General features: G+C 46.2%; 1 protein-coding gene and 1 pseudogene across 6 annotated transcripts; one reads left to right on the top strand and one right to left on the bottom strand.

Annotated features, from left to right (window-relative positions):
* Positions 1-4,314: 4,314 nt before the first annotated feature.
* Positions 4,315-8,150, bottom strand: LOC140724564 (uncharacterized; annotated as a pseudogene).
* Positions 8,151-10,631: 2,481 nt separating this feature from the next.
* LOC140725299 (anoctamin-7-like) lies at positions 10,632-220,426 on the top strand. Of its 6 annotated transcripts, XM_073040596.1 has the most exons (25): positions 37,631-37,722; positions 50,127-50,236; positions 52,540-52,736; positions 55,285-55,369; positions 56,295-56,476; positions 127,197-127,304; positions 132,998-133,134; positions 133,822-133,879; positions 137,693-137,803; positions 142,484-142,649; positions 143,465-143,555; positions 147,853-147,949; positions 155,960-156,103; positions 160,278-160,415; positions 166,474-166,572; positions 168,498-168,600; positions 169,069-169,180; positions 176,443-176,497; positions 182,842-182,939; positions 184,380-184,516; positions 186,985-187,190; positions 187,407-187,549; positions 190,812-190,902; positions 197,304-197,423; positions 220,227-220,426. In XM_073040596.1, exons 3-25 carry the CDS (start codon positions 52,590-52,592, stop codon positions 220,341-220,343), a joined length of 2,745 nt encoding a protein of 914 aa, XP_072896697.1. In that variant the 5' UTR covers positions 37,631-37,722; positions 50,127-50,236; positions 52,540-52,589; the 3' UTR covers positions 220,344-220,426. The 6 variants fall into 6 exon arrangements, 5 of the variants coding, with proteins under 5 accessions (XP_072896699.1, XP_072896700.1, XP_072896696.1 ...); XM_073040598.1 differs by lacking the exons at positions 37,631-37,722; positions 50,127-50,236 and adding an exon at positions 10,643-11,000 and having other exon boundaries at positions 52,602-52,736; XM_073040599.1 differs by lacking the exons at positions 37,631-37,722; positions 50,127-50,236 and adding an exon at positions 10,643-11,000 and having other exon boundaries at positions 137,693-137,743.
* The last annotated feature ends 13,604 nt before the right edge of the window (positions 220,427-234,030 follow it).

Raw genomic sequence — 234,030 nt, 5'->3', positions numbered from 1 at the left:
AACTAATAGAATCAAAGTCATTGAATACAAAGATGAGTTCTGTATATCAAATTAGTATGTTGATGGAGACAATTAATCAGGCTTCATTCAAGAACAAATGGAAAGTCCTCAGACCTTCCTGATGTGGGCTGGAGGTTTAAAGGGTTTGAAGGTCCAGAGCATTAGTGATCATCACCATAAAAATGAGAAAAGACTGAACCGGAAAGATAAATAATATTTTCCCATTATCCAGAGGCCCAGAAGCGGGGAGTGATTACTGGAATTTAGAGAATGTTCATGCCATCAGGTTGGAGACTACCAAAACAGAATATGAGGTGTTGTGTCTCCAAACTGTGTCTGGCTTCATCATGGCAGTGGAGGAGGCCGTGAATAGATGTATCAGTGTAGGAACTGGACGTTGAATTAAAATGCCACTATTTAATTTGTAAACCCACTCTCGTCCCAATTTGTCTGCACTTCTGCTACCACAGTGAGGCCCACTGTAAACTAGAAGAACGTTTATCGTCTGTGTAGGGATCTTGCAACCCTCTGGATTGAATGTTGAATTTCTAGCCAGGTAAATTTCCTTTCCCGAATCATGCTGATGTCTATTTCTCATCTTATTTATTTAATGTCTTGCTATAGTCAATATTCATCCTTATCACTTGATCTACTCCCATATAGGCTTTTGATTTGCTCCTCTCTCCTGTTTCAACAGTACAGGCAGTGAGAGTGGAAATGTTTGGATACTTCCATAGTCAATCAAGCTTGGTGGTACAAGTCAAGTATCCCTTATCTGTATTTCCAAAATCTGAAATCTGATTTTTTGTTTTGTTTTGAGCATTGACATGACATCACAAATGGAAAATTATACATTGCACTGGGAAGGTTCCCAGGTGAAGTGCAGATATCTGTGCACCACAGGCAGTTCTGAGAAGTGATCTCACATATATCAATGAAACATAGAAAACTGCTGTATAAAGCAAAAAACTGAAGATCTCGATCATGTATTGAAAGAGTAGATTCAACTCCATCGGAGTGAATATATGCCACTTACTGGTCAGCTGATCATGAAATGCAAAGATATATCACGACAAACTGAAAGTTGAAGGTAATTGTGAACATTCAGCAGGCTGGTTGCAGAAATTTAAGAAAAAGCACAGCATTAAATTTTTGAAGATTTGTAGCGATAGAGTCTGCTGATCACGAAGCAGCAGAGAAATTAATTGAGACACACAAAATTCTGGAGGAACTCAGCAGGCCAGGCAGCATTTATGGAAAAAAAGTACAGTCGATGTCTTGGGCTGAAATGTTGACTGTTTTTTACCATAGATGGTCAGCCTGCTGAGTTCCTCCAGTATTTTGTGTGTGTTGCTCAGATTTCCAGCATCTGCAGATCATCTCTTGTTTGAGAAATTCATTGAGTTTGCCAAGATCATCACTGATGAATATCTAACGCTGAACAGCTGCATTAGTCCATATGTGTGATGAACAAGTGTAAGACAAAGACTGCTTACCAATAGTACATCACTTAAGAGTCAGAAATGATGGTGATCCGAAGCTATCTCATTATATATTCTGAAATCTGGCCTGAAGCACTTCAGATAAGGGGTACTCAACCTGTCCTGCTGTTGGTGCTTGAGTTTTGTCTGCATGTAACTGATCTCCACTCAATCGAGAGCATAGAAGCAGGCCACCTGGCTCTGCCACTCATTATAATCATGGTTGATCTACCCCTGGAGTCAACTCCTCTGTTTGATATCCTTATGGTCCTCAATTGCCCAATCTTTCAAAAATTCATCTACCTGCATTTCAAATATCCTGGGTGGATTATTCTGGAGATTGAATCCCCTCCGCAAGAAGAAATTTATACTTGATTTTAAATGACACACCCTTTACCTTGAAACAATGTCCCTTCATTTGAGACTCTGGGAAATTGCTGTAATTCCTGTTTAATCTGCCTACTGAGGAAGTTGACTGTACAATAGATTGTTTTCTTTGAGACTTATTTCTAGTATGATCTCTACTTCATACAGGCACACCACAACCTCATTCCCATATCCCACCATTGATCTTCACTGCCCAATGTTCATACTTTTTTCTAATCCTGCCCAAATTCTCAGACAACCACCATCTTCCCTGAAATGTCTGAGATCCTTTCTGTTCTGGAATGCAATTTTTCTCTCCAAATCTCTCCCCCTCCTCCTTACTCCCTCATCTTACTCTACACTCTCCTTCCTCCAGACCTCCAAACCATTGGCTTCCCCTCTGTCATAGATGTTGAAGACACAGACACTTCCTCCATTTCCCACATAATCTGCTCTCACCCACTCCAGGCAGAACAACAATTCAGCAGATTGTCCTGATAAAGGGTCTTGGCTCAGAATGATTTATTCCTCTCCGTAGATGCTGCCTGACTTGCTGAGTTTCTCATTTTGTGTGTGTGGCTCAATATTTTCAGCATCTGCAGAGTCTCTTGCATTTGTTGAGATCCCTTGCTCCCACCATCTCTCCATGTCTACTGGCTGTACCACCAGACACATTTTCCCTCCCATTCCCCACCATCTCTCTATGTCTACCGGCTGTACCACCAGTCACATTTTCCCTCCCATTCCCCACTATCTCTCTATGTCTACCGGCTGTACCACCAGTCACATTTTCCCTCCCATTCCCCACCACCTCTCCAAGTCTACCGGCTGTACCACCAGTTACATTTTCCCTCCCATTCCCCACTATCTCTCTATGTCTACCGGCTGTACCACCAGTCACATTTACCCTCCCATTCCCCACTATCTCTCTATGTCTACCGGCTGTACCACCAGACACATTTTCCCTCCCATTCCCCACCACCTCTCCAAGTCTACCGGCTGTACCACCAGTCACATTTTCCCTCCCATTCCCCACCACCTCTCCAAGTCTACCGGCTGTACCACCAGTCACATTTTCCCTCCCATTCCCCACCATCTCTCTATGTCTACCGGCTGTACCACCAGTCACATTTTCCCTCCCATTCCCCACTATCTCTCTATGTCTACCGGCTGTACCGCCAGTCACATTTTCCCTCCCATTCCCCACCACCTCTCCAAGTCTACCGGCTGTACCGCCAGTCACATTTTCCCTCCCATTCCCCACCATCTCTCTATGTCTACCGGCTGTACCACCAGTCACATTTTCCCTCCCATTCCCCACTATCTCTCTATGTCTACCGGCTGTACCACCAGTCACATTTTCCCTCCCATTCCCCACCATCTCTCTATGTCTACCGGCTGTACCACCAGTCACATTTTCCCTCCCATTCCCCACCATCTCTCCATGTCTACCGGCTGTACCACCAGTCACATTTTCCCTCCCATTCCCCACCACCTCTCCAAGTCTACCGGCTATACCACCAGTCACATTTTCCCTCCCATTCCCCACCATCTCTCTATGTCTACCTGCTGTACCGCCAGTCACATTTTCCCTCCCATTCCCCACCATCTCTCCATGTCTACCGGCTATACCACCAGTCACATTTACCCTCCCATTCCCCACCATCTCTCCAAGTCTACCGGCTGTACCACCAGTCACATTTTCCCTTCCATTCCCCACCATCTCTCCAAGTCTACCGGCTGTACCACCAGTCACATTTTCCCTCCCATTCCCCACTATCTCTCTATGTCTACCGGCTGTACCACCAGTCACATTTTCCCTCCCATTCCCCACCATCTCTCCAAGTCTACCGGCTGTACCGCCAGTCACATTTTCCCTCCCATTCCCCACTATCTCTCTATGTCTACCGGCTGTACCACCAGTCACATTTTCCCTCCCATTCCCCACCATCACTCCTGCTTTCCACGGGCATTCCTCTGTGATTCCCTGGCCCCATTCCTCTGTGGCACTTTCTCTTGCAATCATAGGCGATGTAATATCTGTCCCTTCGCCATCATCCAGGGACCTCAGCAGCTTTTCCACGTGAGTTATGGATTCATCTGCACCTCTTCCAACATTTAGTGCTCATGATGCAGCCTCCCTTGCACTGGTAAAGCCAAGCATTGACTACCTGACTGTTTTGTGTCACATCTATGCTTTGTCCGCAAAGTCTATCTTGAGCTTCTAACTGCATTTTAATTCTCCTTCCCACTCCCACACTGACCTGTCTGTCCTTTGCCACCTTCATTGCTATGGGGAGGCTAAATGTAAACTGGATGAGCAACATCTGATATTCCACTTAGAAAGCTTACAACCCAATGGTATCAACATTTGTTTTCAATTTTGGGTAACCCACACTCCTAATAACCATGCCTCTTACCCACACTCACCTGTCGAGCTAAGTTGTTCTCCCTTTGGTCACCCTCCTCATCCTTTCCCCACCTGATCTCTGTCCCAGTTTTCCCTTGTGATGATATATACTGGCAAACTCTCCTCTTCCCTCTGAGTCCTGATGCAGGGCCTCGACCCAATATGTTGCCATACACCTGCCTCTGCCAGTGCTTTGCTCCAGATTCCAGCATCCATGCATCTGTCTGTTCCGCTGTCTCTGGCTTGCTGCCGCAGATCGATGCTAAACTTGTTGTCTTGGATGTCATCAGCTTTCAGTACAGTAGGTTCTGCCTGTGTTCTTTGATTCAGGAGATCAAGCACTGGGAATCTGAGGGTGAGGCAAAGAAGGATTGGATATCCAAGAACACAGTGTGTGGCAGAGCAGGAGGATGGGGGAACATGACTGATCAAGGCAATGTTGAGATGACGGGAAAGTCTGAGGCAATCTCTCCAGTGTAGTCCCTTACTGCTTTGATTGCTGTATTCCTGCCGATTCAGCTCCACTCCAGCTGATTCGACAGTGTGACCGTCAGTGGTGATCCCAAGAGTGCCTGTCCAGTAAAGTGATGCAAGTCAATACACTATGTCTACACACTGTACCAGACAACTGGGAAAAAAACCAGATTGGTTTCTCATCTGCCATCTGGACAAAGCCAAAAAGACTGCACAAGTGGAAAATGTACAGGGCCTTTTATACGGGAGTGGAGAGCCTTGGCTGTGGGTCTGCTTCAGCTCAAGGCCATTTGCATGTCGTTCACAGCTGAGGTCAATGTCCTGTAGCATAGATATTGTGCTTTTCTGCAGTTCTGTTGGATTGTATTATTGCAATGGCAGTACCCAGTCCCCTGGTATGCTGCTGATTGTGAACCAGTGCAGCTAATCTCCTAATAGCAAAGCTGATATAATGTATATGTGCAGATGATTAAACGCTTCCTTTAATCCTTTTCGCTCCTTATGGAACATAGGGTCTCAACAAAAGTCCTCCACTTTCTGTGATCTCTAGCAGATGTTTTTGCAGTCTCCCAAGTTTGGCCGGAGGCTTTCAGTTCATCCAAAAGCCTACGCCTCCAGGTTTGCTTTGGGCGACCTCTTCTTCTCTTCCCTTGTGGATTCCATTTGAGTGATTGTCAAGTGACATTCGACTGGCTCTTCCTCAGATGGCCGACCCATCTCCACTTCCTCCTCATCTGGAATACAATGGGCTCTTGGTTTGCTCTCTTCCATAGGTCTAGGTTTGACACTCTGTCATACCACTTGAGGCGGAGGATCTGCCGGAGGCATTTGTTGAGAAAGGTCTGGATCTTGTTGCAGCTGGTGTTAGTGATTCTCCATGTTTCGGATCCATATAACAGGATGGCTTTCACATTGGAGCTGAATATACGGAGCTTAGTTTTGACAGAGATGGCCGTAGATCTCCAAACAGGTCGCAGGGTTGTGAAGGCATGTTGGGCTTTTCCGATCCTTGCTCTGATGTCCTCATCTGTACCTCCTGATTTACTGATTTTGCTTCCAAGGTAGGTGAATTTGTCTACATCTTCAACTATTTGTCCTTCAATCCGTAATGGCTCTTCTTGTTTGTTATTAATGCGTAGAACTTTGGTCTTCTCCTGACTGATCTTAAGGCCTACTCGCTGTGAGGTCTCTCCCAAGGAATCTACTTTCTTCTGCATATCTTGAAGCCAGTGTGAGAGAAGAGCGAGATCATCTGCAAATGCCAGGTCTTCCAATTTCCCTGTTAATGTCCACTGGATGCCTCTCTCTGAGCCAGCATAGGCTGTTCTTGTAGCCCAGTCGAGTACCACAAGAAAAAGTAGAGGTGACAGCAGGCATCCCTGTCTGACTCCAGTAGTGACCAGGAACTCTTCGGACAGTCTCCCATCATGGATGACCCTGCATGAGAAGCCATCATAAAGCTGCTTGATGATATTCACCATCTCTTCCGGTACACCATAGTGTTGTAAGATGCTCAGATGCTCCACATTGACTTTCTGTCCAGGCTGTCAAATGCCTTCTCAAAATTAATAAAACACACATATAGTGGAGTTTGCCATTCTATTGTCTGCTCCACAATGACTCTAAGTGTAGCTATCTGGTCAATGCATGATCTCTCTTTCCTGAACCCTGCCTGCTCATCTCTAAGTCTCTGGTCAATGGCGTCTTTCATCCGCTCCAAGATGACCCTGGTGAGAACTTTGCTAGGAATGGACAACAAGGTGATCCCCCTCCACTTGCCACACAGTGAAAGATCTCCAAATTTTGGCAGCTTCACAAGGAGGCCCTTCTTCCAATCTGATGGGATCTCTCCTGTTCTCCATATCAAATTCAGCTGTATATACAAATGGTCCACCATAACCTCTCCACCCTCTTTCAATGCTTCTGCAGGAATGTTGTCTTCTCCAGCAGACTTGCTGTCCTTCAGGCTTTTAAGGGCTTTTTGAATTTCTTGCTTGGTGATTTCACCTATATTGAGTGGGTCTCCAGGTCAGGTGGGTTCTGTGGTGGTGGTCTATTCAATACTTCCTGGAAGTGTTCCTTCCATCTCGCCAGCTGATCTTCAACCGAAGTGAGCAGATGGCCTGTCTTGTCTTTAACAGGTCTGTTGAAATTGCTTTTCTTCCCTCTCAAAAGTTTAGTTGTCGTGTAGAGTGCCTTGAGGTCCCCTTTACTGACCGCTGTTTCTGCTTGCTCTGCTATTTCATTGAAGTATGACCTCTTGTCTTTTCTGAGCTGTTTCTACACCTCCTTGGCCATCACGCTGTACCTGTTGGCGGCGATTTGTTTCTGTTGCTGGGTTCTGGCCTGATTTAACTCCTGTTTGAGCTTTTTCCTCTCCTCCACTTTCTGCCATGTCTCGTCCTTGATCCAAGGTTTACTGTTGACTGGTGGTCTTCCCAGTACTTCTTCGCAGGCTCCTACAGTGGCCTGTTTGAAGGTTCCGCTGTTCTCTCATCTTGTTCTTCTATTTGAAGAGCCCCAAAGCGGTTTTGCAAGGCGATGTGGAAATCTTTCTTGTTCTCTTCCGTCTGTAGTTTTCTAACATCAATCTTTATTCGTGTGTTCTGTTGCTTCTTCTTGGCTGACAGTTTCATCTTCAGCTTTGCAACAACCAAATGGTGGTCAGATCCAATATCTGCTCCTCTTTTGGCTCTCACATCTTGCAATGAACTTCTCCAGCGCTGACGGACTATGACGTGATCAATCTGATTCTCTGTTTGATGGTCAGGCGAGACCCAGGTTATCTTGTGGCAGCGTTGGTGGGGAAAGAGGGTACCTCCAATGGTCAGTTCGTTGAAGGCACAGAAGTTGGTAAGGAGTTCTCCATTTTCATTAATATTCCCCAAACCATTCTGGCCCATCTCTCTCTCCCTGCCAGTGTTATCGCTGCCTACTTTGGCATTCAGATCTCCCATGACGATCAACATATCTTGCTTAGGTACCTTTCCAACTACTGCTTGAAGCTGGGTGTAGAAGAGATCTTGTTCTTCTTCCTCTGCGTTGTTAGTTGGGGCGTAGCACAGGATAATGGATACCTTCTGGAATCTGGACTCGAACCTGGCTGTGATGATACGGTGGAACACTGGTTCCCATTCTATCAAACTTCTGGCTGCTTCTTTGGACAACATCAGGGCCGCACCAGCCTCATGCGGGTCTTCCTCTTTTTCTTTGCCGGAATAGAGCAGAGTTTCTCCTGTCTGCAGTTTGGTCTCACCAAAAGTATTCCACCTTGCTTCGCACATGCCCAGGAGCATGAGGTGGTATCAGTTCATTTCCTTCACTGCCTGTGCGCACCTACCTGTCTCCCAAAGCGATCTCACATTCCACGTTCCGATTAGGATAGATTTCTTCTGTGAGGGCAGCTTTGGAACCTCCATTATGGTTTTCCTCGGGTGAAGGAGGGTTGTCAGCCCTACAGCTTCCTGATGGGTTTGGTTGCAGCGCGTCATCAGCCTCCTGAATGGGGCCCTGCTTTTCCTGAGATCTGGGTTAGTGGTTGACAATCTCTTGACGGTTTCTGTAACAATTGCTTGTTTTATGTGAACGGGTTGTTAGCCCATTGCACAACCCCCAACCTGGAGGACCAGGGGTTTTCTGTCGGGGTCACCTTCCCCTAGGCGATGGCATTTCCATGCTAACGAGCTCCACCTGCCCGGGTTTGAAATCAGAGTTTACCCTCTCCTAGATAGGCTGCCATCCAAGGCTAACGAGTCCTATCTAGCCGGGTTTGAAATCGGAGTTCCTTCTCCTAGGCTATGTTGGTTCGCAGCACCTTCTTCCATATCCGGTGCACCCCTCACACGAGGGATCCCCCATCCACCACCCAGGGGACGCACCTCAACGCTGTGTAGCCCCAGCGCGAGGAGATGATTAAACACAGACCTCAACTAATATCGAAGCTGATAATAATGTATATGTGCAGATGATTAAACACAGATCTCAACTCCTAGTGTCTAAGAGTGAATGGGAGTGCTCCAGTCTGAAGCTGTTCAATACTTTCTGAACAGTGAAGAACTGGTAAAGTGCAAGAGATTAACCACATTAGTAGTATAAAGCGGCTGCAGGAATGAAGAGACAGAAATAGAGGACTATAGTAGTTTATGTCGATAACTCTGAAGTTGGAAGGACTTGCAAATTATTAAGACCATAAGACATAGCAGCAGAATTAAGCTATTCGAGTCTGCTCTCCTATTAGTTCATGGCTGATTTATTTTCCCCCTCAACCCCATTCTCCTGCCTTCTCCCCACAACCTTTGCTGCCCTTACTATCAACAACCTATCAACTTCCACTTGAAATATACCCAATGTTTTGGTCTCCACAGCTGTCTGTGGCAATGAAATATGCAGATTCACCACCCACAAGCTAAAGAAATTAATCCTAGTCTCTCTTCAAGGATGTGCCCTGGACTCTCTCATTATTGGAAACATCCTCTCCATGTCCACTCTATCTCGGCCTTTCAATAGTTGATAGGTGTGATCTACCTTTCAACTTTTAAAAAGTGTGTGGAGCTTGTTAGAAACTAATGCCATATTTCACTGGGAGTATTGTGTTTGCCACTGCACAGTACTTTGGGAAGGATGCCAAGGCTTTGGGAAGGGTGTGGAGGAGATGTACTGGAATGGTAACAGGGCTACAGACCAATTATGTGGAGAGAGATGGCAGATGTAATTGTTTTCTGAGAGATTCTGAGGTGATTTGTTTCAGTTCAAGCTGAATAAATTTTGATCGGGTAAGTACAGAAAAACTTTCTAGTGATAGAAAAGTAACTAGAGGTCGAGGCAAATGCAGAAGTGGTGTTGTGGGAAATGCTTAATACTCTGAGTTGTTGTGATTCGGGATCCTCTGCCTATGATTCCATTGGAATATAGAAGAAGCATTTCCATGATGACATTCCATCTCCTGACCTGCTCCATTTCCACTACTGGTGGCTTTCATCTCTGTGACGTCACCTGTGTCTTCATCAGCTCACCTGCTATTGAAATCATCACCCATGCCAGAATCAGCAAGTCATGGTGGCTGGCAGTCAGAGCAAAGCTATTACAGCTCAGGGCGTATGAGTTCAGAGTTCAATTCCAATGCCATCTGTAAGGAATATTGTACGTTCTCCCTGTGACCACTGGGTTTCCTCCAGGTGCCTGGCTTTCCTCCCACTGTCCAAAAACCTACTCTTAGTAGGTTAATTGGTCAATGTAACTTATCCTGTGTTTAGGCTAGTACTAAATAGGTGGGTTGCTGGGCAGCACACCACGTTTGGCCAGAAGGACCTGTTCTGCACTGTATCTCTAAAAGTTGACACTGCATGTAAAACTCTGCCGTTTGAATCCTGATTTGCACTGTCCTGTTCACATAGAACCTCCAACCAATTTTGGCTCTCCTTCCAGCAATGCCTAATTTTTTTTTATTCATCTTCTGACCTTCTAATCTCTAATTTCTGTCAGCCCTATAAATGTCCCACAGTTCAATCATTCTAAAGGCTGATGATTATGGTTCATTCCCTAAATCTTTCTTCCCCCAAGTACCTTCAAGTCCACCGCCACGGCCAAGTTTCTGTTCTACTGTACTGGTATCTTCTGATGCAGCATGGTATTAAATTTTGCACAATGTCAAAGTCTCTAGGCAAATATCATGCTCCTGAATTGAATTTCAATTAGGTAATTTTTCACCCATGTTTTTACCTTGTTCCACTTCCAAGTTTCTCACAGCTTTTGTTTAACAAAGTAGTTCACAGCATCGACTCTGAACAGTTTAAAGTGCCTCATGTTTTGCTGTGTGCTGCCAGAGGAAATAGTTTCTCAGTGTCCACCCCTTCAAGTCACCAAAACACTTCAATTAGATCACAACTTAATTGTTTGCACTGAGGGTCTGAATTCGGAGTTGCATAGTAACTGGAATATGGAGAAGAAATGGTGATATTGACATTCCTTCAAAGTGTATTACTGCTCTCTCTTCATCCTTTGTCTGTACAATTAGTGTAACTGTTGTCAGTGATTACACACCAGGAGGGTGCACTGTTGTTGAACAAGAAGAATCCAGTCAGTACTGTTGATGAACTCTTGCAAACTGACACGTCCTCACAGTGTGCCTGAGACCCATTTTCAGCCAACCGCTCATCTTGTTAAGCTAACTGCCGATGTTCTCAGTGGGAGGTGGATTCTGAATACCTTGTTAACTTTTGCTCAGCAGGGGAGGAAGCAGCTGTAACTGTTTACAGCAAGAATTTGTCAAGGTAAGGATCTTTACTAACATTTCTATCAACAAACATGCCACCTGTGATTCTGAGTTTTAGTAATGTGGAGTTCCTGGTGCAAAATAAAGTTTAAGTGAACTAAAAATTAGTTTGAGCGTTTTAAATATTGATACACATACTGAACATTTCATTGGTAATGAGTAAAGTGGTGTTCAGTTTTTATGCGACTAATCTGTCTGGCTCCTTGCACCAAACTGAGCGGTCTTGTCTCTAAATCTCATAAACTGAACTTTTAGTTGAAACTTAAGTCATTAGTAAATTAAAGTAGGATATGGGCTGGACCGTCTTCAGAAGGTCGAACAAAATATGGATTATTGTATTTGCAGAGTAAATAGAATTAGTGGAGCCATAAACTGTTCCGTGTAGATTGGAGGTGGTTGTAGGAAAATTACAGGGAATGGAGGACATTAAAATGTTACAGTTAAAGAGCTCTGGCTGGTTTGGATGGTGCCTTCTACCAAAACAATGAGCTCCACTACTCAACAGTGTAGTGTTGGAATATTATTGCATTGTAGTAGGATGGATGCACACAAAATGTTGACCATTTAGTTCCCTGCATGTGACCCGCTAGGTTCCCCCAATGTTTTGTTTGTTGCCACTGTAGCAGTTGGTTGTTCAGTTCTATCTAAATATTACTTTTGGGTAGCCTCCAAATAAAACAGCATCACTGCTGGTCGGTGAGTTGCAGTGGGTGTTGTTCAGATTCACAAAAATTATTCCAGAACTAAAAGGAACTTTAAGTATTGAGGATAGGTTATGGTAAGAATTGTATTCTCTGAAGTGGAAGAGATTATTTTGTGATGTAATTTCTTGATGGAGTTGATTAGGCAAAGTGATAGAGAGAGGAGATAACTTCCCCTGATCTTCCTCTGGAAACCAGAGCAAGTAACCGTAACAAAATTAGAGCAGAACCCACCAGAAGTGTCAGAAATGATTTGTTCACACCAAGGCTGGCTGATATTTGTAACTCTACCCCCTACCCCTCCCCCCATCGCCCATCTTGCCTTTCAGTAAGGCGGGTGAGGGTTTTGAGGGTGTTAGAACTGTGGAAATGAGGTGTGGAATCCATTTAAATAATTGAACAAGCTTGGCGGATGAATGGCCTACTCGTGTAGCATTCTGTTTTTATTGGATCCAAGTCCCAGCATCCCATGTTACAGAGCTATTGTTTCATCAAAATTTAAAGGCATTGCAGAGTTCTGGCTTCCAGAATGGATGTAAGGAAAAACAGACCAAAGAATAGTGGACAGAGATTGAAGAGGCAGCATGACAGACATGGAACCATCTGATACAACAGAAATGTTAAATTGCAGGAGAATCCAGACAGAGAGCCATAGGCATAGGACTGTCACTAATAAAGGCAGATGTTTTTTAAGCTAGCATGGTGGGATTTATGCTCATGTTTTTTAAAATAATGAATCAGAACTGTAAAAGTAGAAAGTACACGAAGCAGTCAATGTGTCAGGTAGCAATTGTCATAAGAGAAGCAATTAATGTTTTGTGTCTGAGATCCTGCATCGGATCTGGGAAGGAGAGTATCTGGGGAAAGGATGGGGAGAACCATGAGAATATCTGTCATATGGCGAGGACAGATGGGTTAATTCAGTTCTGCCGAAGGATTTTGGCCTGAAACGTCGACTGTACTTTTTTCCAAAGATGCTGCCTGGCCTGCTGAGCTCCTCCAGCATTTTGTGTGCGTGTACTCGAATTCCTAGCATCTGCAGGTTTTCTCTTCTTTTTGAAAGTTGTGGGACATGTCTAGCAGGCCAGACTATTAAATGGAAAGGAGAGAACTGAGGTAAAATGATCTCAGGTGGAAATTATGCAGACAGAAAGGAGGAGTAAATTATCTAATAATTTGCTATTAAATGCAAAATATTGCTGTGTAAAGATAAGGTTATGTAAAAGTATAGGAGGTCACAAATAACAAAAGTCAAAGTGGGATGGAGAATTAAAGTGGAAGGGGAAAATGGAAGTTTAAGATTAGTCCTGCAGTATGAATGCAACTACATTACTGAGTGATAATCCAACCTGCCTTCGTTTTGCGCTATTTCAAATATTCTGCCCTCTGTTACTAAAAACTAACTTGGTTTTCCTCTTTCCAAGTTCTGAAAAAGTGTCTTGGACCTAAAACTTGAGCTATTTATCTTTCCACAGATGTTGCTTGACCTGTTGAGTGTATCTAGCATTTCTGTTTATATTTCTGATATACAACAGTAGCACTTAAAAAGAAATTGAACCTTGGCTGCTAATCCAAGAAGTTAACCGCTATTACCCTGACCTATTATGTACTATACACCAGTAAGAAATTCAGGTAATGCATGAGAGAGGAATTTAGATAACAGCAAAGAAGAAAGGTAAAGAAGGATATGCAGATTAGGTAGGTTGGATGGGTGATGTTTAACATGTGAGCAGTACCATCTGCCAAATGAGCTGAAAGCTTCTCACTCTGCTCTAAATTTTATATAGTAATTAAAACAATAAATGACTCATGGAAAAAGCCACAACTGTTTCATTGAATATCTAATGTGGTAGACGATAGTTATGAAGAAAAGTTTAAGTAGTGCTTGTTTCTTTTGAATAAAAGAAGATGAAAAAAAAGCTGTAATATGGCTTTTCAGGATTATACCTTGTGGGTCATTAGACGTGTATTGTAAGAAGTGGCTGTTTAGTAGCAAACTTTACAAGGGAACCATTGATTATTAACATCAGCCAGAGGAAGAACTGTATAGCAACAGGCATTCTATATGGCCACCAGTGTGTTGTAGGTCGCCTAGGCAAATTCTGGATGAAGGACTCGTGGTAGAGGAATGATGTCTGTTTAATGGATATGCGTAAATAAGTTTCAAATACTGGGGTGCCAATAGGCCCTCCAGACTGTTGTTTAGCACTTTCCCTGGAGAAGATGTCCAATCTTAGTTAGAAATGACCCCAGTTAAATATCAAAAATCAGGAAAAGGCGTGACTGACTCCGATTTGCAAACCGCTTCTGAGGAATGTATCTTATCACAGAAAAATCTTGGAGCTCTTTTCAGTTCCTGTTGACAATAGCTGTGTCTAAAAGCATTGCTTTCTGTCGGCATCAGTTCCTGCTGCAGGATGTTCTTCTCCGCCCATGTCTCAAAGCCTGCATGTTTTTCCTTGTAAAGCTTACTCCTTGCACGCAATTTTATGTTCTGCTGATGTAATGGCCCAGCATATGGGGTGCAGTAAATGGATATGATCCAGTAGGTTTTATGTCAATTTCCAAATCCTGCATTTTGTTGGGATTTATGGGGGTTGAAAAGTTCAGGAGGGCATGGCATCCACAGGTCTGACTCCTGTATCTCAACTACTTGAGATCCAATTGTCCTTAACTTTTTCTTCCTGACGTCTCTAAACCTCTGTCCGGTGGTTGGTACCACTAACACTATCTATGGTGAAATATGCTGGAACCCCCCCCCAAAACTGCACTTCTCACTTTTTTTTGTCCTCACAAAAGTGCACCAATTCCATCAAAGGAATAGGTTTGGCCACCAAAGAGTAGTGGAATTTACCCTTAGAAAGATTGCGTCCAAGTTGAGAATTGAGGGCACAGAAAAATGGCCAGCTGCTCATTTGGCCGATCAGTTTCTGTGTCCAGGTAGGGGTGGCACTGCAATGCCAGAGGAATGTGGAGCTGAGTTTGACGATTGGCCTTTGTGGGACTGAACTTGTCTGATTGGGTCATGACTGCTTGTCTCTTGGGTTGATTAGGAATTGTAGGTTCATCTGCAAAATTCGGAGTGAAGGAAAATGATAGAGACGTTAGCAAAATAATTCGACAGTCAGAGAACACTCAGCACAGAAACAGGCCCTTCAGCCCATCTGGTCTGTGCTGATTTGTTATTCTGCCTATTGTCATCAACCTGCACCAGCACAATAGCTCTCCATCCAACCTTCTCTGAAATGTTACAGCTGAACCTGCATTCACCACTTCTGCTGGTAGCTCATTCCACACTAGCAATACCCTCTAACCGAAGAAGATCCCCCTTTCACCCCAAAACTATGACCTCTAGATCTAGTCTCACCCAACCTGAGGGGGAAAAGCCTGTAAGCATTCCCCCTATCTATACCCTCATAATTTTATATACCTCTATAAGATCTCTCATTCTCCTGTGCTTCAGGGAATAAAGTTCTGACCTATTTAACTTTCCCCTATAACTCAGGTTCTCAAGTACAGGCAAATTTTCTCTTTACTCTTTCAATCTTGTTGATATCTTTCCTGTCGATATGTGACCAGAACTAAACACAATGTTCCACATTCAGCATCATCATCAACTTGTACACCTCAGGGTGACATTCCAACTCCTGCACTCGATGGCCTTTATACATCAGATCAATCAGCCATAAGCTCTCTTTATGACCATATCTACCCATGACACCATGTTCAAGGAATTATGGATCTGTTTTCCCAGATCTCTTTGTTCTACCAAGCACTTCAGTGTAAGTCCTGCTCTAGTTTGTCCTGCCATACTGTAACATCTCCCATTTGTCCGCACTAAATTCCATCAGCTATTTTTCAACCCATTTTTCCAGCTGCTGCTACCTTTGATAGCCCTCCTTGTCCCAAAACTTGCTGTCATCTTCAAATTTGATGATCTAGTTTACTACTTTATCATCTAAATCATTAGTATGCTGTAGATGATAAACAACAGGAGACCCAGCACTGATCCCTGAGGCACATTACTAATCACAGGCCTCCAGTCAGAGGGACAACCATCTATCTTCTCCCACTAGGCCAATGTGGAATCCAATTTACTACTTCATCCTGAATGCCACTTGGACCAGATTCCCATGCAGGACTTTATCATAGACCTCACTGAGGTCCATGTAGACAACATCCAACACCTTTCCTTCATTAACCTTCCTCGCAACCTTTTTCAAAAAAGCTCTAAAGGCACAACCTATCATGCACAAAGTCATGTTGACAAAGCCTAATCAGGCCCTACCTAACCTATCCCTTAGAATTCCTTCCGATAATTTACCCATTATTGATGTCAGTTTCTAGAAGAATTGCACAGCGAAGCAACAGGTCCTTTGGCCTGCCCTGTCTATGCCAACCAATATATCTATCTATCTATACTAATCCCAATTATCAGCACTTGATCTAGTTTCCTTTGCCTTGGTGATTCCTTTTGAAACATCTGTCTCCACTACCCTTTCAAGTAGTGCATTTAAGATTCCAATCATTCTTTGAACAAAATCTTCCTATTATTCATTTTAAAATAGTTTTGGAAAAGTTAGGACTTCCCCACAAGTTAAAATCCCAAACTGGGGCAAAGCTAATTTAGATGACATTAGATATAAATTTGAAATGCTTGATTGGGCGAGGCTGTTTGCAGATAAAAGGATGTCTGGCAAGTGGGAGGGGGGCTCTTGAAAATTAGATAGTGATAATTCATGTGTAGAGTGAGGGGGAAGACTGGCAGGATTAGAGACCCCTGGTTCACAAGGGATGGCAGAACTCTCACAATGAAAAGGAGGAGGCATATGACAGGAAGAGGCAGCAGAGATCTCAGCTGAGGATATAGGAATGATTTAAGAGAAAAATCATGGTAGTGTAGTGGCTAGCATAATGTTTTACAGTGCCAGTAATTGGAGTTCAGTTCCCACCGCTGTCTGTAAGGAGTTTGTACATTCTCCCCATGACTGTGTAGGTCCAGCTCCCTCCCATGTTCCAAAGACACACGGGGTAGTAAGGATTAATGGGTTGAGACATGCAATTATAATACCCTGGTTTAAAATCATGCTGTATTGTATTAATACAGTTTTATGCTGTTGTGTATTTTTATTTTGTGCAGATTTTCTCAAAATGGAATGCATTCTTTTAATTACATTATATAATTGGGTGTTTTTTTGCTGTTAAAATAGTAATTCATTTGATTAAGTTAAACTTGTGTAAGAGCCAATAGGATTTGTTTTGTTAACATTTCGTCCAATAGGATGTTGCAGAACATTCTAGAGGGACTGAGGGTAGCTATTTTCTGGAGCGTGTGCAGGAGCTTTGAGGGAAGAAGGAGAAAGAAGGAAAATGGAAACTGACACCAAACAGAGCAGAAGAACACAAGCTCATTTGGACAGACAAATACTGCTGTTGGAAAATCCTCTCACAAACTTTGGTCTCACAAAGAATGTGCAGTTAACTTTTAGTTAGCTAGTTATCACAGACAGACATACTTTATCGATCCCGAGGGAAACTGGATTTCGTTACAGTCGCACCAACCAAGAATAGTGTAGAAATATAGCAATATAAAACCATAAATAATTAAATAATAAGAAGTAAATTATTCCAAGTGGAAATTAGTCCAGGACCAGCCTATTGGCACAGCATGTCTGACACTCTGAGGGAGGAGTTGTAAAGTCTGATGGCCACAGGCAGGAATGACTTCCTATGATGCTCAGTGTTACATCTCAGTGGAATGAGTCTCTGGCTGAATGTACTCCTGTGCCTAACCAGTACATTATGGAGTGGATGGGAGTCATTGTCCAAGATGGCATGCAACTTGGACAGCATCCTCTTTTCAGACACCACCGTCAGAGAGTCCAGTTCCACCCCCACAACATCACTGGCCTTATGAATGAGTTTGTTGATTCTGTTGGTGTCTGCTACCCTCAGCCTGCTGTCCCAGCACACAACAGCAAACATGATAGCACTGGCCACCACAGACTTGGTGACCTTGGAGTAAGTTTGATGCGTTGTCCTTGGATGTTGTGTGGATATTTATTAATGTTTCACTTGGACTGTGTCTTCAGATAGAATTGTTCAGTACCATGAGAAAGCAAAGCAAAGAAAATCAGATTGATTACGCAATAATGAGCGATGATTATGCCCACACTATAGGCTAATATATATGTAAAGGTCCTTTTCTTTATTTTGTTTGTTTTAGTTTAAAGTATTTTGTCAATACAATTTCAATTTAAGTTTATACTGGTGTGAGTTAAACTCTTTGCTTCCTGATGAACAGTAAATTTGCATGGGTGTGTCAGTGTTCATACACGTAACAGTCCTACTTAAAGGAACATTCAAACTGTTATGTTTTCTGTTTACCCTTGCCCTAGTCATGTTTATTTATTGGAAGTGGCCTTTTCATCATTATTCCCCATGCATTGTAGAGTTATGTTACTGTTAGTTTGCGTTCACAGTTCCAGTTAACTCATTACGAACCTGTGAGCAGATTATACATTTTGGGGTTCATCTGGGATGGGTGCTTTTATGATCTAATGCTGTATGAATGCTGTACTTTGGCTGTATAATAATTGAATAGCCTGTTTATTTGTGCTCAAGCCAGTATTACACTAATGTTTTTGTGCAATTTAAAGTGTGTCATATTTGAGGTACTGTGGATACTGTGGATACATATGGATGCTGTGGAGATTAAGGCTTGGTATCATAAAAAGAGACTATTCACTCGCAATGCTTGTGAACTGAGAAATGTTTCTGTTGATGTTAGTAATGACACTTTAGTTAAAGTCTTGGATCTAGGAGAAGTTACATTAATTGATCAGTGTATGAATAAATCAGTTGGCTAATATTTTGTACTAGTCCAGACCTCCAGTGATGTGACTGAACTCACTCTGCTTGATGTGATAGGAATAGCTGGCGAGGCAGGGACATGGCCAGTTCATGTGTTTAGAGTTGCACAGAATACAACTGCAGATGCTGCCGAGGGTGAAGATTTTCACTTTAAATTGCTTTTTTTCTGAGGAATGAAGGGAAACTGACTAATGTTAAAAATCTACTAAGTCTTCCAGCTGTTGATCTAAATTCTGAGCTTGTTTCTGCTATCCCATCACTGGTCAAAAAATGTCAAAATGTACCTGCTGAAATCCAAGGTTATTTCGAGCTGTGAGTGAAATCTGGAGTCAAGCCCACACCCAGTGGAGAAGAAGAATATGAGGCCTGGGCTGAGCATACATCTCATTTACTAGATGAATGACAGTGCTCAGACAATATAAAGAAGCAGATACTGATTGAGAGTTTAAAGAGCCCTGTTGCTGATATGGTAAGTTTCCTAAAGGCCGAAAGTCCTTTATCTACATCAGTAAACTGCATGTAGACTCTGGAAAACACTTTTGGCACTTTTGAAAGTTTAGCTGATCTTACAGTGAAGTTCAGACATGCATTTCAAGAAGAAAAGCAGCTTTCTGCCTACCTTCAGGTTAGATAAACTGCTGCATTGTTTATTCTGCAAAGGGGGCATTTGTTGTCTGAGATAAATTGCTTAAGAGTGGAGCGAGTTGTGAGGGGCATATTGCCACAAGACAAGGTTGCTCTACTTATTTGAATAAACACTACAGAAATCTTCAGCTGTTTAATCTAACAGGGTAAGTGATTGTCAGGTAGAGATGTCACCCTCAGAAGTGGCATGCAGATTTCACATCTCGTTCCTGTGGTGGTAGTTTCTAGTCTTCCGGTAAAGAAAAAGGAAAATAAACTGTTCCCCATATCGGAAAAGTTGACATCAAAATCATTCAACTTTGACTCACCAGTACCAGAGGAATGGAAAGAGTCTAACTGATCAGATGTTGGAACACAAAGATGCCTTTTCTACTGATGAGTTTGATGTTGGTCGCTTCGAGAGTAATCACCATGCTATCAGAGTGACAGAGGACTCATCTTTCCAAGACAGGTCTCACTGGTTACAACTAGTGGAGGTTGAAGGTGTTGAGCAGCACCTGCTGAAACTTAAGGAAGCTATTATTATCACTGAGTTGAGGAGTTAGTTGTTGCCTATAGTTGTTGTGAGGAAAAAGAATTGAAAGGTACGAATGTGTGTTGATCGGCTGCACAGGTAGAAGGTCAACTGAGGAAGATCTGTACCAGCAAGGCGGCTGGACCGGATGGAGTATCCCCACGATTACTGAGGGCCTGTGCGACTGAGCTGGGAGAACCACTACAGCGCATCTTCAACATGAGTCTGGAGCAGAGAAGAGTACCCAGACAGTGGAAAACATCCTGTATTGTCCCGGTACCGAAGAAACCACAACCAAAGGAGTTGAATGACTTCAGACCTGTTGCCTTGACGTCGCACGTGATGAAGACCATGGAGCGGCTGATAATACAGAATCTGAGGCCACAAACCAGGCACGCCCGGGATCCTCTTCAGTTTGCGTATAAGGAGAAGGTGGGAGTGGAGGATGCTATCACGTATTTGCTGCACAAATCCCTCTCTCACCTGGATGGGATCAGTGGTGCTGTGAGGATTACATTCCTGGACTTCTCTAGTGCCTTTAACACCATCCAGCCCAAGATCTTAAGGCACAAACTAACGGAGATGGGAGTAGACTCTCACATGGTGGATTGGATAGTGGACTACTTGACAGATAGACCTCAGTATGTGCGGTTGGGAGACTGTAGGTCTGACACGGTGGTCAGCAGCACAGGAGCGCCGCAGGGGACTGTGCTGTCTCCGGTCCTGTTCACCCTGTACACATCAGACTTCCAATATAACTCGGAGTCCTGCCATGTGCAGAAGTTCGCTGATGACACGGCCATAGTGGGGTGTGTCAGGAATGGACAGGAGGAAGAGTATAGGAAACTGATACAGGACTTTGTGATATGGTGCAATTCAAACTACCTGCGTCTCAATATCACCAAGACCAAGGAGATGGTGGTGGACTTTAGGAGATCTAGGCCTCATATGGAGCCAGTGATCATTAATGGAGAATGTGTGGAGCAGGTTAAGACCTACAAGTATCTGGGAGTACAGTTAGACGAGAAGCTAGACTGGACTGCCAACACAGATGCCTTGTGCAGGAAGGCACAGAGTCGACTGTACTTCCTAAGAAGGTTGGCGTCATTCAATGTCTGTAGTGAGATGCTGAAGATGTTCTATAGGTCAGTTGTGGAGAGCGCCCTCTTCTTTGTGGTGGCGTGTTGGGGAAGCAGCATTAAGAAGAGGGACGCCTCACGTCTTAATAAGCTGGTAAGGAAGGCGGGCTCTGTCGTGGGCAAAGTACTGGAGAGTATAACATCGATAGCAGAGCGAAGGGCGCTGAGTAGGCTACGGTCAATTATGGAAAACCCTGAACATCCTCTACATAGCACCATCCAGAGACAGAGAAGCAGTTTCAGCGACAGGTTGCTATCGATGCAATGCTCCTCAGACAGGATGAAGAGATCGATACTCCCCAATGCCATTCGGCTTTACAATTCAACCGCCAGGAGTAAGATATGTTAAAGTGCCGGGGTTAGGACTCAATGTATTTAAGTAAACTACTTAAGAACTTTTTAAAAGCTATTATTAATGCTTTTTGAGAGGGTGATTTTAGATGCATATCATATTTTTACTGAGTTAAGTATTGTATGTAATTAGTTTTGCTACAATAAGTGTATGGGACATTGGAAAAAATGTTGAATTTCCCCATGGGGATGAATAAAGTATCTATCTATCTATCAAACACTGAACAGACCTACAATCCCAGACCAATATACTGTTTCACGGATTGAGGGAGCTCTGGTCTGCTTAAGTGGAAACAAATGATTCAGTGTATTGGATCTAAGAAATGGCTAATACCAAATACTAATGAGTGAATCTGGTAAAGGAAAGACAACATTCATTTGTCCTCTTGGATTTTTTCATTTCAAAAGTTGCTTCAGGGTATATCAGAAGCACCAGCTACTTTCCAACGAGTCATGGAACAGACTGTTGGAATCTGCTTGAAGTACTTAGAAACATAGAAAACCTACAGCATAATACAGGCCCTTTGGTCCACAAAGCTGTGCCAAACATGTCCTTACCTGAGAAATTATCTCAGGTAACCCATAGCCCTCTATTTTTCTGAGCTCCATGTACCTGTCCAGGAATCTCTTAAAAGACCCTATCGTATCCACCTCCACCATCGTCACCGACAGCCCATTCCACACACTCACCACTCTCTGCATAAAAAAACTTACCCCTGATATCTCCTCTGTACCTACTTCCAAGCACCTCAAAACTGTGCCCTCTCATGCTAGCCGTTTCCACCCTGGGAAAAAGCCTCTGACTATCCACATGATCAATGCCTCTCATCATCTTATACACCTCTATCAGGTCACCTCTCATCCTCTGTTGCTCCAAGGAGAAAAGACCAAGTTCACTCAACCTATTCTCATAAGGCATGCTCCCCAATCCAGGCAACATCTTGGAAATCTCCTCTGCATCCTTCCTACAGTGAGGCGGCCAGAACTGAACACAGTACTCCAAGTGGAGTCTGACCAGGATCCTATATAACTGCAACATTACCTCTCAGCTCTTAAACTCAATTCCACGATTAATGAAGGCCAATACACCGTATGCTTTCTTAACCACAGAGTCAACCTGCGCAGCAGCCTTGAGTGTCCTATGGACTCAGACCCCAAGATCCCTCTGATCCTCCAAACTGCCAAGAGTCTTACCATTAATACTATATTCTGTCATCATATTTGACCTACCAAAATGAACCACCTACACTTATCTGGGTTGAATTCCATCTGCCACTTCTCAGCCCAGTTTTGCATCCTATCAATGCCCAGCTGTAACCTCTGACAGCCCTCCACACTATTCACAACACCTCCAACATTTGTGTCATCAGCAAATTTACTAACCCATCCCTCCACTTCTTCATCCAGGTCATTTATAAAAATCACGATGAGTAGGGGTCCCAGAACAGATCCCTGAGGCACTCCACTGGTGACTGACCTCCATGCAGAATATGACCCGTCTACAACCACTCTTTGCCTTCAGTGAGCAAGCCAGTTCTGGATCCACAAAGCAATGTCCCCTTGGATCCTGTCTTTGGATTACTTTCTCAATAAACCTTGCATGGGGTACCTTGTCAAATGCCTTGCTGAAATCCGTATATACTACATCTGGATTTCTTGTGTACTTGGATGATCTCATAGTGTTTGGGTCAACTCTAGAACAGCATGAGACAAGACTACTGAAGGTGCTGGACTGTATAAAACCTCAAGACATAGGAGCAGAATTAGGCCACCTGGCCCATTGAGTCTGCTCCGGCATTCAATCATGGTTGATTCTTTTTTCTTTTTCTCCTCAACCCCAGTTCCTGGCCTTCTCCCCGTAACCTTTGATGCCATGTGCAATTAAGAACCTATCAATCTCTGCCTTAAATACACCCAATGACCTGGCCTCCACAGCTGCATGTGGCAACAGATTCCACAAATTCACAGCTCTTTGGTTAAAGAAATTTCTCCGCATCTCTGTTTTGAAAGGGCGCCCCTCTATCCTGAGACTGTGCCCTCTTGTCCTTTCCACATCCACTCTGTCTAGGGCTTTCAACATTCGAAAGATTTCAATGAGATCCCCCTCATTCTTCTGAATTCCAGCGAGTTACCCAGATCCATCAAATATTCTTCGTATGATATCCCTTTCATTCCTGGAATCATCCTTGTGAACCTCCTCTGGACCCTCTCCAATGCCAGTACACCTTTTCTAAGATGAGGCAACCAAAAATTGTTCACAATTCTCAAGGTGAGGCACATCACTGCTCTTGTATTCTAGGCCTCTTGAAATGAATGCTAACGTGACACTTGCCTTCCTCACCACCGATTCAACCTACAAGTTAACCTTTAGCGTGTTCTGCACAAGGTCACCCAAGTCCTTTTGCATTTCAGATTTTTGAATTTTCTCCGTTTAGAAAATAGTCCACATATTTATTTCTACTACCAAAGTGCATGACCATGCATTTTCCAACATTGTATTTCATTTGCCACTTTCTGGCCCATTCTCCTAATCCGTCCAACCCCTTCTTCATCCTGTCTGTTTCCTCAACACTACCTGCCCCTCCACCAGTCTTCATATCATCTGCAAACTTGGCAGCAAATCATCAATTTCATCATCTAAATCATTTATATACAGCATAAAAAGAAGCGGTCCCAACACCGAACCCTGCGGAACACCACTATTCACTGGCAGCCAACCAGGAAAGGATCCTTTTATTCCCACTTGCTGCCTCCTACCAATCAGCCAATCCTCTAACCATGTTAGTAATTTTCCTGTAATAGCATGGGCTCTTAACTTGGTAAGCAGCCTCATGTGTGGCACCTTGTCAAAGGCCTTCTGAAAGTCCAAATATACAACATCCACTGCATCCCCTTTATCTATCCTACTTGTAATCTCCTCAAAGAGTTCCAACAGGTTCGTCAGGCAGGATTTTCCCTGAAGGAAACCATGCTGACTTTGTACTATCTTGCCCTGTGTCACCAAGTACTCCATAACCTCACCCTTAACAAATGACTCTAACACCTTCCCAACCACTAAGGTCAGGCTAACTGGTTTTTAATTTCCTTTCTGCTGCCTTCCTCCTTTCTTAAAGAGTGGAGTGACATTTGCAATTTTCCAGTCATCTGGCACCATGCCAGAGTCCAAAGATTTTTGAAAGATCATTTCTAATGCTACCTCCTTCAGAACTCTAGGATGCAGTTCATCTGGTCTGAATGACTTATGTACCTTTAGGTCTTTCAGCTTTTTGAGCACCTTCTCTCTTGTAATAGTAACTGCACGCATTTCTCTTCCTTCACACACTGCAACATCTGGCACACTGCTAGTGTCTTCCACAGTGAAGACTGATGCAAAATACTCATTTAGTTCATCTGCCATCTCCTTGTCCCCTGTCATAATTTCTCCTCATTTTCTAGTGGTCCTATATCCACTCTCATTTCTCTTTTATTTTTAACAACTTGAAATAACTTTTACTTTCCACTTTGATATTATTTGCTGGCTTGCTTTCATATTTCATCGTTTCCTTTCTAATGATTTTTTTTTAGCTGCTGTCTGTAGGTTTTTAAAAACTTCCCAATTGTCAATCTTCCCACTAATTTTTGCTTTGTTTGTATGCCCTTTCTTTTGCTTTTACAATAACTTTGACTTCCCTTGTCAGCCACGGTTGTACTATTTTACCATTTGAGTATTTCTTCATTTTTGGAATGCATTATGTCCTGCACCTTCCTCATTTTTCCCAGAAACTCACACCATTGCTGCTCTGCTGATGTCCTTGCCAGTAGCGCCTTCCAATTTACTTTGGCCAACTCCTCTCTCATGCCACTGTAATTTCCCTTACTCCGCTGAAATACTGCTACATCAGACTTCACGTTCTCCCTATCAAATTTCAAGTCAAACTCATTCATATTGTGATCACTGGTTTCTAAGGGTTCTTTTACCTTAAACTCCCTAATCACCTCCAGTTCATTACATAACACCCAGTCCGGTATAGTTGATGCCCTAGTAGGCTCAATGACAAATTGCTCTAAAATCCCATCCCTTAGGCATTCAACAAACTCGCTCCCTTGGGATCCATTATTTTCCCAATCAACCTGCATATTAAAATCTCCCATGACTACCATAACATTGCCTTTTCTATTTCCTGTTATAATCTGCAGTTCACCTCCCAGTCACTGTTGGGAGGCCTGTATATAAATGCCATCGATGTCCTTTTACCCTTGCAGTTTCTTTACTCAACCCACAAGGATTCAACATCTTCCAATCCTATGTCACTTTTTTCTACTGATTTGATGCCATTCTTTACCAGTAGAGCCACACCAAGCCCTCTGTCTACCTTTGTATCCCTCCAATATAATGAGTAACCTTGGATATTTAGCTTCCAACTACAACCATCCTTCAGGCATGATTCAGCGATGGCTGCAGCATTATACCTGGTAATCTTAAAGCTGAGGGTTTAAAACTGTCACTGGGCAAATGCCAGTTCTGTAAAACATCAGTCAACTATGACAGACACATAATCTCTCAGAGGTCCTTCTAAAACAGAGGCAGTAACAACCTGGCCAAGACCCAGGGTTATGAGTGCTCTGTGCTCATTCCTTGCATTCTGTGGGTACTACTCCAGGGATTTTGAATCAATCCCTGTATGGTTATCTTCCCTCAGTGAAGAAAGAGAGGGAGTCTAATGGAGAAGAAGCCAAGGCTTATCTTGATGCTTTGGAGCCTTTTGGGGAAAGATAGGATTCTAAGTGGGAATAGGCATTTCAAACACTTACAGTTACTGACTGAAGCACCTGTGTTTTCCTTTGCAAACCCCCATTCCCGTATGTATTTCTCAAGAATGCTAGCCGTGAAGAGTTAGGCGGTGTTTTCTGTCAAGACCAAGGTGAAAGCCTGAGATCTGTTGCTCTTACTAGCTGGAGTTTGTCACCATATGAATGGAACTATCTTGCTCACAAACTGGAGTTTTTGGCATTGAAAGACAAACTCAATAGCTATCTACATGGTGCCCAGTTCGAGATAAGAACTGACAACAACCCACTAACTTGTATTGTGACCTCAGAAACATTGGGTGCCACAGATCATCGCTGGGTGGCGGCGTTATCTGTCTATAATTTCAGCCTTAAATACTGGCTGGGAAGTCAGAACATTGATCTGGATGTGTTATCACAGTGCTCTTATGAGATGCCGGTAAATGACGATGAGAGGGAAGTCATTCCTGTCTCAGGTGTTAAAGCTATGTGCCAGTTTTCCACAGTTAGATAGATAGATAGATACTTTATTCATCCCCATGGGGAAATTCAACTTTTTTTCCAATGTCCCATACACTTGTTGTAGCAAAACTAATTACATACAATACTTAACTCAGTAAAAAATATGATATGCATCTAAATCACTATCTCAAAAAGCATTAATAATAGCTTTTAAAAAGTTCTTAAGTCCTGGCGGTAGAATTGTAAAGCCTAATGGCATTGGGGAGTATTGACCTCTTCATCCTGTCTGAGGAGCATTGCATCGATAGTAACCTGTCGCTGAAACTGCTTCTCTGTCTCTGGATGGTGCTATGTAGAGGATGTTCAGAGTTATCCATAATTGACCGTAGCCTACTCAGCGCCCTTCGCTCAGCTACCGATGTTAAACTCTCCAGTACTTTGCCCACGACAGAGCCCGCCTTCCTTACCAGCTTATTAAGACGTGAGGCGTCCCTCTTCTTAATGCTTCCTCCCCAACACGCCACCACAAAGAAGAGGGCGCTCTCCACAACTGACCTATAGAACATCTTCAGCATCTCACTACAGACATTGAATGACGCCAACCTTCTTAGGAAGTACAGTCGACTCTGTGCCTTCCTGCACAAGGCATCTGTGTTGGCAGTCCAGTCTAGCTTCTCGTCTAACTGTACTCCCAGATACTTGTAGGTCTTAACCTGCTCTGACCCAATAGAGCTGTTGATCATTTAGATGTTTATAGTCATGCAATTCTACAAGTATAATGCTAACTGATCATGCTGAATACGAAGCAGTCGCCTGCCTTGAGCCGTCCTGCTGAATTGCCAGTAGCACAGCAAGATGAGCTTTGTATAGGTGAACTCTGGTCAGCCATTTTCAAGCGAGATTTTTCAAAAGTTGAGAAGACAAAACATACCAGTATACCGCTACCTATGAGAGAATGGGAAAAACTGGAGTTGAGGAGCAAAGTCTTATACAGGTCTACCTCTCCTCCAAACAGAACAACATTTTCTGTTGATTTTTGCCTGATGTCACTTCACGATGCCTCAGGTCATCTGGGATTTGACAAGATATATGGACTAGTCAGAGATCATTTCTATTAGCTGCAAATGAAGCCTGAAGTTGAAGATGACCGTAAATCATGCATTAGTTGTATTCAGAGAAAGATGCACCTGAAAGAGCTGCTCCATTGTCTGACATGCAAAGCAGAGGCCCACCTCACCTCGTGTGTATGGATTAGAGATAGTCAGCATGCCTTTGAGCATGGAGCAATTCGTGTTTCGCAGGTGTGAAGGAGTGCCAAGACGATTGCTGAGAGCAGGGTTGTAATTGTTGCCTGTATGGGCTTTGACAAGGTCCTGCATGGTACGCTGGTCTGGAAGGTTAGATCAAATGACTGAGTTAGCCAATTAAATATAAAAATAGCTTGGTATTAGGAGTCAGAGGGTGGGAGTGGAGGATTGTGTTACAGACTGGAAGTTTGTGACCAGGGGTATGCCATAGGGATCAGTGCTGGGTCCACTGTTATTTGGTATCTATATTAGTGAATTGAATGTTTATTGAATGAGAATGTAGTTGGCATGGTTAGTAATTTTTTACATGACTCCAAAATTGGTGTAATTGTGAACAGTGAAGGAGGTTACTGAACAATTTCTACTTAAACAGGTGAACTAGGCTTGTGGGCCAAGGAATGTCAGATGAAATTAACAATGCCAAGTACAAGAGCAGGACTTGCACAGTAAATGGCAGGGTTCTGGAGAGTTGGTATACAGGTTGCAGAAGAAGGTGTTTGACATGCTTGCCTTTATCAGTCAGTGCATTAACTACAAGAGTTGGGGCGATCATTACAACCCAGAGTTCAAAGTACATGTACAAGTTATCCTCTCTGGTTCAAGAGCCCAATAGTTGAGGGGTAATAACTATTCCTGAACCTGTTGGTGTGGGTCTGACGCTCCTATACCTTCTTCCTAATGGTCGCAATGAGAAGAGAGTGTGGCCTGGTTGGTGAGGGGGACCTTGAAGATGGATGCTGCTTTCTTGTGACAACACTCCTTGTATATGTGATCAGAGATGGGGAGGGCTTTTATCCATGATGGATGGGCATCATTTTTGTAGGCTTTTCTGTTCAAGGGCATTGGTGTTTCCATACCAGGCCATGATGCAACCAGTCAGTATACTCTCCACGACACATCTACAGCACTGTGCAAGTCTAAGGCATCCTAGATTTTTTACGTGGGTTCCGATGGCATGGCCTTTGAAGAGCTCTGATCTCAACATCATCGTGACTGTCTTGGATTACTTGGAGAGTCAGATGCAAGCGAGGCAACCAAAATCTGCAGAAGAACTGTGAAGTTCTCCAAGATGATTGGAACAACCAACCAGCCAATTTTCTTATAAAACTACACAGCAGTAGCAAAGAGAATTGATGCAGATTTAAAGGCAGAGTGGTCACACCAAATATTGATTTCATTCAGCTTTTTACTGCTTACAGCTCTTTATAGTAATTTTTTTTGATACTGAGAAATTTTCACTATTTTTGAAAGCATCTTTGCTTTACAGAATTTTTTACGTGTTTATAGTTACATTACTGTTTTTAAGTTTATCAAAGTTTTAGATGATATGCCAAATCTTTGCAAACTCATAAGAAAGTAGAGCTGCTTCTTTATAATGCCGTATATGTGCTGAACCCTAGACAGATCCTCTGAAATGATAACACCAAGGAATTTAAAGCTGCTGACCATCTCTGCCTCTAATCCCCCAGCAGGTTCATGAACCTCTGGTTTCCTCCTCCTGTAATCAATAGTAATGGACAGCGAATTTTTTTGAAAGTGTTGCTTCTTTAGAATTTTATTGTGATTGAAGCTGAACACAATTTCAGACTACTTGTATCATGTAGGAATTCGGGAAAACAAGTAATTAGCTTTTATTGAATATCATGCATTTAATTGCATAACAGTACTGATGATTTGCCATAGTTCAACTGAATTAAAAATGATGATTTTCATTTGTACTCAGTGCCTGAGGCTTCTTGCTTGTGTTCAACAATAATCAGCCAGCATTGATGGATGCCAGTTGTTGTGATACTGTTTCTCCATGACTGCAATGTCCTGGTGAAAACTTACACCGTGCTTGTCACTCTCAGCACCAACATTTGCAGGGAAGAAGTCTAAATGGGAATGTAAAAAATGAATCTTTAGTGACATGTTGCACTTCCTGGTTTTGTATACTTGAAACATCAGTCAACCAGCTACATGTAGTTTGGTGCTCTATTGTTTACCAAGAAAAATTTCACCAACATCTATGAATGCCTTCCATGTGATTTTCTCTGGTCCCATGAGTAGTTCTTTGAATTGCTCGTCATTGATGCCTTGTTTGATTTGTGGACCAACAAAACACCTGCCTTAATCTTGGCATCAGTTAGTCTGGGAAACACCTGTCTCAAATATCGAAATTCTTCATGGATATTTTTGTGCCTGTTGACATCTTTACAGTCTTGAGCCAAGCAACTCTGCTTTTGCCTTTGACAAAACCAGGTGTCTGACCAGGTCATTTAATTCAGATTGAGTTATCAGATGAGGCTTGACATAAAGGGTTCAAAATCTGTATCAGTATCAGTGTTATTTTCCATCCTTGGCTCGTGCACCATAGCATATTCGTCTGCCTCCTCTAGACTCCATGTCTCTATTGGCTTCAATACTGGAAGGCTATCGTTATGTGGCACAGGTGTCATGGCTGAAGGGAGATTGGGGTATTCAAAGGATTTCTTGTTTTTAGCAAAGAAACCAGATACACTAGTCAGACAGAAGTAGCTGTCTGTCACATAATCCTCCTGCTCTCGCCATATCCTCGGGATAGTGAATGGCTTTGACTTCCAAGCCCCTCTGAGCCAAGCTCCAAGGTCAACAGCACATGTTGTGCAACAAATGTGAGGAGCCCAGGCTTTGTCTTGGTCACCAATTTTACACCCAAAGTAGAGCTCGTAGGCTTTCATAATAAGAGGAATCAAGAGTCGTAGTCATAAAGAAGTACAGCACAGCAGACCCTTCAGCCCATCTAATCCATTCCAAAAACATTGAAGCTGCCTACACCCATTGACCTGTTCCAGGACCATAGCCCTCCATACCCATACCATCCATGTACCTATCCAAACATCTCTTAAACGTTGAAATCGAGCTTGCATGCACCACTTGTGCTGGCAGCTCATTCCACATGCTCACGACCCTCTGAGTGAAGAAGTTTCCCCTCATGTTCCCCTCAAACTTCTCATCTTTCATCCTTAACCTATGACCTCGGGTTGTAGTCCCACCCAATCTCAGGGCGAAAAAGCCTGCTTGCATTTACCCTATCTATACCCAACATAATTTTGTATACCTCAATCAAATCTCTCAAGCTTCTACATTCTAAGGAATAATGTCAATCTTTCCTTACAACTCAGGTCCTCAGACCTGGCAACACCCTTGTAAATTTTCTCTGCCCTCTTTCAACCTTATTTACATCCTTCCTCTGTCATGCTCTGTCTTAGAGATTCAAGTATGTACTCACCACAACTACAATAGAAAGTACTGTGACTGTAGCAACATTGGCAGCACATTTTACTGTTACAAATACGCTTGAAAATTTGATTAATTTATTATGAGTATGCACAATATGCTATGCATGCATCAAGGTGATTGCAAACTGATATACATGTAAATGCAATGCATAGAACAGAAATGTGCATGATGCCTTTCTAAAACCTGTCCTGCCATGCAGAATCTGCCCTGCCTGAGCATGCCCAGGCCTGAACAAGATAGAAAACTTCTCAGCTTACATTGTGAGCAGTATTTTAATCAACTTGAATTATGAATTAAAATAACAAATATTGGCAATTTAAAAAAAAAAAGGTTAATGATTGGAATATTTCATGGTGATTTTCATGATCAGCAGTCCAAAATCTATAAGATACACCCAAAAGTATTTAGGGAGCAAAATCTTGCTTGTCCGGTGTAATCATCTCCTTGGTCTTGCTGACACTGAGTGCGAGGTTGTTGTTGTGACACCACTCAGCCAGGTTTTCAGTCTCCCTCCGATTCTTCACCATTTTGACTTGCCCAATGACAGTGGTGTTGTCAGCAAACTGAATTATGGCATTGGAGCTGTGCTTAGGCTCATAGTCATAAGTAATATGTGAGTAGAACAGGGGGCTAAATGCACAGCCTTGTGCTGAACCTCTGCTGATGGAGATTGTGGAGGAGATGTTGTTGCCAGTCCAAACTGACTGGGGTCTGCAAGTGAGGATATCAAGGATCCAGTTCCATAAGGAGGTATTGAGGCCTACATCTTGGAGGTCATTGATTAGTTTTGAGGGGATGATAGTATGCAGCACTCTAGTCAATGGGGTATGCAAATTCACTGTACAGGTGCCCCAGGGTTGAGTGAAGTGCCAGGGAAATGACAGCTGCTGTTTACCTGTTGTGACAGAAGGCAAATTGAAATGGATCCAAGTCACTTCTCAGTTGGAGTTGATGTGTGTTTCATCACCAACCTCTCAAAACACCTCATCGCAGTGGATGTAAGTGCTACTGGATGATAATCGTTGAGACAGGTTACCATGTTCTTCCTGAGCACTAGTATAATTGAAGCCTGCTTGAAGCAAGTGTGTACCTCAGACTGCAAAAGCAAGAAGTTAAGGATCTCAGTGAACACTCCAGCCAATTGCTCAGCACAGATCTTCATACTTGGCTAGTTACCCTGCCCGGGCCAGATACTTTCCATGGTTCACCCTCCTGTAATCACAGGATCATCGGGGGCTGTGGGAATTCGTGAAGTTGCCTCCTTGTTTTGTCAGTTAAAGCCAGCATAAAAAGGGATTGAGCTCATCTGGGAGTGAAACCTTGTTGTCTCATGTCACTTGGTTTTACTTTGTAGGAGGTGATGGTGTTCCAGCCCAGTCACGGCTGTTAAGCATCCTTCTGCAATTCCAGTTTGGTCCAGGTTTGCTACTTTGTGTGGAAGGTGGCTTTCTGGAGGTTGTATCTGGATCTCTTGTACCTTACTTGCTCGCCAGACCTAAACACCACTGATATGGCTGTCAGCAGATCTCTTGGTTCATCCAAGGCTTCTGGTTGGGGAAGACTCTGAATGGTTTTGTGGACACACTTGTCCATGACTGTCTTTATGAAGTCTGCGATGACCATTCATATTTGTTTAGATCCTCTGAGTCCTTGAATATGGCCCAGTCCAGTGACTCAAAGCAGTCCTGTAACCACTCCTCTGCCTCCCGTGACCACCTCTTTGTTGTCCTTACTTCCCGAGCCTTGTTCTTTAGCAAGAGGACAGCCAAATGATCAGATTTCCTGAAGTATGGTCTAGGGATGGAAAGGTAGGCATTCCTAATTATAATATAACAGTGGTTGAGTGTGTTGGGACCCTTTGTGCTACAGGTGGTATTTGGATGATAAATGGGTAGAGATTTCTTTAACTAAGCTTGATGAAGTCCCTGGCGATAATTTGAAGGGCATTGGGTAGGCTGTTTCTTGTTTTGATTATCACTGCACTTAATACTCGTGCTTGCTTAACATTGGCCTTTTGATATAAACGCTGGTTAGGGTCATGGGGAAGAACTCTCTTGATAAGTCAAATCATCGGCATTTAATTATTAGATGTTCCAGGTCGGGGGAACAAGAGTGTGACAAGACTGCCACATCTGAGCACCATGAGGACTTTATCAGAGTCATGTCCTGAGTGAGCCAAGTCTCTGTGAAACACAGAATGCAGCAATTCCTCATTTCCCTCCAATACAGCAATTTTGTACTTGGGTCCTCAGTCTTTTTCTCTGGCGACTGTAAATTTGCTAACAAGATGCTAGATAGAGGAAATTTTACACCTCAGCTTTTTAGTTTGGCTTGAAGTCCTCCCTTCCTCTGTCTTCATCCGCTGGAAGGTGCTGTACCTGCATCCCTGAGAGCCGAGTCTGCCAAGTTCTTCATCAAATCATAAAATTGCTAGTTCATTAAGACAGTTTAAAAGTATGTTATTTAAAGGGAAAATACAGGCTGCAGATTGCAACGATTGTAGTTCAGAAGAGGTATATCTAGAGGTTTCATGTGCAGCCAGCAAAACGACCCTATGTTGCCAATGTCATCTTGATCATCAAAATATTGGTAAGACCATGCTTTGCCTAATGTGTACAGTTTTGGTTAGTGAACTGTAGAAAGGATGTTATTAAGCTAGAAGGGTGTAGAAAAGATTCACAAGGATGGTATACCAGGATTGAAAGTCTTGATTTGTAAGGAGAGACTTGGTGGGCTGCTTTTTTTTCTTCCTTGAAGCATAGGAGACTGAAGTGGTAATCTTACAGAGGTTATAAAATCACGAGAGATGAATGGTCACAGATTTTTTTTCCTCATGGTAAGGCCATAGATTTAAAGTGACAGGAAGACCTTAGGGGCAACTTTTTCCATACGGAGGGTGGTGGGTTATGTGAAACAAGCTTCGAGAGAAAGTGATGGAGGAAAGTACAATTACAAAGTTTATAAAAGGCAGTTATTTTACATGTATAGAAAACATTTAGTGGGATGTGGGACAAATGCAGGCACACGCGACTTGCTCAGGTAGGCAGCTTGTTCAGCGTAGACAAGTTGGGTTAAAGGATGTGTTTCTGTGCTGCCTCTCTATCCTCTCACAACCTCTTGCCCTCAGTTTATAGATGCTTCATGAACAAAGAGATGGGAGAGGATAGAACACAGAACAGCACAGGAACAGGTCCTTCAACTCACCATGCTGTGCCAAGCCTATTAAATCAGTAATCAAATGTCCTACCAAATTAGTATCTTCCGCCTACACAATATCCATATCCTTCCACGTACCTATCTAAGAACATGTTGAACACCTCTATCATGTAAAACAAAATCCCTGCACTTCACCTATGAACTTACTAGCTCTCACCTTAAGAGCATGCTCTGGTATTAGACATTTCAACCCTGGGTAAAAGATACTGGGTTTCTATTCTGTCTGTGCCTCTCATAATCTTGTAAACCTTTACAGTATTAGATTGTCCTCTAGCCTCCGCCACTCCAGCGAAAACAATTCAAGGGCATCCAGCTTTTAAAGGCACATGCCCTGTAATCTAGGCAGCATCTTGTAAACCTTTTCTGCAGCCTCTGCCTTCCTATAATGGGGTGAGCAGAATCGAATGCAGCACACCGTATGCAGCCTGAGCCAAAAACTGCAAAATAACTCTTGGACTCAGTTCCTCGACTAATAAAGGTGGGCATATTTTCCACCATATCAACCTGCGTAGCTGCTTTTCAGGAGCTATGGACTTGGGCTTGAAGGTCCTTCTGCACATCGACACATTTAAGGGTCTTGCTATTAACAGTCCATTGTTCCTTTGCATTTGAGCTCCCAAAGTGCAACCATTTAGTTGGATTAAACCCCATTTCTCTGCCCATATCTAGTTCAAGTTGCTTTTATTGTCATTTTGACCATAAACTGCTGGTACAGTACATAGTAAAAATGAAACAACGTTCCTCCAGGACCCTGGTGCTACATGAAACAACACAAAACTACACTAGACTATGTGAGACAGCACAAGGCTACACTAGACTATGTAAAACAACATAAAAACTGCACTAGACCACAGAGCTGCACAGGACTACATAAAGTGCACAAAACAGTGCAGGGTAGTACAATAATTAATAAACAAGACAATAGGCACAATAGAGGACAGATTTCAATATAATAATAAATGATGTAGATGTCAGTCCAGACTCTGAGTATTGAAGAGTCTGATGGCTTGGGGGAAGAAACTGTTGCACAGTCTGGTTGTGCGAGCCTGAATGCTTCGGTACCTTTTGCCAGATGGCAGGAGGGAGAAGAGTTTGTGTGAGGGGTGTGTGGGGTCCTTCACGATACTGTTAGCTTTGCGGGTGCAGTGTGTAGTGTAAATGTCTGCAATGGCGGGAAGAGAGACCCCAATGATCTTCTCAGCTGACCTCACAATCTGCTGCAGGGTCTTGAGAACCGAGATGGTTGAAATTCCCGAACCAGGCAGTGATGCAGCTGCTCAGGATGCTCTCAATACAACCCCTGTAGAATGTGATGAGGATGGGGGGTGGGAGATGGACTTTCCTCAGCCTTCACAGAAAATAGAGGCACTGCTGGGTTTTCTTTGCTATGGAGCTGGTATTGAGGGACCAGGTGAGATTCTCCGCTAGGTGAACACCAAGAAATTTGGTGCTCTTAATGATCTACAGCTGATCTATACTCAGTGGCCACTTTAGCATGCACAGTGCGATTCTCTGCTATTGTAGCCCATCCACTTCATTTGACGTTTTGTGCTTTCTGCACACCACTAGTGTAATGTGTGGTTATTTGAGTTACTTTTACCTTCATGTCAGCTTGAACCAGTCTGGCCATTCTCCTCTGACCCATCTCATTAACAAGGTGTTTTTGTCCACAGAACTGCTGCTCACTTAATGTGCAAACACGAGGAAATCTGCAGATGCTGGAAATTCAAACAACACACACAAAATGCTGGTGGAACACAGCAGGCCAGGCAGCATCTATAAGGAGAAGCACTGTCGACGTTTCGGGCCGAGACCCTTCGTCAGGACTAACTGAAGAGAAAGATACTAAGAGATTTGAAAGTAGTGGGGGGAGGGGGAAACGCGAAATGATAGGAGAAGACCGGAGGGGGTGGGATGAAGCTAAGAGCTGGAAAGATGAATGGCGAAAGTGATACAGAGCTGGAGAAGGGAAAGGATCATGGGACGGCAGGCCTCGGGAGAAAGAAGGGGGGGAAGCACCAGAGGGAGATGGAGAACAAGCAAACAGCTAAATATGTCAGGGATGGGGTAGGAAGGGCAGGAGGGGCATTAACGGAAGTTAGAGAAGTCAATGTTCATGCCATCAGGTTGGAGGCTACCCAGCCGGTATATAAGGTGTTGTTCCTCCAACCTGAGTGTGGCTTCATCTTGACAGTAGAGGAGGCCATGGATAGACATATCAGAATGGGAATCGGACCTGGAATTAAAATGTGTGGCCACTGGGAGATCCTGCTTTCTCTGGCGGACCAAGCGTAGGTGTTCAGCGAATCAGTCTCGCCAATATATAAAAGGCCACACCGGGAGCACCGGACGCAGTATACCACACCAGCCGACTCACAGGTGAAGTGTCGCCTCACCTGGAAGGACTGTCTGGGGCCCCGAATGGTGGTGAGGGAGGAAGTGTAAGGGCTGGTGTAGCACTAGTTCCGCTTACAAGGATAAGTGCCAGGAGGGAGATCGGTGGGAAGGGATGGGGGGACGAGTGGACAAGGGAGTCGCGTAGGGAGCGATCCCTGCAGAAAGCAGAAAGGGGGGGGGAGAGAAAGATATGCTTGGTAGTGGGATCCCATTGGAGGTGGCGGAAGTTACAGAGAATTATACGTTGGACCTGGAGGCTGGTGGGGTGGGGAACCCTATCCCGAGTGGGGTGGCGGGAGGATGGGGTGAGGGCAGATGTGCGGGAAATGGGAGAGATGCATTTGAGAGTAGAGTTGATGGTGGAAGAAGGGAAGCCCATTTGTTTAAAAACGGAAGACATCTCCTTCGTCCTGGAATGAAAAGCCTCATCCTGAGAGCAGATGCGGTGGAGACGGATGAATTATGAGAAGGGGATAACATTTTTGCAAGAGACAGGGTCCATCCTCCAATCAGCCTCCAACCTGATGGCATGAACATTGACTTCTCTAACTTCCGTTAATGCCCCTCCTCCCTTTCTTACCCCATCCCTGACATATTTAGTTGTTTATTTTTTTCTCTCTCTCTCTGTCCATCACTCTGCCTGTTCTCCATCTCCCTCTGGTGCTTCCCCCCCCCCCCACCTTTCTTTCTCCCGAGGCCTCCCGTCCCATGATCCTTTCCCTTCTCCAGCTCTGTATCACTTTCGCCAATCACTTTTCCAGCTCTTAGCTTCATCCCACCCCCTCCGGTCTTCTCCTATCATTTCGCATTTCCCCCTCCCCCCACTACTTTCAAATCTCTTACTATTTTTCCTTTCAGTTAGTCCTAACGAAGGGTCTCGGCCCGAAATGTCGACAGTGCTTCTCCTTATAGATGCTGCCTGGCTTGCTGTGTTCCACCAGCATTTTGTATGTGTTGCTCACTTAATGTGTTTTTTTTTCTTGTTTTTTGCAACATTCTCTGTAAACTGTAGAGATTATTGTGCATGGAAATCGAAGGAGGTCAGCAGTTTCTGAGATACTCAAACTGCCCCATCTGGCACCAACACGTAGGTCACACTTCCCCATTCTGATGTTTGGTCTGAACAACAACTGAACCTCATGGCTATGTCTATGAGATTTTATGCATTGAGTTGCTGTCACGTAATTGGCTGATTAGATATTTGCATTAATGAGCAGGTGTACAGGTGTATAATTAATGAGCAGGTGTACAGGTGTACCTGAGAAAGCAGCTTCTGAGAGTAAATGCCATTATATTCTTTGGCAGTCTTCTACAACACCACCAACCTTTATATTGTCTGTAAACGTACCAACCTACTTGTCCAGTTTGTGATACATATATCACAAACAGCAGAGGTCCTAGTTTGGATCCTTGTGGAACAGCCTTTATCCTCTGTCTTCTATTGGCAAGCCAGTTCTGAATCCAAAACCGCTAATTCACTATGGATCCCACACAAGTTAATCTTCTGGATGAGCCTCCCATGAGGGACCTTCTGAGACACCTTAGTAAAATCCATGTAGACAACATCCACAGCTCTACCTTCATCAGTGATCTTTATCACCACCTCAGAAAAATCAATCAAGTTAGTAAGACATGGCTGGCCCCACACAAAGCCATGCTGACCATCCATAATTAGGCCATGGTTTTCCACATGCTCCTAAATCCTTGACTAAGAATCCTCTCCAGTGACTTGCCCACCACTGACGTGAGACTCGCTGGTTTCCAGGATTATCCCTATTTGTCTTGTTGAATACTGGAACAACATTGGCAACTTACCAGTCCTCCCAGACCTCACCTGCGGTTTGAGACGATGCAGGGATGTTAATGAAGGCCTCAGCAAATCTCATTTCTTGCATCTCTCAATAACCTGAGATGTATCCCAGCAGGCCCTAGGGAATTCTCCACCTTTCTGTTGTTTAAGAGACTCCATACTTCTCCCCTTTTTGTCTCAAATGTCCTAGCATATTAGCATGCTCCACACTGATCTTCCTATCCTCCATATCCTTTTCTTTGATAACTATTGATGCAAACTACTCATTTAGGATTTTACCCACATCCTCTTCATCCAAAAGTGGTTCTACCTGTTTCCTCTTGTTATTTAATCCAATTTGCCAAAGACTTTTCATGACCCTTCCTGGCATTCCTAATTCCGTTCTTGAATTCTTCTCTGGCTTCTTTAAAATCCTTAAGTTTGATTTTAGCTTCCTAAGCCTTACATATGTCTTTCTTCTTCTTGACTAAATTCAGCTCCTCTCTTGACATCCAAGGTTCCCTTCCACCAATAGTTGGCAAGCTTCCTCCACAGCAAATAGGCAATGCTCCTTGACTGATAGTTAGCAAGTTTCCTTGATAGCAGGAGACATTATGCTTGTTTGGCTGGTTGGGAAGATCTTCCAGGGCCCCTGGGCAAGATCCATTTGATGATTGTTGGTGAGGTTTGCCTGTTGTCAGTACCTCACCATTTATTTTGTTAGCAACCTGATTTTGCTATTACCTGATCAGGATTCTCTGTTGTTACATAGATTTCTCAGTTGGAAGTTGTGGAAATTCCTTTGTCGAGTATTAGCAAAGACATCAATTGTTAGAGGTTGGCAATATTCCACAACTTCCAGCTGGAAGGTACCATCTATACTGGTTAGAGTCAAAGCGCACTACAGCACAGAAACAGGTTTATCAGCCCACCTATTCTGCCTCATCCCATTGACCCATACCCAAACTATAGTCCTCTATACCTCCCTCATCCACAAAACAGTTCAAACTTCTCTCAAATGTTACAATTGAGCCCACATCTACCAGTTCCACACTCATATCACCCTCTGAGTGAAGTTCTTCCTCATGTTCCCTTTAACTATTTTGTCTTTCATCCAAAATCTATGATCTCCAGTTCTAGTATCACGCAGTCTGAGGAGTAAAACCCTGCATGCACACCCCTCATAATTTTGTACACCTCTATACCAAATCTCCCCTCATTCTCCTACTTACTCAACCTTTCCCTATAACTTAATTCCTCAACTCCCAACAATACTCTTGTAAATTTTCTGTGTAATCTTTCAATCTTATTGATATATTTCTTGTGGGCAGGTGATTAGGACTGCAAACAATACTCCAAATTTGGCTTCTTCAACATCTTATACAACTTCAATGTAACATCCTAACTCCCGGACTCAATGCTCTCAAAGACTTATCAAGAACAAAAACTCACTACAACGCTATTTACCTTTGACACCACTTTCAAGGAATTATGAATCCATTTTCCTAGATCCCTTTGTTCTAACGCACACTTCAGTGCCCTACCATTCACTGTGCAAGTCCTATCCTGGTTTGTCCTACTAAAATACAACAGCTCACACTTGTCTGCATCAAATTCTATCTGGTGTTCTTCATCCAATGTTCCCAGCTGGTCCAGATCCCACTGCAAGCTTTGATAGCCTTTATTACTGTCCACTACAGATGGCTTGATCTGCAAATTCACTGATCCAGTTTGCTATATTAACATCAAAATCATTAATATAAAGGACAAAAACAATGGACTCTGCACCTGTACCTGTGGCTCACCACTAGTCACAGGCCTCCAGTCAGAGAGACAACCATTTACTACCACTCTCTGTCTTCTCCCTCTAAGCCAGGGGATCCCAACCTTTTTCTGAGCCATGAACCAAACTCTTGAGCAAGGGGTCTGTGGACCCCTGGTTGGGACCCGCAGCTCTAAGCCAATGCTGAATTCAATTTACTACTTCACCCTGATTGCCAAGCGATTGAATCTTTTGGACCAGCCTCCTATGTGGGATATTGTCAAAGGCCTTGCTAAAGTCCATGCAGACAACATGGACTTCATCTTTACTGGGCACCTCCTCGAAAAACTCTGTAAATATTGATTAGGCATTAACAAAGCCATGTTGGCCATCCCAAATCAGACCCTAACTCTCCAAATGCTTATATACTTATAAATTATTCACCCCCCTGCCCCCGGAAGTTTTCATCTTTTATGTTTTACAAAATTGAATCACATTTGACTCTTTTGTGTCAAAGTGAAATCAAATTTCTACAAATTGTCTAAAGTTATTACAATTATTAAACAAACTAATTGATTGCGTAATTACTGACCTCCTTCAAGTCGGTATTTAGTAGATGCACCTTTGACAGCAATTACAGCCAATCTGTGTAGATAAGTCTCTATCAGCTTTGCAAATCTGGTACTGCAATTTTTCATCATTCTTCTTTACAAAACTGCTCAAGCTCTGTCAGATCGCATGAGGATCATGAATGAACAGCCTTTTCAAATCCAACCACAAATTCTCAATTGGATTGAGGTCTGGACTCTGACTGGGCCACTCCAGGACATTAACTTTGTTGTTTTTAAGCCATTCTTGTGTAGCTTTGGCTTTATGCTTGGGGTCATTGTCAGCTGGAAAACAAATCTTCTCCCAAATCACAGTTCTCTTGCAGACTGCATCAGGTTTTCCTCCAAGATATCCCTGTATTTTGCTGCATTTATTTTACCCTCTACCTTCACAACCTTCCAGGGCCTGCTGCAGTGAAGCATCCCCACAGCACGATGCAGCCACCACCATGCTTCGCGGTAGGGATGGTGTGTTTTTAATGATGTGCAGTGTTTGTTTTATGCCAAACGTAACATTTAGTCTCAATCGTGTAAGTTTTTTATCAGCAGGGGTTTTCTTTTTGCTGCTGTCCCATCTCCAAGCGATGAAGCAGTTGTCGTGTGTGTAGTTTCTCCCATCTCAGCCACTGAAGCTTGTAACTCCTCCAGAGTTGTCATGGGTCTCTTGGTGGCCTCCCTCACTAGTCCCCTTCTTGCACAGTCACTCAGTCTTTGCTTTAGGCAGATTTACAGCTGTGCCATATTCTTTCCATTTCTTAATGATTGACTTAACTGTACTCCAAGGGATATTTAGTGACTTGGAAATGTTCTTGTATCCATCTCCTGACTTGTGCTTTACAATAGCCTTTTCATGGAGTTGCTTGGGGTGTTCTCTTGTCTTCACGATGTAGTTTTTGTCAGGAAACTGACTCACCAGCAGTTGGACCTTCCAAATCCAGCTGTATTTTTATGACGACCATTTTTATTTATATTTTTATGACGACCGTTTTTATTTATATTTTTATGACTTTGACTGCACATGGGTGATCTTCATTTAACTAATTATGTGATGTCTAAAACCAATTGGCTGCACCACTGATGATTTAGTGCATCATATTAAAGGGAGTGAATACTGATACAATTGATTATTTTGTGTTTTATATTTAGATCACTTTGAAGAGATCCGTTTTCACTTTGACATGAAAGAGTCTATTTCTGTTGATCAGTGTCAAAAATTAAAATTAAATTAAGTCAAAAAGCAAAATTAAATCCACTGTGATTCAATGTTATAAAACAATAAAACATGAAAACATCCATGTTGGGGGGTGGGGTGGTAAATACTTTTTATCGGCACTGTATCTTGTCTCTTAGAATACTTTTCAAAAATATACCCACTACTGAGATCAGGCACTCTTGCCTATAATTTCCTGGCTTATTCTTGGAGACTTTCTCGAATTTTGAAACAATATTAACTATCTTCTAGTCCTCTGGCACCTTACCTGTAGCTAAGGACACTTTGAGTACCTCTGCCAGGGCCCCTGCAAATTCTGCACAAGCCTCCCACAAGGTTTAAGGGGACACCATGCCAAGCCCTGGGGCTTATTCACATACATTTGCCTCAAGGCAGTAAGCACCTCCTCTTCTGTAATCTAGATTCTGTCCGGGACCTCAGTTCCATAGACTCTGTATCTATCTCCAGAATAAATACGGATGCAAAAAAAAATCCATTTATGATCTCTCTCATCTCTTTCAACTCTACATACGTAGATGACCATGTTAATCTTAATATGGACCAATTTTGTCCCTTGCTAACTTTTGCTCTTAATATATCTGCAGAAGACACAAACTTAGTACTGTTAATATTTCACTTTTGAAGGCCTCACACTTACCAAATATCATTTTGCTAGAAAAAAAGCCTATCATAATCCACATCTGTCAGGTCCTTTCTGATGCTATCAAAATTAGCCTTTCTCCAATTTCGATTCTCAACCCGAGAGCTAGTCCTATCCTTGTCCATAATTATCTTGAAATTAATGGAATTGTAATCACTAGATTCAAAGTGTCTCCTTCACACATTTCGGTCACCTGCCCTGTCTTTTTCCTTAATAGGAGATCCAATATCATGTTCTTTTTATTTGGAGCCTCTATATATTGGTTAGGAAACTTTTCTGTACACATTAAACAAGCTCTATCCCAACTAGTCCTTTCACAGTATGGGAATCCCAGTCAATACGTGCAAAGTCAAAATCACCCACTAACAAAACTTATTTTTCTTGTAAATGTCTGCTATCTCTCTTCAAATTTGCTCCTCTAAATCCTGCTGACTTTTGGTAGGTTTATAATATTATTCCATTAATGTGGTTATCCCTCTCTTATTCCCAAGTTCCACCTTTATAACCTCAGTAGGTGAGTCCTCCAGTCTGTCCTGTCCGAGTACTGCCATGACATTTTCCCCGACAAGTAGTGCTATGCTTCACTCTTTTCCACCTCCCCTTTGATAATGCTTAAAACAATGACATTCCAGAATATTCAGCTGCCAGCCCTGCCCCTCTTGCAACCAAGTCTCACTAATAGACACAATTTCCTAATTCCACATGCTAATCCATGCTCCAGCCTCATCTGCCTTACCTACAATACTTCTTGCATTGGAACAGATGCAACTCAGAACAGTAGTCCCACCATACTTGACCTTTCAGTTGTAGGCTTAACATTTACTTTTCCCACAACCGATCCCAATAGCTGCCCTGGCATTCGGGTTCCTGTCCCTTTACAATTCTAACTTAAATCTGTCCAGAGCAGCAGGTGTAAACCTTCCTTCAAGGATTTTTGTCCCCCTTCATTTCTGGTGCAAACCATCCTATTTGTACAGGTCCAACCTTTACTGTAAGAGAGCCCAATGATCCAAAACTCTGAAGCCCGCCCTCCTTCTCCATCTCCTTAGCCATATGTTAAGCTGTCTTTCTACTTTAAGCCTCAGTAGCCAATGACATGGACAGATATCCTGTCATCACCATTCTGGAGGTCCTGTCCTTCAACTTAGTGCCTGATGCACCATCAATAACTCTCGGAGATGGGAGGTGAACGATAGGCTTTTATTAGCAGCAAAAGAGACCACAACATCTTGGAGACTGAGAGAGGAGCAGTGCCTCCAATCACCTTTATACAGGGGTCTGTGGGAGGAGCCACAGGAGCAGTCAGCAGAGGGGCGTGTCCAGACAGGTATACATAGTTTACCACATTCACCCCCCCCCCCTTTGTTTTAAAAGAGAGTCCCCATGGGGCGAAGTTTCTTACAAATATATTTACAGGTTAAGTCTATCAGGCGGTCGAGTCTGTCGCTGCGATCTACGTAGCACCGGTGGTGATTGCACTGGTGACGGTGGTTGTGCTGGCTCCGGCCTGACTTGAGGTGCCAGCCTGTTATGTATCAGTAATCCCTCATGCGTGTGCATGGCGCCCGGTATGGGAGTGTCGTGAGGAGTCTGTGTAGGGGTTGGTGTGCGCGGTGTCTCGTGGGTATATACCTCAGTGGGTACAGGGTTCATAGTCACCGTGGAGTGTTTGGGGTAGGGGTCTGGTGCTCCTGTGGGTGCCAGGTCGCGGATGAAAACCGTATCTTCCCGCCCATCAGGTAACACCATGTAGGCATACTGGGGGTTCGCATATAGAAGGTGAACCCTCTCGACCAGCGGGGAGTATTTATTGCTCTTCACATGTTTCCGGAGCAGCACTGGCCCTGGGGACGTCAGCCAAGCCAGTAGGGTGGTCCCAGTGGCAGACTTCCTGGGAAAAGAGAATAGGCGTTCGTGAGGGGTGGCATTAGTGGACGTACACAACAGGAAGTGGATAGAGTGGAGTGCCTCAGGGAAGACCTCCTGCCATCGGGAGACCGGCAACCCTTTTGACTTAAGGGCTAAAAGTGTGGCCTTCCACACTGTGGCATTCTCCCTCTCCACCTGTCCATTCCCCTGGGGATTATAGCTTGTGGTCCTACTAGTAGCAATGCCCCTAGCCAGCAGGTACTGGCACAGCTCGTCACTCATAAAGGAGGACCCTCTGTCACTGTGGATATAGCAGGGATATCTGAACAGAGTGAAGAGCTGGCGCAGGGCTTTTATAACGGACGTGGCAGTGGTATCGGGGCAGGGGATGGCAAAGGGGAACCGCGAGTACTCGTCGATTATGTTGAGAAAGTAGACATTGTGGTCGGTGGAGGGAAGGGGGCCCTTAAAGTCGACACTCAGTCGCTCAAAAGGGCGGGTGACCTTGATAAGTTGCGCCTTTTCAGGACGGTAGAAGTGCGGTTTCCTCTCAGCACAGGCTTGCCAGTCCCTGGTCATCGTCCTGATTTTCTCAAGGGAGTAAGGCAGGTTCCGGGCTTTCACGAAATGGTAAAATCGGGTGACCCCCGGATGACAAAGATCTGCATGGAGGGCGTATAGCTGGTCGAGCTTTGCGCTAGCACACACTCCCCGGGATAGGGCATCAGGGGGCTCATTGAGCCTTCCAGGCCAGCACAGGATGTCATAATTGTAGGTGGAGAGTTCTATTCTCCACCGCAAAATTTTATCATTTTTGATTTTGCCCCGCTGTTGGTTGCTGAACATGAACGCAACTGAGCGCTGGTCGGTCAGCATAGCTTCCACTATGGCCTGGGCTTCTTTCTCCACCGCGGAGTGCCGAATTTCAGGGCCCTGAAGGGTACGAGAGAAGAATACTACCGGCCTTCCTGCCTGATTGAGGGTAGCAGCCAGCGCAAAGTCGGAGGCGTCACTCTCTACTTGGAAGGGAACGGTCTCGTCCACCGCATGCATCGTTGCTTTGGCAATGTCCCCTTTAATGCGGCTGAAGGCCACGCGGGCCTCGGCTGAGAGGGGAAATGCGGTGGACTTGACCAGGGGGCGGGCCTTGTCTGCGTAATGGGGGACCCATTGGGCGTAATAGGAAAAGAAGCCCAGGCACCGTTTGAGGGCTCTGAGGGTGGTGGGAAGAGGGAGTTCTAACAGGGGGCGCATACGGTCGGGGTCAGGGCCAATGACCCCGTTCTCCACGACATACCCAAGGATAGCGAGTCGGGTGGTTTCGAACACACACTTGTCCCTGTTATAGGTAAGGTTAAGAGCTTTGGCCGCTTGGAAAAATCATTGGAGGTTGGTGTCGTGATCCTGCCAGTCGTGACCGCAGATGGTGATGTTATCCAGATATGGGAACGTGGCCTTCAATTGGCACTGGTCCACCATCCGGTCCATTTCCCTCTGGAAGACAGAGACACCATTCGTGACACCGAAGGGGACGTGCAGGAAGTGATAGAGCCTGCCGCCCGCCTCGAAGGCGGTGTAGGGGTGGTCCTCCGGGTGGATGGGGAGCTGATGGTAAACAGATTTCAGGTCTATGATCGAGTACACCTTGTACTGAGCTATCTGATTGACCATATCCGCGATGCGGGGTAGGGGGCATGCGTCAAGCTGCGTGAACCTATTGATGGTCTGGCTATAGTCCACAACCATCCTATTTTTCTGCCCGGTCCGAACAACAACCACCTGGGCCCTCCAAGGACTTGTGCTTGGCTCAATGATCCCCTCCCCGAGCAGCTGCTGCACCTCTGACTTAATGAAGGCCCTGTCCCCCGCGCTGTACCTCCTGCTTTTAGTTGCCACAGTTTTACAGTCGGGGGTCAGGTTGGCGAACAGCGATGGGGGAGGGATCTTGAGGGTGGAGAGGCTGCAAGTGGTGTCAGTAGCACGGCTGTCGGCATGGTGCTGGGTTGGATGTGCGGGTCGGTGTGTGTGTGTGGTCAGTAGCGAGGTATATGACGAAGTCCCACAAAACTGAGGATTTCTGACAGTGATTGGTGGGAGGAGCCCATCATACTCCATTGTCACACTTTTCAGGTGGCTCCGGAAGTCAAGCCCCAATAGCACAGGGGCACACAGTTGAGGCATGACCAGTAGCGCAAAGTCCCGATATTCTGTGCCCTGCACCACCAATGTCGCTACACAACCCACCCGGATGTCTGTGGAATGCGATCCAGAAGTCATGGTGACCTTCTGGCTTACCAGCTGTGTCACGAGTCCACAGCGTTGCACCGTGTCTGGGTGAATAAAACTCTCAGTGCTGCCCGTGTCAAACAGGCAGCTAGTCCTGTGCCCCTCCACCAGGATGTCCATCATTGACCTTGCGAGCTGGTGTGGAGCGCTTTGGTCGAGGGTCACGGAGGCCAGAGTTGAATCACCGTCTTGGTGCCCAGTAAGCACCCGTGGGTTGGAGGCGGGACGAGGTGGCGCCGACAAAGATGGCCGCCCCACGTCTTGCATGCGGCGGGCAGGCAAGATGGCGGCGACCAAGATGGCGACCCCCATGCCTCGCACGCGGCGCTGCTCGACCCCGCTCGTGGTTTGGACTTACAGACCCTGGTGAAGTGACCCTTCTTTCCGCAGCTGGAGCAGATAGCTTCTCGGGCCGGGCAGTGTTTTCCGGGGTGCTTTTCGAGTCCGCAGAAGTAACACTGCATGGTTGACTCGCCAGCGAGTTGCGGGGACTTCATGGACTGGCGACTGGCAGCAGCCGAGGTCGATTCGCCGGCGGGTTGCGGGGTCTGCAGCGTCCACGGGGCCGGCGGGAGATCGCGCGGCTGGACAGCGTCAGCGTTGTGCAGAGCAGCCTCCAGCATGTCAGCCAGCTCGATCGCCGAGCGTAAGGTAAAATTGGTGTGTCCAGCAGCCGCTGACGCACGTACACTGACCTGATCCCCGTAACGAAGGCGTCTCTCACTACGAGCTCTGCAAGCTGTTCCGCCATCAGCCCCTGCAACTGCAGGCCTGCACGAGCGTCTGTAGGGCCCGGACAAACTCAGCGCTCGACTCTTCGGCCCGCTGCCCCCATGTCACTAAGTGATGTCTTGCGTAGACGGTGTTCACCGGCAGCCAGTATTGTCTTTTGAGGGCATCCATCACACCCTGGTAGTCCGTTTGGTCTCTGATCATGGAGTAGACCCTTGCACTGACTCTGGAGAGGAGAACCCTATGCATCGTGGCAGGGTGGTCACATGTATCTCCTCCAGGTACGATTCGAAGCATGCTAGCCAGAGTTCGAAAGCATTGCCAGCTTCCTGGGATTGAGGGTCGAGATCCAATCTGTCGGGTCATAAAATGATCTCCATGTTTTAAAATTGCTGCTAATAAAATTGATGCACCATCAATAACTCTCGGAGACGGGAGGTGAACGATAGGCTTTTATTAGCAGCAAAAGGGAGCACGGCATCTCGGAGACTGAGGGAGGAGCAGTGCCTCCAATCGCCTTTATACAGGAGTGTGTGGGAGGAGCCACAGGAGCAGTCAGCAGAGGGGCGTGTCCAGACAGGTATACATAGTTTACCACAGCGCCCAACTCTTTTTTTTTGTAATTTATTTTTTTTAATTGAAGTTCATCATCAAGCAAACATTTCCATAAGATGTATTTCAGACATTGTACATATACATCATATAATCATATATATCACAAATCTTCACAAAGTATTTATGAGGTATACACTTATAGAAAAGAGTGGAAAGAAAAAAAGCAAGTAAAAGGAAAGAACTATGTACAAGTAGGGAGTGATCTTTTTTTTTTACAACAGATTCATTGATTTGTGAGAATAAAATCAGGCCTATGAGGCATTATGTAGTTAAACCATTTTTCCCAGTATGAATCAAATTGTTCTAGCTTATGGTTAACAGATGCTGTTATCTTCTCCATTTTGTAAATGTCCATTGTAATTTCCATTCATGCATTTAAAGTTGGGCTCTCCTGTGATAACCATTTCCTAGTAAGAGTCTTTTTGCCAGCCACCAACAATATATTCATTAAATATTTATCTCTTTTCAACCATTCTTGAGGTATATATCCAAAATATATGGTCTTACTCTCTAAGGGTATTTCACATTTAAAGATGTCTTGTAGGGCATTGTGTATCCCCCTCCAATAGTTTTTGATAACAGGGCAGTCCCAAAAAATATGATAATGATTTGCATTTTGATTTCCACAATTTCTCCAGCAAACAGGGAGATTACTATCATAATGGGATTTCTGAGAGGGTGTAATAAAATATCTTATCAAGTTTTTCCATCCAAACTCCCTCCATTTCTGTGAACTAGTACACTTCTATTGATACCTCCATATTGTTGTCCATTCTTCCTCAGATATAATTATCCCTCCTTCCTTCTCCCATTTTGTTTTAATGTATGAAGTTGAATGTGTTTTAAGATTTGACAATCCCTTATATATGCTTAAAATTATTCTACTACCATTATCTGAATTATATGCTTTTCTAAAGAGCTCTGTCAAGCATGTATTTGCCTTGGTTACATTTTTAAGTGTCTTATTAACATATTGTCGCATCTGTAAATACTGATAAAAATCTTGTTTTTCTAATAAGTGTTTCTCTTTAAGCATTTCAAAGCTGAACAGTGTTCCTTCTTTCATTATGTTGCAAAGAACCGTTATTCCTTTAGCTGTCCAGTCCTTAAATCTAGTATCCAATTTATTTGGTGTAAAATCCGAGTCATATGCACACCATTTAAGAATTGCAATATCTCCCTCTAGATTATATTCTTTTATAGTAGTTTTCCATATTTTAAGAGTCAATTTCACCCATGGGTTATCAATAGTATTTATGTACCTTTGCAGGTTGTTATCAGCCAAAATTGCTTGTATGGGGATGGGAAGTACCCGCTCCTCAATGTTTTTCCATTGAGCTTCATATGATGGGTTGCACCAACATATCATAGCTCTCAACTGTGCTGCAAAATAATAATCTCTAAGAGAAAGTAGGCCCCATCCCTCCTTTTCCTTTGCTAATTGCAAAGTTTTGAGACGAACTCTAGGCCTTTTACCCTGCCAAATATACCTTGGTAGCATCTTGTTCCATTCATTGAATTGATTTTGATTAATCTCTATTGATAGGGTCTGAAAGAGATATACCAGTCTGGGCAGTATATTCATTTTAATAGACTCAATCCTTGAACTGAGACTGAAAAAAGGAATTAGGTTCCATCTTGCCACATCTTCCTTAATTTTTTTATATAAAGGCTGATAATTACATTCTGATAATTTTGCCAAATCTTTTGGTATAATGATGCCCAAATATTTGAAAGACTCTGTGTGCCATGCCCAGGGGTATCGAATTTCAATTTCTCTTGGTGGGCTATAGTAATATGAAAGTAATTGGGTTTTATCTATGTTAATCTTGTATCCTGATAATTGACCATATTGTTCAAAGGATTGCATCAATTTAGGCAAAGAGTATATTGGTTGCCCTAGATAGATCAAGATGTCATCCGCATAACAAGCCAATTTATGCTCTGTCCCTTTAATAGTAATTCCCCTAATATCTTCATTCTGTCTGATGTGTTGAGCTAATGGTTCCAGATATAACGCGAAGAGTAGCGGTGACCATGCACAACCCTGTCTCGTGCCCCTTTCTAGGGTAAGACTATTTGATAAATATCCATTGATTTGAATCCTAGCAGTAGGATTGTCATATAATGTCTGTATAGTTTTAATAATTGTGTCTTGGTGATGTGAACCAGTACAAGAAACACAGATATAAACAACAAGGCCTCAGCTTATAGGCACAAAATAAACAACACAAGGGCCTAGGCACAAGCCAAAAATCAGCCACATCAGGAGGATTCAGACACTAGTGAATAAAGGTAAGTTTTGAGCTTAGACTTAAAAGAGTTAATGGAGGGGTCAGATCTGATGGGGAGGGGAATGCTGTTCCACAGTCTAGGGGCTGCAACAGCAAAGGCACAGTCACCCCAAACTTAAACTTAGATCACGGGACAGCCAGAAGCCCCAAGTCAGCCGACCTGAGGGGCCTGGGAGTAGAATAAGGGGTTCAAAGGTCTGTGATATAGGAGGGGGGGGGCAGCCCATTTAGGGCTTTATAAACAAACAGGAGAACCTTAAACTCAATTCTAAACGGTACTGGTAGGCAGTGGAGAGAGGCCAGGATAGGAGTAATATGGTCCCTCTTCCGGGCACCTGTCAGGATCCTGGCTGTGGCATTCTGGACCAGTTGCAGGTGGGACAGGGAAAAGAATGGGACCTAGGATGGAACCTGTGGGACACCGCTGGAGAAACTACAGACAGACATACTTTACTGATCCCAAGGGAAATTGGGGACTAGTTGGGGAAGAGGAAAATTTGCCTATGTTGATGGAGAAGCTTCTATTTTTGAGTTAGGATGTGAACCAGTTCAAGGCAGTACCATCAACACCAACCCCTTACTGGAGGCGGTCTATTCAAATGGCATGATCCACAGTATTGAATGCTGAGCTGAGGTCAAGAAGAATTAGAATGGCAGAGTCGGTAAAGAGGAGCAGGTCATTGTACACTTTCAGCAGGGCAAACTCTGTGCTATGATAAGCCTTAAAACCTGACTGAAATCTTTCCAAGATGTTGTTTTGGTGTAGGTAAGGCAGCAATTGACTGAGAATAACCTTTTCAAGAACCTTTGACAGGAATGGAAGTTTAGAAGTAGGTCTGTAGTTATTAGGTAAGGTAGGGTCCAAGTTGCTTTTTTCTCAGGAGGGGGCACACTTGAAGCAGGTTGGAACGGTACCAGTGGCCAGGGAGCTGTTGATAACAGAGAGGATGCTGGGACTGGCTATGTCAAAGACATCCTTCAAGAGGGCAGCGGGGATAATGTCAAGGGGGCAGGTTGCAGGTTTCATGGTGGACACAATCTTTGTAAGGGAGGGTAGCGTGATGGGTTGGAACAGTCCAGTGAGACAGCTGGGTCATGGATGGGGGGTGGGGGGGAGAAATGCTCATTCTAATGTCTGCAACTTTGCTAATGAAGAATTTTAAAAATTCTTCACACTTAGCAGGGGACACATCAAAACTAATACTGGTGGCGGGACAGATGATGGAATTTATAGTACTCAATAAGACCTTGGGATTATGAGAGTTGTTAGAAATTAAGTCAGAAAAGTATTTTGCTCTTGCAGCCTTAACTGCATCTTGATATTTGTGAAGATTGTTTCTAAAAATTTCAAAGGAAATTTGAAGCTTATCAGACTTCCACTTTAGTTCGGATATTCTGCACTTCCTCCTCAGGGCACTGGTGCTGTCATTAAGCCAGGGCAGACCTTTAGGCTTAGGGTTTTTGAATTTAAGGGGAGCAACAGTATTCAGAATAGAAGAGCAGGTGGTATTAAATAAGAAAGTGAGTTCCTCAGTACTGAGATGGGGAGGAGCATCCTCAATGGTGCAGGCATTAGGAGCAGCTATGAGAGCCTCAGAGAACTTATTGGCAGTCAAAGAGTTAATGTAACAAGAGCAACGTACAGGAAGATGAAATTTAGTAGGGGAAGAAGGCAGAGATGCATCAAACATAACAGCAGTATGATCTGACAGACAAGCATCAATCGTTTCCACATTGCAGACTGGAAAAACAGACGATAAGACCAGGTCAAAAGAGATGAAGATATATATATATATATATGCTTAAAATATCATCTGAAGCAGATAGATAAAGTTTAATTTTTTTGTGTGTACAAGTGTAAGTAACTGCATTTAAATGTGTTAACCTGTACGTAATTGTCTAATGTGTGAAAGTTATAAATGTGTGTGTGAGTTAAGTGTGTTAAGTACATCTTTGAGAAAATCTATTGCTTAATTTGTTGGTATGTCTCCCTGTGTTAAGACCAGAGAGAAGAGAAGAAGAACTCAATGACCACAAAGAAATCTCTTTATAATTGATATTTATTTTGCTCCCAACAGGGCCATTGCCAGGTATAAATTTCTAAAAGTTCTCTGAATTCTAAAACACTATGTCAAAGCAGGGAGGCAAGAAGGAGTGTGATACCATGAATCTCATCACACCCGATGAGCTGAAGTTTGAGAATTACGGTAGTTTGGACAATGACTATGATGATGAGGACGATGCTGGAGATGAAGCCTTTGTGGAGTCGCAGGAGGTGGGCAACGTTTATTCTAATTTATCTCCATTCAGACACCAGTTGTCCTTGATAGATGTATTTTTAGTTCATCATTGAGCCCTGGAACATATTGCAGAGAGTGAACGTAGTACAGTAGAGCAGGCACTTCGTCTCAAGATGTCTGCACCAAATGCAATGTTGCATTAAACTAAATCTCTTCTACTTGTACCTGTCCATATTCTTCCATTCCCTGCGTATACATGTGTTTCTTAAACACCACTAAAATATCTGCTTCCACTACCGCACTTGGCAGTGTGTTCCAAGCACGTACCACTTACTGTGTTTTTTAAAAAAACAGGAAAACATGTCCTGCACATCACCAAATTTTTCTTCTCTTGCCTTAAACACAAGTCCTGTAGTACTTGACATTTCTACCCTGGGTAAAAGACCCTGACTATTAACCCTAGCTCGGTCTCTTATAATCTTATAAACCTCTTATTAGGTCACCTCTCAGCTTCTGACACTGTAGAAAAAACAACCTGAATCCTCTAGCTAATACCCTTTAATCCATGCAGCATCCTGAAAAAAACTACTTTTGCACCTTTCCAGAGCCTCAACATCCTTCCTTTAGTAAGGTGACACACAATACTCCAATTGTGGCCTAACTACATTTTATATAGCTGTAGCAAAAATTATATTTGTTTCTGACTATGGATTTGTTGCATTATCTGTGTCATCAAAAAGTAGATTTGAACTGTAATTAGGACTTCTTTGTCTCAAACTTCTCTAGTATTTATCTGCGAGTTGGCTTGTTTAGCCAATGCTCACTGAATACTTTCAGATAAACTCCATGTGTGAGACTTGACAATGAGTCTTCTCACATAAAGGGTTCTAGAGCAGAAACTTGTTTTCATCCCAGCTTTCAACTGTGGGATATTAGACTGAGCAGACTGGGTTTGTTTTCCTTGGAATGGGAGGTGATTGAGAGCTGAACTAATAAAAATGTATAAAATTATGAAAGGCACGGACAGAGTAGATTGTAGGAAACCTTTACCCATGGTGGAGGGCTCTAAAACTAGAGGGCATAGATTTGTGATCAAGGCTCAGAGTTTTAGAAGGGATCTGGGTGAGGTTTTATTTACTCAGAGTGTGGTTGAGATCTAGAACACATTGTCTGAGTAAGTAGTTAAAGCAGGTGCAACCACAGCTTTTAAGAAGCATCTAGATAAGTGATTGCTGAAACACAGAAGGTGATGAGTGAAGTGTTGGTGAATGGAATTGGCACAATTAGGTACTTGATGGATGGCATTGATATGGTGGGCTGAAACCCAGGGTATGCTGTCTCTCCTCCTAACTGAAACACTTAATCCCAGGCAATGTCCTGGTGAATCTCTTCCGCACCAACTCCAGTTTATTCATGTCCTTTGTACTGTTTCATGATCAAAAATAGATGTGGCCTATTGAACGTTTTGTAAACTTTGCATAACCTTGCTCCTGTTATATTCTTAACCTGATTAATGAGGATATATTCCCCACATGCTTTCTTCACAGTCTTATCTACCTGTGCTACCACCTTCAATAATCCTTGTTTTAGTACACAAAATGACTCTGTTCTTCAATGCTCACTCGTGCCCTACCATTCTGTTTTGTTATCCCCTCCTTAATAGATTTGACGTTGTCTGGAAAAACTCGGTAGAAAATCATACTAATATTAATACAATTACCCACTTAGATTCTAGTCACCAGCAGCATTCATAGAAACTGGTGTTGGAAATGTAACTCTTCACTATATATTAGTCATATATGTTGGCAGGATGTTTTGTAAATGTTTTAAATTAATGTGTATAATTGATGCTCTCCTTTTTTCATCAGTTGTACATTTAGATTAATAGCTGGCAAATTATGTTTAATTTATTTAAGTGGATTCCAAACATGCTCAGTGTTAAGAAAATGTTAAAAAGGCAACATGAGATTGAGAAATTCTGGCTCAAAGATATGAGTAACTATGTACAGTGAAAAGCAAGTAGGGTATTTGTTTATAGGAGAATTTATAAGGAAGGGTAAACTTTTTTAAAAATGTCCTGTCAGGTCTTAGTTGGAAAGCTATGCCCAGTTGGTGTCCTTAAGTAGGCTGTCGCAGGTTTAGACTTTGGGAAGGTTGACGAGGACCCTGCCAAACTATTACATTACGGTATGTGAAGCCTCTTATTTATCAAGATGAGCTATAAGACTGGGATTCTTCCTTTCTCTAAAAACAAACCAGGAGGCAATCTCACCAGTCCCATTGCATGTCTTACTAAATCTGTAAGTGACATCTTGTATGTCAGCTCTCATTCCTTGTTCTTCTGAACTACCTGTGCTCTTTGATACAGCTTATCTCCTCCAATACTCGTTCTCCAGGCAAGGCTATTCTTATTCTTATTTGTCTGATCATAACAAAAGAATAAACTCTAACAGCTTTACTCCCACACCAGTACTGTTGCACTTTACACTCTGCGGTCCATGAAGAAATAGTGCACTTTGACTATAAGGTAGTTCCTTGTGGTATTGCACTGGTAATATACTGAACTTTTACTGCTCTGTATAGGTCGACATTGAACATAAAGTAACTACATCAAGTGTAAAGGAAGAAGAGAAAACTAACTTTTTCCATGATGGGAAGACCAGAGTTGGTAAGTTTTATGTCTCCATCTACATCATGTTCACTTTGTCAGAACATCATTTCGTTTTCTGCTACTTTATTTTACAGCAATTTTGAAGAATAAAATGTGAACTTGATTTGTTCTGCATTGTTTCCACATGGATTCAGTGCTCGTACTTGCATATGTGTAGCTCGTCCATCAAATGCTCTCAGATAAAGTATTACAGTCAAGAGCAAATGAAACTTTCTACCATTCTGCAGCAAGATGATTCGTAATTGTATTCTCAGATAAATATTCCATTTGTCATAGTTTTACTTTCAAAACTGTGGGCTCAGCACGATTGAGAGTTAGTGTCAAATGTCGTCAATTTTATGTGATGAGCTGCTGACTGTCCCAAAATATTTGACTTGTATCCTTAAGAGAGGTAACTCTTATCTCTCTTAAGATAACTAGGAAAGTTGCTTCCATTGGTAGGTGAGATTAGAACTAGGGGACATTGCCTCAAGATTCAGGGGAGAAGATTTAGGAAGGAGATGAGGAGAAAGTGTTTTTCCCAGAGAGTGGTGAATCTGTGGAATTCTCTACCCAGGGAAGCAGTTGAGGCTTCTTCACTAAATGTATTTAAGATACAGTTAGATAGATTTTTACATAGTAGGGGAATTAAGGGTTATGCGGAAAAGGCAGGTAGATGGAGCTGAGTTTATGGACAGATCATCCATGATCTTATTGAATGGCGGGGTAGGCTCGATGGGCCAGATGGCCTACTCCTGCTCCTATTTCTTATGTTCTTAAGTTCTAACTATATAACCCGTCAGAGTTAACTCTGCACTTAGCATCCCAGCTATTAAATAACACCCATATTTCTTGAGTATTCACTTGCAAAGACTTGAACAATAGATCCTGATCCATCCCAGAGAACAGACGCATTAATACTATTCAGTTTTGTTGAATACAGATTTTGTTCTTGTTTGGGAAGAGGAATTACCAAAGCAGTATGAAAAACCAAGAGCTGCAACTATGAGAAGCAACAGTAAAAAGACCTGGGAGTCAAAACTTACAAAACAGAAGGAGCAGATCACAAAATGGAGAAAGAAGTTTGTGAAGAAGCTTGAGAAGAGTGGCCTGGTCATGGAAACGGTAGGTTGGGGAAACGAAGAGTCTGGTGATGTGGATGTGTGGCCATGGGGGTCGGTGCAGCAAGGTGTCAGTGTCAAAGCAGTTGAGTGAGTGAGCTAGATAGAGTCTGTTTCAGAGGAGTGGGTGAGAGGCGTATATTTTAGGAGGAAGTATATACTAAAAAATAATTTGAGGATCTTCCAAAATGGAGGGCTGTGTTTGCAGAGTCTGTGTTGGGCAAATAGGTTGAAGGCTGTATGTGTTAGGGAAGTATTTGTGTTTGAGAATGTGTGGGGATCTCGGTAGGAATGTCAGGAAAAATAAAATCAGATTAATGTAGAATTAGTATAAATGTTACCGGGTGGTCAATCAGCCTAGATGGGCTGAAGGGCCTACTTCTCTGTCATATGACCATGTGACTCTAATACAACAAGTATCTATGATTCTGAGAGGACATGACAGAGTAAGAGATGAAAAATTCATCTCCCTGGTTTAGAACTGAAAAGAGGCTAGCAGTTTCAGAAACAGAGATAATCCACTTAAATTGGAAGTGAGGAGGTATTTCTCGTCTCAGGAATCATGAAACTTTGGAATTTTCTACCCAGGACAGCTGTGGCTGCTGAGGTATTGAATATATTCAAGGTCCAATAGTGAGTTAAGGCTATGGGAAAAGGCAGAGAAGTGGTGCTGAGCCCGAAGCAGATCTCATTGGCTGGTGGAGCAGGCTTGAAAAGTCACATGGCTTCCTGCACCTTTTCCATAAATTCATTTTTTTATAATTAGTTTTTTTCTACATTTTCTACATAGCTAAAGATTTAAAAAAACCGCAGATCAAAATGAAGATTCATTCATTCATTCATTCATTCATTAATTCATTCAGTGCAAAAATAAACATACAATAATAATATGATACAAAGAAAGATAATTGAGAAAGCACCCAAATTGAAGACATGTAAAATTAGTATCCTCCCCAAGCCCCGCAACAAAAAAAAACTCCAGACCAACCACAACACAATATAGAGAATATAAATCAGGACAATCAAACCCCCAAAACTGTAAATACACTTAGCAACAGAAGATATTAATGCCTACTACCAACAAAAAAAGGAGCTGAAAGCAAGGGACCAAAAAAAACCTTAGTTAAGAGGAAGGTTATGAAAGTACTCAATAAAAGGTCCCCAGACCTTATGGAACTTTAAATCCAAATTAAGAACTGAATAATGAATTTTTTCAAGGTCTAAGCAGGCCATAATATTGTTAAGCCATTGAGCATGCGTGGGCGGGGCAACATCTCTCCATCTAAGGAGGATTAAACGTCTAGCCAGGAGAGAGGCAAAAGATAATATTCGACACTTAGTCGAACTCAGACGTAAATCTGTCTCACCCCAGAAACCGAACAAAGCGATTAAAGGGTTAGGTTCTAGGTGGTGATTCAGAATATGCGATAACGTTATGAAGACATCTTCCAAAATTTCTCCAAGCTAGGACAAAGCCAGTACATATGAATGAGAGAGGCCTCGCCCCTTTTGCATTTATCACAAAGCAGACTAATGTTAGGGTAGAATCGAGATAGTTTAGATTTAGACATATGGGCTCTATGAACAATCTTAAACTGTAAAAGGCAATGGCGAGCACACAGAGAGGTTGAATTAACCGATTTGAGAATCGAGTCCCAAGTCTCATCAGATAAGGAGGTATTTAAATCATGCTCCCATGCCATTTTAATTTTATCCACAGGGGCATGTCGTAAGGCTGCTAATTTATCACGAATAAATGATATTAAACCTTTACCTAGTGGATTAATAGAAAGAAATGTCCATAACATTTTTCTCAGGCATTTCAGGGAAGTTAGGAATTAAAGGAGTAATAAAGTGTCTAATTTGGAGATATCTAAAAAAATTAGCGTTGGGCAGATTGAACTTAGCAGAGAGCTGTTGAAAAGAAGCGAAGCGATTATCAATAAAAAGATCTTCAAAATGTCTAATGCCCTTCCTATACCAAACATGGAATGCTGAGTCATACATAGTAGGTAAGAAAAGGTGATTATGTAAGATAGGGCTAGAAAAGGAAAAACCATGAAAACCATAAGATTTCCTAAACTGAGCCCATATACGCAGAGTGTGTCTAACAAGAGGATTAACTATTAATCTGGACAAACTACTAGGGAGTACAGAGCCAAGAAGTGCAGAGATAGATAATTCTTTAGTGGAGCTCAACTCCATTGCCACCCAATTAGGGCACTCAGGTTGGCCATGAAAAAAAGACCAAAAGGTAGCACAGCGTATATTGGCTGCCCAATAATATACGGTAAATGAAAGTTAGGTAAAGCCATGCCACCCTCTTTTTTAGATTTTTGGAGATAAACTTTATTAATTCTAGAGTGCTTATTCTTCCACAGATATGACAAAATAACAGAGTCTAAGGAATCAAAAAAAGATTTAGGAATAAAAATTGGGATTGATTGAAATAAATATAAAAGTTTAGGGAGAACATACATTTTAACAACATTAATACGACCTACCAAAGACATAGAAAGAGGTGACCATTGTAACAGACTCTGTTTAATAGTATATGAAAGATTGGCAAAATTTTCACAAAAGAGATCTTTAAACTTCCTTGTGACTGTAATCCCAAGATAAGTAAATTGATTATGAACTACTTTAAAAGGGAGATCGCGAAATGTTAATTCTTGTGCTTCTTTATTAATTGGGAAAAATTTGCTCTTATGTAAATTAAGTTTATATCTGGAGAGCTGGCTAAACTGGTCAAGAAGTGAAAACATTGGAGGTAAGGATGTAGATGGATTTGAAAGAAAAAGTAATAAGTCATCAGCATAAAGAGAAACTGTATGCTCAACACCCCCTCTCCAAATCCCGGTCAGTTCAGGACAATTTCGAAATGCTATCGCCAAAGGTTCTATAGCCAAATCAAAGAGAAAGGGACCTAAAGGGCATCCCTGACGGGTGCCACGTTTGAGGCTAAATAACTGGGATTTCTGAAAATTAGTTAAAACAGAGGCAGTAGGACACAAATACAGCAATTTGATCCAAGAGATAAAACTTTGGCCGAAGTCAAATTTTTCTAAAACTGCAAAAAGGTAGTTCCACTCTATACGATCAAATGCTTTCTCCGCATCAAGGGAAATAACACATTCAGGAATCCCAGTTGGAGGTGAGTATAAAATGTTAAATAAGCGCCGCATGTTAAAAAAAGGGAGACGGTTTTTAATAAAAGCAGTTTGATCATCAGAAATAATTGAGGGAATAACAGTTTCTAATCTATAAGCCAAAACTTTGGCCAAGATTTTAACATCAACATTAAGCAAAGAAATCGGCCTATACGAGGAACACTCTGTTGGATCTTTACCCTTTTTTAATAAAAGAATAATAGATGTCTTATTAAAAGAGGGTGGCAATTGGCCATAATTAAATGAGTCAGATAATACTGAGAGTAACTGAGGAGAGAGAAGTGAAGAGAATGATTTATAAAATTCTACGGGGAACCCATCAGGTCCAGGAGATTTCCCTGAAGACAGTGCAGAAATTGCAAAGGATATTTCTTCTGATGATATAGGCGCATTAAGTTTGGCTTTAAAATCAGATGAAAGCGAAGGAATATTCAGATTATTTTTAAAAAATGATCAACAGAGATATTGTCATTCAAGGATTCAGAGGAATAAAGTCGAGAATAGAAATTTTTAAATGTGTCATTGATTTCTAGGTGATCCGATGTAAAGTTTCCATTCTCCTTCTGGATCTTTGTAATATGTTGTTTGGCTTTGGAACGCCTCAACTGATTGGCTAGAAATTTACCAGATTTGTCGCCATGGATATAAAAGCGACTCTTACTTTCAAGAAGTTGGCGTTCAACAGCTTGAGTAGACAGAAGATTAAATTTAGCTTGAAGTTCTACACACTTCTTGTATAATTCAGGATTCTTAGTTTGAGCATACAGTTGATCCAATTCTTTAATCCGATTAATGAGGTCTAATCGATCTGCACAGGACTTTCTATTAAGATTTGCTGTATAGGAGATTATTTGGCCCCTCAAATATGCTTTCATGGCATCCCAGACAATCTGGGATGACACTTCAGGTGATGTATTGGTGTTAAAATAAAAGGTTATCTGATCCTTAATAAATTTTAGAAAATCATCATCCGATAATAAAGTCGAATCAAACCGCCAGTGTTTATTCCTCTGAGGGAGACCAGGAAGATTTAAAGACAGAGTAATTGGGGCATGGTCAGAAATCAGTATACTCTGATAATCACAAGAATAGACAAATGGAATGAGTTGATTATCGAGTAAGAAGTAGTCAATTCTAGTAAAGGTATGGTGAACATGTGAAAAAAAGAATAATCTCTCTCAGTAGGATGAAGGAAACGCCATATATCAGAGATACCATAATTAGAGAGAAATGAATGAATAGCTAAGGCAGATTTAGTAGGTGGTCTAGTAACAGAGGACGATCGATCCAAATTAGGATCTAACCAACAATTGAAATCACCACCCAGTATAAGAGAGTATGAGTTTAAGTCTGGTAGTGAGGAGAAAAAATGTTCAAAAAAATTAACATACTCAAAATTTGCTAGTACAACTTTAGTATTATATAGTTTACCAGAAACAATAATAAAATGGCCATTTGTATCAGATATCTTATTATGGAGTTCAAAAGGAATATTTGAGTTAATAAGGATGGAGACCCCCCTAGCTTTGGCGGCAAAGGATGAATGAAAATGCTGACCCGCCCACTTTGACAAAAGCCGGGAGTTATCAAAACAACGAATATGAGTTTCTTGAAGGAAAGCAATGTCAGCTTTGAGTTGTTTAATATGTGAGAAGACCTTCCTTCTTTTAACAGGGTGATTCAATCCCTTTACATTCCAGCTCACAAATTTAAGTGTATTAACCATTATCAATAGTTAGTGCGTAGAAGGCAGCAGGCATATAAAAAGTCAAGCAGTACAATAACAGTCTGGGAGCAAAAATGTAAACATAGATTCGTAGAATCAAAACAGAAACATGTCCTGAGTAACAAGGGAAAGCAAAGGAAACAGTGAGTAGTGTTGGAACTGGAGAACCCACCCCACTCTCGCAACCCAAAACTAGACGGCTACCAAAAAAAGCAGCTAGCTCTACCAAAACAATTAACCCAAGTATGACTTCCAGTTCTGTGTCGTTAACAACAGTTCCATATAAAAACTATAGCAAATGGTAGCTAGTTTATGCACTAGAAAGCATAATTACAAATAGGAACAACTTCAACAGAAGTATAAGACTTAATACAAAGAAAATCAAAAGAAAACCAAAACTAACCTACCCATGAAAAATTATAGAAGATTAAAAGAAAAAAAAGGAGAGGGAGAAAAGGGGGAAATTGTAGATTCGAAGAGAGTACTTATCAACCATTTACAGAAAAAAAAGGAGCAAAACTTAAACTATGAATCAACCAACAGGGAGGCCTTCAATAAAAACTCCAAACCTCCAAAACAAGTTAAAGTCACTTGTAGATCTCTATAGATAAAGTTATACAAGAATAAAATAAATTACACAAGTACAATCTAAACGTCTGCAGGGAAACATTAAACTCGGATTATCTATTTAGAAAAAATGCACCAAGTCCAGGGAGAGATTGTCTACAGCCCTTAGAGTTTCAATAAATAATGTCTGAATTGTTCACGTAAAGTCTGAGTCCGGAGAAAAATAGCTTTACTACGAGAGGTACTTATCCACCATTTTAGAAGGTCATACCGGGTTCCTAAGGAGATGGGATAGCCGGAAGACTTCCAACAAATGCCTCAGCATCCTTCACTGATTTAAACCACTTATATTCTCCAGTAGTAAGCGTAATTTGAAGGTCAGCTGGATTTCGAAGGACGGGTCTAAGACCGCGATCAAAAAGCACTTTCATTACACCTTTAAACTCAGCACGCATCTTCAGAACCTGGGGGGCAAAATCCTCCACAAAACGAATGACTGTATTTTGAAAAGCAAAAGTACCTCTGCGGCGTTCCTCCATAATCAAACGGTTTTTCACCTGGTATTGATGAAAGCACAAAATTACCGGCCGTGGGCGGGAACCCAGAATTGCACGGGGAACATAGATCCTGTGTGCACTTTCAAGCTCAGGTGGAGTCGGAAGAAATTCTTTCCCAAAAATCTCACAGAGAAAATCGGAAAAAAATTTCACGGGAGAGCCCTGTTCAGTGGCCTCTGGCAAACCAAGAATTCGTAGATTGCAACGTCTGCTATGGTTTTCAAGATCCACCATTTTGGAAAAAAGTTTACAATTCTTATCCTCTAGACTGGAGCTGAGAGTTTCCAGATATTGAGCACGGAGTTTTAAATCTTCAGAAGTTGAGTCGATGCGAGATAACTGTTCAGCATGTTTGTCCACTCTAGCGTTGATCCGATCCAATTTGGCATCCAGCTGGTTGAAAGAAGTTCTAAATTCCTTTAAAATATCTTATTGATGCTGTTCCAAAGCAGCGAGAATATCAGCCAGCAGAGCCGTAGAAGTTTCTTTTTTCCCAGTTTTAGTACTTTTGGTAGACATTATAAGGTAGATGTGTTCGCAGGCAAGTAAAAGAAACCCAATAAAATACCTAACTAAGGTTTAAGAATGGAGACATATAGTGCAAAGATAGGGAGAATGACGGAACGAAAGTTCGGAGCAGCTAAACAGCCGCCATCTTACTGGAAGTCCCATAAATTCATTTTTTTAAAAATGAGCTTTGTCCACATCCACACTGAGACGTTTAAGAGTTGGGAGGTTATGTTGCAACTTTATAAAATACTGGGTTAGCAACACTTGCAGGATTACACATAGTTCTCGTTGCCACACTGTAGACTTGTCCCAGAGATTGTCCTCCAGGATTGGAGGATTTTAATTAAGGGCGGGTTGGATAGGCTGGGCTTTTTTCCCCTAGAGCAGAGGACCCAAGGAGAGGCTTGATAGAGCCAAATAGATAAGGAACCAAACTGATTTGATGACATTTTAGTGTAGATTGTGCTTGTGCCCACGAGGGGAAAAGCAATTCTGGATTGGGTGTTGTGTAATGAACCAGATTTGATTAGTGAGCTTAAGGTAAAGGAACCCTTAGGAGACAGTGATCATAATATTGTAGAATTCACCCTGCAGTTTGAAAGGGAGAAGATAAAGCAAGATGTATCAATATTACAATGGAGTGAAGGGAATTACAGAGGCATGAAAGAAGAGTTGCCAAAGTTGATCGGAAGGGGACACTAGCAGGGATGACAGCAGAACAGCAATGGCTGGAGATTCTGGAGATAAATTGGAAGGTGCGGGATAGATAGATCCCAAAACTGAAAAGCATTCTAAAGGTAGGTTAATGCAACCATGACTGACAAGGGAAGTCAAAGACAGCATAAAAGGAAAAGAGAGGCCATATAATATAACAAAAATTGGTGGGAAGTTAGATGATTGGGAAGCTTTGGATAACAATAGAAGGCAACTGAAAAAGCCATAAGGAGAAAAAAGATGAAATATACAGGTAAGCTAGCCAATAATATAAGATACCAAAGGTTATTTCAGATATATAAATACTAAAAGAGAGGTGAAGGTGGATAACAGACTGCTGGAAAATATGGCTGGAGAGGTAGTAATGGGGAATAAAGTTGAATTTAATATGTATTTTACATCATTCATCACTGTGGAAGACATTAGAAGTATGCCAGAAATTTAAAAGTGTCATGGAGCAAAAGTGAGTGTAGTTGGTACTTGGAAGAGGAAAGTTCTGAAGGTTGAAGTTTGTCACCAGGACCAGACAGACTACACCCAGGGTTCTGAAAGAGGTAGCTGAAGAGATTGTGGAAGAATTACTAGTGATCTTTCAAGAACAACCAGATTCTTGAATGGTTCCGAAGTATTGGAAAATTACAATTGTCACTCCACTCTTTAAGAAAGGAGGGAGGAAGAAGAAAGGAGATTAATGGCCAATTAGCTTGACTTCATTGTTTAGGAAGATGTTGGAATCCATTTTTAAGGATGAAGCTTCATGGTATTTAGAGGCATATGATAAAAGTCTGTATAGTTTTCTTAAGGGGAAATCTTGTCTGACAAACTCTGTTGGAACTCTTTGAGGAAATGGCAGGCAAGCCGGTGGGCATTGGCCTTTGACAAGGTGCTGCATATGAGGCTGCCTAAAAGATAAGAGCCCATGGTATTACAGGAAAGGTACTAGCTTGGAAAGATCATTGGCTGATTGGCAGAAAACAAAGAGTGGGAATAAAGGGGACCTTTTCTGGTTGGCTGCCAGTGATTAGTTGTGTTCCACAAGGTTCAGCATTGGGGCTGCTTCTTTTCATGTTATATGTCAATGATTTGGATGACAGACTTGATGGCTTTGTTGCCAAGTTTACAAACATAAAAGACAGGTGGAGGGGCAGGACTTGTACAGATTTGGAGAATGGGCAAAGAAGTGGCAGATGGAATGTAGTGTAGGAAATGTGTGGTCATACACTTGTGCAGAAGGAATAAAGGCATAAACTATTTCCTAAACGGGGAGAAAATTCAAAACTCAAAGGTGCAAAGGTGCTTCGGTATCCTTAGGCAGGATTCTGAAAAGGTTAATTTCTAGGCTGAAGTGGTGGAAAGGGAGGAAAATGCATTCTTGGCACTCATTTCGAAAGGACTAGAATATAACAGCAAACATGTAATGCTGAGGCTTTATAAAGCATTAGTCAGACAGCACTTGGAATATTGTGAGCAGTTTTTGGGTGCCTTACCTCAGAAAAAATGTGCTGGCTTTGAAGAGGGTCCAGAGGAACTTCACAAGAATGATTCCAGGAATAAAAGGGTTGACATTATGAAGAGCCTTTGATGGCTGTGGACCTGTACTCACTGGAGTTTAGAAGAATGGTTGAGGAGGGGTGATCTCATTGAAACCTATTGAATATTGAAAGACCTTGCAGTGGATGTGGAGAACATTTCCTATAGTGGGAAGACTTGGACCAGAGGGCACAGACTCAGAACAGAGGGATATCCAACCTGCCTCAATGATTGTCATCCAGTAGCATTTCCATCCACTGTGATGAAGTACTTTGAGAGGCTAGTGATGAAACATATCAGCTCCTGACTGTGAAGTGAGTTGGATGCACTCCAATTTTCCTACCGTAATAACAAGGCAACAGCAGATGCCATTTCACTGGCTGTTCACTCAACTCTGGAAGATCTGAGCAGTGAAGGTGCAGACATCAGGATGTTCTTTATCAACTATAGCTCAGAATTCAAAGCCATCATCCCATCAAAACTAAACAATAAGCTTCAAAATTGTGGCTCAATACTCTTTCTGCAGTTGGATCCTGGATTTCTTCACTTGCAGACCCCAGTCAGTCCAGATTGGCAACAACATCTCCTCTAGAATCTGCATCAACACAGGTGAACCACGCTTAGCCTCCTGCTCCACTTGCCTTAAATTTATGACTGCGAGGCTAAACCCAGCTCCAATGCCATATTTAAGTTTGCTGACTATAACAGTCAGCTAAATTAGCATACAGGAGGCAGATTGAAAATCTGGCTGATTGGGTCCACAACACCAACCTCTCACTCAACGTCAGCAAGACCAAGGAGCTGATTATTGACTTCAGGAGGAGGAAACCAGAGGTCCATGAGCCAGTCCTCATCAGAGGTGGAGAGAGTTAGGGTTTTAATTCCTTGATGCTATCGTTTCAGAAGTTTTGTCCCAGGCCCAGTCGCATGTTCAATTATGAAAAAAGCATTAGCACCATCTCGACTTCCTTAAGAGTTTGCAGAGATTTAGCATGACATCTAAAACTTTGACAAAGTTCAATAGATGTGTGGTGGAGAGCATATTGACTGGCTGTATCACTGCCTGGGATGGAAACATCAATACCCTTGAATGGAAAATCATATAAAAAGTAGTGGATATGGCTCCGAATATTAATACCTAACGATTGAACCTTCCTAACTAACCTTCTGTGCTGAACCTTGTCAAAGGCCTTACTGAAGTCCATATAGACAACATCCACTGCTTTACCCTCATCAACTTTCCTTGTAACCTCTTCAAAAAATTCAGTAAGATTTGTCAAACATGGCCTTCCATGCACAAATCCATGTTGACTATTCCTAATCAGACCCTGTCTATCCAGATAATTATATATACCATCTCTAAGAATACTTTCCATTAACTTACCCACCACTGATGTCAAACTGACAGGCCTATAATTGCTAGGTTTACTCTTAGAACCCTTTTTAAACATTGGAACCACATGAGCAATATGCCAATCTTGCAATACGTTAATACAAGCTCCTCTTTAAAAAAAACCTATCTCGTAGGCATTTTACACATTCCTTCTGTTGGGATCCAGCACCAAACTGATTTTGCCAATCTAACTGCATATTCAGTGCCAGAGACCTGGTCTCAGAAGCTTTCAATGCACTTTTCTTATGATTGTGTCTATGAGCTTGGCCCAGGGCAAATAGTGCAGTCAGTTCTCACCTATTTGAGCAACAATAAAGTATTAGGTTGTTCTCCCTCACAGTATACTTGTCATTGAGGGGAACAACCACAGGAGTACTCTGCATTACCTGCCTGCTCTCTCGACATTAACAAGTGTCTAGATGAAGTGTGCACACCAGGTGGCGGTAAGTGATACCTGTACTTGCTCTCTCTGCACTTACTTGCATCTCACTCAGTAGTAAGTTGCCTTGCAACCCCAGTTCTGCGTTCAAGTGCTTTACCTATGGAAAGGTCAAAGTCAAGTTTATTGTCATATGAGCAAGTACATACATGCAGAGGGACATTGAAAAACCCATTTGCAGCATTGTGGGCATACGGCATCATAAAAGCAGCAATCACAAGAAAAACACAAAATATGCACAATTTTTGACAAGAAGCCACAATGAGAACAAATGTACATTTTAGAGCAAAGTGGAAATAGTGATGAGGGGTGGGACTTCAGAATTCCATACCGCTTGCCCAGTGGTAGCTGTGAAAAGACCCAGTTAATGGGGAACTTTGCTGACAGATGATACCTTCTTGAGGCAGCACTTCCTGTAGATACTAACAGTGTCGTGGAGTGATGTGCCCGTGGTGTGTTGGGCAGAGGCCACTTTTCTCTCTGGCTTCCCATGTCCTTGTGCATTTGAATTGCCATACCAGACCATGATGCGAATAGACAGAATACTTTCAACAGTACATCTGCAGAATTTTGTAGAGTGTTCAATGACAAACCAGATGCCTCACCCTCCTAAGTAGGTAAGGACGTCAATGCACTTTTCTTATGATTGAGTCTATGAGCTTGGCCCAGGGCAAATAGTGCAGTCAGTTCTCACCTATTTGAGCAACAATAAAGTATAACAATCAGCTAGTCTAACAGAAACTTGCAGAATTATTTGCAGTTTAATTAAAGTGTAGGAAAGCTGGTCAGAGAGTTGGTAATTGGGAAGCATCTCTTAAGATTATCACGTCAGCCAGTTATGTATTAAATTTAGAAATGCAGTGGGTTGTTAGAATATGAAATAGCCTACCAGCTTTTACCAAGTATTGCAAGGGCGTACCTGTTTGGTCGTTTCATCAGATAATGTTCCATCATTAACCTTTTCATTCAAATACATTTCCCTCCCATTGCACCTTGACAGCAGCTGTACAGATCCCTGAACACCCGACATGGAACATCTAGCTGTCAAACGTCATCCTTTTTCTCTCTCGAGGGACTTTTTACCTGAGTACATCCTGCATCAGGCAAATGTCAGGCAGGCACTGAGCATCACCAAACAATCCATCCTGATACCTTCCCTACATTGCAGGGGATTTCAACCAGGAAGAGGCCTCTGGACAACTACCATCAACATATCACCTGTGGAACCAGAGGCACCAACACTTGCCCACTGCTAGATCAACATCATGTCTTCCCATGCCCACACTTTGGAAAGTCCAATCACTTCTACTCCCAGTGTAAAGGCAGAGCCCAAAATCTGCAGCACCAGTGGTGAGGTCTGAGAAGGTATGGTCAAGGGAGTTAGAGGAGCTCTTATAGGACTGCTTTGAGTTGATAGACTGGATAATATTCAAGGATCTTCGAATCTGAATGAATATGCCACAGTTGCTACCGACTTCATTTAGACCGGTGTGGAGGAGCGTGTGTCTTCGAAAGCGTACCAGATAAAGCTGTGGATGAACCAGGAGATTTGTAGTCTACTGAGGGCTAGATCTGCGGCATTCAAGAGCAGTAATCCAGAACAACACAGAAGTCCAGGTACAACCTATGGTAACAACACACACAAAATGCTGGTGGAACGCAGCAGGCCAGGCAGCATCTATAGGAAGAAGCACTGTTGACATTTTGGGCCGAGACCCTTCGTCAGGACTAACTGAAAGAATAGATAGTAAGATAGTCCTAACGAAGGGTCTCTGCCCGAAACGTCGACTGTACTTCCTATAGATGCTGCCTGGCCTGCTGCGTTCCACCAGCATTTTATGAGTGTTGCTTGCATTTCCAGCATCTGCAGATTTCCTCGTGATTGCATTTTTAAAAACAACCTATGGTAGGCTATTTTAAGAATGAGAAAACAATTCTGATTGAAGTTCGAGACCGAATCAGATCTGGCAGGGTTTGCAGGTCACCACTTGCTATAAGGTGAAATATGACATCATGAATTGCTGTGATGCTTCACTCCCAGATGAGTTCAACACTTCTTACGCACGCTTTGAAAGGGAGAATAAAACTACACCTGTGTGAATCTCTGCAGCATCTGGTGATGTGTGATCTCAGTCTTGGAGGCAGATGTCAGAACATCGTTCAAGAAGGTAAGCCCTCAAAGCGTGTCAGGCCCCAATAGTATACCTGACAGGGCTCTGAAAGCCTGTGCTCTCCAACTAGTAGGAGAGTTCAAGGACACTCTCTCACTGTGTCCTTTAGGTGCTTCAGACAGAGGTTCCCACCTGCTTCAAATGGGCAACAATTATACCAGTGCCTCAGAAGAGTTGCCTCAAAGACGATCACCCTCCGATCTACCGTGATGAAGTGCATTGAGAGGTCAGCCATGGCTACAATCATCTCCTGCCTAAGCAAGGACCTGGACCTGCTGCAACTTGCCTATCGCAACAGCAGATCAATATCAATGGCTCTCCACTCGGCCTTGGATCACCTGGACAGCAGCAATACTTACGTCAGGCTTATGTTTATTGATTACAACTCAGTGTTCAATACAATCATATCCTCAGTTCTATCAACAAACAAAACCTAAGCCTCTGTACCTCCCTCCACAACTGGATCCTTGACTTCCTCACTGGGAGACCAAGCATGTGTAGAACGGACATAACAACTCCTCTTTGCTGACGATCAGTGCTAGTGTACCTCAAGGATGCATGCTTAGCCTACCACTCTCAAACAACTCAAATTGTATCCACAAATTTGCCAAAGACACAACCATTGTTAGCAGAATTTCAGATGGCGATGAGGAGGTGTACAGACGTGGGGTAGATCAGCCGGTTCAGTGATGATTTAGGAGGTCTACAGGCATGGGGTAGATCAGCCGGTTCAGATGGCGATGAGGAGGTGTACGGACGTGGGGTAGATCAGCCGGTTCAGATGGTGATGAGGTGTACGGACGTAGGGAACATCAGCAGGTTCAGATGGTGAGGAGGTGTACGGACGTGGGGTAGATCAGCCAGTTCAGATGGTGATGAGGTGTACGGACGTGGGGTAGATCAGCCGGTTCAGATGGTGAGGAGGTGTACGGACGTGGGGTAGATCAGCCAGTTCAGATGGTGATGAGGAGGTGTACGGACGTGGGGTAGATCAACCGGTTCAGATGGGGATGAGGTGTACGGACGTGGGGTAGATCAGCCGGTTCAGATGGTGATGATGAGGTGTACGGACGTGGGGTAGATCAGCTGGTTCAGATGGGGATGAGGTGTACGGACGTGGGGTAGATCAGCCGGTTCAGATGGTGATGATGAGGTGTACGGACGTGGGGTAGATCAGCCGGTTCAGATGGGGATGAGGTGTACGGACGTGGGGTAGATCAGCCGGTTCAGATGGGGATGAGGTGTACGGACGTGGGGTAGATCAGCCGGTTCAGATGGTGATGAGGTGTACGGACGTGGGGTAGATCAGCCGGTTCAGATGGGGATGAGGTGTACGGACGTGGGGTAGATCAGCCGGTTCAGATGGGGATGAGGTGTACGGACGTGGGGTAGATCAGCCGGTTCAGATGGTGATGAGGTGTACGGACGTGGGGTAGATCAGCCGGTTCAGATGGTGATGAGGTGTACGGACGTGGGGTAGATCAGCCGGTTCAGATGGTGATGAGGAGGTGTACGGACGTGGGGTAGATCAGCCGGTTCAGATGGTGATGAGGAGGTGTACGGACGTGGGTAGATCAGCCGGTTCAGATGGTGAGGAGGTGTACGGACGTGGGGTAGATCAGCCGGTTCAGATGGTGATGATGAGGTGTACGGACGTGGGGTAGATCAGCCGGTTCAGATGGCGATGATGAGGTGTACGGACGTGGGGTAGATCAGCCGGTTCAGATGGTGATGAGGTGTACGGACGTGTGGTAGATCAGCCGGTTCAGATGGGGATGAGGTGTACGGACGTGGGGTAGATCAGCCGGTTCAGATGGTGATGATGAGGTGTACGGACGTGGGGTAGATCAGCCGGTTCAGATGGTGATGAGGTGTACGGACGTGGGGTAGATCAGCCGGTTCAGATGGTGATGAGGTGTACGGACGTGGGGTAGATCAGCCGGTTCAGATGGCGATGATGAGGTGTACGGACGTGGGGTAGATCAGCCGGTTCAGATGGTGATGATGAGGTGTACGGACGTGGGGTAGATAAGCCGGTTCAGATGGTGATGAGGAGGTGTACGGACGTGGGGTAGATCAGCCGGTTCAGATGGTGATGATGAGGTGTACGGACGTGGGGTAGATCAGCCGGTTCAGATGGTGATGAGGTGTACGGACGTGGGGTAGATCAGCCGGTTCAGATGGTGATGATGAGGTGTACGGACGTGGGGTAGATCAGCTGGTTCAGATGGGGATGAGGTGTACGGACGTGGGGTAGATCAGCCGGTTCAGATGGTGATGATGAGGTGTACGGACGTGGGGTAGATCAGCCGGTTCAGATGGGGATGAGGTGTACGGACGTGGGGTAGATCAGCCGGTTCAGATGGGGATGAGGTGTACGGACGTGGGGTAGATCAGCCGGTTCAGATGGTGATGAGGTGTACGGACGTGGGGTAGATCAGCCGGTTCAGATGGGGATGAGGTGTACGGACGTGGGGTAGATCAGCCGGTTCAGATGGGGATGAGGTGTACGGACGTGGGGTAGATCAGCCGGTTCAGATGGTGATGAGGTGTACGGACGTGGGGTAGATCAGCCGGTTCAGATGGTGATGAGGTGTACGGACGTGGGGTAGATCAGCCGGTTCAGATGGTGATGAGGAGGTGTACGGACGTGGGGTAGATCAGCCGGTTCAGATGGTGATGAGGAGGTGTACGGACGTGGGTAGATCAGCCGGTTCAGATGGTGAGGAGGTGTACGGACGTGGGGTAGATCAGCTGGTTCAGATGGTGATGATGAGGTGTACGGACGTGGGGTAGATCAGCCGGTTCAGATGGCGATGATGAGGTGTACGGACGTGGGGTAGATCAGCCGGTTCAGATGGTGATGAGGTGTACGGACGTGTGGTAGATCAGCCGGTTCAGATGGGGATGAGGTGTACGGACGTGGGGTAGATCAGCCGGTTCAGATGGTGATGATGAGGTGTACGGACGTGGGGTAGATCAGCCGGTTCAGATGGTGATGAGGTGTACGGACGTGGGGTAGATCAGCCGGTTCAGATGGCGATGATGAGGTGTACGGACGTGGGGTAGATCAGCCGGTTCAGATGGTGATGAGGAGGTGTACGGACGTGGGGTAGATCAGCCGGTTCAGATGGTGATGAGGAGGTGTACGGACGTGGGGTAGATCAGCCGGTTCAGATGGGGATGAGGTGTACGGACGTGGGGTAGATCAGCCGGTTCAGATGGTGATGAGGTGTACGGACGTGGGGTAGATCAGCCGGTTCAGATGGTGATGAGGAGGTGTACGGACGTGGGGTAGATCAGCCGGTTCAGATGGTGATGATGAGGTGTACGGACGTGGGGTAGATCAGCCGGTTCAGATGGTGATGAGGTGTACGGACGTGGGGTAGCTCAGCCGGTTCAGATGGTGATGAGGAGGTGTACGGACGTGGGGTAGATCAGCCGGTTCAGATGGGGATGAGGTGTACGGACGTGGGGTAGATCAGCCGGTTCAGATGGTGATGAGGTGTACGGACGTGGGGTAGATCAGCCGGTTCAGATGGTGATGAGGAGGTGTACGGACGTGGGGTAGATCAGCAGGTTCAGATGGGGATGAGGTGTACGGACGTGGGGTAGATCAGCCGGTTCAGATGGGGATGAGGTGTACGGACGTGGGGTAGATCAGCCGGTTCAGATGGGGATGAGGTGTACGGACGTGGGGTAGATCAGCCGGTTCAGATGGTGATGAGGAGGTGTACGGACGTGGGGTAGATCAGCAGGTTCAGATGGGGATGATGAGGTGTACGGACGTGGGGTAGATCAGCCGGTTCAGATGGTGATGAGGAGGTGTACGGACGTGGGGTAGATCAGCCGGTTCAGATGGTGATGAGGTGTACGGACGTGGGGTAGATAAGCCGGTTCAGATGGTGATGATGAGGTGTACGGACGTGGGGTAGATCAGCCGGTTCAGATGGTGATGAGGAGGTGTACGGACGTGGGGTAGATCAGCCGGTTCAGATGGTGATGAGGAGGAATACGGACGTGGGGTAGATCAGCCGGTTCAGATGGTGATGATGAGGTGTACGGACGTGGGGTAGATCAGCCGGTTCAGATGGTGATGATGAGGTGTACGGATGTGGGGTAGATCAGCCGGTTCAGATGGTGATGAGGAGGAATACGGACGTGGGGTAGATCAGCCGGTTCAGATGGTGATGATGAGGTGTACGGACGTGGGGTAGATCAGCCGGTTCAGATGGGGATGAGGTGTACGGACGTGGGGTAGATCAGCCGGTTCAGATGGGGATGAGGTGTACGGACGTGGGGTAGATCAGCCGGTTCAGATGGTGATGAGGTGTACGGACGTGGGGTAGATCAGCCGGTTCAGATGGTGATGAGGTGTACGGACGTGGGGTAGATCAGCCGGTTCAGATGGTGATGAGGAGGTGTACGGACGTTGGGTAGATCAGCCGGTTCAGATGGTGATGAGGTGTACGGACGTGGGGTAGATCAGCCGGTTCAGATGGGGATGAGGTGTACGGACGTGGGGTAGATCAGCCGGTTCAGATGGTGATGAGGTGTACGGACGTGGGGTAGATCAGCCAGTTCAGATGGCGATGAGGAGGTGTAAGGACGTGGGGTAGATCAGCCGGTTCAGATGGTGATGAGGTGTACGGATCTGGGGTAGATCAGCCGGTTCAGATGGTGATGAGGTGTACGGACGTGGGGTAGATCAGCCGGTTCAGATGGTGATGAGGTGTACGGACGTGGGGTAGATCAGCCGGTTCAGATGGTGATGATGAGGTGTACGGACGTGGGGTAGATCAGCCGGTTCAGATGGTGATGAGGTATACGGACGTGGGGTAGATCAGCCGGTTCAGATGGTGATGATGAGGTGTACGGACGTGGGGTAGATCAGCCGGTTCAGATGGGGATGAGGTGTAAGGACGTGGGGTAGATCAGCCGGTTCAGATGGTGATGAGGTGTACGGACGTGGGGTAGATCAGCCGGTTCAGATGGTGATGAGGAGGTGTACGGACGTGGGGTAGATCAGCAGGTTCAGATGGGGATGAGGTGTACGGACGTGGGGTAGATCAGCCGGTTCAGATGGGGATGAGGTGTACGGACGTGGGGTAGATCAGCCGGTTCAGATGGGGATGAGGTGTATGGACGTGGGGTAGATCAGCCGGTTCAGATGGTGATGAGGAGGTGTACGGACGTGGGGTAGATCAGCAGGTTCAGATGGGGATGATGAGGTGTACGGACGTGGGGTAGATCAGCCGGTTCAGATGGTGATGAGGAGGTGTACGGACGTGGGGTAGATCAGCCAGTTCAGATGGTGATGAGGTGTACGGACGTGGGGTAGATAAGCCGGTTCAGATGGTGATGATGAGGTGTACGGACGTGGGGTAGATCAGCCGGTTCAGATGGTGATGAGGAGGTGTACGGACGTGGGGTAGATCAGCCGGTTCAGATGGTGATGAGGAGGAATACGGACGTGGGGTAGATCAGCCGGTTCAGATGGTGATGAGGTGTACGGACGTGGGGTAGATCAGCCGGTTCAGATGGGGATGAGGTGTACGGACGTGGGGTAGATCAGCCGGTTCAGATGGTGATGATGAGGTGTACGGACGTGGGGTAGATCAGCCGGTTCAGATGGTGATGAGGTGTACGGACGTGGGGTAGATCAGCCGGTTCAGATGGTGATGAGGTGTACGGACGTGGGGTAGATCAGCCGGTTCAGATGGTGATGAGGAGGTCTACGGACGTTGGGTAGATCAGCCGGTTCAGATGGTGATGAGGTGTACGGACGTGGGGTAGATCAGCCGGTTCAGATGGGGATGAGGTGTACGGACGTGGGGTAGATCAGCCGGTTCAGATGGTGATGAGGTGTACGGACGTGGGGTAGATCAGCCAGTTCAGATGGCGATGAGGAGGTGTAAGGACGTGGGGTAGATCAGCCGGTTCAGATGGTGATGAGGTGTACGGATCTGGGGTAGATCAGCCGGTTCAGATGGTGATGAGGTGTACGGACGTGGGGTAGATCAGCCGGTTCAGATGGTGATGAGGAGGAATACGGACGTGGGGTAGATCAGCCGGTTCAGATGGTGATGAGGTGTACGGACGTGGGGTAGATCAGCCGGTTCAGATGGTGATGATGAGGTGTACGGACGTGGGGTAGATCAGCCGGTTCAGATGGTGATGAGGTGTACGGACGTGGGGTAGATCAGCCGGTTCAGATGGTGATGATGAGGTGTACGGACGTGGGGTAGATCAGCCGGTTCAGATGGGGATGAGGTGTACGGACGTGGGGTAGATCAGCCGGTTCAGATGGTGATGAGGAGGTGTACGGACGTGGGGTAGATCAGCCGGTTCAGATGGGGATGAGGTGTACGGACGTGGGGTAGATCAGCCGGTTCAGATGGGGATGAGGTGTACGGACGTGGGGTAGATCAGCCGGTTCAGATGGTGATGAGGAGGTGTACGGACGTGGGGTAGATCAGCAGGTTCAGATGGGGATGATGAGGTGTACGGACGTGGGGTAGATCAGCCGGTTCAGATGGTGATGAGGAGGTGTACGGACGTGGGGTAGATCAGCCAGTTCAGATGGTGATGAGGAGGTGTACGGACGTGGGGTAGATCAGCCGGTTCAGATGGTGATGAGGAGGAATACGGACGTGGGGTAGATCAGCCGGTTCAGATGGTGATGATGAGGTGTACGGACGTGGGGTAGATCAGCCGGTTCAGATGGTGATGATGAGGTGTACGGATGTGGGGTAGATCAGCCGGTTCAGATGGTGATGAGGAGGAATACGGACGTGGGGTAGATCAGCCGGTTCAGATGGTGATGATGAGGTGTACGGACGTGGGGTAGATCAGCCGGTTCAGATGGGGATGAGGTGTACGGACGAGGGGTAGATCAGCCGGTTCAGATGGTGATGATGAGGTGTACGGACGTGGGGTAGATCAGCCGGTTCAGATGGTGATGAGGTGTACGGACGTGGGGTAGATCAGCCGGTTCAGATGGTGATGAGGTGTACGGACGTGGGGTAGATCAGCCGGTTCAGATGGTGATGAGGAGGTGTACGGACGTTGGGTAGATCAGCCGGTTCAGATGGTGATGAGGTGTACGGACGTGGGGTAGATCAGCCGGTTCAGATGGGGATGAGGTGTACGGACGTGGGGTAGATCAGCCGGTTCAGATGGTGATGAGGTGTACGGACGTGGGGTAGATCAGCCGGTTCAGATGGTGATGAGGTGTACGGACGTGGGGTAGATCAGCCGGTTCAGATGGTGATGAGGAGGAATACGGACGTGGGGTAGATCAGCCGGTTCAGATGGTGATGAGGTGTACGGACGTGGGGTAGATCAGCCGGTTCAGATGGTGATGAGGAGGTGTACGGACGTGGGGTAGATCAGCCGGTTCAGATGGGGATGAGGTGTACGGACGTGGGGTAGATCAGCCGGTTCAGATGGTGATGAGGAGGTGTAAGGACATGGGGTAGATCAGCCGGTTCAGATGGTGATGATGAGGTGTACGGACGTGGGGTAGATCAGCCGGTTCAGATGGGGATGATGAGGTGTACGGACGTGGGGTAGATCAGCCGGTTCAGATGGTGAGGAGGTGTACGGACGTGGGGTAGATCAGCCGGTTCAGATGGTGATGATGAGGTGTACGGACGTGGGGTAGATCAGCCGGTTCAGATGGTGAGGAGGTGTACGGACGTGGGGTAGATCAGCCGGTTCAGATGGTGATGATGAGGTGTACGGACGTGGGGTAGATCAGCCGGTTCAGATGGTGAGGAGGTGTACGGACGTGGGGTAGATCAGCCGGTTCAGATGGTGATGATGAGGTGTACGGACGTGGGGTAGATCAGCCGGTTGAGATGGGGATGATGAGGTGTACGGACGTGGGGTAGATCAGCCGGTTCAGATGGTGATGATGAGGTGTACGGACGTGGGGTAGATCAGCCGGTTCAGATGGTGATGATGAGGTGTACGGACGTGGGGTAGATCAGCCGGTTCAGATGGGGATGAGGTGTACGGACGTGTGGTAGATCAGCCGGTTCAGATGGTGATGAGGTGTACGGACGTGGGGTAGATCAGCCGGTTCAGATGGTGATGATGAGGTGTACGGACGTGGGGTAGATCAGCCGGTTCAGATGGTGATGATGAGGTGTACGGACGTGGGGTAGATCAGCCGGTTCAGATGGTGATGAGGTATACGGACGTGGGGTAGATCAGCCGGTTCAGATGGTGATGATGAGGTGTACGGACGTGGGGTAGATCAGCCGGTTCAGATGGGGATGAGGTGTAAGGACGTGGGGTAGATCAGCCGGTTCAGATGGTGATGAGGTGTACGGACGTGGGGTAGATCAGCCGGTTCAGATGGTGATGAGGTGTACGGACGTGGGGTAGATCAGCCGGTTCAGATGGTGATGAGGTATACGGACGTGGGGTAGATCAGCCGGTTCAGATGGTGATGATGAGGTGTACGGACGTGGGGTAGATCAGCCGGTTCAGATGGGGATGAGGTGTACGGACGTGGGGTAGATCAGCCGGTTCAGATGGTGATGAGGAGGTGTACGGACGTGGGGTAGATCAGCCGGTTCAGATGGTGATGAGGAGGTGTACGGACGTGGGGTAGATCAGCAGGTTCAGATGGGGATGAGGTGTACGGACGTGGGGTAGATCAGCCGGTTCAGATGGGGATGAGGTGTACGGACGTGGGGTAGATCAGCCGGTTCAGATGGGGATGAGGTGTACGGACGTGGGGTAGATCAGCCGGTTCAGATGGTGATGAGGAGGTGTACGGACGTGGGGTAGATCAGCAGGTTCAGATGGGGATGATGAGGTGTACGGACGTGGGGTAGATCAGCCGGTTCAGATGGTGATGAGGAGGTGTACGGACGTGGGGTAGATCAGCCGGTTCAGATGGTGATGAGGTGTACGGACGTGGGGTAGATAAGCCGGTTCAGATGGTGATGATGAGGTGTACGGACGTGGGGTAGATCAGCCGGTTCAGATGGTGATGAGGAGGTGTACGGACGTGGGGTAGATCAGCCGGTTCAGATGGTGATGAGGAGGAATACGGACGTGGGGTAGATCAGCCGGTTCAGATGGTGATGATGAGGTGTACGGACGTGGGGTAGATCAGCCGGTTCAGATGGTGATGATGAGGTGTACGGATGTGGGGTAGATCAGCCGGTTCAGATGGTGATGAGGAGGAATACGGACGTGGGGTAGATCAGCCGGTTCAGATGGTGATGATGAGGTGTACGGACGTGGGGTAGATCAGCCGGTTCAGATGGGGATGAGGTGTACGGACGTGGGGTAGATCAGCCGGTTCAGATGGTGATGATGAGGTGTACGGACGTGGGGTAGATCAGCCGGTTCAGATGGTGATGAGGTGTACGGACGTGGGGTAGATCAGCCGGTTCAGATGGTGATGAGGTGTACGGACGTGGGGTAGATCAGCCGGTTCAGATGGTGATGAGGAGGTGTACGGACGTTGGGTAGATCAGCCGGTTCAGATGGTGATGAGGTGTACGGACGTGGGGTAGATCAGCCGGTTCAGATGGGGATGAGGTGTACGGACGTGGGGTAGATCAGCCGGTTCAGATGGTGATGAGGTGTACGGACGTGGGGTAGATCAGCCAGTTCAGATGGCGATGAGGAGGTGTAAGGACGTGGGGTAGATCAGCCGGTTCAGATGGTGATGAGGTGTACGGATCTGGGGTAGATCAGCCGGTTCAGATGGTGATGAGGTGTACGGACGTGGGGTAGATCAGCCGGTTCAGATGGTGATGAGGAGGAATACGGACGTGGGGTAGATCAGCCGGTTCAGATGGTGATGAGGTGTACGGACGTGTGGTAGATCAGCCGGTTCAGATGGTGATGATGAGGTGTACGGACGTGGGGTAGATCAGCCGGTTCAGATGGTGATGAGGTGTACGGACGTGGGGTAGATCAGCCGGTTCAGATGGTGATGATGAGGTGTACGGACGTGGGGTAGATCAGCCGGTTCAGATGGGGATGAGGTGTACGGACGTGGGGTAGATCAGCCGGTTCAGATGGTGATGAGGAGGTGTACGGACATGGGGTAGATCAGCCGGTTCAGATGGGGATGAGGTGTACGGACGTGGGGTAGATCAGCCGGTTCAGATGGGGATGAGGTGTACGGACGTGGGGTAGATCAGCCGGTTCAGATGGTGATGAGGAGGTGTACGGACGTGGGGTAGATCAGCAGGTTCAGATGGGGATGATGAGGTGTACGGACGTGGGGTAGATCAGCCGGTTCAGATGGTGATGAGGAGGTGTACGGACGTGGGGTAGATCAGCCAGTTCAGATGGTGATGAGGTGTACGGACGTGGGGTAGATAAGCCGGTTCAGATGGTGATGATGAGGTGTACGGACGTGGGGTAGATCAGCCGGTTCAGATGGTGATGAGGAGGTGTACGGACGTGGGGTAGATCAGCCGGTTCAGATGGTGATGAGGAGGAATACGGACGTGGGGTAGATCAGCCGGTTCAGATGGTGATGATGAGGTGTACGGACGTGGGGTAGATCAGCCGGTTCAGATGGTGATGATGAGGTGTACGGATGTGGGGTAGATCAGCCGGTTCAGATGGTGATGAGGAGGAATACGGACGTGGGGTAGATCAGCCGGTTCAGATGGTGATGATGAGGTGTACGGACGTGGGGTAGATCAGCCGGTTCAGATGGGGATGAGGTGTACGGACGTGGGGTAGATCAGCCGGTTCAGATGGTGATGATGAGGTGTACGGACGTGGGGTAGATCAGCCGGTTCAGATGGTGATGAGGTGTACGGACGTGGGGTAGATCAGCCGGTTCAGATGGTGATGAGGTGTACGGACGTGGGGTAGATCAGCCGGTTCAGATGGTGATGAGGAGGTGTACGGACGTTGGGTAGATCAGCCGGTTCAGATGGTGATGAGGTGTACGGACGTGGGGTAGATCAGCCGGTTCAGATGGGGATGAGGTGTACGGACGTGGGGTAGATCAGCCGGTTCAGATGGTGATGAGGTGTACGGACGTGGGGTAGATCAGCCAGTTCAGATGGCGATGAGGAGGTGTAAGGACGTGGGGTAGATCAGCCGGTTCAGATGGTGATGAGGTGTACGGACGTGGGGTAGATCAGCCGGTTCAGATGGTGATGAGGAGGAATACGGACGTGGGGTAGATCAGCCGGTTCAGATGGTGATGAGGTGTACGGACGTGGGGTAGATCAGCCAGTTCAGATGGTGATGATGAGGTGTACGGACGTGGGGTAGATCAGCCGGTTCAGATGGTGATGAGGTGTACGGACGTGGGGTAGATCAGCCGGTTCAGATGGTGATGATGAGGTGTACGGACGTGGGGTAGATCAGCCGGTTCAGATGGGGATGAGGTGTACGGACGTGGGGTAGATCAGCCGGTTCAGATGGTGATGATGAGGTGTACGGACGTGGGGTAGATCAGCCGGTTCAGATGGGGATGAGGTGTACGGACGTGGGGTAGATCAGCCGGTTCAGATGGGGATGAGGTGTACGGACGTGGGGTAGATCAGCCGGTTCAGATGGTGATGAGGTGTACGGACGTGGGGTAGTTCAGCCGGTTCAGATGGTGATGAGGAGGAATACGGACGTGGGGTAGATCAGCCGGTTCAGATGGTGATGAGGTGTACGGACGTGGGGTAGATCAGCCGGTTCAGATGGTGATGAGGAGGTGTACGGACGTGGGGTAGATCAGCCGGTTCAGATGGGGATGAGGTGTACGGACGTGGGGTAGATCAGCCTGTTCAGATGGTGATGAGGAGGTGTAAGGACATGGGGTAGATCAGCCGGTTCAGATGGTGATGATATGGTGTACGGACGTGGGGTAGATCAGCCGGTTCAGATGGGGATGATGAGGTGTACGGACGTGGGGTAGATCAGCCGGTTCAGATGGTGAGGAGGTGTACGGACGTGGGGTAGATCAGCCGGTTCAGATGGTGATGATGAGGTGTACGGACGTGGGGTAGATCAGCCGGTTCAGATGGTGAGGAGGTGTACGGACGTGGGGTAGATCAGCCGGTTCAGATGGTGATGATGAGGTGTACGGACGTGGGGTAGATCAGCCGGTTCAGATGGTGAGGAGGTGTACGGACGTGGGGTAGATCAGCCGGTTCAGATGGTGATGATGAGGTGTACGGACGTGGGGTAGATCAGCCGGTTCAGATGGGGATGATGAGGTGTACGGACGTGGGGTAGATCAGCCGGTTCAGATGGTGATGATGAGGTGTACGGACGTGGGGTAGATCAGCCGGTTCAGATGGTGATGATGAGGTGTACGGACGTGGGGTAGATCAGCCGGTTCAGATGGGGATGAGGTGTACGGACGTGTGGTAGATCAGCCGGTTCAGATGGTGATGAGGTGTACGGACGTGGGGTAGATCAGCCGGTTCAGATGGTGATGAGGAGGTGTACGGACGTGGGGTAGATCAGCCGGTTCAGATGGTGATGAGGAGGTGTACGGACGTGGGGTAGATCAGCCGGTTCAGATGGGGTTGAGGTGTACGGACGTGGGGTAGATCAGCCGGTTCAGATGGGGATGAACTGTACGGACGTGGGGTAGATCAGCCGGTTCAGATGGTGATGATGAGGTGTACGGACGTGGGGTAGATCAGCCGGTTCAGATGGTGATGATGAGGTGTACGGACGTGGGGTAGATCAGCCGGTTCAGATGGGGATGAGGTGTACGGACGTGTGGTAGATCAGCCGGTTCAGATGGTGATGAGGTGTACGGACGTGGGGTAGATCAGCCGGTTCAGATGGTGATGAGGAGGTGTACGGACGTGGGGTAGATCAGCCGGTTCAGATGGTGATGAGGAGGTGTACGGACGTGGGGTAGATCAGCCGGTTCAGATGGGGTTGAGGTGTACGGACGTGGGGTAGATCAGCCGGTTCAGATGGGGATGAAGTGTACGGACGTGGGGTAGATCAGCCGGTTCAGATGGTGATGATGAGGTGTACGGACGTGGGGTAGATCAGCCGGTTCAGATGGTGATGATGAGGTGTACGGACGTGGGGTAGATCAGCCGGTTCAGATGGTGATGAGGAGGTGTACGGACGTGGGGTAGATCAGCCGGTTCAGATGGTGATGATGAGGTGTACGGACGTGGGGTAGATCAGCCGGTTCAGATGGGGATGAGGTGTACGGACGTGGGGTAGATCAGCCAGTTCAGATGATGATGAGGTGTACGGACGTGGGGTAGATCAGCCGGTTCAGATGGGGATGAGGTGTACGGACGTGGGGTAGATCAGCCGGTTCAGATGGCGATGAGGAGGTGTACGGACGTGGGGTAGATCAGCCGGTTCAGATGGGGATGAGGTGTACGGACGTGGGGTAGATCAGCCGGTTCAGATGGTGATGATGAGGTGTACGGACGTGGGGTAGATCAGCCGGTTCAGATGGCGATGAGGAGGTGTACGGACGTGGGGTAGATCAGCCGGTTCAGATGGTGATGATGAGGTGTACGGACGTGGGGTAGATCAGCCGGTTCAGATGGGGATGAGGTGTACGGACGTGGGGTAGATCAGCCGGTTCAGATGGCGATGAGGAGGTGTACGGACGTGGGGTAGATCAGCCGGTTCAGATGGGGATGAGGTGTACGGACGTGGGGTAGATCAGCCGGTTCAGATGGTGATGATGAGGTGTACGGACGTGGGGTAGATCAGCCGGTTCAGATGGCGATGAGGAGGTGTACGGACGTGGGGTAGATCAGCCGGTTCAGATGGTGATGATGAGGTGTACGGACGTGGGGTAGATCAGCCGGTTCAGATGGTGATGAGGTGTACGGACGTGGGGTAGATCAGCCGGTTCAGATGGGGATGAGGTGTACGGACGTGGGGTAGATCAGCCGGTTCAGATGGTGATGATGAGGTGTACGGACGTGGGGTAGATCAGCCGGTTCAGATGGTGATGATGAGGTGTACGGACGTGGGGTAGATCAGCCGGTTCAGATGGTGATGAGGAGGTGTACGGACGTGGGGTAGATCAGCCGGTTCAGATGGTGATGATGAGGTGTACGGACGTGGGGTAGATCAGCCGGTTCAGATGGTGATGATGAGGTGTACGGACGTGGGGTAGATCAGCCGGTTCAGATGGTGATGAGGAGGTGTACGGACGTGGGGTAGATCAGCCGGTTCAGATGGTGATGATGAGGTGTACGGACGTGGGGTAGATCAGCCGGGTCAGATGGTGATGATGAGGTGTACGGACATGGGGTAGATCAGCCGGTTCAGATGGTGATGATGAGGTGTACGGACGTGGGGTAGATCAGCCGGTTCAGATGGTGATGAGGTGTACGGACGTGGGGTAGATCAGCTGGTTCAGATGGGGATGAGGTGTACGGACGTGGGGTAGATCAGCCGGTTCAGATGGGGATGAGGTGTACGGACGTGGGGTAGTTCAGCCAGTTCAGATGGTGATGAGGTGTACGGACGTGGGGTAGATCAGCCGGTTCAGATGGGGATGAGGTGTACGGACGTGGGGTAGATCAGCCGGTTCAGATGGCGATGAGGAGGTGTACGGACGTGGGGTAGATCAGCCGGTTCAGATGGCGATGAGGAGGTGTACGGACGTGGGGTAGATCAGCCGGTTCAGATGGTGATGAGGTGTACGGACTTGGGGTAGATCAGCCGGTTCAGATGGTGATGAGGAGGTGTACGGACGTGGGGTAGATCAGCCGGTTCAGATGGGGATGAGGTGTACGGACGTGGGGTAGATCAGCCTGTTCAGATGGTGATGATGAGGTGTACGGACGTGGGGTAGATCAGCCGGTTCAGATGGTGATGATGAGGTGTACGGACGTGGGGTAGATCAGCCGGTTCAGATGGTGATGATGAGGTGTACGGACGTGGGGTAGATCAGCCGATTCAGATGGTGATGAGGTGTACGGACGTGGGGTAGATCAGCCGGTTCAGATGGTGATGATGAGGTGTACGGACGTGGGGTAGATCAGCCGGTTCAGATGGTGATGATGAGGTGTACGGACGTGGGGTAGATCAGCCGGTTCAGATGGGGATGAGGTGTACGGACGTGGGGTAGATCAGCCGGTTCAGATGGGGATGAGGTGTACGGACGTGTGGTAGATCAGCCGGTTCAGATGGTGATGAGGTGTACGGACGTGGGGTAGATCAGCCGGTTCAGATGGTGATGATGAGGTGTACGGATGTGGGGTAGATCAGCCGGTTCAGATGGTGATGATGAGGTGTACGGACGTGGGGTAGATCAGCCGGTTCAGATGGTGATGAGGAGGTGTACGGACGTGGGGTAGATCAGCCGGTTCAGATGGGGATGAGGTGTACGGACGTGGGGTAGATCAGCCGGTTCAGATGGGGATGAGGTGTACGGACGTGGGGTAGATCAGCCGGTTCAGATGGGGATGAGGTGTACGGACGTGGTGTAGATCAGCCAGTTCAGATGGTGATGAGGTGTACGGACGTGGGGTAGATCAGCCGGTTCAGATGGGGATGAGGTGTACGGACGTGGGGTAGATCAGCCGGTTCAGATGGGGATGAGGTGTACGGACGTGGGGTAGATCAGCCGGTTCAGATGGTGATGAGGAGGTGTACGGACGTGGGGTAGATCAGCAGGTTCAGATGGGGATGATGAGGTGTACGGACGTGGGGTAGATCAGCCGGTTCAGATGGTGATGAGGAGGTGTACGGACGTGGGGTAGATCAGCCAGTTCAGATGGTGATGAGGAGGTGTACGGACGTGGGGTAGATCAGCCGGTTCAGATGGTGATGAGGAGGAATACGGACGTGGGGTAGATCAGCCGGTTCAGATGGTGATGATGAGGTGTACGGACGTGGGGTAGATCAGCCGGTTCAGATGGTGATGATGAGGTGTACGGATGTGGGGTAGATCAGCCGGTTCAGATGGTGATGAGGAGGAATACGGACGTGGGGTAGATCAGCCGGTTCAGATGGTGATGATGAGGTGTACGGACGTGGGGTAGATCAGCCGGTTCAGATGGGGATGAGGTGTACGGACGAGGGGTAGATCAGCCGGTTCAGATGGTGATGATGAGATGTACGGACGTGGGGTAGATCAGCCGGTTCAGATGGTGATGAGGTGTACGGACGTGGGGTAGATCAGCCGGTTCAGATGGTGATGAGGTGTACGGACGTGGGGTAGATCAGCCGGTTCAGATGGTGATGAGGAGGTGTACGGACGTTGGGTAGATCAGCCGGTTCAGATGGTGATGAGGTGTACGGACGTGGGGTAGATCAGCCGGTTCAGATGGGGATGAGGTGTACGGACGTGGGGTAGATCAGCCGGTTCAGATGGTGATGAGGTGTACGGACGTGGGGTAGATCAGCCGGTTCAGATGGTGATGAGGTGTACGGACGTGGGGTAGATCAGCCGGTTCAGATGGTGATGAGGAGGAATACGGACGTGGGGTAGATCAGCCGGTTCAGATGGTGATGAGGTGTACGGACGTGGGGTAGATCAGCCGGTTCAGATGGTGATGAGGAGGTGTACGGACGTGGGGTAGATCAGCCGGTTCAGATGGGGATGAGGTGTACGGACGTGGGGTAGATCAGCCGGTTCAGATGGTGATGAGGAGGTGTAAGGACATGGGGTAGATCAGCCGGTTCAGATGGTGATGATGAGGTGTACGGACGTGGGGTAGATCAGCCGGTTCAGATGGGGATGATGAGGTGTACGGACGTGGGGTAGATCAGCCGGTTCAGATGGTGAGGAGGTGTACGGACGTGGGGTAGATCAGCCGGTTCAGATGGTGATGATGAGGTGTACGGACGTGGGGTAGATCAGCCGGTTCAGATGGTGAGGAGGTGTACGGACGTGGGGTAGATCAGCCGGTTCAGATGGTGATGATGAGGTGTACGGACGTGGGGTAGATCAGCCGGTTCAGATGGTGAGGAGGTGTACGGACGTGGGGTAGATCAGCCGGTTCAGATGGTGATGAGGTGTACGGACGTGGGGTAGATCAGCCGGTTGAGATGGGGATGATGAGGTGTACGGACGTGGGGTAGATCAGCCGGTTCAGATGGTGATGATGAGGTGTACGGACGTGGGGTAGATCAGCCGGTTCAGATGGTGATGATGAGGTGTACGGACGTGGGGTAGATCAGCCGGTTCAGATGGGGATGAGGTGTACGGACGTGTGGTAGATCAGCCGGTTCAGATGGTGATGAGGTGTACGGACGTGGGGTAGATCAGCCGGTTCAGATGGTGATGATGAGGTGTACGGACGTGGGGTAGATCAGCCGGTTCAGATGGTGATGATGAGGTGTACGGACGTGGGGTAGATCAGCCGGTTCAGATGGTGATGAGGTATACGGACGTGGGGTAGATCAGCCGGTTCAGATGGTGATGATGAGGTGTACGGACGTGGGGTAGATCAGCCGGTTCAGATGGGGATGAGGTGTAAGGACGTGGGGTAGATCAGCCGGTTCAGATGGTGATGAGGTGTACGGACGTGGGGTAGATCAGCCGGTTCAGATGGTGATGATGAGGTGTACGGACGTGGGGTAGATCAGCCGGTTCAGATGGTGATGAGGTATACGGACGTGGGGTAGATCAGCCGGTTCAGATGGTGATGATGAGGTGTACGGACGTGGGGTAGATCAGCCGGTTCAGATGGGGATGAGGTGTACGGACGTGGGGTAGATCAGCCGGTTCAGATGGTGATGAGGAGGTGTACGGACGTGGGGTAGATCAGCCGGTTCAGATGGTGATGAGGAGGTGTACGGACGTGGGGTAGATCAGCAGGTTCAGATGGGGATGAGGTGTACGGACGTGGGGTAGATCAGCCGGTTCAGATGGGGATGAGGTGTACGGACGTGGGGTAGATCAGCCGGTTCAGATGGGGATGAGGTGTACGGACGTGGGGTAGATCAGCCGGTTCAGATGGTGATGAGGAGGTGTACGGACGTGGGGTAGATCAGCAGGTTCAGATGGGGATGATGAGGTGTACGGACGTGGGGTAGATCAGCCGGTTCAGATGGTGATGAGGAGGTGTACGGACGTGGGGTAGATCAGCCGGTTCAGATGGTGATGAGGTGTACGGACGTGGGGTAGATAAGCCGGTTCAGATGGTGATGATGAGGTGTACGGACGTGGGGTAGATCAGCCGGTTCAGATGGTGATGAGGAGGTGTACGGACGTGGGGTAGATCAGCCGGTTCAGATGGTGATGAGGAGGAATACGGACGTGGGGTAGATCAGCCGGTTCAGATGGTGATGATGAGCTGTACGGACGTGGGGTAGATCAGCCGGTTCAGATGGTGATGATGAGGTGTACGGATGTGGGGTAGATCAGCCGGTTCAGATGGTGATGAGGAGGAATACGGACGTGGGGTAGATCAGCCGGTTCAGATGGTGATGATGAGGTGTACGGACGTGGGGTAGATCAGCCGGTTCAGATGGGGATGAGGTGTACGGACGTGGGGTAGATCAGCCGGTTCAGATGGTGATGATGAGGTGTACGGACGTGGGGTAGATCAGCCGGTTCAGATGGTGATGAGGTGTACGGACGTGGGGTAGATCAGCCGGTTCAGATGGTGATGAGGTGTACGGACGTGGGGTAGATCAGCCGGTTCAGATGGTGATGAGGAGGTGTACGGACGTTGGGTAGATCAGCCGGTTCAGATGGTGATGAGGTGTACGGACGTGGGGTAGATCAGCCGGTTCAGATGGGGATGAGGTGTACGGACGTGGGGTAGATCAGCCGGTTCAGATGGTGATGAGGTGTACGGACGTGGGGTAGATCAGCCAGTTCAGATGGCGATGAGGAGGTGTAAGGACGTGGGGTAGATCAGCCGGTTCAGATGGTGATGAGGTGTACGGATCTGGGGTAGATCAGCCGGTTCAGATGGTGATGAGGTGTACGGACGTGGGGTAGATCAGCCGGTTCAGATGGTGATGAGGAGGAATACGGACGTGGGGTAGATCAGCCGGTTCAGATGGTGATGAGGTGTACGGACGTGGGGTAGATCAGCCGGTTCAGATGGTGATGATGAGGTGTACGGACGTGGGGTAGATCAGCCGGTTCAGATGGTGATGAGGTGTACGGACGTGGGGTAGATCAGCCGGTTCAGATGGTGATGATGAGGTGTACGGACGTGGGGTAGATCAGCCGGTTCAGATGGGGATGAGGTGTACGGACGTGGGGTAGATCAGCCGGTTCAGATGGTGATGAGGAGGTGTACGGACATGGGGTAGATCAGCCGGTTCAGATGGGGATGAGGTGTACGGACGTGGGGTAGATCAGCCGGTTCAGATGGGGATGAGGTGTACGGACGTGGGGTAGATCAGCCGGTTCAGATGGTGATGAGGAGGTGTACGGACGTGGGGTAGATCAGCAGGTTCAGATGGGGATGATGAGGTGTACGGACGTGGGGTAGATCAGCCGGTTCAGATGGTGATGAGGAGGTGTACGGACGTGGGGTAGATCAGCCAGTTCAGATGGTGATGAGGTGTACGGACGTGGGGTAGATAAGCCGGTTCAGATGGTGATGATGAGGTGTACGGACGTGGGGTAGATCAGCCGGTTCAGATGGTGATGAGGAGGTGTACGGACGTGGGGTAGATCAGCCGGTTCAGATGGTGATGAGGAGGAATACGGACGTGGGGTAGATCAGCCGGTTCAGATGGTGATGATGAGGTGTACGGACGTGGGGTAGATCAGCCGGTTCAGATGGTGATGATGAGGTGTACGGATGTGGGGTAGATCAGCCGGTTCAGATGGTGATGAGGAGGAATACGGACGTGGGGTAGATCAGCCGGTTCAGATGGTGATGATGAGGTGTACGGACGTGGGGTAGATCAGCCGGTTCAGATGGGGATGAGGTGTACGGACGTGGGGTAGATCAGCCGGTTCAGATGGTGATGATGAGGTGTACGGACGTGGGGTAGATCAGCCGGTTCAGATGGTGATGAGGTGTACGGACGTGGGGTAGATCAGCCGGTTCAGATGGTGATGAGGTGTACGGACGTGGGGTAGATCAGCCGGTTCAGATGGTGATGAGGAGGTGTACGGACGTTGGGTAGATCAGCCGGTTCAGATGGTGATGAGGTGTACGGACGTGGGGTAGATCAGCCGGTTTAGATGGGGATGAGGTGTACGGACGTGGGGTAGATCAGCCGGTTCAGATGGTGATGAGGTGTACGGACGTGGGGTAGATCAGCCAGTTCAGATGGCGATGAGGAGGTGTAAGGACGTGGGGTAGATCAGCCGGTTCAGATGGTGATGAGGTGTACGGACGTGGGGTAGATCAGCCGGTTCAGATGGTGATGAGGAGGAATACGGACGTGGGGTAGATCAGCCGGTTCAGATGGTGATGAGGTGTACGGACGTCGGGTAGATCAGCCAGTTCAGATGGTGATGATGAGGTGTACGGACGTGCGGTAGATCAGCCGGTTCAGATGGTGATGAGGTGTACGGACGTGGGGTAGATCAGCCGGTTCAGATGGTGATGATGAGGTGTACGGACGTGGGGTAGATCAGCCGGTTCAGATGGGGATGAGGTGTACGGACGTGGGGTAGATCAGCCGGTTCAGATGGTGATGATGAGGTGTACGGACGTGGGGTAGATCAGCCGGTTCAGATGGGGATGAGGTGTACGGACGTGGGGTAGATCAGCCGGTTCAGATGGGGATGAGGTGTACGGACGTGGGGTAGATCAGCCGGTTCAGATGGTGATGAGGTGTACGGACGTGGGGTAGATCAGCCGGTTCAGATGGTGATGAGGAGGAATACGGACGTGGGGTAGATCAGCCGGTTCAGATGGTGATGAGGAGGTGTACGGACGTGGGGTAGATCAGCAGGTTCAGATGGGGATGAGGTGTACGGACGTGGGGTAGATCAGCCGGTTCAGATGGGGATGAGGTGTACGGACGTGGGGTAGATCAGCCGGTTCAGATGGGGATGAGGTGTACGGACGTGGGGTAGATCAGCCGGTTCAGATGGTGATGAGGAGGTGTACGGACGTGGGGTAGATCAGCAGGTTCAGATGGGGATGATGAGGTGTACGGACGTGGGGTAGATCAGCCGGTTCAGATGGTGATGAGGAGGTGTACGGACGTGGGGTAGATCAGCCGGTTCAGATGGTGATGAGGTGTACGGACGTGGGGTAGATAAGCCGGTTCAGATGGTGATGATGAGGTGTACGGACGTGGGGTAGATCAGCCGGTTCAGATGGTGATGAGGAGGTGTACGGACGTGGGGTAGATCAGCCGGTTCAGATGGTGATGAGGAGGAATACGGACGTGGGGTAGATCAGCCGGTTCAGATGGTGATGATGAGGTGTACGGACGTGGGGTAGATCAGCCGGTTCAGATGGTGATGATGAGGTGTACGGATGTGGGGTAGATCAGCCGGTTCAGATGGTGATGAGGAGGAATACGGACGTGGGGTAGATCAGCCGGTTCAGATGGTGATGATGAGGTGTACGGACGTGGGGTAGATCAGCCGGTTCAGATGGGGATGAGGTGTACGGACGTGGGGTAGATCAGCCGGTTCAGATGGGGATGAGGTGTACGGACGTGGGGTAGATCAGCCGGTTCAGATGGTGATGAGGTGTACGGACGTGGGGTAGATCAGCCGGTTCAGATGGTGATGAGGTGTACGGACGTGGGGTAGATCAGCCGGTTCAGATGGTGATGAGGAGGTGTACGGACGTTGGGTAGATCAGCCGGTTCAGATGGTGATGAGGTGTACGGACGTGGGGTAGATCAGCCGGTTCAGATGGGGATGAGGTGTACGGACGTGGGGTAGATCAGCCGGTTCAGATGGTGATGAGGTGTACGGACGTGGGGTAGATCAGCCAGTTCAGATGGCGATGAGGAGGTGTAAGGACGTGGGGTAGATCAGCCGGTTCAGATGGTGATGAGGTGTACGGATCTGGGGTAGATCAGCCGGTTCAGATGGTGATGAGGTGTACTGACATGGGGTAGATCAGCCGGTTCAGATGGTGATGAGGTGTACGGACGTGGGGTAGATCAGCCGGTTCAGATGGTGATGATGAGGTGTACGGACGTGGGGTAGATCAGCCGGTTCAGATGGTGATGAGGTATACGGACGTGGGGTAGATCAGCCGGTTCAGATGGTGATGATGAGGTGTACGGACGTGGGGTAGATCAGCCGGTTCAGATGGGGATGAGGTGTAAGGACGTGGGGTAGATCAGCCGGTTCAGATGGTGATGAGGTGTACGGACGTGGGGTAGATCAGCCGGTTCAGATGGTGATGAGGAGGTGTACGGACGTGGGGTAGATCAGCAGGTTCAGATGGGGATGAGGTGTACGGACGTGGGGTAGATCAGCCGGTTCAGATGGGGATGAGGTGTACGGACGTGGGGTAGATCAGCCGGTTCAGATGGGGATGAGGTGTATGGACGTGGGGTAGATCAGCCGGTTCAGATGGTGATGAGGAGGTGTACGGACGTGGGGTAGATCAGCAGGTTCAGATGGGGATGATGAGGTGTACGGACGTGGGGTAGATCAGCCGGTTCAGATGGTGATGAGGAGGTGTACGGACGTGGGGTAGATCAGCCAGTTCAGATGGTGATGAGGTGTACGGACGTGGGGTAGATAAGCCGGTTCAGATGGTGATGATGAGGTGTACGGACGTGGGGTAGATCAGCCGGTTCAGATGGTGATGAGGAGGTGTACGGACGTGGGGTAGATCAGCCGGTTCAGATGGTGATGAGGAGGAATACGGACGTGGGGTAGATCAGCCGGTTCAGATGGTGATGAGGTGTACGGACGTGGGGTAGATCAGCCGGTTCAGATGGGGATGAGGTGTACGGACGTGGGGTAGATCAGCCGGTTCAGATGGTGATGATGAGGTGTACGGACGTGGGGTAGATCAGCCGGTTCAGATGGTGATGAGGTGTACGGACGTGGGGTAGATCAGCCGGTTCAGATGGTGATGAGGTGTACGGACGTGGGGTAGATCAGCCGGTTCAGATGGTGATGAGGAGGTCTACGGACGTTGGGTAGATCAGCCGGTTCAGATGGTGATGAGGTGTACGGACGTGGGGTAGATCAGCCGGTTCAGATGGGGATGAGGTGTACGGACGTGGGGTAGATCAGCCGGTTCAGATGGTGATGAGGTGTACGGACGTGGGGTAGATCAGCCAGTTCAGATGGCGATGAGGAGGTGTAAGGACGTGGGGTAGATCAGCCGGTTCAGATGGTGATGAGGTGTACGGATCTGGGGTAGATCAGCCGGTTCAGATGGTGATGAGGTGTACGGACGTGGGGTAGATCAGCCGGTTCAGATGGTGATGAGGAGGAATACGGACGTGGGGTAGATCAGCCGGTTCAGATGGTGATGAGGTGTACGGACGTGGGGTAGATCAGCCGGTTCAGATGGTGATGATGAGGTGTACGGACGTGGGGTAGATCAGCCGGTTCAGATGGTGATGAGGTGTACGGACGTGGGGTAGATCAGCCGGTTCAGATGGTGATGATGAGGTGTACGGACGTGGGGTAGATCAGCCGGTTCAGATGGGGATGAGGTGTACGGACGTGGGGTAGATCAGCCGGTTCAGATGGTGATGAGGAGGTGTACGGACGTGGGGTAGATCAGCCGGTTCAGATGGGGATGAGGTGTACGGACGTGGGGTAGATCAGCCGGTTCAGATGGGGATGAGGTGTACGGACGTGGGGTAGATCAGCCGGTTCAGATGGTGATGAGGAGGTGTACGGACGTGGGGTAGATCAGCAGGTTCAGATGGGGATGATGAGGTGTACGGACGTGGGGTAGATCAGCCGGTTCAGATGGTGATGAGGAGGTGTACGGACGTGGGGTAGATCAGCCAGTTCAGATGGTGATGAGGAGGTGTACGGACGTGGGGTAGATCAGCCGGTTCAGATGGTGATGAGGAGGAATACGGACGTGGGGTAGATCAGCCGGTTCAGATGGTGATGATGAGGTGTACGGACGTGGGGTAGATCAGCCGGTTCAGATGGTGATGATGAGGTGTACGGATGTGGGGTAGATCAGCCGGTTCAGATGGTGATGAGGAGGAATACGGACGTGGGGTAGATCAGCCGGTTCAGATGGTGATGATGAGGTGTACGGACGTGGGGTAGATCAGCCGGTTCAGATGGGGATGAGGTGTACGGACGAGGGGTAGATCAGCCGGTTCAGATGGTGATGATGAGGTGTACGGACGTGGGGTAGATCAGCCGGTTCAGATGGTGATGAGGTGTACGGACGTGGGGTAGATCAGCCGGTTCAGATGGTGATGAGGAGGTGTACGGACGTGGGGTAGATCAGCAGGTTCAGATGGGGATGATGAGGTGTACGGACGTGGGGTAGATCAGCCGGTTCAGATGGTGATGAGGAGGTGTACGGACGTGGGGTAGATCAGCCGGTTCAGATGGTGATGAGGTGTACGGACGTGGGGTAGATAAGCCGGTTCAGATGGTGATGATGAGGTGTACGGACGTGGGGTAGATCAGCCGGTTCAGATGGTGATGAGGAGGTGTACGGACGTGGGGTAGATCAGCCGGTTCAGATGGTGATGAGGAGGAATACGGACGTGGGGTAGATCAGCCGGTTCAGATGGTGATGATGAGGTGTACGGACGTGGGGTAGATCAGCCGGTTCAGATGGTGATGATGAGGTGTACGGATGTGGGGTAGATCAGCCGGTTCAGATGGTGATGAGGAGGAATACGGACGTGGGGTAGATCAGCCGGTTCAGATGGTGATGATGAGGTGTACGGACGTGGGGTAGATCAGCCGGTTCAGATGGGGATGAGGTGTACGGACGTGGGGTAGATCAGCCGGTTCAGATGGGGATGAGGTGTACGGACGTGGGGTAGATCAGCCGGTTCAGATGGTGATGAGGTGTACGGACGTGGGGTAGATCAGCCGGTTCAGATGGTGATGAGGTGTACGGACGTGGGGTAGATCAGCCGGTTCAGATGGTGATGAGGAGGTGTACGGACGTTGGGTAGATCAGCCGGTTCAGATGGTGATGAGGTGTACGGACGTGGGGTAGATCAGCCGGTTCAGATGGGGATGAGGTGTACGGACGTGGGGTAGATCAGCCGGTTCAGATGGTGATGAGGTGTACGGACGTGGGGTAGATCAGCCAGTTCAGATGGCGATGAGGAGGTGTAAGGACGTGGGGTAGATCAGCCGGTTCAGATGGTGATGAGGTGTACGGATCTGGGGTAGATCAGCCGGTTCAGATGGTGATGAGGTGTACGGACGTGGGGTAGATCAGCCGGTTCAGATGGTGATGAGGTGTACGGACGTGGGGTAGATCAGCCGGTTCAGATGGTGATGATGAGGTGTACGGACGTGGGGTAGATCAGCCGGTTCAGATGGTGATGAGGTATACGGACGTGGGGTAGATCAGCCGGTTCAGATGGTGATGATGAGGTGTACGGACGTGGGGTAGATCAGCCGGTTCAGATGGGGATGAGGTGTAAGGACGTGGGGTAGATCAGCCGGTTCAGATGGTGATGAGGTGTACGGACGTGGGGTAGATCAGCCGGTTCAGATGGTGATGAGGAGGTGTACGGACGTGGGGTAGATCAGCAGGTTCAGATGGGGATGAGGTGTACGGACGTGGGGTAGATCAGCCGGTTCAGATGGGGATGAGGTGTACGGACGTGGGGTAGATCAGCCGGTTCAGATGGGGATGAGGTGTATGGACGTGGGGTAGATCAGCCGGTTCAGATGGTGATGAGGAGGTGTACGGACGTGGGGTAGATCAGCAGGTTCAGATGGGGATGATGAGGTGTACGGACGTGGGGTAGATCAGCCGGTTCAGATGGTGATGAGGAGGTGTACGGACGTGGGGTAGATCAGCCAGTTCAGATGGTGATGAGGTGTACGGACGTGGGGTAGATAAGCCGGTTCAGATGGTGATGATGAGGTGTACGGACGTGGGGTAGATCAGCCGGTTCAGATGGTGATGAGGAGGTGTACGGACGTGGGGTAGATCAGCCGGTTCAGATGGTGATGAGGAGGAATACGGACGTGGGGTAGATCAGCCGGTTCAGATGGTGATGAGGTGTACGGACGTGGGGTAGATCAGCCGGTTCAGATGGGGATGAGTTGTACGGACGTGGGGTAGATCAGCCGGTTCAGATGGTGATGATGAGGTGTACGGACGTGGGGTAGATCAGCCGGTTCAGATGGTGATGAGGTGTACGGACGTGGGGTAGATCAGCCGGTTCAGATGGTGATGAGGTGTACGGACGTGGGGTAGATCAGCCGGTTCAGATGGTGATGAGGAGGTCTACGGACGTTGGGTAGATCAGCCGGTTCAGATGGTGATGAGGTGTACGGACGTGGGGTAGATCAGCCGGTTCAGATGGGGATGAGGTGTACGGACGTGGGGTAGATCAGCCGGTTCAGATGGTGATGAGGTGTACGGACGTGGGGTAGATCAGCCAGTTCAGATGGCGATGAGGAGGTGTAAGGACGTGGGGTAGATCAGCCGGTTCAGATGGTGATGAGGTGTACGGATCTGGGGTAGATCAGCCGGTTCAGATGGTGATGAGGTGTACGGACGTGGGGTAGATCAGCCGGTTCAGATGGTGATGAGGAGGAATACGGACGTGGGGTAGATCAGCCGGTTCAGATGGTGATGAGGTGTACGGACGTGGGGTAGATCAGCCGGTTCAGATGGTGATGATGAGGTGTACGGACGTGGGGTAGATCAGCCGGTTCAGATGGTGATGAGGTGTACGGACGTGGGGTAGATCAGCCGGTTCAGATGGTGATGATGAGGTGTACGGACGTGGGGTAGATCAGCCGGTTCAGATGGGGATGAGGTGTACGGACGTGGGGTAGATCAGCCGGTTCAGATGGTGATGAGGAGGTGTACGGACGTGGGGTAGATCAGCCGGTTCAGATGGGGATGAGGTGTACGGACGTGGGGTAGATCAGCCGGTTCAGATGGGGATGAGGTGTACGGACGTGGGGTAGATCAGCCGGTTCAGATGGTGATGAGGAGGTGTACGGACGTGGGGTAGATCAGCAGGTTCAGATGGGGATGATGAGGTGTACGGACGTGGGGTAGATCAGCCGGTTCAGATGGTGATGAGGAGGTGTACGGACGTGGGGTAGATCAGCCAGTTCAGATGGTGATGAGGAGGTGTACGGACGTGGGGTAGATCAGCCGGTTCAGATGGTGATGAGGAGGAATACGGACGTGGGGTAGATCAGCCGGTTCAGATGGTGATGATGAGGTGTACGGACGTGGGGTAGATCAGCCGGTTCAGATGGTGATGATGAGGTGTACGGATGTGGGGTAGATCAGCCGGTTCAGATGGTGATGAGGAGGAATACGGACGTGGGGTAGATCAGCCGGTTCAGATGGTGATGATGAGGTGTACGGACGTGGGGTAGATCAGCCGGTTCAGATGGGGATGAGGTGTACGGACGAGGGGTAGATCAGCCGGTTCAGATGGTGATGATGAGGTGTACGGACGTGGGGTAGATCAGCCGGTTCAGATGGTGATGAGGTGTACGGACGTGGGGTAGATCAGCCGGTTCAGATGGTGATGAGGTGTACGGACGTGGGGTAGATCAGCCGGTTCAGATGGTGATGAGGAGGTGTACGGACGTTGGGTAGATCAGCCGGTTCAGATGGTGATGAGGTGTACGGACGTGGGGTAGATCAGCCGGTTCAGATGGGGATGAGGTGTACGGACGTGGGGTAGATCAGCCGGTTCAGATGGTGATGAGGTGTACGGACGTGGGGTAGATCAGCCGGTTCAGATGGTGATGAGGTGTACGGACGTGGGGTAGATCAGCCGGTTCAGATGGTGATGAGGAGGAATACGGACGTGGGGTAGATCAGCCGGTTCAGATGGTGATGAGGTGTACGGACGTGGGGTAGATCAGCCGGTTCAGATGGTGATGAGGAGGTGTACGGACGTGGGGTAGATCAGCCGGTTCAGATGGGGATGAGGTGTACGGACGTGGGGTAGATCAGCCGGTTCAGATGGTGATGAGGAGGTGTAAGGACATGGGGTAGATCAGCCGGTTCAGATGGTGATGATGAGGTGTACGGACGTGGGGTAGATCAGCCGGTTCAGATGGGGATGATGAGGTGTACGGACGTGGGGTAGATCAGCCGGTTCAGATGGTGAGGAGGTGTACGGACGTGGGGTAGATCAGCCGGTTCAGATGGTGATGATGAGGTGTACGGACGTGGGGTAGATCAGCCGGTTCAGATGGTGAGGAGGTGTACGGACGTGGGGTAGATCAGCCGGTTCAGATGGTGATGATGAGGTGTACGGACGTGGGGTAGATCAGCCGGTTCAGATGGTGAGGAGGTGTACGGACGTGGGGTAGATCAGCCGGTTCAGATGGTGATGATGAGGTGTACGGACGTGGGGTAGATCAGCCGGTTGAGATGGGGATGATGAGGTGTACGGACGTGGGGTAGATCAGCCGGTTCAGATGGTGATGATGAGGTGTACGGACGTGGGGTAGATCAGCCGGTTCAGATGGTGATGATGAGGTGTACGGACGTGGGGTAGATCAGCCGGTTCAGATGGGGATGAGGTGTACGGACGTGGGGTAGATCAGCCGGTTCAGATGGTGATGAGGAGGTGTACGGACGTGGGGTAGATCAGCAGGTTCAGATGGGGATGATGAGGTGTACGGACGTGGGGTAGATCAGCCGGTTCAGATGGTGATGAGGAGGTGTACGGACGTGGGGTAGATCAGCCAGTTCAGATGGTGATGAGGAGGTGTACGGACGTGGGGTAGATCAGCCGGTTCAGATGGTGATGAGGAGGAATACGGACGTGGGGTAGATCAGCCGGTTCAGATGGTGATGATGAGGTGTACGGACGTGGGGTAGATCAGCCGGTTCAGATGGTGATGATGAGGTGTACGGATGTGGGGTAGATCAGCCGGTTCAGATGGTGATGAGGAGGAATACGGACGTGGGGTAGATCAGCCGGTTCAGATGGTGATGATGAGGTGTACGGACGTGGGGTAGATCAGCCGGTTCAGATGGGGATGAGGTGTACGGACGAGGGGTAGATCAGCCGGTTCAGATGGTGATGATGAGGTGTACGGACGTGGGGTAGATCAGCCGGTTCAGATGGTGATGAGGTGTACGGACGTGGGGTAGATCAGCCGGTTCAGATGGTGATGAGGTGTACGGACGTGGGGTAGATCAGCCGGTTCAGATGGTGATGAGGAGGTGTACGGACGTTGGGTAGATCAGCCGGTTCAGATGGTGATGAGGTGTACGGACGTGGGGTAGATCAGCCGGTTCAGATGGGGATGAGGTGTACGGACGTGGGGTAGATCAGCCGGTTCAGATGGTGATGAGGTGTACGGACGTGGGGTAGATCAGCCGGTTCAGATGGTGATGAGGTGTACGGACGTGGGGTAGATCAGCCGGTTCAGATGGTGATGAGGAGGAATACGGACGTGGGGTAGATCAGCCGGTTCAGATGGTGATGAGGTGTACGGACGTGGGGTAGATCAGCCGGTTCAGATGGTGATGAGGAGGTGTACGGACGTGGGGTAGATCAGCCGGTTCAGATGGGGATGAGGTGTACGGACGTGGGGTAGATCAGCCGGTTCAGATGGTGATGAGGAGGTGTAAGGACATGGGGTAGATCAGCCGGTTCAGATGGTGATGATGAGGTGTACGGACGTGGGGTAGATCAGCCGGTTCAGATGGGGATGATGAGGTGTACGGACGTGGGGTAGATCAGCCGGTTCAGATGGTGAGGAGGTGTACGGACGTGGGGTAGATCAGCCGGTTCAGATGGTGATGATGAGGTGTACGGACGTGGGGTAGAACAGCCGGTTCAGATGGTGAGGAGGTGTACGGACGTGGGGTAGATCAGCCGGTTCAGATGGTGATGATGAGGTGTACGGACGTGGGGTAGATCAGCCGGTTCAGATGGTGAGGAGGTGTACGGACGTGGGGTAGATCAGCCGGTTCAGATGGTGATGATGAGGTGTACGGACGTGGGGTAGATCAGCCGGTTGAGATGGGGATGATGAGGTGTACGGACGTGGGGTAGATCAGCCGGTTCAGATGGTGATGATGAGGTGTACGGACGTGGGGTAGATCAGCCGGTTCAGATGGTGATGATGAGGTGTACGGACGTGGGGTAGATCAGCCGGTTCAGATGGGGATGAGGTGTACGGACGTGTGGTAGATCAGCCGGTTCAGATGGTGATGAGGTGTACGGACGTGGGGTAGATCAGCCGGTTCAGATGGTGATGATGAGGTGTACGGACGTGGGGTAGATCAGCCGGTTCAGATGGTGATGATGAGGTGTACGGACGTGGGGTAGATCAGCCGGTTCAGATGGTGATGAGGTATACGGACGTGGGGTAGATCAGCCGGTTCAGATGGTGATGATGAGGTGTACGGACGTGGGGTAGATCAGCCGGTTCAGATGGGGATGAGGTGTAAGGACGTGGGGTAGATCAGCCGGTTCAGATGGTGATGAGGTGTACGGACGTGGGGTAGATCAGCCGGTTCAGATGGTGATGATGAGGTGTACGGACGTGGGGTAGATCAGCCGGTTCAGATGGTGATGAGGTATACGGACGTGGGGTAGATCAGCCGGTTCAGATGGTGATGATGAGGTGTACGGACGTGGGGTAGATCAGCCGGTTCAGATGGGGATGAGGTGTACGGACGTGGGGTAGATCAGCCGGTTCAGATGGTGATGAGGAGGTGTACGGACGTGGGGTAGATCAGCCGGTTCAGATGGTGATGAGGAGGTGTACGGACGTGGGGTAGATCAGCAGGTTCAGATGGGGATGAGGTGTACGGACGTGGGGTAGATCAGCCGGTTCAGATGGGGATGAGGTGTACGGACGTGGGGTAGATCAGCCGGTTCAGATGGGGATGAGGTGTACGGACGTGGGGTAGATCAGCCGGTTCAGATGGTGATGAGGAGGTGTACGGACGTGGGGTAGATCAGCAGGTTCAGATGGGGATGATGAGGTGTACGGACGTGGGGTAGATCAGCCGGTTCAGATGGTGATGAGGAGGTGTACGGACGTGGGGTAGATCAGCCGGTTCAGATGGTGATGAGGTGTACGGACGTGGGGTAGATAAGCCGGTTCAGATGGTGATGATGAGGTGTACGGACGTGGGGTAGATCAGCCGGTTCAGATGGTGATGAGGAGGTGTACGGACGTGGGGTAGATCAGCCGGTTCAGATGGTGATGAGGAGGAATACGGACGTGGGGTAGATCAGCCGGTTCAGATGGTGATGATGAGGTGTACGGAAGTGGGGTAGATCAGCCGGTTCAGATGGTGATGATGAGGTGTACGGATGTGGGGTAGATCAGCCGGTTCAGATGGTGATGAGGAGGAATACGGACGTGGGGTAGATCAGCCGGTTCAGATGGTGATGATGAGGTGTACGGACGTGGGGTAGATCAGCCGGTTCAGATGGGGATGAGGTGTACGGACGTGGGGTAGATCAGCCGGTTCAGATGGTGATGATGAGGTGTACGGACGTGGGGTAGATCAGCCGGTTCAGATGGTGATGAGGTGTACGGACGTGGGGTAGATCAGCCGGTTCAGATGGTGATGAGGTGTACGGACGTGGGGTAGATCAGCCGGTTCAGATGGTGATGAGGAGGTGTACGGACGTTGGGTAGATCAGCCGGTTCAGATGGTGATGAGGTGTACGGACGTGGGGTAGATCAGCCGGTTCAGATGGGGATGAGGTGTACGGACGTGGGGTAGATCAGCCGGTTCAGATGGTGATGAGGTGTACGGACGTGGGGTAGATCAGCCAGTTCAGATGGCGATGAGGAGGTGTAAGGACGTGGGGTAGATCAGCCGGTTCAGATGGTGATGAGGTGTACGGATCTGGGGTAGATCAGCCGGTTCAGATGGTGATGAGGTGTACGGACGTGGGGTAGATCAGCCGGTTCAGATGGTGATGAGGAGGAATACGGACGTGGGGTAGATCAGCCGGTTCAGATGGTGATGAGGTGTACGGACGTGGGGTAGATCAGCCGGTTCAGATGGTGATGATGAGGTGTACGGACGTGGGGTAGATCAGCCGGTTCAGATGGTGATGAGGTGTACGGACGTGGGGTAGATCAGCCGGTTCAGATGGTGATGATGAGGTGTACGGACGTGGGGTAGATCAGCCGGTTCAGATGGGGATGAGGTGTACGGACGTGGGGTAGATCAGCCGGTTCAGATGGTGATGAGGAGGTGTACGGACATGGGGTAGATCAGCCGGTTCAGATGGGGATGAGGTGTACGGACGTGGGGTAGATCAGCCGGTTCAGATGGGGATGAGGTGTACGGACGTGGGGTAGATCAGCCGGTTCAGATGGTGATGAGGAGGTGTACGGACGTGGGGTAGATCAGCAGGTTCAGATGGGGATGATGAGGTGTACGGACGTGGGGTAGATCAGCCGGTTCAGATGGTGATGAGGAGGTGTACGGACGTGGGGTAGATCAGCCAGTTCAGATGGTGATGAGGTGTACGGACGTGGGGTAGATAAGCCGGTTCAGATGGTGATGATGAGGTGTACGGACGTGGGGTAGATCAGCCGGTTCAGATGGTGATGAGGAGGTGTACGGACGTGGGGTAGATCAGCCGGTTCAGATGGTGATGAGGAGGAATACGGACGTGGGGTAGATCAGCCGGTTCAGATGGTGATGATGAGGTGTACGGACGTGGGGTAGATCAGCCGGTTCAGATGGTGATGATGAGGTGTACGGATGTGGGGTAGATCAGCCGGTTCAGATGGTGATGAGGAGGAATACGGACTTGGGGTAGATCAGCCGGTTCAGATGGTGATGATGAGGTGTACGGACGTGGGGTAGATCAGCCGGTTCAGATGGGGATGAGGTGTACGGACGTGGGGTAGATCAGCCGGTTCAGATGGTGATGATGAGGTGTACGGACGTGGGGTAGATCAGCCGGTTCAGATGGTGATGAGGTGTACGGACGTGGGGTAGATCAGCCGGTTCAGATGGTGATGAGGTGTACGGACGTGGGGTAGATCAGCCGGTTCAGATGGTGATGAGGAGGTGTACGGACGTTGGGTAGATCAGCCGGTTCAGATGGTGATGAGGTGTACGGACGTGGGGTAGATCAGCCGGTTCAGATGGGGATGAGGTGTACGGACGTGGGGTAGATCAGCCGGTTCAGATGGTGATGAGGTGTACGGACGTGGGGTAGATCAGCCAGTTCAGATGGCGATGAGGAGGTGTAAGGACGTGGGGTAGATCAGCCGGTTCAGATGGTGATGAGGTGTACGGACGTGGGGTAGATCAGCCGGTTCAGATGGTGATGAGGAGGAATACGGACGTGGGGTAGATCAGCCGGTTCAGATGGTGATGAGGTGTACGGACGTGGGGTAGATCAGCCAGTTCAGATGGTGATGATGAGGTGTACGGACGTGGGGTAGATCAGCCGGTTCAGATGGTGATGAGGTGTACGGACGTGGGGTAGATCAGCCGGTTCAGATGGTGATGATGAGGTGTACGGACGTGGGGTAGATCAGCCGGTTCAGATGGGGATGAGGTGTACGGACGTGGGGTAGATCAGCCGGTTCAGATGGTGATGATGAGGTGTACGGACGTGGGGTAGATCAGCCGGTTCAGATGGGGATGAGGTGTACGGACGTGGGGTAGATCAGCCGGTTCAGATGGGGATGAGGTGTACGGACGTGGGGTAGATCAGCCGGTTCAGATGGTGATGAGGTGTACGGACGTGGGGTAGATCAGCCGGTTCAGATGGTGATGAGGAGGAATACGGACGTGGGGTAGATCAGCCGGTTCAGATGGTGATGAGGTGTACGGACGTGGGGTAGATCAGCCGGTTCAGATGGTGATGAGGAGGTGTACGGACGTGGGGTAGATCAGCCGGTTCAGATGGGGATGAGGTGTACGGACGTGGGGTAGATCAGCCTGTTCAGATGGTGATGAGGAGGTGTAAGGACATGGGGTAGATCAGCCGGTTCAGATGGTGATGATATGGTGTACGGACGTGGGGTAGATCAGCCGGTTCAGATGGGGATGATGAGGTGTACGGACGTGGGGTAGATCAGCCGGTTCAGATGGTGAGGAGGTGTACGGACGTGGGGTAGATCAGCCGGTTCAGATGGTGATGATGAGGTGTACGGACGTGGGGTAGATCAGCCGGTTCAGATGGTGAGGAGGTGTACGGACGTGTGGTAGATCAGCCGGTTCAGATGGTGATGAGGTGTACGGACGTGGGGTAGATCAGCCGGTTCAGATGGTGATGATGAGGTGTACGGACGTGGGGTAGATCAGCCGGTTCAGATGGTGATGATGAGGTGTACGGACGTGGGGTAGATCAGCCGGTTCAGATGGTGATGAGGTATACGGACGTGGGGTAGATCAGCCGGTTCAGATGGTGATGATGAGGTGTACGGACGTGGGGTAGATCAGCCGGTTCAGATGGGGATGAGGTGTAAGGACGTGGGGTAGATCAGCCGGTTCAGATGGTGATGAGGTGTACGGACGTGGGGTAGATCAGCCGGTTCAGATGGTGATGATGAGGTGTACGGACGTGGGGTAGATCAGCCGGTTCAGATGGTGATGAGGTATACGGACGTGGGGTAGATCAGCCGGTTCAGATGGTGATGATGAGGTGTACGGACGTGGGGTAGATCAGCCGGTTCAGATGGGGATGAGGTGTACGGACGTGGGGTAGATCAGCCGGTTCAGATGGTGATGAGGAGGTGTACGGACGTGGGGTAGATCAGCCGGTTCAGATGGTGATGAGGAGGTGTACGGACGTGGGGTAGATCAGCAGGTTCAGATGGGGATGAGGTGTACGGACGTGGGGTAGATCAGCCGGTTCAGATGGGGATGAGGTGTACGGACGTGGGGTAGATCAGCCGGTTCAGTTGGGGATGAGGTGTACGGACGTGGGGTAGATCAGCCGGTTCAGATGGTGATGAGGAGGTGTACGGACGTGGGGTAGATCAGCAGGTTCAGATGGGGATGATGAGGTGTACGGACGTGGGGTAGATCAGCCGGTTCAGATGGTGATGAGGAGGTGTACGGACGTGGGGTAGATCAGCCGGTTCAGATGGTGATGAGGTGTACGGACGTGGGGTAGATAAGCCGGTTCAGATGGTGATGATGAGGTGTACGGACGTGGGGTAGATCAGCCGGTTCAGATGGTGATGAGGAGGTGTACGGACGTGGGGTAGATCAGCCGGTTCAGATGGTGATGAGGAGGAATACGGACGTGGGGTAGATCAGCCGGTTCAGATGGTGATGATGAGGTGTACGGAAGTGGGGTAGATCAGCCGGTTCAGATGGTGATGATGAGGTGTACGGATGTGGGGTAGATCAGCCGGTTCAGATGGTGATGAGGAGGAATACGGACGTGGGGTAGATCAGCCGGTTCAGATGGTGATGATGAGGTGTACGGACGTGGGGTAGATCAGCCGGTTCAGATGGGGATGAGGTGTACGGACGTGGGGTAGATCAGCCGGTTCAGATGGTGATGATGAGGTGTACGGACGTGGGGTAGATCAGCCGGTTCAGATGGTGATGAGGTGTACGGACGTGGGGTAGATCAGCCGGTTCAGATGGTGATGAGGTGTACGGACGTGGGGTAGATCAGCCGGTTCAGATGGTGATGAGGAGGTGTACGGACGTTGGGTAGATCAGCCGGTTCAGATGGTGATGAGGTGTACGGACGTGGGGTAGATCAGCCGGTTCAGATGGGGATGAGGTGTACGGACGTGGGGTAGATCAGCCGGTTCAGATGGTGATGAGGTGTACGGACGTGGGGTAGATCAGCCAGTTCAGATGGCGATGAGGAGGTGTAAGGACGTGGGGTAGATCAGCCGGTTCAGATGGTGATGAGGTGTACGGATCTGGGGTAGATCAGCCGGTTCAGATGGTGATGAGGTGTACGGACGTGGGGTAGATCAGCCGGTTCAGATGGTGATGAGGAGGAATACGGACGTGGGGTAGATCAGCCGGTTCAGATGGTGATGAGGTGTACGGACGTGGGGTAGATCAGCCGGTTCAGATGGTGATGATGAGGTGTACGGACGTGGGGTAGATCAGCCGGTTCAGATGGTGATGAGGTGTACGGACGTGGGGTAGATCAGCCGGTTCAGATGGTGATGATGAGGTGTACGGACGTGGGGTAGATCAGCCGGTTCAGATGGGGATGAGGTGTACGGACGTGGGGTAGATCAGCCGGTTCAGATGGTGATGAGGAGGTGTACGGACATGGGGTAGATCAGCCGGTTCAGATGGGGATGAGGTGTACGGACGTGGGGTAGATCAGCCGGTTCAGATGGGGATGAGGTGTACGGACGTGGGGTAGATCAGCCGGTTCAGATGGTGATGAGGAGGTGTACGGACGTGGGGTAGATCAGCAGGTTCAGATGGGGATGATGAGGTGTACGGACGTGGGGTAGATCAGCCGGTTCAGATGGTGATGAGGAGGTGTACGGACGTGGGGTAGATCAGCCAGTTCAGATGGTGATGAGGTGTACGGACGTGGGGTAGATAAGCCGGTTCAGATGGTGATGATGAGGTGTACGGACGTGGGGTAGATCAGCCGGTTCAGATGGTGATGAGGAGGTGTACGGACGTGGGGTAGATCAGCCGGTTCAGATGGTGATGAGGAGGAATACGGACGTGGGGTAGATCAGCCGGTTCAGATGGTGATGATGAGGTGTACGGACGTGGGGTAGATCAGCCGGTTCAGATGGTGATGATGAGGTGTACGGATGTGGGGTAGATCAGCCGGTTCAGATGGTGATGAGGAGGAATACGGACTTGGGGTAGATCAGCCGGTTCAGATGGTGATGATGAGGTGTACGGACGTGGGGTAGATCAGCCGGTTCAGATGGGGATGAGGTGTACGGACGTGGGGTAGATCAGCCGGTTCAGATGGTGATGATGAGGTGTACGGACGTGGGGTAGATCAGCCGGTTCAGATGGTGATGAGGTGTACGGACGTGGGGTAGATCAGCCGGTTCAGATGGTGATGAGGTGTACGGACGTGGGGTAGATCAGCCGGTTCAGATGGTGATGAGGAGGTGTACGGACGTTGGGTAGATCAGCCGGTTCAGATGGTGATGAGGTGTACGGACGTGGGGTAGATCAGCCGGTTCAGATGGGGATGAGGTGTACGGACGTGGGGTAGATCAGCCGGTTCAGATGGTGATGAGGTGTACGGACGTGGGGTAGATCAGCCAGTTCAGATGGCGATGAGGAGGTGTAAGGACGTGGGGTAGATCAGCCGGTTCAGATGGTGATGAGGTGTACGGACGTGGGGTAGATCAGCCGGTTCAGATGGTGATGAGGAGGAATACGGACGTGGGGTAGATCAGCCGGTTCAGATGGTGATGAGGTGTACGGACGTGGGGTAGATCAGCCAGTTCAGATGGTGATGATGAGGTGTACGGACGTGGGGTAGATCAGCCGGTTCAGATGGTGATGAGGTGTACGGACGTGGGGTAGATCAGCCGGTTCAGATGGTGATGATGAGGTGTACGGACGTGGGGTAGATCAGCCGGTTCAGATGGGGATGAGGTGTACGGACGTGGGGTAGATCAGCCGGTTCAGATGGTGATGATGAGGTGTACGGACGTGGGGTAGATCAGCCGGTTCAGATGGGGATGAGGTGTACGGACGTGGGGTAGATCAGCCGGTTCAGATGGGGATGAGGTGTACGGACGTGGGGTAGATCAGCCGGTTCAGATGGTGATGAGGTGTACGGACGTGGGGTAGATCAGCCGGTTCAGATGGTGATGAGGAGGAATACGGACGTGGGGTAGATCAGCCGGTTCAGATGGTGATGAGGTGTACGGACGTGGGGTAGATCAGCCGGTTCAGATGGTGATGAGGAGGTGTACGGACGTGGGGTAGATCAGCCGGTTCAGATGGGGATGAGGTGTACGGACGTGGGGTAGATCAGCCTGTTCAGATGGTGATGAGGAGGTGTAAGGACATGGGGTAGATCAGCCGGTTCAGATGGTGATGATATGGTGTACGGACGTGGGGTAGATCAGCCGGTTCAGATGGGGATGATGAGGTGTACGGACGTGGGGTAGATCAGCCGGTTCAGATGGTGAGGAGGTGTACGGACGTGGGGTAGATCAGCCGGTTCAGATGGTGATGATGAGGTGTACGGACGTGGGGTAGATCAGCCGGTTCAGATGGTGAGGAGGTGTACGGACGTGGGGTAGATCAGCCGGTTCAGATGGTGATGATGAGGTGTACGGACGTGGGGTAGATCAGCCGGTTCAGATGGTGAGGAGGTGTACGGACGTGGGGTAGATCAGCCGGTTCAGATGGTGATGATGAGGTGTACGGACGTGGGGTAGATCAGCCGGTTCAGATGGGGATGATGAGGTGTACGGACGTGGGGTAGATCAGCCGGTTCAGATGGTGATGATGAGGTGTACGGACGTGGGGTAGATCAGCCGGTTCAGATGGTGATGATGAGGTGTACGGACGTGGGGTAGATCAGCCGGTTCAGATGGGGATGAGGTGTACGGACGTGTGGTAGATCAGCCGGTTCAGATGGTGATGAGGTGTACGGACGTGGGGTAGATCAGCCGGTTCAGATGGTGATGAGGAGGTGTACGGACGTGGGGTAGATCAGCCGGTTCAGATGGTGATGAGGAGGTGTACGGACGTGGGGTAGATCAGCCGGTTCAGATGGGGTTGAGGTGTACGGACGTGGGGTAGATCAGCCGGTTCAGATGGGGATGAACTGTACGGACGTGGGGTAGATCAGCCGGTTCAGATGGTGATGATGAGGTGTACGGACGTGGGGTAGATCAGCCGGTTCAGATGGTGATGATGAGGTGTACGGACGTGGGGTAGATCAGCCGGTTCAGATGGGGATGAGGTGTACGGACGTGTGGTAGATCAGCCGGTTCAGATGGTGATGAGGTGTACGGACGTGGGGTAGATCAGCCGGTTCAGATGGTGATGAGGAGGTGTACGGACGTGGGGTAGATCAGCCGGTTCAGATGGTGATGAGGAGGTGTACGGACGTGGGGTAGATCAGCCGGTTCAGATGGGGTTGAGGTGTACGGACGTGGGGTAGATCAGCCGGTTCAGATGGGGATGAAGTGTACGGACGTGGGGTAGATCAGCCGGTTCAGATGGTGATGATGAGGTGTACGGACGTGGGGTAGATCAGCCGGTTCAGATGGTGATGATGAGGTGTACGGACGTGGGGTAGATCAGCCGGTTCAGATGGTGATGAGGAGGTGTACGGACGTGGGGTAGATCAGCCGGTTCAGATGGTGATGATGAGGTGTACGGACGTGGGGTAGATCAGCCGGTTCAGATGGGGATGAGGTGTACGGACGTGGGGTAGATCAGCCAGTTCAGATGATGATGAGGTGTACGGACGTGGGGTAGATCAGCCGGTTCAGATGGGGATGAGGTGTACGGACGTGGGGTAGATCAGCCGGTTCAGATGGCGATGAGGAGGTGTACGGACGTGGGGTAGATCAGCCGGTTCAGATGGGGATGAGGTGTACGGACGTGGGGTAGATCAGCCGGTTCAGATGGTGATGATGAGGTGTACGGACGTGGGGTAGATCAGCCGGTTCAGATGGCGATGAGGAGGTGTACGGACGTGGGGTAGATCAGCCGGTTCAGATGGTGATGATGAGGTGTACGGACGTGGGGTAGATCAGCCGGTTCAGATGGGGATGAGGTGTACGGACGTGGGGTAGATCAGCCGGTTCAGATGGCGATGAGGAGGTGTACGGACGTGGGGTAGATCAGCCGGTTCAGATGGGGATGAGGTGTACGGACGTGGGGTAGATCAGCCGGTTCAGATGGTGATGATGAGGTGTACGGACGTGGGGTAGATCAGCCGGTTCAGATGGCGATGAGGAGGTGTACGGACGTGGGGTAGATCAGCCGGTTCAGATGGTGATGATGAGGTGTACGGACGTGGGGTAGATCAGCCGGTTCAGATGGTGATGAGGTGTACGGACGTGGGGTAGATCAGCCGGTTCAGATGGGGATGAGGTGTACGGACGTGGGGTAGATCAGCCGGTTCAGATGGTGATGATGAGGTGTACGGACGTGGGGTAGATCAGCCGGTTCATATGGTGATGATGAGGTGTACGGACGTGGGGTAGATCAGCCGGTTCAGATGGTGATGAGGAGGTGTACGGACGTGGGGTAGATCAGCCGGTTCAGATGGTGATGATGAGGTGTACGGACGTGGGGTAGATCAGCCGGTTCAGATGGTGATGATGAGGTGTACGGACGTGGGGTAGATCAGCCGGTTCAGATGGTGATGAGGAGGTGTACGGACGTGGGGTAGATCAGCCGGTTCAGATGGTGATGATGAGGTGTACGGACGTGGGGTAGATCAGCCGGGTCAGATGGTGATGATGAGGTGTACGGACATGGGGTAGATCAGCCGGTTCAGATGGTGATGATGAGGTGTACGGACGTGGGGTAGATCAGCCGGTTCAGATGGTGATGAGGTGTACGGACGTGGGGTAGATCAGCTGGTTCAGATGGGGATGAGGTGTACGGACGTGGGGTAGATCAGCCGGTTCAGATGGGGATGAGGTGTACGGACGTGGGGTAGTTCAGCCAGTTCAGATGGTGATGAGGTGTACGGACGTGGGGTAGATCAGCCGGTTCAGATGGGGATGAGGTGTACGGACGTGGGGTAGATCAGCCGGTTCAGATGGCGATGAGGAGGTGTACGGACGTGGGGTAGATCAGCCGGTTCAGATGGCGATGAGGAGGTGTACGGACGTGGGGTAGATCAGCCGGTTCAGATGGTGATGAGGTGTACGGACTTGGGGTAGATCAGCCGGTTCAGATGGTGATGAGGAGGTGTACGGACGTGGGGTAGATCAGCCGGTTCAGATGGGGATGAGGTGTACGGACGTGGGGTAGATCAGCCTGTTCAGATGGTGATGATGAGGTGTACGGACGTGGGGTAGATCAGCCGGTTCAGATGGTGATGATGAGGTGTACGGACGTGGGGTAGATCAGCCGGTTCAGATGGTGATGATGAGGTGTACGGACGTGGGGTAGATCAGCCGATTCAGATGGTGATGAGGTGTACGGACGTGGGGTAGATCAGCCGGTTCAGATGGTGATGATGAGGTGTACGGACGTGGGGTAGATCAGCCGGTTCAGATGGTGATGATGAGGTGTACGGACGTGGGGTAGATCAGCCGGTTCAGATGGGGATGAGGTGTACGGACGTGGGGTAGATCAGCCGGTTCAGATGGGGATGAGGTGTACGGACGTGTGGTAGATCAGCCGGTTCAGATGGTGATGAGGTGTACGGACGTGGGGTAGATCAGCCGGTTCAGATGGTGATGATGAGGTGTACGGATGTGGGGTAGATCAGCCGGTTCAGATGGTGATGATGAGGTGTACGGACGTGGGGTAGATCAGCCGGTTCAGATGGTGATGAGGAGGTGTACGGACGTGGGGTAGATCAGCCGGTTCAGATGGGGATGAGGTGTACGGACGTGGGGTAGATCAGCCGGTTCAGATGGGGATGAGGTGTACGGACGTGGGGTAGATCAGCCGGTTCAGATGGGGATGAGGTGTACGGACGTGGGGTAGATCAGCCAGTTCAGATGGTGATGAGGTGTACGGACGTGGGGTAGATCAGCCGGTTCAGATGGGGATGAGGTGTACGGACGTGGGGTAGATCAGCCGGTTCAGATGGGGATGAGGTGTACGGACGTGGGGTAGATCAGCCGGTTCAGATGGTGATGAGGAGGTGTACGGACGTGGGGTAGATCAGCAGGTTCAGATGGGGATGATGAGGTGTACGGACGTGGGGTAGATCAGCCGGTTCAGATGGTGATGAGGAGGTGTACGGACGTGGGGTAGATCAGCCAGTTCAGATGGTGATGAGGAGGTGTACGGACGTGGGGTAGATCAGCCGGTTCAGATGGTGATGAGGAGGAATACGGACGTGGGATAGATCAGCCGGTTCAGATGGTGATGATGAGGTGTACGGACGTGGGGTAGATCAGCCGGTTCAGATGGTGATGATGAGGTGTACGGATGTGGGGTAGATCAGCCGGTTCAGATGGTGATGAGGAGGAATACGGACGTGGGGTAGATCAGCCGGTTCAGATGGTGATGATGAGGTGTACGGACGTGGGGTAGATCAGCCGGTTCAGATGGGGATGAGGTGTACGGACGAGGGGTAGATCAGCCGGTTCAGATGGTGATGATGAGATGTACGGACGTGGGGTAGATCAGCCGGTTCAGATGGTGATGAGGTGTACGGACGTGGGGTAGATCAGCCGGTTCAGATGGTGATGAGGTGTACGGACGTGGGGTAGATCAGCCGGTTCAGATGGTGATGAGGAGGTGTACGGACGTTGGGTAGATCAGCCGGTTCAGATGGTGATGAGGTGTACGGACGTGGGGTAGATCAGCCGGTTCAGATGGGGATGAGGTGTACGGACGTGGGGTAGATCAGCCGGTTCAGATGGTGATGAGGTGTACGGACGTGGGGTAGATCAGCCGGTTCAGATGGTGATGAGGTGTACGGACGTGGGGTAGATCAGCCGGTTCAGATGGTGATGAGGAGGAATACGGACGTGGGGTAGATCAGCCGGTTCAGATGGTGATGAGGTGTACGGACGTGGGGTAGATCAGCCGGTTCAGATGGTGATGAGGAGGTGTACGGACGTGGGGTAGATCAGCCGGTTCAGATGGGGATGAGGTGTACGGACGTGGGGTAGATCAGCCGGTTCAGATGGTGATGAGGAGGTGTAAGGACATGGGGTAGATCAGCCGGTTCAGATGGTGATGATGAGGTGTACGGACGTGGGGTAGATCAGCCGGTTCAGATGGGGATGATGAGGTGTACGGACGTGGGGTAGATCAGCCGGTTCAGATGGTGAGGAGGTGTACGGACGTGGGGTAGATCAGCCGGTTCAGATGGTGATGATGAGGTGTACGGACGTGGGGTAGATCAGCCGGTTCAGATGGTGAGGAGGTGTACGGACGTGGGGTAGATCAGCCGGTTCAGATGGTGATGATGAGGTGTACGGACGTGGGGTAGATCAGCCGGTTCAGATGGTGAGGAGGTGTACGGACGTGGGGTAGATCAGCCGGTTCAGATGGTGATGAGGTGTACGGACGTGGGGTAGATCAGCCGGTTGAGATGGGGATGATGAGGTGTACGGACGTGGGGTAGATCAGCCGGTTCAGATGGTGATGATGAGGTGTACGGACGTGGGGTAGATCAGCCGGTTCAGATGGTGATGATGAGGTGTACGGACGTGGGGTAGATCAGCCGGTTCAGATGGGGATGAGGTGTACGGACGTGTGGTAGATCAGCCGGTTCAGATGGTGATGAGGTGTACGGACGTGGGGTAGATCAGCCGGTTCAGATGGTGATGATGAGGTGTACGGACGTGGGGTAGATCAGCCGGTTCAGATGGTGATGATGAGGTGCACGGACGTGGGGTAGATCAGCCGGTTCAGATGGTGATGAGGTATACGGACGTGGGGTAGATCAGCCGGTTCAGATGGTGATGATGAGGTGTACGGACGTGGGGTAGATCAGCCGGTTCAGATGGGGATGAGGTGTAAGGACGTGGGGTAGATCAGCCGGTTCAGATGGTGATGAGGTGTACGGACGTGGGGTAGATCAGCCGGTTCAGATGGTGATGATGAGGTGTACGGACGTGGGGTAGATCAGCCGGTTCAGATGGTGATGAGGTATACGGACGTGGGGTAGATCAGCCGGTTCAGATGGTGATGATGAGGTGTACGGACCTGGGGTAGATCAGCCGGTTCAGATGGGGATGAGGTGTACGGACGTGGGGTAGATCAGCCGGTTCAGATGGTGATGAGGAGGTGTACGGACGTGGGGTAGATCAGCCGGTTCAGATGGTGATGAGGAGGTGTACGGACGTGGGGTAGATCAGCAGGTTCAGATGGGGATGAGGTGTACGGACGTGGGGTAGATCAGCCGGTTCAGATGGGGATGAGGTGTACGGACGTGGGGTAGATCAGCCGGTTCAGATGGGGATGAGGTGTACGGACGTGGGGTAGATCAGCCGGTTCAGATGGTGATGAGGAGGTGTACGGACGTGGGGTAGATCAGCAGGTTCAGATGGGGATGATGAGGTGTACGGACGTGGGGTAGATCAGCCGGTTCAGATGGTGATGAGGAGGTGTACGGACGTGGGGTAGATCAGCCGGTTCAGATGGTGATGAGGTGTACGGACGTGGGGTAGATAAGCCGGTTCAGATGGTGATGATGAGGTGTACGGACGTGGGGTAGATCAGCCGGTTCAGATGGTGATGAGGAGGTGTACGGACGTGGGGTAGATCAGCCGGTTCAGATGGTGATGAGGAGGAATACGGACGTGGGGTAGATCAGCCGGTTCAGATGGTGATGATGAGCTGTACGGACGTGGGGTAGATCAGCCGGTTCAGATGGTGATGATGAGGTGTACGGATGTGGGGTAGATCAGCCGGTTCAGATGGTGATGAGGAGGAATACGGACGTGGGGTAGATCAGCCGGTTCAGATGGTGATGATGAGGTGTACGGACGTGGGGTAGATCAGCCGGTTCAGATGGGGATGAGGTGTACGGACGTGGGGTAGATCAGCCGGTTCAGATGGTGATGATGAGGTGTACGGACGTGGGGTAGATCAGCCGGTTCAGATGGTGATGAGGTGTACGGACGTGGGGTAGATCAGCCGGTTCAGATGGTGATGAGGTGTACGGACGTGGGGTAGATCAGCCGGTTCAGATGGTGATGAGGAGGTGTACGGACGTTGGGTAGATCAGCCGGTTCAGATGGTGATGAGGTGTACGGACGTGGGGTAGATCAGCCGGTTCAGATGGGGATGAGGTGTACGGACGTGGGGTAGATCAGCCGGTTCAGATGGTGATGAGGTGTACGGACGTGGGGTAGATCAGCCAGTTCAGATGGCGATGAGGAGGTGTAAGGACGTGGGGTAGATCAGCCGGTTCAGATGGTGATGAGGTGTACGGATCTGGGGTAGATCAGCCGGTTCAGATGGTGATGAGGTGTACGGACGTGGGGTAGATCAGCCGGTTCAGATGGTGATGAGGAGGAATACGGACGTGGGGTAGATCAGCCGGTTCAGATGGTGATGAGGTGTACGGACGTGGGGTAGTTCAGCCGGTTCAGATGGTGATGATGAGGTGTACGGACGTGGGGTAGATCAGCCGGTTCAGATGGTGATGAGGTGTACGGACGTGGGGTAGATCAGCCGGTTCAGATGGTGATGATGAGGTGTACGGACGTGGGGTAGATCAGCCGGTTCAGATGGGGATGAGGTGTACGGACGTGGGGTAGATCAGCCGGTTCAGATGGTGATGAGGAGGTGTACGGACATGGGGTAGATCAGCCGGTTCAGATGGGGATGAGGTGTACGGACGTGGGGTAGATCAGCCGGTTCAGATGGGGATGAGGTGTACGGACGTGGGGTAGATCAGCCGGTTCAGATGGTGATGAGGAGGTGTACGGACGTGGGGTAGATCAGCAGGTTCAGATGGGGATGATGAGGTGTACGGACGTGGGGTAGATCAGCCGGTTCAGATGGTGATGAGGAGGTGTACGGACGTGGGGTAGATCAGCCAGTTCAGATGGTGATGAGGTGTACGGACGTGGGGTAGATAAGCCGGTTCAGATGGTGATGATGAGGTGTACGGACGTGGGGTAGATCAGCCGGTTCAGATGGTGATGAGGAGGTGTACGGACGTGGGGTAGATCAGCCGGTTCAGATGGTGATGAGGAGGAATACGGACGTGGGGTAGATCAGCCGGTTCAGATGGTGATGATGAGGTGTACGGACGTGGGGTAGATCAGCCGGTTCAGATGGTGATGATGAGGTGTACGGATGTGGGGTAGATCAGCCGGTTCAGATGGTGATGAGGAGGAATACGGACGTGGGGTAGATCAGCCGGTTCAGATGGTGATGATGAGGTGTACGGACGTGGGGTAGATCAGCCGGTTCAGATGGGGATGAGGTGTACGGACGTGGGGTAGATCAGCCGGTTCAGATGGTGATGATGAGGTGTATCGACGTGGGGTAGATCAGCCGGTTCAGATGGTGATGAGGTGTACGGACGTGGGGTAGATCAGCCGGTTCAGATGGTGATGAGGTGTACGGACGTGGGGTAGATCAGCCGGTTCAGATGGTGATGAGGAGGTGTACGGACGTTGGGTAGATCAGCCGGTTCAGATGGTGATGAGGTGTACGGACGTGGGGTAGATCAGCCGGTTCAGATGGGGATGAGGTGTACGGACGTGGGGTAGATCAGCCGGTTCAGATGGTGATGAGGTGTACGGACGTGGGGTAGATCAGCCAGTTCAGATGGCGATGAGGAGGTGTAAGGACGTGGGGTAGATCAGCCGGTTCAGATGGTGATGAGGTGTACGGACGTGGGGTAGATCAGCCGGTTCAGATGGTGATGAGGAGGAATACGGACGTGGGGTAGATCAGCCGGTTCAGATGGTGATGAGGTGTACGGACGTCGGGTAGATCAGCCAGTTCAGATGGTGATGATGAGGTGTACGGACGTGGGGTAGATCAGCCGGTTCAGATGGTGATGAGGTGTACGGACGTGGGGTAGATCAGCCGGTTCAGATGGTGATGATGAGGTGTACGGACGTGGGGTAGATCAGCCGGTTCAGATGGGGATGAGGTGTACGGATGTGGGGTAGATCAGCCGGTTCAGATGGTGATGATGAGGTGTACGGACGTGGGGTAGATCAGCCGGTTCAGATGGGGATGAGGTGTACGGACGTGGGGTAGATCAGCCGGTTCAGATGGGGATGAGGTGTACGGACGTGGGGTAGATCAGCCGGTTCAGATGGTGATGAGGTGTACGGACGTGGGGTAGATCAGCCGGTTCAGATGGTGATGAGGAGGAATACGGACGTGGGGTAGATCAGCCGGTTCAGATGGTGATGAGGTGTACGGACGTGGGGTAGATCAGCCGGTTCAGATGGTGATGAGGAGGTGTACGGACGTGGGGTAGATCAGCCGGTTCAGATGGGGATGAGGTGTACGGACGTGGGGTAGATCAGCCTGTTCAGATGGTGATGAGGAGGTGTAAGGACATGGGGTAGATCAGCCGGTTCAGATGGTGATGATATGGTGTACGGACGTGGGGTAGATCAGCCGGTTCAGATGGGGATGATGAGGTGTACGGACGTGGGGTAGATCAGCCGGTTCAGATGGTGAGGAGGTGTACGGACGTGGGGTAGATCAGCCGGTTCAGATGGTGATGATGAGGTGTACGGACGTGGGGTAGATCAGCCGGTTCAGATGGTGAGGAGGTGTACGGACGTGGGGTAGATCAGCCGGTTCAGATGGTGATGATGAGGTGTACGGACGTGGGGTAGATCAGCCGGTTCAGATGGTGAGGAGGTGTACGGACGTGGGGTAGATCAGCCGGTTCAGATGGTGATGATGAGGTGTACGGACGTGGGGTAGATCAGCCGGTTCAGATGGGGATGATGAGGTGTACGGACGTGGGGTAGATCAGCCGGTTCAGATGGTGATGATGAGGTGTACGGACGTGGGGTAGATCAGCCGGTTCAGATGGTGATGATGAGGTGTACGGACGTGGGGTAGATCAGCCGGTTCAGATGGGGATGAGGTGTACGGACGTGTGGTAGATCAGCCGGTTCAGATGGTGATGAGGTGTACGGACGTGGGGTAGATCAGCCGGTTCAGATGGTGATGAGGAGGTGTACGGACGTGGGGTAGATCAGCCGGTTCAGATGGTGATGAGGAGGTGTACGGACGTGGGGTAGATCAGCCGGTTCAGATGGGGTTGAGGTGTACGGACGTGGGGTAGATCAGCCGGTTCAGATGGGGATGAAGTGTACGGACGTGGGGTAGATCAGCCGGTTCAGATGGTGATGATGAGGTGTACGGACGTGGGGTAGATCAGCCGGTTCAGATGGTGATGATGAGGTGTACGGACGTGGGGTAGATCAGCCGGTTCAGATGGGGATGAGGTGTACGGACGTGTGGTAGATCAGCCGGTTCAGATGGTGATGAGGTGTACGGACGTGGGGTAGATCAGCCGGTTCAGATGGTGATGAGGAGGTGTACGGACGTGGGGTAGATCAGCCGGTTCAGATGGTGATGAGGAGGTGTACGGACGTGGGGTAGATCAGCCGGTTCAGATGGGGTTGAGGTGTACGGACGTGGGGTAGATCAGCCGGTTCAGATGGGGATGAAGTGTACGGACGTGGGGTAGATCAGCCGGTTCAGATGGTGATGATGAGGTGTACGGACGTGGGGTAGATCAGCCGGTTCAGATGGTGATGATGAGGTGTACGGACGTGGGGTAGATCAGCCGGTTCAGATGGTGATGAGGAGGTGTACGGACGTGGGGTAATCAGCCGGTTCAGATGGTGATGATGAGGTGTACGGACGTGGGGTAGATCAGCCGGTTCAGATGGGGATGAGGTGTACGGACGTGGGGTAGATCAGCCAGTTCAGATGATGATGAGGTGTACGGACGTGGGGTAGATCAGCCGGTTCAGATGGGGATGAGGTGTACGGACGTGGGGTAGATCAGCCGGTTCAGATGGCGATGAGGAGGTGTACGGACGTGGGGTAGATCAGCCGGTTCAGATGGGGATGAGGTGTACGGACGTGGGGTAGATCAGCCGGTTCAGATGGTGATGATGAGGTGTACGGACGTGGGGTAGATCAGCCGGTTCAGATGGCGATGAGGAGGTGTACGGACGTGGGGTAGATCAGCCGGTTCAGATGGTGATGATGAGGTGTACGGACGTGGGGTAGATCAGCCGGTTCAGATGGGGATGAGGTGTACGGACGTGGGGTAGATCAGCCGGTTCAGATGGCGATGAGGAGGTGTACGGACGTGGGGTAGATCAGCCGGTTCAGATGGGGATGAGGTGTACGGACGTGGGGTAGATCAGCCGGTTCAGATGGTGATGATGAGGTGTACGGACGTGGGGTAGATCAGCCGGTTCAGATGGCGATGAGGAGGTGTACGGACGTGGGGTAGATCAGCCGGTTCAGATGGTGATGATGAGGTGTACGGACGTGGGGTAGATCAGCCGGTTCAGATGGTGATGAGGTGTACGGACGTGGGGTAGATCAGCCGGTTCAGATGGGGATGAGGTGTACGGACGTGGGGTAGATCAGCCGGTTCAGATGGTGATGATGAGGTGTACGGACGTGGGGTAGATCAGCCGGTTCAGATGGTGATGATGAGGTGTACGGACGTGGGGTAGATCAGCCGGTTCAGATGGTGATGAGGAGGTGTACGGACGTGGGGTAGATCAGCCGGTTCAGATGGTGATGATGAGGTGTACGGACGTGGGGTAGATCAGCCGGTTCAGATGGTGATGATGAGGTGTACGGACGTGGGGTAGATCAGCCGGTTCAGATGGTGATGAGGAGGTGTACGGACGTGGGGTAGATCAGCCGGTTCAGATGGTGATGATGAGGTGTACGGACGTGGGGTAGATCAGCCGGGTCAGATGGTGATGATGAGGTGTACGGACATGGGGTAGATCAGCCGGTTCAGATGGTGATGATGAGGTGTACGGACGTGGGGTAGATCAGCCGGTTCAGATGGTGATGAGGTGTACGGACGTGGGGTAGATCAGCTGGTTCAGATGGGGATGAGGTGTACGGACGTGGGGTAGATCAGCCGGTTCAGATGGGGATGAGGTGTACGGACGTGGGGTAGTTCAGCCAGTTCAGATGGTGATGAGGTGTACGGACGTGGGGTAGATCAGCCGGTTCAGATGGGGATGAGGTGTACGGACGTGGGGTAGATCAGCCGGTTCAGATGGCGATGAGGAGGTGTACGGACGTGGGGTAGATCAGCCGGTTCAGATGGCGATGAGGAGGTGTACGGACGTGGGGTAGATCAGCCGGTTCAGATGGTGATGAGGTGTACGGACTTGGGGTAGATCAGCCGGTTCAGATGGTGATGAGGAGGTGTACGGACGTGGGGTAGATCAGCCGGTTCAGATGGGGATGAGGTGTACGGACGTGGGGTAGATCAGCCTGTTCAGATGGTGATGATGAGGTGTACGGACGTGGGGTAGATCAGCCGGTTCAGATGGTGATGATGAGGTGTACGGACGTGGGGTAGATCAGCCGGTTCAGATGGTGATGATGAGGTGTACGGACGTGGGGTAGATCAGCCGATTCAGATGGTGATGAGGTGTACGGACGTGGGGTAGATCAGCCGGTTCAGATGGTGATGATGAGGTGTACGGACGTGGGGTAGATCAGCCGGTTCAGATGGTGATGATGAGGTGTACGGACGTGGGGTAGATCAGCCGGTTCAGATGGGGATGAGGTGTACGGACGTGGGGTAGATCAGCCGGTTCAGATGGGGATGAGGTGTACGGACGTGTGGTAGATCAGCCGGTTCAGATGGTGATGAGGTGTACGGACGTGGGGTAGATCAGCCGGTTCAGATGGTGATGATGAGGTGTACGGACGTGGGGTAGATCAGCCGGTTCAGATGGTGATGATGAGGTGTACGGACGTGGGGTAGATCAGCCGGTTCAGATGGTGATGAGGAGGTGTACGGACGTGGGGTAGATCAGCCGGTTCAGATGGGGATGAGGTGTACGGACGTGGGGTAGATCAGCCGGTTCAGATGGGGATGAGGTGTACGGACGTGGGGTAGATCAGCCGGTTCAGATGGGGATGAGGTGTACGGACGTGGGGTAGATCAGCCAGTTCAGATGGTGATGAGGTGTACGGACGTGGGGTAGATCAGCCGGTTCAGATGGTGATGAGGTGTAAGGACGTGGGGTAGATCAGCCGGTTCAGATGGTGATGAGGTGTACGGACGTGGGGTAGATCAGCCGGTTCAGATGGTGATGAGGAGGTGTACGGACGTGGGGTAGATCAGCCGGTTCAGATGGTGATGATGAGGTGTACGGACGTGGGGTAGATCAGCCGGTTCAGATGGTGATGATGAGGTGTACGGACGTGGGGTAGATCAGCCGGTTCAGATGGTGATGAGGAGGTGTACGGACGTGGGGTAGATCAGCCGGTTCAGATGGTGATGATGAGGTGTACGGACGTGGGGTAGATCAGCCGGTTCAGATGGTGATGATGAGGTGTACGGACATGGGGTAGATCAGCCGGTTCAGATGGTGATGATGAGGTGTACGGACGTGGGGTAGATCAGCCGGTTCAGATGGTGATGATGAGGTGTACGGACGTGGGGTAGATCAGCCGGTTCAGATGGTGATGATGAGGTGTACGGACGTGGGGTAGATCAGCCGGTTCAGATGGTGAGGAGGTGTACGGACGTGGGGTAGATCAGCCGGTTCAGATGGTGATGATGAGGTGTACGGACGTGGGGTAGATCAGCCGGTTCAGATGGTGAGGAGGTGTACGGACGTGGGGTAGATCAGCCGGTTCAGATGGTGATGATGAGGTGTACGGACGTGGGGTAGATCAGCCGGTTCAGATGGTGATGATGAGGTGTACGGACGTGGGGTAGATCAGCCGGTTCAGATGGTGATGAGGTGTACGGACGTGGGTTAGATCAGCTGGTTCAGATGGGGATGAGGTGTACGGACGTGGGGTAGATCAGCCGGTTCAGATGGGGATGAGGTGTACGGACGTGGGGTAGTTCAGCCAGTTCAGATGGTGATGAGGTGTACGGACGTGGGGTAGATCAGCCGGTTCAGATGGGGATGAGGTGTACGGACGTGGGGTAGATCAGCCGGTTCAGATGGCGATGAGGAGGTGTACGGACGTGGGGTAGATCAGCCGGTTCAGATGGCGATGAGGAGGTGTACGGACGTGGGGTAGATCAGCCGGTTCAGATGGTGATGAGGTGTACGGACTTGGGGTAGATCAGCCGGTTCAGATGGTGATGAGGAGGTGTACGGACGTGGGGTAGATCAGCCGGTTCAGATGGGGATGAGGTGTACGGACGTGGGGTAGATCAGCCGGTTCAGATGGTGATGATGAGGTGTACGGACGTGGGGTAGATCAGCCGGTTCAGATGGTGATGATGAGGTGTACGGACGTGGGGTAGATCAGCCGGTTCAGATGGTGATGATGAGGTGTACGGACGTGGGGTAGATCAGCCGGTTCAGATGGTGATGAGGTGTACGGACGTGGGGTAGATCAGCCGGTTCAGATGGTGATGATGAGGTGTACGGACGTGGGGTAGATCAGCCGGTTCAGATGGGGATGAGGTGTACGGACGTGGGGTAGATCAGCCGGTTCAGATGGGGATGAGGTGTACGGACGTGTGGTAGATCAGCCGGTTCAGATGGTGATGAGGTGTACGGACGTGGGGTAGATCAGCCGGTTCAGATGGTGATGATGAGGTGTACGGACGTGGGGTAGATCAGCCGGTTCAGATGGTGATGATGAGGTGTACGGACGTGGGGTAGATCAGCCGGTTCAGATGGTGATGAGGAGGTGTACGGACGTGGGGTAGATCAGCCGGTTCAGATGGGGATGAGGTGTACGGACGTGTGGTAGATCAGCCGGTTCAGATGGGGATGAGGTGTACGGACGTGGGGTAGATCAGCCGGTTCAGATGGGGATGAGGTGTACGGACGTGGGGTAGATCAGCCAGTTCAGATGGTGATGAGGTGTACGGACGTGGGGTAGATCAGCCGGTTCAGATGGTGATGAGGTGTAAGGACGTGGGGTAGATCAGCCGGTTCAGATGGTGATGAGGTGTACGGACGTGGGGTAGATCAGCCGGTTCAGATGGGGATGAGGTGTACGGACGTGGGGTAGATCAGCCGGTTCAGATGGTGATGAGGAGGTGTACGGACGTGGGGTAGATCAGCCGGTTCAGATGGTGATGAGGTGTACGGACGTGGGGTAGATCAGCCGGTTCAGATGGGGATGAGGTGTACGGACGTGGGGTAGATCAGCCGGTTCAGATGGTGATGATGAGGTGTACGGACGTGGGGTAGATCAGCCGGTTCAGATGGCGATGAGGAGGTGTACGGACGTGGGGTAGATCAGCTGGTTTGGAGCAACAACCTTGCACTTAACATCAGTAAAATCAAGGAAGTAATGGTGGACTTCAGGAAGGGGAAGTTGAGGGAACACACACCAGATCTCCTTAAAGAGATCAGCTGTGGAAAGGCTATGCAGTTTCAAGTCTTGAGATCGCTGAAGATCTATCCTTGGGCCAGCATATTGATGTAATTATAAGGAAGGTTCAAGGTACATTTATTATCAAAGTATGTAGATAGCATACAGCTCTGGGATTCATCTTCTCCAAACTGTCATGAAACAAAGAAAGCCATTCAACATCAAACCTCCGCCATGCACAAAATATACCAAATTGTACAAACTGGGCAAGAACATCAAACACTGCCCATGCACAAAATCAAACAAATCGCACAAGCGGTAACAAAACATCAACACCCCCGCGCAATAAAGCAAACAAATTGCGCAAACTGTAACAAGAAAGAACGGGCAGAAACGCAATATAATAAATACAAGTGAACTAAAGTCCAATCTATAAATCACAGACCCAGAACATTGGTATCATCTTCCTACAGCATCGAAGGGGGGAGAGAGAGAGAGAGAGAGACTATTTGAAAGCTGGTGCCTTCCCTCAGGAGTAGTGAGTGAGGGGAGAGGAAGAGACCATCACACACAGACACCTTTCTCTGGCAGCAGCGAGCGAGATAGCACTGAACATTCAATGGTTCAGTGCTTTACTCAGTGAGAAATGGAGTCAATCATGAGCTTGCACCCTGTCTCTGAGCTTCTTGGCCACGAGGCTGCTCGCCTCCTGGAATCTTCTCCGAGACAGCAAAGCACCAGGTTGCTCAGTGGATCTTCAACCTGTAGATCACAGGCCCTAACAGTACCAGAAACACATTTAAAATAAAAAGAAAGAACTGAAGGAAAATGTTTTGTGGACTATCTGGAAGATGTTGCCTGAGGTAGTGTTATTCGATTGCACTATCTTGACCAGAAGAATGGCAGGCTGTTTCATGAGGAGTTTAAGGAGACTTGGTATGTCATCAAAGGCACTCATAAGTTTCTACCGATGTACCATGGAAAGCATTCTAACTGGTTGCATCACCATCTGGTATGGAGAGGCCACTGCACAGGGTCAGAAAAAGCGACAGAAAGTTGTAATCTTTGCCAGCCCTATCATGGTCACTAGCCTTCCCAGCATCAAAACACCTTCAAAAGGCAAAATCTCTAAAAAGGTGCATCCGCCATACCCACCACATGCCCTCTTCTCATTGCTACAGGAGGTACGGGAGCCTGAAGACACACACACAGTGTTTCAGGAGCAATTTCTTGCCCTCCGCCATCAGATTTCTGAATGGACAATGAACCCATGAACACTGTCTCAGTATTTTCCCCTGTTTGCACTACTTATTTAATTTAATGTTTTAATCTATAGTTAATATAATTTATAGTGTATTTCATTATTTTGTGTTTCAATATACTGCTGCTGTAAAACAGCAAATTTTACAGCATATACTTGTGTTATTAATTCTGATTCTGAACATGGTGCGAGCAAGTGCAAAGCGAGAAAATGCTCACACCTGGTGCAGGCCTTGCTAGAAAGAGATATTTACATATCTGTACCACGTTGCTCAAGACAAGTTACCGGTACTTACATACGTGGAAAACTGAAATGTATCTTCCTACAACTGACAACATAGATGTCTCTTCAGAAAGAGAAAAGATTCTCTGTTCAAGAATATTTAATCTGTGGCTAAATAAACATAGTAAAACCCAGCCACCCACAGAAAAAGTTTGATGTTGGATAAACTTTGTTACCTTACTTAAGTTTTCACATAACCTGCTTTGATTAAGCAGGTAGCAACAACAACTTATTTATGCCAATGTCCCTGGTTGATGTCACAGGATGCTTTTCACCAATCCAAGTATATGATCAAATTTTTGGTCAGAGAGGCACAGGGCCAGCTGGTGTAGCTATTACCTCATGGTATCAAAGTCTTAAATCCAATGCTGATCTCCAGTTCTGTCTGTATGGAATTTGCATTTCTTCTCTGCATTTCCTCTGGGCGTTCCTGCATCCCAAAGATGTGTCGATTGATAGATTAATTAGCTGCTCTATATTGCTGATAGTGTGTCGGTGAGTGGAGGAATCTGGATGTAGTTAATGCAAATGTAAGGAGAATAAAAAATGAGATGAGTGTAAATGGGTGTGGGTTTGGTGGGCCAATTGTCCTGTTCCCATGCAGGATGACTTTGAAGAATGATTTTAAAGGTATATAGGAAGTTACGGAGGTGGCGAGCTTTAGGGAAAGGTTTCCAAAGCTAAGGAACTGGCTAATTGAAAGTGCTTATTTTCCACATTTCCTAATAATATGCAAGAAGGCCATTCAGTCCACCAAATATGCTAGCCCACTTATCCTCCCATCAATCCAACCCCTGACTCTGGGATTGCTTTGACTCAGTGGACTGAGCCACATTCACGGATTGATCAGAGGACCTGAATGAAGATGAAGATGCCATGGTTATCACAGAAAGACAGTCATGGACGAATGTGTCCCACAGAATCATGCAGTCTTCCCCAACCTGAAGCCCTCGATGAGCCAAGAGATTCACAGACTGTTGAGGGCTAGATCAGTGGTGTTCAGGAATGATAACCCGGGGAAGTACAAGAGGTCCAGGTTTGACCTCTGGAAAGCCACCTCACATATGAAGTGGCAATTCTGGGCTAAACTGGAATCACAGAAGGGTGCTCGGCAGTAGTGACAGGGCTTGAAAACCGTCGTTTCCTACAAAGCAACCCAAATGACCGGGTTTCGCTCCCAGATGAGCTCAATGCTCTTATGCTCACTTCAACAGATGAAACATGGAGGCACCCTCACAAACTCTCATGGCTCCCAACAACACCCTGTGATTTCAGTCTCTGGGCTGACTTTGAGAGCATCCTTCAAGATCGTGAGTCGACAGGATGCATCCAGCCCAGACGGATAGGCTGAGTACTGAAGACATGCTAATCAACTGGGCGGTGTGATTACCGATACCTTCAACCTCTTGCTTTGCCATTCTGCTTTAAGCAGGATTCACTCACACTGGTGACCAAGGTGAACGTGGTCACCTGCCTCAGTGTCTATCGTCCAGTGGCGCTAACGTCCACTGTGACAAAGTACTTTGAGAGGCTGGTCATAAAACATATTGACTCCTGCCCGAGGAGTGACTTGGATCCACTCCAATTTGCCTATCATCGCAACAGGTCGAAGGCAGATGCCATTTCAATGGCTCTTCACTCAGCCCTGGATCGTGAAAGATGTGGTTGCATTGGAGACGACGCAGAGGTGATTGACTAGAAAGTTAACATCGCTGTTGCCTGGTCTGGAGGGCTTTGACTTGGGGAGACTTTGGGTAGGCTCTGTTTGTTTTCCCTGGAGTGATGATGGCTGAGGTGTGACCTTGTAGAGGTATATTGCAGTGTGAAATCAGATTAGCAAATTCAGTGAGTGGAAACAGAAGATATTCACTATCAGTGAATAGGTGAACTATTTATTTACAGGACAAGGCAGACACTGAACATTCAGTAAACACTTTAAAATACTTGTCTGAAGTTTGTGCCCAGGTCCTCTTTACAGCAGCACACCTCCACTGTTTACTGTTTCCACGGCACCAGATGACACCACCCCCCCAGTCCGTGGTGATCACAGAGAGCGGACGAGAGACCGCATGGTTTCTGTGTGCTAGGTTTAAACTCGATCGGCACTGTTACATTGCCAGCTAAACAGCATTTAGTAGGAGTGCTAGTCCCTAGCTAGCACAGGGGAGTGGCTTTCAATGAACAGGTAAGGTGGACACTTACTACAACATATATACAACTATCAAAGGCATAGATCGTGTAGATAGTCAATCGATTTCGACAATAAGGGTATCAAAAACAAGTGGGCATTGGTTTAAGGTGGGAGGAGGGAGATTTAAAGGAGATTTGAGGGGAATGTTTTTTTTGTATAGAAAATTGTTGCTTTCTGGAGCACAGTGCCAGGGAATGTGGTGGAATCTGCACTTGAGTGACATGTCATTGAAGGACACTGTCCTAATGTAGGTAAATGGGATCACTGCTGCTGGTCAGCAGGGTGGGCTGCTGAACTCATTACAGACCCTGAGGGTCAGCCCTGCTGCAGCCATATTTAAAAGGCAAAATCGTTTCTGAATCAGTGGATATTCCAGTGATCCTGAGCGAGCAGTAAAGCTTCCAGACCCATCTATACTTGAAACCTTTGAAGGTTAATTTTATTAACAACAGATCCTCCTGAACTTTCCCTCTGTACTACAGTTAATCTTTACTCCACGTGTATTCATGGTACGTGCCATTAACATTTTACGTTAATTACTCACAATGGTTGTTGCCTCAGTCATTTGCACCAGCATTTTAAAAAACGCAACAGCTATTTGCAAAGGGAAAACATTAAGCAGATAAAGGGAGAGAGGATATAATTAAGCAAAGAGACTTCCTAAAGATCCAACACATGGGTTGATTGGCCTCTGTGCTATAAATGCAACGTTTTATGTATAATCCGTTGGTTGCAGATTACTATTGACTTTAGTGGAAGCTAAATTAGGGAAGACATTAGAGTTATTATCAACACTATTATCTTTTTTACTTATTCCTCTAAGTCAAGATCTAATTTAATAACTTTTAAGTTTTTGGCCATATGTAGCTAGCGTGAGTTGAGAGTGTAAAGTATTGATTACTCGCAAATATCACGTTTTGCTGTGATTACCCTCCATGATATAGCAAAATGTCACAAGGCTTCATCAAGTTTTATCCTGAGGTGCAGTGAACAAAGCAGAACAAAACTGGTTTCAGGGAATGGCAAAAGAGAAGGAAATTCCAGGTGGTTGAAGGAATAGTTCTTAGTGATGGAGCAAAGGAAATCAGGGATGGGTTGGCAGACCGCAGTGATTTTCGGAGGTCATCTGGTCATTTCCTTTATCTCTTGTCTGTAGTTCGAGAGGCAGAGTGAGAACAGTGTGACCCACTACATCTTGCTGAATGCTCCGTGGGAAGTGCTGTGCTATCATGCAGAGAATTTGTGCCTGCGCATTCCATTGCAGGTAAGTGATTCATTGGAGGACAGGCATGGGGTTCAGTAAAATCTTTTTAATCTTTCTTTAATAGTTCCATTCTCTTCTCCAGGTGGTAAATTGACTTTGCTGGTCACTGCCTTGAGCAAAGTAACCCCTCCTCCACCACCCACTTGTTCAGTTACCAGGACACAAATGGAAAATTAAAAGGGTGGAGAAAAGAGGCTGATACATAATGAAAGATTCTGTGGGTGTGCTGGAGCTTTGTTTGGTGAAGGGTGAATTTTGTGCAGATGAAAGAGGCAGGAGAAGGTACCATGGCATTGATCAGTGTGAATTGTTCCCCCACCACTTTCTCTCAATCTGGCAACCCTGAAGCACACATTGCAACACCCCCCAGGCAATCTGTTGATCGGGCATTGTCCAAAGCTTTGAAGGGAACAATCATGATTTTGGACTGCTCATGTGCCCTCTCTCCCAAGACCCAGCCACAGAGGCGGATGGCCCAGATCCAGCAAGTTCAGGACCTTTTTCGTCAGATGGCTGGGTGATGCTTTCAATCGCTATGGTATAAATGAGTGAAGGTTTTGAATTGAGTGGTGTCACCTCGATGCATTGTTGTATCAGACACTGCCGTCTGCCGAGGTAAAGGATTTCCTGTGCACACACTACATTGGTAACAAGTATGGATGTTGCTTGTGAGGGGATGGAGTGGTCTAGTGAGCTGGGTACTCTAACTAGGAGCAGATATGTGTGAAGTACATCGGGAAGCTGAATCAGAGCGAGCAGTTCCGTGGACTGTGTTGAGTTGTTTCTCTAGGTGGATAACTTCAGTGACATCCTGGGAGGGCAAGGAGCCAGCAATCCAAGGGATGAGAGAGGGTATGTTGCTGCTGAAGGTGGACTGATCACACTTGAGATGGACATCAGCCATCGAGGTCCTGATTCACAGGTCACAGAGAGTTCTGAGCACATCCGTGTCAGAGGTTGTTGGGAGCATTGAAGTGAAGCGAGTTAGTATGTTGAATGTGAGAATGTGGGGTAGTTTTGAATGCACAGAGGTCATCATGGTTCATGGCCCAGTCATGTGAGCATTGTAAATGGGTTCAGCACGAAACCAGCAGTGCCAGAGGTGGTAAGTGCATAGGTCATATGGGCAGTGTTAGGGATTATTGTGAAGTTATGGAATTATGTGACTAGAGCAGATATTAATTCAAGTAAGAACCAGCCTTAAGTTCTTAATGTAAATGACAAGCAGTAATTAGTCTGAAGTTAAAAGGTTAGCTTTGCAAACAGCATAGTCTGCAGAGTACAAGCTGCTGGCCCATAGCAAGGGGCTGGCTACACACAGATATAGTTTGCAAAGTAAAGTGACATGTGATGTATGCATCAGCCAGAACTTACGACTATGGGGTTATGTCACCCCTAAATTGCAGGAGGCAAATCGCTGGGTGAATGAGGGAATGGGATGATGAATAGGCAGTTAGCACAGAGCACCCTTGTGGCCATTCACAACCATAATAAATATACCGTTTTGGCCACTGTTGTGGGGGGGTGACCTCCCAGGGAAATGCCAGAGACCAGGTTACCGGCACTGAGCATGGGTCCATGGTGCAGAAGGTAAAGACAAGGACGAGGGAAGTGGTAATGATATTCAGAGAAGCAGTCAGGAGATTCTGTGGAAGTGAGCGGGACACCTGGATGGTATGTTGTGTCCCAAATGCCGGGATCAGGGACAGAGACTTCTCGGATTGTGTCCGCAGCATTTTGGAGGGGTGGGGGGGAGCAGCCAGATGGCTTGGTACATATTGGTAACAATAACATAGGAAGGAAAAGCAAAGAGCTCCTGAAAAGAACATTTAGAAAACTAGACAGAAAGCTGAGAAGCAGGACCTCCAGGGTAGTAATTTCTGGATTGCTGCCTGTGCCTTGTGCCAGTGAGGGTAGAAACAGGATGTTTCACCAGATAAATTCATAGCTGAGAAACCTGTGCAGGGGGCAGGGCTTCAGGTTCTTGGATCATTGGGATCTCTTCTGGGGGAGGCATGACCTGTACAAAAGGGATGAGTTGCACCTGAACCCGAGGGGGACCAATATTCTTGAGAGCAGGTTTGCAGGAGCTATTGGGGAGAGCTTAAACTAATTTGGCAGAGGAAGGGAAGGGACTCAGGATAGGATGGATGATGAAAAAGTAATGAAAGTATGCAGTCGGACTGTAAGGAAAGAGCAGGCAGATGATGGGACATAATTGCAGACAGCAGGGTGAGTATCAGTGCATTAGGGATACAGAATCAAAAAGGGTAGCGAATACAGTACTCAAAGTGTTATATCTCAATGCACAGAGTATAAGAAATAAGGTGGATATTCTTTTGCTCTTTTACAGATTGTCGGGTAAGGTGTTGTGGCCTTCACTGAATCATGGCTGAAGGATGGTTGTAGTTGGGAGCTGAATATCCAAGGTTACACATTGTATCAGAGGGATAGGAAGGTAGGCAGAGGGAGTGGTGTGGCTCTACTGGTAAAGAATGACATCAAATCAGTAGAAAGATGTGACGTAGGATCGGAAGATGTTGAATCCTTGTGTAAAGAAACTGCAAGGGTAAAAGGACCCTGATGGAAGTTATATACAGGCCTCCCAACAGTAGCTGAGATGTGGGCCACAGATTACAACGGGAAATAGAAAAGATGTGTCAAAAGGACGATGCTATGATTGTCATGGGAAATTTCAAAATGCAAGTCGGTTGGGAAAATCAGGTTGGTAATGGATCTCAAGAGAGTGAGATTTTTGAATGCCTATGAGATGGCTTTTTAGAGCAGTTTGTCGTTGGCCTTCTAGGGGATCAGCTATACTGGATTGGGTGTTATGTAATGAACGGGAGGTGATTAGGGAGCTTAAGGTAAAAGAACCCTTAGCAGACAGTGAACACAATATGATTTTGTACGTGTTGTATATTTGGACTTTCAGAAGGCCTTCGACAAGGTGCCACACATGAGGCTGCTTACCAAGTTAAGAGCCCACGGTATTACAGGAAAGTTACTACATGGTTAGAGCATTGGCTGATTGGTAGGAGGCAGCGAGTGGGAATAAAAGGATCCTTTTCTGGTTGGCTGCCGGTGACTAGTGGTGTTCCACAGGGCTCGGTGTTGGGACTGCTGTTTATGCTGTATATCAATGAAGCCAAAATTTTCAGATGATACTAATATTGGTAGAGGAGCAGGTAGTGTTGAGGAAATAAGTAGGCTTCAGAAGGACTTGGACAGATTAGGAGAATGGGCAAGAAAGTGGCAAATGAAATACAATCTTGGAAAATGCACAATTGTGCACTTTGGTAGGAGAAGTAGATGAACAGACTATCCAAAAATCTGAGATGCAAAAGGACTTGGGAGTCCTTGTGAAGAATGCTCTAAAGGTTATCTTGCAAGTTGAGTCATGGTGAAAAAGGCAAATGCAATATTAACATTAATTTCAAGAGGTCTGGAATACAAGAACATGGATGTGTTGCTGAGGCTTTATGAGGCACTGGTGAGGCTTCACCTTGAGTATTGTGAACAGTTTTGGGCTCTTTATCTAAGAAAAAATGTGTTGGCAATGGAGAGGGTTCAGATGAGGTTCACAAGGATGATTCCAGGAATGAAAAGGTTATCATATGAGAAACGTTTGACAGCTTTGGATCTGTACTCACTGGAATTTAGAAGGATAGGGGGAGAGGGATCTCATTGAAACCTTCTGAATGTTGAAAAGCCTAGACAGAGTAGACATGGAAAGGATGTGTCTGGGATCTCCCTAGAAGCTTTTAGAGCATGTTCAAAGGTTGAACATTCAGAGGTGTCTTCTGCTGTAGATATGCAAGTCAAAGGAAGCATTGTAAGTCCAAAATATTGGAATAATGTCATAGTATTTATTGAAATTGTATTAAACTATAGAAATGTGATGTACATTGAGTTTGGGAGACTTTACAGAGAGCGTCTCCAGGCAATGGTGAATCAAGGCCCTTTATCACCAGCTTTCGAGTCTCTCCAGTGACTCAAATCACAGTCACAGCAAGCAAATAAAAAAATGGAAACATTGCTCTGAACGCTGAGGGAGATGCTTAGATTCAGAACACTCATTCAACATGGCCCAGTATTACCATTGCCATAGGAAGGGGCATATTCCACAGTCCCGAAGAAGCTAGCACCAGATAAAGAAGGTGATTCCCATATACAGTATCTTGGAAATATCCATGGACCCACCTGGATACTGTGCAAAAAGTGGAGTCACATGATAGAGAAGATGATATGGGAATTTATTGCACATGTGAATAGAACATAGTTGTTCTGCAATAGGACAGGATGGATATAAGGAATGTTTCCACCATCTGCAGAGAGCCAGACCTAGACAGATTTATACACCTTTGGGGAGACTCCTTGAAAGTCATGGACAATTGACTGCTGGATCTCCGACAGGGACTTCTTTCGAGTTCCCAGTTTAAGTCCTGAGGCATGAGATATACCAGTGATCATGGTGGATTTAATGCATAGATTGAGGTACTGTGATTTTGAAAAGGCCACTCACTGCAAGGAAGCAGAAGTCACTCAGACCCTGGACGACAGTAACTCTTACTGATCGGGTGAGCTGAGAGACAGGTGTAATTTTACAGCCAGCAGACACTAGCTGAGCAGATTTACAGGGATCTGTTCAAGTTGCTGGCAGGAAACGGAGAGTCAGTGGTTGCAATGAAGCTATGAAAACAAGTGATACGATCAGTGGAAACAGGCCCTTTGGCTACCAAGTCCACGCTGACCATCAGCCATCCATTTATAATAATCCTATATTACTTCTATTTCATTCTCCCCATTCCCAGTGACTCATTTGAAATTCTACCACTCTATGGGACATTAACCTACCAGCCCACGTGTCTTTGGGCTGTGAGAGGGAACTGGAGAGCCCTGGGAGGCCCATGCCTTCACCAGAATGACTTACAAACTCCACAGCAACTGAAGTCTTGGTTAAAGCCAGGTCTTTGGCATTCTGAGACAGCGCCGTTGCGCCCTCTTAACTTGGAGTCATCAGTGCACTCATATATGTAGCTTTCTATTCATTCAGTCAAGGCATTCACAAATTTATCCTTAGGCTGAGGAGTCAGAACAGATGACCATAGCCCCAGCAGAGGAATGTAATGGATGGGGAGTAAACAAAGGTCAAATACAGAAAGATGCAGGCACAAGGGCCACAGTCTGAGACACTGCTACTCGAACATTGATCTGCACATTTGCTTTTAAGAGAGTATGTTGGAAAGGCAGAGAGAGACAAATGCATAAAGACAGTAAACTCAAAGGACAACGGGAAGATGTGAATTTTTAATATATGTAAACAGCCCTGTGTTCCTAAACTAAATGGATTGAATTGCCTAGTTGGGCTTGGAGGCAGGGACTGCAGTGTCTGGGCTGATCTGCCTGGTTCTGAATCAGACTGCAAGTTCCTAGCTATGGTTTTACTTGTTATCCTGAATGTTAAACTAAAAGTACGCTTCAGTAGCAGAGGTGCTGTGGCTTGTATGAAATCGGGTGCACAAAATGCTGGCTTGTCTCGGATGGCAGCAATAGATCATCCGATGAGCTTCACCAGCCAAGCAATCAGAATCAGACTGCCCAGATACCCTGGTTGAACCACTTGAACTGGGCCCACGTTCAAGTCGCTGAAAAGGCCTTGGGTTTAATGGCTGTTATGTTATCTCTTTCAGTTATCAGAAAATTATAGCTCCAATTGGTCACAGGAACTCCTATCAAAGCTAAACATCTACAATATCATGTACCAAGATGTTCCTAACACTCCACCAGAATATTACACCTGCCAGTTTAGACTCTCCAAATTGGAAAGGTTGGTATTGTGTTGCCTATGGGATGGATGTCATGAACTTGGAAAAGGTGCAGAAAAGATTCACAATGAAATTTACCAGGACAGGACACAGATTGGATATGCTGAGAGACTAAAATGAGAAGAGATAGACTTGAGGTGAGAGGGGGAAATTTAAAAGGAACCTGTGAGGAAGCCTTTTTTTCTCTCATGGAAGGCTGTGGGTATGTGCAATGAGTTGACGGTGGAAGCTGTAGAGATGAGTTCAATTACAATAGAAAAGGGAATGTGGGACAAACATAGATACTGTAAGTGAGACTAGCTGGGTCAGGCATCTTGTTTAGCATGGACATGGGCCCAAAGGGATTGTTTTCCATACTATACTGAAAAAATCCTGGGATTCTATTACCCAGCCCTTGGGATCCTTTGAAAAAATCCACCTCCTTAACCAAGTTACTGGCCAACTGTGTGAATGCCTCCTTATAGGATGTGTGAAATCTCACTCCTCGTCCTTCTCAGCACTAAATGGAACTGTAGAAATTGGGTATTTGTGTAGTGTGATTGTACCATTGGTTAATCTCATTTTTGTTTGTGGTGTGATGCTGCTGCTCCTGGATTATTTTTGGGATTGTTCACCTGAGCAGATTTTCTACCTTTGGAAATCAGGAGGAAAACTAAATGTCTGCATTCAAAAGCTTATTTTCTGTGCAGGTACTTAAATAGAAACAATCAAGAAGACTTCTTCTCTAACACACAAAGACATGAAATAGTAAGTATTGATGCCTCAGCGACATTTCCAGCCTGAAGCAAGACTCCATACTTTGGCCACTGGCTTTGCAAGTTTGGCAAGTTCCCACCTATATTTCTTTGAACCTTCCTCCATCTGATTATGAAAAATATTTTCCTGGGAACAAGGTTGCTATGTAATATAAGAATATTGAATTTATGTCTGCGGGAGTCACTCTGCTATGCTGAAGCCGATCGTAAAATTTAAATTAAAAATAAAAATATAAAATGCTGGAAGAGCACACCATCTGTGCAGAGAGGATAAAGGAAGCAGGTCAAAGACTCCTCATCAGAGTTGGGGGAAAGTGAGAGTTAGGACAAGGCATGGGAAATTGCTAGCTGGACAGAAAGTAGCAATTCAAATAGCAGAAAATGGCAAGTGAGGTTTCAAGAGGATCTATGATCTTTACAATCCTTATAAATAATTTACATTTTGGTAAATTGGCTTATTATTCTCACATGTACTGAGGTACAGTAGGAAAAAATCTGTTTTGCATGCTATCCATACAGATCATTTCATCGTATTGTACATTGATGCAGTACTGTACAAGTGAAAAATTATAACAGAATGCAGAATCTGGATCAAAGGACGCAAAAACTCAGTACAGGCCCTTTGGCTCACAATGCTGTATTGACTTTTTAACCTACTCAACCATCAATCCAACCCTTTCCTCTCACAAAGCCCTCCATTTTTCTTTCATCCATGCACCCATCTGAGAGACTCTTAAATGTCCCTAATGCTTCTGCTTCTACCACCACCCCGGCAGTGCACTTACAACTCTTCCTAAAACAACTTGAGGATTCCCCTTATAATTCCCTCCAATCACCTTAAAAGTTTGTCCTCTTGTATTAACCATTGCTGTCCTGGGGAAAAGGTGCTGGCTGTCTACCCCATCTATGGTTCTTATCATTTTATACACCTCCATCAAGTCAACTCTCATCTTTCTTAACTCCAAAGAGGGGGAAACAGCTCCAGCTTGCTCAGTCTTTCCTCACAAGGCATGTTCTCTAATACAGGCACCATCCTTGTAAACCTCCTCTGCACCCTCTCACAATCTTCCAGAACTGAACACAGTGTTCCAGATACTGTCTAACCAGAGTTTTAAATTGCAACATTAGCTTACAACTCTTGAACTTGATCACACAACTAACGAAGGCCAACACACAATACACCACCTTAACTACATCATCAACTTGCGCGGCAAACCTGAGGGATCTACCAGCGTGATCCTCTGTTCTTCCACACTGCTAAGAATCCTGCCACGAACCTTGATTTCTGCCTTCAGGTATGACCTTACAAATTATATAATTTTGTACTTCTGTGAATTTAACTACATTTGCAACATTTTAGCCCAGCTCTGCATCCTGTTAATGTCCCATTGTAACCTTCTAAATTCCCAACAACATCACCAATCTTCCTGTCATCCGCAAACTTACTAAATCACCCCTCCAGTTCCTCATTCAAATGTTCTATAAAAGTACAAAGAGCGGGGTCCCAGAACAAATCCCTGTGGAACACCACTAGTCACTGATCTCTATTCAGAATATGCTCACCTATTCCCAACCTCTGCCTTCTGTGGGCAAGCCAATTCTGTACCCACACAGCCCAGTTTCCCAGGATGCCATGTCTCCTGACTTTCTGAATGAGTGTACCACGGGGGCATTTGCTGAATATGGTGTTACAGTTACATAGCAGGCAGGCAAGAAGGTGTAAAGCTACAGGCATGTCAGGAGTTTGTCTGATTATAGAAGTCCAACTTATCATATAAGATTTGCTTGGATTTTGGTGTTGTTTACAAAATTTCACACTCCAGCGATAACAAAAGGAGAGTTTGAGAAAGGGGAAGATGATCATGGGGATAAAACCATAGTAACCCTGGCCTCATCCTAACAGGCTCTCATATCCAGCCCTCAGTCATCCCCTCTGCAGCATAAAGTTCCCTTGCTGGTTCTCTTTCCCAGTTCTGTTGAAAGCTCTTTGGCCTTAAACATTAACTCTGTTTCTTGCTTCACAGCCATTGCCTCAACTGCTGAGTGTTTCCAGCATTTTATATTTTTATTCCTAATTTAAACCAGCTGCTTTTTAAAAAAAAATTCCACTTTGAGTGAAAGAGCTTGGATACAGGCCCTTTGGCCCAAAAGGTCAATGCTAACCACTGTGCCATCTAGCTGGTCCCAATTTCCTCCATTTGACCCTCTGAGCCCCACCCTTCCATGTACCTATCCAAGTGCGTCATAAATATTATTATTCTACATGCCTCCAAAACATCTTCTGGAAGCGTATTACATATACTCATCAACCCCTGAATGAAAATGTTGCCCCTAAGTCACCTAACTCTTTTTCCCTTTCACCGTAAGCCTATGTCCCCTAGTTTGGATTCCCTAGTCTAGTCCAGCCAGCCTCTCCCTGTAACTCAGGCCCTCAAATCCCGGCAACATCTTAGTAACTCTTTTCTGCACTCTTTCCAGTTTAATCTCATCCTTCATATAATTATGACCAAAACTGTATGCAGCTCTCCAATGACTTATGCAGCTGTAACATGATGTCCCAAAGCCTAGAATCGATGTCACGTCCCAAAGCCTAGAATCGACATCACGTCCCAAAGCCTAGAATCGACGTCACGTCCCAAAGCCTAGAATCGACATCTTGCCCCAAAGCCTAGAATCGATGTCACGTCCCAAAGCCTAGAATCGACATCACGTCCCAAAGCCTAGAATCGATGTCACGTCCCAAAGCCTAGAATTGACATCACGTCCCAAAGCCTAGAATCGACGTCACGTCCCAAAGCCTAGAATCGACATCTTGCCCCAAAGCCTAGAATCGATGTCACGTCCCAAAGCCTAGAATCGACATCACGTCCCAAAGCCTAGAATCGACGTCACGTCCCAAAGCCTAGAATCGACATCACGTCCCAAAGCCTAGAATCGACGTCACGTCCCAAAGCCTAGAATCGACATCATGTCCCAAAGCCTAGAATCGATGTCACGTCCCAAAGCCTAGAATCGACATCACGTCCCAAAGCCTAGAATCGACATCATGTCCCAAAGCCTAGAATCGATGTCACGTCCCAAAGCCTAGAATCGACATCACGTCCCAAAGCCTAGAATCGACATCATGTCCCAAAGCCTAGAATCGATGTCACGTCCCAAAGCCTAGAATCGACGTCACGTCCCAAAGCCTAGAATCGACATCTTGCCCCAAAGCCTAGAATCGACGTCACATCCCAAAGCCTAGAATCGGTGCCCTGACTGATCAAGGGCTGCATACTGAATGACCTTTGCACCCCGGTCTACCTGTGACACCATCTTCAATGAACTATGTATTTATACATCTAAGTACCTGTGTTCCATTACAGTTTATAAGCTGTTTTGTAATACTTCACACTTAGTCATACTAAAATCCATTTGCCACACCTTGACCCACTTCCCCCGTCATCTATAATAAACTTCTTCACTTTCAAAACCACCTCCTAATTTCATGTCATTTGCATGCTTACTGATCAAACCTTGTGCATTCACATCCAGATCATTTATATAAGGATATAAAGATTCCTGACCCTGAACGCTGCAGTATACCTCCAGTCACTGGCCTCATTTCTGAGAAACAACCTTAATGTTAATATCAAACTTACAATATGAATCTAAATATTAAATGTTACTTTAATTTGACATTTTATATGTCTGATTCTTAATAACAGTGGCAATGAGCCTTCCCTCAATTTAACATTTAGTTGTCCTTTGTAGGTTGTGATGTCTTTATAGATTCTGATGTTTGCCTCACTTTTCTCTTTGACAGGTTTATCAGATATTAGAAAAGACTGTTTATGGAGTTCAGCGGAAGTCCCAGGTTGGTATTGAAAACCTCCTAAGTGAACAAGTGTTTTCAGCTGCATTCCCCCTTCATGATGTAAGTACTAAACTTTGTTCACGTACCAAAACTCACAACCTCAATAAAGTTTTCTGATGCAAGTTAGCTGAGTTAAAACTGGGAATGTGATGCATCATCAATAACTCTCGGAGATGGCAGGCGAACGATAGGCTTTTATTAGCTGCAAGAGACCACCACACAACATCCTGGAGACTGAGGGAGGAGCAGTGCCCCAATCGCCTTTATACAGGGGTCTGTGGGAGGAGCCACAGGAGCAGTCAGCAGAGGGGCGTGTCCAGACCGGTATATGTAGTTCACCACAGAATGCAGAAGTCAAAACAAGGACTTCAACAGTACTGCAACGCTGAGTACAAAGATCAAAATAATTTCAATGAAGTTAAGTGAGTGGTCTTGCATTTTGAGACTACGCTGAGTCTAAGTATAGAAAAAGAAAGAAAGTTGTAAGTATCGAGGCAAGAAGATGCAATTAAAAATGTCAGTGCAGGTTAGTACAGAAATAAAAAGAGATTCATTTCAGGCGGAAAGAGTTAAACACGGAAAAATTGTGCTTAGACTTGAATAGAATAATTCTTAGACTGCACTCAAGTACTACGATGTCAGGCGATACCAGAGCAGGCTGGGTGGCTCACAGTGAGACGGTTATAGCTGCAGGAAGGTTTTAGTGGTCAGCTGGACAAAAAGAAGTGGTCAATTGTATGGAGTCTGGAAGGAAATGTGGTGTGGGTGTGGTAAACTATGTGTATACCTGTCTGGACACGCCCCTCTGCTGACTGCTCCTGTTGCTCCTCCCACAGACCCCTGTATAAAGGCGATTGGAGGCACTGCTCCTCCCTCAGTCTCCAAGATGTTGTGGTCATGTTTGCAGCTAATAATAGCCTATCTTTTGCCTCCCATCTCCAAGAGTTATAGATGGTGCATCAGTGGGGAGGGCAGATGCCCAATAATTTGGAAACTGGAGTACAGAAGAACTGTGGGACTGTGGGTGCTCAAGGGTGAAAGTGATTTAATTATCCTCCCACTACAGTCTCATCATTACCTTTGCCAATTTAATCCATTTGTTTGGATTGTGTAGGCCAATTACACACCAGTTTGTTCTACTAACCTATACCAGCTTGTACTGACCTGTTGCAACATGTATTGGCCTTGGTGTCTTGTACTGACTTCTACTTACCCTTACCATCTGTGCCAACTTGTTTTGGGCTGTAGAGCTGTAATTTATAATGCTCAGTGCTGTACTGGCCCGCGCAGGTCAGAATCAGTACCGTACTGGCCCGCGCAGGTCAGAATCAGTACCGTACTGGCCCGCGCAGGTCAGAATCAGTACCGTACTGGCCCACGCAGGTCAGAATCCAGCTGCTCTGATTTAAAATTCACTAGGACAGCAGCTACAGGAGGCAGCTAGAAATGTGCAGGAGACATTGGTCAGAGCTTGAGGTTTAAGAGCAGAGAGAGCACACTGGGTCTTCATAGCTGTGGAGTTGCGTTCCATTCACAACACACAGAATGACTACATTAAAAAGGTACAGAGATGATTTAGAAGGGTGCTTTCCAGTCAGGGTTATCCCATTTTAAAAAGAGAACATGTTGGAAATGCTTAGCAGGTCAGGCAGCATCTCTGAAGGCATGAAACAGGGTCATTTTTTTTGTCACTGATCCTTCAGATCCGACCAGTTAGCTGAGTTTCTGCTTGGCAAAGGGAATCCATCCGCAGTGAGGAGTTGGGGAAGGGAGGAGAGTGAACGAGGACAGGAGAAAGAAAAATAGAAAGAATAAAATCATCAGAATAATGGGGGGGGGAGAGAAAGGAGAGAGGGTTAAAAAGACAGAGGGTGTGCATTGAAAGTGAGGGGGGTAGGTTCAAAGTGGGTGTGGGGATAAGTTTTTAATCAGAGAGTGGTAGATGCCTGGTTTGGTGATGAGGCAAATACATTAGAGGCTTTTCTGAGATGTTTAGATAGGCAAATGAATATGAGGAAAATGGAAGGATGTGGACATGGTGTAGCTAGGCAGGATTAGTTTTGTTATTTACTTTTTAGCTGGTTCTACACAACATTGTTGAACAAAGGTCCTCTTCCTGTGCTGTACTCCTCTATGTCTCCGTCTATGCTGGAGAAACCAAGGAATGACCGAGAGCAAAAAAGGAGAAATGACTGGATTTGGGTATGGCTTCTGGAAGGTTAACATTTATTCTGAGGTATATTTTACCAGCTGAAGCCTTGCTTGGTGGAAGGGAATTGGATGAAGCAGTCTTGAGATCCTTTGTATCCCTGCTAATTTTCCACCCTTTAAAGTGAATGGTGAGAAATTGATCATGAGTTGTAGTCTGTGTGGAGGGGATCCATTGGCAGGCAGGGCAGAAAGCCTGTCATGAGCAGTCTGGCTGGAGACTTCTGTCAAGGCGATGGAAACGAGAACAACTTGATGGAAGAGCTTGGGAAGGATATGGCTGATAAACTCTAATCAGTGCCAGTGCTTGGGAAGATGTTGGAGTTCATTGTTAAGGATAAGGTTTCGGGATACTTGAGGATTCATATGATAAAGTAGGCCAAAGTCAACATGGTTTCCTTAAAGGAAAATCTCGCCTGACAAATCTGTTGGAATTCTTTGAGGAAATAACATTCAGGAGAGTCAGTGGATTTTCAGAAGGCCTTTGACAAGCTGCCACATGTGAGGCTGCTAAACAAGGTAAGAACCTGTAATATTACAGGAAGTATACTAGCATGGATAGAAGGTTGGCTGGCTGGCACGAGGCAAAGAGTGGGAATAAAGGGGACTTTTTCTGTTTGGCTGTCGTGACTAGTGGTGTTCCACAGGGGTTTGGTGCTGGGACTGACACAATTGATGGCTTTATGGCCAAATTTTCAGACAATACAAAGATAGGTGGAAGGACAGGTAGTGTTGAGGAAACAAGAACTCTGCTGCGAGACTTGGACAGATTGGGAGAATGGGCAAAAATGTTGCAGATGGAATATAGTATAAGGAAGTCTATGGTTGTATGCATTGGTAGAAAGAATAAAGGCAAAGACTATTTTCTAAAAGGGGAGAAAATTCAGAAATCAGAGGTTCAAAGGGACTTAGGAGTCCTCATCAAGTCAAGTCAAATCACTTCTATTGTCATTTCAACCATAATTGCTGGTACAGTATATAGTAAAAATGAGACAACGTTTTTCAGGACCATGGTGTTACATGATACAGTACAAAAAACTAGACTGAACTACGTAATTAAAAAACAACACAGAGAAAGCTACACTAGACTACAGACCTACACAGGACTGCATAAAGTGCACAAAAACAGTGCAGGCATTACAATAAATAATAAACAGGACAATAGGGCAAGGTGTCAGTCCAGGCTTCGGGTATTGAGGAGTCTGATAGCTTGGGGAAAGAAACTGTTACATAGTCTGGTTGTGAGAGCCCGAATGCTTCGGAGCCTTTTCCCAGACGGCAGGAGGGAGAAGAGATTGTATGAGGGGTGCGTGGGGTCCTTCATAATGCTGTTTCCTTTGCGGATGCAGCGTGTAGTGTAAATGTCCGTGATGGCGGGAAGAGAGACCCCGATGATCTTCTCAGCTGACTTCACTATCCGCTGCAGGGTCTTGCGATCTGAGATGGTGCAATTTCTGAACCAGGCAGTGATGCAGTTGCTCAGGATGCTCTCAATACAACCCCTGCAGAATGTGATGAGGATGGGGGGTGGGAGATGGACTTTCCTCAGCCTTCGCAAAAAGTAGAGATGCTGCTGGGCTTTCTTTGCTATGGGACCCACCATGAGACCCACCAAGGTTGTGTCATCGGCGAACTTGATGATGTGGTTCTAGCTGTGTGTTGCAGCACAGTCGTGGGTCAGCAGAGTGAACAGCAGTGGACTGAGCACGCAACTCTGGGGAGCCCCCGTGCTCAGTGTGATGGTGTTGGAGATGCTGCTCCCGATCCAGACTGACTGAGATCTCCCAGTCAGGAAGTCTAGGATCCAGTTGCAGAGGGAGGTGTTCAGGCCCAGTAGGCTCAGCTTTCCAATCAGTTTCTGAGGGATGATTGTGTTGAATGCTGAACTCAAGTCTATGAACAGCATCCGAACGTACCATGCAGGATATCCTAAAGGTTAACTTGCAAGTTGAGTTGGTGGTAAGGAAGGCAAATGTTTTGAAATCATTTTGAATTAATTTTGAAAGGACTAGAATCACTAGACTATAAAAACAAGGACATAATGCTGAGGTTTAATAAGGCATTGGTCAGCCTGCAGTTGGAGTATTGTAAGCAATTTTGAGCCCCTTGTCTAAGAAAAGGTGTGCTGGCATGGGAGACAGTCTATAGGAGGTTCCTGAGAATGGTCCCAGAAATGAAAGGGTTACCGTATGAGGGCTTGAAAGCTCTGGGCCTGTATTTATTGGAGGGTGAGGAGGGATCTCATTGAAACCTAGCGAATATTAAAAGGCCTAGGTAGAGTGGATGTTGAGAGTTGGGGAGTCTTAGGCAGTTGTGGAGGCCACATCATTGGGTATATTTAAAGCAGAGGTTGATAAGTACTTGATTAGTAAAGGTGTCGAAGGTTATGTGGAGAAGGCAGGAGAGTGAGGTTGAGAAGAATAATAAGGGATAATGGTGGAGCAGACTTGATGGGTCAAATGGCCTAATTCTGCTCCTATATCGTATAGTCCAGAGGCATCACACTAAGACTTGTGACTGGCTTTTCCACAGGGTCCATACGAATCCCCAACGAAGGACCTGTGTCCTGAGAACCTCAGCAACCGCCAGATACTGTACAAATACTGGGCTTGTTGGAGCAAGTGGTGCAAATACCAGCCGCTGGATCACATCCGCAAATACTTTGGAGAGAAGATTGCCTTTTACTTTGCATGGATTGGTAGGAATCTCTCTGGATATCTTGGCTTGCCCTCTCTCAATCATCTCAACTGGAGGAAAGGAGACATGATCTGGACCCAATCACTAATTCCTCTCAGCAGCTCACACCCTCAAATATCCAGCCAATTTAGTTTATTCCCATCCCATCTGCCTCCCAGCTTTTTCTCTGTAACACAAGTCACCGTTATTTACACTAACTCAATCCAGGTCCCTTTAGCTGCCTTAACTAAGCAGCTTCTGGGTAGGTTGAATATATTTCCACTTGTGGCTGTCAAACCATGGGTGTTTCACTTGTTAGAGCTGAGCTAGTTCATTCTAATTATGGAGCTGCAGTTGGTGTTAAGGGGGAGCTTTTGAACTAATGTTATGACAGTCCTGAGGTTTCCATTATACCTGTCTTACCGAATGAACCCTCCTGTTGGTCCTGAAGGACCCTACGTATCCATCCAGTCTGTCCCATTATGGTGTATTTATTCATTTATTGAGATACAGCGTGGAGTAGGCCCTTCGGCCCTTCTAGCCATGCCGCCCAGCAACCCCCTGGTTTAATCCTAATCATAGGACAATTTGCAATCACCAATCAACCTACCAACCGGTCTGTCTTTGGACTGTGGGTGGAGACAGGAGCACCTGGAGGAAACCCACATGGTCACGGGGCGGACGTACAAACTCCTTACAGGCTTCCCAGTTATTTGTTAGGCCTATCCTATTTGATCTGAATGTCCATTATCTTTCTCCACTTTGCCTCAAAGACTCAAATATTTTTCTCCCATTTACTCTCTTGATACTGACCTGTTAACCTGTTTTCCTCTCCAGGGTTTTACACAGGGTGGCTGTTGCCGGCAGCAGTTGTTGGAACCCTCGTTCTCATTGCTGGGTTCTTCATGTTGATAGACGACATTCCCTCGTAAGTACTCTACTAAATCAGTAAAGTGAGGAATCAAACATCCTGGGGTCTAAATCAAAGCACATTTAAATCCAGCCACAGGACCTGCATGGGTTATGGACACCCTGTGTTTGGGAGACTGGTGGGGCGGATGTGGTTTTGGTTTTGATTTCTGGTTGCTGGGGGCTGCAGGCATCTTCTGCTGGATGGGAATGGGGCAGTTCTATGGGCCTTCTCTTCCTCCAGAGCTGCAACTGTCAGGGATAATTATGGTGGTACAGCCTGATTACTGTTACATTGGAAAGAGGTGCAGTCTAAACATGCTCACAATGACTATACAGTTTGTTTATAGACACACAATATAATTATAATAGCATTATAGTTAAATGAGAATGGTTTGAATATGTATACTACATGGCTACACAGTCTATACATGCCTTATAGATTGCATATAGACACAGTAAGCCATACACACACTGTATAGTAATGCAGATTAAACAGAGGCATAGTGTGTTCTTGTTAGGCATTCCTTACGATCTAGAATGATTTGCTTCCACTCTATCTCTGTGGGGTTTGAGGTAACTGGTAAAGTTAATGTGGGACCTGCAGCCTCTGCCGCAGGTAGGTTAGGCTTTGGTAAATAAGATGGTGGGTGGGAAATTTCTCTTCACTGCCATTGCTGGGTCCCTGTGTGCTCTCATTGTTGAGATTCTATCATGTGATCTGATTCTCCACTTTGATCAGTTGTGGGTCAAGTTTTGGTGAAAATGTAATAATAGATGAATAAGCTTTCCTCGGGCTTCCAGCCGTGTACAGGTATCAATTTTAACTGACATTTTGATGAGAAACTCCACCATCTTTGAACCTTTGAAATGTTGGTTAAAATTGATATCTGTACCCAGCTGGAAGCCTGCTAAGAATGTAATCATCAGATACGGCAGGAAAGCATGGGATCGTTTTAAAAAATGTAACAGTAGATTTTGAGATCATTCTTAAAGCATTTCCACTGTCCTCTAGGTAACTGTAATTCCATTATATACTGCAGAATCTGAATTTGTATATCACAGTGAATTTGTGGTAGGGGTAGCATAAATATTATTTGTTTTGTGTCACTGTGGTCACGTGAAGTCAAATTTATCACGTACATAAGTACTGTGAGGTACTACACAATTAAAACATATGCAATAGCATCACAGGCATGTAGAACACAACATATAAATTATACATAAAATTATAACATACAGTGGAAAAAAGAATCTTCAAAAGCCTTTCTTTTAAACCTTAATGCAAACAAAAGAGAAAGCCACCATCAAAGACAAGTCACTGGTCTATTACTATTTAAGGAGGGTTATGGACTGGGTGCAGGTCAATGGGACTAGTGGAATAAAGTTTCGGCACAGACTAGAAGGGCTGAATGGCTTGTTTTCTGTACTATAGTGTTCTATGGTTCTAAATATGTTCGGCATAATCAGGGGATGGTTAGACTATTCAGTTCTGTAGCCTGAGAGGGTCAAGTTGTAGAGATTGTTATTTATTTTGTAACCTCTCTACAGATCAAAGAGCATTACAGTAGACAGTGACCACAGTTGGAATGGCATCATAATGAACAGAACTCCAATCTTGTGCCTGGAAGTACAACTTGTAAACAATAGTTCAAAGGCAGGGCCAACCCACGAAGGTGTGTGGTCTGATAACAGGGATAAAATGACTGTTGTTAAGTAACAACATTGAGTGATTGCCCACGAGTTCCTGTGTGACCCAGGAGCATACAGTTTCCTTTCATATTTCATACAACATGGAAAAAGGCCATTTAGCCTATTGAATCTCAGCACAACATTCTCACTCTTTCTTCACTTCTTTGTAATCTATTCCCTTCAACTCCTGCCAGCTTCTTCCAGTCACCTACACACCAGGGGCAATTTACAGCCGGTAATTAGGCTACTGACCGACGCGTCGTCGGCATATGGGAGGAAACTGAAGCACCAATAACAAGTTAACTTATCAATTTACCACTCGGAAGAAACCCACACAGATACTGGAACAATGTGCAATGCTCCTGTGAGTCTGGCTCAGCAGCTTGAACACTGTGAATCTAGACTAGCAAAAAAAGAAATGTGTTCCAGGACACTGTACGTAGGCAAACAACAGTGCAGAGGTGGCACAAGGACACAGCCTTTGAAACCCGGGGGCTCTGGACAGGCACATGGCAGGAGTATATTTTATACCTGGGATAATCTCTTGTAGTCTGGGAACACAGGATGTGCGGTTCAGCATCTGTGCATATACAGTCCTACAACACTGAATCTGTATCACAGGGAGCAGAAGCTTTATGCCTGAAACTCTATGAACCACATCATTACCTTTAAATCTGGATTATATTTCCCATTCACGTGACATTGTATGCAAAATTTAAATGGTTCTGAACGAGTATAAATGCTCTCAGATTCCAGAGGCGATCTTTTCATTTATGCCAAGGCCACATCTTTAAATGGCATCTAACCAAGTTACCTTCTCAACTTGTCAGCCTCAAGTGCTGTTATAAAGTAAACTTCCATACTTCAAAACCGGTTGGTGTCATTACAGTGCAAGCTTCCCCATTGGAAGTGATTGTGGCTGGAATGGGTTTCTGCTCATCCAACCACAGTTAATCAGTGCAAGCTTTCCAAGACTGAAAACCAGCTGAAGGTTCTAGAATGGTTTTGGAGGACCAGAAAATCACAAATGTCACTCCAACTGTTTCAGAAAAGATAAGAATTATAGGCCAGTTGGCCTGATTTCAGTAGTTGGGAAGATGTTGGAGTCCATTATTAAGGATGAGGTTTTGCGATACTTAGAGTACATGATAATTAGGACAAAATTAGCATGGTTTCCAGAAGGGAGCCTGACAAATCTGTTGAAATGCTTTGAGGAAATAACAGGCAGAAGAGACTAAGTAGAGTCAGTGGATATTGTTCACTTGGATTTTCAGAAGGTCTTTGACAAGGTGCCGCACACGAGTCTGTTAAACAAGATAAGAACCCATGGTATTACTGAAAGAAACTAGCTTAGACAGAAGATTGACTGACTGGCCAGAAGCAAAGAATGGGAATAAAGGGGGCCTTTTCTGGTTAGCTGCTGGTAACTAATGGGTCGGTGTTGGGACCGCTTCTTTTCATGTTATACATGTCAATGATGTGGATAACGGAATTGATGGCTTTGTAGCCAAATTTGTGGACAATATGAAGATAGGTAAAGGTAGTGTTGAGCAAGCAGGAAGTCTTAGACATAGGAGAATGGGAAAAGAAGTGTCAGATGGAATACAGTGTCGCGAAGAGTGTGGTCAGGCTTTGGTAGAAGGAATAAAGCAGTAGACTATTTTCAGAAATCAGAGATGCAAAAGGACTTGGGAGTCCTAGTTCAGGATTCCCTGAAGGTTAACTTGCAGGTTGAGTCAGTGGTGAGGAAGGCAAATGCAATGTTAGCATTCTGTTTGAGGGGGGGGGGACCAGAATATAAAAGCAAGGACGTGATGCTGAGGCTTTATAAAGCACTGGTCAGAGCAGATTTAGAATATTGTGAGCAGTTTTTGACCCCTTATCTAAGAAAGGATGTGCTGGTATTGAAGAGGGTCCAGAGGAAGTTGGTGAGAATATTCTCGGTCTGAAAGGGTAAACATAAGAGAAGTGTTTGATAGCTCTGGGGCAGTACTCACCAGAGTTTAGAAGGCGATCTCATTGAAGCCTATTGAATACGAATGGCCCAGATAGAGTGGAATAGAAAGATGTTTCCTTTAGAGCAAAGATGAGGAGGATTTTCTTTAGCTAGAAGGTGATGAATATATGCCACATATGGCTATAGAGGCTAAATCATGGGGTATATTTAAAGCAGACTTTGATAGGTTCTTAACTAGTGAGGATGTCAAAGGTCATTGAGAGAAGGCAGAGAATGGGGTTGAAAGGGATGGTAAATCAGCTGTGATTGAATGGCTGGGCAGACGATGGGGCGAATGGCCTAATTCTGCTCTCATGTCTTGTGGTCTTATGATGTACGATCTTTTTGCATTTGGTAAAACAATTAAGTTGTACTCTCCACAAGACCTGCCTCCAACTTCTTATCCATGAGAAACCTCAGATGAAGTAGAGCAGGCAGAAAAATTGACTCCAAAATCCAGTAGGCTCCTCAAAGCATGTGGCTGCAAAAGATTTAGACAACTTCTACAGTTGGTCAAATGTCAGTAGCCGTTTTGGTAGACCTTAAGGTAATGTTTTGTTTCCGGATACGTGGCACTTGATTTGGACTTTATTTTGAGGTTCTGCTTCATCTCTGCGTTCACACCTAGAAAAGAAATCTGTGAAGAAGGATTCAACTATACCATGTGTCCACTCTGTAAGATCTGCACATCCTGGAAGCTCTCCAGCATCTGCACGACCTTTAAGGTAATCCTAGCTCTTCATTCTAAAGCTTATTTAAGTCACCCAACCACCTATACATTCCCTGCTGTGGGATGGTGACACAGAAAACGTCTTGGGCAGTAACTGTGAGAGTGACTAATGCAGGAGCAAAGACTACACACAGAGTTAATTATACAGACATCACTATTCCATTACTAGTATGGCATTCAATACAGATATATTTAAACGAAACCAGGTACGTGGAAGATAAAGAAAGCTTAATAAAATAGAAAATGGATAAAATCCTTGGAAAGCATGATTCAGAACCTCAGATGTCTTAGTTAGCTGTGGTTAGTGTCAATGAAATCCTGAGGCAACCTGAAAGGATATTGGAGTGAGAACTGGACGTGGTGTAGTTTGACTGTAATCTTAGACAGAATAAGCTGGAGCTCTTTTCTGTTAAGTACTGCATGCTGACTAAATCAAAGAACCGAGACCTCAACGGCTTTTACCCTAGACAGATCAAAATGGCAAAGCTTTAGGAAGGTTAGGAAGGTGAACTTGTGGCTTGCTTGAAGGAGTGTTGAAGGAAATTTTTTTCCTCTTTTGGGACAATAGGAGCTGGACAAATGGGGGAAAAATACTAAATTAGGAAGAGCTCCATCTGAAATAATCCAGATCTGCATTCTGTAAGAAAATGGGGTGAGCACAGGTGTAATTGTTCTGAAACAAATGAAGAGAAGAGGTGAATGGACATTACACTTCGGCATGACAGACAAAAGGAAATCCAAAAGAAGTGACAAAACTGAACCAAGAATCAGAACTGGGGAATCAAGTAAAATATTAGAGTATTCAAGATTCCAGATTGTTTAATGTCATTTCTTGTACACAAATGTAGGGAGAATTAAATAATTGTTACTCCAGACCAATGCAGCACAAAATAAAGCACACAAGGGAAAGGACACAATAATGATAAAAACACACACACAATAAATATAAATATTTTGATTGTATATCCACAAAGTGATGCCTGATGTGACTGATGGGAAACAGTAAAGTAGTGGTGGAGGTGTTGATCAGCCTTGCTGCTTGGGAAAAGTAACTCTGTATGTATGTCCTTGATGACCTGTAGGCTGGTGCCAGTGATGCGTTGGGTAGTTTTGTCTACCCGTCACATGGCCTTCTTTTCTGCCATTGTGCCAATTCCGTACCGACTAGTTCTTTATCCAAATTGTATGTGAGGAATGAAAGACAAATTCAACGGAAAGCGAAGCAGGCTTCACTGCAAGATTGGGCATAAATACCAGACTCTGTGATCTGCAGGAAGGGTTCGGAAAACAGTGCAGTGAAGGAAATTACATGAACAGTGAGTGGATATAATGAAAGGAAAGCTAACAGCTCAGAGATTATAAATCAAATTAAGAAATTAGAAAGAACTGAAGACTACTGGGATTCATGTAACTGTAAATAGGTTGCTTGGTGGCTGTTCCTATGACATTCTGTCTAAAGCGCGTTGGACGAAAGCATGCACACTACAGCAGTTTGAGAAAAACAGACAAGCTCATGGAGGAGAGGTAAAGAATGCTTGAAGTGTGATCAGAAGGCTTTACTTCCACAGTGTGTTTCATCTGCAACAAGGGAGCAGACCAGATTAGATTTAAGTGGCAGGTAATGATCTAGATTGAGTTTGCAGTGGCCAGTTAACCTATCAACCCATGTTCCTGGTGGGAGGAAAGGGGACCACCAAAAATGACAAAGTTTAGAAAGGGATAAGAATTTAACATCCAGTAACATGGAGACAAAATAGAAAATGGCGACAAATACAGGATGGAGGTGTTCTATTTAAATGCAACACTTCACCCGCAAATCTGCTGGGGTCATCTATAGTGTTCAGTGCTCCTGATGCAGCCTCCTCTATACTGGTGAAACCCGCGGTAAATTGGAGGACCGCTTCATTGAACATCTCCATTCCATTCGCCAAAAGCAGAGTTTCCAGGTGGCCAAACATTTTAATTCTAATTCCCAATCTTGTTCCAACATTTTGGTCCATGGCCTTCTCTTGTGCAAAATTGAGGTCACCCTCAGTGTGGAGGAGCAACACCTCGTATTCCATCTAAGTAGCTTCCAACCTGACCGGATGAATACAGATTTCTCCAGGTTAAAAAAAAGTCCTTCTCCCTCCCCTCTTGTTCCCACTCTGGCCGCTTACCTCTTCTCACCTGCCTATCACCTCCACCCGCGTCCACCTTCCTTCCCCTTTTCCTATAGTCCACTCTCCTCTCCCATCAGATTCCTTCCTCTCCAGCACTTTACCTCCCTCAACCACTTGGCTTCACCAGTCACCTTCTATCTACCCTCCTTCCCCTCCTACTACCTTTTTATTCTGGTGTCTTTTCCCTTCCCTGGAGAAGGCTCTCAGCCTGAAACGTCAACCATTCATTCATTTCCACAGATGCTGCCTGACCGGTTGAGTTCCTCCAGCATTTTGTGTGCACTGCTTTGGATTTTCAGCATCTACAGAATTTTTCTTGTTTATGAAATACTGTATAGTAGATGATCTTGCAGCACAGTTAGAAATTGGCAGGTATGATGCTGTGGGCATCAGAGTCATGGCTGAAAGGGGATTACAGTTTGGAGCTCAACATCCAAGGATACACATTGCATCAAAAAGACAGGCAGGTGGGCAGAGGGATCGGGGTGGTTCTGTTGCTAATAAATCAAATCCTTAGAAAGAGATGACATAGGATTGGAAGGTCCACAGTCATTGTGGTTAGAGTTAAGAAACTACAAGGATAAAAACACAGTAGCCAAGATATGATGTACAAATTACAAAGGGAGATAGAAAACAAATGTAAAAAGGGCAATGTTATGATGGTCATGAAGATTTCAATATGCAAGGCAAATGGGAAAATCAGGTTGGTGCTGTATCTCAAGAGAAGGAATCTGTAGAATGCCCCCAAGGTGGCTTTTTAAAACGGCTTGAGGTTAAGCCCACTAGGGAAAAGGCAATTCTGGGTTGGGTGTTGTGTAATGAGCCAGATTTGATTAGGGATCTCAAGGTAAAGAAACCCTGAGGAGGCAGTGATCCTGATGATAGAATTCACCCTGCAGTTTGAGAAGGAGAAGCAGAAGTCAGATGTATCAGTATTACAGTGGGGTAAAGGGTACCTCAGGGGCATGAGAGAGGAGCTGGCTAAAGTTGATTGGAATGAGACACTAGCGGGAATGACAACGGAGCAGCAATGGCTAGTGTTTCTGGGGATAATTTGGAATGTGCAGGATCGGTTCATCCCAAAAAAAGCATTGTAAAGAGAGGGTGACGCAATCGTGGCTGACAAGGGAAGTCATCAAAGCAAAAGAGAGAATATACCATCTAGCAATAATTAGTGGGAAGCTTTTAAAACCAGCAGGAAACAACTTAAAAAGCCATAAGGAGAGAAAAGATGGAATACAAAGGTAACCAAGCCAATAATATCAAAGAAGGTACCAAAGGTTTTTTTTCAGATATATAAATGGAGAAAAAGAGGTGAGAGTGGAGATCGGACTGTTGGAAAATGACACTGGAGAGGTCGTAATGGGGAAAAAGAAATGGGAGATAAGCTCAATTTTGCGCCAGTCATCACAGTGGAACTCACCTGCAGCATGCCAGAAGTTAACATAATGGGGTGGTTGCTGTTACTAAGGAGAAGGTGCTCGGAAAGCTGAAAGGTGAGTAGATAAGCCACCTGGACCAGGTAGACTATACCCCTGGATTCTGAAAGAGGTAGCTTAAGAGATTGTGAAAACATTAGTAATGGTCTTTCGAGAATCACTAGATTATGGAATGGTTCTGGAAGACTGGAAAGTTGCAGCTGTTGCTTCACTCTAAGGAGGTGGGGAAGCAATAAGACAGGAAATTATAGGTCAATTCACCCAACTTCAGTGCTTGGCAAGGGGTTAGTGTCAGAATCAGGTGTAATATCACTGACATATATCATGAAATTTGTTGTTTTGCAGCAGTATGTTGCAATAAATAATAAAAACTGTAAATTACCTTAAAGATATATGTATGTATGTGTGTGTATGTATGTCACTCTCCCAGTCCAGGTGTCACAGCTCCAAGTGCTGCTATTACTCTGGCTTTAACTTTCCACATACTTTCTAAGTACTCTTTCAAGCTCTGTCATTCTCCACTACCCTATCGGGTGTTTCCCATTTGGACTTGGGAGTGTTCAATCCATACTCAGTGCAGATGTTCCTGTACACAATTCCTGCAACTTGGTTGTGCCGTTCAGCGTGTGCTGTCCCTGCCTGCATCTTGCACCCTGCTACCATGTGCTGGATGGTTTCAGCAGATTCTTTACACAGTCTGCATCTCGGGTCTTGTCAGGTGTGATAGACCCTTGATTCTATCGCTCTTGTGCTCACTGCCTGTTCTGTGTGATCATGAGCAGAGCCTCTGTGCTGTCCCTCACCCCTGCCATTACCAGCCATTGGAAGGACTTCCTTATGTCATCCAGCTCTAATATCTGATGATATCCTGCCAGCTGAGCTGTGCCTAGCCTCATGCCATTTATAAATATGCTCACGCTGGATCTTTTGTTGGCAGAATTTCAGATGGCGATGAGAAGGTGTACAGGAGCGACATAAATCAGCTAGTTGAGTGGTGTCAAGACCAAAGAATTGACATTGGACTTCTGAAAGAGTAAGGGTAGTGTCCATTACTAAAGAGGAGTTTTCATTGTACTTGGAGGCATATGAAAAAACATAGGCCAAACTCAGCATGGTTTCCTTAAAGGAAAATTTTGTCTGACAAATTGATTGGAAATTTTTGAGGAAATAACAAACAAGATAGATAAAGGAGAGTCAGTGGATGTTGTTTACTTGGATTTTCATTTTTGACAAGGTGCTGCACATGAAGCTGATAAGCAAGATAAGAGCCTATGGGATTAGAGGAAAGATGCTAACATGGATAGAAAATGTCTGTCTGGCAGAGAAAGGAGTGGGATTAAAGGAGGCCTTTTCTGGTTGGTTGGCTGCCAGTACCTAGAGGTGTTCCACGTGGTTTGATATTGGGGCCATTTCTTTTCATGTTAAATGTCAATGATCTGGAAGAATGAAATTGATGGATTTGTGGCCAAGTTTGTGGACGACACTAAGATAGGTGGTAGGGGTAGATAGGTAGTGTTGAGGAAGCAGGGTGTCTGCAGAAGGACTTGGACAGATTAGGAGAATGGGCAAAGAAGTGGCAGATGGAATACAGTGTTGGGAAGTGTATGGTTTTGCACTTTGGTTGAGGGAAGAAAGACATAGACTATTTTTGAAATGGGGAGCGAATTCAGTGCCTAAGGACTTGGGAATCCTAGTGCACGTTCCCTAAAGGTTAGCTTGCAGATTGAGCTGGTAGTGAGGAAGGCAAATGCAATATTAGCAAGGATTACAAGAAGACTGGAATATAAAAGCAAGGGGGTAATGCTGAGGCGCTGGTCAGAACCCATCTGCGATATTGTGAACAGCTTATCTAACAAAAGATGTGCTGGCATTGGAGAGAGTCCAGAGGATGTTCAGAAGAATGATCCCAGGATTGAAAGAGTTAACATGTCAGAAGTGTTTGATAACTCTGGGTCTGTACTCACTGCAGTTCAGAAGAATGAGGGATGATCTCATTGAATCCTGTTAAATATTGAAAAGCCTAGATAGAGTGGACACAAATCAGATGTTTCAAGTAGTGGGAGTGCCTGAGATCAGAGGGCACAGCCTCGGAACACAAGGAATTCCAAGAATGGAGATGAGAAATATCTTAAGCCAGGGGTGGTGAATTTGTGGAATTCATTGCCATGGGCAGCGCTGGAAGGCAAGTCATTGGGTATATGTAGCGAAGAGGCTGATAGGTTCTTGATTAGTAAGGGCATCAAAAGTTTTGGGGAGAAGGTAGGAGAATGGGCTTGATAAGGGTAATAAATGAGACTTAATGGGCCGAATAGCCTAATTCTGCTCCTATGTCATATGGTCTTATGGCCACCCAGGCAATTATTCCAAATATTATAATTCAACGATTACAATTAACTAAAACATTCAACTGATTGTAATCATTATAAGCTTAAGTTTAACATAATACTTGAAAAGGAGAAATGCTAAATTTAATTGAGGTAGGGCTGACTTAACCAGAATAAGGCAGGAGCGAGCAATCTATATGAAGTGAATTAGTTCATGAGCAAAACACCAGGCAGTCAGTGTGTCAAAGAAAAGATGAATAAACCTCTTAACTGGCAAAATCCACTGGTCAGGAAAGAAGTAGAACTTGTGGACAAATTAAAAGGTAAAGAACAGAATAAGAGTTTAAAAGAATCTTTCCGAACTCCTGCTAATTGTGAGAGACACAATGATCAACATAAGTTGACTGAATTGTGCCACAAAAGAGATTGAAACAAAGGTGCATAAAAGGATATTGTTTTTTTTTAACTTAGTGCAGCTGGTAGAGCTGTTACCTCAACATTGGACATTCAGGTTTGATCCTGGCTTCAAGGGCTGTCTGCCTAGATTTGTATATTCTCCCTGTGTTAATTGGCCACTGATAATTGTAGGTGAGTTGTTTCTCACTAACACCCTTTACAATGGTGAAATGGAAATGATTTGGTCCTGGAGACCTGTCAATCCTTAATTTCTTCATCTTTGTTATTTTGCTCATGTTAGTATTGGCAAATTACTTTCCCTGATTGACAGTGTGTGTTACTGACAGTAGGTGACACTTGCGAGTAACCAGGAATTGGTGTGCAGAGTATACAGCAAAACTCTTATTCACCTGCTGTCACTAGCAAAGATGGGGCCACTCTGAGTGTTTCCACCTTGTGTAGATTCACACGAAGCAAGACCCGGTGTTAATTGAAACACAGGAACAGGAGAAGGCCTTCCAGTCCTCTAGTTCCTTCCACCATTCCTTCAGATGATGGCCGATCTGCACATTAACTCTAATTTATCCAACTTTGTTTGGTATTTCTTAAATGCAAAATTTTGTAATTTCCTAAAAAAAATATTATTCTCACATTAAAATTTTTGGTATGCCTCCAGTGCCAAATAGAGCTTTCAACTTCGTTTACCCTTTGTATGAAGAAATGCATTTGTGAATAACCTCAACTAAATATCAAAAATTGAAAAGTAGCTGCAGAGACAAAAATTCTGAAAAAATGCTGCAGACGCTCAGCAGGTTAGGCAGCATCTGTGAAAAGAGAAATAGAGTTAATGTTTCGTGTTCTATGAGCAACCCTGGCAACATCCTATCAGAGATAGTCCCTTTCTCCTAGCCATCCTCCTGCAACTTAAAACTAACTTATTTTTCTCTCTTTCCCCTTTCTGATAAAAGGTTTTTGAGCTGGAAAGGTAACTCCATTTCTCCTCCCACACAAGCTGCATGAATTGCTGCGTGTGTTTCACTCAACTCTAATATTAACTCTATGCCACACAAAATAGTGTTATCCCATGTTCTGCCTCAAATCCTTCAGTGACAATAATAAATCATATTTCACCCCTATCTACACTGCACTGACATTAATCAATCATAATTCACCCCAACTGTCTACACTGCACTGACATTAATCAATCATAATTCACCCCCCAACTGTCTACACTGCACTGACATTAATCAATCATAATTCACCCCAACTGTCTACACTGCACTGACATTAATCAATCATAATTCACCCCCCAACTGTCTACACTGCACTGACATTAATCAATCATAATTCACCCCCCAACTGTCTACACTGCACTGACATTAATCAATCATAATTCACCCCCCAACTGTCTACACTTCAAGGTAAACATGAGGAAATCTGCAGATGCTGGAAATTCAAGCAACACACACAAAATGCTGGTGTTACGCAGCAGGTCAGGCAGCATCTATAGGGAGAAGTGCTGAGGGTCTCGGCCTGAAACGTCGACAGCGCTTCTCCCTATAGATGCTGCCTGACCTCTTGCGTTCCACCAGCATTTTGTGTGTGTTGCTTACACTTCAAGGTATGAGTTTTTGTTTCTACAGATCTGTGTTGTTGACCACTGATGTGTCTTCCATTTCTCCAGCTGGGTCAACTCTTTGACAACGGGGGCACAGTATTCTTCAGTATCTTCATGTCACTATGGGCAGTAATGTTCCTCGAGTACTGGAAGAGGAAAAGTGCAGTTCTGGCCTATAAATGGGAATGTTTCGACTTCGAGGAAACTGAGGTAAAATGGCAAGATTCAAACCATTAAAACAGATCAAAGTTTATCCAGTGATTGCTGCTCCTAATGTGACAGCCAAACCCCATCTCTAAGTCAGAAGGTTCCAAATTTGCTCCGCAGACTTGTTCCAGGGACAACCCAATGCAGTGCTGAAGGAATGCTGCAATACTTGAGCTAGTTCCCTTCAGATCACTCCGAAGATGAGGTGAACACAAAGGATCCAAATAGATTACTCCAAGAAGGTTCAAGGATTTCTCCACAAAGCAGGTTTTCTCTTCAGTGTCATAGAAACACAGAGAATGTAAAGGAGAACACCATTAGATTCATCGCATCCGTTCTGGCTGGAAAAGGGCTTTCCAGCCCTGGGTCAGTGGCCCCACAGGACACCGCTTTCCAAACACTCTTTAAATCTATTGTGGTCATCATTTTAAGCAGTGGGCTCCAGGCACTAACCATTCACAGGGTGGAAAAATCCCTTCATCATTTCACCTCCAGTCCTTCGACCAATTACTTTAAATCTTTGCCTCTGATTTTAACATTTCGGATGCAGAGAACTAGCCCTTCTCATTTAGTTTATCTTGGTCCCTCATAACTTTGTACAACTTGATTAAATTTCTCCTCAATCCCTTCTGTTCAAGCAAAAGCAAACCTAGCTTATGTAATCTTCACTCGTAGATACAATCCAGTCCTGGCTATGTTCTGGTAAATTTCTTCTCCACCCCATTCAATACATCACATTGTTTCTTTGTTGTGGTGGCCGGGACTGAAGCTGTGCTCTGGTCAGCACCATGTATAATTCTAGCTAAATCTCTTTGCTCTTTTACGGCGTTTGCTGTGGTTTGATAAGTGCCTTTTTAACTATCTAATTGATCCATCCTTTCATCCTTTAAGAGCACATACCATATAAATGCAGAGGTTTGTGCATACGATATCCTTCCATTTTGCCTTGTTGCTCCTCCTCGGTCTGATTTCTTTACATATCTGGCATTAAATTCCATTTGTCACCATTTTTTGCCGAACAACCTGTTAGGGAAATTAATATGCTAAGGAAATTCGATTAATGTTGATCACAAGTAAATTAGACACGGACTTTGAAGTAAAGAGACCTTTATTCACAATATCATGGGGAGTGGAACCTCTAACAGCAGGTTTCAAACTCCAAGTAATACAGAGAGCACCACTCCTTTTATACATTACAATTCAATTGCAAAAACAAAGGCTGTTCGATTAATCTTGTGAATTGGAAAAGATAAGCGAAGTTCACACGCACTTCTCTTGAGATTAACTGTACCTATAGCAACTGCCAAAAATTAAAAATTCAGTCCAATGTACAACTTTGTATTAACAAATGGTTTGTCTCTTACCCTTGAATCTAATTCTTTCAAGATAAGCATCTGCAAGTATTTATTCTGAGTCGTCTCTGCTGAAAGCCAAGGCTATATCTATAACAAGCTAAGCTGCAAACTGGTTTCCATACTCAAAGCCAATATTAAACCTTTATCTATCAAAATCTTTAACTCTACACAACCAGGCCATCTATACTGACATAATGAACGTGAAGTTCAGAGTTTTCCTCATTGTCAACCACATAGACAGTTCTAGTATCGGCTGCATTATGCTTCTTTATTCAGGTCGTTAATCATTAATACAAAATAAAGGACCAAGTACTGAGCCCTCTGCAATTCTAGGGTAAAGACCTTCAAGTCACTAGAGTACCATCAACCATTATCCTTCACTTCCTGCTGCTAAACCGGTGTTAGATCCGATTTGAAACCCCTCCACATAGGACTTATCTAAGTCTTTTGATGAATTCCACATCGACTATACCAACTAGACGGTCCTTTATCAACCTTTCATGTAACTATCTCGCTCACAGCCTTCCCTTAACAAATCCATACCTTCCTAAATAAAAGTTTATGCTGCCTGTCTGAAATGATTCTATTTAATTAGCTCCTTCAATATCTCATGATCTCACTCAGAGGCTTGCACATGTATTTGAAGATGACTGTACCTACCAGACTCCATCTGCGCTTTCAGACTGAGGTGTGCATAAAGCATTTAGATTGCAGTAACTTACAGATGGACTGTGGTTTCCATAACAGTTTTGTTCGACCAGTCAAGGTTGTTAGCCCTGAGCTGAAACCCCCAAACCTGGAGGACTGATGGACCACTCCAAGTCTAGCATGGGGTCCCTACCAAGAGCCAAAGCTCAAACCCCTGACTCAATGAGGCACGCAGGCCTCCGAACTGTGACAAGGCTGTGGTCCTCTTGGAGGGAAAGACTAACTGGCCTGCAGTTATTTGGTTCATCCTTTCCTTCCTTTTTGAGCAATGACAGTAGATCATCAAGTCCCTACAATTTCTTTGTCTTTTTGTTTTAACAGCTTGGGATATGTTTCACTTGTCCTTGGGGAACGGTTAACTTTTAAAGATGATAAATTCCTTAATATATCTTTTTTCACTGCCTTACTCCATGCAAGATCTCACACACTCCTTACCACCTACATCATAATCTTATCCACACAACAAGCAATCTGCTGGAGGAACTCAGTGGGTCGAGCAGCATCTAGGGATGAGTGGAGAAATTGTTTAAGTTTTGGATCAAACCCTGCGTCAGGATAAGAGTGGAGAGGCAAGACGGCCTGCATAAAGAGGTCAACCAGCGTGGTAAAAAAGGGTTCCGGTGGACTGAAGAGGGGTGTAAGATGACAGGCAGGTTGTACCTGGCAGGGGAAGAGAGCTGAGGTGGAGCTGGAAGACTGAACCAGGTAGATTGAGGCAAAGAGAGAGAGGGAAAAGAACAAATGCAGCAAGGTTGGTTGGGGAAGGGAGTGTGAAGATGGGAGATGAGCAGGAACACCAAGCACTCCCCGAGCTGGATTCAGATCTGTGAAGGAAGTGTGAATGGGAAATATCAGAGGAGAAAGGAGAGATGAATGGCTGTTGAAATCAAAAGGAGGTGGGGGGAACAGGAAAACCTGTGTGTGAAGTGGGCCGATGGAACCAGGAGGGGGAATGGCACAAAACTGAGTGGAGGGGGAGGGGGACATAAATGTGAGGATGAGAGGATTAGAAGAAGAAGTGGGGGGGGGGGGGGGAGAGGGGGAAAGAAAGTAAAAGCTGGGAGGAAATTCACCTGAAATGGGGAAAACTCACTGTTCTTGCTGTTGGGTTGTAGACTACCCAAGCAGAGGACAAGGTGTTGCTCTTCCAGGTTGAGAGTAGAAAAGGCCAAGAATGGGTGGGTCATTGCAGGAATGGGAAGGGGAGCTCAGGATGGCCACTGCTGACTGAGTGTAGGTGTCACACACATCTTCTCCAGCCTCAATGGTTGTATTTGGTGTTGCCTCTACATCAGCAAGACCCAGCACAGACTTGTTCATGCTGTCTCTCTCTTTCTTATATACTGATATACTGACATTGGAGAGTATTCAGAGAAGATTCACGAGAATGATCCCAGGAATGAAAGGGTTACCGTATGAGGAACGTCTGGTAGCTCTTGGGCTGTATTCCCTGGAGTTCAGGAGAATAAGGAGGAATCTCATTGAAACATGCTGAATGTTAAAAGGCCTGAACAGATTAGATATGGCAAAGTTATTTCCCTTGGTGGGGAATTCTAGGACAAGGGGGCATGACTTCAGGGTTGAAGGACATCCATTTAGGACTGAGATGTGGAGAAATTACTTCAGTCAGAGGGTGGTAAATCTGTGGAATTTGTTGCCATGAGTGGCTGTGGAGGCGAAGTCATTGGGTGTATTTAAGGCAGAGATAGATAGGTTCTTGATTAGCCAGGGCATCAAAGGGTATGGGGTGAAGGCAGGGGAGTGGGGATGACTGGAGAATTAGATCAGCCCATGATTGAATGGCGGAGCAGACTTGATGGGCCAAATGACCTACTTCTGCTCCTATACCAAATTTTCCTTTTAATTTCAAACCCATATTTTCAATACTCTTCCTGCCTATTTTCAGCATTCCTCTCTGGATTTAAACAGATTTTTCCATCCAAGGGGCTCCAGATTTGGCAGCACTGCCTCATTTTGTTTTGCAATATTTACATTGCTTTTTCTGGGATCTTGCTTTTGGGAGTCGGGCACTCTTGTCTCTTAGGGATCAGTTATTTATTTCATGTCACATTGATGTCACCTTCAATCAGACTGTTTAATTTTTTTCCTTTCAGGAACGCCCGAGGCCTGAGTTTACAGTCTTGGCTCCCATGACTGTAAAGAATCCAATAACAGGGGAAGAGGAACCCTACTTTCCAAAGGGAAACCAGCTCAGACGTATCTTCACTAGCTCTATGTTGATTCTGCTCCTGGTAAGAATTATGTTTTGTAACTCCAAAACATAAAACTGATTGAAACAAAAAACAAGGAGCCAGGAATGAATGTGCTCACATTGTTCTTTTAGTGAGGTGGACAAATATGATGAATATCATTCACAAAATTTTACATATAACCCATAATGAATTATGTAAATGACAAAGAATGCTTACCCAAACAATATATTTGCAATATTGCTCAAATATTACTGAAATATTAAATACACAACATTCCTCCATGCTTAGCTATAAACTCCCATCTCAGGTTTTGGGGCCTCCTCTGTGGTGGTGTAGGAATCGACTCCAGAACTGCAGGAAGTGGTTCTGACAGCTTTGGCCTCCTTTCTTCTCCAACAAATGACTCTGCTCTCCTCAACTGATCGATGTGTCATCTCCAGATCACATCAATCACAATCTTCACTGTGTAGGAGAGTGGTCCAGTTCTGTCCCAGGTACCCACTGATGTTACTATTTCCTTTACTGTTTGGAAAGCCACCTCACTCTGCTTTGTCCATTGCCATTTCTTCCCAATCTGTAGTAAGGAGTTCAAGTGGTGGAACACAGTACCCATGTTTGGCACAAACCTGTTATAGTAATTGACAACTTCAAAAATGTCCACAACTGTGACATACCTTTTGCCTTGGGGTATCCACCACTGCCTGAATTTTCTCAGAACATGTCTGCAAATCTTGGGCATCAATGGTGTGACCACAGTTAGTGATGCTTGGTCTGAAGAATTCACACTTACTGCATCATTCTCTGAGCCCATAATCTTCTAATCTTTTTAACACTGTGTTAAGAATTTGGAGAAGTTCCTTGTCACCCACACTGGTAACAACGACGTCAACACTGAATGCTTGGACAGTCTTGCAGCACTCAGTCTGTAACTTCCTGCCAGAGTGCAGCTGTAGATGCTACACCAAAAATAAGCCTATTATAGCAATAAATTCTTTGTGAGTGATTATAGTGAGAAACACATTGAAAGTTTCTTCCATCTCCACCTGTATGTAGACCTCAGCTAAGTCCACTTTGCTGAAGTGTTTTCATCGGAAAAGGTTTGCAAAGATATCCTCTGTCCTGTGTAGAGAGTATTGATCTGCTGGGTTGATGGTGATCTTAAATCGCCACAGATCCTGACAGATCCATTCTTCTTGGCCACTGGGCTCCACTCAACTTTGGAATGAATTCTTTCAACCTCCATACAATCTACCTCACTACCTACTTTATCATGGATGGTATAAGAAACTGGACAGGTTTTGCAAAGCTTTGGAGTGGCATTTTTCACGAAACACTATTTTACCCTTGATACGTTTGAGTTTTCCAATACCATCCCTGAACACTGCTGTGGCATCATCCAGTAACTTTCTTAATTCATTTTCAATTGGCTCTATTGCAGGGGATGTGGCAAATAAATGGTAGATGGATCTTCAATCAAGTTATAGTTGTCTCAGTTGCTCAAGTCTGTCCCCACAGTGCTGGCCCTCCTGTTTTATCACATGCAAGCCCAGTGTGGCTTGTTGGTTTTTGTATTTCACTGTTACAGATTGTATTCCCACAGGAGTTACCTTTTCTCCAATATAAGTTCTTAGTTGGATACCTGCAGGCTTAAGTTCAGTATCTTTGAAATGCTGTTCAAATTCATTTCGTGGAATGACTGAAACAGATGAGTCAGTGTCTAATTCCATTTTAATTAATTTGCTGATCACATCTGGCATAAGCCATATTGTTCGTCTCTTATTAGTTTTCACATTGTAAGTCTCAAGGCTGCTCAGTCCTGTGACACTCCCATCACTATCAGATTTTTCGTCAACAGCATGTAGATTGGTGCTCTTCTAGAAACTTCAACCTGGCTTTTTAGCTTTTTCTCTTCTCTGTGCAGTCCATTTATTTTTGTTTGCCAAACATGCTTGTTGTATATGTCCTACCTTATTGCATTTTCCACCAGCTTCACTTTAAATCCTGCAATGGCCTGGTGTATGTGAGACTCTGCCACAAAGTAGCTTTATTTGCTTAACCAGGTCAGTTTCAGTTTAGGTGTTACAATTTTGTTCACACTCACTTTTATTCCTAACCAATTGCGTTTTCTGTCTGCTGTTTCCATTGATAGAGCAATTTCAACTGCTTTTTTAAATGCGAATTGTACTTCAGTTAGGATCCATTTTTGAATGCTTTGTTGTAAGATTCCACAAACTAAACAATCTCTTAGTGCATAATTAAGTCCATCACTGAACTCACAATTCTCAGATAACTTCTTCAATTAAGCCACATACTTTGAAATGGACTCTCCTTCCTCTTGATACTGCTTATGAAACCTAAAGAATTCTGCAATCAACAATGGTTTCTGTTCCAAATGCTCCTGCATTACCTTTGTGATATCAGCAAAGCTCATTTTGGCTGGTTTGGTTGGAGCAGTCAAACTTCTAAGCAAATGGTATGCTTTTCAGCCTAATGCACTCAGCAAAACTGGCACTTATTTTTCATTGGCTATTTCATTTGCTTCTAAATGTTGTTCAATATACAAAATTCAGTTACCTTTTGTGCAATCAATGCATCGATCTTTCCAATGTAGCCAGCCGTTTCTGCTTTTTGCATTTATTATTATTATTATTGCTCTGTAGTCATTGTTTATAAACCTGTGAATTCATTTGTTTGCTGCTTTTTTTTTAACTTGACCATGTTTGTCTTCTCTTGTGAAGAAAAAAATTGCATCATTTTGTTTTATCGACCATTTTTTTCCTCTTGGAAGAAAGTTTTTTTTTTAACTTGAACATCTCACTGCACTTCAACAGGTAGGTGGTCGTCTCGGGTTTGTTTTAAACCTTGCTTGTCACCACTGTTATGTTTTGTAACTCCAAAACATAAAACTAATCAAAAGAAAACACGGATCCAGGAATAAATGTGCCTACTTCGTTCTTTTAGTGAGGCGCACAAATATGATGTGATGGCATAATGACGTATGTCATTCACATACTTTTACATTTAACGTAATGAATTATGTAAATTACAAAAATGCTTAATTAAACAATATAATTACAGTATTACTCAAATATTACTGAAATATTAAATATACAATAGTAAGGTGTCAACCTCTTCCTTTCTGTCCATAGTGTAACCATGTCTTTTGTGCTTCATTCCCACCCTGGAGTAGTCACTCTATTGACTCTCTGCTTGCACAGTGGTTCAGCTACTGGGCTAGAAATTCAGAGACATGAATTTCCAGCACTTTCAGCTGATTCATCAGTAACATTTCTTCCACCTTAAGGCCAGAATCGGAGATATTCACTGATGGTTAAACAACACTCAATTCCACACACAATTCTTCGGCAAGTGAAGCGCGCAGAAAGGCAACACTCAAATGTGAGCTGATAAGTGCCAAGTAACTTTAACAATCATTCAACTGTCATGAAATGGCCATCTACCCTTAAGATTCAATGGCATAACCAGCATAAAGTCCTTACCATCAACATGCTAGGGTCACCATTGATCAGAACTTCAACTGGACCTGCTACACAAAACTTTTTATTATGTCCAGTTCTAGTTGAGATACTACAGGAAGGTTGTGGTGGCAATAGAGAGAGTGCACTGGAGATTCACTAAGATGTTCCTGGAATGGAGGTCTGTAGTTATAAGGTGAGAGGGGTATGCTGTAGGAGGCTGCGAGGTGACCTTTAGAGGGGTTTAGAAAATTATGAAGGGTGTGGATAGGGTAAATGGTAAGAATCTGTTTTCCAGGATAAGGTGAGGGGCAATATTTAAAGGAGATCTGTTTTTCGCACAGAGGTTGCGGTTATATGGGAAAAGTTGCAAGGTGTATATTTTCAAAGGAGTTTAGATAGGAAAGGTGTTGAGAAATATGAGCCTATTTTGACCAAATGAGATTGGCATAAATAGAGATTTCAGTCGGCATGGATGAGGTAGCCTGAAAGGACCCGTTTTTGTGATTCTTTGACAGGCACTCCAGGATTAAGATGACTTGTTACCACTGTGGAGTTCATACTGATGAACTCAGTATAAGGCATCAAACAAGATTTTTGAAGACCTCAGCAAGTCAGGCTGCATCTCTGGAAAGAAATGAAGAAATGACATTTCAGATCAAGGCCCTTCATCTACACAGAAAGATAGAGGACAGATAGTTGGTATAAAAGGGACAGAGAAAGAGCTGTCAGGTGACGGGTGAGGAGGGGTGATAGGATGGTGGAGGGCAGAATGGAAATAGTGACAGAAAGTGAGAAGTGATAAGTTGAGGTAACATGGGGCTTTCTCCATTTATGCAGAGCTTCTGTGCACTCTTGATGTGTGGACTCACACCCCTTAATTCCACCCCATAGGCTGCTTCAGTGCTCTGTCCAGAGATTCCCAAGACTTCATGGAGACATTGCACTTTTTCCTAAGAGGCCTGAAGCATATCTTCGGAACTTTTTCTCTTTCTGTGAGAGGATGCCTGTTTGACGATTATTACATGTGCAAACGTAATCAACTAAATTAAGACCCTGCTGGGGGAAGTTAATTCTGGAAAAGACACCAAAGTTGCTTTTCTTATTTCTGTAGAATCTTTGTGATTTTGAAGGTTTTTGTAGAGATTGTGTTCATGGTAGCTTTGAAGTGATCACTGTAGGTAGTTTAGAGCTCAGATGTATATAGCAGGGCAGGAATCACTAATAGCAAGTAAATCAGGTTTTGTGCTTGTTCTAAGATCTTGAGCTTCAGGTACCTTCTACCTCAGTCAACCAAAGGTTTTGCTAGCAACATAAGTAGTGTGATAGTGAATCTCCCTGATTCCCCAAAGCCTTCTCACCATCCACAAGCCATAAATAAGGAATGTGATGGAATACTCTTCACTTATCTGAATCAGTCTAGCTCCAACAATGCTCAGGATTTGGCAATGTCCAGGCCAATAATGATGGGAACCCACCAGAAGCTGGGAGGTGGCAAGGGACCGAAGGTGAAGCTGCAGGTTCTTCCACTGATGTGGAGGGGCATTGATAGCCAGTGGGGTGGGTAGTTAGTCTGCTTCTATACACTCAAGGCTCTCAATGCAATGCCACATGCTTCTTCACCATTCCTGACCAACCCACTTGATTGGCAATTCATCTCCACCCACTGTAATTATTCCTTCTACCATGTAGTGTGACTGTGTATTGCTCACCTAGGCTGCTCTGACACCACCCTTTATTGCTTTGAAAGAGAAGGGCATTGGCTGAATCGACTCCCCACCATCTCTAAGGTGCACATGATCCTGATCTAGAAATACATTCCCATTTCTTCTTTGAAGGGGTATCTTCACCAGGACAGCAACACCTCAGAGAGGTAGCGCACAGCCACCTTGTGACAGGCAGTAAGGGATGGGCCTTGTCCGTGACACCCAGATCCAAAAAAAATTACATAAATGTTACTCAACGATTTAGGAACAACATCTTCCCCTCTACTATCAGATTTCTGAGCAGTCCATGAACACTACCTCGTTTTGTCCCCTTTTTAACACTATTTTTGTAATTTATAGATTTTTGTATTGCTGCTGCAGAACAACAAAATTCACGTCATGTGTACTGTGAATTGTAACTCCAGAGATTAATCAAAGGAAAAACACAGGAGCCGGTATAACGTATCTACTTAGTTTTTACTCTTAGTGAGGTTCTCTCATGTGACACGGTGACATAATGATGTATGCCATTCACATACTTTTTATGTATAACTCATAATGACTGATGTAAATCAAGCAATATATTTACAATATTCCTCAGATATTACTGATATGTTGAACACAATACATCGGTGATAATAAATCGGATTCTGATTCTGCCTATGATCTATCTGCACTCAGGAGTTGTAGGCCCCCACCTTCCCAGGGTTAACTAGCTATCCCATTGCCTTTCCAGTTGGTTCAAAGTCATTGTACAGTGCTGTGAGGTAAGTACCGTACCACTGGACAGCTGGGAGAGAAAGAGAGGAAGTCTTTAGTTCCACAAATAGTTAAAAACTGTATTAGCAGTGTCCAATAACAAGGAATAGATGTCATTGGGCTACCATTCACTAACTTTGAGTTTCTTTCTTTTAGATTATGGTGGTGCTGATCTTCTTGGTTTCCATCATTGTCTACCGGACTATCGTTAGTATTCTGATGTACGAGTCTGGAAACACCATCATCATGGCAACAGTGAGTACTTCCATGCCAAAGGAGGCCAATCGACCAACACCTTCATGCTAGCTCTAGCAGAGAAATTCTATTAGTCCCATTTTCTTGTGAGTTATTCTGTCACATAATCACCAAGAGCCTCCCGGTTCCTCTTGCACTAGCAGCAAATTACAGCAGCTAATTAACCCACCAGCTCGTCTTTGGGATGTGGGAAGAAGCCTGAGTACCCAGGGAAACCCACGCCATCGCAAGGAGAACGTGCAAGCTCCACACAGACACCACTGGTGGTGGGGCTTACACCATGAGGCAGCAGCTCCACCAAGTCACTCTGGATTGTTTCTCAATGACAACAAACGAGCTTTGTCTTTCTGCAAATAAGCATCTTATCATTCTCAGGATGACTCCAATAACCGTACAACCATTCAAGTGATTGTTCAGCACTCTTGGACATGGCCCACTGCAGTGTCCCACAAAGGTGAATGAGATATCGGATAATGTTTCACATGTTGACATGGGACAAATATCTCCCAGTAAACCTGTAGTTCTGTGCTGAGACTGGCACTTGGTCTGAGAGAGTAGTCAGGGGGTGTATGTTACTATCTTATCTGAAACCCCAATCTTTGTGGGATTTGACCCAATAATTTCTGAATAAAGGCAAGAGTACCTATTGACCACAAATTTCCGCTGCTAAACTGAACTGAGCAAGAAACGCACAGATTAAACCTCTGGACTGTCTTGATAGATTCATCCCAAACCAGGTTGGCTTTTAGAGTGCAGGTAGGGGAAATGGCCATAACTATAATGGAAAGAGATGGTCAGAGTCGATCAGAGGCAGTGGAGAACTGGAGCCAAGGGCCAATGACTCTGTGGCAAGCAGAGCCAAGGACCAATCCATAGGAAAGGCAAAACCAATTACAGGCAAGAAGAGAACCAGACCCACAGGCCTTTTTGGGATGAGGAAGGCAAAGCTGAGGGCCAATTGAAGCAGGGGAAGAGAAATAGGCCTACAGAGGAGTCAGAGTCAAGAGCCAGGTCTGTGCTGAGGGACACAGATCAAAGTCAATTGGAAGTGAGGGCATTGATCCAGAATCCCAGGAAGCAATAGGGGTTCCCAGACCACTTGGAGAAGACACAGAATAATTTCATATTATTGTGGTCACTGTGTGGCTGCTGGTATGGCAAATGTGCTCAGAGCAAATAATTTTTAAATAGCATCAGTTGCATGTACTTGTGTTCAATAAGCAGTGATTTTTGTCACTGATAGTCGGTGAGAAGTGAGCAGTAAGACCATCCAGAACTGCTCTGCCCACTGCTGTTCAAGCATACAGGCTTGGAGATGTCAGAAATAGCCAGTAGTGAAAATGAAGCAATTTCAATACTTTAACAATTTAAGAGCTACAAAGAATTTGAAGGTATCAACAATCATCGATAGCATCGTTTGAAGGCAGACTATTATCCGCATGGTGTGTCTGTGCTGATTTTGTTCATTTATAGTCTGTCAAAACAGCACAGCAACTCGCTGAATTCCTCCGATAACTGTTACAAACTAATACACAGTTTTATAGTGCTGTAGTACAATTGGTAGCATTCTAATTTATTCTGTATTTCATTTAAAGTCATAATTTGTTACTCAGTTTGTCTTTTTTTTTACACCTTTTTAACTATTTCCATGAAACTGGCTAATTGGGGCAGCTGCTTAGTTGAGCCAAAATGTACTGGTCCAGATGTGTCCCAATTAACTAGAATCCATTGTGTGTATATATGTGTAAGTGTGTGTAACACACACACACACACACACACACACACACACACACACTTACTTTTTAAAATAATTGACCCATTTGAGATAAATATTCCTTTGTAGTCGAACAAAAGCATAATAAATAGTATATACTCACAGCTTTTTGAAAAATTTCATTTGTATTCTTGTATTCTTTTCTCTCCAGGCCTCAAGGATTGCAAGTATAACTGGATCAATCATCAACCTGCTTGTCATTCTCCTCTTAGCTCGAGTATATACACACCTAGCTCATTACCTAACCAAATGGGGTAAGATTAATTTGATGCACACAATTCATCGTGATAACAATAAGAACCTCACTATTGATTCCCTGGCTCAGTCAGATGATCTCATTGCTACAAAGCCCAGCTGCTGTCCAGGGTCACTTCCACTCCACACTCTGGATCAGGTGTAAACTGACTGATGTTACAGTCATAACTAGAGCACAAGATTCCTGATGAATTAGCCGATTCAGTTTCCGGGGATGATATGGCTTCCTGCTGATTTCTTTGTTCCACAAAGACAGCCTTTTTGGTTTTTGCTAATCATTTTCCATGGAATCAAGTCAACAACCGTGAAAAAGAAAGCCTAGCAGAGCAAGTTGGATGTCAGTGATAGCCAGAGGATTGTTTTGTCTATCTATGGTGTAGGAAGGCTTTGTACAGAATAGTTTGAGTCAAGGTTCAGAGGGAATGATGAGAGGGAAATAAGTGTGTTCTCTGTTCCATTTGTTTCAGAAATGCATAGGACTCAGAGCAAGTACGAAGATGCCTTTGTCTTCAAGGTGTTTGTTTTTCAGTTTGTCAATTTCTACTCCTCGCCCATCTACATTGCTTTCTTCAAGGGCCGGTAAGTAGAACTGACTTCATTAAAGTTAAAAAAAACTATGTTTTACCCGCCATTCCTCTCTAAATCTTGCCAGCTCTCTGGAATAAAAATGAGGGGCACAGATAAGGTGAATGGTCGTGATCTTATCCAGTGCAGGGGAGTCCAAAGCTAGAGGACGTAGGTTTAAAGTAGCAAGTTTAGGGGCAACTTTTTACACACAGAGGGTGATATGTATATGGGATGAAGTGCTAGAGGAAGCAGTTGAAGCAGGTTCATTTATGACAATTTAATGACACTTATACTGGTAAGTGGATAGCAAAAGTTTCGCAGGATATGGGACGAGGCAGGCGAATGGCACGGTCTGAGGTAGTCTACTTGGCCTGCATGGTTGAGTTGAGCCAAAGGGCCTGTTTCCGTGCTGTCCACTCTGTAACTGTTTCCAGTGAGGAACCCAGCAGAGTCCTCTCAAAGGAGACATTTCATCCTGTTGAAAGGGTGCTATGTGACCAGAGAGAAGTGGCCTTCTCTAAAAGAAGCTTGACCAATAACACAACCCAACAACTTACGTTCATAACAAAAACAGTTGCCTTAACTTAGATCTGCTTAAAGAGAAGGTAGGATCAAATGGACAGGTATGCCAATAGGGTAGGATCATACGATCATTTTCTGCACAGTGCTAGATTAGCCAGCCTATCATGTCTTTTCCTGCCAGGAAGAAGCTGTTGAGGAAAATCCCATTTTATAGCTCTTTTCAGCTTGGTCTTATTTAAAGGCTTCTGCCTCCTTTCCATCAACAAGTTCGAGACATGCTCTGGAGACCATCTTTTCATCAACTGCCCAGTGGTCTGGCTGGAGGCTTGTGCAGTCTATAAAAACAATTCTGGAACCTTTGGGAAATCTGGCCCATTTCTGCATTGTATATTCCATGTATCAGATTACGTCTGGACCAAAGTCTACTCCAATTCATGCTTGTATTTAGTGGGACTCATTCCATCATTCAAATCTCTTACTTTTAGACCTGTAACGATTTCATGAAACTTTCACTGAATGACTTACTGTATAAGAGAAAAGAGACCTAAGGACTTTGAGATTGGAAGACAGAATGAAACACCACAGAAGGAATCCTCCTCACTAACTTTCATACCAACAACTGGAAGGCTCATAAAGGAAAGGTTGGACAGGCCAGCTACGTACAATATATACTGAAGTTCAAAGATAGAGAGAGTTCTTGGTAAGATCTTGAAGGATCTTGACACATGCGTGTAGAGGATGTTTCCTCTGATGGGAGTGTAGGGTAACATAATTGGGAGAAATGTACATATTTCACAACCACCATCAATAAGTTGAGGTTTCACTTTAAGAGGGTAGTCTGACGTGATGACATTATTATGTAGAAGGTTTTTGGCATATTTTTGTGGTGTAGGAGTTCAATAAAATGTGTTACGGGTTTTGTTAAACATAAAACGCCTCAGTTCGTTTTATTTGTGGAAAACTGCATTGGTGACCTCAATGCTCTCGGATGATTCTGGAAATTCTGGACGTTGAACATGTTGGCCAAGACAGTCACTTTGAAACTGCTGGAGTTGGGAGAGCAAAATGCTGTTGCTTGGTTCGTACAAGCTGAGGCCTAGTTCATCCTGTGAGAAACCACCAACAACACCAAATATTTCTGTGTGGTAGCGTTGCTCAGCAACTCCAGGGCTCCAAGAGTCTGCTTGAACACCCGCCTGAACATGATAAATACCGATAGCTGAAAACTCCTCTTGTACAGACACTTGGGTTATCGGAGTCTGAGTGTGCCGGACCGTTGCTCTCCTCATCCGATATTAGCGATGATAATCTGTCAGAGCTAATGGACAACATGCCCTCTTTCCTGGGAAATCACCATCCTTGTTTTATTTTTAAAGAACTCTTATGCAGCAAATGCCTGATCAAATTTGCATAGTGCTCACTAATACACCTGTGCTGGACTATAGGGAGCTTGTTAAAATGGCCACACTCAGCCAGGCAGTGGTGCATCATTCCTTCTCCTTTCCCTGCCTCAATAAGTCCAGTCAGTGAGGCTCCCAATGTAAGAGCTGTTGGCTTGTGGATGCCAGGGACTTTGGGTTGTTTCCCTGTTGAGCTTACTCAACTGCTGGGCAAGTTCCCAGACCTCATCAAGCCCATATTCTCCACAACAGTCACAAATCATGGGGTCGAGCACCATATTACCAAAACTGGCCCGCCAGTCCACGCCCGTGTATGTAGACTGGACCCAGAAAGGCTGGCAACTGCAAAGCCTGAGTTTTCCAATAAGGAAAGACTCAGAATAGTGTGCCGGTCGAATAGCCCCTGGGCTTCACTCCTCCGTTTGGTCCCCAAGTGTGATAGTGGCTTTTCAGAGTCAGGTTTATTATCACCAGCATGTGTCGTGAAATTTGTTAACTTAACGGCAGCAGTTCAATGCCATACATAATAATATAGAAAGAAAAAAAAGTAAAATCAATTACAGTAAGTATATATGTATACTAAATATTTAACGTTTAAATAGTGCAAAATAGAAATAATACATATTAAAAAAAGTGAGGTAGTTTTCATAGGTCAATGTCCATTTAGGAATTGGATGGCAGAGGGGGAGAAGCTGTTCCTGAATCACTGAGTGTGTGCCTTCAGGCTTCTATACCTCCTTCCTGATGTTAGCAATGAGAAGAGGGCATGTCCTGGGTGATGGGCGTCTTTGATAATGGACGCTGCCTTTCTGAGTCACTGCTCTGGTTGCAGCCCATGTGATACCGATGCCTTAATGAGGCCACCACCCCGGATCGTTACCAGTCCCACACATTCAAGACTTATCAGCACATTTAGCCGGAAAGTTAACTTTTTCCAAAGTGGATCTTGTTAGGGACTGCTATCAGATGCCTGTGTGCTCGGAGAACATTCCCAAAACGGCTGTGATAGCCCCGAGGGGCCTCTTTGGATTTCTGAACATGCTGCTTGGACTGAAAAATGCAGCACAGACTTTCCAACGGCTGATGGATTCTGTATTGAAAGATTTAGATCTTCCTTTTGTTTACCTGGATGACACACTTGTTGCCGGTGCATCCAAATCCGAACATATATTCCATCCCTGCACACTTCCCCAGCACTCAATCCAACACAACTTGATTATTAACCCTGCTAAATGCCATTTTGGGTTGTCAACCATTAATGTTCTCGACCATCGCATCTCCGCAGAAGATGTTGAACGGTTCCCATCAAAAGTAGCCACTATTATGGGTTTCCTTCTGCCCCGCTCCACTAAAAGAACTACAGGCCTTTTTAGGCATGGTGAATTTCTGTCTCTGTCACATTCCACGAGCTTCTGAGCTTATGCTACCCGTGTATAGTGCACTTAAAGGCAATACCCCTGATCAAGTGCTTGACCGGGCAGTGGACATTGCCAGGGCATTTGATGATACCAAACGAGCTCTTTCTAACGCGACCCTACTGGCCCACCCACTCCCGCTCCCCAACACACCCATAGCCTTTACTACTGACATTTCAGACTATGCTGTGGGTGTTGGTCAGAAGCGTGAGGGCAGCCGCTCACCACCATCCCCCCGAGAGGAAGTACAGTTTGACTGCGAGCTTCCCAGTCTCTAGCTGGCTGTCCGCCATTTTGTTTTCTTCCAGAGGGTTACCATTTCGCAGCATTTGTTGACTACAAACCCCTCGTGCACGTGATGGCCTAAATATCTGACACTTGCTCTGCACGGCAGCAGCCCCATGTGGCCTACATATCACAGTTCACAACGGATTTACAAAATTTCAAGGGGAAAGTAATGTCGTGGTGATTGTCTCTTGTGGCCACCGGTGAAGTCATACACATCAGGGTTGACTATGCCAGCCTGGTAGCCGATCAAGCTACTGACCCGGGCCAGAAAGCCTCACTGAAACTGGTTGCACTAAAGTTCTCTTGGCACGGCCTCATAAAGGACCTGCGTGATTGGACTGCAGCCTGTGTGGAGTGCCAGTGGGCAAAAATTAACTAATGTCAGGCACCACTGGCAACTTTTGAGGTCTTGAGCAGCGGTTTGACCATGTCAATGTGAACCTGGTTGATCCTCTTCCCCCCTCCCATGGTTTCACGTACCTCCTTACCATGGTGGACTGTACCCCCAGGTGGCCAGCGGTCGTCCCTCTAGCATCGATGATGGCTACAGATGTGGCTTGGTCGTTCAGCAGCACCTGGGTTGTTCGGGCTGGCTCTCCATCTGATATTTCCTCTGACCGCGGTCCCCAATTCATTTCAGACCTCTGGGCTGTGATGGCTCATAACCTCAGTGTTAGGCGACATCACGCCACTGCGCATCACCCACAGTCCAATGGCCAATGCAAGCAGTTTGACTGCTCCTTAAAGGCTGCTCTGAGGGCTTTCCTGACTGATGAGTGTTGACATGATCATCTCCCATGGGTGCTGCTGGGGCTCAGAACCTCTCCAAAGGAGAAACTGAAGTGTTTGCGGCTGAGATGGTGTATGGGCAGCCGTTACTAGTGCAAAGTGATTTCATTTTAAACGCCATGACTGCCTGATTGGCCCCTCAACAGTGTTCCTTAGTAAGTTCAATTCCTTTTCACCTATTCCTTCCTCCCATCACAGCGTAGAGCAAACTTGGGTCCCTGTTATTCCACCTCGTTTGTTTTCATCCTCCATGACACACACAACATGCCCTTAGACCCCCTTACAATGGCCCATTCAATGTTTTAGAATCCGGAGAAAAGTCTTTTATCATAGATAATATGTTCAGGTTAACACCTCTGTTGGTACATCGCCTTAAACCGGTCCACCAAGGTTTAGGGTATTCTGTTGCCATGCCCCCAGCATCACAACATGACCATGAGCATGTCAACGCATGTCTGGACACGTGTCCATGACCATGAGCGTGTCAACGCATGTCTGGACGCGTGTCCATGACCATGAGCGTGTCCATGACCATGTGTGTGTCAACGCATGTCTGGACGAGCCAGGGGTGCCTGAGGTTCCTCCACCTATGGAACACAGGACCTGAGCTGGTGGCTCATCCGAGCTCCAGACAGGCTCTCTCTCTAAGACAGAATCTTGGGGAGCTAGCCTGTGTAGGGTAACGTAATTGGGAAAATGTACATAACTCACAGCACTGAGTGGCGGTTTCACTTTAAGGGCCTGGTCTGATGTGATGACGTTATTACATAAAGGGATTTTGGTGCACTTTCACTATGTAGGATTTGGATTTCAATAAAATGTGTTTTGGGTTTCGTTAAACATAAAATGCCTCAGTCCATTTTATTTACAGAAACCTATAGGAGAATCCAGAACTGGGGTCATTATTTAAAAGGCACCCATTTAAAATGATGTGATTAAATACTTTTTCTCAAATGGTCATAAAACTTCACGGGGTGGTGGAAAGGAGTCTGAATCGTTTTAAAGCAGAAGTTTTATGCAGGTTTATTCTCATATGCACAGCTACACCTGTGCTCAGGTGTGTTAAAACAACTTGCCGCAGCATCATAGGCATATAATATCAACTGAGCAGCATTCACAAACAAGCTATACAGAACCTTACAGGGAAGAACACAATTAGTGCAAAGCAACAAAACAAAATTTGTTTTAGTGCAAAGTTAGTTCAAGCACCATTGGTTTGGGAAACGGTTAAAGGGGAGTAGCAGTTCTTACACCTGGTGGTGTGCTAGTTCCAGTTTCTGTGCTCCCAGACCAATGGTAGCTGTGAAAAGAGGGCATGGCCTGGCGTTTTGATGATGGATGTTGTGTTCTAGAGGCAGTGCCCCCTGCAGTGGAGAGGTGTGTGCTCGTGGCGTATTGGGCTGAGTTCACTACACGATGAGCAATGGGGTGAAAAGTTGCTGGGGCTAAGGGAATGCATAATTACGGCTATCAAATCCACCATGATTTTATTGAGAGGTGAAGAAAGCTGAAAAGACTGAGCATCCTATTTGTATGTTCACTCTGTGCAGTAAACTCCAAGCCCCTACTCAGGCTCTGTAGCTCTAGTTCTTCTATCGTCATTGTCTTCTGAAGGTTACGATTGAACCCGCTTTGGCCCATTCCTTTAGGTCGTGCAATCCGGTTCACAATAACTTGCTGTGCAAGCAAATCAAATCTTAATGAGTTTTGTGATTGCCACAATTCAGTGGCAAAAAGACACAAACTGCGAGAGCAACTCAGCAGCTCAGGGGCGTTTGTGAAGGGAAGTGAGCAGTCAATGTCTCAGGTGGAGACTTTTCAATTGGACTGAAAGATAGAGGGAGCTAGCCAGTATAAAAAGGAGAGGAAGGGGTGGGGTAGGAGCTGGCAAATGATTGGTAGATCGAGGAGAGGAGAGTGGAAACACTGACCGAGATTGGGAGGTGAGAGGTGATGCTAACAGTGGACTGGACAAGATGGAATTTGATAGGAAAAGGAGGAAAATTAGAATTAATTGAGGGAGGTGGGGAGACAGTTGGGAGCAGTGGGGGGGGAAGGGAAAGAAATAAAGTGATAGGGAGCTGGCTAGGGAGGGTTGGAAAGAAGGCTTTGGGTGTAAGAAGACCTGTATAGACCAGATGGAGAACAAAAGGGACAGGGGGGCAGCGGGTTACCTGAAATGGAGAATTCAGTGCTCTTCTTACATTGGATGCAGGGGTGGCAAAATGTAAAAGCACCAAACTGAGGTGGAGCAAACCTGAAATGAAAGCTGAGGCTGTTGGAGACACTCAGTGGGCTGGACAACAGCTGGGAGTGCAATAAGTATCCTGGTGCAAGGACATTGACCTGAAATGTTGCCTCTATTTCCTCTTTCTTGCTACTTGGTGGCAAAATCGAAATAGTTCCTTAGGAATTTTATTTCTCATCCCTGTAGTCGTCAAGTCATGCAGCACAGAAACAGGCCCTTTATCCCTTGAGTTAATGCCGACCATCATTTACGAGAGTCCTATACCAATCCCATTTTTGTTCTCCCCACATTCCCTTTAACCCACCTCTCCCAGATTCTACCACACACCTACACACTTTCGGGCAACTTACAATAATGTACCAACCTGCACGTCTCTGGAATATGGGGAGATGGGGGAGTGGAACACTGTTAAGAAACACACACAATGTGCAAACTCCACAGAGACAGCACTGGAGGTCGGTGGGACCCCTGATCTTTGACATGCTGAGGCAGAGGCTGCATTCGTTGTACCATTGTACCAGGATCTCTCTGAAGCTCTGATTCACAGGATAGTTTGCATTTGCTTCATGTTTTTGAATCGTTAAACTTATTTTCATTTTTTCTGTTCCTTAGGTTTGTTGGTTATCCTGGAAACTATGAATCACTGTTTGGAATCAGGAATGAAGCAGTGGGTATCAGATTATAACAAAATGTGTTAATTACAGGATGCATTCAGATTTTTAGCCAGCAGTGTAAATGTGAGCTAAGCATTACTGAAGTCAGCATTATTTGAGCCAGACCCCAATCCTGGTCTTTGTGGAGAGTGAGATCGAGGATGTATTAGGAGGCAGGGTAGGGCAAAACTCGTACTCAGACCTTTTATTTTTAAGTGAGGTCTTAAGAAGCGGAAGTACTTGTATACTACAGCAGTCTCAAAGCAGCCTATTGGCATTCCTAACATGCCCATTTCATCGTGACGGGAGGCATTGATACTTAAATGTCCTTGTGCTTCTCTTCAGATGATAGGCTCCACACACAAATGCTGGAGGAACTCAACAGGCCAGGCAACATCTGTGGAAAAGAGTGCAGTCGACCTATCAGGTCGAAACCCTTCATCAGGACTAGAGAAAGAAAGATGAGGAGTCAGAGTAAGAAGGTGGGAGGAGGGCAGACAGAAACACGAGGTGATGGGTGAAACCAGGTGAGGATGAAGTAAAGAGCTGGGAAGTTGACTGGTGAAAGTGATACAGGGCTGGGAAAGGGGGAGTCTAATAGGAGAGGACAGAAGGCCATGGAAGAAAGAAAAGGGGGAAGAGCATCAGAGGGCGGTGATGGGCAGGTAAGGAGATGAGGTGAGAGAGGGGAAAGGGGATAGGGAATGGTGAAGGAGTAGGGGGCCATTACCAGAAGTTTGAAAAATCGAGGCCTCCCAGATGGAATATAAGGTGCTGTTCCTCCAACCTGAGTGTAGCCTCATTGCGACAGTAGGGGAGGCCATGGACTGACATGTCGGAATGGGAATGGGAAGTGGAATTAAAATGGGTTACCACAGGGAGATCCCTCTTTTTCTGGTAGGTGCTCGGTGAAGAGGTCTCCCAATCTATATCAGGTCTCACTGATGTAGAGGAGGCCACACTGAGAGCACCTGATACAACAGACGACCCCAAACAGACTCACAGGTGAAGTGTTGACTCGCCTGGAAGGACTGTTTGCGGCCCTGAATGGTATTGAGGGAGGGGGTGTAGGGGCAGGTGTTGTTCCGCTTGCAAGGATAAGTGTCGGGGGATATCAGTGGGGAGGGACAAATGGATAAGAGAGTTGTGGACCCCTGTGGATCCCTGCAGAGATCAGAAAGTGGGGTGGGGTAGGGAAAGATGTGATTGGTGGTGGGATTCCATTGGAGATGGCAGAAGTTATGGAGAATTATGTGCTGGACGCGAGCTTAACTACTGATGTCTATTATAATCCCACTATCTCTCACAGCTACGTAGATTATACCTCTTTCCACCCTGTTACTTGTAAAAACCCCCTTCTCTCAATTCCTCCATCTGTGCCGCATCTGGTCTCAGGATCAGGCTTTTCATTCCAGGATGAAGGAGATGTCCTCCTTCTTCAAAGAGAGGGGCTTCCTTTCCTCCACCATCAACGCTGCCCTCACCTGCATCTCTTCCATTTCACGCACACCTGTCCTCACTCCATCCTCCTGCCACCCCTCCAGGGATAGGGTTCCTCTTGTCCTCACCTACCGCCCACCAGCCTCTGCATCCAGCACATAATTCTCTGTAACTTCCGCCACCTCCAGCAGGATCCCACCACCAAGCACATCTTTCCCCAATCCCCCTCTTTCTGTTCTCTGCAGGGATCACTCCTTACATGACTCCCTTGTCCATTCGTCCCTCCCTCCTGGCACTTATCCTTGCAAGCAGAACAAATGCTACACCTGCCCCTACACCTCCTCCCTGACTACCATTCAGGGCCCCAAACAGTCCTTCCAGGTGAGGCGACGCGTCACCTGTCAGTCTGTTGGGGTCATATACTGTACCTGGTGCTCCTGCTGGGTCCTCCTTATATCACTGAGGCCCAGTGTAGATTGGGAGATCGTTTCGCCAGATGCCCACGCTCCATCCATCAGGAAAAAAATAGGATCTCCCTCCTGTCATAATGAGGCCACACTCAGGTTGGAGGAGTAACACCTTGTATTCCATCTGGGTAGCCTCCAAACTGATGGCTTGAACATTGATTTCTGGAACTTCCAGTAATGTCCACCCCTTCTCCTTCACCATTCCCCATTTCCCTTTCCCTCTCTCACCATATCTCCTTGCCTGCCCATCGCCTCCCTCTGATCCTTCTCCCCCTTTTCTTTCTTCCATGTCCTTCTGTCCTCTCCTATCAGATTCCTCCTTCTCCAGCCCTGTATCTCTTTCACCAATCAACTTCCCAGCTCTTTACTTCACCCCTCTCCCCTTCCCCTCAGTTTCACATATCACCTTGTGTTTCTTCCTCCCCTTCCCCCACCTTCTAACTCTGACTCCTCATCTTTATTTCTCCAGTCCTGCTGAAGGGTCTCGGCCCGAAACGTTGACTATATTCTTTTCTATAGATGCTGCCTGGCCTGCTGAGTTACTCCAGCATTCTGTGTGTGTGTTGCTCGGATTTCCAGCATCTGCAGATTTTCTCTGGTTTGAGAAGGTAGGTTCCTGTTGAGAATGGTGTGGTGCAGCTTCTTATCTCCACGTTTAGGTTTGCACATCTGTTGTTTGAGAACTGATGAGATTCCCTGGACTGAACAATATAATGCTTTTATTCTGGGATTTGGGATTCCTCCCCTACCAAATTACACTCTGGAAAGGGTGCTCCATTAAAAGGGAATCTTATTTTACTTTAGTACTTACTGTAAGTCCTCTACCCATTGCTTCTGTTGCAGAGATACACAAAACTTGTTTTTCCTGTGCTATTGTCTTTGGAAGCATCTTTTTCTGGTACAATCTGAGAACCATCTAATATTTAAAACTCTATCCAAACCACTATTCTTTGTTTCCTAAAATTGTTTCACAGTGTTGGTAAAAATCCATCGATCACAACCTTGTAAGTATTGGTGATCCCTTTGAAATTCACATCTACGAGTATAAAGTTAGCAATCATGACCCACCCATTACTTTGGCAACTCAAACAGACAAACCATTAGGCCAAGCCACTTACAAGCATGACCCTAACAAGAGCTCTCAAGGCCATGGATAGAGGCTGGATAGGCATAATCCATGCGCACAAAATGTGTATATATAAAACAAGTTGAACTTGCATTTGAGAGTTACACCCGTCGGGCCTGTATGAGGTTTGGGTTTGAGCTACTGGGTTCCCCTTCTGCTGCTGGCCATGTTCAGAAGGGTAGGCTGAAACGTTCAGTTGGTTACTGTCACAGGTGCATTCTCTGTGCCAGGTGTTAGATGAAGATACGCAAATGCACTCAGAGGTCAAGCCCCTCATCAGGTGTTCTGTTGGACTCAGATCTGTGCTTGCTTTTCACAAATACAAGTACTCAGGCGTTCCGGTTTACACTAAATATGCTTTTACTTCAACCCATCAAACTCATTCTTCCAAAACTCACTCACTTGAATATTTCTAAACAAAAACCCGTTCAACTCTCAACCATTTATTGATTTCCTTGGTCAATACTGATTGGATTACACCAGTATTGATCATGGTTAGAATGTGTGTGCTTTACATGACTGGCTGACACTGTCTCTTGCCCTAAGAGGATAGCTGATTTTGAGATAATGCTTTAGGATCACTTTCTAACATTTGTAGACTGGAGGCCCAAGATATCCTGCAGGTGTTGGAAACGCACACTGAAGGAACTCAGCAAGTTGGTCAGTATCTATGGAAGAAGCGAACAGTTGACATTTTGGGGTGAGGCTCTTCATGAGGAGTTGAGGGGGAAAGGGCAGAAGCCAGAATAAGAAGATAGTGGGAGGGGGAGGGGCATGAGCTGGCAGGTTAAAGAGACCAGGCAAGGCAGAAGGTTAGGTTGGTGGGGATGAAGAGGGGATGAAAGGGAGTAAAGTGAGAAGTTAGATGATAGGTGGAAAATGCAAAAGTCTAAAAGGAAGGAGAGGACAGTAGACCATGGAATAAAGGGAAGGAGGTGTGTGTCCAGAGGGAGGTGATAGACAAGTCATCATGACAGTGGAGGGGAAGAGAAGAGTTGAGGGGGCCACAGGAAGAAAGGAAAACCAGGGGAGTGGTTTTTGGAAGCTAGGCAAATCTACACTGATGCCATCAGGTTGGAGGCTACCACAGCAGAATTTAAGGTGTTGCTCCTCCAACCTGTGTATGACCTCAGTGTGGCAATCGAGGGTGTCATGGATGGCTGTGTCAGTGTGGGAATGGGAAGTTGAATTGAAATGAGTAGGCAGCGGGAGATCCTGGCTGTTGCAGTGGACAGAGTGAAGGTGCTCCCCTGATCTGTGTTGGTATCACTGATGTGGAGGAGACCACACCCGGAACACTGCATGCAAAAAGAGCACCTAAAGGTTTGCAGGTGAAGCACTGCCTCACCTGGAAGATCAGTTTAGGGCCTGAATGGTGGTGAGGGAGGAGGTGTAGGGGCACCTTCTCCCTCATACTAAGTACCTATCAGCTATCACCACCTGGCTTCTATCACCGATCACCTCCTGGCTTCTCACATCACCATTCACTTTCATTTCCCCTTTCCCCACCCACTAACTTTCAAATTTGTCCACTAACCTGGACTTGCATATCACTTCTCAGCTTGTGCTCCTCCCTCTCCCACCTGTTCATTCTGCCTTCTGCCCTCTTCCTTTCCGGTTCTGATGAAGGGTCTCAGCTCAAAATGTCAATTGTTAGTTTCTCTCCATAGATGAATTGCAAGTAGATGTTCTCCTCTCTTCATTTCCATTGTGATAGATATTGCTCGATTTGCTCTGTGCCCTCCCTCTCATAGATTATGTATGTTGCTTCTGTAAGATGCTTTTGCTCTTCTGGATATGTCATTCAATGTAGATCCTGTGGAAACACTCAGCAGGCCAGTCAGTGTTTGTGGAGGGAGAAATGGAGTATTAACCTGCCTTCAGAAAGTTATTGACTTCCTAAAGATGCTGCTCCATCTGCTTATTTTTCCAGCATTTATTGTTTTATTCCAATATATATTATAGCCAATGAATTTACTTTAAATGTTCTAGTGTTAAGGATAAAGGGCAGTCAGTCTGTGCACAACAAGCTCCCACAAGCAGCAATGTGATTAGGACCACATGCTTGGACCAAACTCCATTTAAAGTCTAGATTTTTATCAGTTTTTCATATTTTTTCCAACATTAAAAGCTAAGGTTAGACCATTTTCTTTCTATTCCTCTATAATGATGTTCACTTTTTTGTAGAAATAATTGATGCCCATCTTAGAATGTTATTCACCTGTACAGAATCACACACCGGAGACAAAAATGTCACTTGACACTTTGTAGCAGCGCTGCAAATTAATTCCTATCAAAGTGCTCTTTCTCCACTAGTTACTCCCTTTCAAGTTGTTGTCTAATTTCCATGGTTACTTCCACTGACACATCCTGGCATTCAGGCCAATGATCGAGCTTCTGTTAACATCTTCTAAAACAGGTGCATTATGATTCTGGCAATCTGCTATCCAATTGTTTAGAAATCCCATTAGTAATTTACTGTACTACGTAACATCTGCAAAAAAAGTTTATAAAGGTGTTAGTTGGAATTACATCCTGTCCAGTAAAACTGCTAGTCTGGCATCATCAAAGTCGATGCTGAATTCATCAACATCACCATTATGTGCCATGTCCCATGACGTGGGCGATCATGACCCTGATTGTTCTTGGCAAATTTTTCTACAGAAACAGTTTGCCATTGCCACCTTCTGGGCAGAGTCTTTACAAGATGGACGACCCCAGAGATTGTCTGCCTGGCATCAGTGGCCACATAACCAGGACTTGTGATGTGCACCAGCTGCTCATACGACCATCCACCAGGTGCTCCCATGGCTTCATATGACCCTGATCAGGGGCTAAGCAGCTGCTACACCTTGCCCAAGGGTGACCTACAGGCTAGCAGAGGGAAGGGGCATCTTACACCTCCTTTGGTAGAGACGTGTCTCCACCCCGCCGCCCAAATGCTGCATTAATAGAGTTTTACAGCATATGGTACGATTTGACTGTCCCATTTTCCTAGAGCATTCAACATAGTTCATTGATTGGAACAAACCCTAGGAGAAAAGCAGGAAATGCTGGAAATGTTCAGCAGGTCAGGCAGCATCCCAGGAGAGAGAAACATTTAACATTTCAGGTCAGAAATCTGTAATATTTACTCTGTAATATTTATCTGCCCATGTGTGCTGCCTAAGCTACTAAGTCACTTTTTAATTCCAAAGTTCCAGCACCTGCAACCTTGTTTTGTTTTTGAAGCCTATGAATACAAGTAAATCTCTTAATGATCCTCTCCTCTGCTGTTGATTGACGCATAATGCAATAGAGATAATCAGTGTCTCTGTTTTCCCAGTGTGGAGCTGGTGGCTGTCTGATTGAATTGGCTCAGGAATTACTTATTATCATGGTTGGAAAGCAACTCATTAATAACATTCAGGAGTTTGTTATCCCGTGAGTATCTACTAAAAGGTAAAGCACCAGGTAAAGGTGACACTGTGAATGTGAATATTAATGAATTTAATTGATGTACATTCACTGAAGTTCACGGTTGTTTCCAGTGATGAACACAATTCAATACCTGTGAGCTGGCCCTGCTCTGATCCTTCTCTATGTAACTGATGTCCCTGGGCAGGGGCCAGATCTATTGTTCCTCCTGATTTGCCCACACTTCAGTGTGTCTGCCCCTCCGTATGCCACTCAGAGATACAGCATGGAAACGAGGCCTTTGGTCCTCTGTGACCACGTCAACTGTAAGCCAACATTAATCCCAATTTGTTTAATGATTCCCACATAATAATCAATCCTCCCATCCCTTCCCCTCCCCATCCAGATTTTACTCATTTACTGTGACGATTTAACCCACTGACCAGATCCCCCCGCAATGTCAAAGCCAATTCTAGGTGCATTGTTCAAAATTCAAAGTAAATTTTATTATCGAAGTACATATACTGTATGTCACATACACAACACGGAGATTCATTTTCTTGTGGGCATACTCAATAAATCTATAGAATAGAATCATTGCAAGACCATCCAACTCGGGTGCCCAACCAGAGTGCAGAAGAAAACGACCTCAAATACTAACAGAAGAAATAAAAATAAATAAATAAGCAATAACTATCGAGAACATGAGATGCAGTGTTCTTGAAAGTGAAACCATAGGTTGTGGGAACATTTCAATGTGGGGCAAGTGAAATTAAGTGAAGTTATCCCTTTGGTTCAAAAACCTGATGGTTCAAGGGTAGTAACTATTCCCGAGCCTTGTGATGAGAGTCCTGTGGCACTTGTACTTTCTTCCTGATGGCAGCAGTGAGAAGAGAGCATGTCCTGGGAGGTGGGGATCCCTGATGATGGATGCTGCTTTCCTGTGACAGTGTTTCATGACGATGTGCTCAATGGTTGAGAGAGCTTTACTTGTGATGGACCAGGCCATATCCACTACATTTTGTAGGGTTTTCCATTCAAGGGCATTGATGTTTCCATACCGGGCTGTGATGCAGCCAGTCGATATACTCTCCACTGCACATCTATAGAAGTTGGTCACAGTTTTTGATGTCATTCTAGATCTCCACAAACTGCTGAGGAAGTGGAGGGCTGCCACGCTTTCATCGTAATTGCACTTACATGCTGGGCCCAGGACAGGCCCTCCATATAGTAACAGCTAGGAATTTAAAGTTGATGAGTCTCCCCTCCTCTGATCCTCCGATGAGGACTGGCTCTTTTGATGAGAAGTGATGAGCATCCACTCCAGCTTCCTGAGAGGCAGTTACAAAATCAAGGCAACCCAATGCATCTGAGAAGTGGGTGTTCTGGTGTGAATGACTTCATTGGTCAGACTTTAAACTACTTAGCTTTCATTTACCTGTTTGCTTTGTTCAAATTACTGAACAGGAAGTTGAAACATTGGTGGCAGAAGCAGAAATTGAAGAGCATGGTCAACAACGAGGCCAATCCAGTGCCTCAGCCCTGGGAGAGGGATTATGAGTTGCTGGAATGTGAAGGACTCTTTGATGAGTATCTTGAGATGGGTAAGTACCACACTGTGACTCAAATGGGCATCAGTGCATGAGTTATGAACCTGTCCCATATGAGGCTTTGAAGATGGATTGCAGAGGACTCTCTTCCTCTCTCACATAATTATGATTGGTACATTGTAGTAATTCACATTTTATTTGAGATGATGAGTACTTTTAAGTTCCTCTGCTTGTTTGACACCAACTTCATTTCCAAGGGGATTGTTAGGGGATGTGGATCATTAAAGGCCAATGGTACTAGCATAGAGAGAAGACTGGTGGAATGGCGGGAGGCAAAGAGTGGGAATAAAGGTAACCTTTTCTGTTTGGCTGCCAGTGACTATTGGTGCTCTGCAGGGGTCAGTTTTGGGGCCATTTCTTTACACATCATATGTCAGTAATCTGGATGGTGGACTTGCTGAGACGAGTTACTGCAATTGAATTTTTACAAACCTCTGTACAAACCCTTGGTGTTACTCAGAACTGCTGGGAAGTGCAGACCTTTCTAAGCAGCACAGAAAAAAAAAGAGTGATACCATAGTACCACCGTCAACTACAAAGCACAACAATGTAAATATTATCACAAGGTTGACAGATGGCCCAGTTTAATGAGATCAAGTTGTAATCATAGACTTCAAATGTAAATGTAAATCTATTTTTATGACTACTTGCCTGGAAGATGGTGCTGGATGAAAATTAAAGACATACAAAGTTAAATACATTTACACCTGTTTCCATACTACACTGCACTGTTCCTGATATTTTACTGGGCTTTTCTGACCACAGTTCACCCTTGCACTGGTGACAACTTTTGTATGCTAGCCCTGCATCTGGTAGTGTTAGTTACTATTACTAGACAGTTTCAGACAGTATTTGAGCACAGCAGGTAAGATGTAGGACGTGCTTCAAAGCATATCTGTTGCTGAGCGATGGTGACTGTACCAGGCTTTCCCGGGGCCGTTTGCTCTGTTGCTGATCCTTTTGAAGGGACACTCTTTCTGTGCTCCAACTTTTCCACTCTGCCGCATCACACTCGGGAATTTGCTGCTCGGCCACACAGATATTTCTGAGCTCAGGGAATTCATTCTGACAGCTGCTCCGTTAGTGGCTAAGCTGACAGCTTTTTGATTTGCATCTTTTGCCCCAGGCTTTCTGCAGTCTTGCAGGGAAGAGTCGTGGGAGAGCTCACATTTGCAAAAGCCTTTTCCTCGAGGGTGCAGCGAGGATCTCTCATCCTTTCTTGAGCTTTTAGTGTGTGTGCCTGTGAGTCTGCGTTTGGTTGTATTCCTGCCTGTGTGCTTGTCCTCAGCCTGAAATATTAACTTTTTACTCTCCACAGATGCTGTCTGATATGTGTATTTCCAGCACCTGCGGTTATTTCGTTTTCATTAGAGCTTTTGTATTTGATGTTTACGTCAAGGATTTTGCATTTTAGTGTTTCTTCATCACAAAATACTTTGCGACTCCTGAACTGCTGTATATGTATAAAAAGGTAGCAGTTATCCTAATTAATATGTTCAATGGGAGTTCCTATGCTGTGATGACTGTTAAGTACATGTAACTTGTTTTAGTGATGTTGGTCGGGAAGTAATTGTTGGCCAGGTTGAAACTGTTTTGTCTTTCAAAATAATATTGCGGAAAGTTCTGCGGTGCTTCAAGACTTAAAGATAACTTTATTTCTTGTATTTTCTGTATTACTTGGAGTAATGGTGAGGTAGAGCTATTATTAGAGAATGTGATAGATTAGAGTGGCAGTGCGGATCAGCTACTGAGTGTAACTAAACCATTTCTTGATTGGTATTGGTCTGTTACCTACGGAGTAAGTTACCCCAGATCATCCTACAGATGGCAGTTATAGCTCTTCGTAAATTCAGTTAAAGTGTCTGGCAACACCCATGACTTGGTGGTTTGCTAAGTAGTAGGATTGGAATTGCAGGTTTCTGATCAGTTCTGTGTGATACTCCCAGCTCTTTGCCTTTAAATCAATTAATAAGCAATAATTTCTTGTTGCGCAATGCACTGAGATACAGCTTTTAATGCAGACATTAACACCTCGAGGTAGTGCGGAAGGAAGCCGAAGCAGAATGCAGAACGTGTGCTGAAGTTACAAAAGGGGGCCGTGCAGCTGACAAACCTTGACTGGCATTTCAATGTATGGTCTAGGCAAACCCATTGGTTTAATCCTGTGAACGTGCAGTATTGCTGCCTTTAAACTGATCATGTGGGCGAGGAAGATTGCAGAACAGTCTGAAGAGTGAAGGAGCTCTGTGGCCATCACTGATTTCTCATATTAACTGGTAATTTATTTTACGTGCTGTGTGAGTGAGATTGAAATGGGAAGAGTGGTCCTGCTTTGTCCCATCACTGGGAAGCATTTCCAGGCATTCTGACACTGTACTTAGACTAGTTTCTTTGATATCCGGCCAGGCACATGTCGATAGCAATCTCTTCTGATGGTTTCTGTGTTATTCTTCATCCTTCAGTGCTTCAGTTTGGGTTCATCACCATCTTCGTGGCTGCCTGCCCACTGGCCCCTTTATTTGCCCTTCTCAATAACTGGATAGAAATCCGCCTGGATGCCAACAAGTTTGTTTGCGAGTACCGACGGCCAGTTGTGAAGAAAGCGCAAGGGATTGGAATCTGGTTTGACATCCTGGAGGCCATCACCAAGATAGCTGTGATAAGTAACGTAAGCACACTGGCTTTACCTTGTCCTTAAAGAATGGATTCTGGTCTCCGCACTGTACGAAAGATGTGATTGCACAGCATTGTATTCAGGTTTTGCTGTTAGTTGCTGCTGTGCAGAGACAGTTCACTGTGTAATATAAATAAGCTGTTCATTTGGTGTAACTGTACTGAGATTGTATCAGTGCGGTGAGTTATGTGTGTCATCTTCTCTCAACAGGCCTTCCTGATAGCATTCACATCAGATTTTTTGCCTCGTCTCTTCTATCGTTACACTTATCAGATTGATCTAACTGGCTACATTAACTTCACCTTGGCATACTCACCTCCCAACTTCATCCTTCAGAACCATACCATGTGCAGGTAAGGCATCATTAAGGGGAAAATGTAATGAGGGATCAAGTCAATGAGTTTTCAAGAGTTCTCCAGGAAAGACATGGTACCCTTCATCCACTGAAACCTGTTCCTTCCAAAACAGGATTAAAAATCTGGCCCTTTTTCAAATAGGGCACCTTGTTTTGTAAGGCTGGAATAGAGAGAGGGAAGGGATGTATCCTGAAGGGTAAGATTGAATGGGTAAAGTGGAAGTTTCTCTAGGGATTAAGACCATAATTTACAAGGTTAAATGGATCTTTGGTACTTTAGATCTTCAGCTGATCTTGTTCTGCGAGAGGTGACTAAGTGGTTGAATAGAGGTTATAATGAAAGATAGACAGAGATTAAATGAGTCAGTAAAGACTTATTGGATGAGTCGAGACCAGTTCAGAAGAATGTGGACAGGGGCTATTGGATTTGATTAGACGGATATGTTGGTGCAACCCATCATATGACGCTCAATGGAAAAACATTGGGGAGTGGGTACTTCCCATCCCCATACAAGCAATTTTGGCTGATAACAACCTGCAAAAATACTACTGATAAATACTACTGATAACCCATGGGTGAAATTGACTCTTAAAATATGGAAAACTACGATAAAAGAATATAATCTAGAGGGAGATATTGCAATTCTTAAATAGTGTGCATATGACTCAGATTTTACACCAAATAAATTGGATGCTAGATTTAAGGACTGGACAGCTAAAGGAATAACAGTTCTTTGAAACATAATGAAAGAAGGAACACTGTTCAGTTTTGAAATGCTTAAAGAGAAATACTTAACAGAAAAGCAAGATTTTTATCAGTATTTGCAGATGCGACAATATGTTAATAAGACACTTAAAAATGTAACCAAGGCAAGAACATGTTTGATAGAGCTATTTAGAAAAGCATATAATTCAGATAATGGTAGTAGAATCATTTTAAGCATATATAAGGGGTTGTCAAATCTTAAAACACATTCGACTTCATACATTAAAACAAAATGGGAGAAGGAGGGAGGGATAATTATATCTGAGGAAGAATGGACAACAATATGGAGGTATCAATGGAAGTGTACCAGTTCACAGAAATGGAGGGAGTTTGGATGGAAAAACTTGATAAGATATTTTATTACACCCTCTCAGAAATCCCATTATGATAGTAATCTCCCTGTTTGCTGGAGAAATTGTGGAAATCAAAATGCAAATCATTATCATATTTTTTGGGATTGCCCTGTTATCAAAGGCTATTGGAGGGGGATACACAATGCCCTACAAGACATCTTTAAATGTGAAATACCCTTAGAGAGTAAGACCATATATTTTGGATATATACCTCAAGAATGATTGAAAAGAGATAAATATTTAATGAATATACTGTTGGTGGCTGGTAAAAAGACTCTTACTAGGAAATGGTTATCACAGGAGAGCCCAACTTTAAATGCATGGATGGAAATTACAATGGACATTTACAAAATGGAGAAGATAACAGCATCTGTTAATCATAAGCTGGAACAATTTGATTCATACTGGGAAAAATGGTTTAACTACATAATGCCTCATAGGCCTGATTTTATTCTCACAAATCAATGAATCTGTTGTAAAAAAAGATCACTCCCTACTTGTACATAGATTTTTCCTTTTGCTTGTTTTTTTCTTTCCACTCTTTTCTATAAGTGTATACCTCAGATAAATACTTTGTGGAGATTTGTGATATATATGATTATATGATATATATGTACAATGTCTGAAATACATCTTATGGAAATGTTTGATGATGAACTTCAATAAAAAAAATAAATTAGAAGAAAAAAGGATTTGATTAGACGGGTAGGTGGTGACACTGATATAGTGGTCAACAATGGGACAAAGAAATTAAATGGGCCTCTGTACTGCATGAAAGTGGGAGGAGATTAAACACCTGAGCTGGAATCCACAATTTGGTAGAGTGTACAAGAGCCAGGCAAGGTCATCTTGTAAAGACTGTTCATCCCTCTCTTTCTTAGATAGATGACTAAAGTGCTCCAGATTCACAGATGCTGGCCGTCTCCGTGTGCCTTATCCAGCAAATCCAGTTATTTTAATGTCAGCCTTTAGAGCTATATTACAAAGCAATATTAATAGGTTATGACTGGGGAAATCTGTGGCAGCACAGGTAGATATGAGGTCATTTAGTTGAAATGGAAAATGCTTTAAACTAAAATCTTCCAGAATGGATCAAAGCCTCAAGGAGACTGAGAATGCATAGAAACAGATAATTAATTAGTAATGCAAGGTACAGAACATAATCAAAAAGCCTGCTGGAATTTTGGTCATTGTAGCTCTAGTGAATTAAAGTTATGCTACATCTTTTACAAGTTTCTAGTTAGATGCACCACCTAGTTTGATGGTTCTGGACAATGCACTTTAGAAGGATATTGGCCTTGAGGAAAGGTGGGTTAGAATGATACCAGGAATGATGTATAAAGAAAGGTTCTGCAAACTAAATCCAGGATCCATGGAATTCGGGAAGTTATGCATAAAAACTTCAAGAAATTAAGGAAAACTAATAGGGTTAAAGGACAAGAAACTACTTTAGTTTGAGAATGTAGCTTGAAAATTTAAATCAGCTTTACTGGAGAAGTTAGAAAATGTTTCTATGCGCTGAGAGCAGTGGGAATTTGAAACCCATCCCCAAGTTTTGTGAAAAATTGATTTAAAATCTCTGAGATTTTTCGGAACTGAAATTGTTGAGAAGTATGTGGTTGGTAGGATTGAGCCTCTAGTTTGAAGTGTGGGGTGTTCTGCAGGGGCTGTTGGGAAGGTTTTAAATAACTTAGCATGTGAACCTTATTAGGAAATTCAGGGAGCTGAAAAACAAAGCAGGATGGACGTATGGTTTGTTCCACGGGCTTCTGTGCCTGAGTGATTCGCGTGCTCGTCTTCAGTGACCCTTCTTCACCCACTCTCTCAAACAGTGCATTGCAGATACACACCACTGTGGGTGAAGAGGGGTGTCCTCTGGTGAACTGATAGGAACGTACTTCTGGGTTGAAGGAATAAATGTGAAACTTGCGGAGTTTTAATTTTATTTTTTAATCAATTCATCATCCAAAAACAATAACTCCAGGTGGAACTAAAGGCCATCACTTGTGAGGTCGGGTCCAAGGAATGCACACAATTTACACCCTTGTCTAGGAATGTGTGAACACAGTAACAATATAGTTAGTTTATTACCTGAACTAAGTCACTTTTTAATGTAAGTGTATATGTTTACTGATTTGTAGGTACAGAGAGTTCAGGGATACCAATGGCCACTTGACCCTGACATATTGGAACCTGATGGCTATTCGTTTTGGCTTTGTAATTGTGTTTGAGGTGAGTCACGAGGAGACAAAGCACTAAAAGCCCCCAATTACAATGCACCGACAATCATTCGTATGTTCTCCAAGCCAAAAGAGTTATTAGCATGACAAAAACCTTTTTCATTTTCTTTAAAAATGTTAAATTTACATAAATATTGGACAAAATGGAAAAAGATGTTTGATGGGAAAGGATTATGAGGCATAGTTTATGTGTAACAAGGGTTGGCAACTGTCACTTAGGGTCACCTGAGGAGTTTAATGAAATTTGGAGATAAGCTAATATACTAACTAACGATGTAATAAAATCTTTTGACATCACTGTTGCAATTAATATGTCTCCAGCTAACTTCCAGATAAAGATCCTGCATTTTATCCATCTATGAGATACAAGCCCTTGAATGCAGGACCATTACAGAGTGCAATCCCTGTGCAGACCAGTCAATTGTTGAGTAAGATCAAACCACAAGTCAGAGGAGAAGTATGAAGATGTTTGGTCCATTGAGTTTGCTCCCCATTCCCTCAAGGCTGATTTATTATCACTCTCAACCCCGCTCTTCTGCCTTCTCCCAGTAAACTTTGGCACCCTGACTAATCAATAACCTAGCAACCTCTGCTTTAAATATTCTGCACCCAATGACTTTGCCTCCACAGTCACTGTGGCAACAAATTCCACAGACTCATCACTCTCTGGCTAAAGAATTCCTCCTCATCTCTGTCCTAAGCGCTCGTCCTTCTAGTCTGTGGCCATTACCTCTGGTCCTAGACTCCCCCACTATAGGAAACATCCCCTCCAGTTCCCCTCTAACTAGGCCTTTCAATATTCACAAAATGCTGGTGGAACGCAGCAGGCCAGGCAGCATCTATAGGAAGAAGCACAGTCGACGTTTCGGACCTAGACCCTTCGTCCTTAGTCCTTAGTCCTGACAAAGGGTCTCGGCCCGAAACGTCAACTGTGTTTCTTCCTATAGATGCTGCCTGGCCTGCTACCAGCATCTTGTGTGTGTTGCTTGAATTTCCAGCATCTGCAGATTTCCTCATGTTTACCTTTCAATATTCGATAGGTTTCATTCTCTAAACTCCAGTGAGTACAGGCCCTGAGCCACCAAATGCTCCTCATGCGTTAACCCTTTCATTCCCAGGATCATTCTCATGAACCTTCTCTGGATCTTCTCCAATGCTGGCCCATCCTTTCTTAGATAAGGGGCCTAAACTGACCACAATGCTCCAAGTACAGCCTGACCAATGGCTTATAAAGCCTCAGCTTTAGAACATCCTCACTTTCATATACTAGTCCTCTTGAAATGAATACTAACATTAAATTTGCCTTCCTTACCACCGATTCAAGCTGCAAATTAATCTTTAGATAATCCTGCATGAGAACCCTTTGCACTTCGATTTCTGAATTCTCTCTCTATTTATAAAATTGTCTATGCCTTTATTCTTTCTGCCAAAGTGCACGACCGAACACATTCCTATGCTGTATTCCATCAGCCACATCTTTACCCATTCTCCTAATTTGTCTGTATTTCTGCAGACTCCCTGCTTCCTTAACAATAGCTGCCCCCCCACCTATCTTTGTATCGTCTGCAAACTTAGCCACAAAGCCATCAATTCCATCATCCAGATTACTGACATATAACGTGAAAAGAAATGGTCCCAAAACCGACCCCTGCAGAGCACCAAAAGTCACTGGCAGCCAAACAGAAAAGGTTCCCAGTCTATGTCTCCTGCCATTCAACCAGTCTCCTCTCCACGCTAGTACCATTGGCCTCTAATGATCCACATCATTATTATCAAAACCCAACCAAGAAACATGCTCTTGAGTATGGGAGATGTATCTTATCCTCATGCTGATGCTCCCTCGTAAGGAACAAAGTGAGATAATTCAGCTCCCCATGACTATTTCACCTTGGCTAATCTGTATCTTAATTCCATTTACACCACTTTATTCCCTTTCCCTCCAGGCCCAATAAACAAACCCTGTTGATCTCACTCAAAAAAAAACTTTCAGTTGACCCCAAGTATCTGGTTCCAGGTACTTCATGCCTACTTCCAACAGGGCAGCTCTAACGCTGTATCAGTAACCGCCATAAGAATCCACAGCATATCCTTTCTGCAACTGGAAATTAAAATTTCAGGGAAATTGCAACAAGCCAACAGATCACATAAGAGGTACACTAACCCCAATTACCAAGGCTTTTCCCAGACAATTTCCCTTTTTTCAAATCCGTTACCTAAACTTTTCATCTCGATGAACGCGCCCAACCTGATCTTCCCAGTAATAATCCTGAAACAGCCACGCCAGCAAAGAATTCTTCCATCCAGCCATCTTTGTGAGCAAATTTAAACCAGTCATCCCACTGAGTGACTCTCGTGACCCAATCTTCCCAGTAACATTCCTGACTGATGTTCCCAAACCAATTATCCCAGTAAGTGACAGTCCTGATCCAGATCCTCCAGCTTCCTTCCACATCCCAAGCATGGGTTCATTACTTACTGTGATTGGAACAAAGGGGAATTGACAGAAGTGAGTGTGCAAATTGCAGGGGTAGAGAAATGTGGAGAGGGGGTTGCAGCCGATAGGGTTGTTCGGCAGAAGCTGGCATGGACCTGATGGGCTGAGATAACCCCCTTCCATTCTATAATAACCAAGTCCCAATCATTCCAGCAATCATTATCCCCATCCCAATGAAGATTCCTGACCTGTTTACTGTAGTAGTATCATATCCCAGTCACTCCAATGACCCACTTCTATCCAACTATCACAGTACCAGTCCCAATCCAATCTTGACCCAGTGATCCCAAAGCAACATTCCTAATTCCCCAAAAAATGTCCAATCATTCCAGCAGAGCATTCCCAACCCAATCATTCCAGTATCCTTGCTGACCCGATCTTCCCAGTGAGGGATGCACCTGATCCATCTGTCCCATTCCTGATCTGATTGTCCCATGAGGGATGCACCTGATCCATCTGTCCCATTCCTGATCTGATTGTCCCAATGAGGGATGCACCTGATCCATCTGTCCCATTCCTGATCTGATTGTCCCAGTGAGGGATGCACCTGATCCATCTGTCCCATTCCTGATCTGATTGTCCCAGTGAGGGATGCACCTGATCCATCTGTCCCATTCCTGATCTGATTGTCCCAGTGAGGGATGCACCTGATCCATCTGTCCCATTCCTGATCTGATTGTCCCAGTGAGGGATGCAACTGATCCATCTGTCCCATTCCTGATCTGATTGTCCCAGTGAGCGGCATTCCTGATGTAATCATCCCTGTGAGCAAGGCAGTTGATCAAATCATTCGATTAATTGCAGCAAAAATCCCACAGTTTTCCTGAGCCAACTATCCCAGTAAGTGGCACACACAGAATACTGGAGTAGTTCAGCAGGCCAGGCTATAAAAGTGAGTGCAGTCAACATTTGGGGTCGAGACCCTTCCTCAGTCCTGCCGAAGGGTTTTGGCCCAAAACGTCAACTGTACTTTTCCATAGACGATGTTTCTGACAGTGTTATTCTATTTAGTGAAATATTCCACTCGGTCATCACAGTGAGCATCCCTCCAAGCCTGAGTATCTCCTGAGCCAATTATCCCATTGGAACACTTTGAGGTCAGGATGTTCATGCAGAGAATTGAGGGTGCCGACATCCGTGACGGTGGTCAGGATGGGAACACGTTAGTTGTAGATAAAAGAGCTTTCCAAAGTCCTGCAAAATGCAAAGCCCAAAAGTAGCCAGATTCTTGGAGGGAAATCATGCTCCTGAACTTCTTTCTCCATCTCAGCTACCCTGTAAGTTGAAATGATTGTAAGGCAGTAAGCAAAGAAGGAATTGTCCTGAACAGAAGGTGGAAAGGTTGCTTATTATTATTTTCGAATAAAAATGACTGGTACTTAAAATTCATCTTCATTTACCCAGAATGGAATGGTTGCCATGTGTAGTAATGTTGGGCAGGCTGGCTTGGATTTGCTGGGGTTTAGAAGAATGAGACAGAATTGAAACAAACAGAATCCTGAAGGATTTTGACAAGGTGCATTTGGATATGTTGTTTCCTCTTGTAGAATCATCCAGAATTAGAAGTGACCATTGAAAAAATAAGTGGTTGCCCATCGAAAGCAGAGAAAAGGCAGATTTTTATCAGAGTTGAGAGGGAGAGAGGGAGAGAGGGAGATTGAATTGACTTTATTACTAACATCCTTCATATGCATGAGGAGTAAAAATCTTTACGTTACATTTCTGTCTAAATGTGCAATTATAGTAATTTATAATAAATAGTACATACAACAGAATAGTCAGTATAACATAGAAATACAGTTGTGTCAGCATGAATTAAGCAGTCTGATGGCCTGGTGGAAGAAGCTGTCCCGGAGCCTGTTGGTCCTGACTTTTATGCTGCGGTACCGTTTCTCAGATAGTAGCAGCTGGAACAATTTGTGACTGGGGTAACTCGGGTCCCCAATTATCCTTTTTACACACCTATCTTTGTAAATGTCCTGAATAGTGGGAAGTTCACATCTACAGATGCACTGGGCTGTCCGCACCACTCTCTGCAGAATCCTGCGATTGAGGGAAGTACAGTTCCCATACCAGGCAGTGATGCAGCCAGTAAGGATGCTCACAATCGTTCCCCTATAGAAAGTTCTTAGAATTTGGGGGTCCATACCAAACTTCTTCAACTGTCTGAAGTGAAAGAGGTGCTGTTGTGCCTTTTTCACCACACAGCCAGTGTGTACAGACCATGTGAGATCATCCATGATGTTTGTGCTGAGGAACTTAAAGCTGTTCACCATCTCAACCCCAGATCCATTGATGCGAATAGGGGCTAGCATGTCTCCTTTCCTCCTGTAGTCCCTGACCAGCTCCTTTGTTTTTGTGACATTGAGGGAGAGGTTGTTTTCTTGACACCACTGTATCAGGGTGATGACTTCTTCTCTGTAGGCTGCCTCGTTATTATTTGAGATTAGGCCAATCATTGTAGTATCAGCAGTGAAGTTAATCAGCAGATTGGAACAGTGGGTGGCGACACAGTCAAGGGTATACAGAGAGTAAAGGAGGGGTGTTAGGACACTTCCCTGAAGGTCAGAGGGGCAGAATTGAGGGAGCCCACTCTTACCACCTGCCGGCAATCTGACAGGAAGTCCAGGATCCAGCTACGTAAGGCAAGGTGAAGGCCGAGGTCTCTAAGCTTCTTGTCAAGCCTGGAGGGAATTATGGTGTTGAATGCTGACTTGTATTCCAAGAACAGCATTTTCACATAAACGTCCTTCTTCTCCAGATGTGTAAGGACAGTGTGTAGAGCAGTGGCTATTGTGTCATCTGTCGACCAGTTGTGTTGGTAGGCGAATTGTAGGGGGTCCGGTGTGGGCGGTAGCAAGCTGCAGACATACTTGACCAGCCTCTGAAAGGGTTTGCCTATTATTAAGGTGAGTGCAACAGGAGGCCAGTCGTTCAGACATGTTGCTTTGGTCTTTTTTGGTACAGGGACAATGGTGGATAACTTGAAGCAGGAGGGCACTCTACACTGGGAGAGGGAGAGATTAAAAATGTCTGTAAACACACCTACCAGTTGTGCCACGCACATCTGAGTACCCGCCCTGGGATGCCGCCCGGTCCCGCAGACTTGCGACTGTCCACTCGTTGGAAACTCCTGCGTACTTCCGCCTCAGAGATGACCAAGTTGCTGGTTGCATCATCTGCAGGTCTCCTCAGCGGCTCAGTGTTGGTGACATCGAATCGAGCGTCACAAAGATTTAGCTGTAAGATGTAAAATGAACATGGGGACCCCAATCACAGGATTAGAAAACTGGAACACAACACACATAATTCAAACACTGCACAAAGATTAATTGGAATTTGAAAATCATCACAGAAGTTGTGTGACAGGAATTCGATAATAGTTTTAAGGTGAGGAATGTTGCGTGATGTGGAGATTGAAGGGTTCTAGACAGAGGCAATGCAGAAATTTTGGGAGTGAGATTGAATGTTTGATTAAGATAGAAAGAATGCACCGATGTGCAGGAGTGAAGCAGAGTAGGTGATCTGCCGTTGCCCTAGCAAGCTAAAAGGATGCAGGAGGTTTGAACTTCAAGATATGAGGTGGAATTGGAATTGGTTTATTATTGTTATATGTGCTGACATATTGTGAAAACCTTTGTTTGTGTACCACCCATGCAGTTCATGTCATACATAGGGCAATTGTCATCGAAAAGAAAACAGAATGCCAAATACAGGGAAAATGCAGTGGAGGCAGACAAATAAAGTGAAGGTAGTTGGTGTGATGTATTGCATTGCTGTCAGTGACAATTAGAGGCAAGGAGAGCTGAATGCATGCTTCAGCAACACTTACCTCTTTTGGTTGCTACACAAAGACTCTTCTCCTTATCTTCACTCCCTCATCTCTGTCCTTCCTACAGCACGTGGTGTTCTTCATTGCACGAATGATCGATTTGCTAGTCCCAGATGTGCCTGAGTCGGTAGAAATAAAGATGAAGCGGGAACAGTACATGGCAAAGCAAGCCCTAGCTGACAACCAGGTAATTCTATCAAGGAACCCGTGTACTTTGTAGCAGAAAAAATGAACTGCGAGAAACTGCGAGCATGAGATTGTGGTGAGAGTTACTTGTGGAGATTTTTTAAAAAAGTGAGTGGAACCTGTCAGGACTTTCTGCGGCACCTGAAATTGTTTCGGTTATTAGGCGTTTGACAAAGGCCAATTAAAAAGAAGAGCTATTATGTGAGTGGGTCAGGGTTAGAATGGGGAGCTGAGGCCTTGGTACAAGAGGTTTTGGCAAGAAGAGGCAGAAGCTAAGGTAAGTTTCTTTCCTTCCTATTGTACAGTTAAAGCAGTGGGAATGACAATCAAATCAATGGACGGCTCATCTTGTAGGATGTGGGAAGACAGGGAGACATCCGGTATCACCGATGACAACCCCTGCAAGAAGTGAACCAGTTGCAGCATCTTGTAGACCACCTTAGGGAACTGGAGCTGGAACTGAATGACCTTCGGGCTCATTCGGAAGTCAGAGCGGTTGATTTCTAAGAGGTGCGTTAATAGGTAGGTTGTTGCACCTGAGGTGAAGCATATAGGTAACAGGGTGACTGTCAGGAGAGGGTAAGGGGATGGACAGTCAGGGCAGGGTAGGCCTTTTGCCATTGCCCCCAACAATAAATATATTGTTTTGGATACTATCGGGGTGCGGTGGAGGGGGTGTGGAATGACCTAGCAGTGGAAAACCACAGCAGTCAGGTCTCTGGCACTGAATCTGGCTCTGTGACTTAGAAGGGAAAGAGAGTGAAGAGGCAGTCAGAGGTGATAGGGGATTCATTGGTTAGGGGAACAGTCAGGAGATTCTGTGGATGAGAACAAGATTTCCGGATGGTATCTTGCCTTCCAGATGCCAGGGTCAGGGACATGTCAGATTGGGTCCATAGTTTAAGAGGAAGGGTGAGCAGCCTGAGGTCATGACCTATGTCAGCAGCAGAAAAGCACCAACTTAATTCAGTGACCAATTCATTCGGTACGGGAGGCACCTGATTAACTGACCACTGAGTGTATAAGGGTGGAACTGACAAATGAGAAAAGGACGATCATGCCAGTGGGATTATATAATACCAATAGTTGTTGGCATTTAAAGGAGCAGATTTGTAGAGAGAGATAGCAGGCAGTTGCAAGAAAAATAAGCTTGTAATGTTAGGTGATTTTAGCTTTCCACAACATTGACTGAGGTTCCCACCCTGTAAGAGGACTGGGTGGAAAAGAGTTTGCCAGATGTGTTCAGGAAAGTTTCCTTAATATATTGAGAGTAGAGGTTGCACGTTCCTGTTAGAATCGAATGTAAGCCTAATAGGTTTAGGGAGCCTAGGTTTTTGACGGATATTGAGGTCTGGTTAAGGAGGAGGAGGTGCATAGCATTTATTATATAGGCAGCAGATGTCTGCGTGGATTTTAGCAAGGCCTTTGATGCATGGGAAGCTGGTCCAGAAGCTTGGCATTCAAGAGAAGCCGGGGAGTGGTAGTGGATGGTTGCATCTGAGACTGGAGGCCGGTGACTAGTGGTGTGCCACAGTGATCAGTGCTGTTTGTCGTCTATATCAACAATCTGGATCAGCAAATTTGTGGATAATAGTAAGATTGTGGAAGCCGACAGCAAGGACGCCAATCAAAGTTTGCTGTAGGATCTGGTCCAGCTTGACAAGTGGGCTGGAAAATAGCAGATGAAATTTAATGCAGACAAGTGTGAGGTGTTGCACTTTAGGAGGACAAACCAGGGTAGGACTTGTGTGGTGAATGGTCGGGCACTCAGGAAAGTGATAGGACAAAGGGATTGTGGAATACAGATCCATAATCCCTGAATGCGATGTCACAGGTAGATAGTGTCATAAGGAGAGCCTTTGCCACATTGACCGCCATGAATGAGAGTCTTGCGTACAGGAGTTGGGATATTATAGAGAAAGATTAGTTAGATTAGGATCTTTATTCTCCGGGTCATAGGAGAATTTAATGGGGTTAGATAGAGTTGATAGAGACAAAATTAAGATGGGTATAGATCGGTTAAATGCATGCAAGATGAGGTTGTGTGAGACTAGAACTAGAGATCAAAGGTTAAGGGTGAAAGGAGAAATATTTAAGGGGAAGCTGAAGTGGAACTTCACTCAGAACATGGTGCAGGTGTCAGTGCAACCAGGGGGTGTGGGTTCAACTGCAACATTTAACGGTTTGGATAGGTACATGAATGAGAGAGGTATGGAGCTATGGCCCAGGTGTGGGTCGATATGAGTCGGCAGAGTAACAGTTTGGCACAAACTAAATGGGCCAAAGGGCCTGTTTCTGTGCTGTAGTGCTCTATGACTCCAGAAGAACTCACTGAGTCAGGCAGCATCTGAGTGTGTGTCAACGTTTTGGGCTTCTTGTCAATGTTGTCAGGTAGTCAGTGAATCCCAGTTTGAATCATGTAAAATTCTGATGGGCTATCTGCTGGTTTATAACTTCAGAAATATTATATTCCATCAAATAGACAATAATTCTTTGCCTGATCCCATAAATTTCCTGAATTCCAATGGAAACGAACAGGTGAAGCGGCTCTGACTGTGGGAATTATAGACCTGCTCCAGATATTCTTTCAAGTCCAATAGCATCAAACTTTCCTGTAAGCATGTGTGCCACATAATTTGGGCATTCTGTTGAATTGACTAAAATTCAACCCAAACTAACTGTGAATAGAATAAGAAGAGTGTAAAAATTGTAATTTCATGCATTCCTCTCTGAATGTTTCTCCCACATTCCAGTAGGTGGTGTCATTGAGCAAAATATAGAGATTAATTCTATGTACAGTATATGTCAGCGAGTCCCTGGTTAAGAGTGGAGCTTCCTGATCAAAGAGGAAGTGACCAGAACGCTTCATACTTAAAGGAGGAGACACAGATTATCCCACTTAGGAGGAGGGATAAGAGTCTCCCTGCTTAGAGGAACAGAGGGGGGAGCTCCCTGATAAATTATTGGGAGACGGAGAGAATTCCTGCTTAAAGAAGAGGAAAGGGTTCAAAAGTTCAAAGTAAATTTATATGTCACCATACACAGCCAGCGTAAGATTCATTTTCTTGTAGGCATACTCAATAAATCCATTAATAGAATAATAACCGTAACAGAGTCAATGGAAGACCGCACCAACTTGGGCATTGAGCCAGTGTGAAAAAGACAACAAAAAGTGTACAGACACAAAAAGAAAGTAGCAATAATAAGTAAATAAGTATTGAGTGTATGAGACAAAGAGTCCTTAAAAGTGACTCCATAGTTTGTAGGAACATTTAAATGATGAGACAAGTGAAACTGAGTGAAGTTATCCCCTTCGGTTCAAGAGCCTGATGACTGAGGGGTATCAGATCTGGTGATTTTCGATTTGCAGGTTCTTTTAGAAGTCCAAGAATTAGTTGAAAACTTGTGGATTTGCTATATTGTTTATTTAAAGTTTAAACAAAGAACAGGCACAAAGCATATGACACTAAAGGAAAGAACTTGGAACAAGGACAAAGACATAATCAACCATGGTGAATTTTGCAGAGACAGACACTTCTATACCAAGCTAAGGCAAATTCCTAGGATGAGTGAAGGGCCTATTAGAAGACACGCAGGCATAGCATGTTTAACAACTAACCAATGAAAAATGACAGATGATAAACTTATATACCTTTGCCACCAGTAGGTGGAGTCTAACACCACATATTGTGAAAATACAAGTTAAAAATGCAAATTATTAGTAAAACTACAATTTTGATCTTGTTACAACTTATTAATTCAACTAATACCTTATTAAAAGCATAAAAACTGATGCCAACAATTCCTCTTTGATCCTAAATCACACATTTAGAATAATTACATCTGAAAATTCAGAGGCAGAAAAAACTTGAAATATCTACATTACAGAGTAATAAAAAGCTAGTTCAGTTGTACAATATTGAAGAATATATACAGTATATGTTCTTCTAAGCAATTATTGCATTACATCATAATTGGATACATCTGGCATGCTCATACAAATTTGGATTACTATATTCTGGTGATGATCATCTTCAAAATAAACATTAAAAATGTAGATTATGATCATGCATATTATATATTGAAATTTAGTACTGAGTAACCCCAGCTCCCAAGACAGAAATGAATCTAACTAAAGAAATCCCATGATTCAGTTTGATGTAGTTTAGTAGCTACTTTACAAATGTGGTCAGCCATTGGTTATGTCTGGGACTACAATGTTCCAGAGATTGACTGTCCTCTGGGTGACAGAATGGCCAATTAGTTGAGCTTTTGCCTCTCATCTCTAGTGACACAGGTTCCAAGTTTGCATGTGCTCCCTGTGACCACAGGGCTTCCCTCAGGCGCTCTGCTTTCCTCCTGCTTTCTGAAGACACTATTAAAAGACCTAGATTCAATGAGATTTCCATCATTCTTCTAAACTCCAGAGCCGTCAAACACTTCATTCCCAGGATCATTCTGTGAACCTTCTCTGGACTCTATCCAATGCTAGCTCATTCTTTCTTTGATATGGGTCCCAATAACCAAAGTCACCTTTATTTCCTCTCTTTACCTCCTGCCAGTCAGCCAATTTTCTGTCCATGCTTGGATCTTTCCTGTGATACCCTGGGCTCTTATCTTGTTTAGCCACCTCATGTGTGGGACTTTGTCAAAGGCCTTCTGAAAATCCAAGTAAGCAAAAACCACTGGCTCTCCTTTGTCTAGCCTGTCTGTTATTTCAAACAGATTTGTGAGGAAGTTTTCTCCTAAAGGAAACAATGCTAACTCCAACTCAAGTTGGAGGAACAACACCTTATATACCGGCTGGGTAGCCTCCAACCTGATGGCATGAACATTGACTTCTCTAACTTCCGTTAATGCCCCTCCTCCCCTTCTTACCCCATCCCTGATATATTTAGTTTTTTCCCCCTCTTTTTTTTCTCTCTCTGCCCTTCACTCTGCCTGTTCTCCATCTCCCTCTGGTGCTCCCCTCCCCCTTTCTTTCTCCTGAGGCCTCCCGTCCCATGATCCTTTCCCTTCTCCAGCTCTGTATCCCTTTTGCCAATCACCTTTCCGGCTCTCAGCTTCACCCCACCCCCTCCGGTCTTCTCCTATCATTTCGCATTTCCCCCTCCCCCTCCTACTTTCAAATCTCTTGCTATCTTTCCTTTCAGTTAGTCCTGATGAAGGGTCTCAGCCCAAAACGTTGACAGTGCTTCTCCTTATAGATGCTGCCTGGCCTGCTGTGTTCCACCAGCATTTTGTGTGTGTTGCTTGAATTTCCAGCATCTGCAGATTTCCTCGTGAATGCTAACTTCATCCTATTTTATCATGTGCTTCCATGTACCCATAAGCTCATCTTTAATAATGGACTCTACCATCTTACCAACCACTGAAGTCAGGATAACTTTTGCTTCTCTATCTTAAAGAGTGGTGTGACATTTGTAATTTTCCAATCCTCCAGAACCATTCCAGACTCTAGTGATTCTTAAAAGTTCACTACTAATGCCTCCACCATCTCCACCATATTTTGAATTCCACCAGGTGGTGGAATTATTGGGAACAGCGGAAGAATAGGTTCAAAGGAAAATTAGCGAGGAAAAAGATTGCCATGTGAGCTGGCACAGTCTTGATGGGTTGAATGGCATGCATGTCATAAAGAAATATAGAACAGTTTGTAATATATGGAACAATTTCATCCACATCTCAGTTATAATTACCCACTTATCTGTCTCCACTCATTCAAGACTCTCCCATCAGTGAAAACATCTCAACATTTACCCTGAGGGAGATATGTGCCCTTAAGGACATTTTCAACCTCTCACTGATATGGTCAGAAGTTACCACCTGTTTCAAAAGAGCAGCAATGATACTAGTGCCCAAGAAGAGTAGTGTGGGTTGCTTTAATGACTATCATCCAGCAGTACCCACCTGTACAGTGATGAAATGCTTTGAGATGCTGGTCATGGCCACAATCAACTCCTGCCCCAGCAAGGACCTGGACCCACTGCAATTTGCCTTTTGCCACGTAATTTCAATGGCTCATTGCACGGCCTTGCATCACCTGGACAATACAAACTAGACATTGCTGTTCATTGACTATAGCTCAGCATTTAACACCATCATTCCCACAGTCTTGGTCAATAAGCTACAGATCCCGGGCCTCTGTACCTCCCTCTGCAACTGAATCCTTGACTTCCTAACCAGAAGACCACTATCTATGTGGACTAGTAATAATATCTCCCTCTCACTGACAATCAACATTGACGCACCTCAGAGATATGTGCTTAGCCCACTGACCTACTCTCTCTATACCCGTGACTGTGTGGCTAGGCATAGCTCAAATGCCATCTATAAATTTGCTGATGATACACCCATTGTTGGTCAAAACACAGATGGAGATGAGAAGGCGTACAGGAGCAGATATACCAGCTAGTTGAGTGGTGTCGCAGCAACAACCTTGCACTCAATGACCAAAGAGCTGATTGTGGATTTCAGGAAGGGTAAGATGAGGGAATAAGAACCAATCCTCAGAGTGGAGAGAATGATCAGTTTCAAGTTCCTGGCTGTCAGGATCTCTGAGGATCTAACCAGATCCCTATGTATTGATACAGCTATAAAGAAGACAAGACAGTGGCTATACCCCACTCGGAGTTTGAGGAGATTTGTTTTGGCACCTAAAACACTCAAACTTACAGATGTAACATGGAGAGCATTCTAACAGGTTCATCACTGTCTGGTAGTATGGGGGGTGGGGGGGGGGCTACTGCACAAGATCAACAGAAGCAACAGGAAGTTGTAAAATTATTCAGCTCCACCTTGGATACTAGCTTCTGTAGTGTTCAAGACAGCTTCAAAGAATGGTGCATCAGAACGGCAGTGTCCATTATTAAGGACACCATCACCCAGGACATGCCCTCTTCTCATTGTTACCATCAGGAAGGAGGTACAGAAGCCTGAAGGCACATACTCAGCAATTCAGGAACAATTTCTTCCTCTCTGCCGTCCGATTCCTGAATGGACATTGAACCCATGAACACTACCTCACTTTTTTTAGAATATTATTTCTGTTTTAGCACTATTCTTAAGTACTACTTGGAGTGCTACTCCTGGAGGTTTCATTATATGACTTCTGTGCATTTTTCTTGCTCCATCTATTTTTATACCTAATGATGAGAAAAAGAATATTTTTTTACTTTTCTTTTCTGATTTTTATTTCTCCTGCATCATAAGGAAATTAATAAATTCCTGGAACATGCAAAACACGCTGGAGGAACTCAGCAGGTCAGGCAGCATCCATAGAAACGAGCAGTCAACGTTTCGGGCCATGACCCCCCGACAGGACCGAAGAGGGAAGGGCAGGGGCCCTATAAAGAAGGTGGGGGGAGGGTGGGAAGGAGAAGGCCGATAGGTGCCAGGTCAAAAACCAATAAGAGGAAAGATCAAAGGGTGGGGGGGAGGGGAAGCAGGGAGGGGATAGGCAGGAAAGGTGAAGAAGGAATGTAAGGGGAAAGCACTATGGGTGGTAGAAGGAGGCAGAATCATGAGAGAGGCAGCTGGAGGAAGAGGCAGAGTGAAAGTGGGATGGTGGAAGGGAGGGGGAGGGAATTACCGGAAGTTGGAGAATTCGATATTCATACCAAGGGGCTGGAGACTACCCAGACAGTATATTAGGTGTTGCTCCTCCAACCTGAGTTTGGCCTCATCATGGCAGTAGAGGAGGCCATGTATGGACATATCCGAATGGGAATGTGAAGCAGAGTTGAAGTGGGTGGCAAACGTGAGATTCTGTCTGTTGTGGTGGATGGAGCGGAGGTGCTCGACAAAGTGGTCCCCCCATCTGTTCTAGGACATCTCAAATGTCCTCTTTCTTTAAGAATTGTGGTTTCCTTTCTGCCATCATCAATGATGCCCTCACCCACATCTCCTCCATTTCCCACACTTCAGCCCTCACCCCATCCTCCCGTCACCACAACAGGGACCGAGTTCCCCTTGTCCCCTTGTTTCCCTCCCTGCTTCCCCTCCCCCACCCCTTGATCTTTCCTCTGACACCTACCAGCCTTCTCCTTCCCACTCTCCCCCCACCCCTGCCCCCTCCCTCTTCAGTCCTGTCGAAGGGTCTCGGCCCAAAACATTGACTGTTTGTTTCCACGGATGCTGCCCGACCTGCTGAGTTACTCCAGTGTGTTGTGCGTGTTGCTTTGACCCCAGCATCTGCGGAATATTTTGTGTTTAATAAATTCCTGGAGCCTGCAGGATGCGCCTAAGGAACTGGTAACCCTGTCTAAGGAGCAAATTTCTGCAGTTAATATCTGCCTGGTTTGCAGGGAAGCATTCAAACAGATGCACACTGGACTGGTGAAAACAAAACACCCTAACCTTTATTGTGCATCTCCAGAGTTGGTTCTAACCCCTTCCAGCGCCACAATGCCTCGTTCATCTGCCTTTCTCTATTTCTAGCCTTGTGTCTGTCTCCAAATGTAATCATGTCATTTCTGGTATCCATTCCTTCAATTCTTTCCCAACACCTCACCATCTCTTTATCTCTTATTTAAGACACTCCTTAAACATTACAATAGACAATAGACAATAGGTGCAGAAGTAGACCATTTGGCCCTTCGAGCCTGCACCGCCATTCTGAGATCATGGCTGATCTCAGAATTTAGATTACCTCTAAATAAGGAAACAAAATATGCTTGAAATGTAAATGAAAAGCAAATTGCTGGTTTAGGTGCAAGGCATCGTTAACAGAGTTAATACACAAACTCCCACAGCCCCCGACGACCCTGTGATTTCAGTCTCTGAGGCTGACATGAGGAGCATCCTTCAGGAGGGTGAACCCTGGCCAGGACAGGGTTCATGGCTGGATACTGAAGACCTGAGCTGATCATCTGGCTGGACGGTACACTGAGATCTTTAACCTCTTGCTTCAGCAGTCTGAGATACCCACCTGCTACAAGCAGGCTTCAATTATACTGGTGGTAACCCGCCTGAAAGACTATTGTCCAGTAGTACTTACATCCGCTGTGCTTGGGATGTTGTTTATGAAACAAATCAACTCCTGTCTGAGGAGTGACTTGGATCCGTTTCAGTTTGCCTACTGTCACAACACGTCCACAGTAGATGCCATTTCATTGGCTCTTCACTCGATCCTGGAACATTGGACGCAAAGATCCATAGGATCCATCAGGATGCTCTTCATTGACTACAGCTATGCATTCATTATTATCTCTTCAAAACTAATTAATAAACTCCAAGATCTAGGCCTCAATACCTCCTTGTGCAATTGGATCCTCTATTTCCTCCTTTGCAGACCCCAGTCAGTTTGGATTGGCTACAACATCTCCTCCACAATCTCCATCAGCACAGATGCACCTCAAGGATGTGTGCCTAGCCCCCTGATCTACTCACTTTACACTTATCTCTGTGTGTCATAGCACAGCTCCAGTGTCGTATTCAAGTTTGCTGATGTTACTGGCTGAAGGAAAGGTGGTGATGAATCAATGTATGGGAGAGAGATTGAAAGTCTAGCTGAGTTGTGCCACAACAACAGCCTCTCACTCATTGTCGGTAAGACTAAGAAACTGACTATTCACTGCAGGAAGATGAAACCAGAGGTTCATGAGCCAGTTCTCATCAGGGAAATCAGAGGTGGAGAGGGTCAGCAACTTTAACTTCATTTCAGAGGACCTGTCCTAGGTCCCACACATAAGTGCCATTACAAAGAAGGCACAACAGCACCTCTATTTACTTAGAAGTTTGTGAAGCTTTGGCACGTTATTGTCACTGACAAGCTTCTATAGATGTGTAATGGAGAGAATACTGACTGGTTACATCACAGCCTGGTATTGAAACACCAATGCCCTTAAACAGAAAAGCCCATTTAAAAAAAGTGGATACAACCCAGTCCATGGCAGGTGAAGCCCTCCCCTCCACTGAGCACATCCACATGAGGCAGTGTCCCAGGAGGTCCCAATGAGGACCTTCACCACCAATGTCATGTTCCCTTCTTGCTGATGCCATCAGGAAGGAGGTACAAGAGCCTTAGCACCCACACCATCAAGTTCAGGGACAGTCATTACCCCTTGGCTATCAGGCTCCTGAACCAGAGGGAATAACAGCACTCAATCCCAGCACTGAACTGTTCCTAGAACCCGTGGACTCAGTTTCAAGGACTCTCATTCTCACCCTCTCTATATTTTTTGCTAATTTATTGTTTTGATTCATTTTTTTGTATTTGCACAGTTTGTTGTCTTTGCATGTGTTACTTTTTCCTATTTGTTTTGTGTGTTTTTTTTCATTGATTCTATGGCATTTCTTTGTATCTACGGTGAATGCCCACAAGAAAATAGTATCTCAGGGTTGTATATAGTGACATATCTGTACTCTGCAGTTTTTGAACTTTCAGGTCGACAAGATTTTTGTTTTTTCTTTTCCCCCTGCTTTCAACTTTTGTTTGGTAACGGTCCTGCACAAGTGCCTTGGGAATATTTAGTGTTGAATGCATGGGCCAGAATTAATGTTAGCTGACAGCAGTTTCCCTTGTGGTATTTTCACAACTGCATGCCACTGCTGTGTACGTGACCTTCTGTCAGGGTTTGTATGTACATCCTTAGCCTTTGGACGAAAAACGTGCTCACAAGGCACTGAGAGTTCGTTGCGGTTTACAGTTCAAATACAAAACTCTATTTAAGAGTCTTTTCTACAGCAGAGGCAACCAGGCAGCTTGATACCTTCCCAGATCTCCCATTCTGCGTGAGGAGATGTCTCAGTACGTATGAGGGGTATGAACACAACAGATGGGAACCGAGAGGAGAGGGCACTGGTGCAAAGCCGAGGGTATAGTTGAAGACTTACAACATATAGAAAGGCAGAGGGAACTGCAGAGAGAAACAGGCAGGGGCAGAAGGAAGCAGAGGGTGCAGGTGTTATGTTTGTAACTACAAAATATGAAACTAATTCAAAGGAACAAAAGAGCTGAGAGATGTTACAAAGTTCATGTTTACTTTAAATGAGGCAAGTACATATCGCATGGTAACATCATGACATATGCAATTCACTTATTTTTACATATAACCCATAATGAGTGATTAAACAATGCTTAATTAAATAATAAATTTACAATACTACTCAAACATTTCTTAAATATTAAATACACAACACTCCTCTCTGCTTAGCTATAAACTCCAACTCAATATAGAATGCATCTCAACTCAGTATACTATATAGTACAACTAGTATATACAGACATCCACAGCACAGCACATTTTAAATTGTCCCATTGAGGCCTAAAGATTTAATCGCTGTGGAGGATTCCTTACTCTCGTGGAATAGCATCTTTCCTGACAAGGGAGATCACTCTGCTTGGCAGATGTCTGTGAAAGCAGTCTCAGGTTTAGAGCCTCTGTGATGGTTGTAGGAGTTGATTCTGATATTATAGAAAGTTTTCTGACAGCTCTGGACACATTTCTTCTCCTTCCTTTTTCTTCTTCTAGTTTATGCATCTGAATCTTGGGAAGGTGAACTGATCACTGGAGTATTTTCTTATAAATCCTTCTATTGGTCCCTTTGCGATCTGGTTTCTCCTCTTGGTTTCCTCATCCACAACATCCTCTGACAAATCTCCATTCACTCCTTTCTTTTTGTCTTTCCATTTGTCCAGCTGGGCTTTGGTCTTTGCATCCACTTTTACAAGCAGCTTTTTGTCTCCCACTTGAAGGTCCCTCAATAATCTTAACACAGAGTAGGTTCCGGTTCTTTATATTCATGGAAGCCCAACACTTGCAACTTGCCTGCAATTTCTTGAATCTCTTCCAGCTGTTACAAACCCCGTAACTGGGTCACTTACCAGCAAAGATGGAGACGTCCGTTGAAGTCTGATGATACTATTTTTAACAGTATTTATTAGTAAAAATACACAAAAATAATATCAATGCAATTATACAGACAATATACGTTGTCAATACTAAATCTAAAAGTGCGGGTATAATAATAATCAATAAGAAATAAGCTCTATCGTTGTCTAGGGGAAAATGTATTATCCGATGGAAATATAAAGTTCACTCAGTTCATGCAGGCTGCAGCCTTTGGGGACCGCTGTGTTGCAATGGTGGGAGAGAGAGAGAGATTTGGAGAAAAACTTGCTGGCTTTTCCTTTTATGATTTCGATCCGTCAGAGTCTCGTTGTCGTGGCCTTTCACTTGTGGCCTCCCCTTTAGCTAAACCGTTCTTCCGTGGTGAGCCCGCCACCCTGGCAAGGGAGAACGCACACGAACCTCCACCGGCTGTCGCTATTAAACGCTGTCACAGGATCTCTAGCGTTTCTCCTGGTGCGTCTAAAGGGGTGTTCCCCAGACCCCTCTTTTATCCTTACTCACGGGGTCTCAGATGTCAATCAGGTTGGGATGATACAATCCCTCAACCAGACCACTCTGGTTGTCCCCTGAGGGGTTTCAATGAATAGTACAGTACTCAATACACAATTCCGTCTCCAAGGGACAATAGCCATTATCAGTGGTTCCATTTCGCTGAGGCCAGGACACATTCCAAACCCTGTGTATTCTGTGTGTCTCTCTCTCTCATTTCCTGGGTCCCAGACCCGAATTAATAGCGATCTTGCGATTCTCCAAAAGGAGGGGGCGACTTTGTACCCTTCGGCCCCTCAGAGTTGTTTCACATTCATAACACCCCCTTCCTTCTAAGATTTTTGCCACAGGTAAAAATTAATGAATACAGAGTCTTACAGGATTTCAGAATCTAACACAATACAAAAGAGTTTTTTTTCACTACAGAGTAATACAGTGACGCATTCAATTCAGCATCTAAACAGTTAGCGATTACATTGTCACTTCCTGTAATATCTTAATATCTTGTACCTTAATAAATTCTTGTAGCATCAGACTCCAATTTAATAACCACCTATTTTTATTCCTTTTCTTCAGCAAACAAAAACTAAAGAGTTGTGATCTTAGCTTACGTGTATATTACAAGAGTTCATGCAAATACTAATCTTTATTTTACTTTCAGACTTAACAGTCAATCTTCCATGGGGGTTGTTGTTATTATTCACATGCTTTGTCGAAATCCCTTAAAAACGGATCCTGTTATTTAAAGTGGCATCCCGTCAACCCTCGCCCCTTTTCCAGTTAACTCCCACGTGGTTAGCCTGCACACCAGTGTGGAATAGGCTTTTGCATGCTCCTTTCATAGGAGTTATTTTATCAACAATGTTTTCCAAACATAGCCCATTTGCCGAATTTCCACACAATTCTTTATTTTTTTAAGCAAGTCGTTAATTTTATCTTCAGGATCCTTCATTCTATTAGTTTTCAATTTAAGATCTGCAAGCGATCCCTCTTTGTCCAAACAGCATTTCAAATTCTGCCTCTTCACAGCACACTCTTGAATAACAATAGCGTGTGGGGCACCTTTACATTCCAACTCAACCTGTAATTGATTTGCAGGCACCTTGGTAACAAGCCATTGTCCCTTCAGCCTGGTTACTGATTCTGACACCAATCCAGACTTTAAATTTTCTTCATTCGATTTGGAAACTACACTTTTCCCTTTTCCTTCAATAATAATATTCACCTCACCACCTTTTATCTCCTCACTGACTTTTAACACACCTTCGAGCACAAACAACTGGGAATTCTCACTTCCCACTAGTACCAAGGTTAACCCTTTCTTCACCAAACCAAGTCCATCTGACCCACAAGGACTGCATTCCTTTTCAACTGAATCAAATACCTCAGACTTGTTCTGAGTTCCATTACTAGGTTCAGTACCACGTGCATCCACATCTTGAACACACTCAAACGGGACATCTGCCTCTTCCAGGCTTTCAGTACCCGTCCCCTTTTCAAATTCTAAGTTCCCCTGATCCTCCCAGTTACTCTCTGGGCAACTCCCTTCCGGAGTAAACTCAACCCTGCGGGCTGAAACAACCTCATCTGCCAACCCAGCAGACTTTTTCAAGGTAATGGCATCCCTTTCATCTAGGACTGCCCTCATTTCATTACCGGGAACACCTTTAGAATTTTCAACTTCTTCAAAAGTTCTGTCAAACCAGACAGATCATCCATGTCCAACCCTGGACCTTCTAACAGCCTTATCTGTTTCTCATTTTTACTCCGTGCCTCTATAAATTTCCTCCTGGCTAAGGATAGGTCTACCTCCTCTTCCTTACTCTCTTTCACCTCCCTATTCTCCGTTTTACCACCCTCTAACCCCTCTTGGTACAGGGTCGGTAAAAACATCTCAGCCAAATCGATACTGGCCTCTTTCTCAGCTGCCTTTCTCGACATGCTGCGAGTGGTCGCGCATGCGGGATAGATCTCGGAATCTAGGGGCGGGTCCTCAACACTTACAGGCTGGCTCGTCAGCTCCATGGCCGACCAAACGTCACCACCTGCTAAATCGTTACCCAGAAGGATGTCTACGTCAGTTCTTGGGAATTCTGATTGCACCCCTATTTTAACTGGTCCAGATACCAGCTCACAATTTATAATGATCCTATGCAAAGGCACAGCTTCTGTCCCTTTTCCTATGCCTCTCAAAGCTACCTCTCCAGTCTCGGGACCAAAATCTAGTACCGTACTGCGAATCAATGACAGCTCAGCTCCAGTGTCTCTCCAGATCCGCACTGGAACTGGTGTGTCTCCCTCTTTCACAGACACGGTTCCTTCTGAAATAAATTTCTCACGCCCCTCTCATATTCTATCTACCTGGGGCTCTCTCATCGATTTACTGATCACCACAATACATCCTGTAGGGACTGCTGCTTTCCCTTTTCCTATCTCCTTCCTCGGAGCAAGACACTTAGATGCAATATGACCCACCTTTCCACAATTAAAACAGGTCAAGCCAGGACCCCTCCTGCCGTCTTGCCTTTCCTCCTCCTTATTTTTACCGCTAGCTCCCGGCTGAATCTCTGCCTCAGCCGACGGGCTTTCTCTACCGTTCCCACGGTCTTTCTGGTAACTCTTATTGGAGGAAAACTTTGTCTTGTGGGTTAGGGCATATTCATCTGTGAACCTAGCAAATTTGGATATGGACTTATTCGGCTTCTCGTTCAAATACATCCGGATATCCTCCGAAACACAACCTTTAAATTCCTCAATCAGAATTAACTCCCTGAGACGCCGAAAATCTTCTTCCACCATTTCTGCTGCACACCAACGATCCAAGAGCACACCCTTCTCATAGGCAAACTCGGTATACGTCTGATTCCACCCTTTCTTTAAATTTCTGAACTTTTGTCTATAAGCTTCAGGTACCAATTCATAGGTCCGGAGAATGGCCTCCTTTACTTTCTCATAATTCTCCGACTCTTCCTCCTCCATGGACAACGCCGCATATGCCCGTTGTGCCTTCCCTTTTAACACACTTTGTAACAACGCCACCCATTGCTCTTTGGGCCACTTCTGACTCACTGCCACCTTTTCAAAATGCAAGAAATAACTATCAACATCCGTCTCCTCAAATGGAGGTACTAACCCAAACTCCCTACTAACATTAAATCTCTCCTGTCGGTCTGGCCCTTGAGCTCTTCGCTCTTGCCTTAACTTCTCCAGGTCCATCTCATGTTGCCTCTGTTTCTCCTTCTCCTCATACTCCCTCTCCTTTTCGGCTCTCTCTTTCTCTTTTTCAGACCTTTCCTTCTCTTTTTCAGCTGCTTCCAGCTGTTTTAACTGAATTTCATGCTCCCTCTGCTTCTCAGCTCTTTCCTGCTCCTTTTCAGCTCTTTCCTTCTCCCTTTTCACCTCTAACTCCTCTAGCCGGAGCTCATGCTCCCTTTGCTTGCCGGCTTTTTCTTTTTCCTTTTCAGCTGCTTCCAGCTGTTTTAACTTAATTTCATGTTCCAACCTTAATTTCTCCAACTCTAACTGAGCCGTCCCACTAGCTGGTGCCTTTTCAGGGATATTTTTCAATACCTCAGCCGAAAACACATTCTTCACAATATAATACTGAGTTATGGCCCTCCGCACCTCCCGCTTTTTCATCAACAACCTCACCTCTGCAAGATTTAGTCCTTTCACAATATTTATTAAGTCCGACTTTGTGGCAGCCCCTAGCGCCTCCAGAGTCGGGTTTTCTATAAATTCATCTACGTCCATCTTTGCTGGTTTCCCGTCTGGTTACCCGCGCAACCAGATCCAAGTTTGGACTTAAAAGCCCGATTCACTGGCCCTCCAATTTGGTATCAAATCCCGGGATGAGCCCCCGTAACTGGGTCACTTACCAGCAAAGATGGAGATGTCCGTTGAAGTCTGATGATACTATTTTTAACATTATTTATTAGTAAAAATACACAAAAATAATATCAATGCAATTATACAGATAATATACGTCGTCAATACTAAATCTAAAAGTGCGAGTATAATAATAATCAATAAGAAATAAGCTCTATCGTTGTCTAGGGGAAAATGTATTGTCCAATGGAAATATAAAGTTCACTCAGTTCATGCAGGCTGCAGCCTTTGGGGACCGCTGTGTTGCAATTTGTTGGAGAGAGAGAGAGATTTGGAGAAAAACTTGCTGGCTTTTCCTTTTATGATTTCGATCCGTCACAAGTCTCGTTGTCGTGGCCTTTCACTTGTGGCCTCCCCTTTAGCTAAACCGTTCTTCCGTGATGAGCCCGCCACCCTGGCAAGGGAGAACGCACACGAACCTCCACCAGCTGTCGCTATTAAACACTGTCACAGGATTTCTAGCATTTCTCCTGGTGCGTCTAAAGGGGTTGTTCCCCAGACCCCTCTTTTATCCTTATTCACGGGGTCTCAGATGTCAATCAGGTTGGGATGATGCAATCCCTCAACCAGCCCACTCTGGTTGTCCCCTGAGGGGTTTCAATGAATAGTACAGTACTCAATACACAATTCCGTCTCCAAGGGACAATAGCCATTATCAGTGGTTCCATTTCGCTGAGGCCAGGACACATTCCAAACCCTGTGTATTCTGTGTGTCTCTCTCTCATTTCCTGGGTCCCAGACCCGAATTAATAGCGATCTTGCGATTCTCCAAAAGGAGGGGGCGACTTTGTACCCTTCGGCCCCTCAGAGTTGCTTCACATTCATAACACAGCTTAAATCTAAGCCATATTTCACAAGTAGCTGCCTGATAAACATATCAGAAGCTTTTTTTCCAGATATGTTGCCTGCAAAGATCTGAGCAGCATTTCCTTGGTCCAATATCCTTTCCAACCAGAGGCACAGAGGTCAGCACCAACTCCTGTTTGTCCTCTGTAGGGCAATGGTTCATGGTGCACAGCATGGAGACAGGTGTGGCATCATCCACGACCTTTCTTAATTTGCTTATGGTTGACTACTGCAGGGATGTGGCATGTAAATGATGGATGGAAGTCCAATGAAGTCATAGTTGTCCTCCTGTTTTTACCATATACAGGCCCAATGTGGCTTGTTGGTTGTTCGATTTCATTGTTATGAATGTCATTCCCACACAAGTTATCTTTTCTTCAGGATCTTTTCTCATTTTGTGGACTGACTGAAACAGCTGACCTGTGTCCAATTCCATTTTAATTAATTTACCTTTCACCATGGGATAATCCATATTGCATGTCTATTGTTAATTTACACATTGGAAATCTCAAGGCTATGCAGTCCTGTGCCATTCTCATCATTATCAGGTTTTTCGTAAACCTGACACATTAGATTCTCCATTCTTCTGCAGATTAGAGCTTGTTTTCAAACTGCAGTTGAAATTGAAGCTTTTTCTCTTCCCTGTGCAGTCCATTTATTTTTGTCTGCCCAACATGCTATTGTTTGTCCATTTTTTAATGCTTTCTTGTAAGATTCTGCAAACTAAACAATCTCTCAGTGCCCATCAAGACAATCTCTTCAACTCAGCCACATACACTGGAATGAACTACCCTTCCTTTTGATTTTGCTTATGAAACTTAAAACATTCTGCATTCAACAATGGTTTTGGTTCTAAATGTTCCTGCATTACTTTAACTATATTAGCAAAGCTCATTTTGGTTGGTGTAGTTGAAACAGTTAAACTTCAAAGCCAACTGTATGCCTTTAAATCCAATGCATCAGCAAAACTGGCACTCATTTCTCATTGGCTATTCCATTTGCTTCAAGATACTGTTCAATTAGCTCAGTATACACGAACCAGTTATCTGTTGTGCAATTGAACACATCTATCTTTCCAATGTAGCCACCCATTTCTGCTCTTTATTTATGAATATTACCTGGTACTTGCTATTTATGAGCCCATGAGGTGCACATGTATCAATTCACTTATTCTTATATAACCCACAATGAATTATTTAAATAAACAAGAATGCTTAATCAAACAAAATGTATGTAATATTACTCAAATACTACTGCAATATTAACTACACAGCAGTGGGAATTGCCAGGAAGCAAGGTGATTGCAATTTTCTTTGTAGGATACCCTCTGGCTATAAATTTGGACTAAGCTTTCATTCCTGTTTTTGAACTTTTGAACTAGCTTTGTGCAAAAGGGCAGAAATGGGCTGAAGACTAATGTTGAGGGAGAAGGGGTAAAGGGGATAACCTAGTAGGCAAAGAGCAATACAGCATGGAAACTCGTGCACACCAACCAAGATGCTCATCTAAGCTAGTCCTGTTTGCTCTCATTTGACCCTGTCCCTCTGAACCCTTCCTAACACAAGATGGGGAAGGGAAGTAAAGAGACCAAACAGAAAATACTAATGCAGCTGACTTCTCCCTCAGACAGACAAAGGTTTATGAACCAGCTCCAATAAGAGAGTATGGATTGAGAGAAGAGGATGGGAAGGGGTGGTCAGAGCAGTTTCTGCTCGCCAGAAACATCTCAGTATGAAAGAATTTGTCCAGAGACAATTGAACAGGCATGTGAGCTAGTGATTACAGGGAGTGGAAGAGTTAGCTATAACACAACGAAGAGTCACAAAGCATGGAACTATGCTTTCCCAGCCAGACTATGCCAAGTACCATATCCCTCTAAACTGTTACTATCTGTCCAAGTGCCTTTTTAATGTTATCATTATATCTCCCTTCCCATTTCACTATCCTCTGTGTGGAGAAGTTGCCCTTCAGGTTCCTACTAATTCTATCCCTCTCACCTTAAATCTATGTCCTCTAGTTTTTGACCCCCTTACTCTGGGGAAAAAAAGACTGTGTATTTACCCTAACTATCCTGTTCATGATTGTATATATCTATAAGATCATTTCTCAGTCTACAACAATCCATGCCAATGAAGTCTAGCTTCTTCACTAATTAAATTTTCTACATTGTATCCTGCAATGAAATCAGAAAAACATAGAGATTAAGTAGATTCCAGAGGTAAAAACAAGTTTAAAAAGTAATTTAACTTCACATAGTTTGACTTGTAGTATTAGCTAGCTTGTGAGAAGGGATGGTGGTGGCAAAATGCTAGCTTATCAGTCAGATGAGGAGGAGGAAGAAGAGCTAGTAGGGTACTGGAAAAGTTGAAGGTGTTAGTGACCACTCAGTCTTTATTATCAAAATTCAAATGAAGTTTATTTGTCATTCAAACCATACATGGATACAGCTGAATGAGGCAGTGTTTCTCTCGGGCTAAGGTGCATAAACATACACGCGCATTTAAAATAACAAGAAAGGGGTGAAAAAAAGAACAGTCACATAAGAAAAAAAAACTATGTACTTGTTCAAGGAAGACTGCAAAGCAACATTTTTCCTTACCATTGTAGATGGCCTGTAAACACAACAGACCATCTTTCTGAACCTTGTGAGCTTGCTGTCTGGCAGTACACCTCCCCAGGGCTATGCTTTTCACTGCAAAGGTCATATCTAGATTTGACTTTCCAAAATGTAATACCTTGCACATCCAAATCAAACTCCATTTACCAGTTTTCAACCCACTTAGCCAGCTGATGAAGGTCTTCCTGTAAATTTTTGGTACCCACCTTCTTTCCCAGTATATCACCTATTTCAGTGTTACCTGCAAATTTATTAACCGTGTGTGCATTGAAAAAGGATCTAGTGCTTTCCCAGCGTATATGACGAATAGACTTCTCAGGCTTCCAGCTGGGTGCAGGTATCGATTATAACCACCAATCGATAATAATTGATACCTGTATCCGGCCGGAAGCCCAAGAATTTATTTTCGGGTGTGTTCTTATCCAAATCATCGATACTGATGACAGACAACAATAGGCCCAGCACTGACCCCTGATGCACAGCACAATCCTCCAATTTGAGAAACAATCTCCCACCATCACCCTCTGCTCCTCCCATCAAGCCAATTAACCAGCTTTCCCAGGATTCCATACTAACCGTCCTCCAGAGCAGCCGACCATGTGGAACCTTATTAGAGGCCTTACTGAAGCCCATATAGACCACATGTACCGGCCTCCCTCATCATATTTCTTTGACACCTCATCAAAAAATACAATTTGGTTCAATGATGTGATCTCCCATGAATAAGTCCACACTGGCTACTCCTAACCAGTTCCTGTCTTTCCAGATGTATGTACATATATCTTGTATCACAGAATCTTCTTAGTAACTTACCTACCACAGATGTTAGATTTACTGGCCCATAGTAACCAGGTTTTCTTTGCGCCCTTCTTAACTAAAGACACAATGTTCAGTGGCCTTCATGAAGGAAATACCTCAGCCAGGGCTCCCATGATTTCTTCTCTAGCCTCCCACAATTTCCTGGATAAACCTGGTTAGGCTCTGCAGTTTTGTCAAAATTTGTACCTTTTAACACATCCAGTATCACTTCTACTGTAATACAGACTATCCCCAAGACCTCCCCATTTACTTTTTCCAAGTTTCAAAATCTTCACATCTTTCTCCACTGTAAAAATCGAGTAGAAATATTCATCAATGACCTCATCTATCTCCTGGCCCTCTGTACAGAGGTCTCCCCTTTGGTCTCTGAGGGACTGAGAGGAAAATTGGATCAGCCATGATGAAATGGCAGAGCAGACTCGATGGGCCAAATGGCTTAATTCTGCTCCTATATCTTATGGTCTTATGGGCCCTTTTCCCCTTAATATACCATAAAATCTCATTTGCGTTCCCTTAATCTTCTCTGCCAAAGTCACCTCATGCCCTCTTGTTGTCCTGATTTTCTCCTCCTCCTGCATCCTATACACTTCTCCAGGGATTTGCTTATTCCCAGCTGCCTTTGCCTGATCAATGCCTCCTCCTTCCTGGACAGAGCCTCAATATCCCTCATCATTTGGGTTTCCCTCCTCCCACCAACATTGTACTTTGCTCTAACAGGAATGTGCATACCTTGAGCTTTATGTCACTTTTAAAAGCGTTCCACCTGCCTGTGGTCCCTTTGCCCACAAACAATCTACTCCTATTAAGCTCTTGCTCATACTGTCAAAATTCACTTTGCCCCGATTTGAAACTTGAACCCATGAACCAGTTCTGTGCCTTTCCATAGCTATTTAAATTTGAATAGAGCTATGGTCTTTGATGCTCTCTGTTAAAATCCCCTACTAGGGCAACTCTGTACATTTATTCTTCTATTTCCCTTTAACTGTTGGGGCCTATAGTACATCCCTTTCTTATTTGGCAGCTCCAGCCATGAAGCCAAACTGGACAATCTTTCAGTGATTTCATCTCTGACACCCCTTAATCAAAAATGCAACACACATTCCTCTCTTCTCTCTGTCTCTGTCCAATCTAAAGCTGCCAGTCCTATTACTCCCTTAGCCAGGTTTCCATCATGGCTATAATGTCTCAGTCCCATGTAACAACCGGTCCCAAGTTCATCCACCTTATCTTGCATTGAAATAAATGCAATTTAATCCAACAGACTTTTCTCACTCCTTGCTGAGAAACTAGACAGGTACCCAGGGAGACAGGGCCATCAAAATGTCATACACAAAGTGAAGCTTTGGTAGATCATGTTAAAGATGAGAATTTGGGGTGGGGAGGGGTTACAGGCAAGAGAGCAGACAGAGATGCTAGAAGATTAGTAGAGTGATCAGATGGTCCACAGGAGAGCATGAATCCACAGTAGGAACAGCAGAGGAAAATGAAGGGCTGAGAAGATATTGAAGTAAAAGGGTAAGTGCAGAGGAGGGAAAGAATGCAGGGTTTGAAAGGAAAACATAAGAGATGGAAATTGTTTGGGTGCAGAGTGGCAGATATTAATTAGACTCTGGAACTACATTACAGTGTCATATGTTGAAACTGATCTTTCAGCTAACCGTCCACACTGCTCATCAACCATTCATCCGAAATTCTGCTCATTTCATTCTCCCCTTATATTCATCAAATTACTCCAGATTCTACCACTTGCCTACACACCAGGGTCAATTTACAACCCTCACGCTTTTGGAATGTGGGAGGAAACTGGTGCATCTGGAGGAAAATGTCACAGTCACAGGGAGAACATGCAAACTCCACAGAAACAGCACCTGGAGTCAGGATCATACCCAGACCTCAAGAGCTTTGAGACAGTGGCTTCAACATCACTCTGCAGTTTCCAGCATTGTTTTTCTGAACCGCAGTACAAGTGGCTTTAAAAGTCAGGAGAATAGTAATAAAAGTATCTGGTGATTTTCAAGTTCCTTAAGCACATTATTAGCAGCTTTAAGCGCTTTACTATATTGGAAGATTGAGCAAAAAGGTCTGACTGGATGGTGTGGTGAAACATCAAGGTAGGTATCATATGTGACTGGCCCTGTGGTTTCTATTAAGAACAATTTGTACAACTGATTCAGAAAATTTGCTAAGTATGTACATTGGGCTGCATGTGCATGTACATTCACACAGCCCAACACATTGCATAGACACGCGTCTGGTTGCACAATCTGACTGTTTCTCTGTGTTTTCTCAGACTCTCATGAAACACGTTGAAAGTCCAGCTGGATTTTGCAAGCCAAGCCCACAAGAGAGTGGAATTGCCACAAACCTGCAGGATTTGCCTCCTATCCCAGAGGATAAACAGCTTTAGTCCCCAAATCTCTTCTTCATCCAATTCAAAGGCAAATCACTGTGGATTTTAGAATTCTAAAATAAAACCAAAGGATAATGCAATAGTCAACTGGTCATGTGGCATCTGTGGAGAGAGACAAAAGAGTTAAAGACTTCATGATCATCTTCAGAACTGGAATGAAGTTTTAAGGTGCAGAAAATGGAAGATGAGGAATGTGGGGGTGGAAGACTGGAGCGATTAAAAGATAAAAGTTGACACAGTGAAGTAACGGTGACACTGCTTTATAAGAATATATGTGATTGGGCCCCGGGCCTGGGGAGAGGTGGGGGAAATGAGTTTTTAAAAAAGGAGCCTTTTCATGTTTTATTGGAGGGATTGTATGGTCAGTGGCTCAATAGGGGTTAAAGAAGAATGGGTGAATGTCCAATAGGAATTTCCTCTATGGAATACTGATGTGGAGGGAGGAGAGATGATGCTTGGAAGTAGGATCATAGAGGAGGTACAGGAAAGGGCAGAGGAAGATGAAGGTTTTGTGTTTTTATTATGTTGGGGTGAAATGTGGCCGGTATTGGACACTGGGGTTGATAACAATAGACAATTGACAGTAGGTGCAGGAGTAGGCCATTCGGCTCTTCTAGCCAGCACTGCCATTCACTGTGATCATGGCTGATCATACACAATACACAATCCCCATTCCTGCCCTCTCCCCATATGCCTTGACCCCACTATCTATAAGAGCTCTATCTAACTCTCTCTTGAAAGCATCCAGAGACTTGGCCTCCACTGCCTTCTGGGGCAGAGCACTCCACATATCCACCACTCTCTGGGTGAAAAAGTTTTTCTGCATCTCTGTTCTAAATGGCTTATCCCTTATTCTTAAACTGTGGCCTCTAGTTCTGGACTCACCCATCAGTGGGAACATGCTTCCTGCCTCCAGTGTGTCCAAACCCTTAATAATCTTATATGTTTCAATCAGATCCCCTCTCATCCTTCTAGATTCCAGTGTATACAAGCCCAGTCGCTCCAATCTTTCAACATATGACAGTCCCACCATTCCGAGAATTAACCTTGTGAACCTACGCTGCACTCCCTCAATAGCAAGAATGTCTTTCCTCAAATTTGGAGACCAAAACTGCACACAATACTCCAGGTGGGGTCTCACCAGGGCCCTGTACAGCTGCAGAAGGACCTCTTTACTCCTATACGCAATTCCTCTTGTAATAAAGGCCAGCATGCCATTAGCTTTCTTCACTGCCTGCTGTACCTGCATGCTTGCTTTCATTGACTGATGTACAAGAACACCTAGATCTCATTGTACTTCCCCTTTTCCTAACTTGACTCCATTTAGATAGTAATCTGCCTTCCATTCTTGCCACCAAGTGGATAACCTCACATTTATTCACATTAAACTGCATCTGCCATACATTTGCCCACTCACCTAGCCTGTCCAAGTCACCCTGCATTCTCATAACATCTTCCTGACATTTCACACTGCCACCCAGTTTTGTGTCATCGGCAAATTTGCTAATGTTACTTTTAATCCCTTCATCTAAATCATTAATGTATATTGTAAACAGCTGTGGTCCCAGCACCGAACCTCGCGGTACCCCACTGGTCACAGCCTGCCATTCCGAAAGGGACCTGTTAATCACTACTCTTTGTTTCCATTGTCAGCCAGCCAATTTTCAATCCATGTCAGTACTCTGCCCCCAATACCATGTGCCCTAATTTTGCCTACTAATCTCCTATGTGGGACTTTATCAAAAGCTTTCTGAAAGTCCAGGTACACTACATCCACTGGCTCTCCCTTGTCCATTTTCATAGTTACATCCTCAAAAAACTCCAGAAAATTAGTCAAGCATGATTTTCCCTTCATAAATCCATGCTGACTCAGACTGATCCTTCTACTGCTATCCAAATGTGTTGTAATTTCCTCTTTTATAATTGACTCCAGCATCTTTTCCACTTCTGACGTCAGGCTAACTGATCTATAATTCCCTGTTTTCTCTCTCCCTCCTTTCTCGAAAAGTGGGACAACATTAGCCACCCTCCAATCCACAGGAACTGATCCTGAATCTATAGAACATTGGAAAATGATTACCAATGTGTCCACAATTTCTAGAGCCACCTCCTTAAGTACCCTGGGATACAAACCATCAGGCCCTGGGGATTTATCAGCCTTCAGACCCAACAGTCTATCCAACACCATTTCTTGCCTAATATAAATTTCCTTCAGTTCACCCTTTACCCTAGCTCCTTTGGCCACTATTACATCTGGGAGATTGTTTATGTCTTCGCTAGTGAAGACAGATCCAAAGTACCTATTCAACTCATCTGCCATTTCCTTGTTCCCCATAATAAATTCACCTGTTTTTGTCTTCATTGGCCCAATTTTGGTCTTAACTATTTTTTTGCTTTTCACATACCTAAAGAAGCTTTTACTATCCTCCTTTATATTCTTGGCTAGTTTACCTTTGTACCTCATTTTTTCTCCACGTATTGCCTTTTTTGTTATCTTCTGTTGCCCTTTAAAAGCTTCCCAGTCCTCCAGTTGCCCACTCATCTTTGCTATGTTATAGTTCTCTTTTATTTTTATACTGCCCTTTACTTCCCTCGTCAGCCACGGCCGCCTCTTACTCCCCTTAGGATCTTTCTTCCTCTTTGAAATGAACCGATCCTGCACCTTCTGCATTATTCCCAGAAATACCTGCCATTGTTGTTCCACTGTCTTCCCTGCTAGGGTATTGTTCCATTGAACTTTGGCCAGCTCCTCCCTCATAGCTCCATAGTTCCCTTTGTTCAACTGTAATACTGACACATCCAATTTTTCCTTCTCCTTCTCAAATTGTAGATTAAAACATATCATATTATGGTCACTACCTCTGTGGTGAACTACATATACCTGTCTGGACACGCCCCTCTGCTGACTGCTCCTGTGGCTCCTCCCACAGACCCCTGTATAAAGGCAGTTGGAGGCACTGCTCCCCCCTCAGTCTCCAGGATGTTGTGTGGTGGTTTCTTGCAGCTAGTAAAAGCCTATCGTTCGCCTCCCGTCTCCGAGAGTTATTGATGGTGCATCAATTTTATTAGCTGTAATTTTAAAACATGGAGAGCATTTTACGACCTGACAAATTGGACATTGATCCTCAATCTCCCGAAGCAGCCATTGCCTTTGAACTCTGGCTTGCATGCTTCCAATCGTACCTGGAAGAGATTTCCATGACTGAGCCTGCTATCATGCACAGAGTTCTCCTCTCCAGAGTCAGTCCACGGGTATACTCCCTTATCTGAGACCTGCCGACCTACCAAGGGGCACTGGACGCCCTCAAAAGACAGTACCTGCGGCCGGTGAACACCATCTACGCAAGACATCGCTTAGCGACGCGGCGGCAGCGGGCCGGAGAGTCGAGCGCTGAGTTTCTCCGAGCCTTACAGACACTCGTGCGGGCCTGCGACTGCAGGGGACTGACGGCGGAACAGCATGCGGAGCTCCTGGTACGAGACGCCTTCGTTACGGGGATCAGGTCAGTGTACATGCGCCAGCGGCTGCTGGAACACGTCGATCTTACCTTACAGTCGGCGATCGAGCTGGCCGACACGCTGGAGGCTGCTCTGCACAACGCTGACGCTATCCAGCCACGTGATCTCCCACCGGTCCCATGAACGCTGCAGACCCCGCCACCTGCCGGCGAATCGACCACAGCTGCTGCCAGTCGCAAGTACGCGCAATGTTACTTCTGCAGACTCGAAAAGCACCCCCGAAAATGCTGCCCAGCCCGAGAAGCTACCTGCTCCAGCTGCGGAAAGAAGGGACACTTCGCTAAGGCCTGTAAGTCTAAACCACAAGCGGGGTCGAGCAGTGCCATGTGCAAGGCATGGGGGTCGCCATCTTGGCCGCTGCCATCTTGCCTGCCCGCCTCGTGCAAGGCATGGGGCGGCCATCTTTGTTGGCACCACCTCGCCCCGCCTCCGACCCACGGGTGCTTACCGGGCACCAAGACGGTGATTCAACTCTGGCCTCCGTGACCCTCGACCAAAGCGCTCCACACCAGCTCGCAAGGTCAATGATGGACATCCTGGTGGAGGGGCACAGGACTAGCTGCCTGTTTGACACGGGCAGCACTGAGAGTTTTATTCACCCGGACACGGTGCAACGCTGCAGACTCGTGACACAGCCGGTAAGCCAGAGGGTCACCATGGCTTCTGGGTCGCATTCCACAGACATCCAGGTGGGTTGTGCAGCGACACTGGTGGTGCAGGGCACAGAATATCAGGACTTTGCGCTGCTGGTCATGCCTCAACTGTGTGTGCCTGTGCTATTGGGGCTGGACCTCCAGAGCCACCTGAAAAGTGTGACAATGGAGTATGACGGGTCCCTCCCACCACTCACTGTCAGAAATCCCCAGTTTTGTGGGGTTTCGTCATATACCCCGCTACTGACCACACATACACACCGACCCACACATCCCACCCAGCACCATGCCGACAGCTGCGCTACTGACACCACTTGCAGCCTCTCCACCCTCAAGATCCCTCCCCCACCGCTGTTCGCCAACCTGACCCCCGACTGTAAACCTGTGGCAACTAAAAGCAGGAGGTACAGCTCGGGGGACAGGGCCTTCATTCAGTCGGATGTGCAGTGGCTGCTCAGGGAGGGGATCATTGAGCCAAGCACAAGTCCTTGGAGGGCCCAGGTGGTTGTTGTTCGGACCGGGCAGAAAAATAGGATGGTCGTGGACTATAGCCAGACCATCAATAGGTTCACGCAGCTTGACGCGTACCCCCTACCCCATATTGCGGATATGGTCAATCAGATAGCTCAGTACAACGTGTACTCGACCATAGACCTGAAATCCGCTTACCATCAGCTCCCCATCCCCCTGGAGGACCGCCCCTACATCGCCTTTGAGGCGGGTGGTGGGCTCTATCACTTCCTGTGCGTCCCCTTCGGTGTCACGAATGGTGTCTCTGTCTTCCAGAGGGAAATGGAACAGATGGTGGACCGTGCCAACTGAAAGTCATGTTCCCATATCTGGATAGCATCACCATCTGTGGTCACGACTGGCAGGATCACAACACAAACCTCCAACGATTTTTCCAAGTGGCCAAAGCTCTGAACCTTACCTATAACAGGGACAAGTGTGTGTTTGGAACCACCCGACTCGCTATCCTTGGGTATGTCGTGGAGAACGGGGTCATTGGCCCTGACCCCGACCGTATGCGCCCCCCTGTTGGCACTCCCTCTTCCCACCACCCTCAGAGACCTCAAATGGTACCTGGGCTTCTTTTCCTATTATGCCCAATGGGTCCCTCACTACGCAGACAAGGCCCGCCCCCTGGTCAAGTCCACCACATTTCCCCTCTCAGCCGAGGCCCACGTGGCCTTCAGCCGCATTAAAGGGGACATTGCCAAAGTAACGATGCATGCGGTGGATGAGACCATTCCCTTCCAAGTAGAGAGTGACGCCTCCGACTTCGTGCTGGCTGCTACCCTCAATCAGGCAGGCAGGCCAGTAGCATTCTTCTCTCGTACCCTTCAAGGCCCTGAAATTCGGCACTCCGTGGTGGAGAAAGAAGCCCAGGTCATAGTGGAAGCTATTAGGCACTGGAGGCACTATCTCACCGGCAAAAGGTTCACCTTGCTGACCGACCAGCGCTCAGTTGCATTCATGTTCAGCAACCAACAGCGGGGCAAAATCAAAAATGATAAAATTTATGGGGACTCTCTTTTAAAACAAAGGGGGGGTGAATGTGGTGAACTACGTATACCTGTCTGGACACACCCCTCTGCTGACTGCTCCTGTGGCTCCTCCCACAGACCCCTGTATAAAGGCGGTTGGAGGCACTGCTCCCTGCCCACAGTCTCCAGGATGTTGTGTGGTGGCTAATAAAAGCCTATCGTTCGCCTCCCGTCTCCGAGAGTTATTGATGGTGCATCAGTCTTCTAATGGCTCCTTCACCTCGAGGTCCCTGATCAAATCCAGTTCATTGCACAACACTAAATCTAGAATTGCCTTCTCCCTGGTAGGCTCCAGTACAAGCTGTTCTAAGAATCCATCTCGGAGACACTCCACAAACTCCCTTTCTTGGGGTCCAGTACCAATCTGATTCTCCCAGTCTACCTGCATGTTGAAATCTCCCATGACAACTGTATCATTACCTTTGCGACATGCCAATTTTAACTCTTCATTCAACTTACACCCTACATCCAGACTACTGTTTGGGGGCCTGTAGATAACTCCCATTAGGGTCTTTCTACCCTTAGAATTTCTCAGTTCTATCCATACTGACTCTACATCCCCTGATTCTATGTCCCCCCTCGCAAGGGACTGAATATCATTCCTCACCAACAGAGCCACCCCACCCCCTCTGCCAGTCAGTCTGTCCTTTCGATAAGATGTATATCCTTAAATATTCACTTCCCAGGCCCTGTCCGCTTGAAGCCATGTCTCAGTTATTCCCACAACATCGTACTTGCCAATTTCCAAGTGAGCCTCAAGCTCATCTTCTTTATTCCTTATACTTCGTGCATTCATATATAATACTTTTAATTCGTTACTCCCCTCTCCTTTCATATCAATTCCTATTTCATTTGGCCATACTGTAATGATAACGAGGATTTTGGTATTGTGAGACATAAGAGATGGGTTTTAATGTTTTTTTTGTGTATTTACTAAGGAAACTGACACGGAGTCAATGGAGATAAGGCGAACAAGTAGTAAGGTCATGGAACCTATACAGATTGAAGCGGAGGAGGTGCTTGCTATCTTGAGGCAAATCAGAGTAGATAAATCCCCAGGACCTGAAAGGGTATTCCCTCGGAAATTGCAGGGGCCCCTGGCATTTATATTTAAAATGTTGGTATGTACGGGTGAGGTGCCAGAGGATTAGAGGACAGCTCATGTTGTTCCGTTGTTTAAAAAAAGCTCTAAAAATAATCTGGCAAATTATAGGCTGGTAAATTTGACGTCAGTAGTAGGTAAATTATAGGAAGGAGTACTAAGTTTAGGATCTACAAGTATTTAGATAGACAGGGACTTATTAGGGAGAGTCAACGTGGCTTTGTGCGTGGTAGGTCATGTTTAACAAATCTATTAGTTTTTCAAGGAGGTTACCAGGAAAGTGATGAAGCGAAGGCAGTGGATGTTGTCTATATGGACCAGTAAGGCCTTTGACAAGGTCCCACATGGGAGGTTAGTTAGGAAGATTCATTCACTAGGTATAAATGGAGAGGTAGTAAATTGGATTAGACATTGGCTCAATGGGAGAAGTCAGAGAGTGGTAGTGGAGGATTGCTACTCTGAGTGGAGGCCTGTGACTAGTGGTGTGCCACAGGGATCAGTGCTGGGTCCATTGTTATTTGTCATCTATATCAATGATCTGGATGATAATGTGGTAAATAGGATCAGCAAATTTGTTGATGATACAAAGATTGGAGGTGTAGTGGACAGTGAGGAAGGTTTTCAAAGCTTGCAGAGGGATCTGGACCAGCTGGAAAAATGGGCAGAAAAATGGCAGATGGAGTTTAATACAGACAAGTGTGAGGTATTGCACTTTGGAAGGTCAAACCAAGGTAAAACATACAAGGTAAATGGTAGGACACTGAGGAGTGCAGTAGAACAGAGGGATCTGGGAGTACAGATACAAAATTCCCTAAAAGTGGCATCACAGGTAGATAGGGTAGTAAAGAGAGCTTTTGGTACATTGGCCTTTATAAATCAAAGTATTGAGTGTAAGAGTTGGAATGTTATGGTGAGGTTGTATAAGGCATTGGTGAGGCCAAATTTGGAGTATTGTGTGCAGTTTTGGTCACCAAATTACAGGAAGGATATTAATAAGGTTGAAAGAGTGCAGAGAAGGTTTACAAGGATGATGCTGGGACTTGAGAAACTGAGTTACAGAGAAAGGTTGAATAGGTTAGGACTTTATTTGCTGGAGTGTAGAAGAATGAGGGGAGACTTGATAGAGGTATATAAAATTATGATGGGTATAGACAGAGTGAATGCAAGCAGACTTTTTCCACTGAGGCTAGGGGAGAAAAAACCCCAGAGGACATGGGTTAAGGGTGAAGGGGGAAAAGTTTAAAGGGAACATTGGGGGGGCTTCTTCACACAGAGAGTGGTGAGAGTGTGGAAGGAGCTGCCAGATTAAGTGGTTAATGCGGACTCACTTTTAACATTTAAGAAAAACTTGGACAGGTACATGGATGAGAGGTGTATGGAGGGATATGGTCCAGGTGCAGGTCAGTGGGACTAGGCAGAAAAATGGTTTGGCACAGCCAAGAAGGGCCAAAAGGCCTGTTTCTGTGCTGTAATGTTCTATGGTTCTATGAAGATGGAGGAAGTGTGAGCATGTAATAGTCATTACCTGACATTTCAGCACCTCCAATATCAGATATCTTCCCTCTCAAAGAACTACTACTTCTGCCAGCCCTGCTCACCATCAGCATCTCTCTTCAAGGCCACTTCCCATGCAACAATAGGAGATGCCCCTTTTTCCCTTCTTTTTTCCACCATCCAACACCCAAGACACTTCTGGAATTATTTGAACTACCTTCTGTTTACTAAACTCTGGTCCCAACCATAATAGAATTGATGTGACACACAGCGCGTACAGCTGCTACTTCATTGCGCTGAGGTTTGATCCTGACCTCTGATGTTGCCTGTGTGGAAATTGCACATTTCCCCTGGGTGCTCCAGACCGCTCCCACATCCCAAAGGCACGTCTGAAGGTTAAGCAGCCACTGGTGTGTATGTGGGGGGTGGGGGAGGAGAATCTGAAAGGCATGATAAAGATACAGGGAGGATAAAAATGCCATGAACAGAGTAGGGCAAACGGTTAGTTCATGGTCTTCTCAGACTTGATGGGCTGGAAGGTCTGTTTCTGTGATGTATCTCTGTATGTATCCCTGACAACCAAATCCAGATTGGGCGATTGCTTCAGGAGCACAACAAAATCTGCAGATGCTGCAAATTCCTCCCCGACCTTCTTATTCTGACTTCTCTTCCTTTCCAGTCCGGATGAGGAGTCCCAGCCCGAAACATCAACTGTTTACTCTTTTCCATGGATGCTGTCTGGCCTGCTGGGTTCCTCCAGCATTTTGTGTGTGTTGCTTTGGGTGTTTGGGTAACTCCAGGTGAGGTTGCCCATAATCTGTTTTCTGTCCCATTTTCACTCTCTGCCTTTGGCTTCCTAAGTGTTTGCCGTGAACCACGAGGAACAGGATCACACACTAGTCTTACCAACTCAGCACTGAGTGTAACGCCAAGCACTGATTCTGCTGTTCACTGACACCTCCTCTCGTTCTATTCTCTATTTTTCCAATCATTCCCACCTACCTTGCTGTTTTTAGTTAATCCCTGCTGCCAGCTCCGTCCAGCCTACTAAATTCCCCGCCCATAGCTCTAACCTTGTATCTTCCCTGATCTCTCCCACAAACTCTGAATTCACTTTGTTCATGAGACCCACCTCCCAGTCTCTCAGTATTGTTCCCCCTGAGCTGCTGACCACCCCAGCTTACTCCCCTGTTACACCACAGATGGTGTAACTGAGTTCACACCAGCTGCCTACTGGCCATGATGTATAGGAGCAGTATTAGACCATTTGGCCCATTATCTCTGCTGCTGTTCAATCATTGCTGATTTCTGTTAATCTCATTATCCTGCCTTTTCTCTGTAACCCTTAACCACCTCCACCTTCCCAATTAAGAACCTGTCAATCTCTGCCTTGAATGCATCCAATGACTTGTCCTCTATCCCCCTATATGGCAACAAATTCCACAAATTCATCACCCTCTTGCTGTTGCAATTCCTCCTCGTCTAAGTTTTAAAACAGGGGTTCACAACCTTTCTTATACCGTGGACCAATACCATTAAGCAAGGGGACTGTGGATCCCAGGCTCTAAAGTGACGTCCTTTTATTCTGAGACTGCCTGGGATCTTAGACTCTCCTACTAATGGAAACATCCTCTCTATATCCACTCTGTCCAGGCTTTCAGTATTTGGTAGGTTTCAATGAGAATCTTCTCTCCCCATCATGCTTATGCATCAAGCCATTCATCCCTGGGATTATTCTGTGAACCTCCTCTGGGCAGCACATTTTCCCTGAAATGCAGAGCACAAAATCATTCACAACAGCAGAGTGGCCACTGTATAGCAGAGTTATCTTATCAATCCTGCTCCCTTTCTGGTTATAGAGAGATACAGCATAGAGCAGCTCCTTCTGCCTAAACTCTGCATCATCCACCCAGGTTCAATTTCCTCCCTGATGGTAGCAATGAGAACAAGGCATGACCTGCTGATGGGGGTCCTTAATGGTAGATGCCACCTTTTTGAGGCATCGCTCTTGAAGACGTCCTAGATACTATGAAGGCTAATACCCATGATGGAGCTGATTAAATCCTCCAGACTCCTCCCATCCATGAAATTCTCTTAAATGTTGCAATCGAACCTACATGGAACATAGAATACTAACAACACAGTACACACACTTCAGCCCACGATGTTGTGCCAACCTTTTAACCTACTATGAGATCAATCTTCCCTCCTACATAACCCCCCTCATTTTTCTATCAACCATGTGCCTAATTCTGAGAGTCCCTTAAACGTCCCTAATGTATCTGCTACCACCATCACCCCTGGCAGGGTGTTCCACGTACTCACCACTCTCTGTAAAATAAATTTGCCTTTGACATCCCTCCTATCCTTTCCTCCAATCACCTTATGCCCTCTTGTATTAGCCATTTCTAACCTGAGAAGAAAGTGTTGATCTGTGCCTCTTATCATCTTCTACACGTCAATCAAGTCACCTCTCATCCTCCTTTGCTCCAAGACTAAAACCCTAGTTTGATCAACCTCTCCTCAGCTTGCTTTCTAATCCAAGAAGCATCCTGGTAAATCACCTCTGCACCCTCTCTAAAGCTTCCACATTATGTTAGAAGGATCAAAACTGAACACAATATTTCAGGTGTGGTCTAACCAGGGTTTTATGGAGCTGCAACATCACCTCACAGCTCTTGAACTCAATCCCCCAGCTAATGAAGACCAACACACCATACACCTTCATAACCACCCTTTCAACTTGCCAGCAACTTTGAGGGATCTATGGACGTGGACCCTATGATCCCTGTATTTTCTCCATTGCTAAGAATCATGCCACTAACCTTGCATTCTACCTTCAAATGTAACCTTCCAGAGTGAATCACTTCACGCTTTTCCAGGCTGAACTCCATTTGCCACTTCTCACCTCAGCTCTACATCCTATCAATGTCCCATTGTAATCTATGACAACCTTCCACATTATCCACAACTCCAGCAACCTCTGTATCATCTGCAATCTTCAACTTTGACTTCTTCAGCCAAATTATTTATAAAAATCACAAAGAGCAGGGATCCCAGAACTGTGAGATCCACTGGTCACTGACGTCCAGACAGAATGCTCTCCTACTACCACCCTCTGCCTTCTATTGAGCAAGCCAATTCTGTATCCACACAGCCAAGTTTCCCTGGATCCCATGTCTCCTGACTTTCTGAATGATTCTACCATGGGGAAACTTATCAAATTCCTTACTAAAATCCATATACACCACACCTACCGCTCAATGTGTTTTGTCACATCCTCAAAGAATTCAATCAGGCTCGTGAGGCATAACCTGCCCCTCACAAAGCCATGCTGACTATCCCTAATCAGGTAATGCTACTCCAAATACTCACAAATCTTGCCTTTAATAATCTTCTCCAATAATTTGCCCACCACTGAAGGAAGATTCACAGGTCTATAATTGCCAGGGTCATCCTTACTCCCTTTCTTGAACAAAGGAATAACATTTTCCACCCTCCAATCATCAGGTACTACTCCTGAGGCCAGTGAGGACTCTAAGATTATCACCAATGCACAGCAATTGCTTCTCTTGCTTCCTGAAGTAACTTGGGGCATATCCCCTCCAGCCTCAGGGACTTAACTGTTGCCCTGCTTTTTCCAAGGTTCCATCATGTCAACTTGTCTAATGCTGAAACTTGCCTGTTGTATGATGTCCTCAGAAATGTCAAGGTCCCTCTCACTGGCAAATACTGAAGCAAAATATTCAGAAAGGACCTCCCTACCTCCTCTGCATCGACCATTTCTGCTGGCTGCTCATCCATCCTCTGAGTGAACAGGGTTCTCCTTAAATATTTCACTTTTACCTTTAACCTACAACCTCTAGATCTAGTCTCACCCAACTTCAGTGGAAAAAGCCTGCTTGCATTTACCCTATCTAAACCCCTCACAATTCTGTGTACCTCTATCAAATCTTCCTTCATTCTCCTACACTCCAGGGAACAAAGTCCTAAACTATTCAACCTCTCCCTATGATTCAGGTTATCAAATTCCAACAACATTCTTAAACTTTTTCTGTACTTTTTCAATTTTATTGATATTTTGCCTATAGGTAGGTGACCAAGTATGGGCTCACCAATGTCTTATACAACATCAACATAACTTCAACTTTCACAATGAAAGGTAGGACACTGTGGAGTTCAATACAATGGATGGATCTGGGAATGCTAATCCAGAATTCCTTGAAAGTGTCACCACAAGTAGATAGGGTCATAAATAAATCTTCTGGCCAACTCTTGTACTCAGTACTCTGACGTATGAAGGCCAGAAGCTCTATTCACAACTCTATCTATCTGTTACACTCCCTTCGAGAAATTATACACTGCTGCAAGATTTGATGGCCTCCCTCGCTGTCCACTATGCCCCAGTTCCTTGTGTCATCTGCAAATTTGATGCTTTAGTTTACCAAGTTATCAACCCGACTTTTGAAATAGATGACAAATAACTGATCCATGAGTCACAGGCCTCCAGTCAGGGAGGTAAACATCTACTGCCCCCTTGCTGCTAAGCCAATGTTGAATCTAATTTAATACATCACCCTGAATGACAAGAAACTGAATCTTCTGGACCAGCTTCCCACGCAAGATTTTGTCAAAGGCCTTAAAGTCCATGTAGACAACATCCACTGCCTTGCCTCCATCAACTTTTTTGGTAATCTCCTCAAAAAACTCAAGGTTTGTTAGACATGATCTTCCATACACAAACCCATGTTGAGTACTTCTAATCTATTCCCCCTTTATCATATTATTTATATATCCTGTCCCTTAAAATTCCTTCCAATAATTTAACTACTACTGACGCCAAGGTCACTAATCTATAATTTCCCACCCTATTTTTAGAGCTTTCCTTGAACAATAGATTAATATTAGCAATTTTCCAGTCCTCTGGCACTGCATTTGTGGCCAAAGTTATTTTAATACCTTTGCCATGGCCCCTGAAAATTCTGCACTAGCCCCCCACAAGGTCCTGGGGGATACCTTGTTAGATCCTGGGGACTTGTCCAACCTAATTTCCTCCAGACAGCAAGTACCTTCTCTTCTATAATCTGGACATGGTCCATTACCTCATGGCTGCCTCAGTTCTATACACTCTATGTCCATCTCTTGAATAAATAAAGATACAAACAATCTAGTTAAGAATCTCCCAATCCCTTTCAGCTGTATGCACAGAGGACCACACTGATCTTCATGTGGACCACGAGTCACGAGAGTACTACAGCGCAGTACAGGCCCTTCGGCCCTCGATGTTGTGCTAACACATATATTCCTTAAAAAAAGTACTAAACCTACACTACCACGTAACTCTGTTTTTTCTTTCATCCATGTGCCTG

This window comes from Hemitrygon akajei, chromosome 3 (genome assembly GCF_048418815.1).
Source record: "Hemitrygon akajei chromosome 3, sHemAka1.3, whole genome shotgun sequence".
NCBI lineage: Eukaryota > Metazoa > Chordata > Chondrichthyes > Myliobatiformes > Dasyatidae > Hemitrygon > Hemitrygon akajei.
Note: the sequence above shows the minus strand (reverse complement) of the source record. Positions and strands in the feature narration are given on the sequence as shown.

What these genes read in the sequence shown, in the direction of transcription:
- LOC140725299 (XM_073040595.1), top strand. Translation starts at nt 52,590, where the DNA reads ATGTCAAAGCAGGGAGGCAAGAAGGAGTGTGATACCATGAATCTCATC. An exon ending in GTGGCCTGGTCATGGAAACG is followed by an intron (nt 56,477 to 127,196) that starts GTAGGTTGGGGA and finishes TCTTGTCTGTAG; the next exon opens with TTCGAGAGGCAGAGTGAGAA. An exon ending in GCCTGCGCATTCCATTGCAG is followed by an intron (nt 127,305 to 132,997) that starts GTAAGTGATTCA and finishes TATCTCTTTCAG; the next exon opens with TTATCAGAAAATTATAGCTC.